We start from the raw sequence: 288,358 nt of genomic DNA, 5'->3' as shown, positions 1-288,358 counted from the left end.
AAGAATCATAAATATTTAATAGACATTTTCCCACAATGGGGTGGCCATTCACACCCGTTAACCCTCAAGGGCACACTAAAAGCAGGGCTGATCGGAACGCAATAAATTTTATTGGAGCAACCCTTGAGAGCTTACTAAGCAAAATTGTTTGCTTGTCTCAATTACTGTTAACGTTTCCAATCACATTATTTTGTACCGCGTGGAATAATGTTCAGCTTCAATAGTGCGGCGCTGGAATATTTCAACTAAAATAATTTTATTTAAAATTGTTGTAAACTTCATGTGCTATTTTACGAGTCGTTTTTTTATTTTTTAAATTGCCACAGTTTATTTATTTATTTATATTATTATCTAATATGACCATGAAAATGCTGACCACTTGGGTCTGTCATGAGAAGAATGCCAAAATTGTCCAATTTGATACTACCATAAGCTGCCGGCTCTCTAAAGTCATGCTCCGGCTATCGCGGCCCCGACTGCGCTTGGTTGCAGGGATCAGTCATGATTTTATTAAACAAAAAAATTAAAGATATATTAATTCCTCAACTTCTGTTATCACTTATATATCCTTCACACTGTAATAAGAATTTCTTTATAAGTTTTTGTTTTATGAAATTCTTAAGTTTATTGCAAGCAAATTTAGATGCATTACATACGAGTGTATTGTAATACCTTACACAGTTGCCTGTATTTATTATTTGTTAGTATTTGTATTTATGACAAAAACGATTTTTTTATAATTAATTTTAACGATCTTTACCACAGTTAATCGCCGTTATCGCTTTAAAAGTTCCGTATAAATACTTTGAATCTGTGCTATTGAAACAAATGTCGCGCTTTGAGTAAACCACCTGGAAACTTCGCGTCTCAAATTGATAACCATATTAATAGCAATTATTATGTAGATACACCATGGTACTTTTTCTTATTTTACTAGTAATAAAAATTATAAATTCAGTGTGACGTACTTCAAAGGCGTTTAATTTTTCCTTTACTTTCCATTTCATTTGATGTGTGTAGATAATATGCAGAAGTTTGGTAGTAATGACATACCACCTGGATAATCATCAGTAAGTACGATGCATATAAATAATTTAGTATTCCCTCATAAATTTAATTATACATGATATTCAATCAACTGAAACAGAAGATATTTTTGACAAGTTAATCTTTATAGGCACAAGAAGTTTCCCAAAATTCTTGTATGCTTATTTTATACAAGAAATTATAGTGTCGTAACGAGTTTTTACATTAGCGAAAATGTGTCAAACAATTGCTTTCTTAATTTTAAGGTTCCGCCTATCAGCTGTTAATTGCCGCCCACGTGTCTAATGAACAATTTAGGTCAGCAAGGTCCTGTCACGTCGGAACTGTCACGTTACTGTCAGTCTGTTGCGATTGCTACCGGTTTAGGATATTGATGTCGAATATTCGCCCACGCTTCATTTGACGTAGACAAGTTATTTGTTTCTTACAGCTTTCTTTTTTATCAACGTACAAAAATTATTCAAGTTAAATTAAACTGCAATTCTTTTAATTAACTTCTACGTTTTTTTACATTTTATCTTGAGATAATAATGTATGATACATCAAATAAAATGTTAAATGTCATTTATAAAGAGCAACTGTTGTATTTCTGGCCGGCTCATCTCAGCGAATCGGCATTTTGTGCCGTTGGTAGTTGGTTGGTACTCACAGACTGAATATACAAATCATAATGTTAAAATTAATTTACGATTAAAAAGTGCGAGTAACAATTAAAATATCCTCTTGAATAAAAACGATTTGATTTCTAAATTCAATATATCGATGTTACTCATTTTATGGTTATTTATATTTCAGAATTTATTGAGTTTTGGTTTTTTTTGGCTTAAAAGCAAGTTACGCAACAGTAATTAAATTTAACAAACATGTCAAAAGCAGCACGTGTGTACCACCATTAGGCAATACTATTCACGCCTCCAGCAACTATCAATCCCCGAATCTTAATGTCCAAATAGGACAGACAACATTTGTAATCAAAATATATACTAGACTTTGTTGTTATTGAAATAAAGTTGAATATCATTCGGTGATATATTTCTTTTCAATTTTCCTCCAATCGAATTTGGCTGTAACATCAATCCAGTTCCCACATTTTCCGAGAGCACTTACACAATATCAATCAGGTTTTATTGGTGTTATCGAGGTGGGGGTGTGTCGCGGGAGGGACGGCTATTTGTATCAATAACCTGTGAATTGGGCCGCGCTACGGAGGGTCTCTGCCACCACAGTTAGTTCTTGGTTTGTGACCCGCAGTCGTGTGAGGGTAATTTAATTAGATTGGTCACTACAACAGTGTGAAAGTCAAGTTACAACTTGTCTACAATTACTTCGTCTTCATCATGAATTTTGAAAATAAAATAATTTGCAAATAGGTTTTACGAGTATAAAAATTTGAATTATAATAAGCTTGAGTAATAATGTAGAAAATAAATAATTTGTAAAAGTTACGTATCGTATATTATTTAAACATCTTAGTTCATAAGACTTAAGAATATATACTATACCGGTGATTGGTTATAGTCGTAAAAACTGTAATGGGGAAAATATAGACTATAATTTGCTATCAATCAATAATAATAACAATATTATACAATATAATAACACATACAGTAATAACAATAATATAATATTAATAATTGTATGGTGTACCCTATCAATGGTTGCAGAAATGAAACATATAAGAAAAAGCATTTTCATAATTCGGATCTACATTCAAATTAATTATTGTTTACTATCCGTCCCTATAGACTTTGTACTGCCAGAAAATACCGACCTGTCTTTTAACCAATGACCCTGTATAATGTATAAAAATAAATGTGTTATTTTTAGTAAAATAATTATCTAATCAAAAACCATAATAAACATCGATTTTGTGGAGAGAAATGGAACTTCAAAATTTGAATTCTGAAACTGGGTACATAACAACGACACATTATTTGATATGAGCGCCGGTCGACAAAAGGAAATTGGGTACACCTTATTTTCTCGGCTGGTTTGCAAAACACGTTCATGCTTCCCACCTATTTCCACATCTCAACGCTTACAGATAGTATCAGCTATTCTGGCGAATGTTGAGAACTTCGCGGTCTAAAACGGTTTACGTTACATTGCCTTGTGCGTTAGAATACACGCGGAAACGAAGTATTTAAAGTGAGCAAGGGAATACATAAGGTATGTAGTTTTCAGATGTACAGGTGTTGTTTGTAGATGTAGTGGTGAGTGATCAGGTGGGCGCCGTCTTCACTCCGACGCGCCGATAACACGCTAATGCCCTCAACTTTGCACCGCAAGGGTCGTCCGTTGGGCGGGCATGGGGTGAGTGAGGTAGACGGTGGAGGCCATTCGTAGACGAAAAATGGGAAAAGTCAGATCATTCGCCTTATTGAACGCAAATAACTTTATCGACTTGCAATATGCGCTGGCGATGCTTGAATTTATAGCTCAAATAACGACCGTGTTTATTGGGCTACCAGTTTGAGCTAAAAATAAACAGCGAGGAAGAAAGACGTTTCTAAAACAGAACTCAGGATCACGCTGGATGTAAGTTAAAACCGTTGAATTGTTGTTTTTCAAATGGCATGTATGGGTTATAATTAATTTAACACACCATTTAAATTTTTTTGTCTATAAAAAGAATCACATATGATATTTTTAAAAAATCTTATTATTCTACGTATGTTCTCCTTTTTTAATAATTATTGTAAATTTATATTGTTAGTTATCGAAATTTTGTTTTGAAATCTTGTATGTGACCGACTTCAATGCACTTTTTAAAATTCTGAGCCTTTTGTGTGGTATTTAAAGTTGTGTATTATATCTAAAAAATGACTGATATTGTCAAAAAAGATTTCTGTTCAATGTTGAAAGCTTATCAATTATTAGCAAAATTTAAAATGCAACAAAAAACAATGCCTAATATGTTATTTGTTCTATAACATTTAAAATTAAACAGTGATTGAACTTAGTGTGAACAGTCATTGCAATAGTTAGCTATGGTACATGATTATTTTAATACAATAGAATCAAGTTTTGTATAAATTTGCATGTGCAAGATAATTGCTATTACGTCCGTTAGAAGAAAAATGTAATTATGGTTGTTAAGAAAACGTTGTCAAATAACGTAACAGCAATACTGAAATTGTGCAATAAATAAAAACAGTATCCCATTACAGCTGTATCCTTATAATGTGGGGCAAATGCCTTAGCGACGTCGGGCGTATTCCGCGCATTGTTTAACAATAACGTGCGAGTAAACGTTAATATTTCATACGGCACGTTTGGAGCGTTCCGCGTAAACGGTTGTGTGCCGATTTGTTCCGGCAGCGACCGCCAAGGTGAGCCCGCTCGTGTATGTGCGTGTATTTGGCGTAATAAACGTGAATTTATTACCCAGTTACGTTTGCAGTTTTCGTGAAATGTGGAGATGTGTGCGTAACGACGACATTACAGCGCACTCCCCCGCGGCCGCCACCAAATGGAGTGCTCGTCGCGTACGCGATAACGTTTTACTTTTTTTATCATTTGCGAACTACGAACTGCCTTGCTTCACCTGAAACGACTCCAACTTTATTTAATTGAATTTGTATTTTGTTTTTTTTTTCATATCAGCCACCCACGTCGTAACTGTCAGGTTAATAAAGAAATGTTCAGAGTTTTGACGGTAATTCCTAAGGCAGTAGTAAAGTGTAGCACACATCACGCTGCTACAAAAATTATGTCATTTACTAGCTATCCCTGGCTCGCTTTGTCCCGGTTTAATTTCATAATCATATCTATGGACGTGGAATTTCGTAAAGTCCTTTTTTTACATATTTTTACTCCACAAAAAGAATATTCCAAATTTCCATTTACACAGCTTTGTTGGTTCCAAAAATATTGTAATGAATAGATAAATCGTTTTCAACTCTTGAAGACAAAAATATATTTTAATTGTATTGATGCACATCATAAAGCTGCAAAGTATTATAATGCTTCGTTAATACTACAAACAAATTATAAAGCTCTATGTAAAAGTAAATTAAGAGACGAAAAGAGAATTAATCGATGACGGTGCAATAAGCGTGGTTATTAAAATCACATGACAGAGCATTTACAAAATGTTTAGTGTCAATGATATGTAGACAGTGTAAATATAGACAGTATTGGATTGTAATTACTTTTAATGAAAGTGAAACACAAAATGTTTTCTATGTATGCGTGTTCAATTACTTTTAGGTCAGGTTCTTAAAAGACGCAATGTACATAGATACGGTGTCAACACAACTACTGTGTGTCGACGGCTTGACGTTACAGCAAAGGAGTGCGAATGTTCACGGAGAGAAAAACCGCGACGTAAACATTCGAGACACGTCCGCCTCGCCCGGGGTCCGCAGTTAAAAGGGGATTATGAGCGGAGTGGCCAATAACACGGCATTACGTGCGATACGCCCGACTCCCCGCAAGGAGCCCTGTCAATAATCCGCGCCAGACGAGCTTTTGTTTTACCAAACTAACTACATCTGCTAGATACGTTACAGTTGCTAGGGTATTCAATATAAATATCTTTGAAAATTCCGCGACATGTAAACATTTTTTTAACTATTACACATGCTTTAATTACATAAGCTGTATGCCATGAAACTGTGTGACTGGACACGGTTTTATTTTATATTATTAGATGAGGGAATAAATATTTTCTTTTAATAAAAATCATATGGACTAAATGAAAAAATAATTTAAAAATAAAATAAAAATATACATCTAGATTATCACGATATTTTAATAATACTATTTGTATTCTAGAATTACACATTGGGGACTAGTACTAATTAAATTAATTTTATGCAAAATTACTGAGAAGAAAATTTTACGACCGTAATATTTTTTTTTCATGAACATACAATTTAATTACGTAAAGAATAGAGATTGAAACATTTAACTGTATGCAATTGAAAAGCTTATCGGGTCGCGTTCGTAAAAACATCACAAATCATTCCGTGAAGTAATTAATACGCAACGAAAAAGCAAGTCACACGACAAATTCAATCAGGGCGGCCGCCCGGACAATCTCCGCGATTGGAAACAGTTTTACAAGCAATAAATTTTTGCAGGCCGCGTCAGTGAATACAACATTTATTAGGTACAATCCAGATTAGATTAGCGTTGCATCCCCCGCCCCGGTCGCCCCTGGGACGTGAAATTTGTCCCGGTAATGCGGCCACGCGCCGCACTAATTCGATGTTGTCCCGGACCCCTCTATGTGACTCGAATGACGCCTCGCCACTGTTTCATTTTAATTGAATAGTTGCCGCGGGGCGACGCGCTTTCCTACAAATATCTCTACTTGCTTTGCATAAATGAGTCTCGTGTTCTACCAAATTGTTCAAATTTGCCGATCTGTTACGCTTTGTTTGTTGACCCTAAACCGACAATGTTTATTGAAGTTTTACTTTTAATTCGGTATACAGGTTTTATTAGTTATAGGTGTAAAAGTTCTGAAGGTGTAATATATAGCTCATTTGCTGTCAACTAATGTATGGGTCGACGTATCCAAAAATCGGTGGTTTCAGAAATAATAACTAATATAGTGATATCCAAAACGTTTTCAAAATACGGATTGCTATATATTAAATTTAATAATTGTTTACTATCTATCCCTACAGACTATGTACTGCTAGAAGTTATTGGCCTCGCATTTCAATGTAAAAAATATATCAATTTGACATATTTTACTTCTACTATAGAGATTTCAGAGTACTGTTAATTTTCACAATTTATGTAGCGTTCCTATCATCATATATAATAAACGTGTAAAGTCTTAAAGTATTTTATAGATAAGCGTGCTACATTGACCAATGCAAGCTTTTACTCCTATAAACAATCACTCTGTATTGGTTTTAATGACAAATGTATCGAACGTATTCTTAATGCTAATAGATTAAAATGTCAGTAATGGATCTTAATAAGATTTCATTAAGCTTCCTTAGTTTGCGTGCCATGTTTCCACTTACCTTCAAAGATTGCTTAGTTATAATTTAAACGTATATAGTTCATATTGATTACACTACGTATTGCCTTAGTAACTAGTTTTTTATTTTGGTGCTTACTTTCATCATACATAATCTACCTTAAAAAAACCTGTATTTTGATACAGGTAGCGCCATCTAGCGTCGCTCTAGAAGACGATAAGAAAACCGGTTTTCTTGACCTCGACGTCTCGTAATAAAAATAGCTCGTGGATGCACGAGCGTGCTTTGTCATATCCTACTGATAGATTGACGGCTGTGACAGGCCAAACTAGTTAACTACCCTATTGATTTTCACTCGCCTTATATTGTCAAGATACGGTGATTTATAGGAAACATTAAAACGTTGACTTTAAAATATATCATATTTTATGTGAATTCCCGTTAGAAAATCGTTTTTATTAAGTACGCTAAAAGATAATTGCTATTCTGTAAACTAAAGAGATAAGAAATCAACTTGTCTAAACGAGGAAACAAAAGAAAATATTAAGTTTTGTAAAATTTATTTGGTATTGATTGGTATTTATTATAAAAGCAGAGTAAAAGTAAAAACTAAGAGTTTTCAAATATTTTTTTTCTGTTACGGTAATAATGCTGTTAATATTCTTTTAATCCATTTTAGTGATAATGTTGATATTCATTAGTTTTTTTTCTAATCGATAATTGTTTATTTAAATACGGAGTATATGTATTTAACAAATATTTCCTAATCAAACAGTCATTTATGTCTCATTCAAGTATCTTGAAATACAGGTTATGATAAAAAAGTCAAAAAATGTTATAATTCCTGTTTCGTAACAGATATCATAATAATAGCCAAAATTGCTATTATAGTAAATAAGTTACTAGTTTATGGGTAATCTAATATTTGTACATAGGTGAATCTTTGTGATAATATATTATATTTAAATACACACTTACGTAAATAAGTCAAGCAAGTAGACTGAATATTTAATTATACAACTGAATTACCGAAATTACAAAAAAGTCGTAGAAACTTAACACATAATCCTTATGCTTGCGATTAAAAAAATAATTATGGTGCAATAGCATTTTATTTACTATTGATTCGTTTAAAAATAGCATATTTAACGAATGGAATACATTTAATGTTTCGTAATAAATATATATTACGTGAAATAAATTAATGAATATAACAAAAATATGACTGACGTGAAAAAAGTTTTTTTTTAATGGTTTATGCTTAAGCATTGTATAGCCCTTGTAGTATTTTTCTCAAACTGTTAAACGTGATAAGACATCAGTTCTATTGAATTATGTCTCAACATTGCATCACCGTACAAACATTACCAACATCAGCATCACAATATCAGCTGATGAAACCCACTACAAGGTAAAACTATTATAGGTTTGTCTCAAAGCCGCCGTCGCCGCGAATACCGGTATTGCGCTGCCCGTATCTGTCCATGCTTAATGCTATTCTTTTGTCTTGGATAGTGACCACAAAATCAGCTGTCGCCATTCGCAAGCGTCATCTTTGATCATCAAAAATGAATATTGATGTCCATTCCTTACTTAACACAGACAATTTTAGTCAGTAGTAGATTACATTTAATTTAATATCTGAAAAATTCGATTATTGTGAAAAAATAGTTCGTGAGTTATGCTCTAACCACTGGCTGCTTAATGCTAATAGTCGTTCATCCTGTCCTGGAGCTTCATTTATCGATAAAGGGAAAAGAATAAAACTAGACTTTAAATATTTTAACAAACATTTAATTTTTTTTATACTTTATCAATATATTATTTATAATAATTATAATTTAACTACAAATTAATCACGTAGGTACATCAATGTTTCCGCATTAAGATCATACTAATCTTGATGGAGAGAAGAACTAAACACAGACGGTGAATATATTCTCTACAATTTAATAATACTTATATCTTCACACAGAACTCTCTAAAACATTACGCTTTTATTTCTTTATTGCACATACCTCTTCAAAAGTAATATTTTCCAACGAACAGAACTCGGTGAATATAAACGATGCCAATCAAATTATTCGTGTAACGCTCTCGGACATACTCGTCCCTAGGCTAAACAGTGCCACGCGAAATTCAAAGCGGCGAGACAATACCATTAGGAACATAACATGATACAAGTTAAAGTAACAATTATTACAATATTACTCTATTTTTTTAAATAATTTATACAATATAATACAAATTAAAATAATACAGCTATGTCCAAGCCGCAGTAGTCCAGGAACAATGGAACAATTAAATAGTTCGTAATCACTCAATCATCCGAGCGGGAAAGCACCAGTCCGTTGCCACCGCGCGACCGAATCACACTAACGGTTGTATCACTTTGTAGCGCTAGAGTTATCTATAAATAATACCAGTAATTTATAACGTATTTAATAGAGATCTTTACATTCAAACGGTGGGTAGTCACTAAGTCGGGCTGTGAGGCGGGTGCGGGGTATGAGGGGTGTGTGGGGGATGAGGGTGAGGACTTGCATCCCGCAGGGAGTCCGGGGAAGACCCGGGTGATGAGCGACGCGGCGGGTATGGCGAGAAACGGTGTTGCGCCAACGCTGCCGGCACCCCTCCAGGATACACTGGTCGCGGGAGTTGCAGCCCTGACCCTGAAGCCAAATGCTGTTGAGCCAGCAATTGCGGAGCCAAGCACGCCCACTGGCCCCACAGTGCTGCCGCCGGCACCCCGTACAGCGGATACGCCGCTCGCAAAAACAGCTGCGAGCGAGCCGCCAGAATCGCCTTTTCTTCCAATGTCAAGTTGTTGTTATGCTGGTCCAAGTCAAAAGGCCGCAACGGCGACCGCAGGTAGTGCTGTTCCGCCAACATGGACTCCATCGTTTCCCTGAAACGAACAACCGTATACGTCAAGTTGCAAGTTCAACGAATACATGAGAAGCGAAATGAAATATCTACCTAGGATTAGCCGCGACGTAACGCGCATCATCGTACGCCGATGTTCGGTCGTGCTCGCCCGTGATATAGAATCTCAACAAAGAAACAAATTAAAAATAAAACATCATACTCAAAACAATATAGATGCACGTTCATTGTTGCGAACAGTGAGTTTAATTATAAATAATGTCACGCAAGATGGGCGTTAAAGGAGAATTGTAAAGTTATTAATGAAACGGACATCGTAGTGACGTCGATTTGTAGAGTATTTGTCTTGTTTCGACTGCCTATGAAGTAGCGCACTTAACGAAGTACGCGGCGACATCATGTGTTTAGTGTTTGTTTGTCAGTGAACGGACAACAAAGAAAAGTTTCAAAGTTATTGTTATAATTAAATACATTTCCAATGAATCTGTTTACAACATTCTTTGCATTTTTAGGGCTTATAAAAACTGTCTTTTATCAATATCTTGTAATAAAATCAATTTAAAATAAAATAAATAAGACATGTAATAATTGCGAAAAAAGCATAAACGTATTTCATTCGTAAATATCTACCTCTCAAATTCAGTGAGACGTGAAGAGTCCCGAAATCCCTTGGCAAACGGATTACTGTCGATTTTCAGTTTTGTGATCTGAAACAAAAGATTAAAGTAATGTTTTATTATTGAGGAAAAATCACGGTTTATTCTAACCTCTATTTACTGTAGAATCTAGAGTAAATAAGACATTAAAAGTAGTTTATATAACCAATGGTGTATTACAAATATTATCATTCCAAAAACAAATTTGTACTTTGTATCTGCACGAAAATTATTACAGGATTTTAATTATAACACGGAATTTATATAAATGGATTTAAAAGTTCGGACACTTTTACACCTATTTCCATCTATCTGAATAAAATGATCGTTCTGAAGTATGTTACATTTATTTATTATATATTATTCTTATTGTAATGCGATATGTTTATAATTTCTGGCATTACAAAGTCTGCATGGATAGGCAGTAATCAATAATTGATTTTGGTATGCAGTAATCCGAATCTTGAAACATTCTTTTCTTACTATACTATCATTAGATTATTTTTTGCTGAAACAATTGATTTTTAGATATGGAGTACCATATATTAATTGATAACAGATACATTCGTTATTTTAAAGTTTTTACACTCAAAACCAATCACCGGTATACACATAATTTGCGTGTATCTTAAAGATTCGGCGTAATTGATTTAACGAGTCCCGCAGTTATAAGGTGATATGCAAATATTTGTACGTAAATGAGTTAAATTAAGTCAATGTACCCATAAAGTGTTTCACTCGTGATTTAAGCGTTGGTCGAGGTGTTAAAAAATGTGTTTGGCGAGCGGAGGCAAACGCGGATGAGAAATCGCCCCCTCGCTGGGCCGGCGCCCCCGCTGTGCCCGCGCACAATTTGCGACCGATATTTATGACAAATCCTCGCGAAACCAGTCGTCATTATAACTGCGGTCGCCTAGCATCGTAGTATTAAATTGTTGGAACAAAATCCATAGGATCTTACGAATGTTATTTCGGAAAACAAATCAGCCTGTGGCATGCAATAGAGAAGCGAATGGCATTTGTGCGCGTGTCAATCTCTCAGCAGCCGGGCCAGTCGGCGGTAGTAATTATCTGCCGATTGAGCCAAGCTCCGCTCATCTGCTCCGGCCGTCGCTGCCTACGCGGGAGTTAATTGCGCGGTGTTTCGACAAGTTCGCACTAGTCACGTATTTTCGGACGATGAACCCGCCGTACAAACTCGGAAACAGCAATTTATGTAATCTAAATTCTTCAAATTGTTTCGCGGCGAGAAAAACACGCCGAGCGCTCGGCCACAAACTATTTTCAAACTTTCCCATTCTGCGGAGGTTAACTAATAGATTTTTTGTTGTCGTTCAAAATGTTTATGCGTTCGTTTGATGTGCACGGTCACGGAGTCGCGTTAATTCATGAAACGTCTTGATAAATGTCGCGGTTAGTATTGTTAGGGATCAAAGAGAACAATAAACATTTTAAGAAAATATGACACTGCTTGCGGCTAATCTACGATTTAGGTTTCATTAATGCGACATTTTTAAACTATTTCAAATTAAAACTTGAAAGTAATTGCCTTTAAATTACATTGATCTGGTTTTGTCTAAACAACGGTTAAAATATAGAATGGGGCTAGTAGTTCTGTCACTAAACAACAAGAGCCAGTGCTAGCAGGTGTCGGGGGTCATGAGGGAAACTAATCAGCTTGCACGCCCACTAGGCGAATGACATTGACTACAATAGGCTACTCCTATCTCGCCTGTTTGACGTAATGAGTGCACTCAAATGCTAGCGGTGGCTGACACGGACAATGGACATGTATGCTTTACATATTTTCGCTCTATGTATATCTTGTACCATACAATAGATCTTATAAATGTTATTTATTTACTTCATCTAAAGTCAGTGTGACAAAACCAAAGGATCAAATGTCGCCATGGGTTGGAGGACCTCATTATTTATCCATTTCATCCTCATGTACGTTTAGCGTTTAGCGTTTTTTGCTTTGAACTAACTGAAGATGTCCAGTAAGAAGGCTCAGAGGAGCCGTATGTATCATATAAACGCAGTTAATCGTTGCTGAATAAAATAACATTCGGATAAATATTTTTTTTATTATATTTATATAAAAAAGTCACCTAATTTATTTTATAAACTACAAGGGTCAACGCAAAACAATCCATGAAAATTTCATTAGCCAGCAAATATGTTAAAAAATGTAATTAAGTGATTGAGTTGTAATTTTAACATTTTAATTACGCGATTACCTCAAAATCGTTTTTTTTAGGTATTTACCTATGTGTGATTCTTACTGATAAGAAATAAAAGTTATTTTATGTTCAAAGAGTGGTAACAAATTATGTATTGTTTTACTATTACCAATAAAAGACTACGGCACTAGGATAATGAATAGAATGTTTCCCGGCGAGCTACGTTTATTAGATTTAATACAAACATAAGGGTGAGCCCTGTCAAAACAACCTAATTTAAGTATCAACAAACGTTCGCCTCGGGCGGCGCTCCATTGCACTGACAACATTAAAGGCGCCGTAATGACATTATTCTTGAGCGCGTAACAAAAAAAGTTTTACAAAAAAAACGTCAAGCAGAGAGGAACTAATGTCACATGGTGATGCGAGCGCACACTTCAGCAAGATATGCAATAATTACTAGAGATAAATGGCTTCGGGAAGTACAAACAAAATATAGACACGGATTCGGAATTGTGGAAGGCATCTTTAATATTTCTGTCTCTTTTAAGTCGCTCTTTCATTCATAAATATCGTAATATTAGCTGTTCCCAACCCAGAATAGATCAACAATATACCTAAGTTGCCGTTTAAGTATACTGGTGATTAGTCATAGGGGTAAAAGCTTTAACTATAGATCATTTTCTAACAATTAATACAGGGTACACTCTATTCAAAAGCAATAATTTCAGAATTAATACATAAGGTAATGACATATTAAGAAAAAGCATTAAAATTCAAGTTACTGCATTTTAATATTTATAATTGTTTACTATCTGTAGGGAGAGACGTACTGCCAGAAGTTATTGGTCTGTAGCATTTCAATAGAAAAAATACATTATTGCAAATCATTTCAAAGAGATAACTTTATAAAGGATAATTCAAAACGCGTGTAAAAGCTTTGCTTGCATGCTTTTTGATGACAAATGAGCCGTACATTCAACCTTTTAAAGTTTTTACACTTATAACTAAATCACCCTGTATATAGATTGTCGATGTCGCTATATTCATTTATGCAGTCGTATAGCTGATTAAAAAAAAATTCAGCGACCAACACTTTCCTTGCCCTAGAGAGAAATGACCAATAGTAATATTAATATACAAGAAGTATAAAGATGTTTGACGCAATGAGCTTGTTTTATTTAACTCTATAAGAAGCACAAAATAAATATTGAAGTAACAGGCGAACGTATGGAAGCGCCCAGCGAACGGAACACGACAAGAACATTCTGTAGAATAAATAAATGTCATGGTGCGGTGGGACGAACTCGCTCCTTCGCCTATGTATATCATTATTGATTGATGTATAACAGCGATGAACGACTAACGACCTGAGGCAATATAAACTCGTGCGGAAAATAAAGACGCTTATACCAAAGGAAAATTTATTTTGACAAGGTTAGGTTAAAAAATCTGGTTGCAAGAAACTAGACTTTTATGGCCAATATTATTGGCGAATAATTATTTAACAGCCATCACATTGTACCTTCTTCTTCATCAAGCAAATTGATTAAATTTAAGCTATCTTTGATGGTTCCTATGGATATTATGAAAGCTACTCGGCGTAGATTGTAAAGATCATCCGCGATCGATGTGGTTATCTTCATAATTAACGTGCATATGAACATAATGGCCGAATTTCTTTAGTAAACTAAAAATTTTCCATCGCGATTATAGTAAAACATTACATTTTACTCTTTCATTACAATTTAATTTGTAGACAACCTGTTATTTGAATCTCTGTTTATGAGGGAAAGCAAATCCATTATCGAACCCACAGTTAGTATAAGATCAACTTTACACTCGTGTCCATAATTGCAACTAAAAACTCTGAAGATAAGCGAGTAAGCAATTTGCCACATTTTATTAATATGTCTTAGTATCAAATAAGCGTAAAGATCCACAGATAACATTCATAATAAATTGCATATGTCAAAGATTAAGAAAAAATTTACCACAGACTAAATAAATATTGTGTGATAATTGATTATACAAAACGATAAATCGAATGAAATGATTTTATTGGAAGTCAACTATATACGACATGGCCATCGTCAGAGCGATTTGAACCAACCGATAATATGGGAGTTTTTCGGCGACTCGTCAAGAAGATATTTCGAAGATGTTGCACACCACGCTAGCAAAGTTGTAGTCGCAGCGGCAAATTACAGACCATAGGTTAACCCTCCAAAAACAAAGCGTCGACTACGCCTGTTTTTATCACCAGTGAACGCACCCACCCCGAAAGAGATCAAGTGTCGTCTCCCAAGTGTAAGGAGACCACCAACACGAATCCCCGCACGGACTAAATACACCCATAGAAGAGGGCCGCCAAAATTAAGAAACTGAGAAAGAAGAAAACTTCAACAACCAGTGCTATAGAAACAGCCAAAACGATCGCACCTGCTACGGAACAAGGACTGCTCTCCTAACACCACTTGGAGGGACAAAAAAACCATGGATCCGAGTCAGAAAGATATGCCACATAGCATCTTAGTAGCGCACGAAGGCGGTCAGAACTAAAAAGACATTGAAAATTTTGCTCGCAGAACTCCAATCAAAACTGTAACAGATTCACAAGGCAACAGCGCCGGCATTTAATAAAATCTAGAGTAGCCATCGAGAAAGAAATAAAGAAATACCTCAGCTATTGTAAATTGATATTTATTGAAGGGACAACCATTTCAGATTCGATTAAATTGTTGTCACGAGAGGCAACGCCTCAAACAACCTTTGGGACTTATTTGATTTTAATACTACAGGAATAATGTGTTTTATTGAGTCTAAAATGTAGAAATAATTGTAAGATTTTAGGAACTCAAACATAGTTTTTCTGTCTGCTTTGGTGCGCAGACGCAATAAATTCACCCAGGCCGCACACGACGGCTCTGCGTGACGTCACACCTCGCGTGATCGATGGCGTAAGAGAAAGAGATCGCGTTTAACAGTAAAGCTTCTGTCAATTTGTGGGAGCGAGACGAACAACAAATAAATAATTTCTCGTTAAATTATTTTAAATCCTCTTACAAGCAAGTGCGTTGACTTCTTGTATTTCTGAGTTATGGTTCGCTTCATATTACCGCACTGTATTATTGGTAAATATTTGCAAGGACTAAATGTCTTGGGTTTATTGTGTTTATTAAAGAGGCTTATAAGCAGCATCGATCGTAGCTTAACAAGATTCAAGAAGTAAAGTTTCTTGTAAGCTGTCCAAGAAATATAATTTTTTTTAATTTTATAAGAAGAAAGTCTTTAGTTCTATGAAACATAAAAATTTATCTAAAAATAACGATTTATTTGAACACAATGCTTACGCAGGGCCTCAGAAATAGAAGCAAATCTTTCAAAATGTAATTCTTCAACATTGTTCATTACAAATTCAGTAAAATTAAATCGGTTTAACATTTGATTATTTGTTTAGGAATGCCATTTGTTACAACTTTTTAATCAATTTAGGTAAAAAATTCAAACAATATTCGCCATAAAATTTAAAATGTTCTTAAAGCACAGATATTGGCATAGATTAAAAAGTTCACTTTCATATATACGAATCGATTATCGAAGAATGAGGCGTGTTAAGGGGAGGCGCGGGCGGAAGAGAAACCTCGTGACACTTGACCGCAGCCATTTTGGCCTGTGAAATATGTTTATTTGTCATGGATGCCCTTTGTTATTGAAATTGTGTTTGCCTTTGCTCCTTCATTATATTGTTCGATTATGTTGAAGCTAGAACTCGTTTGTGGACGTTCAATGCACGAATAGATACGGACCGGAGATTTTAGAATATTGATTGCTGATACTGAGAAATGAGAAATAAATTTCAATTAGGCGACTATTTATAGTGGACGTCAATGTCATTGAGCATTGTACAAGCTGCTATATATGCAAATGTGTTACAAAACTTTTTATTGATTAATTATAAGTTTTGTTTTAATAAAACATCGTTTACAATATAGTGTTTACTTTTCTTTTTACCGTTGTAAAAGGAAGTCATGTTTTGGTACAGTAAATCTTTAAAGAAATATTTCAGGCTTTAATGTTGCCATATTATGAATCACAACGTTTTTCTTTAAATAGAACCTCAAAGGAATAATCAATCACGATAAATTCACAAGTCATCGCCTTTTAAAAAACGCATTGTGTGCATCGAGGATGCGTAAACTCTAACAAACATTGTCACCTCGCAGCGATTCGAATTTCAGACAAAGGAGCGTTCACAAAACGCACAACACGACAATAGTGTTGTGGGTGTAAAATTATTAAATATTGAAGCAGGTCGGAGCCCGGACGGGACTGTTTTCCAGGGAAAACGTCCCGCGGCGTCTCTCCGTCTCACACGGCGCACGCACAAAAACTTAATTCACGACATATTTTTTTATCCAGATTTTATCTCTTATATCAACGTTCAACATACTAAAAAAAAATAATGATGTTTCATTCCAAATTGATATAACAAACATCACGAACAATAAAACATTGTGACACTTTTTTACAGAGCCTAAGAATTCAAATTTTGTACGATTAATCGGTCGTAACAGATCCATATCTGTGTAGAAATAGCTTACGTTGGCCTCGAGCGGTTGTATATGTGCCTTTTTTGTAGAGAATTTAAATTGTGCGGGCATGAGACGTATCGATCTTGGCTGGAGCGCAGGTGCAAACATGCTAAGTGTATTCTTATTGTTGTAAGGGTTTGCGTTATCAGTGACACTATCTTCGGCGTTCGACAAATGTTTTAGCTGTCAAAGACGTGACGTCAGCCAAATCGGGCCGAGAGCCGCGCTCGCGCCGCCTGCTCTCTTGTTGCGATCGAACATTTGATATGACGCGCTTTACTTTCCGAGGCAGTGGCTGCAGACATTTCCAACTTTTAACAATCGAAAAACAACTCGAAACTTGTAACCCTTTAATAATTAAAAAAAAATTATTACATTATATAAAATGGTCGATTATTCAAAAGAGAGATTGTTAATGACAATCGGTAGTAAATCTTTGAAAACATCGGATTCAATCCGTATCAATTATTGTCCCCCAAGGGTGCCATTAGTGACCTTGTCCATATTTTACGCCCGAAATAGCTGTTAGATTCGACAACAGTACCGCATACCTAAGCTCGTGATCACATTGCGCGCGCAAAACACAAAATTTACAAAACACTTCGATGATTTATTAATTAATTTCAAACAAAAAGTAGCGCTACTCATGTTTGTAGAACTCGAAACAGCTAATTAACGAACGAATGAAGATTTATGTGGTGCGTTGTCGATATAAAGTAACGCTTCCTTTATGAACCTCAAAACGTCCTAATTACTGGTCGGGACGAAACAAAACGAGAAGCGCCGAGACGCCCAAACGCTCTTGTGACAGAGAATTAATTGCTCGTGGCGACACATGCGGCAGCGGGAACGGCGACGCTGGCGGTCTCGCGGAGCGTATAGCGGCGTGAATAGCGTATAGCGCCGCGATTACTTACTAACTACGCGAATTGTGACGCTATTAGCAACCAGTAGGTATTTATGTTTTTTTCGATTATTTATTATCATTTTTTCCAGAGCTATAAATTTTTACGAGTTATTTAAATTTATTTAAGTTAGCATAAGTTTGTTTAATTATTTTGTAATTTATTTTATTCTTGAAACTTGAAAACGTTGATACATTTGATCCATTTTTCTTGTATACCTAATTAGTAAATGTACAAGCAAGATTATTATGGGTTATTCGTTTTATATAAACTAAGTAATAAAAAATATGATTTTCAAAATTATAAGGTACGTATTTCAAATTGAATCAAGTTTATATTTTTTTAAGTTTAAGGTCAATTAAGTAGGGTGCCGGTAAAGGTTTTCGCATCATCATCATGCCGTTATTATCACGGATAGACGACCAAAGATCGCCACGGTGACGGGTGTTGCGCTGCCCGCATCCAGCGACCTTGACTATGTCGTCGGTTCACCTAATGTTGAGTTTATCCAAGTCGCGTCTACGCTCGTGATCGCCACTCGCAAGGATATTTTATAATCCCGCAATGCTATAGGCATTAGAAGTGAGTTTCGAGCCGCTTGATCATTGGCAAGCAGAGAACGTCCACGACTCAAAGCAGGAGCGTATATTTAGCGCGGCTGAAAACTTTAATCGTCACCATTGTGCACGCGTCACGCACGCCGTCCGTCCATCGTCGCGCGGCCGTGCGTGTGGCCGCCTGATACACAAAAAATGATGTGCCACCTCCCTTTGTTCGTACTGGACATACCTTTCAGCGAGATGCAATTAGTGCGATAGGAATAGAAAACTTCGATAGCCAGCCGACAACGCGCTGCAATTTCAAACGTTCAGCTCTCTGATCTATTTTAGATATCAAATGATCGAAGCAAGAGTTGAGAGATGCCAAATAAATTGCCGGACGAGACATACATAAATAAATACAAACAACTCGTCAAATATGTTAGCATCTTAAAACTTGGTAACAGTTCTATTAACTCATTTAATTTTTAATATTTCATGACCAGTTAACACTGAATAACTCACCAGTTGATTCTGATATGCTGTGACCGCAGTGAAAACGCACTCCGGGAATATGAACGTCTTGAATTCTTCTTGCTCCAGATCTACGATCGGCGCGTTGATTGCACCCTCTCGCCGCAACACCAGGTGGATTCGTGGTTGATACTTGTGCATTGAGTTTAACACCAACTACGGAGAAAACGTTCACCGTGAGCAAAAAATATACATCATAATATATTCTAGTTATTTACAAGTTTATTGTTCTATACAGACATATATTCGTTGACAATTAAGTGTAAGGTGTATAATATATTTATTCATTTATTATCTACGTAGGATCGTTTATAGTAACCACTTGTGTTAACCATGGGAATATTGCCAGGAGAACCCAATTTGATAGTAACTGGAATCAGAATGTGCTCCACTGTAATGGTATCTATCAAGCTAACTCAACTTCTTCAACACTGGTATCGTGTCATATCGTAACCCAAACGCACCCTGAGCAGGGAAGAACCCGACACTAAGACTATTTTAGTAGTTCATTCCCAAGATCACTTGAAAATCCTTGACATTATAATAAGTACATCTTTTTGTTTACTTAAACTTTAATTTATTATATGACAATTAAAAGATTACTTAGGAATGTATTGTACCGTAAACAGTTTGCCAATAAAACTGTTGCTAATTTTATGAAGCTTAGAGAAAGATATAACAAGCTTATCTATATTTGTAATCCTTAGCTATTACGCATTTTTCTTATATTTATTAATATTCTTATGCACATACCACATTGTATAATTTCATTACGCTTATATTATAAAATATCTTTCTCAGAATGTGGCAATCATTAAGTTTCATCATGTAACACTCTATGGGAACAGATAGGAGCTATCAAACAATATTACGTTATTATAATTAAATGGAATTAAGATTCAAAATAATATCTGTCGAATTTTCATTTACAATGTGGAGAATCTTTTCTTCTATCGTTTCGCGACACATTATGTTTCGTAATCTGATTTTTATGAAGAGAGATGTGTATAGTTGTAGCGTGTTTTTGAGTAGAAGCCCCAAAATTACAGATACGGCATCATGGAATTAAGATAGCAAAAAGTTATCTAACAAAATAGTACCTATATACTATAATTAATTTAAAAAAAAAACTTGAATAAATGCACGTCTAATTTTTATATAAAATGTAAAATAACTTTTTCATCAGTCTAATATATAAAAATTTACTATACGAATATGCCGTTTATTTACATTAGGACAGATCTGCCTCGAAGTGTGATGGTTGTGTGTAGAGATGCGTGTCCCTGCATATGATGTTTGGGTGTTACCTGTCCGTTTTTGTCCATCTCGTTGTTGGTGAGCTTGACCTTCTCGAAGGAGACGACCTGCTTACGCAGCTGGTCGCCGGCAAAGGGCGAGTCTGGGTGCGGGTAGAGGCGCGCGGGGGCGGGCGGGTCTGCTTTGCCGGCCACCAGCCACGAGGAGCGGTGGTAGGCGTAGCGGTAGCGCTTGCCGTCCACCGGCACCACGTCCAGTAGCACCGCGTAGCGCGCCTCCGCGCGGCATCCCGCGAACGACACGCGCACCGTCGGGAACATGCGCCTAAACCACAATTCATTAATTGTTTAACAATTATTTATCCGAAAGTGAATAGAAGCGCAGAAAGATATAATAACGGGTATTTTATTTTAAATACCGTAGACAAAAGGATAATATTGGGCTAAGACAGATTTTATAAAGCGTTGTGTTTGTCTATCCCGATCGAAGCATTGGACAATAAAAACAACGATACTGAAACTGTCTAATCCCAGGAAAATATAAAATGCAGCGACCGGAGCTGAGGGTTTACAGAGAGCCCATGAGCTTCGTTACTTTAACAATGGTTTTAGGCTAAGCGTCCTCTCTTTTCGGGTTTCCCCCTGAAAACCGCAAAATTTGCAAATACCGCTTCGGCAATTGAAAAAAATCTTTATCTTATTCTTCTGCCCGTATATGCCCGATGGCACAAGAAAGGTACGAGTAGCGCAAACGATACATCCTGGAGGGGTTATCAATTTTAAATGCACAGCCTTAAGAAACTACACCCTGTTCCGTAACTAGTTACCATACTGCCAGAGCAAGATAAGCAAATCATACTTTGCCCTGGATTTCTCTACAAGGAATCAGTAGAGGTAAAATGATGTTTGTAACCAGTGATGATTTATAATGTTGAAGTTTGATCATTTTGAACCACTCATACAACTCTAGTCACTCGACGCGCTATTGTCTATGCTTGGGATTTCTTTATGAAATCTAACCCGCATGCGGCCTTAAAAGTTGAAGTGGCAGTGAACAGACACCATAAAGCGCGCGGATCATCTGTTCTTGTTGGACCATCTGGTCGCCAGTGCCTTAAGGTTCTAGAGGGGAAACCGCCTACCAGATGGACCGACTACTTTGTTAATATCACAAGAAAACACTGGATATATAACCTGTCCTATTTAAAATCCGTAGGGGATGCCTTTGTCCAGCGATGGACCAGGGCTGAAATAATGATGATAATTGTTATGTTAGGACAGAAAGTAAAACCATCTCTTTCACTAATTTCTTTAAAAGAGTTATTTAAGCACTTGGATTTTAAGTGGTAATAATTATATATGCTATATTAAAAGGAATGCCAAGCTTTATTATCGCTAATAAATCCTTCCAACTAGTAGGTTTAGTTTTTTGCCTATTTTTGTTGATAAGTAAAAAAAACGAGAACAGAGTACTTTAATATACCTAGTTTGTGTAACTTACATAGTTTTATTTATTCAGTGGCAGTTTTGACTTTAATTATTATTTTGTAAATTACAATTGTTGTCAACACTTACAAAAGCAGTTTTTTTAATAACCGTATCGTAAGTAACAATGATCTAAATTAGATTTAAAATATTTAATTCAAGTTACACAAATTAGAACAGCTATGAACATGACTGTCTGTCAGCAATGATAGACGTAAAGTAATGCTTGCATTCTTTTACGATCACAAACAAAACTAGACGTGGTTGTTGTTCAAAATGCATTATCAAATTCTAAAGAACGCGCAATGAAGGCTTTTCGGGATAATCAAAAATGTGACATGTTTGCTCGCAATTTTTTCACCGTCTCACGTTACTCCTGTTTTACTTTGTTACTTTTAATACGCGCCGTGCCGACTTCCTACTTCCATTGTTATATTAAAGCGTAAATTTTCACATTAACGCAATTATTCGACAATTACTTGGTTGAGCCGAGATTATTGCTGCCCGAGACCGGCTCCAATCGTCTTTCACTCATTAGAGCAGAGGTTATCGCGAATTATCGCTACCAATTAGCACAACAATATGCCTGCGTGTAATTTGATATAAGAAAAAAAAATGTTCTGAAATATTGTATTTTCTCAGACAACGACGTGTATATATTTATAACGTCCCGTTTTTAAAGAGAGCCGGTTGCTTATATTTACCTTCCCCTCCGCAAGACAGTGTCAGCAATAATAAATATTTAGAATAAAAACGTAATAAAACATACCCATGTTGAACGTTGACAAAGTTGGGAATCGTATGACGTCTTTTTGTTACCGTAAGCAAATACGTATACCTTATCGTGGCAGCTTTCATGCGACTGTGACACTAAGGTATCGCTCCCCTTTCCCCTCCTTAACGGAGACATTCTTTAACGTCTCCCAGTGGAGAAAGATGAATGGGTAGACATTTTTGTAAGGGCATACGTTTGTGTTTACCGTTAGTGAAATTGCTTGTGGTTGGTAGATGTAATGGCTCTTATTACACTCCTTGGCGTAACTGCGGTTTCCTGCTACCATCTTTACGTTAACAAGGGGAAAGGTTATGTGATAGTAAAAAATAAAAAGCGATATCTTAAGTAACAAGAAACAGAAGATAGGCAATTCAGAAAAGGTTACAAAAAATATCAAGATAGAGAGCTCGTTGTGGATGGAAAGGAGTGACACAAAAAGTGGTGTCGGTAGCGGGCGAGTGAAACACAATCTCCCAATCGACACAAAATGGTAGTCATTGAAACCGCGGCAGCGGAAATATCGACTCTACCCGTTTTGCTCCGACTTCAACCTCTCACTTTTTATACGTAAAAACCAACAATAATTTGCTATCTGAACTTCGCATCCTTAAGGTCAACGGGGCATCTGACCTACTATATGAATATCATTCAATCAATTCTTCGACCACCCATGTCGTTGCGTATATACGTTAGTAATTTACTATGCGTATTTTATAATTTACAATATGATTTTGATTGGCGCATATCATAAAAGAAATTTAATGCTTCTCGATTCGATACTAGTAGGCATTGAAGTAACAAAAGAGTCTTCTACGCCGATGGATTGCAACGGAGGACAGAAATAAGAATAGCATTATTAAGATTTACGCATGTTTAGCGGCAGTCGCGAGCGTCGATTTGTAAGACAGTTGTTGTGGCATTCCCTCTTCTGCCGCGCGGGCAATCGCACGCATGCGTTAATGGCGACACTCGGCGCACAGCGCGATATATTACTGCAATGATAAACGACCACCGACGTCGTCCATCATTCCACCACCCGAAAGTTAGCGGAAAAGCGAACGCGAGCAAAAGGATGGAACACACGTTCGCCGGTTTTAATGAGCGTGTACCGAAGACAGAAATAAGGGGGCGATCGTTTACAGCGCTCTCATTACTGTTATGACATTGTTAAAGTCGATGTGCCCGGCTCCGGTTTAGATGTAAGTCGTAAATCTATTCACAAATGCCTTTTATTACCTCAAATAGACATGTTAAATTAATTCTCTGTTTGACGTTATTTTTATACATTCTTAATATCTTAATGTAGTTGTATTTAAGTGACTTTTATTAACTTACAGTTGCCAAGATAGACTGCGTACTTTCAAAAGTTATTGACAAAAATAAATAAATTAAACGTATTTCAAATATATATTATATTTTGTAATCTCATTATTATGATTACTTCCCAATATAACCTTTTTTGTTTAACGTCTATGTTTATATCTGATAAGAAAAAAAAATTCAATTTTTTTCTTTTTATAAGAATCTTGACGTGACTTAATGAAAGTTTAAAAAATAGCTGAATTATTTAAGCCGTTATTACACTATGTCTTTAGATATGTAATACATTAGGCTATAAACTTATATTATCAATGATAAGGCTCAGGATCAATTTTAATTATTTTTAATATGACGCTAGTAATCTAATTTTACAGTTAGTCTCGAAAGGCCAGTACACACGCAATGCGCCGCAGCACATTGCACGTCTTAATTAGAGGCACAGGACAGAGGTGCTAACTCGTCAATCATTGTTCCCGGGCGTACGCTTCGTTGCATCTGCTATACACACTGTCGCAATCTCTGTCAACCGTGCTTCCTAATCAAACTCTTTCAGGGTATTTCACATTTATAGAATATTTAAGCATTTAACTTTAAACGAACAAAGAAATATAACTAATGGAACGGCGTGAGTGAAGATCATATTTTTAAATTTAAAATTAAATACGTTACATTATAGCGTTCAAGTGTTTTTTTCGTGATCGAAATGTATCAAACTTGGTTAGTCAACTCATTTGCAGGGTTGATATTACAATGTATACATCAAACAATGTTAAGATTCATTTAAAAAAATCAACTGTTGGACTTCTATTCGGCTCTGGTAAAGTAATCGACTATTTAAAAGTGCCTGTAATTGCCTACATGGATAAAAATATTTTGCGTTTTAATTAAAATTTGATTTGGAATATGGAATAAGCAAAAATGTAAATTTTTATAAATTCAGATTACAGATTTCAGATACAAATCCTTAACATTAGGGTACATCTCTTATTGACGTCAAGATGATTTTACCTATTCGCATGATAAATGCCATGCCGTTCAGACTTGAGATGAATAGCCGGAAGAAACTCAGCAGAATTTTTTTTAAAGAATTTAGAACTACTTATTTAATTAACATAGAAATAACCCGGAGGCAAACACATTACCCAGGTGTACTTTCTTTTATGAAGTCATCTACATTAACAGTATAGCAATTCTTAGCATGTAAACGTTCTTTGACATTTTTTTTAAATCTAACAACTATTGTGAAATAACCATAGGAAAATTTACTATACTAAGTTGACGAAGCTAGGAAGGTAATCAAAATAAGTTTTTGTTGTTAGTAGAGTGTAGAATATTGATTTTTAAGTAAATAAAAGTCGAAGCAACTACAAAGTTTCAGATTGTCTGTTGTCCGTTACCAACGGAAGCGGCGTAATGTGAAAGCAAAGGCTGTTCCGGCACGGGCGCAACGTACGCCATTAGAGCAGTGTTATCACGTCGTGATTAGGGTCCGCGCGCGACCAATCCGCGCTCGCTGCCGTCCAATTATACAGGAAAGCGCTTTATTAATAGCAATTACGCTCGCCGCCATATTGCCAACGCGATTTAATTAACTCCAATCGTTGATTAGAGGCAGATGGCGCGAGATTGCAGATTCCGACGACGTTCATTAGCTCGCACCGGGATGCGCCAACGTTGTTCACTCTTACATCACTCTGATTGTTTCATTACGTAATAACTGTCTAAATGACAGTAAATATAATAAAACAGTAAATATTTTATACTTTCATCTTTGTTAGCAGAGACATAAACTCTGAAGGTTTCTTGTGCTATCCTCTGTCAAAAATTATATCACTTCTTTCACAGTTTTTTAATTTACTTATTTAATACTCTTTAACATGGACGATTCTTGAACACTTAACCTAAGAAAAAAAAGAAGTAATAAAAACATAAAAAAGTATAAATGGAACTGGAGGCAATTTATATCAGACAACCAAAGTATGAAAACAGAAGTAGCAAGTTGCAAGTAGTCCTTGGAGACAATGAACTATATACATTTGATGTATAATACATACGTTCATTTATATTAACAAATAATAAATGCTTACGAATATAAAATTATTATTATGACTTAACTAAAAAAACATAAAGTAAATTCCAATAAAGTTCGCACTTTTTTAGAGAAAGACGAAGAAAGAACACTTAATTGCTTAATAAATAGTTTATTGCCAGAAAATTATCCTCAACTATTTAAAGAAATGTAAAATGATTGCGCCTTGCACGTTTCACATTTAGGTAATTGTATTTTTAAAAGCAAATATAATTAGAGATTTTATAAATTTACGTGAATTTTTAATTAATTTAAAAACAATATTATCGCCTATCGCAACGCCTGACTCGCAAATTTTGTAAGTAATCTCGACATATGCTAAACCATCCGATAGTTCAGAAAAGGCACATCAAGGAAAAACGCCACGGGGACACGGACTCAAGTTGTGAACAGGCGAAGTTGATGCTGCTGAGGCTGAAACATCTTTCGTAAAGCTAACTGAAGAGCAAAAGACCGTGTCACACGGTGACAACATATAGAAAAGACGTAGTCATTGGAAAAGCTAAAGATATATTCACTAAAGGGCTGATACATTGGTACTACTTACGGGCAAAGTATTTCAAAATAATCATCAAGTAGCATATCTCATCTTCAAAAATTTCCTTTCAATTGAGATTTTTGTTTTAAAATTTTCTTATTTTTTTAACCTAATTCTTATTAATACTTGTTTCAATCATCTGTAAAAATTTCTTAAATCTTACCTGGTCTATATGTAGTAAATTATACCTAATCCTCATGTATTATTTTATACTGTACATCAGCACAAAATGTTATTTCGATCAGTTTCGCCTCTACGAAGTTAGGCTTTGTGTAGTTATTTATTGAGGAGTAAGTTTTAGTCATTCTGATTCTATAATATTTTAAAAAATATTACTCCTAACATAATTGTTATTGTACAGCGTGAGTATACAAAATGTGAGAGACTGAAGGAAAAAAAACTTGATGTGTTAAAAAAAAATCTCGCGCCAACATTAGCACGCCGCATTATAATGGCGGCTTAGTAGCATGGCGGCTGTAATCTCGCATCTAAAAGTCGATATGTCCGCCGCTAGACGCCGCGGAGATATTAATCAATCGGTTTCACAAAATCGTGCTGGTGTCGAAAATTTGACGCTCCTCGTGCAGGACCTCCCAAGAAGAGCTACGCGCCCTGTGCACTGTCGTCTTGCCACGCCCTCCCACCTCATTAGCCGACTCTAATTCACATCAATCTTTTACAGATTCCTTCACGCGTGTAGAGACTCAATATTTGGTGATCATATCTAGAGCGAACTTTTTTTCCTAATTTTTTCACCGGCTCTAATTAGGTACAAGTAAATTTTGAAAAAGAAATAAATGTCGGAACGATATTCTTATTCATAGGTGTAATAACAGAAATACTTGAGCTGTCATCTAATCCAAACAGCTAATTGTATTAAACTCACCTATATTCAATAAACATTATATTAAAGTTGCAGAATTTCCTTTAAGTTTCTTAGGGTTCTCTCTATTTGTCTTATTACAATTCAGCTAAAAATCAATACATATATTCATCTTCTTATTAGTCCGAAGTAAATATTTAACATCTGGTGTATTATCTTATTTCTTGTACCTTAGTACTTTTCCAAGTTACTTATTGACAATAAAACACGCCAATAAAAATATAAATAATATAAACAAAAAAAAAATAAGCACTAGCCCCCATCTACTCATTTCTTGCGTTATTCATAAACGAAAAAATAACGCCGGCCTGTTTCAATAACTTATTATTTTTATTTTACAAATTACCTAGATGCAGTTTTGTAGAACAAAACAAATTTTTATTTAATTTATTTTCATTAAGGCCATTTAAAAGTTTATTGTGGTTGATATGTATTGTAGCAAAAAAGTATGTTTTTTTAGATAATTAATCTTTGATTATAACTTGATTTAGTCGGACGCATGGTAGGTAATTTATCATGGCGACAAGGGAGTTATCACGCTTCATCTGTCATGGCGTCTTTAAACGTTGTAACGTTAAGAAATTATTTCAAAACTTATATTTGTCAATATCCAGTTAAATTTAACTTCGGGTAAAATAAATTAGTGAAAGTTTTTTTGGAAAAATTCGCTAATTATTCAGACATCACATGTTATTGTAGAAATACTGACTGACGTACAAATTTATGCAGCTATATAGACATTAATAAAAATATAGTAAGTGGTTTATATTTCCAAACGCCTGTCGGATGCGGGGAGGCGACAAGTCGTGACTTCGTCTCGCGTCGGCCGCCTCAAATAACGTCTCAGTGTTGTGCCCGTGAATCGGAACATCCATCATGAGATGAGAACCATGACGGGCTGTGGAAAAACGAGCCCTAAGTGTCAACCGGTTGAACGAAACTGCGTCAGTTCGTTACGCGCTGCCTTGCAAATATTTGGAAATGAATCATTACAATGAGTCGAAACATTTTTTTATTTATAACTAGATGCATCGGAATTTGTACTGTCAAAAATTACCGGCCTATTGGATAGAAAAAATATATAAAAAACAAATTTATCGATTACTTTTGACTTTTTAAATTATGTTACTATGTCGTATGCTGCAAAGCTTAGTAATAACATGATTATACTTTCATTATAATGCTTTATAATATTTTTTTTTCATTACGTACCAACACGTTCTTTGTGTTTTTTTACATTATATGGCAGCTAGGAATCTTTGTGGTTTACTACCTTGCTTTTTGTACTGGAAAATGGAAATGCTGCCTTCACTATTTATTTAGCATCTTTTCCACATTTTCTCTTGAACTTAACCAGTTAATAACTTGGATCCTCGTCCAACATATAAATATCGATAGGTTTTACACGTGTTTAAAAAGCAAAAATTTTTACGAGTAATCACTTTTGATGGGCATTTAAGTTGTTTCCAACAGCAAGTCTTCAAACACAATATTTTATAATGACATGTTCAATTTAATATAACATGGTTAGGTGAATATTGTTTAGTATTATAACGAAGGTTAAAAAAGGTGAAGTCATTCCGGATTATGAACAGTTGCACCCAACATGGATGTAAAATTAGCGAAGTTAAAATGAATTTATAATCATAACAATGTATTAAGCCATGCATTCGGTTCGTGTAAAAGCCGTGTTCACACGGAAAGAAAATTATGAGGTCCGAAAACACACGGTGCAAATAAAACATTTCTTTTTAATACGGCAGTCATTGACATGCAGCAGATGTTGCGTGTAAGTATCAATTAATGTTAATATTATTAGTAATATTTAACAAATATTATTTAAGCGTACAATAATAATTGCAGTGCAACTTTTGTAATTATACCACAAAGTAAAAGTCTCCTTATAAAAAGCAACAGAAGCGCATCAATTTTTAACCACGTGAATTCATTCTATTTAACGAATATAAATGGGGCATTAATGATTAATTAATAACATGATAGAATGAGTTAAAGATAAACGTTAATTTACTTCACAGTAGCTTTTATTAAAAACTTAAGTGCTTTATTTTCTAAAACATGTTAGACATGTTTTAGTCGCGTTTTGTATGTAATTTTCAACGCATTTAGAAAGACCGCTGACATCGTGAAGATGTAAAAATTTTACATATAAATAAAACGGTAATTAGGGAGTTGGTTCCGAATCTATTTGCCGGTAGGTAATTCGTCGAGTGGAGCTGAAAACGATGCGCTCGCAACGAACGCGCGTCGCGAGAAATTCCATCCGTTCGTTTTGTTCCTATTGTTCCCCGCGTTTACTGCGCTAATGGTGTCACATTGCAAACGGACTATGTCAGAACATGTTCGCATTTCTTTTATTGTTGATATATTTCCGTCGCCATAAAATGCCGCTGTAAAACTCGCAAAACGATTAATAAATAAACTGAGCGAAGCCGAGGAACACCTCGGATAATGGCTTGCTAATCCAGCAAAGCCTTTAGTCTCTAATTTAAGACGCAGAACGCCGCCGTTTATAAACGGCGGTAGCGACACCTGTGTTTTCGTTTTGGAAACGTGCACGGAGTTTCGCAAGTCGACACCGAAATTGGGAAGTTTAGCAACAATATTGTGAAAACTGTCGCCTCCAGTTTCTCGCAGCTCTAACATCCGTTTTCGTAATTAAGGCAGAAATACGAGGTATGTTTGATCCTAAATTAATATTAGTATCTAGTAAAGTATTTTTGAATTATAAAATTTTGCTACCTATGTTGAGATGTTCAAGTTTGTTATTAGATTTTTGTACAACTATAAAATTCATGGTTCTATTTAATATTATTAAAAAAAATTAAAAAACGAAATAATTTCAATTTGCATACAATGGACGCTACCTTATATAAAATCATAACAAAAAATTAAACAAACGATAGCTTTACATATATATCTTCTCATATTTTTATTATATAGGCATACAGTTTTTATTGAAAACACAAATAATATTAGTAACATTATATATGAAAATAACGAAAATTGTTGACATTGAGTTAAAAAATATGAACGTAAATAATAATTATTAAACAACATTGAAATGCCCCAAGTTAATTCTTTGTAATCAAAATCTTATTTAAAAAGTTAAATAATATTCAAAGTTAATTCTATTATTTTTCCGTGATAAAAGCAAAAACAGAACAACGACACAAATTACACAAAACTAAAAATGTTGTTACAAACTTCGATGCAATTTTCTTTTGTACGTACTATTTTAAAGTATATAAATGATAACAAATAATGAAATTGTGTACAAATCGACATTAATTTAACTTTTGCTGTATAAATTTATTTGTAAAAAACCGACATGATATACAAGTACGTTTTATCAAAATTTACACGTTTTTTTCTACAATTTCTAATATGTATAGTATTAGGAGCGCTCAGCTTTAGTGTTATTGTGTTACGAAAATAAATTAATACGTAAAGTTAATTAAAAGCTTAAATTCGGCGCGATTTTTGTACAACGTGGTGGAGAGTCGATTCGCAACACAAAGGTTTCGTGCTCGGGTATATTTAGCTACGTATGTCAACGTCTGGCCGGGGACGTGCCCTATGTCTGCGGCTCCTAACGTCGTCAGCTCCGGGCAGGGGGGCCGCCCAGGGAGGGGGGCGCACGTACGGACTGTTAAAACGGGATACGTCAGCGCGGCGGGCGGGCTCTACTCTCCGAGAGTTCCTAATCGCTACGATGGAACTTGATTATGTCACGACCTCTGCCAGCTGATAAAAGCGATACGCCAAATTATATTAACGGTTCTACTTACATTTCCTGGCTTATTTTGCACAGATTGTAAAGTGACCTTTACAATATAACATTCTCACAAAACAAATTATATTTTTAAGTTTGGTTAAAGGTGTGAATATACAGAATATATTTGTGTTCACATCAAGTCGATGAAAATAATTTAATGAATCTCAGGAAATTGGTCTTACTGTACATTAGTTTTATGAATTTAAAAAATATGTTTATGGTTTTTTTCAATTAATTACTGCGTTTATATCAGAGATGGAGATAATGAAAATGTAAAAAACGGATTATGTATTTAATAAAATAATAATTATAAAAATGTACAGTTATTCCCGCTGGTAACATTAATGTCTAAACTTTCAAATTTCGAAAAGTATCTTTAAAAACGTTAGATGATCATGAGTAAACTAAAGTCATAATTTTTCTCATATTCGTTAATGGATGGCGCCTGGGATGTCCATTGAAATTTTTCTACAGAGGCATCCGTCGTTACAAGCTGTTGGGACAAAACATCAAAGAAACTACGAAGTTGGCTATTTTCATGGCTATTCTTTTTAATTTTTTAAATGAAAATCTATAATGTCATTTTTAGTGTTACTTTACCTTGCCAAATTAGGTTTTATAATAAATGTTTGTCATATTAATCATAGTGATGTGTTGATCAAATGAAATGAGAAGGTTGTAATGAATGCCTTTGTTTGCAATAAAAGTAATTACATTTATTTACGTGCAATAAAAAGTATTGTTGATAAGATTATTAATAGAATTTGAGAATGGATTTCATACACAATATCATAGGTGCAAATGTTATTACAAATTGAAAAATAAGCTAACGTTGAGTCATTCGAAAATGAACTTATATACAGTGGTGAAATTTACTGTCAATACTTATTACATTACTTGAATAAACATTTTTTTCTTGTTGTTTTCTATATAACATACATATTTTAAATGTTGAACACACCTTAAATAAGCAGTTGCATAAGAATTTTTATGTAATAGTTAGAACTCTAATTTGTACCATTTTATTAAATCTGCTTCTGGTGTGCTTTTCTAATTAAATCAATAAATATGTAAATAAACGGCAACAACAACGTTAGGCTTTTTAATGCGTCCATTACTTGCACTGAATGCATACATATTTCCCCCGTTCTAAAAATAATACGCATTAATGTCATTACAAGCGAACCGCGGCGACCGTCGATTATTTACGTGGTTAGCAAGTAAATAAAAATTACAATGCACCGTGTCCATGTAGTTGTATGCGAGCTCTAATTGCACGCATATAGGGAGACTACCGGATGTCAACATAAGGCAGAGTGAAGTGGCGGGGGCAGCGATTGGTACATAAACATTTTCCGCGTACTTACTTCCATAAATTAGTTCCCGAGAAGGCGCGGTATAAATACACGCGAAATGTACGGCCCCACGCTCATTAACGACAAATAGTTTTATTTATTTGCATCCTGTTATACACAACACGAGGATCGATCGCAATTGCTCGCATTCGATAAAGATTTTACCTTACTTTACTCGACCCGTAGCCGGTTTAACGGTAGCATGAAAAATGACAACCAACAACCACTCGCAACTCGAAGATCCTTTTCTGTTATATCCTTATTAATCTTTTGTAGAGAAAAGCTACTTCCTAATATTTCTGGCTCAAATTCCTAATTTCCAATAATTTAAGCATAAATATCTTTTAATAGCTAGTGGACTTTTGAACTCCTGGTACTTGACATTTTAAGTCAATTCACTTCATGTTCCGTTTGCATCATTACTTTACTTGTATATTATTATATTACTTGCATAAATTAAGAGGAATAGACCAGTAAAGCTTAATTTTATAAAAACTAGTAAAAAACTATGATTTTTATATGTCGATAGACAGTTTCAAACGATTTTTAATCGCAAAATAGCAAACAAAAAATGACGTATTTTATTTCGTGCTCACTTTGTTATGATTCGTAATTATTGAATTAATTTATTATTATTGAAATATTTTATGGAAAGTAAACGTAAAAGAAATTTATTTACTGGGTTTTGTTGGATGTATATTTTAAATTATTATATGGTAATTCTGGCTTAGCCGTGCTATTACACTTACAGTGATTTTATAGTAAAAAAAACATCTCGTCTTTATTTTTAGCGCTAACCTTATGCTGGTCCCTCAGATTATTTACTGAATACATAATATGCTCGTGAATCACGCAGTTGCTCAAAAAGTTGTTTTTCAAAACTCTTATTATCGCATTGTAGTAGTCAGATTCAGTTTTGTCTTTCTTCACAACGTTTTGTCAGACTGTCACTTCATGATATCAATGATTACCTAAGAATTGACTGTTATTATTTACCATTACCGTTTTTGAAATGTCCGTAACTTTGATACCTACAAAACACGCGACGGTAACAACCAATTGGTTTGCAATGTCTAAAAGAAGGTTTTGCGCGCATGATAAATATCCAACGTATGTAAATTATTAAAAGGTAACAACGACAAAAAACGAACAATAAACGCTACCGTTTAGTTAGCATAACTGTCGCCAATAATAAGCACCTACCCGTAAAATAACAGCCGGCGCGGCGACAACTTCAAATTACACCTCGGCGCGGGCTCTGAACGTTTGTGGAAGCCTCTTTCAAGAGTCACCTATCATTACACGTGGGCGCCGACTCACCCGGACAACAAAGGGTGGCAGAAAGAAGACAAGAATTAAAAGTTTTCACCAAACAAACCAACCGCTGTCATATTAAACCGTCAAAGTAAAGATTACAAATGAAATATTCACGATGAAAGCGGGGTTCAGGCAGTGGTTATGTAAATAAGTGGCTACGAAAATGTACATAATTAGTTTACAGGTTTCCTCCGCAGTGGGGCGCCACAGCCCTCGACTCCGTAGACCCTCAACCCCTCAGCCCCGCGGCCCCGTAGCCCCGCATATCGGCGTCGGGCGGGGAGATTAACCTGCGATACACTCGCTAAGGGTGCATTTACATGAATCATATACGTTGCTATCGCTCACTACATGTGTTCTCTTCACATAGGCTTTATGAAACCGTATTTGCAGTGCATTTAAAAGCCTTTAATTAAAACTGCTATCCCATTAATCTTTCTTTTGAGTAATCTAGTACTATCACTCATCGTGTAAACTGACGGTGTATCTTTGAAGAAAGTCCTTTGGTGAAAAGCCATTGTTCATTTCAAAGTTTCCACATAATAGAGAGTATGATATATGTATTGATAACCACTGCCAATTGTATTTTGTTAATAAAAAAATATTAATGTCATAGCTGTTATACAGATAAGAAAAATTCTTTCAGAGACAGGTAATCTCTCAATAAGAGACAAAGAAAAGTGAATTCACAAGATGACGGTGCCAGCTTACGGCGGGCAGGGAACTAAGGCTTCCTCCTTAATTCTTTTGTCGTTTTCAGCTTCGTCAAATACCGCGTTTCACGTTTGCATACATTTTCGCTGCTCGTCGCTCCACCCTCCTTGCGGCTGCCCTCCGACGTCTTTTACGAATAAAATTAGTGTCGGCAGCGTGACACCAACTGAATTTAAGCTTAATAAGATATTTATAAAGAAATTTCCGATTCAGCGGCAAAGTTCAAAATTTGACTCTGACTACGTAAAGAGTTTCGGTGGCGTTTTCAATTTAAACTTGGAACAAGTTAAATAATGTGCTAGCTTCGGCCAACTCGTTTCATTTAAGGTTTTAGTGAAATTAGCTTTTGAATTTGAACGGCATTAAAACGTCCGCGAACTTTCCCGGCGATGAAATTTTAAAATACTTTAATCCGCTATCTGTTAAACTCGTAAACTCAAACGTAGACTGACAGTGAATCATATTTTATTTCAGTTACGGTATTCTCAGCAACTTTAAATATAAGTGCCACGACATTTACCACATAGATTTTACTTTTTTATGACTAATAAAACTAGTACCTAGAGGAAATAAAATTTATATACACAGTTTTGTGAAACTCTTACCTGTTAATATGCCTAAAGAAGCGAATAGTTCAAAAAAGATTATTAAGTAAGAAAACCTGGATCAGATATCATATTTTCAATATTAAATTAATGCAAAATGAAAATAAGAAAGAGGAAATTTAGATTTTCTTAGAGAGACATATTAAGGACGCTACCAAAGTTCACGAATCTACTTGTTGCAAATTTTATAAACAGTATAATTAAAAAGTGTTAGATGTATTGAAGAAATCAAATCAAATCACAGCACGGTACAATCAAGAGTATTATTTTCAAAGGCAAATAAAAAATTCTTTATTCAACTCACGATGAATTACATGTCTTATTGAAGTCAAGTTAACTATACCACTAGTTCGAATAATAAATGTCTGACCTCAAAAGAAACGGCGTAAGAGACTTTTAAGTCAACTTTTTTCAACTATCTGCTTATGGTTATACTGCTATAGATTGTGCATGAACCAAGAAGCAAGAAAGTTGGTTATATAATCATAGATCCTATTTAGGATGGATTAAACTAAGTCTACTAAACTTAGGCAGAAATGATTTGACTTAAAATATATTCATTCATTCATCTCAGCCGATAGACACCCACTGCGAAACAAAGGTCTTAAAAAGATATATTAAAATTGTGCACTAAATTGTAAATAAGAAAGAGGCATTCGTACTTTCTAAATGGCTAAGTGTAACCGATCAATGTGAACGCTGCTTTCTAATTTACATTGCTATGACATAACTAAATTTAATGATAACTACGAATCACTATAACTGTTTGTGAACTGTCGTTTCTCTTTCTGATCGTTTTTTTTTGTCGGATGATGGGATCCGTTTTCCCACACTTAATTCTCCACTCCACTTTATCCTGAGCGTCTTCGATTGAGAGACTACAGATTTTTGTAAGCTGTGATAATGTTGTAACTTGGTAACGGCTTCTTTTTGTTTCTTTTACGATTATAATTAAGCAGTTGTAGAGGCGGGAGAGTGTCAACAAAGCTCTACGTGTGCACTTCGCACGTGGGAACCACCTAGACAGGAGCTTCGCTCATAAATCGCAAAGCGACCACCTCGCACCTCCCCGCGTCACCCTGCAACACTCTGCGCAACCTCGCGCCCGATAAAACTTCAAATTGTTTCCTCGGCCGGTAAGCGCCGCCTTTAGTTCGCTCTTAAACATCGTTTCACCTTGCACTTGCGAATAACACCTGTACCGAATTCATTACTTTCTAAGATTCTGAAACTTGGAGATTTTTCCGCGTTCCTGTGTGCGTGCATGCGACACGCTGGCATTGGCAAATGCGAGTCAATTAGAAGATTAAGCGTTGACAATTACGGTGCCGGGTCGCGGGCGTATATCAACAATTATCGTGCGAGCACAACAAATGGCGGGTCCGTACGTGTAAGCGCGGTGCGTCCGGCAAAATCGCAGCGCGGGAAAAATTGCGGATTATTTGCAATGTCAATATATTTGAAATAGGTCGTCTAAATCAGATTGACTTTTGCACATTTCGGTCTCTATTTACAAATCATGTTTATTTTTGTGGGTTATTTCATATTACCTTTTACGTTTGGTTTTTCCATAACTTCTTTACTATATTCCTGTTATTCGCGTCCTCAAAACTGAGATCTTGGCTAATTATGTCATTTTCCGTTACCATTATTCTCTATTCCACATGGTGAAAGTTTTAAGGAACGATGCACGATGGTGTTATGCACTTTTAAAACTGCGTTATTCCAGCGCATAGGTGACCGTCCTCTATCCCTTTGACCTTCAATGGCTTAATAAAACGATTTTGATTGTTAAACAACACGATGGAAAGACATTTCGAATAATCAAATTAATGGCGTAGAAATGGTGGGGTATTATTATATCAACGGCAAACGAACAGATGGGAGGTGATCTCGACAAATCCGTTTGTTGTTAAATGGCAAGTTATTTATCGCTATTGCTCGTCAGAGTGCAGCAGAACAATAGCGAACAAATAGCCGTGAGCTCGGTACCGGGGTCGCGTACGTAACTATTTGCAATACCCGCCGCACTCGTCTACGATCGTGTCGACAATTTAATTAAACTTCCCAAAACAAATAATCAATAACCTAACCATGGCCAGACGTAAAATTTTATTATTTATGAAACAAACTACTAAAAATTACTTAAGAAGAGAGTACAAGAAAGTTTTTTATGTAGTTAATTATCTATTATATTTTTTTGAAAATACTGGAAGCAACAACAAATCTTATATATCTAAGACACGATTTCGTAGCCTTAGAATAAGCAATGTATGCGCTTTTACTATAGGATTCCAGATCATTTTCAGAAAGCTTCTATTGCTATATAAAAATGTCAAAGAACTTTTGTGTGCTTTGGTGGTTCTAGAAGGCGTAAGCTTCTCCCGAATTATCTCGAGCCAGCGACTTGTGTGCTTTGGTTACTACACTATTAAAGACTTCACAGAAAGCACACCCCAGGAATTACGTGTGCACTTCCAGTTTTTTTCAATATTAATTATATAATGTAATATATGATTTACAAAGTATGTAGTCTCGGCGAGTTTTTTTCCCTGTTACTCTTAGGTTTGAGACATTAGTCACCCTATCAAGTACTAGACTTATCTGGGCGGCAATAAGAGATCTAATTCATTCTATGTTGAATGAAGTATTTATGAATTTGAATTTAATATTAAAAACGATTAAAAATAAGGATTAACAGAATCATATTTTACTTCTTAACCGATATCACTGATCCGGATTCCTGTCTTAAGTTAGCGTATTTAATTCTGTACAATTAACCGTCCTTAAGTGAAATCAAAAGATTGTGTTTATGAGAGAGAAGCTAAGTAAATGTAATTCATACGGTATTAAAACAATATTTTTTTTTATGAAGGACGAAATGTGAACGATAGACTACCATAAAAATAGGACATAATTTGTAGTTAAAATAATGCTTTTATTTCGAAATAAATTACAATCAGAAATAGAAGTAATTTACAAAGCTTAATAATAAATAAAATGTAAACAACTGGTCATAACTTGAGTTTATATAGTTTACAACGTATTTTCTCAAATGAATCATAAAAATGTTCTCTCAATCTCGTAGAAATTCAAGCCAATTCGTGTTGTTTACATTTGTAAAATCTATTAAATAGTCTATGAAATAAAGTTATAGATCCGAAATTGTTTAATATTCACAGAATACATTGAGACATCAAAGTATCAACAAGACTTACGACCTAATAATTTTGAGAGAAGAAGAGATATTCGGCTGCCACGGTAAACGTGTAATACAGTTTTGTTACAATCTACAAAGACTGAATATTTAAAGGGAATACAAAAAAGTTATTTATCACATTAGCAGATGAACCGAGTATATTGAAGAGAATATCCGCTCGCTTCATGCCAATTCATGATTATAAACTGTTGGCAACATTGCAATAAACATCTTCACTGTGTTCCACTAATATAGACACATTTAAAATGATGCATGTATCTTTGATAAAATATACTTCATCATTATTAAATTAGCTCATGTAATTTAGATTGTTTATTGATAGGCCACGTGATAATTACAATATATATATATATATATATATATATATATATATATATATATATATATATATATATATATATATATATATATATATATATATATATATAAAATTAGAAACGATTAGTCTATGTTAGTTCGTCGATAGTCGAATTGGAAAGTTGGAACGACAATGGGACCACATAGCGCAAAGAACTTTTAGCGGCAGGGGTTTTAGGTTCAGGAGTGGAGATGACCACCACCTTCATAGACAAGGTGTTGAGATCATCGGAGCATGTTGAAGACATGCCGCTTCTGTACGCTCCTGATGAAAATCTATGGGGCGGCTTATGTCCACCAATGATGCCGCAGTTGAAGAAATACAAATTAGAAAAAACTCAAAAAATACTTAAAACCCTCAAACACTTCTGTTTAATCTGATATAAAATTGTCTAACAGAATCTGACTTAATTAGTTTCGGATGAGCAATGCCGTTAAAGCCGTTTTAGGAGCGCGCGGCAAACGTCAAAATATTTGCCCGGAGGGTTAAAAAATATAACAGGGTATTATAGATGAAAGAGTCGCGTACAGAGATACGTTTAACTAGTCGGCTAAGCGCATTAGGTCCGCGCACGATTAGCATGCTACTAGCAACCTACGGACAGAGCTATTTGCATTACTCTATTACGCTTGTTATGATAATCTCCGAGGGGTGAGTGCAGCTAATGTGCTTGGATTTAATATCAACTACTTTTATCTTTGTTTTGATAAAATTTCGTTTCATACACGTCCCTATTATGAAACAATATCAACTGACTTGTGTATCCTAAAGGTAAGGCTTTAGTCCACAGCTACAATCATCGTTATAATCTTTATCCCGTAGGATGTCGAATGGACACAGGCCTCCGCCATAGATTTTCAATAAGACTAATTGAAGCAGCCTACATCGATGGTCTTTCACCCAGCAGGTAGATGTTCTTGGTCCGGTCAGCGCAGTAACTCTCTCTCTACTCTGGACTCTTATAGTCCCAGCGGCCATAAGTTCGACGCGCAACTTGGCCTGCCCACCACAAACTACTTATAAAGTATAAGATTAGTTAAAATTGTTATAATGTAACAGCGATCACCACAAACATTGGCTAAAAGGTAAAGGGTCTGTGCACCTGTTCGACACACCGTCCCCGCGACTGTTCGCTAAATCTCTGTGGGGCAATTCAATTACATTGAAAGATCCCTCATAAGCGAATCGTTTTTCCGAGTCATTAATTTTTTTGAACGACACGAGGCCTGGCGTGTTACGGCGGGGTGGGTCCGAGTGCGGCTATCTCGTGAGATAATGCTGATTTATGCGGGCGACGGTTGCGATTTGTCGCGCAGCTCGGCGGACGCTGGGGCCGTGTGTCGCGGCCCCCGCCCCGCGACTGCCGCTCATTCGCGACGGTTAGTTGGCAAGATTTATGCTAATCGACGAGGCGACTCGGATAAGCTCGCGTGACGATGTGTGGCAAATTGTCTCCTATTGCGACTTTTCAAATTCTCTTTTGTTGAGTCTGTCATTTTATCGATTATGATACTGTAACGAAAGTAACAGTAATTTTGCGTGCAGTCGCATATACTGCTGGGAAAAAAATCATGAATTTATCGCAATATACTATTTTATAAATCCATATTGACATAACCCAGGGATTGGCAAGTTAGAGTGACAGTTGGCAAGTCATAAAGTCATTGGGGCCTCAAGGATCGACAAGCGCAGCGTACCGACCCATAAGATGGACAGACGTTCCTATTAAGATCATTGAAAAACGCTGGATACAGGACGCTCCAGGTCCTATTAGAAATCTATGAAGGAGGATTATATCCAACAGGGTTCTACTTGTGTAACGATCATGATTATGATGAATAGATCATTTAGATACTACTACTAATAAGTCTAAAAGAATACGCGATAGTTTTGGGCCACATACTTTTAAAGTAAACAAGAGTGGAGTACATTTTCAGATGTCGGTTTTTATGATGCATGGTGGAAAAAACTGAATGCTTGCGCGTCGTTAACTCGAGAACATTATAAGTAATAAATAAGTGAGGTATTAATACGGCTTTATAGTCCGTGAAAGAGCCTTCATTGTTTTGCTCTTTGCAGTCGCGCTTTGTTCGAGCGTTTTCTTCAAAGGTCGTACTTAGCGTTTAATACTACAGTACCCTAGAGATTTTTTTTCTACGTTCATAGCCAAACCTCATCTTTATTTTAAATTATAATGGTTGACATGTTCATTTGAATAAATTATTATGACCTTTTGAACTATTTAATTTCTAATAAAGATGTCGATTTATAATAAATTTATTGATGCTATAAACTTTATTTAAAAGATATTTATATTAAGAACGTAAAAATTGGGAAATTATTGATCAGCTTTAACACCTTTTAAGTTAAGTAAATACATTTTTATTGTAGAACTACTATGTTCGTTTTTAATATACGCACAAACATTGTCTATAATTTTTTATATCGAATCATAAAAATCGTTTATATGAAACTAATGACGTGATAATAATAATCGCAATCAAAAGAATGTATTGGCAAATTTGTCACGATCAGTGAGCTGTCGTCGTAATTTGCGTCGGCAGCGATAACGCGCGGCGACGCTTCGCTGCGCTTGCGCCGCTTGTACTAAGATAGCAAGTGCAGGAAAAACTTTTCACCATCATCATATCAGCCAATAGGAGCTCCACTGCAAGGCATAGGCTTCGGCAAAGATCGCCACGGTGACTGGTCTTGCGCTGCCCGGAACACTTCCCTCGACTATAAAAATGTTGTCGGTCCACGTGGTAGGAGGCCTACCAAAGCTACATCTACCGGCGTGTGTAGAGAAGAACTCAAGAACCTAATGGCCCCAATGACCACCAGCTGCACGGATTTCCTCGTAAAAAACATTTCACTTTGTACAAAAGTGTAGAAGGGAACTGAATTTAGTATAATGTTCAATCGACACAGTTTTCGAATCGTGGTAATTGAATGGATATTTGTAGAAGCGATTGAACATTGAACACAGCCCGCTGTCGGCGGCGTTCGGCGCGGCGGTAGATTGCCCATTGTTCGGCCGCGAGGCGTGTCGGTTGCGCCTCGCGCCACCGCTTGCTGTGCCACCTACCTTATCGTCAACGCGCCTTCGATACCACCTTGATCTCGTTAAACTACAATCGCTTACCTACCACCGCCACACTTTAATTTCACACAGCGCTTGCACCCGCGAAACGTAATAGCCGATTTGACTCGGCAACTTCTTAAAAACAACATTTGTTACATGCATAAGAAAATTAATTACCTTCCAGTTTTCGTGATGATCATCTCTGTGCCAAGTTCGTTGAATTTATCCCACAGCTCTTTTGTTTCGAGGTGACATTGTATGTGTCTCATTTCTTCACTAGACCAGCGTTCTGTCAGCTGTGGATTGCGGGGAGAGGGTGAGAGAGCGCGGGACCCGCCTGGGACTCCACTAGCAGAGCCGGCTTCAGAAGTCGAAGAAACGTCCACAGGGGAATCTCTCTCATAGTCTGCTAAGGGAGGAGATGGCGACCCCGATGCCGACGCAGTCGCGTCCACAAACTTTTCTGAAAGGGCAATATATAAATGTACATTGCTATATATTTTGTACATAATTATGTTAATTCCTTTAAACCAGCTATGAGCCGTTAAATGTTAATGAAAGAAAATATCGTTAGCCTACACCAATCTTATTACAATTTCTTTACCTTGAATTTACTAGGAATAATTATTGAAAATAATCAATAATATTTGTGTGAAAATTATTTTAAAATCTATATAAATGGTGATTACTTATAGCGTCAGCTTTATAGGAGTGACACATTCACTATTTATTAATTTCCTGTCAATTAATGTATATTAAACGTAAGCCAAAAATTGATGGTATCAGAAATTATAAATATCGTAATTATAAATAATATAGCAGGAAAAATTACCCTAATTCAGATCACTACATATAATAATTAATTTTTTATTATCTAACCTTGCAGACTGTACTGCTAAAAGTTATTTGCTTCGCATTCCAACAGGAAACATTAAAAGTGTAACATTTTACAGTAATATCACGCTTTATACAGTATAATTGGAAATAGGTATAAAAGATGCTTTTTGCTTATAGACGAGCAATCCCTTTTAAACTTTTTTACTTATGAGCAATAATCTTGTATAATGCATTTGACATGTAAAATGATAATGATAAAATATAATTTACTTACACCGGTCTAATTACAATTGGTATAACTAGAATTTAATAGTAATAATAACTGTAAAATATCTTTACTATGTTTGTGAAAATTGTTTTAAAAACTATTGATAACTGGTTTGAAATTATCAAGAACTCAAAATTAAGAAACTCATCGAGGTTAAAATATTTAATATCAGGTAATTGTCAGCTAATTCATTTCATTCACAGATATAAAATATATTAGGCCTGATAAGGTATTTCTCGCACCCACTATCCACGAATTTAAAATTAGTTTTTTTCATATGATTATAGAATCGTAATATTGATTTAAAATCAGTTCATGCGGAAAGAATAAATATATGGTTATTAGAAAAGTGTTTGTACATTTTGTATCCAATTAATAACTACTTTTATATATGTATTTCAAATAAGATAAAGTTTAAATATATGATTTCGCACACAAATAAAAAAAGTGATAATTTATATTGTTACACGTATATTATTTAATTAGAAGCTGTTAACTATTTGAAAATTAATAATAAGTTAAAATGTGTTTATACATTTATTTATTGTTTTATTAAATATTTAATTCTTAACTGCGGCAGAATTTATATTAAAAAAGTAAAATAAATCCCAGAATTTTTTTTCAATAGTTTTAGTAAACAACAGCAATTTTCACAGCCCTTGTTTTATAATTCCGATGTCATATAAAATTACATACTCAAGTCGATAAGATCTGCATAGGAAACAAAACAAAAAAGAATAAATTAACACGCATTTCAAATTAATGTAAATCGCTTTTAAGTCGTGTTACATACGAATGTCTAATTCACATCGCCTGCATATTATAGCGATTTTTTTTTTCAGATTATTATTTTATTTGCATAAAAATTACAAAGTTCATTAAATATTTTTATTATAAAATATGTGGTCTGTTACTTTTTATATTTCTGTGTTAACTATAGACCTGTGTTACAAAATTCAGGGTCCTTACCCGTAAATAAAAAATTGAAATGAGTTGAATTTACAGCCCCTCATAAAATAATTTTTCATTTTAGAGGAAAAACTTTTTGAAATTTTGGTTTAGATCTAAAACTGACGGGTGATCTTAATATTTAAAAATATAAGTTACAAGCTATATTAAGTGTGTAATAATACATATGTTATAAATAAATACTTACATTATAGTCTCAATCAACTTAATTCGAATTCGAAATTTGGAGTACGTTGGATAAATCCGTCTTAATTACAGTTACTAAAAATGTTTTACTTTTAAATAAAATATTGATTTATATCGAGCAGCGGTAGCTCGGCGGTAAGGGTCCGAGATTGCGATCTTAGGTCTTGGGTTCGATTCACGAAATACAATGTTATATTATTGACGCTTTGTATATTAATTTTATAGGATTGCAGTTGCGTTCTCTGCATACTATGATACCCCACCGTGATCACCAATTCGGTATATCCCCCATAGATATCTTTAGAGAAGGCCTAAGGCCGCCTTGCAGGCGTCTACGGGCTTAAACAACTATTTATATTAAACAATACATATATACATAAAATTACTTCCTTTATGCTTTAGAGTCAAAAAAGAAAAATTATTAATCCTAAATTTTGTAACGTAACGCAGATACTGTTTTTTTATCTTAAATATTATCCTATCCTATATACATTGTATAGATAATAAAAATATTTAATTAAAAAATGTCCTCAAGTTCAATATTTATAGCTCCCAATACACGATATTCAATTGGAATACATATTGCATCTTCATAGGAATTAGACCGACAGTTTGTCTATAAAAATTGTTAAGGACGATTTTGATGATTTCTCTGAGTTATTTAATTAGTTGTAATGGGGACAAACTCACAGAATAAGTTGCTAGTGTTGCTACAATTTCAGTTAAACATACTAAGATGTGGTAAAATATTTTTAGTTATTTACTGAAAATTATTTAAAATACATATCTATATAGTTATCAATTCTCTTCTCTACGTCTTCATATGCTTTCCTCATAGATTTCCAATAGAACTAGTTGAAACATATATTTATGTAGATATATCTGCCGTACAATACAATTCCGGAAAAAATCTATTAAGATGACACGTTTGCCATTCTTTTTCTTGTTCTATTATCTATCTATTTATTGATATGAAAATCGGTATAAAGAATTCGTAGTCAATATAAATCGATTGTGATCTATGGTTTTATTTTTATCTAAAATACCAGCATTTAAAAAGTAAATGAAAAAAACAGCTATTAATTTTTGTTTTGTAATCAAGTTTCTTTTAAACTTTCTAAATAGAGTTCTTGATACAATTAAAATAAAAACGAGATCGGTACCAAAAATCGTTCGACTTACTCTGATTACTGGTGCTAATATACTTAATAACAGACTTAACTATAAAATAAGAAACTAACATAAATATTTAACCGTAGCAATAGCTTTATATCATAGATAGATATTTACTGATATTTATATTGTAATATAAGGCACAAGGTACAGCATAAGCAAGTGTTTTTCCTTATCTTAAGTTTTTATAATTATTCAGAACAGCCAGATAAACTCGTTATCATTACTTAAATTACACTTAATAACATAGGAGAATTAAACACATATAATAAATTTTGGGCAGTCACAGTATTTTAATTACAATCAATCTAAAGTATTACAATTAATTTAGAATTTTTAATATAGTGATGATTTTTTATGTAAAAACGTATTCATTTAGAATATTTATTATTAACATTGCAAAACTTATTTAATACCAGTTTTATATATATACACGTATATTTTTTATAAACTTATGTCTTACGCTGTTGGTAATCGTTTCATATCTTTTTTGACTACACTGCATGGAGCACTGAATGTCATATTTCTATACATGATTTCTTTTTTGTATATCAATGAAGAATAAAGTTTACAACCTATACTACCGCGTTGTTATTAAAGAGCACTGGGCTGTATTATTTTATAACAATCAAAAAATTTAGCTTACTATTTATTGCTTGTTTTTAAACTTTTATGTTATTATAAATAGCATCAACCTGCAAAGTTAAACATAAGGTACGATAATTATTATTAGATGTATTTATTTTTTATCACGGATAGACACGTCAACAGCAATATGTTATACGACTTTAAATTACTTTTATGTAACAAAGTACAATGGTTAATGTTCTTGCTATCAAAACGTAAATAAATTAGAGAACACAAATAATAAATAATACGAGTAAAACAAAATACAAACAATCCATTGTATTAGTTATAGTGAATATTTTATTTTGTCGGTACATTGAAATGGTTGTATATTAAAAACCTTTATGAGTATAAATAAAAATGTATACAAAAGGATATGTAGGTAAGGATAGGTATTTATATTGAGAAATAAAATTATTGTATAAATTAGAGAAACTAAATGTTACCTAGAGGTGTAAGCGTGTCCTCTCTGGGGTCTCTATGCCTTCGCCTCTCCCGCCTTTCCTGTCTGTCCCTGGCCATGATGGCAGCGATCGAGAAGTCAGTGGCACAGGGCCGTACAGAGCAGTCGTCCTCCATCGCGGGCCCCGGCCGCTCCCGGCCCTCACCTTGCAGCAGCATCAAGTTAATCGCCTCCGAACCCAGACTGCCCGACCACAAGCCGTCACCGTCCGAACATCCCATCGATGGCACAGTTGCACATAGTCTCTGCAACGTGTGCAAGTTCCACTCGGAAGTTTTAAAATCGGCAAGCGTTATCACAGGAGCAAATGAAATAAATAAAACACAATCGCTTAGGTCGTTTTTTTGACTCGGATTTAGTGTCGGCGCGTTTGTGCTGCGGTCACGATCGCAAGTTTCGTAGGAGTTGATAAACTTTTTACGCGCGTTGCGATGTCGGTACGGACCAGTGCGACGTCGCGCTATGTCGACTCGACTGAGGCGGCGGCAGGCGGCTGTAGGCGACGGCCGGCCGCAGGGAGGGGCCTGCATCCGCCCTATGCCACCACACCGACCACGCACACACGACCGCTTTTTTTATTACTTCTTTCTCGCTCTCCATCTCTCTCGCACCTCGTCCATCCCTCTCTACCGGCGAGTTTTTCTCTTCGCGATAACTATTGAAATTCGCTAAATGGCTCGCCGCGGCACTAGGCACCCGTTAAGCGCCGACTCGATCCTGTCGAAATATTTGTTCGGGAACTCGTTTCGATAACGACCTGCACTGTTCAAGGAGCACAAATTTTTTCAGCCGACGCGGATTTTCTTATAAAGGTGCACTAACGCATTCGTAATTGCATTACCCTTATATAACATTTCAGTATATATTATTATAAACTCTACTGTCTAATTAGTTACATACATTTATTTATTAAAATAAGTTTTTTTTTTAAATCCATGGAACATCTTACTTCTAGCACATAATGGTAAGCTTATTACACTCATATTTTAAAACAACTATTTCAAGGGTTTTATTCATTCAATTATAGATGGCATAATGTAGACTTTAAAATTAGGAAACTGGGTACATCTGTCCATTACGTATATTAAACCCACAACTTTTCTCTTAATGTCGAATCGTATATGATAATCATGGAAACTTTACCATTGTTTATTACTTTTAAGTACTTCTTAATAATTTAAAACATTCAGACATAACACGTTAGAATATAAATTAATAATAACACACAAAATTGTTTTTTTCACAATTAAATTCATAGGAGAAACTCACCGTTTATCAAATCAACAATGCTTGGCTAATTGCAGTTCTATTATAAACATCGTAATAACATACTGTGTCTACAATACCGGCCGCCAATACGGCTTCAATTACGGCTGGGTTCAAATTTGCGTAAAATTGGACTTACAGACTTACAGTTTCGTATTTATAATAATTTATTAAGTGCGAGGATCTCAAACTAACCATGTCGTATCGCAGTAAACCTTATCGACGGTAAGCCGGTAATGGTCGCACAAATGGCTGCCTATTCGCGAATTGAGACGAAGCGTATTAATTATTTGCCTATTTATTACACACGAAGAAATCAAATAACACGGTTTTTCTCTGCCTTTTAATCATAACTCTCTGTTTTGCATTGTCAACAAACTTCAGACATCAACAAATATTTACATTTATTTAATCAATAAAATTCTTACTACAAAGATTCATTACCTTATCATATTAACATTTTTCAATTCAAGCAATTGCTGAACTAATGATACTCTACTATCTTGTGTCTAATGTACTCAAAATTTTGAAATTTTGAATTTCGAATTATTTATTCGATCAAAACAGGAATGAAGAGATTGCTAGATGCTAGTAATCGATGTATTCCAGGCGATTGGCAAGTTGAGTAGCAGTGGGCTCATCATATAGGACCACAGAACAGGTGGTTTTTGGGGCCTTGGGTTTCATGAGTGAAATCCCACGAAAAGGCAAGCCCAGCGTAAGACTCCACCCAAGGGGTAGACAGGCGAGTTTGTTAATTTGAAGACACTGGATGCAGGCCACTCCAACCAAGGCAAGGCCTATATCCAGCTGTGGACTTCCTTCAGTTGAAACGATGATGATAATGACATCCTAGATAGAGCTCTACTTAGAAAAACATTCAATTGAATAGAAAAAAGAGTCGTTACTTACCAAAATATTAAAAGAAAACTTACCGACGTTTAAAAATATTTCTAACGCGTCTGTAAATGCGCTCAACCGTAGGGAAGTGCGAGCGCAATGCCCTATATTTTATTACGAACACAGAGGTCCATGAAGCACTAAACAAGAATTATTAAGGAGGAGTTAAAAGTAACAGGTATTATATATATGCAACGACTGGAAAATTACTAGAACTTCTTAGCTACTTCATTAGCAACGGTCAGCTGCTCTAAATGACTGAAACGCCATGACTTAAAAAACTTGGAGACAAATGGTGAAGGATGTGGTATATCATGCTGAGGAACGCCCTAAACGAGACAAAGTAAAAGTAACAAATTTGTACATAGTCTGAGACTGATTGCACGTAACTAAAAGTGTGTAAATACCATGTACACCTTTTATTGAAATACATTTGACGTAAGAGATTTATTGCCTTATTTTTATGCCATTCCTCTATTTTAGCTTTTTAGCCGGAAATTATTAGTATTTAAAAATGAATCGATACTTTAACAAATTCAGACCTTAAAGAGTCTTGTGCGGTAGATATTGAAAAATCTAAAATAGGTATAAAAATCTGATTTTAACGTTAACTTACTAATAAACTTTACGAAACATTTGCCAATACACGGATGACATGATAATATAAAAATAATAAACATATTACACACAACAACCAGTATTGAAAATGAAATATAGAACGTATGTAATAGAATAATACATACGATAAAAGATATAATAGAAAATGTACTATAATAAATTTGTGTTTAAAAACTGTGACTTAGATCATAGATCTTGGAGTCCGTCTTGTATAGACGTAGTTTGTAGAATTAATATACATTAACTTCTACTTAAAAACAGTGTGAAGATAAATCGAGGACATGTCGCTTCCGCTAATTGGAACTTCTTAATATAATTTTTTATACATATTTTAGTGGAAGATGAGTAATTTTACTTGTCAAATAAATAAATTTAAAAAGAGAACATAAATAAAAAAGCGGCTTCGAAATAAAATTCAAACTGATATCACAAGTTCTTGACGGGCGATCTAAGTTAAAAAGAAAACATAATGTAGTCAAAAAGCTCCCGGGAAATGCCGTAATCGATTGACAAATTAAAGGACCTATCACGAGCGAGCTTTTATCTTGTCCTGGACTCGTCCGTTTAACTTTTTATTCGTATCAGCGGCGAAGTTGTGATTAAAATTTAAAAAGTAAGCAAGTCGTGTGAACGCACTGTGCTGACGGAGGGGGGAGCGACGCCCCTAGTAGGCGGGTCGGGGGCATCGCCTGCAAGTTTAGACTCTATAGACAGATGCATAAAGCACACAATCGCTATGAAGAATAGGGTGCATCATATGCAAGCGAATGTGGGAGTGAGGGACAGGTCGTCGCTAAGTAGCGTAATAAGCATCTGAGTATGAGACGTGGTTGAAGTTTTTCATCGTATATCTTGATACTGTCAAAGCTTTTTGTTGCATATCTACTATCGACCAATTTGCAGCATACATTATACTTATAAATTTAAAAGCACATAAATACCTTTACTTTAATATAATTGTAGATTGTTTTCTATGTGTAATAAAATTAAATGTAACATATAATATTAATAATAATTATATGTATGTAAAAAGCACATAATAAACATAATTAATATTTCACTGATTTTTTTACCTCTGCGTTGGCTTATGTCGTGCTTAATTATATAACTAGAGGTATAAAATGCATCTTATATCTAAAGGCTGTGAATGTGCGTTGCTATATGGGTTTTGTATTTCAAAATGTTGAAAAGAGTCGGTAACGTCTTAAAATTTGAATTATCTCTAATAATCTCCATCTAAAAATACACACAAACCCACCCATTCTTAAACACAAACGGTCTTCTATTAAGTAACCAATTAACTGATCTCCGCTGCATTTAATGCAGCTTATCCGAGATACATCCACATATAAGAATCCTAGTACGTAAAACGTAAGTTGTGGAAACGTATGTAATTTAATACTATCTCCTTTTTTTATTAAAAATAAAGTAAAACATTAAGTTCTACATTCTTATTATCTATGGCATGTAAACGTAATATATAGTTTTTTTTTTAATAAAAATACTTATCGATTAATTATCTACCCCGACTAACTTCATTCGGTCAAAAGTGATAGGTCCATCGCAGTCCAATAAAATAAATAAATAATAAGTGTATCAGAGTCATTCTCTTTATTTATTGATTTAAGGTATGAATATTGCGATTACTTATAAAACAAAAAAAAGTTTTCTTCTCTTTGGGACACTACAAGATTTTAATGAAAATGTGGTACTAATTTCAAATGGCTATTGAATAATAGGTGTTGTTTTTTCTATCCCTTGTAATTTCTAATTTTTCTACATGATAATCTTATTCATGCCGTGATTTTAGTAAATAATGAATAAGCTGATATCAATTAAACTGACTTATTTCCCCTATTTTTTTACGTTACTTTCAATATCACCAATGAAGTATCTGACTTCTGTAATAAAAACCAAGAGACTAAGTACAAAATAGGGGAATAGTCAGATTAATTGAAATCAGCCCAGTCATTATTTAGTAAAATCACAACATGAAAAAGGTTCTTATGGAGAGAAAAAATATATATTAAAAGTAAATGTATTGGAGCATGCTGCTTACATTATATTTTTAATAATTTGGAGGGATGAAATTCTTTATATATTTTTTCATTGAACTACATTTTTGGTAGTATTCTTTATGTTAGTGCCGTGAAACAAATCTTAGATATTAAGCAGTCGGTTCCACTTCTAAGCTTCTTCATATTCAATGGAGCTCCACAGCGGAAGGATAATGCAATAAGGAAACATAACTTGTGCAAAACGCCAGCATAACATTCACATAACTTAAACCTACAAAGTCAATTGTAGCGCACCCTCAAGTATCGTTTTCGGTGAAGCCATGAAATTTTACTACCGCATGATATTGAAATCTCTAGACTCACTACGTAACATACTAGTGCGACAGGAAATGTCAGATATATTGACACTGAACTGCATTTTGGTATAAATGCGTTCTTCAAAACTGTTTGACCAAAGCCGCAAGGAATTTATTTCAGCAATATACAGACCCGTTTTAACTTATTAATATTTACAAAAACTTATTACTTTTTTGTAACCGTTTTAAAAAGAATGTATAATTAAAATAATCCAAAAGATAGAAGGTTTATACTGTTGACTTAGCTGAAGATCGTGACTCTTTTTGGAAAGTCACACAATATGCCGGTCTTTGTCGGTGTGTGTTGCTTCGACTACTGCAGTACCGAGCGTGGTTCAAACAAGTTGAAAATTAACCCAGTCAAGATATTAAAGTACCGACAAAAGGAACCCTTAATCAGCTACGTACTTACCTATAGCGCTGATTTTCAGTGAAGACTCAGGTTTTTTTTTTGGTTTGGAATTTGTGTTTTTTTGTATTTTCATAAGTAACCAGTTACTGCTATCAAATCTCAATACATGGTGGAAGTAGGGAAAATAATATACGAAATGAAAATAAATATATATAAAAATTATTGTTACATTGATTAAATTTTCGCCAAGGTTGCAAAATTTTGATGAAAGTATAGCTCGTAACAACAAATCGTACAACATAGTACGTAGTAGACCGAACTGTTGGTCCTGAGAGAGGCCTTGGGTTTTGCTACCAAAAACAAAGTATTAGATTAAGCGCGATCTTCGCCCTTCCCCTTCAAACCCTTGTAAGTGCTTACAAGGCAACAATAACCCCTCAAATAAAGATAACTGTTCATAATTGTTTATCTATGCATTATATTCTGAGCTCTAACGGATAAGTGTGAGCCCCTGTACACACGGCAGCGGAGAGACGTCGTTCCGGGCGCAACACTCGTCGGCCTCTTCCCGTCACCTGAATAAATTAGGACGGCCCAATCTTAATTAATGGTCCATACACCCACTATTACTTTTATCGTGATTTACGGACCGGACACGCACTCACTTACCGAGCCACCAGCCTGTCGCGCACATTCAATAAACGAGAACATTTCATTCAATTACATTTGAATCGAAGTCAATTTACAAAATTAAATATTTATTCAATAATTTGTAGCATATTAACTATTTACTTACAATAAAGTCCAGTCGAATCTCTTTTGATGGCTTTTTATGTAATATTTCTTAAACTAGTTAAAATAGTGACAATATTATCGTAAATATTTTACAGTAATTAACATTAAATGATGTATGAGAAATTAGTATAAAGATGGTTTACATTTGTAAAAATGATATTAATAACATTGAATAACGTTGATGTTTAGTTTTTGATTTTGTCTACAGTCAGAAGATTTCTATTATGATACAAAATAAAACATATATAGAGCATCTTTAAACTTAAAGCTAGTGGTTCCATTCGCGCCCTGATGTAAGAAGATAAGAAGAGCCCAAGTGAACACAAACAGGGAATATTATAATACTAAGAGAATTTCTCAACGATCAACGCTTATAAAATACGCGTGTGATCATTAAAAGGCTGTTATAACGTTAGCAAATACAGCCGAGACATTCCCTCACCCGCTCATGGGATCTCGAAAAGACTTACTTAACGAACGTAACGAAAATAAATAACCAGTAACACACGCCTCGAAACATTTCTTTAGAACATATATTTGTTTACTGACTCCGTCCCTGGCGGAGGGTGACAATACGGTCTTCGTTAGATAGACGGTCTCTCACTCTCCGGGGACCCGCTAAATCGCATCGGTTTCCCTGCCTTTTCGTATGTTCGGCCTTTTTCTTTTTAAAAGCGTAAATTTCGAACAAAGCTCCGACGTCACCTGACTAACATGTTTAGGTATTAGACAGAGGTTACGATTTATTTTACCTCCATTACAATTACGACATAATTTATGGATTTCACTTGACTACATTAAGTGTAAACAAAAGGTTTGCTCATTGGATTTAAAGATTAATTTTCTTTTAAATCCCTTCGTAAATACATTACTCGTAAAATTTTGATGATATTTGTTTTCAATATAACACTAGACGACAATTTCACATTCAAATATGTCTAATATATGCCAATTAATAATACTAATATTATATAATGCCAACAGCCGGTCAGTTCTCTCACCAAATTATATTTTTAAATACATTGCTGGCATTCGACAAACATGTTATTAAAATACGACAAAGAATTATAAACCCTTTAGTTACGAATACATTTTAGGTTTAATTATTTGTGAGTATAATTTAGCTTTTGTTTACATTACACGACACAGCGTAATACAGAACTAAAACTTGTAATAGCTGTGTTTGTGTAATTAAAATTAGTGAGAAAAATGTCAAAATAATTATTATGAGTAACGCTTATGAATTGAAAATATATGAGCCTGAAAATTTGAACAAACATTTCTGTTTTTTGCCTTTTATTTACGAAAAATAAACGATTACTATATTCATCTAACAATAAAGAATAACTGCACAACATACCAAATCTGACAACTTTGATTTGTTTTAATTTTACTGACAAAATTTTTTTCTTCTTTATTGCTAAACCTTTGTTCAAAAAGCACGTTGTCGAATCTATTCTCGATAAATACTCAGAATTATTTATCTACTCATAGTCTTAGTTAAATGTCACAGATCCATGTCATACTCCCATTTAATATACTTAATAGTATTTACATTGTCAATTGGGTTTAATTGATTTTATATCTTCAAATATCGTTACTGACCCTGATATTCTACACTTGTAACGTTTCTGTAGTCATAAATTACTTTTTGTTCTTTTGTCGGCACACTAAATAAATGTATATCTAGTTAAAAAAAAAAAAAAACTTTTATTAATATTTGAAGAGTAGGCTATAAAACGTAAGCGAAGTTGATTCCTTATAAAATAAATCGAATAAATAAAATTCTCTGTCACCTTGAGAGGAATTATCTCATTCATTCATTTACAATTTTTTCGTTTTGAATTATAAATAGTGGTTAATTGCGTACCTCAATAGAAGAATATCGAAAAACCCAATATCATAAAAACTAATTTCAAATTTAGCTATTCATTTTAAAATAAAGTTAATCGATATGAGAAGTTCCCAAAACATTCACGACCAGGATTTTTATTATCACAGTCGTCCTTAATCAAGTTTTTGTTTCAATTTGGTTTTAGTTAGAGCAAATCAAACCCAACTTTTGTCTCTTGTAAATGAAAATATTACATTTTATTTTAATTTTTATTTAAATTATTTATGTGTGATGATTTTTTAAATTCATTTCATAATAATCTAAGGCATTATTAACTAAATATTACAGTTGATACGGCGCCTTAAACCAGAACAAAGTAATGTGTACGGTTAATATATGCGGAACCTTTATCGAAGTTAATAATGTTTTATTCTAAATTCTATAAAGGAGACAAAAAATAAGAATGTAATAGCATAACCCTCACTATCCACACACTCATAATGTGCAAACGTTGGGCTCTCCACGTTTGGCTGACAGTGTTGCAAGCGGCTGCCAGAGCGCTGCCACACTGTCAGCGTGGTAAAAAAATCACTTAAAATTGGTAGATTTAGTTAAAATAATAAAATCGTTAAACAGAGAGAACTCTTTAAAATTTTCAGTACGTAAATGTATACACAAAATTACATATACAAGTCAAAAAGTCATATGAATGCTTTTGTTTTAGAAAATGCAATAATTTCTCTTATTATAAAGTTTATAATAATTTTAGCCATCTCTTTTGAAATGTGCAAGAATTTCTTTACTTGCTTCAGATGTAAAACACACATCGCGTTTCTCGTCTTTTTTCAACAAAATTTAAAAACATGGCTCACAATATTTTATAAATAAAACCTACTAAAACTTAAATTACCTACTACTCATATTTTCTGTAATGATTAATGGTTAATACCTTTAAATGGTTTTTCTTTGTGACGGATTTTCACTCTTTCCATATTACCGTTAACAGATTATGTGAGTTTGATGGAGTATGGCGCCGATGGCGTTAAGCCTAAACGTCATTGAAGAAACCAAAACTTCGATGACTCCTTCATGAACCTTGGCTCGAGCAGCTATATACTACTTTATCGTCGGATTAGATTTGTGTTAGATCAAACTTTGTTATACTTTCGAACAAACAATGAAAACTCTAATATAAATAAAATATAAAGTAAAAAAGTTGGAGTTGTAGCAAATTATTAAACATTGAACATAGCCGGAAACCGCATAATGTTAAAAACTTTGTGTTTATGTTAAAATCTTTACTAATTGAACTTATTTTATTTTAACCGTAAATATGTATGTCAAATTTTATCCTGACGAACTAAATATACATACAGTCTTGCTCTATTCTCGTCTTTAGAAAGAAAAGTGACGTTGATGATATAAATAAATATAAATAGTTTAAGGTTGCAAACCGCTACCGGAAACCGCATCGCTTTCAACGGGGACTGGCGCCGTTCAACGGAGCAAAGCTCGGCGCGAGCTTGCTTTATCTGCGCTGGCTCGGCGCGAAACAATATATTTATTGGACAGTAGCACGCGGCGCGGGGGATCCCGGCGGATGATCTATTCGCCGCACACTTGTACGCCTCCACAGACAAATATCAAAAGACAAAGTACAAGTATATTACAAGAAGTCGACAATTGAATTGGAACGCGGTACATGGATTATCTTTGACAGTTAAGATATACGTCACAATTTTTTTTTCAAGTTAATTTTCAACGATAACAGTTTAAGATCAGTTCACGTTGACAACTCATTTATTCGCTATTAATTTAAATTATTAGTCTATAATTATTAGTGTTATAAATTAGAAATATAAATATTGAATAACACATACTTAAACTTCTTGGAGAATTTCACTTTAAGACGTAATAACCTGTTATTAAATTTCCTTAGAGAAAAGTTAGGGAAAAAGCTATTATGACGGTGCACAGTCGGTATATGACAATCTGGTATAGATATATAAAAATACAAATATATTTAAGACACTATAAAATAAAAGCTAGCTTCGTGCGGTTAGTACTAGAAATAAAGATAAGCTAGGCTTCATAAAATTAGTATCGGTATTACAATACACTAAATTCCCTTTTAATAAATTTAACAAATTCATTAAACAAAAACTTGTCAAAAATCATGTTTTAATATGATTGAATTTTTAGTGATGATAAAGATTGGGAATAACTTTCTCTCATAGTTTATAAAGGAAATTGTAAAAGTGAGTGTTATGGAACTCTTTTGGCATTATGACGTACACAAGTATTCAGTATAAATGATCCTATGTGGATAACATAAGTAATATGAATAAACGAACAAGTGATAATCCAAAGTTGTTGTTTCAAACAATAGTATTATAGTGTTATGGTGGAAAAAATTTAAACGTAGAATGTTATCTATATTACTTTCTCAAAAGGTTAATCTGGAGCACGGAAGGGCACACGTCGTCCCTCATCGGAAGAGGTCAGTTTGCACAGGGTGCCCGGTGACAACGGCGCGGGGAGCAAGCATCGCGACGTGCTTAACAAAACACCCTTTTGTTTCAAGATTAAGCGAAACTAAACATCCAGAGCACCCTTCCTACTGACCTGGCATTTATTTGCAGCAACATAAAATTTTTGGGAACATTTTTTTTACCAATATACGATAGCAATAACATCTGCATTGAATTAAAATTTATGTTGATAGGTTGTTCACATTTTGCTTATTTTTTAATTAATTATGACATAAAGTATACACACACAGAATTTTTAAGTGCTTACATTTACTTAGGTTATAAACTAAGCGTACTATTTTCGTAAGAACGGTTTGTCGACTGTGGTAAATGTGTGATACTGACACTGACAATAATGATATTATAATCCTGTTAAATCTATACCATATGACTACTATATTTGGCTTGAATTTTCAGTCCATATGTTGGTCCTCAAACAAACCATTACATAAAGAAATCGTTTGATAAAAATATTTTTGCCACATTATGCAAGAATGTCCGTATTGAAATAATAACATATTCTTTTAAATCAATCCACGTGAACCAAGAAAAACAGGCGGTTTCATTTCACGTACAAACAAAGTCGGAAGATGTTTCAATCACGACTCTATTTGTTCCAGAGGCGGTCTCCAGAGAGCCGAACAAGATGGATCGCGGTGTCAACACGAATTTGCATCCCTTGTTTGTCTCCAGAGCTCCAGTGGAAAAAAAAACAGAGCAATCCGATTGGCTGGTGCAGCCAACGGCTCGCATCAGTTATTCGCCTCTGCGGCAAGCTAACACGATTATCTGTCGTTCCCGCCGAGATGCTCCTTTTTTCCATTCCCTTGTTTTCTAACTTCGTGTCTGCTCCATGTTTTTTCTGAATGGGAAATAGGATATGTCAGACGAAAAATTGACAAAAATATGAGCAAGCCTGATGGAAAATAGTGGCTTTTGCGATAGCATCTTTCCGATCCCGGGTTTACTGTCCGGAAATTTTATTTATAAGATCGTTTTCTTTTCTATCATGATTGTTGGTGTTGTCTGTTTTATTTCCCTGATTTCACGTATAAATGTCTTTAGCTTACGATTTAAACGTAAAATCAAGAAAATAAAAATTGAATTTATGTAACAGTTTAAATCTTTACTTATACAATTATACTTTAATCTTAGAATTAATTTCTTAAAAACTAAAATCAAAATAGTACGTACGCCTTAGCTCTTCTAATTTGCCACATATTCGATAAGCTATTTACATATTATTACAAAACCTTACTAATAGATTTTTCTTTTTTTTACATTGATCAATTGAGAACTCACAAGTCGCCTAAATGACAAAAATAATAAATGTTGTAAAATGTTAAAATTGTAGTAAGGAGTCGCAATATCTTATCGCAAAGCGGCAAATGCAAAAACTAGACAGAGTTTTAAATTTTAGAAACGCATAAGACTCCATTTTAATACAGCGGACACTTACCATAGGCGGTAGCGACAACTAAAGCGTGCACTGTCGTGATTTCACAACGTGACGTGTCAAGCTAACACGGTTTGTTACCGAGACATGGGTAGCGCAGGCATAATAATCTTTTCACTTATTCTTATTCACTCCTTGCTAACAAAAACTATCAAATATAATGCATTAATAAAATTAATGCACACATCATAATATACAGGATAATTGTATGAAGATTTCGAAACATCCTTTATAAAGTGATCATTAATAAATATTATAATACATTAATTTTTTTTCTATTGGATCACATCAGACCAATAGCTTCTGGTAGTATAAAGTCAGCAGGGACAGATAATAAACAACATTAATTTTTACTTTTAGTAATCCATAATTTTAAAAACTCCTTTTCTTATTGACATTTTATACCTATTTTCATTAGGTTACTTATTTCAAAAACCCACACCCTTTCCACAATCGATGGAATCGATATATATAAATTGACAGCTAGCGAGCTATACCAATCATCCTGTACAACTGATTCATATGTGAATTTAATGACATAATCAAAGTCCATTGCGACTATTATTATTATATTTATTATTGGGGATATTAATCCGAAAGGCTGATCAATTTTATTTAAAATAAATCTCTTGTTAATCGATGATTAACTTGGTGTCGGTTGCTAGAGTGTCTGAACAAAACAATGATCACGTGATCAATTGATGCTTCAAAAGTACTTGTTTACAATTGATAGAAGGCAATATTTATCACGCTCTTAATTTTTGAAGTAATAATGTATAGAACTAATTTGTATTTAATTCCCGTCTGTATTTTTACGTCTACATATCACTAATGATTTTTCAACAAAAAAAAATTGGTAACGCAAAGTTTATCAACACATAAGTAGCACTCCCTACTAACTTCCAAGCGTTACTTCATTAGCACGAGCGGTAGCCAAAACGACAAAAAAATCCTCCGAAAAACTTATACAAGATGACAGATACGATTCGAAATATTACGGTGACGTGAAGTCTTGGAAGAGTCCCTTTATTTGATTTATTACTTATTTTAAAATCTTGCAAATTGTCATTTTGTTTTTCATATGTCAGGTTATTTTATTGTTTACAGTCAAATTCCTTCACTATATACTATAAAGTTATAAATATTTTAATAACATCGTAGCAAATGCTTTAAATGTCAAACTTTTTACGTGAATGTTCTGTGCCTGATATGACCTGTAGGAAGCAGCCTGTATCCAGTGTCTACCAAAGACCATAACAACGATGCCAATGGCAAGCGTAGCAAAGTGGACACCGTGCTAGACTTGCCAGTCCGTGACATTCACTTCAGAACCTTTGGACACCAGAGACTTTCTGTTCTGCACGCTAATCCAGTGGATGTCAATTAGTTTTCGTTTGTCTACGGATCTCTTCATTCTTCTCCCGAGCACAGTTCACAAAGTACTGAAGAGAGCTCCACAGCTCATTGAGTGGCTATGAATTGGCCAATGACGTTCGAAGTGAAAAACTTCCATTCATTGCCGTGTGTCCGAACTCCGAAAACTTTTATGATAACTTTGTGTAAAATTACTGTACTCATAAATATACACAAATAGAGGGACGCAAGACTGTTAGGGGCGTAGTATAAGATTGGTGGTAACAAAGCTTACTTATAGTTATCAGGTCTGCTTGTCTCGGACAGATTACAGCGAAAATCCTAATTTTATTTCATAAATTCGGTTGTAGATCGTCTATTACTTCACGTAGAATTTCCCGACAGATCTTCAAAAGGACCAGTTGGAAGCGGTCTGCATCTAGCGTCTACCTTAACAGGGTCGTCTGTCCACCTTGCTGAACGTCTCGATGGTCTCATGGACTAGCAAGCGCGTCATAGACCACTCTAGAACTTTGAGGCTCCAGCGGTCATCTGTTCTGCTACCTATGTAGCCTGCCCACTAACTCAACGATTTCTACTTCATATTAATTTTAATGAATTAAATTTACAACTTCTATTTAAAACTTATGGTTATTCAGTAACTTTAGCAGGTACAACGATGATATCATATGAACTATACACGGAAAGGAAATTAAGGCGAACGTTTTTATAATTTCTTTATTTTCTCACCACATAAACACGACAACGTACAATAAACTCTCAAGTAATAATTTCCTACCATTGAATTGGACTCGCACTCACTGTCCTAACCAATGATTACGTCTTGATTGTAGCCAACAAAAAACTCAGCCCGGAACTTCGATTATAGTAGCCGAAAAATAATTATTAACGCCTACTGTCAGTAATTAGCACCCATCTGTTGGGTTCAATTTGTACTTACATATTTAAGTAGTGCTGGTGAAATTAAAAATTGTACAAAAAGAGTCTGTTGATTTTTTTCTATTTAAATTTAGTTCTCGGTAGCTTATTAATAAAGTTGCATTTACTCTAATTGATTCAAGATAGGAACATCGTGTAAGCAGACGGAGCTCACGCCTCTGCCGGACCACCCGCACGCGGCTAGTACTTGAGGTGTGTGCAATATACAGAGGCGCACTAGGCCCTAGAACTTCTTAAAATTGCAACTTCTTCTTCTAATTAAAACTGTATTATAAATTTCTAATACTTTTTAGTGTGATCGTTCTGACAAATTATGCGCTCACGCTGCCAGTATAGACATCGGCTCTGTACATATCATAAAGTTTTGAAAAAAAAAAATACATTTTCGTAGTCTATATCCATAATAGCCACTCTTGGTAAAGATGTTGACAATGGCAGGGTGGTGTTATGATACGAAGAGGATGCTGCTGTTTATCCTCTGAAAACTTTTTTGTGAACAGAGGTAATTAATACACAAAGTATGAATTACATCTGATTGTATCCTACAATCGCAAGTCTCAGTACTCTACCACTGGGCTACCATTGCTCACTGTTCTACGTTTTAGTGTATTTTAATCCTTAAACTCTACGTCTAAATTGCTACTGTACTTATAACATATTGCAAAAATTCAAGATATTCTGTAAACCAAATAAATAACTGTTTACATCAATCTTTTAATTTATGTTAAGCGAGATAACTTTTTGTTTCTACGTCTGTTACGCCATTTATTACAAGAATAAATTTAAATAAACAAGATCAATTACTTAAAAGCTGTATATAAAACCAAAAAGCGGGCATTTCAGTAGGTAACGGTGGTTTGGTTACTAACTTAGCAACTAGCATGGAATACTGTGGCCAAACTCCAAGATTATTTTCAGCGTTATGGTCAATATTTAAACAAAATTTTTAAAAATATGTAAAATTAAGATAAAAATTTGCCTTTCAAGGTTTGTGTATCATTTTGGAAACATATTCCGACATACTATTTTTACATGAAAACGGGAAGGCCAAAATTCATCATTATAATTTATTCAACATTATAATTATAATTCATCATTATGTATTGAACATTTTCTTGGTTGTAAGAAATAATTAATAGTCCATTCATTAACACTCGTTTGTCTTTAGTTAGAGATGCCAGAGAGACGTCAAAATGGTACGGCCGTCATAAAACGTTGTATTGGGCGTTGATAACGATCTCAAAAGGCCAACATACGTCGACAGGGTCGGCCCAAACCACCGCTCACCTATTTCGGTGTGGTCCTACGTCGCGCTGTCGACGCCGGAGAGGCACGCGCGCTATGCGCATGAAGCGCACTCCATACTTCGTTAATAAATGACCAAAGAACGGCATTAGGCGGATCGAATATATCATTTATGTCAATTGTGACGAAGACATATCTAGCTCAGCCAGCCGCCGCCTGCACTCCACACGACGCGCATTCCACGTCGTCTTTGTTAATAAATTCACGAGAGTCGCTGCACGGAATCAACTCATTCTGATCACTGTTAGGATATGACCGGCCGGATTAGTTAAATGTTTTGCAGCAAGAATATTAACATTAATAATTAATATTCGTGTATAATACTGCTGTGGAATTATTTTTCTTGTCGTCGTTACAATCTGCAAAGCAACACTAAACTTACTTCATTGTGTAATAGCAACCAATTAAGCTATTGCATCCTTGAATCAGAACGCCAAACACGTATTGACTCTACAGTCTAAAGTACCAACTCTAGTGCCCTCGCATCTCTTCAGTCCTTGCGGTGACCGTCAATCATCATCTCAAATGAGACATCCACAGCTAAACATAAGCCTTTCTCACAGGTTTCAAAAAAAAAACAATAGAAAGCGACCTGCGTCCAACGATCTAAACCATGGCCCATGAACGGAGTCTCCGATAGAAAATTTACGTCACGGCACCAAGCAAGGCTTTTAAAAGTGACTTCTAATTTAGTTACAAAATGATTTTTAGGCTGACGCTATATTGCCTCTTGTAACCTGTAAATTTTACTACGCAAAACTGTGTTCTTTCAAACAGGAAAATTATGATTTGTTCCAAACAGCGCCGGTGTCGTTCAATCTATGTGTTGTGAGTCTTTGCAAGACTTAAATTTGAATCTCACACAGAATTCTTGATTCCGGATCCGAAAGTCCTATCTATTATTCAATTGTCCTTAGGTCCGTGCGATGCTGTTAACCTAAACACTTTGCAGAAATCCACAAATCTTTTTATCAAATTAATATTTTCGTTTGTTGTTATTTATTTATTACAATCATTTTCTAAACGAATTCGGATGAGTATGTTCGCAGATGAATGAAATTGTAACAGCTGTATTTCAGCTGTTGAACTGACAAGTTGAAGTGGCAGTAAACAGACCACATTAAGAGCAGAACAGATAGCTGCTGGGGCCTTAAGGTTTTGGAGTGAAGGCTGCAGACTAGCATAGGCAGCGTAGACTTTTCACTCACAACGTGAACAGATGATCTCATAGGGCCTTTTCATGGAAATTTAAGAGAGCCCTTTGTCCAACAGTAACGGTCTTTTGACTTAAAACTCATCCTGAGTTTGAAGAATCATTTGAAATTTTTGACCAATAAAAATGTGGGCAAATACTGATAAAATTGTGTACTCCCTAAATATTTAGAGCATTCCCAGCATGATACTCCAGGTGTTTACGCATGACTCTTCAAGTTAATAGTTTTCGAATATACACTGTTTCTATTATAGTGGTAAGGTTAAAGCAATACAATATCAATTGCCAATTTAACAAAGAAGGTACTTTTGTGAAGAGCGATCTCATTGTTATGTTGTGACAACTGTCTGTGACTCAATATAGCCAAGATTGATTTGTGCATTTTAAATCGTGGTTACGTTTGGAAAATTTACACAAAAGTGGTTTGAGTTTGCAGCGTAATGGTGACATATTACGGTGCATACTGTTCCCATAATTAAGTTAATATTATAATTAGTCTTTCATAAATAACGTAAGTTCTATTATCTCTACTATTATATACTAAACTATAGGTAACATTAGTAATAATTAACAAGCTTGATTTATAAAAGTATGCAACGTGTAAACATAATAACTTCTGTAGGAAGGCTATTATAATAAAAAAAGTGTTGCTTCATGAACGAACTTTAACGATTATCATCATCATCATCAAGATCATCATCATTTCAGCCGTAAGACCTCCAGTGCTGAACGTAAGCCTCCTCTGTAGACTTACAATAGGACAAACTTAACAAAACGTCAAAATTATTTCAGATTTCTCCACAATATACCTTTATATAAACATAAGTTTTAACAAGAATTTTACGTCTTTAATTCGTTTTTATTTAAAAGTATATATAATAAAAGCTTTGTTTACTTTTCGTGACTTATAACTTTTGGTAGTATGAAGTCTTTCAAAACAGATAATAACAATAACAGATAAAAGATTAATTTTTATTCTATTTGATATTACTCTTTTTACAGTTGATGCAATAAAAATAGGCTACCAAGAGTGGTGCAGATAGAACAAATAGGCATAGGTGTGAATATGATAGAAAAATAATACAAAACACAAATAATACATATCTTTATCCTATAATAATACAACTTAAAACGTAGTGTGTATATCGCTTATTTACTCAACAAATTATTAAAAAACAACCTAATAAAGTCATTCGTTTTATAAATAATAAATAACGAAATCATAGTATAGTAATAAAAGCGATTTGTAAATTCACATTAATATATATTAAAATTAATTGTTGTTTTCTATCTAACCTCGCGAAATTTGTTCTGTCAGAAGTTACAGTTTTCAAGTTTCAAAAAAGATTTCAATCGAAAAAATACATTATTTCAATTGTGATCATTTTATACAGGTTGATTAAAATAATGTATCAAACCATTTTGGTTTAATGCTGATAAATAACTTATACTTTCACACGTTTAACTTTTACACCTATAAACTAACACCCGTATATGCAAAATTATATTTAATGAATGTAAAAAAATGAAAAATGAATATAAACTCAATCCGCATAACACAAAGATGATAAAAACTCTACATATGAGTCAAAGAATGACGCGAGACTATTCGCCACGTGGCCGGCTCGTCTGCGGAGGTCCATGTTTGGACACGTTACTCGCTATTAACGTCCCGCACCCCTGCGGTTTCGCAAAACTGCCCGTTTTTTACACGGCTCGTATCTCGGTTTGTCAACTGGCACATTAGCCAAGGTGTTCCCACCGTGGTGGTCTGTTTTTTTGCCTACGATCCGTTAATTGATGACAATTGTGATCGTCAGCCGTTTGGGCGAAGAGAGATGTTTCCGAAACACGTGGAGCGCGGCGGAAAATATTGAGCTCGAAACATTTACTGAGATAGTTTAATGGTCTTTTAAAATTTCAAAGCTTAAGTTTGTATTTCACTGTTGATACTGTGCATAGACATATTTAAACATTATTAATTTAACCGATAATACGAAAACAAAAGATGAATAAAAGTTTATTTTTATTATTATTGAACGACAGTAAAATGTATAAATAAATCATATAAACATTCGTCGACAGTCGTGTTCTCGGTACAATATTTAAAAGTTACATGATTGCCCAAGTTAAAATCTGATTCGTTCAATAAATAACAACTCGCGGCCGGGAGCGAATCAGACCTCGGTGAATCCGCCATTATTTTTTATTCAGCTCTAATATGCATCTCCTATTATATTACCCATATTTTTCGCATGCATAAATTGAAGATTTGTAATAAGATGTTTATTAACCATTACTTTAATTTTTTTTACCCATCTGCGATTGAATTCCTTTGGATTTATTTATAACTTATAACCGTACAATCAGAGAAAATAAAAAATAAACTTACGACATTCTTGTACTTAATGTATATGTATATTTTAAGGTCAGTCAAAGAGCAAAAGAGGGAACTACGCTCGAAGTTTCGCTAAGAGATTAAATCAGAAATGAGAAGATCCGCAGAAGAACCAAGGTTGGCGACATAGCTCAGAGAATTGCTAGTTCACAAGTGGCGACCATGAGCCAGTGTATACGACCTGAATGAGCCCCGCACTTGGAAGACAGACGGCGTAGTTAAGGTTGTAGAAAGTGGCGTAACGCGGGCAGCGCAGGACGGGTCATTGTGGCGATCTTTGGGGAAGCCCATGTCTTGCAGCGTCTATCGGAAAAATAGAAGAAATATATGAATATATGTACATTCCTTAAAAGAGTTTTAAATTAAGTTGTAAAGTAAAGAATGTTTAACATGAATCGATCATCGTAAGTAATCGAAGCTAATTGCGTTGCGTCCGGTGGCGGCGATGACGGCACAAGCTTTTTGCGAGCTTTTTGTGATCCAAAGCGCCCGCGCACATTATGGTGCACAAATGGCGGGTTTTTGTAATCACGCTAAATATATTACGCGCGAGAATCTGAAATCTTGCCGCGTTCCCGGCTTAATTGCTTGCGATTATCATATTACACTAGGAATATGTGATCTCATTGTATAAAGTTTCGTTCATGCCTATTCGGTTTTATTGTTGGTATCTAGTTTGTTTATCTAACATGTGTAGTACTTACATGATTTTAATAACATTATATCAAGACGAGTAAATTATTTTAGACATCTGTTGGGTGCGTAAAAGTAAAAGATATTCCTATAATTTTTTTTTCATTACCTATTAAATATTAAAGAATATATTGATGCATTCAAACTTTACTAATAAAAGCACCTTATGAGAAACTTAAATGACGTATAATTATATCAATAAATTCTTAATAAGATATCTAAGACTGCTATTTCTTTAACCAGGTCTGCCTTAGTTATTTTCGTTTTACAAAATAATGTCATGCACAAACTAGTTGAACTTAACCGTAATTATAATAATCCATAATTGGTGTATAAAACATATATTAAAATAGGTACAATGAAGAAAATAAGGTTAAAACGGTGAATACCGAATCGCACATGATTAGATTTTCTAAATGATTAATAAGACAAGAGATAAATTCATATATGACACGAGATAGGTTGCAGGACGAGGCTTTTTAAAAAGGAGTAATTGGTACGTTCAATTTGTATATCAAACTAAACAAAGCTAGACTGATCTTTATTTCACATCGAATCTTACAGCTAAGCTCATAAAGGCAAAGGGCTAATATAATCTACAAGCGATATGGTATCGCAGTACCAAGAAACTACGTCCAAAGTTATCTTTATTGCTTAATAACAATAGAGGTCATTGTGTGATAAGCTAGTTACCCCTTTACAACTGACGCAATAATTTTGTCTAAAATATCTAAAATGTTATGTTTAAAAGAAAACGTTTATAAGAAAATCTGGATTTCTGGCATACAAGATCCTCCCTCCACTTTTCTTAGTTACTCAGCTGCTTGAGGTGTTATACGGTATAGAGACAATTTCCCGGGGATGTAGAAATGCGTTATCAGTTGCAGAGTTAAATTGATGTCTGGAACGTGTCTTTCCCGTTTCTTTTTATAACAAATTCTAAACTTTAATTACGAATAAAAGTCTGCATTTTATTACACTTCATCCCGTTTAGGTCATACGATTAAGGTGTAAAAAACTTTAAATTGATAAACAAGGCTTTTAGACCTCTTACCTATCAGCCTGCACAAAGTGATTATTCTAATATATGTTAAATTACCTGTTTTATCTATTGTAAGGCGACAGGCCAATTACTGCTGTCACTACAAATTCTGGTAGGTCAGATAGTAAACAATAATTATTTTAAATACTTAGTATTCTAAATTATGAAAACTCTTTCTGGCTATATTATCATTACGTTATTTATTATTTATAAAACCATTGATTGTTAAATGTGGTGTACCAACATTAATTAATAGCAAATTAGCTATTTATACATTCACCCCTTTAAAGTTTTTCACATATACATTTCACATATAATTAATATCCTTGTAATATCATTCTTACAAAGACAATTATTAATAAAACAAAAGTTTACTTAGTGTAATTGAAAGTAGATCTAAAAGCTTTTAAACTTTTTGCTGACAAATGAGCTATTTATTCACCCCCTTTAAAACTTTTTCCAACTGTAACCAATCAGCCTGTATCGATATCTGTATACAAGGTGATTTCTATAAGTACACCAATAAGGTACGTAGATATACATCATAATTACAGCTGCAAAATTAGGGCGATGCAGTACCGCAGCGCATTCCGGCTAATGGCCGTTCACGCTTATTGATCGGAACTGGCAGGCCGGTAATAAAACGCGTCGGTGATCGTAAACTGGCACTCGCAGGCTACCGGCGCCCGCGCATCAAAGGCGCGCCGACAAAGACGCCGCGCGACCTGTCAACGCTGTCGCCCCCGGCTACAATTATGAACGATGAGAGCTATCGACAATTGAATATTAATGGACCATTTGCATAAAAATCTCATCGGTGCCGCTCGGGGCGCGCAAATTAAATCGCATCGCTCCAATCTCAAGGTACGTGCACTCGCGTGAGATCCCTGAATAACCAAAGTTTGAATGATCAAACTACGATAAGAAATATGTTTCTTATAAATGATATATCTATACATTGTTACTAAATCAATGAATGTGCGCGTAAGGACAAGCGATCGAAAGGACGCATACGATATTTGTTGACTCTCCGTCCTACCGCTCAAATATCACTCAAGTTGTTTGTAAGTACTGTAAAGTTTTTTAATCGAGATCTCCAAAACGAATACTTTTTTATTTTTGCTAAAAGTGTACGCGTTCAGTAATGCAAAAGCAAGTTCGATACGTATCCTATTGTTCTACAATCTCCGATCTTTTGTTTCTATTTCGTGACTATGTATAATAATACATTTTCATTATTTTTCTGTTTTCTATTAGTATAGTAAATTATAAACAGGCATTTTAGATACGGTCGCTTATTTCAATATTTATTACATGTTAACATAATCGAAGGCTTTTATTGGATTTCGGTTTTACTACAACTTTATTATAATTACTTTCGTCTTCCTTCCGAGTCTATATATAGAAAAAATGTAACAAAGAAAATTATAGTCAATTTTGAAACTTTGTGTTACGTGAAGTACTTAAAAGCTTTAAATGGTGAATGTGCACATTTGTATTTTATTTGTCACTTAATGTATAGTAAATAATAAAAAAGAAATAACAAAAAGGTGAAAATGATAAAATAGTAATAGAAAGAGTTTTCAAAAGTTCAGATACTGCAAATTAAAACTAATTATTGTTTACTATCAGTTTCTGCATATTCTAACTGCTAAAAGCTATTGATCTGCCGCGTTTCAAAAGAACTAATACATTAAAGTAACTGCTCACTTTATAGTGTGTTTGGAAATAGGTGAAAGGTTTAAAACTTAAGGATAAAAATGTGCTCTTCATTCACTCTTTTAAAGCCGTAAAGGCGTAAAGCCTGTAACCAATCATCTTGTATAAGGTGTACTAAGAAATAACTTGAAAAAGTAACCACTAAACAGCGTAAATTTGAACGACAGTATGTATGTTCGCCGTTTCTGTCTGTGTCGCCAAAGCGATCCTAATCCGGCTGGAACGAACCCAAAAACTGTGGGCGTCTTAAGACAAGAGTCGCCGTTTTAATTGGCCGTATTAGAGCTGAGCCCCTTATTAATAGGTTGATTACTTGCGGGCCCGCTGCGGCCGGCCGACGCGGCGCGTGCACGTCTTGTGAGGCGACATTAAGAGCAGCCGCGCTGCGAAACAGTTGCCAGTGCGACTAATCCACCAATAAAGAACTTCAAAGAACCAGCCACGCTGTGTTACCCGCTTATCGACTTTTACAAATGCCCATCGAGCGCGCCGATTGTTATTCATACCGTTTATTTCACTTTAAGAAGTACTTTAGCGCGTTCGAAGTTGATAGGCGCTGGCAATATCAATAACGTCCGAAAATAAACGCGCTATCGGAGCTGTGGGCATAAATCTGCGAGGTGTCGGCTGATACGGCCGCCCATCTCCGCCTGATGGTTTGCATCATTTGCAAAGCGGCGCACAAAGTATTTGAAGTACTCGCCTTCCACCGAAATAGAATGAGGTAATGAAAATTACGATTTTGTTTATGTGACTACGATCAGAACATATACTTCTCATATTTTCTGATCATAAGATTATATTGCAATAAACACTAACGTCAAAAAAGTCCGTAAGTTTATTACAAGAGGTTCCCAGGGTACCTCCGGGATGGTCTAGCGTATCTATGTTTATAACATTACTGAGCTAAAGAGGACTATTTCACTATACGACATACTATTCCTCATCGTCATTATTATTTCAGCCGTAGAATGTCCACTGCAGAACATCGGCCTCAACCGTATATTTCCAATAAGACCGGTAGGTAGCAGCCTGCATGCGACGTCTACCTATGACTTTAACAAGATCGTCCGCCTTGGGGGTGAACATCTTAAGTTGCGCTTGTCGATCCGTGATCTCCATTACAGAACCTTAAGGCCACAGCAGCCATATGTACTTACTATAATATTTAGGTTGACTGGTAAAGGGCATTAATTACACCATTGGACAAAGTTTAAAAAGAGTTTATAAATAAGAAAATAAACATGAGCACCCTCATCGGTTCAACAAGTTTTTGTTTAAATTTTTTAATGTTAATTATACGCACGTATTGTCGTACAGATTTACATGCTACGACTTCCATAGCTTCCTCTGCTTTGGCCGTTACGTCACATATAATATTACCAAAATGCTAACAAGTAATCGTCATTCGTTAGTAAAAAAAAGTTAATAAAGATAGGTATATCATTCACTTTTTTCCTTACTGTACTTAGACCGAATAAGTAATTAATTAATTGCAGCATGAAATACTACGTGAGACAATTGAGGGGTGGGATGGATGAGAACGGTTTCATTGTTGCTTGTTCTCGAGGCGACTCGAGGATGAAGCACGTGCGCGTTTGACTCGCACCGTAAGTGCTACCCGCAATTAAGATTGCGCCGAAGACACTCGCTGAAGTGTTTTCTAATTGCGTCCACCATCAATCACGGCCGAAGCCAGAACACCGCCAATCAAGTAATTGCATCGCGTGCACCAGCTTTTCGGCCCTCGATAATAATAGGCATTTTATTGCCCGTAATGGAGTCTCTAGGGCCACCCGGTTAATGCTCCGCGTTCGGCAACCGTGCCCGCTTTTAAAACGGATTAATGAGTTCAAGAAGACAGGAAGCGAAGCTCTCGTGTCCACGCGATACTTGCCGGTTTTGTAATCAGTTAATATTCTATTTATACACCACCCGATTCTCCTTTTCGATTGGCCTGCCGTCAATCAAACTAATTGATTTTAAATCATTTTTTAGAGTCACGTTAACCTCTTGTGGTTTGGAATTATGTTTCGATTATTTGAATCTTTGGACATATACCACAATATACATTCTAAGATTTTTATCACATAAAATAATAAACTTTGACGATGTTTAAAAATAAAGAAAGATATGGTTAAATTAATGATTTTTCTTACTTAAATATTATGAATATTACAAGAGCTGTATATGTTGTGTAATTGTTTCGAGTTACAAACCAGCTGTCATTCCATTCACAAACTTCACCTCATAATTATCATCGTCATCATAATTTCAGCTCTCTCCTATATATTTCCAATACGACCGGTTGCAAAAACGTCAGTCAATAAATCAAAAGATATGACAGACAGTACAATCAGTACATCTTTTACAAATAAATAATTTTTATTAAAAATTGCGATTTAAATTTTGTTTACTGCGCTCTATTATTTTTTTTGCTTAAACACCTTTAGTTATTAGTCACAACGTCTTGTACCATATCCGTTTGCCTCCTTTTAAAAATCTCACAAAGGAATAGGTTTCAGTTCGTTCCGCATGACCCTATAAAATAAACAATGGTAATCGGACAGGTGGGTTGACACGGGCAGGCTTGAGTCCTGATCCCGACGTCAGGGGTTCGTGATGAGGATGTGTTACATATACATAGAGGGATTTATACACGTAGTACGGATGCTTGTAAATTTAATATATAAAGGGTCAGTCTTTATTTAAGATCGATACTGCGTATTAATATTAAAAAATATCAAGATCATTTTCTATATGTTATTCTATACGTTAATAATTTTACATATTTGACGTAATATCGTAAGACTACGTCCTAATAATCCTTTAATCGTTTTTATGGTACATAAAAAAAAGATAATCCTTAAAGAATGTCCACCTACAAGGTGGACAAACCAACTTGTTAGGGTCAAAGTGGATATTAGCACTAATACGAGTAAATAAATAAACAAATTAACATTTTTTTTACATATTCGAATAAAATTTCTATCACGAGAAATTATTCTGAGTTAACACTAAGGATGGAAACGAAGAGGTATTTTTTATTATTTAAATAAGCGTTAAAATAAATAAATACAATTCTTTAAACACTTTGTATATATTAGTAAAATTCCTATATATTACATAGTTGAACATAAGCTAAGCAGAAATGCGAAATTGAGTTAATCATCGGTTTTTAAATAAGAACACTTTTAATTATTTCGCTTATTAGGACACTTAAAAATAAATATCAGTATCATAGTGGCTTACATAAATTTTGTCTTCATTGTACGGATAATTCTTTTCTTTACATCACTCTCTATCGTGTAAACTTTTTGTAAATTTATTTTATTGTACATTATACCTTTAGAGATTAAATATACTGTACCAAATATACGTTTAGCTAACAATACGAGTTAGTTATGGGAATATTATTATTTTCGAAAAGGCTATGCTGGGGATTTCTACAAGAGATCAAGAATAAGTGGAACCGTAGATTGCAAAAACTTTTTTGCATATTGGTAAGTTGAAGTGACTGATAGGCCCCAGGGGCGTAAAGGTTCTAATATGAAGACAAAAGGTACCTACGGCAAAGGAAAGGCTGTCAAGGTAGGCTGTTAGGAGGGATGCAGGATGCTTCTAAACAGTTCGATGTCATATATCCAGTTATGGATGTCTTACTTCTGTAATAATCATGATAATGAAGTTTTGGTCAGATATTACAGTTTGTATAAATTTATTAATTGTTGCACATATTAACGACATCATACTAAATATGTACAAGAATGGATACCCTTCACGATTTTTGGCATCATCTGGTTTTTTCTTCCTACCCATCTATTGCCGGTAGACTTTATAACAGACTATACGTAATTTTTAAAAAACATAATATAAGTTTTTTTGTGCTATTAGTCATCAAAGTTACGTCGCTGTTGAGTAGATGGAGTGGACACCTCCGTCACGTTATGGGTTAACAAAATAAACTATCGAGTCATATATAAGAATATAGAGTTTTGGCTCCGAACTCCCCAAAGCTATCAATGATCGGAATTGTTAGACTCAAGATCACCTATCAGCGTGCGATGTGTTCGTAAATCATGATCGGCCGATGATCGGTCGCGATGCGACGTCAGATTAGGACGCTTCCAATCTTTTTGTTTGTAATTTGTAATCGCCGCCGAGATTCCTCAATGACTTGCGTAATGAATAGACTAGCCATCATTCTGCCAAAATTCAATATTATGTAAAAATATACTCCTTTGACTATAGACTGCTTGGCCTGGATATTTTTTATGACCAGACCACGTCATTACGAAAACAAACACCTCACTATTCACTTTCACACTATTCCTATTGTAAATGTATTGTATTTTTTGTCTTTATCATTGTCTTATTGCTTTAGTGTTTTGGTTTTTGTTTTGCCAATGGTTTTAAAAAGTTAATGTTTTGTTGTATCTAATTTAAATGAACATTCTGTGTACATTATTGTGTAAGTATTAGTTTTAAAGGTTGCTGTAATATTTTTGTGTTTACGTTGTTGACAAAATTTAATAAAGAAGTTACTTTAAAAAGGCAAATATTTAAAACATTTGCATGGTTTAAAGCATAATCATTGAAGATTAACTGCGTGGGGTTTCTTTCATGTTTATTTCATTAAATACACTGACTTTGTAAAAGTCGATAAGTGTTTATTAAGTTAAGAATATTTCTCTATCATTTTGGATACTGATTTGAAATTTTGGAACCTTTTATCTTTAAAATAAAAAGGTAATTTGTTGACGCATGGTCACCCTACACCGCGGTGGGCGGCAGCAGCAATCCAAACGTCTGCGCTGGCGTTCTCCCCGTTAACTCACTTGATTATTTATCAATTATCGTTTTCGTATTGTTTCTTTAACCGTGAATATCGTAGAATGCCATAAGACTTAACGAACGCTTGAAAAATATTAGACCGACGAAAGCGTCAAAAAAATAAAACTATAAATCGGACCTCATTTTATATGCAAAGTTATTGATGTTAACTGAAAATATAGTCACATGGTATATCGACAGATAATTTTTAAACCAAAAAATGTCATGAAACTTCACTCGGCGAATTATATAAAAGTTCACAGACGTAGATCTGTTGATTTAACGGCTTATGCAGTAACATGTAGGGAACGGCGTAGATTTTGACGTAAAATCTGTACTCACGTCTTCACACTTTCTTTGCATGTCGAAAGTAACTTGTATTATTTACTTTTTTCAATATTTTTTATGGAACTTCACTTTCACTGCTAGCCAAGTGGAATTTACAGAAATTGGCAGTTTGCGATGGCATGGCGCAGTGTGCTCGTAACCATAATTTTTTTTTGTATTGCGAAGCCCGAAGGCTCATGGAGGAGACTCGGTTCGGGCCGCTACATAGTAATATTTCAAAAGATTGGTAGTATTTACGATAGAAATGTTTTAATCGCGAATGTTACAAGAAAAATTATGTTCAATATCTGTATTGTACAATTTTATTTATACACACGAAGCGTCACTAACAAACATCCCGGGGGTTAAGTGAGAGATTGCCGGGGTAGCGCCAAAGCCGCAATTACTGACGGCTTTGCGTTCCGATGCCGCTGAGAGCGCCTGTTTCTAATCGCCAGGGTCATTCCAGTACACCTCTAATCCTTAGTACTCTCACACGTGACTCGATTTCAAATAATGTTTTTCAAAGTAATTACAACTATGTTACTATCCCGTATTTTGCTGCTTTCGTACGAAATATGCGATTTGAGAACACATAGCATAAAATATCATTTCGGTTAGTATCAACACAAAAATAGGTCTATTATATTGATATTGTATATTGACATACGAAGACAGGAGATCCGTGGAGTAGGATGTCGTCATATTTATGTACTATTAGCAAGTGAAAATGATGATGGGCAGACCACATAGAGCGCAGAACGGATGGCCATTGGTGCCTTAGGGTTCTGAAACAGAAACCATAGAACGACGACAGTGTAAAGTACCCTCACAGAAGGTAAACAAATTACTTTGTTAAAGTAGCAGGTATACTTTGTATGACAACCACTTCCAAACGATCCTATTGGAAATTGGAAAAACTATACGGCAACAACTAACGGCAGCTATATCGAAGATTTTATATATAAATGATTGCAACAACCAAAGCAACCTAAATACTTGGGAGGCTCTCAATCCGGCTACATTGAACCTGGGTCGAGGTCCTCGAGCTTATTTACTAAAGAAGAGGTGACACTGAAAACATGAGGTGTTAAGTATACCACAAATATAACTAAATAGCTACTTATAAATGATTTATAGTTTTTTCAAAATAGTTTTATTGACAATTTATGTATCGTTGCATCCTGTAAGACCATAGCGAGAAGCATCATGCCTGCTTCTCTTTGAGGACCTTTTAAAAATCATTTTGCACGCGTTTTTGACTCGTATTCGAAATTTAAATATTATTTTTATAATATGTGACAGTCGCATAGTGCAATGTCAAGATTATAAAAATGATGTCAAAAAAAAAACCTCTTCACTTGCCATAGTCCAATACTCAGATGTTTATATGGCCGAGTGTGCAAATAAAATTTTCACATGACAAACTCGTTTTGAGTTAAACTTAGTTTTAAAGCTGCCACTAATTTATAAATAGATTATAGAACTATGTAACAGGAGATTAGCAGAGAAAATAGAAAATTAGTAAAGAGTACTATTTTTTGTTATTTTACCAACCAGTTCTTAAAACTCTATGTGTCACCAAGGAGAATCCAAGCGCACGCAGCACTTTGCTACCGCAAACTCGGTGAAGCTATGAATGCCAACGAGCAAACAGCATTTGTCATTAACAAAAAAGTCTGAGTCACAGATTCAAGTCGGCGTCAATCAAAGGCGCTGTACAAAAGACGTAAGTATCAATAAGCGGATAAACTTAGGTAATCCGTCACCGCGGCGCAACTTCCTCGACGTCCGTACAAAAGGAATTGAAACCCCAGTCGCCCGACAATGCAACCGTTCTTTTAAATAATACACCACTGAACGGTAATGTAGTTCATTTTAATTTGATTTAAAACCGAATTAAAATAAGAAATGTTAATAATATGATTATGTATTATGACATAGAAAAATGTAGGTATATTCAATATTTAACATTCTTCAAGTTATACAAAAAAAAACAAATATCTAACTAACAAATGTTTGAAATGTCTATTAATTCATTTTGTACAATAATAGTATATATTACAATGGTAAAAGAGCACTTCCTTCGCGTTTAAAATATTGTGTAGCATCTTTTTATTATTCGTATTTATGTAGTATCTTTCCCACGTAAATATATATATATATATATATATATATATATATATATATATATAGACGTATATATAGCTAAGTATATGTGTATATATGGTTATATAAGTATTCTTGTATATATTCAAAGATAGTCTGGTAAAGATCGCTTCGAGCGATAACACCGCCTCTTGTACCATATGGATTGTTTCTTTTTTCCTTTATTTATTGTCTATGGTGTACAAAAAAGTGTTCATAAATAAATAAATAAATAAAAATCATACTTTGAGGTTCTGAAATGGAGACCACAGTCCCTCAAGTGTAATGTAGAACGTCCTCCCTCAAGGTGGACAGCCCATTTTGTGAAGGTCGTCATAACGATCAAGAAATATCTAGGCACAGGCGGCTTTAAATCAGTGCTATTGGAAATCTGTCCTAATACCCGGAGAAAACGTCCTAAGGCTAAAGTGATGATAATGATGATGATTTCAATATCGGAGATATTTCCGTCAACAACGATTTAGCTAAATGTATCAAATCACGGCACTGTGCTAATTCCGTCGCTTTCGAGGTTTAAAATGCTGGTTTTTATTAAAACATATACGCAAAATATTACCCATGAGTTTTGATAACAAATATAATTCAACTAAAATATTAATCCTGTCAAATATGTAACATCATTTTAAGTTTAATATGTTTTTGGAGTGGTTTGGGATAAGATCGATCGAATCGTGTAGAGAATAATTCTTCGTAAAGTTTCCTAGACGTTGACTTTGGCGGACAGGTGATACTGCACGGATCTGTCAAGAACATAAGTGATCGCATTTTGAACGGCATCGCGATACACCGACCGCAGCCGCGGCCTACTCGACCGTTAATGTTCACTTGTTTGTTGAGCTGGCTTTAAGCTGCCATCGAAACGATGATAATGTCAATTCGATCTGTCTTATTATTTTGCAAGTATTTATATAATCGATAGTAAAATTAAGCTTATATTTATAAATTAATTCGTTCTGATTAAATACAAATTTTATTTCTTTTTTAAATGGTGAATAAACTATTACTAACCTGTTTATTATTACATTTTTATTACCTACTTTATGTATTGCATTGAATATTTAAACTGTAATAACGAAAACCTTCGATGTTTTATCTCATTAATGAAAAGAAACATTTTTCTTAAATAAAGATGCGTTTACATGGGGCAAATAGTGCTTTGAGCATTTTTTAAACCATTTTTTACCAAGAGTTTTTAGAACAAGAAAGAAAGCCTACCATAGAGAAAATACTAAAATCAAACAATAATAAGGACATTAAAAATGATCATTTAAGACAACTATACTCGACCTAGTTCCATAGAAAAATTAAGCGTAAGTACAAACGTACAAAGACAATTATAAAACTATTAATTAATATAAATTAAAAAATTACTCAATAAAGGTATTTAAAGTAATTAAAAGTATTTAGAAAAAATTGTATCAAACATGTTATCAAACTCGTAGAACCAAAAATAAATTTCATAAACAATGCCAGAAAAAATGTATGAGACAACTTCAATTGAATCAAATTATGACAAAGTTTTGTGTTATATTGACTAAAATATTACATACCTAAAAAGAATATAAAGAAAGATATTTTATGTTTAGACTCTTTATAAATAAAATGTATATACATAAATTGTAAATTTGGCAACTTTTAAAAAGCATTGTTAACTTAACACATTAAAGTTTCTTAACTGCATTTAAGGCATACAATCACAACAACAATTTGTCTTACAGATGTGTAGTTGAAATCATGTGATATTAGATTTTTTCAGTGAATAAATTATTCAATTTGATATTTATTCACGATTTGTATAGGTGGAAGGTACGCCAAATTTATTTTCTCGGTTTAACGCTATTGATAAATTCAGTTTATTGTGTGCGGGCTTGTAAACAGACCGACACACAAACACGCCGTTTAACGCGTGGTCCGGTGTCAGTTACGCATGATCTTCCATTGAAAGTAACTGTCACTCAACTGTCAAAACATCTTGTCTAATTCTGCAAATTTTGCGCCCAATTCTCTTTTACATTGTTAATTTTTAACGTGGTCGCATCAATGTCTAAATGGCATAAAATATTATTTATACCTGTTTTTTTACACACGCAAATTTTATTTGGAAAATGTTACACAGAAGAAACTTTCAGTTTTTTTTATGTATCTATATTATTATAATAAACTCTAAAATAATGTAGCAATATTTACTCAAATTTTTTCTAAGCTTACAAACGATAAGTAAATTGATTTTTGCTGTTTTATAATAAAGTTTTAGATAAAAAAGAAGATCTAAAATATTGTCTTGTCTCAGCGGGCTGGTTGCGGTTGCTTAATCTGCTACTGGAAGAAAATATCGACAAGTTATAAGGCATTATATAAATAGGAAGTAGAAAAATAAAATACCGGTGAATATCAATTTCAATTGACATCTGGACACAGGTCGAAGTAATTATGAGGAAATATCATAGCCTTAAAAAAAGGCTGCGGTTCGTTCGGATGGCGGAGTACATTGTTGGCGGTTGCGTGCACACACGCACACGCGCACACTCACATTGGTCGGATCGGTGGCGGCGGTGAGCAAATTATAGACAAATGTCGATGAGGTATTATTTTTTCAACGCGCGCGGGTGAGAAACGCGTGATTGTGGGCCGGCGCGAGATTACAGGCCCCGGCGACGTGCCACCGGCCGCGCTCTCACTTACAACAGACATTTATACAATAATAAAATGTAATTGCCTAATTACTACCACCCGCAAAGTGAAAACTTGGCATTTTTAAAATTATTATATAAGTGCCAGTTTTCTACGGTTCCGCTAAAACACTCGATAATCTGTTAAAAGTTTTTACGCGATGTCTTGCGAACTTGCACGATTTGTCCGAAGATATTACGCCGGTCATTACTTAATTTATGCAGGTCCGAACGAAAATCAGAGGTTGCTGTTTTTAAATTATAGTATCAAAGTAAAAGCTTATTGGGAATAACTTTAAACTCTTACGAAAATGCCTTGCTGTACTAATTTACACTTTAGGTAAATTCAATTAGAAAACTTCAATTAATTTTACCTGATATTTAATATCTATATTTTAAACACATTAAATACAAATAGAATATTACTAATAATTATTATAAATTACATTAGGAAATTTTTAAAATTACATTATTAACGATAATATTGAATAAAGCTTGACAAAATCAAAATACGACCCGAAAACGCCGGCCTAAATAATAAGACATTGTAAAAAATGTGAAACCCTTACCACGTCTACAAAATTCCGTAATCCGAAAGCGAAACAGCGCTAACAAATTAATATGATGTTAATATGTGTGTTTCGAGTGCTCCACGCAGCGCACGGCGAGCTTGATTACAAGGCAGTCGGTAATGGACCCGTAGCGTCCCACCCTATACTCAACTTAATGCTCTCGCAATTTCACTCGAAATAATGATCGCAATAAAAAAAAGATGTTTTCGGCGCATCCTTAAATGAGAGTTGGCGACGACTTACTGATTTGCGAAGCGTATTGATCTCCCGCAGAAACAGCCAATCTCGTTTATGATTTGCTTCTAATAACTTTGAAATTATATATCGACGTAAATCGATTTCGTTAATCAATCGATACCCATACGGTGAATGATGTACGCAATACGCGTATAAACGAATATAAAGAAAAAGAAAAAATATTTACAATCTTTTCGCGTTAAGAATGCATTGAATCATCGTCGTCTACTGATAAAACTGTTACCCATTGCGTTCCACTGGTTAATGTGAATTCGACTTTTTAGCGGACATGGTCTTTCTTTATTTCCATTTTTTTTTAATTTACATACTCATTGCGCATTATCAGAATGTTCAGATTGATCAGAGGGTGATTGCAAATAAGTGTACAAAGTTTAAAACTTTTTGTCGTCAAACGTGCTATAAACTCACCCCTTTAAAGCGTTTATAGATGATAAACAATCATCCTGTACCTTTAGATAACTGGCACTATTAGGTGAGACAATAATTGTAAATATTAACAAAAGACGCTTCTGTACTCCTATAACCAATGCCTCGTAAATAAAGCGAAGACTGAATTTTAGTACATAAAATAAGAATTTCCAATCGCGTACACTTTCAAGCTATCAATACAAATACAATAAAAAGAAAGAACGCTGCCGCAGCGAAACCAAAACAGACGGATTTAAGTAAAGGCGGGCTGGGGAGGCGCGGGGAGGGGGTGGGCAGATAGCGGCCCGGTCCGCGCGCCCATCTGATACCGGCTACTACGACGACAATTCGCAACCTCCCGCTTCGCTGACACAAAACGAACACAACCCTCGCACTCCAGGCTTGCTTTTAATCCAATTTGTTTAAAAAGAAATAGCACTTTTACTTGAACAACAGTACTAATATTTTTTCCGACTCTGTAAATGCGATAAAAAGTAATTTAAAAGGTATTCAACTTAATTAAGTCGTTCATAAAAAATGCTCTGTGACTCGTTTTTTTAAATAAAGCATGTTTAAAGATTTTTTTTTTTACTTTGAACTCATCTTTAAAAGTTTTTCATCCAGTAAAGAAAACGCTTCTTTATAATTTTACGTTATAATATAAAATAAATATTACCGTAATTATTTAATTTTTTTATTTATCAAGGACAAAATGTTGATTTTATGTCATGAGACATACTACATCTTGTTCTAAAATGTAATGATTAGTAATTTGATGAGTTACACTCTTTAAAAATAATACCTCTTGTACTACAATAGTCGTAGTCAATAGACAAGTCGCTGAACTAGACATATTTATATAGAAATAAAGTTAAGGTTTGTGTTTCTGTTATAATGAATATGGTGATGTTTAAAAATAAATCATCTACAAAATGTCATTCCGTTATTGTTTTTGCGGCTAAATGGCCAATTCTTCCATTTCACGGACCAGGCAAGAGATAAGCACACCGACGCAAAATTCCACAACAGAAAATATAGAATTATTCGCTATGTTATATCTGTAACTTGGATCGGAACCTACGAAAATTAAATAACCAACTGCGATGATACCCACAGTGCATTAGGCAACTTTCTGTAAACGACAACATCAAACAATAATTTAGGGAAAAGCAATTATCATTATCCAGACAGAGGGTCGGAGGCGATCGCATTAACATCATAAAACGAGGGCGGGCGGGGAAGCGACAGTTACATATTACGCAATAAAGAGCTGTTCTCGCGAAAGGAAGTGTGAAAATGAACAACATCAAGGGGTTATCTTGAATTACTCACTAAAAACTTATTGCAGGAGCGTCGCAGGCGTGCGGGGTGCATGCGGGGGGCAGAGGGAGGGGGTGGATTTGCCGCGAACAGATAAGGGCGCGCTATTGGGATCGCGTCGTTCTCATCCAATTACACGGTCGAGCGGCGAGGAGCGGCGCGTAGATAAAAAGCGAAGCTGCCGCGCTGTCTCCGTCGGGATTGTCGCTGCTCTAACGTTTTCACCTACGACCCCGCTCCCTGCTTTCCGCTAATGCTGTTTGCCCCTTACAACTTTCCCAATACATATTGGAAATGATTGCGATACACCACGTTGTTTGTAAAAACAACTTTTTTGGTCTTTTATGCTACAGTTTAAAATGAACATCATTTAACATGTCTACTGTTGGACATACGTCTCCCCCATTGGTGTATAATTGGTTAGTGAATCAAATATTCGTTTGGTTAAATTATAAATTTAAAAAGTATATACTGAATTCAAAAAAAAGTAACAATACAATGACAACAAGATAAAGTAAAAAAAAAATCCAACAGGTAAGTATTCTTACTTTCCAAATTTGAGGTATTTTAATATCAACAATACCAATTTGTGTTGATAAAAACCGTTCATGTTGTCATAAACTTCACTTAACGGAAGCGGCACGCAACCAGGGTCTTCTGAAAAACTTAACAATGTCCCTTGCGAGTAGACGTTGCGCTTCAGCTTGCCTATCAGCTGGGCTACATCGATTATTTTTGTTCGTCTATACATCTCCTCATTACAGATTCGATCTTATATAGAAATGCAGGGCACTTTTGATCAATTAATAATTCCATAAAAAATCGCAATAACAAAGGGTCGCGAAATATAATGTGAACTATGCATAATTATTACCATGCACATAAAAATGGCAATAAATGATATGGCTTGGACAAATAACTTACTTTTTTTTTAATTTTTAACCTTAAACCTTTTTTTAACATTATGGTTAAATTACATTAATAATATGCTGATAACCCTGTCCGAGATAACACAAATACAGTTTTCACAGATGAAAACGAAAAGCAATTTAAGTGGAGGCGTCAAGGGAATCGGCGACCGCGGCCTCCGGGACGCCAGCTTCCCATTCAATTAGAACGATCGTCACGGGAGTACTCTGACATTTGCTTCCTTACGACAAAAAGTTGCGTATATACCTTCAGGATAAAAGTGATATAATCCAAATAAACACCGTTCCCTTTTATACGATTTTCAAACGGACAAACCATAATTCTCTTCTTAGGCTTAATAGTAGTGTAACCTAATAAATAACAGCGACATTTGTTTTCTGTAGTAAGCCCCACCCTCTGTCACAGCGGAACCCAATCCGACAGCCGGCCGCCGCCGTATGTAAATAGTTTACCGAAAGTCGCCGCTCGTCCATCACGCGTTGTCACATAAATTATGCCGCGGCGAATCCGCGGTCGAATCATTGTTTGACTTTTATCTTATTACGTATATCTCCCGATTTTGTTCGCGTCATATTTCTTCCAAGCTATCGGCTTTTATCTATCGTTTTGTGGCGAGTAACGCTATCGATCACGCGGAGAAGCGTCCGACAAATGCGCCCTCGTATGTTTTGAGTGGATTAGGCAAACTGTCGCTACGCCGGCAAGGTGACTAATGCGCCTTCGGGCTTATTTAGAGCACGCATCGAGTTATTGTTCGCTTATCAGATGACGGGTGCACAGCGCCCCGTGCACGACGCAAACTCCGGCATCGCGAGCCATCCCGCGGTGACTGATAGCTACTCTTCGGTAACCTCTTAGGAAGGCTCCCCGCTGATCACGCAATAAATTAACTCGTGTATTTGACATTTAAAAAATTGTTCTAAATTTTAAAATATGAATATACATTAGTTGCGGTCAATAACTCTGCGACAGATTGCAACTCTCGTACTGTCGACTATTACTGACATTATTCTGTTAACGAAAAAATGAATAAGGTATTGGATAGAGCCGTAAAATATTGTCAGCGTAACAGTAGTAGGAACACGAGGCTCGTTATCTGAGATCTGTCCGCCGCCAAGCCCGAAACCTCGGTGGCATTTCCAAATCCGAGTTAAATTAATGAAAACATCCATCCATAAAGAGCCGAACGCCTCTGCGTTCTTATGAATGAAATTCCAACCGGCACGGTTTCGAATCCTTTTTTATGATGATCATAAATTAAACGACCAATTTCCAGCGAGTGTCACAGCTCGGATAAAGGAATCATTTTTATAATGCCCTCAGCGCTTAACAAGGGTACAAATAATGCCCACGCATATTCACGCGCCCATAAGCCGGACTCCGAGCGGCCACTCACTGCTAAACTGTTAATATAAATAATGAACTGCGTTATGGGCAGCCGTGGTGGGTAGTCGCCCGTTGACTAACAAGCTTTTTGTTGGCGGACTCATAATTCGGCCGGGCCTTTGTGCGCGTGAGTCGCACTCCGTCGCTCCGCGTGCGGATTATGGGCTGCGAGTTGCCCGCTGCCGGCCGACGCTCGTTCTTGATAAATCTCGACGCGCTAAAGATAACATATCACATACCGAGGTAATCCTTCTTTTAAAAAAATCAACCTGACATTCGTCGTTTTAAATTCCCTTGCATTTCATGTATACAGATAGCTTAGTTTTTTTGGGTATATACTGCAGAAGCATTTACGTTGTGTTTATGGTACTTAATTCACCTTAAAAGTTGAGGTCGTTGGAAGATGCCAGATGCAAACCGCTTCTAAACGTTCTATCGTCGTCCAACAAAAATACTAAAGCTTATTATTATTTCTTTAATTAGACCAGTGCTAAATTCCACCGTCCCAACTTTCACTATAAAATATGATAAATACAACTTTATTAAGAGTTGTTAATTGGCGATATATTTCTAAGGGTAATCCTCAAACTGACTATAATTTAAGAAGAAAGTTTTCAATGTATGCACCTGAGATAAAAGTTGCTGCAACCATATTAATTCATATCATTTTCCAGTTAGGGTCTTTTACAGTGGTTACTTATGAAAGTCCCAAGAACCCATTTTCAGAGAAAGTAAAATGAAATTGAGCTGTCCTAAAATGGCAACTTTCCCGATTTGCGAAAAGCCCACAAAAACTCGGAAGTTTGTTTTTGTGATTATTTTCACTCTTTGTCATAGTACAATTCATTCCCTAGCTTTATTATCTTTTGAAATATCCTTCACTCTATAATGGGGCGAAGTTTTTAATTTTTTTCTTAAATATAATACATGATCTTTAAGAGGCATTATTCAGGACTGTCGTGTAAAACTGCTCCATACTATTGAATAGTAAGGTTCTTTAACCCCGTAATTATTCTAGCCACAAAATAAGCCTTTAATTCATAGTATCATTTAAAGAAAATTATAAAATTGTTGTGTGCACCAATATTGACAGATTTCATTACAATATTTTATTTTACCGTCAAGGTCTATTACGTACACGGAACTGGATGTATTTGCTATCATGTATAATAGATTTTAAAATGAATCTCATGTAACAGTATTCTGTTGAACAAAGAATGCCTGTTATGTAAACATTTATGAATCTAACTAAGAAAGGGACTAATGAATAGCTACTTCCGATATGTACATAGCGGAAGTAGCTATTCTAGTAGTGGAAGTTACTCCAAGAATGATATTTCATCTTCATATCGGCTTGTCATCAATGCTTACGTCAAAAAATTTTGCTTTGCAAAATGACTGAGATTGAAGTGAACAGACTATTCCCAAGTTAATTTGTTTCGGTAACTAAATTTCTAACTGTAACCGAAGAGATTCGACAGTTACTAGGGAGACAATTTAATATTAAAAAAAGCATTTTAAGGAACATTATTTAAAGTTGTTTTCAAGATTACATTACAAACGTATTTAAATTTTTATGTTATTTCATAGCCCTCTTATCTCTTATTAAATTTGGTTTATTTTTCGCTTACAATTTGAAAAATATATCAAATCAACATGCAAGATATAAATAGGATGATTAGTTTTAGGTGTTTATAGATTGATAACAGCGAATGTATAGCTCATTTGCTGTTAATTAATGTATCGAACACCCTATCCGTAAGAAAAAGCTTTTTCAAAATTGGGATGACTTCAAATTAAAATAAACTATAGTTTACTGTCGTCCGGTATGTTGTAACACACATCTTTAATATAAATAATTCAATATCAAACAAATTAAGGCAAATAACATAGTTAATTTCGCTTGATTGAATAAAAACTTGAAAATATGAAAACCCGAAACTTTTAATCCTTGTTAATAATTTACGACACGTGTAACGCAATACAGAAGGCCTGAGAAAAGTCTAGATTTAACGCGGGCTACCGGCCCACGCCGCAACACGGAGAGGCAAGCTGCCCGCCCTGCAATTTATTGTGCCACCTCCGTCAGCTGCCTGACTTATGCACACTGCCTCGCTTTGCCCATTTATGTATTTACATTTCAATGTTAACCCTTTATCATTCCTACTGTAAACTTTATTCAAATGCATTCGCTATTTGTTAAAGATGGTATTTATATTTGTATAGTTAAAAATTGAACGAAGTTTCATTTAATGATGAGCATTATAAGGAACAACGTACCAATCATTTAGGTCTAGCTATGATGCAACGATGAGGCAAATATAACACAAATGTGCTTTATGTAATATCATTATTTATGACTAATAAAAACTAAAATCTGTTTAACAAATCTCCACCATTAAAAAGACAATTAATTCATCACGTTTCTATCTATTCATCATAATAAAAAGTACACAGCTGCTAATAGGGTGCTTCACCGTGGATACAATATTATTATTCAGTTTCAAATGTCAAAACGCGCAAATCCATTTGTGCAATTCTTTAAAGTAATCGAATTAATGTATTATATTGTACTGTATTACTCTTCATACCGTCGATATCTATCGATTTACAGTAGTATCAGTAAGAAGTGATTTTCGTCCAAGATGCTCCGACAACTTTCACAATAATACAGTAATCTGATATCTGTATCAGATTACCAGAGATTCTCTATGCAATAACCTTCGAACCCGCAGACTACTTCAATCATGTCTACAAAAAGCGTTTCAATATAGCTGTTGTTACAACGGAAACATAATGCGTAAAGATCACAAAACCTGTATCGCCGAAAAGTGGAGATGTTCACAACCACATTGCTAGAACAGATAAGAAGACCTACTCCAGCAATAAACAAAATTTGTTATAGTAAATAAATCTAATTCCAAATAGTGTACTAGTAAGCTTTCACATATGATACAGCTGAAATAACTATGACTAAAATGATAGAGCACGGCAACGATTTCCATTTACAGTCTATATTTTAGCTCGGGAGACATTATGAGCGACAGTGGATCGTAAGGCCTACCCTGTAGGACACTATAAAACGTCCGGGAAAATGATTAAGTGCTAAGTTACGAGTGGAGGTGCGCGCAGCGTGGCGTCAGCGTCCATTCACTGCTCCCCGTATAATATTACCTTACCGCCGAAAATATCAAATCGACAGTCCGAGATGTTATCTCAACGAAAATGTTATAAAATTGAATATTTTCGTGTACGTTAAGTACGATATCACGCCGGCGCTCCTTCCGCCGCCGAGCCTGCGATCTGCCACACAATTCTACAGCCGTCTATTTTTATGACACGTTTTATTATGAATAGAGATGTTATTTAATATCGCTGTTAACGTCCCAACAAAAATTCGAATTCGTTTAAGAGTATTTTTTTTTTGCCGAGTACGTTTACCTTGTCGTAGGGGTTTATGTGCCACAATAAATATTGAACAATAAGAAGAGCGCGGTTTGTGCGGCCCAGCACTATTTTATGCCGTCCGACCTGCGGTTACGCTCGCGAGGACACTCATAAATTTTAAATCAACTCGTTAAAATTCGTTACCTCAACACTGGGGTTATTATAAAATTATTTAAACTAGTAAACATAAAACTTTTAAAATTTATAAAGAATAACGCTACAATAATACTTTTGTATATGTTACGGATTTCTCTAACAGATCGCGACAGGAATGAGAAGAAACGTGGATGTACGAAAGTAGCCGACGAAGTTCAGCGAATCGGAAGTTGAAGTGGTGGTGGCGAGAGGAGGCCACACAGCGTGCACAAGAGATGTCTGCTTTGCCTTTAAGACTCTGGGGCGTAAACCATGGATCGATATGTGCAGCATAATACCATCACAAGGTGGAAAGATTAATTTTCTCGAAAGAGGCTGAACACAGGCCCGCTTCCAACTGGTCTTTATGGAAAACTTTTAAAGAAGCCTAATAATAGACGTCCTACTAAAATGATGAAGATGATGAAAACTAAAACTACACGGAAAGTACTAAACACAATCAAGAGTAATTAGAAAAATTTTCATTACCAGTAATGTGGGTTTACGCCTTTATACGTCATTATATAGATCTTGCCATAACCTAAATGTTTGTTTAGGTTACAATAATCAGCGACATCTGCAAAATCTATTTAAAACTTTCTCGAAATAAAAACATTGTTCACTAAAAAGTTGAAATCAATATAGGTGCAATATTTATATCTTAGAACACTGCTATTGATCATATTTCTATTATCTTCAAAGACTCTCTAACTCATACGTGATATTAAAAAAGGTAAATGTGGTGCTAGAGTAACATGCTATGAATACCGTGGACCGCATTCCGGCACTACACCTCAAACCTAAAGTAGCGCAGGGTAATACGTACATTATTCAAGCATTCATTATTCCATATGTTTTGTTTATATGTCTGGAGAGTGAGAATATTAATGAGCAAAAAAGCAACAACTAAAAGGAGGAGACGTATAGACCAGACTGTGATGAAAGGGTTATTAAAAAAAGACCCGACAGAAACCATTTTAAACGCAGTTAAGTAATTTTCAGAAATTATTAAAAAAAAATCTTTTCTGAAAACTTCAGCAGCATCACTAAGCTTTTAACATCGCAAAATCTATTCCAATGGGAATGTTCTTAGATGTTAAGTTTGAAAAAATAATACCAAAACGAATATTAATATTAGATTTTTATCGTAAACACTTTGTACAAAATACATAATCATTTTTGTATTCTATAACAAAACAAATCTAAAAAATAATTAGCAAAATCCTTTAAACTTAACAACAAATTCAAACAACATTTAGCTTCGCATAAATAAAATTAAAGTCCCTCTATTTTATTCGGTCACTATTCACAACGCGGTGTAAAATTTCATCGTATCGGTCATAGCTTAGTATCCAAAACCAATATCAACCAATATTACTAATGTATTTGTGCTAATAGTAAACATGCTACAAAAACCTAATCATAAGCCTGAACTTAATTATTTTTGTCATTTAATAACTCTTTCCTCATTAAATAATAATCAATTTACCATATTCTATTTTGCCAATTTTCAACTTCTTATTTTCAACAGATTCAAAATTAATTAAGTGAAATCTATGTTCATGTCGGTATCCTAAAACACAATAACATTTTCCTGAAACATTTTATTATTGACATTTGTTGTAACAAACTTCGTTTAAAAAATATAAATGTTATATACGTATATACATGTATTGAAATATATCAATGAATATATTATATACCTATATTATATTACCCTGACCTATTCGCTTAACTAGCGATTTGGGATTCCTCGGGATTTCTTTACGAGATCGAATCAGGATTGAGGTTATTCTTAACCTAAGCGAAGCCAGAAGAGCTTTAAAAGATAAAAGATAAAATTCGTTTATTCAACATTGAAACTTTTAACAGAGCTCGACTTATCGACTTATCTAATAATTTTTGACTCTGCTTCGCAAGGAATTATAATTGTGGAGAAGAAGCAAGAAGAAAGTCCAAAACAACGTATCTATTAATTAAATAGGTGCCCACGGACCGGCAAGTGCAGCAAAGGGTACACATCCTTAAGTCCAACCATAAGATAGACGGAGGTCCTTGTTAAGATCATTCATCAGAAGGCCATTAGCAGTCGATCCTATTGATAATATATGGGTGAGGATCATATCAAGCAGTTGATGTTCTACGGGTGAACTGATGGTGATGATGACGCCTAATTTTGTTAACCACGCCAATTATTACCTTTACCTTTTTAATGTATTTACTGCTGTGACTGTATACTCTTTTCAGGATGAAAAGGCTGTAATCAACCACTAAATTCTGCTGTTGGCTTGGACAAATGACGACAGCATTTCACAGATTTTTATATCCCAAAATTTTGTGATATTCTCGCAATGTGTTCCTTCTTGTTTGTAAATATTTTTTTCTTTCCAGAATCTTTCATATGATTTTTGATACGATAAATAATATCGGACGTTTACTTCTGAATGTACTTTTAAAGCTCGTGAGTCAATATATTGTTTCTGGAAACGAATTAGATTATAAAAAAACAGCGGCTAAATCCCGCAAACCTATACTTGGATTACCTTTACAAGTATTCATTTTTAATTGCTGCTACTATTTGATTGTAAAATTCCTATAAAATCTTTAATAACAAAGTCAGAGCTTTATTTTCTACAAAATTAATCATTTGTTTATACCGCTGAGAAATCATTAGAAAACACCGGGAAGCCAAGCATGGTGATATGGTAAAAAAAAACAATCACATTTTTGACAATAATACGAGTATCAATTCTCTCATTTTAAATTCACAAAAAACAAGAAAAACTAAAAGAAGAGTGCAGAAACAGTGCAAGCAAAGCCACGTTACAAGACATAATATAAATGTAAAATAATGATATGCTGGTTTTAGAACATGGTAATTCTTTGTCCCAAAATCTCCATCCATATAAAATGTATTTCTTAATAGCAAAGTAGCGTCTCTGTCTATTAAATTCTGATCGGTTATTTATATGTTTTGTAGCATCCACAAAGACACATGCAAGCCTTTTAATCTGCATTTAAAAATAATACTAATTTAATATTCATTATGCAAACGATATTAATTCTTGAATATGTACAAATTTCGTAAAAGTTAACAAAGTCTGCGTGTAATAGGCTCTAAAAGTCGTCCGACAGGTTACTCCCGCACGGCATGAGCGTGTGAAAAAGGAATCACAAATTGATAAAACAGTTAATTGCAGACATTTATAAGCCAGCGTCTAGCAGTGCAACGTTCGTCCATAAAGCTAAATTGTAGGCACTTTGCAATCATTATCGCTACAGGAGATGAGGTAGTTAGCATGCCTAATTGATTCGGGCGCCTACGGACGTACGGTACCGAAATTGTAAAACGCAGTGTCGAGTATTTTAACAGTTTAAAAGCGCGAATCGGACGAGCGATTTTATTTGTTAAAACGGGTATATGAGTCCGCTATACGCACGTCGCGCCGGATATCAATTAATAGTCATCGATGCGCGCTGCGCTGTAAAAGTGTAAAGTGCAGCCGGGCGGCGGGCGTTATGTAAACCGCCGGGAGCGCGTCGCCCTTTTGTCATACACGCGGACAAACATGCGCGACACTGGACACCGACAACACAACCTCTTCTGTATTTTACGTTAATTATTTTAACTAAAATAATATTAAAAATGATGTAGAACAATGAAACATTTTAAAATATTAATCAGTAATTAAAATGTTTTGAGCGCTACTCAATATTGTTTCTACCTAATTTGGCACGTTTATGTGATAGTGGACAGGTCACAAAGCAAGAGGCCATCCTTCTCTGGGGCCGTAAGGTTCTGCAGTAGTAGAGACCGCGAACCACCAAGCGCAGAGTTAGAGGTCCACCCACAAGGCTGCCGGCTGTCCACAGCCAATCTTATTAAAGTGGTCAGAATACGCTGCAGGTCGTTTCCAACCGGTGCAATAGGAAATCTATGGGGGAAGCCTATGTCCTGCAGTGGATTTTCTAAAACCGTGATGATGACGATAACATATTTATTGTTATAAAGTAATGTTACTTATTAATTTAGACATATTAGGTAACCTACAAATATAATGAAATTTCCTTTAAAAAGCAAACAGAGGTAAAAATTTTATTTAAAGGAAATACCGTTCACGGAATGCTAGCCGTAAATACAGTTGCGAATATTTCAGGCAACTTTTGCTGTATTCCAAGAAGTATCGAATAAACCTTTAGGTGAAAAAAAATAAAAGTCACACGGCAGCATTTGGCACTGGCCGGCGTGAAAAACTGCTAGTATGGACACAGCGTAAAGAACACCGCGGGCGTCAGGCACCCACGGCCCATCGCGCCGTACAACGCATGGCACTTGAAAATTATTGCCGCTCGGATTTTTCGAAAGCATTAATGCAAATTTATCGAGCCGCGCAGCGCTAATTGCGAGCGACGCGCTCTCGCTGATTGTTTTCTCGTCCGATTTATGGCAACACCTATTGCAGATTTAAAGCTTTAATTGTATACGATTCACGTGTTTTATTGGATAGTCGGGTAGCAGTATTTATTCGGGCGGCCACATTTGGTGCGGTTTCGTTTATTGATTTTCCAACGCCGGTGTGTGTGATGTCTCACATTTTTGTATTTTTTACTTTTACAGTGAAGTTTGTTTAAATAATAATGTAAGACAATACTAATGTATACATAATTAAAGTTCCAACTTAGGAATACGATACAGCGCCAACTGTTCTTCTTTTGTCTACTTTATGTAATTTATTTGTTTGTATCTTAATGTATACTATACAGAGTGATTGATTATAGATTTATTTAAATGTGGTGAATGAATAACTTATTTCAATAAATGTATAATGTACTAAACAAAAAATAACGATTACGGAAATAATAAATAATTTATCGGTAATGTAATAAGAAAGGCTTTACCAAAATTTGAATTACTACTTATTCAAATTAATTATTCTTTACTATCTGTCCTTGGAAATAGGTATAAAATCCACAAAGATTTTTGCTGATAAATACGCTTTCCGTTCACCCTTTTAAAGTGCATATTAATCACTCAGTAGAGTTAAATAAATAAATAATAATTTTATAATATACACGATGACTAGTAGTATTAACAAACTTTATTTTATTTTGGAAAGTGATAAGATGAGCACAAAATTCCATAAAATTCTGTTTATGTTAATAAAAGCGGGTCAACATAGAAGTCTGAAATTTAAAATCCTTCTTAACAACCAACACCGTTCATAGTGGCACTTGATAATGTTTACGCAATGCCTTTAGTCGACGCGTATAACCTTCGAAATGGTTACCACTCGACTGTCTCCAGCAATGTCTTGCAAATGAAGATGTCACCATATTAGCAACTCATCATATCACATTGAAAGAAAATGTGTAAGAATTACGAATTAAGTAATGATAAATAACGTAATCATTTCGTTCGTATTATTTAATTCATGGAATACTTGAAGGACACATTAAACTTTAAATAAAGAAATAACAATAAATTAGTTTATCCACGTGCACCTCGTCCATAGCACCTCGCTATGGCGTACTTTATTAAGTAAGCAGCTCGACAATCAGACAAAAATGTCGTTTAAAAGTACAGATTGCCTTTTAGCGAAGCAAGGGAGGTGTTTATAAATTAAGTGACGTCACATTGAAGAGGTTTAGTAAAGTTGATGGCGAATGCCGCGGGCGTCCGTCGCGTTTTTAGCCAAAGTTCCCGCGCCGCCGGCACCGGAAGTTCGGCCATTATTATTTTACGCGGGCAACAAGCGGCGCGATAATATCCCACTCCGCTTGGCCCCGCTCGCGAATGCCTTTAATGGTCGAACGTGTCTTCTTACTTCTCGCTTAATAGGTGTAATAACTTAGGCAAAAAAGTAAGATCTGAAATTAAAGTCGAGCTCATTTCGTATCCGTGATTGCCCGGATTTAAGTTCAAATTTAGTATCTCAGATTATCTTATTCGCTCCAAATCGTTTCTTGCGACCATAATTAGATACTTACGTGCATAAAACTTTGCTAAGTAAAACAAATAGTCTTTAGTCGTAAATAAAAACTGAACAGGAAAATACATTTCATCTACAATATCATATTTTTATCATTCATTCTTCTAAGTTTTATCCCAAAAAATTTAAAAACGTCCTTGCTTTTTTAACATATTTACCAGCGTATGTTAACACCACATACGATATCTATACATTCGCCGCATCATTCGTCACCCTGCGACTTTAGATCACGCACATACATTTTATTAGACTTATAGTGTCCATCAAATGTTAGTAAATTAGTTAATTTTTCTTAAAAACTATATTTATAGGTTAGTTTTTTAACAATCTAAAAAGAAATAGGTTTAATTTAACCTAATGATTTTGTTAAACAGTGTAAATAAATACTATTCGAATAAAGATGGAGTAAGCTTAGTACCTCTTATAGGTATATTGTTAAATGGTGATACAATCAGTATTTAGTATTGTATCCACTTGCTTTCAAAACAGATATTCTCTGAAAGAAATAGATGATAAATATAGGATGATTATAGCGTGAGCAGTGGTAGCCTAGCCGTAGGGGAATGTGATTTGCTATCGTAGGTCGCACGATTTTTAGGATACAATCATAAAAAATTCACACTATGTGCTGATAATACCGAGGTGCCACTGCTCAATATAAACAATTTTCCAGGGGTTCAGCAACAGCGTCTTCTGCGTACCTTAATACCATATTGCGATCGCCAACCCGCCTGCCAAGCGTGGCGATTGTGGTATATCCCCCATAATAAATACATTTGAAAGAGGCCTATGCCTTGCAGGGGGCATCTATAGGCTAAAACAATGATATGCAATTGGAAGAAGATACTAAAAGCCTTTATTATCACTCTTAAAATCTATTGGAATGAGATAGGACAATAACATCTAGCAGCACAAAGTCTGCAAGGACAGGTACAATAATCAATATGAATTTCAAATACGTTTTTTCTTACTTGCACTCTTGCAAACTACATTGGTAATGGAAATTAATACATTACATTTAACAAAAATAATTCAAAGGCCTGTTTTCTTTTTAATAAAAACACTATCATTTCTTGATACTTGTAACTTTCCTCATTTGGTTACTAAGAAGGTAACTATGGGCCATGAACAATAAAAACCACGTCAATGAATAAACTAAATTTGGTTTTCCTTTACCTCCCCTCAAACGTAATAATTGACAAAATAAATTTTATGAGTACTAATTTACAGTTCAAATTCCAAAAAACTCAATTCTTTATTATTAATTATTGCCTATTGGTTAAGGAATATAGTTTACAATGATGTCTATTGTCAATTAAGTAAAAAGGTAATGATTTCCTTGCTATTATGTAACCCAAAATGTAGTGTAGGCATTTGTGATATAGACAATTGATATGGCACCCAGGGCAGAAAAGTAAGACTTACTATGGAATAGATAGCTTAGTAATCGCGATGAACAAAGATAATGATATCCAAAACCAAGCGTGACTGTATCACGTTCCCAACCTCCATTTGCTAAACCGAATGCAGAGTACCACGAAACTGGTACGGCGCAAATTTTTCAAATAATTTTTTTTTGCAAACCCGGCAAGTTCTTCCTGTCACAAAATGAACAGGAAGTTCGAGTTTTGACAACGTAGTTTTAAAATAAAAAATAAAGTTTATACATTAAAAGTAAACATTATACATTATAATTTTATCATTAATTGTACAGGGAAGATATTGAACAAGACTATTATAAAAAATGAAAATGATATACGACGCATGCCCATCACGTACAAATGTAGATTTTTAATTGAAACTTAGAATCCCATTTTAAGCATTGAGGATTTATTTCGTTAATTATGATAAATTTTTCGTTATAAGGCTGCAACCGCATTTTTCTCTGTATCCACTACCAAGGGATATCTGATGTACAAGAAAGAATCCAGTGGTGTTGATAAGCAGGATCGGGCCGCCGAGTAAAAACTAAATTTCTTTGAATTAGGCGATCGAAAAATTTTGCTTTATATGTTTACTTTTCAGTGTGTAAAACATGGCAACACCCCCTTGAATTAACGTGCCAGTGGTGTATATATTTATTTAAAAATGAAGTTTCCTTGGATTTCTTAAGATTTCGTCGACAACAATGTCGTCTGCTCACCTTGGGTTTGTTCCACTTTGTCTTACGCTGTCCTTGGCGATCCGCGCTCCGATCCCAGAACCTTATGACCCAGGAGCCTAATATTAAGGCAAGGTTGTAACCGATCTCTTTTATTTAATTATCTGCAAAAAGTTTTAGATTTATTAAAAGAAAGAAAGATTAAAAGAGAGAAAGAAGATTTTTATTGTTGACTTTGCTTAAGCTGGAGACATTGCTGGAGTTTCTTCTGCCACTTCTTTCCCCAGCGTTAACGCTTTGCGAAGTTGTAGTAATGTCATTAGCCAGGCAATATCAATAGGCCAAGTCAAGATTCGACTCTCTCAGTCGCCTTTATGTCGGAATGTTAAACGAGTATAATCGAGAAGTGACAGCCCGAGCCAAGGTCTTTTCGTTGTGGCCCATGAGCTCAATCACACCGTTTTGTCAATCAATATTTAATAATATTAATTAGAATTATTCAATAGTCTGTTCGCGCGTTGATATCTTTGGCTCCCGTGACTATATAGTTTATTTTCACCTGAATTCAGTACACATAAAGTCATCAATCAGTTTACTCGTGAAAATGACACCAGTCTTTCTTCCCGTCAACAAACGGAGCGTTTAAACAGCAATCTAAAAGTAATCACGTGGCCTAAACGACGCGTTCTCGTGGCGGGCGCGGCGATGGTAATAGAATAAAATAGTTGACAGTCCATTGTCCGTTAAATTATTCACGAACAGCACCCGCCGCTCTAGATCTTCAACGAGATCGTGCGATACGCGGCATTACACGCGTTTCCATTTTTCGTGCCGGGTGAAATCGTTCTGATGACAATCGCGACAACATTGTATCGAGCTTTATTTGTCAATCGCACTTAGTGATATCGATGTCATTGTGTATATTTATGGTATGTACGTTTGTACCGAAATTGTGACCACGTTAACACCCTTAAAAATATTTTACAGTTTCTTTTAGGATGGCCTTTGTCTTGCAGTGGGCACTTACAGGCTGAAATGATGATAAAGACAAATCTAATCTAAAGTTATCACTTCAACAAATCACTAACACGAAATACTATTTAATATTTAGAATTAAAGTAAATTTGCATAATTGGGATCGGACCTAAGTTAATCTCTCTTTTACTTAAGAGTTAAAGTATAAACAGAGCGGTCGATAAGATCCAATAATTAATAGCGCATACGGCGTACTAACATCTGCAATTCGTCCTTTTAGTTAAGCCCAGCCGCAGCAATTACCCGCCGCGTTCGATATTCAAAAACAGTTATTACACGAGTGCCTATAGACTTTTGTGTCTACAAAGTTAAGAAGCAATTTGGTAAGAGCCCCTGGGCATCGCGGGAGCTATTAAAAATTAATCGTGCACTTTCATTGATATGTGGATAATTCGAGAGCGCGCATCCGCCGCGGTCCGTCATTACGAGGCCGACAATTCAATTCGACACATCTTCGGGGTTTCACCTCGCCCAATAATTACTAGCCACTATCATTAAGCGAGCACAACAGAACGTAATAACCTTGCAATTAGACGGTGGCTGTCATTAGATTGTAATAGAGTTTCGTACAACGATTTGTGAGTGGAATCGTCAAGCGTGTCACATTACACCGCGTCCATTAGGGCGTTTACACAACGGAATTGAAACCGGCAGTCCACAGATTATCGTGATAGACAAACAGGCCGCTTTGTCTCGATAATAACGACTTCTACGGGGTGTTCCGACGCGCGCTGCCTTTGTTTACCAGCCAAGCCTATGACAAATCATTATTCGACGCCAATACAAATTGTTTACGCCCTTTGATAACATAACTCCACTGTTTTAATGTTTGTCAAAACATTAGCATTGTTTTTTATACAACAGTACAAACAATGTAATCATGATCAACATCATTATCATCGTTACATCAGGGGTGTGAAGACATCCTTCTTCTTCTTTTCTGTTGATTGGCGCATATAATTACTCATGCCACGCCTATCAGCTCCAGAAGAACCATCCAGCTCCAACGACCGTCCGTTGCACATGATAGTTGCTCCATATATCCTCTTTTGAAAAAAATAGCATAAATATAAATTAATCCGTTCGGATATGCAAAAAGAAACAGTCTGTATAAGCAAATAGTACACATGGCCACATGTTGTTTATCCACGCGTATCCGGACGATTTCGGCAGGTAGCACGATAATATCCACACATCGGGTATTAGGATCCAAGCGATAAGATCTTATCTCGACAACATTAAATAACATGTTTCCTGCAATCATCGTAGTAATTTTAATAATATAATTACCATTTTCTTCTGTCGGCTTTTCATAGTCTGTAATGATGTACAGCAGCGCAAACAGCTTGCGGTAAAACAATAAACCCTGCTTAAATTACTTTGCGTTTGGTAAACTAATATTTATAAAACGAAAGTTTAGTGCACAACTAATGAATATTTTTATAAGCGGTAGCAACAGATGAATCGTGATAGTTGATAAGAGGACGTATTAATCACGACGTATTTAATTAAGTTCTAAATGTTTATAGAGGATGATCGGTAATTGGTGTAAGAGTTTCAGAACGGTGAATGTAAAGCTCATTTGTTGACAACTAATGTACCTTAAATCATATCCAAAAATAACATAATAATAATAAAATAAGAAAAAGCGTATTCAAACTTCAGATGACTACATATTAAAATTATTTATTGTTTACTATCTATTCCTGCAGACTTGGTACTGATTCAGTTCATTCATTCATTTATTCAGTCAGTTGCATTTTAATATAAAAAATATATGAATGTATATATTATAGAGTGATCTCTTTATACAAGCACAAAGCTTTTGCAGCTATAAAAATTAGCCTATGTAAATAAAAGAGAACTTCAATATTTACGATTAATCTTTGTCTTATAAAACCGAAACTGGCTTCTTCCGAATTAAGTATGAATTGTAAAAGGCATATAATATATTATTATGCATTGTTTGTTTCTTTACACATTTATTGTAATTTCTATTAATCAGAGAGAGAAAAAATCAGTACATTTTATTAAAAAAATTGACAACTTTGTTACAAGAAATGAGAATTTTTTCATCATTTTGTAACTAATATGTATGTTGTCGTTTTCCATAAAAGAACTAATCTAAGATAAATTTATGTTCTATTATAAAGCGGCGTTTTACGTAAATTTGATATTAAAGGAAAAAATGTATGTGTTATTTTCTTTACACATTTGTCTAGAAACGCGTTACTAACGACTGTTGTGCTCATTACAAACCTGAAAATTATTAATTAACGATATGGTAACCGGTTCTGTTTTTTTAAACGCTCCTGCATATGGTGTTGTAATGATTAAGCTCCGTGATAAATTTAACCGTTCATTTTTAACATAAAAAAATTAATTCTACCAAATTGCTACTTAAAACGATTTTTTTTGTTTTAAAGCTTAACAGGGGATCACCGCTAATTTTCAAACTGTTACGAACCATTAAATTAAACCAATTTTTGGAGTTTTATTTTATTTTAATATTTCAGAGGTTCGAATGGTTTTTAGCAACTTTACGGGCAGGACAAAGGTGACGTCCATATGTCATGCTTATATCCGGGGTGTATTTATGGTAGGGTTATTCCGAATTCAGGGTTTATTCATATGTGGGCTCATTATTTCAAACGGAAGACATGACAGTAGGTGTCATACGTTTAGCAGTCTGAAATAGGTCTCACCGAGAGATTTCCAAAACGAATAGTTCAAAAAGACCTGCTTCCAGTGACTTCAGATGATCTTAACGAGATCATGTGTCCTAAAATGTAAGGATATTCCAGAGTATCTTCGAAATTGTTAATTATTGTTTTTGGTCCGATCTGCGCAAATTGAGGCTTCTTAAGGCCTTACAGTGTTATACTTGTTTTTTTTATTAATTATATTAATTATGAGTATTCAAGTCAATGGATTAAAAATAAATAACGATGTAATCCACGTAACTGTTATTTCAATGAATAAAATCCGCATAAACCAGAAGTTATAAGTATTGCAAATTTATTACAAAAGTTCATAATAATATTTCTGGAATAACTGGGCAAATAAGTTTTAGGTAAAGAATTGTTAATGATATAACAATAGATACTAGGGAATGTACTAATTTTATATTATACCAGTTTTGTTTCTTCCGCTCAAAGTTACTTCTGTATCACAATATCATGAATTCTCCTTTTTGTTCCCAAATAGAATAACATGAGAACTATTTTCGATATACATTATTATTATTATTAGCTTTTAGTTATTCCCTGTTATTCTAAACATATAAATATGAATATAGACAAATAAAATGTCAGCACTACCACTACTATAATATTTTACTACAAAGTAAATTAAACAAAATTAAGATTTCGCTCAATTTTTATAATAATTCTGTAATTCCCTGTATACTTATGTCTTATTAATATTGTGTTCGTGTTCTCCTAATTACGAGTTATCCTTCGCTTCAATCTATATCATAATAAACTTTATAATATCGTCACATTAAGGAGGTAAAACCGGTAATATACGACCGCCGTCGCTCACTAATGACGGTATCAACTTATTGTTTTAAATCGTAGCCGCCCTCTAATTCTGTGCATCGTTTGTAATTAAGGTCTAACGTGCCGAAAAAAAAAGTAACATCAAATTCACCCCTTCGCGTTTCATCTGCGGTTGATTGACGCACAAAATAACGGATTTTAAAAATTCGAAGCCTCTCACGAATGTCCTTGCGATATCAACATAGAAACTTCACAGAAGTGTCCAAGTTAAAATTCGCTTAAAAGAAAAAAAAAACTTCATAACGACTGTCCAATTAGTTTAAGGATCCGCGCAGAAGCGCGCGACGACCCTAAATTTTTCCTCAATTAAATGCAAAACTCGGTCCAACGTAACGCCGGCGGTTGTATAAAAATTTAAAGTCCATACAATTCGCGCAACACAAATTTTTATTACGAACGCCCTATGAGTAAGTAAACAAAAGGAACAAATTAGCCGGCGCCCGGCGCAAGACGTCGCCCGCATCCCGCTCGGGACACAAGGGTGTAAAAAGTAAAACAATAAGGATTCCGTGCGGCTACGGGGGATATTTATTGTTAATGAAAATGGCGGGATTTGAACTAACGTCTTGTAACTAAATACCCTCTCACGGTTAAGGCGAGCACTAATTTGGTTTTTATAGCGCGTCCTTAATTTGATTTGGCGGCATCGCGGGCGCCACTATCGCCAGTAGGAGCAATTAATTTGGTCGGATTATATTTTTTCCCGCGCCCGCGCCCGCTCCGCTCGCACTGACGGGGAAAAAATAAAATAAAACTTAAGCCCCGTTTAATTTGAAGGGTGGTTCTGGGCTATTAAAGTAACACGCTTATGTATTGCAAATTATATTGAAATTTGTCTTCCATTACTGAGCGCCTTCCTCACACAAATGTTGCCCGCATTACGGCGGGAGATTTTTATTCCGCGCCCACCCTCGTCTCCCGGTTTTTACGTCGGAACTTTTGTGGTGCCTTTTTTCTCGCTAATTAAAACTCTTCCGCGCTGTTTCCTCTCAGGAACGGGATCCAATCAATTAATTTTTAGGCAGCGTGAGCCATTTCGAAATTTAGTGGTCTAATAAAAGCATTTTCCCCGAAAAGAATCTGCCAGGGTAATTGATTAAACCGAGTTTCAACGAGAACAACAAAAAATCTCAGTAAATTTATTTTTCGAACTAGGCGCAAGCTTTACTAATAGTGATGTAGTGACCAGATAATGGCGTCTTTGAAAACAATGGAAAATTGGGTTGGGCGTTCCGTATCACATAGCGCGCGGAAGTGATCGCGTTTCCACGGCGGCGACGGCTTTGGGCGGGCAGCTGATAGAGTCACGCGCGCCATTGTTTTCACCACTAAAACAGTTACCTTCTCTTTTTTTTAATAAAATCTTGCACTGCTGATAATCATTTTCGAATTACATCAAACGAAACAGTAGTAACTCATTACTACTGTTTCTATTGTACATTTTTTTTGGAGTCGATTACGAAAACAAAACCGTTCTTTGACTTCCTATGTCACGTCGAATTTTTAATATAACCAATTGTGATAATTGATGATTGCGAAATTGGACAAATATTTTATTTATATAAACAAAAATAAGCATAACATATTCTTAAATTAAAATTTAAAAATTCTTTATTTAACATACGATCGACATTTCATATTTTATTGATGTCAGGTTAACTCTACCGTCTGCACGAATGAAAACCGCTGCAAATCTGAGAAGAAAACCGAAAAAAAACTCGGCAAAACTGAATAATTAAAAATGTATTTAACTAAAGATTAAAAATCATTAACTAAATTAACCTTGCCATCATCGATCAATATCAAAATTAAGATAAACCAAAGCATGAAATAATAAAATTGCAAACGTACTTAAGAATATACTATACAAAATTTTATATATTACATACGTTACGTGTAGTGTAGTATTATATACATGTAGTAATATAATTTAATATTTAAAAAGATACATAATCTAAGATAGATCACAAATCGATAATGTGTAGAGTTATATAACAAAGCTGAGAGTATTTTGCCGTCTTAAGTTTTAAGAAAAGATGGTGGTGAAGGCTTTAACCGGACAGGACACGTGTCCGACGTTGGCTGGAAGCACGCGCCGGATTAAATGGAAATCAATAGCAATGGCGCACGTGACCTACGGCCCTTAAATTCTCCCTACCAGATGTGCTCACCACTTACTTCTCCGTTCACAAACATAAACGCATTTAAAGGAATTTTTAATTTATTAAGAAATCCAGGAGCACATAATTAAAATACTAAAAACTAATTTAATTTCAACACAGGCCAATTACAGGTTTCCCTAATTTACGAAAACTTAATTAATAATCGCTATACATACCGTATACTACGGACATTTTTGTTTAAAACAACTAATTTCTCTTTTATACGTCCAGGAGTCTACAGGCAAAATTATTATCGATTTGAATTAAATAAAACGAAAGGTTTTAAAGTGAAAATTCAAAAATATAGTAGTCCTTGTCAAACAAAAAGAATAAACCGGAATTGAAAGCGAACCCTTTATCAATTGGTGTTAATACCTTAATAATAAACAGAGACTATTTTTAAAAATTAGTTATCTATTTCAGCCATTGCAAATATATAATAACAATGTGATTCATCACCATAGGATGTCCACAGCTGGACATAGGCTTCCATAGATATCCAATAGGATCGGTTAGAAGCGCCCTGTATCAAGCGCCTCCCGACTTAATAAGTTGAATAATAATAATGTGACTAACCAAAGATAATGTTAACTATGATGTTAAATGTGTGTAATTGTTAAATGTGACATTAATTTTTTGTACAGCTTACGATGATATATTTTAATTTACTCTTTCAGTGACAGTAAATAAAAATGTTGTTTTAACACTTTTTTTCTTTTCACGAATCTCTCTCGTCTCTTAAGGAAAATGTATAAAAAAATTACCAATAACGTTAGAAATTACACTTCATTCGAATAGGAATAAAACTGAAGCGGTCGGATATTGTTTCTTGTACAAATTACGGATAAATAAAATCGTATTCCGTACAGTTTCATTGGTTTAAATTACCGTTGTCTGAACATTAAGTCGGAATCTTTGTACGGGAGTCCGGTCAAAACAATTCCGGCTGAAATCACTACTCTCCATCACAATGACGGAATCAATCGAAATCGCCCACGATTACTTTTTATCATAGATTATACAAAGAAAAACTAGTTACTAATCAAATTCTCTAATAACAATCTGTATTACCGTTTGAATTATCGGCTATAATTTTTAAAAACGAGGGCCCTCACTAAATACACTTACCGCCATTTTACTGCTATATTAGAGTAAAGTACATTTTTTAAAATAAAACACGAGACTGTAAAACATACCTTAAAAATAAATGTTCAGCAACTTTTTTCATGTCTTAACGATCTAATATTGCCGATTTGGAGAAATAAATAATGTAACGGCCTAAATGGTAGATTCAGGGGGAATCCACAAGTTCAGGTATTATCAAAAACGAGAGATTAAACGTGTTTAGGACTCTGTTACTGCAAAACCCATGACGCTGTAAATGAATACGGGAAAACAGCATTTGTAAATAACAAACATTAAGAAAAACTGATCCATTTCTAAAAGCATATAAACAGCCAAATTTTTTAATCATTTATTTCGTATCTCTGTTTCATTGTATAATGTTGTTTAATGTTAATAATAAAACTAAGAATATTTTTGTATTTAAAATTATTAGGCATAAATAATAAGTTGCTTCTGCAGTGTTTGCTCTTTGCCGCAGTAGCAGTCCGAATGTTGGGGGAACACGTCCGCGGACAATGCGCCCCCACGGACGAAGCAGCACTTCCTTCGATTGTCGGTCTTCGATGATTGATCAATCAGTGCGTTAGAAAGGCGGCCTTAATTGTAGCAATTTACTACGTTTATTTGATCTGGTTGCGGAAACGTTACAACCAGTTGTATTTTTAATAAACTCGTTTCCACTGAATTTTCTTTTTACTAAATATACACAAAGTCATTAAATTATAATTAGCATAGCATTACAAACTCATAAATGTAATTTTAAATGTGGTTATATACCATTTCATCATCATCATCATCACTTCAGCCCATAAACGCCCACCGCAACACATCGACCTGCCCGAAAGTTCGCCGGTGACCGGTCTTGGTCTGCCCGTATCGGTCGACTTCTTCCTGCTTTCTGACTTCTGACTTCTTTCAGCCTTGTCTATGTTTTCGATCCACCTTGTGAATACATTACCTAATGTACAATTTACTACAGTTACATTCCCATAGGATGTAGCCTACATTCAGTGGTGTGATATGATCACAAGTATATTACATTGCTAAACCTGAATTCGGCTAAAATATTTTATTAAAATTTAATTTACAAGCAGTTGTAATATATGCTAAGCTTCATCACATAGTGATGCTACCAGGGGATATCAGTTGAGCTATGGTTGGTTAGCTAAGGTATTTTCGAATCGGAAACCTTAACATTTTTCAAGTGATAGCCCAAGCCAAATTCTCACACAGATGCCCGTGCGCTGATGGAACGTCCGCCTACCCAGAGAATTTGACAGTCTCACTATTTAGAAGAAATTTTCAATGTAACAGCTTAGCTATTATGTACAGGGTTACAAATACAAAAGCTATTTAAAAGGGGGGGGGGGTGAATCTACAGCTCATTAGCTGTCAAATAATATATAGTATACCCTTTCTAAAAATCAATGGTTTCAGAAATATTAAATAACGTAATGAAAATATGGTTGTAAAAAGCCTTTACAAAATTTAGATTACTTAATATTAATATGAAATATTCTTTACTATCTATTTCGGCAGACCTTGTATAACCAGTAGTTATTATCTTATGGAATTTCAATAGAAAACTTTTTAGATTTATACTATACAGGCCGATCGGTTATGGGTGTATAAGCTTTATACTTTTTTACTTACAAATAAGCTATACGTTCACCACTTCAAAGCTTTAACGCATATAACCAATCACCAGATAGAAGTCTATGTTTAAGGCTTGCACTCTCTACCACCTTAAAACGCGATTAGCCTTTAAATTCTATCAAGTAGGCAGCATTTGTCGATGACTAAAAGACATTGACACGACAAATAAAGATCTTCCATTCTCGTCTACCTATCTTATATTTATATGTGTACATAAACCTTTTCATAAGTTCTTACCGAATATAATTTAATCCAGGTGTTAATACGAATTTAAAACCATAACGTTAAGGAGACCCTTAACGTGTAAACACCATATCGCTAACCGTACTTACATCCAGAAATTTAAAATAAAACAAAGAGAACGAAGTAGTAACCATACTACGGGCTAGTTTCGAAGATCATTCACTAAACAGCATTTATATTGGACCGCTTACATTGTATCTAAAGCAATATCCGCAAAAGGACAAAATATCGCTGCAAATAAACATTTAACTTTATTGACTCGAAAGATATTACCGATTCGTGGTCTCCTTTTTCTTTAGTTTCAAGGCAGCCATCTTGGCGACATGTGGTGGGAGATTTAGGCGGGAAACGTGCCCTGCCATATTAGATTATGTCGAAATGAATTGAGCGCTACTATTGGATATGTTATTGACGTAGATTTGCGATCGTAGGAACGAACTGATATTTCGTATTGTTATTAAAGGCGCACCGCTCCCGACGGACGTGCGCCGCTTCCAAAGAGCCGGCCCACCCGATACGCCGCCCTTATGGACCTATCGTTTAGGCTTTTTATATTTTTCTTATGTAAATGCGACTTCATATCCGATGAGCTTTATTTATGTGGGAATCGTTTTAGCGAGATAAGTCGTTCTCTTGCTGCGGTACTCACCTATTGCAAAGCACATCGCATTCGGCTTGCGATTTATTTTAAACAAAAGAACAATCTTTCAAATTGCCTTGTTTTATTTTAAAAACATAAAATTGAAAATAATGATAATATAATTTCATAATATCGGGCTCTCGTACTTAACTAATCTTTTTAAAGTTCTAGTCAGGCGTCAGAGTTCGAAGAAGCATAAATATCTGAAGTGTCGCTTGAGATCAAAGGTTGCATGCGCTTCTTGCGGAGTGCTGTTAAAACGTCTTCAAGGGTTTCAGCGTGGTAAACAGTAGCTAAGTCCGCGGTGCAAGGGATGAGTATAAAGCGATAAATGAAAATTTACGCCTCAATATAGGTTCGTCTGTATGCTATGCACAAATTATACGATAAGGTTAGAAATATAATTAGTATCAAAAAACTTGTAGAAATAGGCATAGGTCTAATGTCTCAGCAAATAAGTAACAAACTATAATTTGTATGTTTATTTCTTATAAGCTGTAGGAAAATGTATAAAACTGATTATTTGTACAAGTTAGGGGGCAAGATTTAGGCTACAATATTAGATTTACCACAGGACCGGCTTAAAGCTGCCAGCATTCAGCAATCCGAGGACCTTAACAAGGTCGTCAATCCACAGCTATTGACAGTCCGTAGTCTCCACTTCAGAATCTTAAGGCACGAACAGCGTTCTTTATAGCCCAGTATGTGGCTTGCCCATTGCTGCTGGAATTAGCCTTTCCGCTGAACTACGTAGATTACTTCGGTTCATCTACGGATCTCCTCATTCTTAGCTCGATGTCGTAGAAAAATCCCGACCAAGGCTTACCAATGAGGTCCGAAGTGAGTGACCACGTTTCAAGTCATCTCGTTTGTGATGATAGTCTCTTTATGATGTAAAAAAAACTTTGAAAAAACGTAGTTGCTCGTGACTTTGACTGCGCAGTATGAGAAGCGCACGCGCATGGCGGTATTCTTTGATGTCACAAGGGTAGTTATGAAAATTAATAAAAGAGCGTGTAATTGCTTCCGATATGACGGCACCGGCGGGAGCGTGAGCTTTTTTGTGAGGAACATTTAACGAGCCTCAGTAACGGCAAGTCAAGTAGGACTTATTAGAAATAATATTTTAGTACAAACATTAAAAGCTTGTTTAGTTCCCACGGCGTTTATCAGAATTAGCGTTGTTCGGTCACAAATAATAATGTTATTAATATCAAATGTATGTAAAACAAAAACTATATTGAAATTTTGCTGATATATATAAAATACAAGAAAAGAAAACAACATATACATTAAAATAAATAATCACTCAAATCTCAATCTAAAAATTATTATTGCATAATTTAATGGTAAAAGATCATGTATGTGACAATGATTGACAATTCAGAATTACCTGTAAATACCTGTTTAAATCAACATATTTTAAATTTAAATTTAATAACATAAAGCTCTTGTTGAGTTTATCATACGAACAAGAGACACGTGACTACGTACCAATCCAGTTCCGCGCTACAAAAGCTTACGGCTACAAGTTTCAGTAGCTCTCACAAGCAGTATCTAAATAGTTTCAATTAAGAACTTAAAGTAGAGCAGCACCTGTCGGTGTTCGATAGCGTTATCTCGGGCACCGCGCAACGCACGCCGTCGGCGGCGACATTAAAGTTGCGCCCACACTTAGCGAACGGTAACTTAGCTAACTGTCGAGCTCTCGACCGGCGCCATTCATAGACTCCCGATAACTGTCAAACTAATTTTAGAAAGCACTTACTCTACAAAAATAAACCAATACCTAACTCATTCGGAATCGCGGCAGTTGCACAAAACTCTTTAATATGCCACCACGCCAATCAAATCCCAATGAATCATCACGAATTCCCTCAAAACATCTCGACCCGACACGAATATAATATTAAAAGGTGCCTATCAATAAAACCGAACTTAACGTGTCCCGAAATAAAACACTTTGTTATTAAGTTGACAAGCAACCGTAAAAATGTTCCTTTAAAATGTAAAATAAACAGATCAATCATGTTAAAGCGATCCCACCGGGCTCGAATGATCCCCGAAAAGAAGCCTACGTAAGCGTCTATTATAAAGCGCAGATGTTGCCACAAGACCGAACCGAGCTCCGTTCCCTTCACACGGGCGCCGCGCGAACTGGACAGAACAGGATGGAAAATAAAAGTGATACGTATTTTTTTATTCTTTTTCAAAACAAAAATTGTTCTACATTCAGGAGAGTGATTGACACGCGGTCGCCGGCGGGGAAGCCCCCCGACGTGCGGCCACAAACCTTCCACAAGATGGCCCTAACAGTATTATCGTTTTATAATTTATTACGCTAATTACGAAAAGGCCGTATTAAAAATGAAACAAAAGGTCGTTTTAGCGTGGAAAAACTCCGTGAACTCGTATCGTGACACTCTTTCAGGCAAATAAATCTAGGAAGGCACATCAATCAAGTTGTCGGGCGGACGGGAAGTCCCGCATCAAATTATTATGTAGATCCGTGATTAAAGCTGTTTAAAAAGTAACACGAATACACCATGCAGGTTTGATATTAACAAAACGGTTTACGGAAAATTTGACTGGAGGGGTTCTTCGTCCTGTCCCCTTTTTTTAAACAGATGTCAAATCAGTTCATAACATTTATTTTCTAAACTCTTATTGCATATTCTGCAGCGGACAATGAAAAATTTAATTCTATTTTTATTCGGGTGACTATGGGTCCGTTTATAGCTTTTAATTTGTGTAGCTCATTCGTTAACGCAAAGTTTAAACTTTTACACCTGTTTCAAATCATCTTGTATACTGTGATCTATCTGAAATATGTTATGTTAATTTATTTTTTCTATTGTAATGTGACAAGACAATAATTTTTACTAATTTTACAGGAAGAGCTATTAAGTACGTTGAACGTGTAGTTATCCTAACTTATAAACGCTTTTCTTCTTGTAATCACATAATTTATTATTTCTGAAAGAAGATTTTGAATAATTACCATACCTCAATTGTCAGCAAATAAACGATATATTGGTGAAAGTTTTACATTTAAAATATTACACTCATAGCTAATCACCATGTACATAAAAATATATTTTATATTTAAGTATCGACATAATTAGACATCTCTACGCATCAATATCATACAACATTACGTTATGTATTCATGCGAGACCATAATAAACCAATAACACGATTCCTGAGCCCGTTGTAATTGAAACCCGGCATCCGGACGACGTGAGAAGACTGGACATCAGCTAATCTCCGGACCTCGGCTACCCGCATACATACAATTGGAGATTTCACGAGATAACACCGTGACCACTAATTAAAGACAACAATCTCATTGAAAACAAACACCCACATAATAGTATCGAAACTACATTGCAATTTGAATTATAATACGCAGCAAAATTATAATAAATATATTTAGACTATCGACTAAAATCAACATTTTTTAACATTAATGATAATTTTAATTTCTATAACGTAATTTGATTCACTATACACTGCCACTCTTGTGGAGTAAGTGTTGAAGTAACATTCTGGAATAGTTTGCAGCGTTAAAAAAGTTAGGTTTTGAAAAAAGGATAAAAAGAGAAAGAATTTATATATATATATATATATCTCTTTTAGTGGTAATTATCAACCACGCACATTTATTGCTAATTTTATACAGCTTACACTAAATTTCGTTTATTTTACAAAGCCCGTAACTGCGGCGCATTATCTGTTATTGCTAATCGAATAAGGGATTATCGTGGCTAACTTGGGCTCGTTCTCCAAACTCAGCCCATTTGGATACATCGAGCGTGTGAATATACAATCAACTTAACAAATATACTGAAGCAACATCCGTCGACTATCCAACCCTCACCAAGTTAAATGTGTGTTACGAAACAAACTTGTTTCCACAGACTAAAGTTAACGAGTGAACAGTTTTCACAATTTAAACAGTATACTAGACCGTCAAAAACAATCTTTTCAGTCTGTATAGATCTTCAAGTTAAAGGTTCAACGCAATATACCTACAGATCTGAGGATAAGTGAAATGGGGATTTGACGCGTATTTCGACGCGTTTCCCCACGCTCCGCTTCAAACGGTAATCCGTCGGCGCACTTACAATTGAAACATCGCCGTCTCTAAAACATTGGCTTAGCGCTTCTCGAGCCAAGCCTGATACCCGTCTTCTAACTTGTAATTTAAGACTTAGGCGCCGAAATAACGCAAATTCGCGACTCAAATGTAAATTTGCGTCTGTAGAATTATGCAAATAAATTTCCGAATCTAGTTTATACGCGTACGCTCGTCGAAGATCTTGATCACTGTTTGAAGGATTATCGTCGTCTTCCCAATGTGTGCCTAACAACGTGGTCACTGCCTTAATCCTTATTTATGGTAAGACGTCTCACGATGCCTCCAGTGGACTGACTATTTGTCAGGCAGAGCGACTTGAGCCAGTATCAATCTCAAGTCCGAGCTTAGCGCGCCACGCCGCCATTTTCGACCGACGATCCCTAACGTATCGTATCGTATATCGTGCTCTTTATCATTCCAATTATAATCGTTACATTCACGACCCATATAACTCCAATAGAAATTAAACCACACAATACCACAAACTGACCGCACGAGGACAAAACAACAACCCCTCAAGTACGACGCGAAAGGTGTTCATCATTCACTGTTTGGGCTAGCCCCGTTGTTTCGTAACGAGAGCGCTCTAAATTACGAACAACAATCGGCCATCTTTCATTATTACGACTCTATTTTGGCAAGTCACAACAAGGCGGGTGTGATCGTTACGGGCGGTCAGCGGTGACCATTATGCCTCTATTACGCCTCTGGTCATTTTTTCATCGGTCAGCCCGCCCCTGTCCCCCATGCGGGGTGTCGCGACATAATATCGTAAATTATAACCCAATTCCGTAGCCGTTCAAACGTGACAGATGAAAAGGCTAACATAAGAGCAAGAGTGTGTCGTTAAAATTTCAAATAAAATACAATTCACTGCGATAGAATATCGGATGAGAATGTACAAACATTTATTAACAAGCTAGCTATCGAGTTAATGTGTGATGTAAAAATCACAGCTTTTATTTATTCTTGCAACTGTATGTTTAATTTCGTTAGGTCCGCAAAAAAATAATATTAAGATTACTGTTTTGAAACTTATTATTTCTGCAGCGTGAGCGATACGTCTGCTCCTTAAATATGAACGATAACGTGTAATAGTGAAATTAAACTTGACTAGATCTTATGATGGAATGATAAGAAACATGTAAATAATAAAACACACTTGTGCTTTAATTATATAGGATTATCAATGCCCACAAACTAGTTTCCAGAGGATGGACAGCAATGTCCTCTGCGTATATCACACTGCGATCACCAACCCGCCTATCAAGCGTGGCGATTATGGTACATCCTCCCTATAAATATGTAACAAAAGTAAGTAGTAAGTTGTATAATCTATTTAATGTCATGGAAATAAAAAAGAAAAAAAAATATTTTGGTTACTGTTGAAAACTTGTGAAAATCCAAGTAAGGCATCAGGTATGTTAGCAGTATTGGCGGCCTAAATCGTACCGGATTTAACTACAATCTTCAAACGAAAACGCATCGAGTAATTCTTTTATTAATAACCTACATGTATGAATAAGAATTAGATTTACGATATTATGGATAAATATATTACTAGCTTTCCTCCGTCTACTTCGAAAACTTAATAAACGCTATAATCTATAATCCATTCTTAGATGATCTCTACCCGGCAAGAGGAATATTCCTAACCAATATGAAACCTCTAAGCATTAGGTCTCAGAGACCTGATGAGTCATGATGAGTCAGTACGTACTTAGGTGGAAAGCTATGCATGTCCATTTGGAAAAAAAGATAATGATTGAAGTTGGTTATGTAAAGTATTTACTATAAAAATTTGACATTGAAGATAGAGAGATAAATAAACACCTAATAGACTACATTCAATATTTTGATAAACATATCTTAATTTATTCACTATTTCAGACTATGTTAATATAATATAATATAATATATTTATACATATATAGGTCGATAAATATGCTTAAATCAAAACATACTTATTTCGAAGAGGTCACTTCTAAAACTTCTGTTGACAAATATTTAAACTAACAAAATAAAATCCTTGACAAATATTTATCTAGTTCGCTTAAAACGCGATTATTAAATTTAAGAACAAGCATGGCGCTGAATGCCAGACCCCCGCTGTTTGTGGCCCATTCCGTGCGTCCACTAAACCGCTTTAATATCCAGCTTTTGTTACGCGATGTCCAAGGTTTTGATATTTTATAACGCCTCGGGACTATTAATTTAAATATCCTTTTATATCTTAATATGTTAAAAATACTTAGATATTAATGTACGTAACTGAAGTAAATATTTTTGGTAATTTTTTATAAAATGCACAATGTGTAAAACATGACAACGGCGATTTTTATTTAATGAAAAATTATAAACCGGACAAATTTTGCCTATTTAACAAAAAGGTAAATATAAACATTTAAAGTTTAATAGCTCATACTTTAAATGAAAAGTCTTGTTTAGCTAATTAATTTTCACGTAATTTGGCTTTATAACACAAACTGTCTGGAAATACGTTCTACGAAAATCTTTAGTAATAAAAGCGCAAGAAACACGCAGAAAAAAAAAATTAAAAATTTATACATAATTAATTGTATTACCGTCGGTGTATTTGTATATATATTTTAAAAAGATAGGTTACTTTTCATTAAACAGTTATAAAAAGGGTAAAACTTAATAAACTAGACAATTGTTCATGATACTTTAAACCTTTAAGATAGAAAAAGGGACAAATCAGTGTGATCGCTCTATAATACCATTAGATACTGTTGAACAATAAAAGTGACCATGGATAGTAGACAAGCGTTACACGACCATGCGGGGCAGATGACTACCAGCCGCGTTAATGTAACTGTTTGCTCTTTGGGCATAAATTTAATTACGCATTTTGATAACATTAGACTATTTCACATTACCAAAATGTCCAAAAATTGCCTCTTTGCCACTTAAAATTCAAAGTCTGTAAGATTTACGTAATATTAAAAAATTAATACATGACAAGAAGCTTTTTTAGTCTGTGGTAAATGAATGGTTAATGGCCACAATTCCACACGACAATGTTAATAAATACTATGCAACTGTACATTATGTTTTACATAATCAGCTATTTCAGTGCACAGTGATGATTACATGTTACATTTTACTTTGATATTTTTAGCTACAGTCATTTATAAGTAAATTTATACTATAGCTTTATAATTCTCCCTCCGTTGGAACCAAAACGATTTGGTATGTATACATTACACGGATCCAATACAGAATCCAAATGTCAATAGCAGATTCCGGAAGTTTGAAGTTGCAGGTACCCAGCCTAAGATCTCTTTCAAGGTAACGATGCTCGAGGGCTCCCCGCTAGCCCCGGCTCGAGCCGCTAGATATAACTATTTTACCTGATTTGACGGCCTTCACGTCTGCACCATGAAGTGACCCCCACGAGGAAATCTCGGCTTGAGCTGTGACTCGTTCATAATACTCTCTTAGCATTCCGGGACAAGGGCATCTGAGAGCACCGACCTTCAACTTGGTATGTTGCTATTGCCTAGCTTATAACACTACTGCCACTTCGGAAAAGGTTAATGGAAGAATCTTCAGCCATGGTTCTGTCTAATATGGTCGGCTCGGTGTCCCCTGTGATATACAATCCGGTCAGACGATACCAGTTAGTTGTCGAAATGTTGTAAAAATCGATAGTGTGTAGGTTTTAAATTTTCTGTCTTATTTAAAAATTATCTCTATTTTAATTACCAGCATAATTGTGAAATATGTAATATATTCAAAATAAACCTTCCGCCCTCTTTCAATGTAGCTTATATCGATGCTAGCAACACTGTCGTGGCAGTAGTGTAATATCCACACTTGGAGCTGAATGTGTATACCGTAGCTTTAATAGATTTACATGAAGCAAAAGCGAGTTCGTTCCCGATTCCCGGGCAGCGATATGCAAATTACTCCGCAAATTGCAGTGTAACACAATCTTCAGGTTTCTCGCGGCAATTTTTCTCGGCGGCAGTTACAATAATACATGGCCATTACAGCTACGAACTGTTAAAGCCGTGGTGGGATTTATTTCAAGATAATCAAAAATAACAGTAGAGGTTACTATAAGATACAATACATTTATTTGTATATATAAACAATGTTTTAAAACATAAGCATAATGCATATACAGAGTGTTTTGTTGCAAAAGTAAAAGCTTTTAATATAAAGCTGATAATGACTAAATGTTTAGTTCATTTGCTGCCAATTAATGTATGGAAAATAATCAAAATAATCCAAAACAAATGGTTGTCGAAATTATGAATTACCATTATATATACTATATATTAAAATTAACTATCATTTACCACCTGTCCCTGCAGTCAGACTGCTAGATTAACTAATTTTTATACAAATTAATAATTAATAGGTGTGAATGTGCAAGCTTTAAAGCTTTTTGTTCAAAAATAAGCGATATACTAACCTTTTCCTAATCGCATATAATACTGAAGCATTTAAAACGATATGTGTTTTGCTATATCGAAGGTTTGATTGCTAATTTAATAAATTTCATTTTTTAAATCGGCATTAATCACCCTGAAATTTAAAAAAAAACATCTACGATAAAAAATAGTAACCAAGTGTAACAGAAGATGATTGCGTTACACGTCACACTTAAAAGACATAATTTCATTTCATAGAGCAACAAAATAAGTAATAAATCTATTACGTTTTTTATTTCACGACAAATCGAATTCATTTTAAATCAATCGCTCAACTTCTACGAAGGAGCACATTTGATAAATCACAAAGCAACACTAATTTTACGAGCTATGACAAATTCAAATTACAATCATAACCTTTGTCCAGCGCATTCGGCCCAATAAAATAACTCATGTCCAATTTATGTTAATACAATAAATAGTCACATAAATAATTCTGAGTGAAGGCGCAGTAGACGATTTGAATTTATGTTGATAATAGTACTTACTGTCTTAGAACGTAACGTCGGATGTAAGGCCTCTTTAGACACATTGCTTAATACACGTTGCTTTATTTATCAGAACCCGTATCTAGGCGGTCCAGCCAAACATCTACATTAGCTACTGGTGAGAACACACAACGCGATAATCTAATTATAAGCTACATCATCATTAATTAAAACATTATTAGATTGGCGTTAAACACAACATAAGTCAGCCCATGCCTTAACAACTACATCGAAACTAGAAAACTGCGTCAACTTTATTGATCACAGTTTTTTACGTTTTAGTGTATTAATAGCAAGGAAAACCTAAACTAAAACCATTATAAAAATTGTTTAATGATGCAATAATTAAGTGAATGTTCCTAAACACCCAGTGCCTGCAATTCCACCATAAAAAAAAACTCTTAAGAAATCTCTATGTTAATTTCCTTAAGTTATTTATGAAAAGCATAAAGGAAAACCAAAGATCCATTGTACAGTTGGCGGCGTGTTAAATTAAACAAGAATAAACATGTCGCTATAATACCCAGCAATTTACATAACTCAAGGCGTTTTCGGTTTGAGCGAAAGTGTTCCCTGTACAAACCCCGACCGCAACAATAATGCAAATAATTGTATCAAAGTAGGGTTATTTAAAAGGCAAGAGCGACAAACCGACAGATGCTCGCGGCCATCTTGTGGCTGACGAAAGTATCGCATGACGCTTTCGTGACTTTGCGGTTGCAGTGTCTCCGCTTAAAATCAAATTTCGGTGAGAATGAGTTCCCGAAATTACAGTGTAGCCTCTGAAAAACACCTGAGACGCAACGCAAAGGTGCCAACGCAATTATTTGGGCGGCGGCAACAGGATGTCTGGTGTGCGCGGGATAACACGGTTGTAATTAAACTTACGCACTTATTATTTACTAAACCGTAAGAAATATTACTTACGTATATTACTATCCACGTAAGATAATACACAGTGACAACATGTGTACGTCATAAGAATCCCAGAAGAGCCCAATCTAATTGAATCTAGTAATCATTTAATGATAAGAGATATACCAATGAATTTTTAATATTACACAAGCTGACAGAAGCGGTTTAAAATACAGATTTGGTTTCCCTATAATGGGATCAACTTAGGATACAAAAGGTCCACGTGCGCCCTAAACTGAAAAGAGTTCACAACAATCTTAAAGAGGATTTTTGTTTGTTTTCTATATTCTTAATGCAGTAGAAGAGTCCTAAAGCCTTAAAAATTCTTTATCCTTATCACTTAAAAAGTGTTTCACATTTATAATATCTTTTTTACATGTTTAATGAACTTTTTAAATTAATAAATGAAAATTTAGAGACATTACACAGAAATGTAATGTATTACCGTACACAGTCGCTCAGTCCTCAAAATATTTTAATTATCAATCATATATATATAAGTATAATATATACATATATATATATATATATATATATATATATATATATATATATATAATACATATAATATATATATATATACTGATTTATTTATATAAATACTGATTTTACGAAGCCTAGGGTAACGTATAACAAGTTTATTTTTATTTCTAGTGCTAACGCTATGGACGTCGCACTTATGTTTTAACGCAGGTATCCTCATTAGTATATTGTAATTATATATAGTGTGAACTTATTAATAAAAACAAAACTGGATTAAAAAGCACTTAACTATACAAATGGAACTTACTAAAAAGTGACATAAAAAGTAATGTTTAATAACAGAAAATGTTTATTACACGAAACAGATGATGCCTTATTTTCAGTCTCACAGTAATCACAAGCCTAATCTTTTTAAATATATCCATTTTACGTTCGGACGTTCTAAAGACGAAACAAGAGTTTATTAATCAACCGAAGAGACAACTCTCTGGCATTTTTCCCGAAGAACACCGCACCCATTAGATCCCGAAGAGAGCGTGATGAGAAATTAATCCGGGGTGGGCAGGTGCCTGCCGCAGGTGTACCGCACGGCCAATTTCACTGCGACCGTCCTCGTGCGCTCTCCCACTAATCTACGCCTATACGTTTTTTCACCCCAAAAGTAAAACTATGTAAAACGTAAGTAATACAAATAATACATACGAATTTTGTAAATCTATTCTACTACATTTGTCATTAAAACATGATTGTCTTTAATACCAATAATTCCCAGCAATTATAATTCTAAAACTGTCTAGATATAGTTGGCACGTTGCAGCAAAAAGAAACCATACAGCTTCTACAGCGCGATGCAAGCAAGTGCGCGAGACCGCATTTTGTTCATTGAGACAATTTAAAATTGTCGTGCTGTTTATTTAAAGCGGTTTCAGCTGTGAAACTCCGTAGAAAAGCGGCAGATTTGAAGTGGAAGGCGGGCGCTGCGGCTCGCCTTAATCCGGACATATCTCAGTACATTGCTCAGCGCGACACAGCGGGACTTAGCGGAAAGCCGCGCCGCGCAGATGCTTATCTCAATAACAGTTTTATTTATTTTTGCGAGCGCCTGATCCGCTCCCAGCGGCTCCCGAGATGAAAATAGAGGAAGACGCGCTCAGCGAACGCGAACGCCACGGAAACGACCTTTCTACGATTCCATGGCTGGCTGTCTGGAAATGTCTTCATAAGAAAAAAAATCTCAAGTGGAACGAGGAAAAATTAAATCAAACCCACAATAATGTTCACTTAAAACTTAAACGCAATGAAAATATACCGAGAGCATTAGCCTTGCAGTTAAGAACAATGGCTAACTAACGTAGATCACGAGTTCAATTAATCAAAGAATGTATTTAAATTTATAATAATTTTGTATTTCAGAATAACGCAGCCTATATATACTTTAATCGTGAATTTTAAAAGCAATGTCTTTAATTTGTTTTTTTCATTGACTATAATTAATAGTTCAGTGTTGTTTTGAGCTAAACTTCAATGAAACATTTTATAAAGTCGTTTATTTAAATTCATTTCCGCTAATTAATCTAATCCGCTCGATTAATAAGTGTCATACATAATGTTTCAAATAGCCATACAATCTTTGTGCTACATAAGAAAGACATTCACGTAATCATGGGAAATACGAGATTGTTATTATTGACGTCAAAAACAATATTTCGCTGAAATAGTGGACCAAGTAAGACTGGCGCGCACCACAGCGACATCTAATTAGGTCATTTGCCGTAATTGCAAGCTCCAGATTGGTTTTTTCGCGTCAACAACGTCCCACGAGGAGCCCGAGACATTTGGTCTAATGAACACGTCTAGCGCTGGAGGTTGGAATAAAAACTACGCGTTGCCCCCGCAATGCTCTTAATTACCTTTTGTGCCTTTTTACGCTGTCGAGACTAAACGTAATTAACCAGAAAAATCCATATAACAATTCAGCCATTTTATGAAGAAGATGATTAGATTCATTTGAGTCTTGTAACCGACCTGATATAATAATAATATATTTGAGAGTCAGATGTTTGACTTTTGTTAACCCTTATAATTTTTTTTAAACAAAATAAACTTTAGACAAATTATACACCAATGATGGTATTTTTTTAGTTATATGTGGTAGTCAATGTCTTATACGAGTATAATCTATGTTGTGTGATTTTTTTTCATAATGCCACTGGTCAGAAGAAATTGGAAAAAATTTCTATTTGTCACGATCATATCCAAAAAAGAGTTGACCTACAAATAGCATTTAATGGAATCAGGCGTTACCTCGCGGAAATCCATCCTAAGTAAGAAAAGGACTAATATTTAGCCACTTCCGCACATGCAGTAGTAGTCGTGCAATGAAATGCACCGCCCGCCAGCCCGCTGATAAATGCGTATGCGGCAAACAATGCGAATAACACAACCGCCACCGCTAAATTACTCAACACGTGTTTCACCCCTCCACGGGGCATCTTCAGGAGTTATGTTACACCGATTAGTGCCAAACACAGAGTCTACAAATAGCAAGAACCTTACAAACTTCCTTCCTTCACCTTCTCCTACTCGTTCTATTTCTCTTTTTCCCAGAGACGAGACTTATATTTCAAGTTGAGAATATTACTTAACTTATGAAATGCTGATCATCAACCAGCAACTGTTAGCTTTGTTAGTCTCATTTATTGGAGCGAAAAACTGCCCACATTCTGTCCAAACTTAAAAATTATTATAGAGTTATCTCATGCTTTATTTGTTAGTTAGCATTACCTTACATCATCAACACTGTGATCGTCACTTATTTGTATCAGATATAATTTAATAAGTGCCTAAATTTTTGAATTTTATCATTAGGAAAGTCATAAAGAAAAGACAACCCCATGTTAGAATACTCACTAATATTTTACAACAGCCGATGTGTTTCTTCCAGGAAGACGGTTGCCTCTCCTGCAAGGGCTCGATTTGATGGTTCCTTTTCTATGCATTAATTTTTGCCCGATAAATAAGATTGTGCTATTATTACTGTATTTCAGTCCAGAAGGCGCAATAGTTGGTTTTTGACTACTAAGATGGTGGTTATATATCAAGAGTATATTAATGGTAATTTGGTATTTTGACATATGGTAATGGTATTTTGACTATGGTAATTTGACAATATCTTATTTAATACCCCTCATAAACATGAAACTACTATTATTTACTACTATGAAACGCACGTACTCGGGTAATTTACCAAAGAAACACTTTTTAAGTAAGCAATTTTTATAGCAATAAAAAATGATAATTTCGCTGCTCTTTCACTCAATTACATTTTTACCACGTTGTAATAGAAAGTAGAAGAAAATTTTAAAATTAACTCAAATTCTCAAATATTAATGAAAATATTGAATATTTCTGAAAATGATGGTGGAATGAACAGGTATTTAGGTCCAGAGGTGGGGTACCTCAATACCAACGTTTGAACCATCGTTCGTGCTACACCCTGTATAACGTTACCTACAATAAGCTGATCTTAAAAACTATCTGGTATAGTCACCTTTTGGTAAAAATTTTTATCTACGTTCCCCTATTAAAACTATACAGTGCAGATAATAGACAAGAAAAAGTGTGCTAAAGGAGAAAGGCTTTAAAAAAAGAAAAAAAAAGAAGATTCAAAGTAAAAATCATTTATTTCATAACATCTTAATTTCGCTGGAATTGAGTTCGATCATAGGTGGATGATTCCGCTTTTTCTCTAGCCGCCGCAACTCGTCTTGAAGAAGCACTAAGTTCTCGTAATGGTCCTTAGAGGCGTCGAGCAGTTGGACGCACGCCCTCATTGTAGCCGCTTGCCGGTTATTCTCCGCCTCCATCGTGGTGATGGTAGCCTGTTTCACTGTAAGCACTTCTTCAGCCACATCGTCTAATCTAATGGACACAATAAACAGAACAAATTTATCAAGCGTACGGATCACGAGACGTTTATATTATATTATGCGTGCTTAAAATATGAAATGAATTATTTTATACATAAACTATTTAATTATACTTCACTAAAGATTACTTCAAAACGAGATGACGTAAATAAAAAAAGAAACTGACTTCAGCGTATTAACTTTAGCTTATTTCTGTTACGGAATAATTTTACATACTACTGCTACTTAAGTTATACCTGGACATCTTGGAATATTACAAAACGTTCCTGCTCTATCCTGTGATGAACTCTACTACCTCTGTAAAGGACGACTTGTTCACACACTAAGCTCTCTCGAACAGAAAACCTTTATGTACTGCTGATTATGAAACAGTAAGTTATAAATCCTGAGTTCTGTATGAGTTCAAGTGCATTTGCTTTAAGAGAAACGAACAAATAATTTCTGTCCATATCACTACGACCAAGAAATTCTACAAATTCAATGTATATAACACGTAACACCGAGTGTTGCCTACAAGCCAGTAGATGTGGTCCACTTCTCGTTGAACAGACGACATAGTCAAGTCGCTCGAAGTTTCTGGATGTGGGTAGCGTAAGGTCGGCCATCGTGGCGATCTTCGGAGAATGCCTAAGTCTTGTAGTTGGCGTCTATCGAAGGACATGATGATGATGATGGTTATATAAATTGTAATTATAAGTTGATCTAAATTTTCAGGTAAACCTTACATTCGTTTACGGAATTCCAAAAATAAACAGAAGAACAAGAGCGCTATGCCCACGGCCGCGGTGTTGAACTGGGACCAGTTCAAGTGTTGGCTGAGGATGTGGAAGCGGTGGACCCGGACCTTAGGCACCACGTCCCATATCGAGAAGCCTGGTATGAGAACGGCCAAAGGCAAACCGAACACCACAGCGGCACTGAGTATCACCGTAGCGTCGGCTTCGCGGCTGTTATTCTGCATGGCTCAAATTATCATATTACATTTTGCGAATTTTGATTACCAATTATTCTAATATCAATCTTCATAAATGACACTTGACAGATTAGACAGTAATACAAATAAACTGCAAAAGAAAAAACTATTTTTTATTTGAATAAACGTAGATATTCTTAATCAAACATATTAAAAATTAAACAAGAGTTAATTTTAATTAAATATTTATTATATGGTATCTTATATTTTAAATTGTTTTTATTATGCAATTATTCTAACATGTTTGATGAAACGTTTTGTATGGATGTACTGTTGGTTATTATTACAGAGTAACCCAAATATTTTTAACTAGATAAAGGCTATTGTTGTATTATTTCGATAATATCGGTTTCCTGTATAGGCAAGTTCAAGCCTGTATTTATTTTTAACTTTAAAAGCTAAGAAAGAGTAAATATTGCCTTCTTAAAAGCCGATCTTTAGAAAATCCCGAGCAAAAGTCGCGACCCGCCGCAGTAGATGGGTTCGAGGCCAGTGTCCGAGGCACGTGACGCAAGCGCCACCACTCACGCGGCATATCAATTTCGAGTAGGTACACACAATAAAATTGGACGGTCTCCGGAGAGGGCTTAAACGATTCGCCGTTTTGTCTCGGGCCCAGCTGCGTAATGACCGAAGCGGGAAAAAATTGTCAGCAAGAAAACGCGAGGGTAGTTCGGGTTTATGTGCGCGCAGCAGATGGCGGGTTCGGCGGCGACGCGCTCCTAACGGCCTCTGCTTACCTCGCAAAAGCCGCGCCAATTTTATTTATCGAAAATATAAACCGATTTGCAGAAGCCTCTCGTAAACCTCACTCAGCCGATTTATGACCGACACAAGGCGCGTTCCAACAATGTGGCTCCTAAAAACTTGTCGTCGTACTCACTTTTGTTGCGTTATTGCATTTTAAGGGCGTTGCTTTAAGCTTCAAGATAATGTAAATACATTTTTTATATATATCATATCATAACAGATGGAACAACAACAATTTTAAACAAACTGAATGCGACTGCCACTAATGCTAAAATGTGTACCGAACAATATTTGTTCTTCTTCGACAAATGCTGTTTGTCAGGGTGCTATGACACCGAGGACGCATGGCCTAGACTTTTTTATAGTAACTAAGCTCGCACCCAAAATTTATGTTTCCTTCCGATACATTATCTGATTGTCCTAAATGTATGCCATAAAATGTCATATAGTCATATATGTTCTCAGAAGCTAAAACAATACTCTTATACGCGATTAGCGCGCGGAAATGAGTTACCGCTCGAGTACGTTGGCGAGGAAGACGATTAATAAGTGTAAATGAAGAAGATGTATTCACATATGTACAAAGAGTATTTACAATTTACACGACCCTACGCAACAGTAGCGACCACATCACCGATGGCGTCCGAATTCAAATCGGCGATCAAATTTGAATTCGAACGGCCAAAAATGATTTTGTATAAAAATATTGTGGCCGCAGAGACAAGCAATACGGAACATGAATGCTGCATACTTCTAAAATTCTTCCTCGGTTTTTAGTACATGAAAATGTACAATTATATAAATTTACTTCATTTTAGCATTCGTCACATCTGCTCTTTTTGCAATATCGATTCAAATTACATTTTATTAATGGTTGGCACAACATATCTTTGCTAGTTGTCGGCGACAGGCGACTTATGCTATATACTTACCAAAATTAATTATTTCATTCATTATAAATTATTTCAAGACAAAAGGAATTATTTCATTTAAAGTTCAAAGTCAACTCTAATAGCATAAATAGTAACCTCGTTTATTTCCTGTGGTGTATGATATAAAAAATGTTAAATATAAGCATATAATGTCATTAATAACGGAGCCGGTTGATATCTGTAGACTAAATGAAAAAAATATTGGTAGTTTAATGAAATATGATATGATATTACACACAAAATTATAGATAGATAAGCTCAATGGATAAATTTTCGTGAAACAATGTTAAAAGACAATGTTTCAGGTGTCAACTCAATCAGCTAATTCGTAGGTGTTGCGTGTCAACGAACAGTTCCTATTATTTCTCTAGTCTTATTAAAATACAATGAGTATAAATAGCGAGAAGCATCATAAAATAATAACTTACTGATATTACGATGTCTAGACTTATTTAAATATTGTTTATAAATTATATTTTAACTTTTAGCCTCCACGTTTCGGATTCGCGAGCCCTGGGTCGAACGAAACTAAAGTAAAAAACCTGCAAAGGCTAACCGCATTAACATAAATCGAAAGGGATCCGTTTTTACATTGGAATGTACATTGTATGTATGTGTAGTAGTCTAGAAGGAAGAGATACTCTCAATCGTCCAATTAGAAAGTACAACGAAACTGTACATACGAAATCAAAAGAAACTATGTAATTTAAGTAGAATTTAGAAATGTTAGAGATTATAATAAAGCTGTATGTAATGCAAAATTTTAAAGCGCGACCGCAAATCTACAAACTAAACCGTCTTCTCAATAACTGTAACAATAATTATTTTAACCTGAAGAAATACGAACATGTATCTAGTCGTCGATTTGAGCTCAAGTGTTTGCCCAGAAGTGAACATAGAAACTATTTAAATATTATTTATTTTCCCTTTCTCTTATTCCATACTTTTAATTCCTTCACTCAAACCATGAGAAAAATCTACAGCCGTCAAATAATCTGTTACTACCTTGTCCTTCTCACATACTTGTTTTCGGTATTATTCTTTTCCTGACCAAAGCTTTCTACTTTGGGCGCCCTTTTGAAATTAGAGAGTCAGCAAACCGTTATATTTTTATAAAGTTTATGTATATGTATATGTTTAATTTAAGTATGTATTATATCCTTTTATCATGCATTTATAGTACTTTATTATGTTTTGTATTATTATGTAGTATTAGTATTTTATTATGTTTTGTATTATTTTTTCGTCACATATACACACCTGCCTGCGTGATATATCTGTGCCACATGAGGTTGATAGAGCATGCCAATAAGGTATTAAATCCGCCGTAGCATAGCATCAAGTCTTAAAACATTAAATACATCAAGGACACGCCACTTTTTAAAAATATATACAACTTTCAGATAATATTATGATATATCTGAGCTATTACTTATAAGAAATTTATGCAACACATAAAAAAATGTGGTAAACTGAATAAGTAGCAACGACTCCAATACAGGTAAAACATGACAATTTCCAAGCAGTATACAAACAGTAGATTACGTCAAGCGAAGCAAATCCGTTGCCGCGTTAAGTAGCAACGAAATTAATTAACAAACCTTTATTAACCATATGCGAGTGAAATTAAAGAGCAATCAAACCGCCGCGATACGAAGGAAACGCGATTGTTTCGAGCCCATTACTAGCGTAATTGGAGCCGAATTCATTACATTTATGATGGGCAAATTGTTTCGGTGAATCCCTTATCAATTTACTTAATAGATTGGTTTTATGATATCATCGACTTTATGTCCTTTACGTGATTGCGACCAATTTTTGTTGTCGGAGTGCATGTTATTTAACAAAAGATTGAAATAAACTTAAAACGTAAGGCAATAAAATGTTTGATCTCGCCGTTAATATAAAAATAAAAATCGGACATGTGTTTATTGTTTTTTACGTGCAGAACGTAGAAACTAACGAGCTGTTGCACGGGGATTAGAGAAATTTAAATCCGCTATGGCTAGTTAAATTACTACTATTAACTATTATCTATTTTCTCGAATTAGCAAATACAAATAAGGCGATACCCTACACTAACCGTTCGTATTACGAATTACGAATTCGGTCACTTCGCCATTTAAGTATCCTAAAAAAAGATCTATTTTACCAGTCTTTATTTAAATCCAATTATACAGGGTGGCCCATAAGTCCTTTGAAAAGTAAAATTTGAATAAAACGAACAGGGTGCGCGTGAGCGGTGCAGAGGAAGTGGGGGGAGTAACTTCGGTTTCTGGGAATTTAATCGCGATGGAGCGTTTTACCGGAGCAGACCGTGCGTTTTGTGTGCGCGAGTTTAATAAAAACGACAATTCGGCAACCGTTGCGCGGCGTAAATTTCGAGAACACAAAGGTTTACACAACTTTGACGACACTCCAACTCTTCAAACGATTAAGAACTGGGTTGCTAAGTTCGAGGAGACCGGTTCGACGTTAGATAAACCGCGGTTGGGTCGCCCAAGGACGTCACGTACGGAACAAAACATAGACACAGTGACACAGTCTATTCGCGAAAATCCGACACAGTCAACTCGTAAGCGTGCCAGAGCATTAAACGTATCCAGGACATCGTTACAACGGATTTTGAAGAAAGATTTACATATGCACCCTTACAAAATTCAGTTGGTTCAAGAATTAAAGGAAACTGACGTTATTCAAAGACAAAATTATGCGAATGAAATATTGAATCGGTTTACTTCCTTCAATAACATAATGTTCTCTGACGAGGCTCATTTCCATCTTAACGGGCATGTTAGTAAACTAAATTGCCGCTATTGGAGCCCCATCAATCCAAAACTTAAGCATCAGAAGCCCTTACATAGTCCGAAAGTGACTGTTTGGGCCGCTATGTCAGCCCATGGTATCCTAGGGCCTTACTTCTTTGAGGATGGCAGAGGGCGCGCAGTTACTGTTACGTCGGAGCGATATGTGGCTATGATCGAAGAGTTTTTCATACCAGAATTGCAAAACTTTTCAGGCTTTAATGCCAGAACGCGGTTTCAACAGGATGGGGCCACTTCTCACACCTCTAACACTGCTATGCCCGTTATCCGTCAACTTTTTCCTGGCAAAGTGATCTCTAAGAGAGGAGACATTTCCTGGCCTCCACGTAGTCCAGATCTGACCCCGATGGATTTTTTTTGTGGGGCTACCTTAAGGCTAAAGTATACGACACAAACCCGCGGTCAATTGAGGCCCTAAAAGAAAACATCCGCAGAGAAATGACAAGCATTTCAGCAGTGACGTGCCGCGCAGTCATCGCCAATTTTAGACGTCGTTTGCAAGAGTGCCGTGATCGCAACGGATTACATTTAGAAGATGCTATTTTCAAAAAATAATTCCCGTTTTTTAAGCTTTTTTTGTAAATAAAATTAAATTCATAATGTAATTAGTTTTATTTTAATAATTTTTTTTCATATCAAAGGACTTATGGGCCACCCTGTATATAAAAAAGCAAATTCTAAAAAAGCGTTAAAATAAGTAAACTATTACATTTTCTTCTTTAGTTTTACAAAATCTAGTCATTTTAGTAATACATACCTAAATTTGTAATATAAATATTCCCTTTTATACAAAATGAAGTTTTAATAATAATTTAAAAAAGTATATTTATTTATTCACGGCGTTTTAACCAAAAGATTATAAACTGTCGCCCTACATTAATTTTGGCAAATCAAGGCACTAGAGCATTCAACCGCCATCTATTGGTGACTAAATCTCACCAATACAGTGCTAAATATAAATGATATTTCTTACATATCTCATTACGATCCACAGAGATCAGGAAAAATTATTTGCATTGAACATTTGATAGAGGTAGTGCTTTTCCTTCCAATCACACTACACTTGTTTCCGGTACTGGTCTATTTTACATAACAAATAATGCTGCGCTTCATCATATTTTACAAAATTTCACTTAATTAGGATCTTTATACGGGTGTTGGGTTTTAAGTTCTATTAAATGGGTAAATGTAAAGGTCATTTACTGTCAATTGATATTTGGTACACACTATATAAAAATCAATAGTTACAGAAATAACAAAGAATGTATAATAATTAAATAGCAAAAACAAATATCGAAATTAATTAGTTTACTATCTGTTCCCGCAGAGTTATTAATGCCAAAAGTTAATGGCCTGTCCCATTAGAAAAGACAAATAAATTAATGGGCCATATTTCGAGATCACCTTTATACATAGTGATAAAAAATTGGTGTAAAAACTTTTTGCTTAAAGCACTTATAATCAACCTACATTAATGTTTATTTCAAATCAAGAAAACTTCCATTTTTGGTTATACATTCGTAAAAAAATAGGTTTATTGGTAATTAATAAGTTTTAATTTTGTATCGGTATGTATAGTCTGTTAACTTTTCTATATATAAGTATTGTAAGAGTAAATAAAATATTTTTTGTGTTAACAAACAACAGTTTACATCAGGTGCTTTTTAATTCATAATGTTTAAATTACATTTAAAAACAAATAAAACACTTATTTTGGTATTATATTTAATTTCTAAACATCTATAAATGTATAAAATATCAGTCACCGCGATATATTATTTATAATATCACCAATTATTAATTGATTACATAGCAATGACTTTATACGAGACTCGTAATAAATAAATAATAAAGGCAAATTGATTTTCTATAAGGCGATTTTATTGATAACAGGAATTTAGCTCTCTTTAATCTTGCCATTTTAAAAGGTTTTAATGTACTAATAAAAAAACAAATCACTAAGCCACACCATTATGTAATTGTTTTTATCGTGGCAAGTAAAGGAATCATTTCATCACTAAGTTTGTGTAATGTTTATTATGTAATATATATCGGCAATAATGTGTCATAATTTTTTATCAGGTAATTTTATTTTAAAAGAAAGTATATTGGTAATATACATATATATGATACTTTCTGTAAGTCTTGTTATTTTTTACATTTAAATTATAATTTATTTCCTCATTTTATTATTAAATATATAACCAATAAAGGTTATACAATACTTTGTGTTTTTATAAAATTACATAGTCATTACTATTCTTGCCTCAAATAACTGTAATCGGCTTCAATTACACTTTGGTGTTATTAAGTAAATAAAAAACAACAATTAAATACATTAAAACTCTCTGAAACAGAAAGTTTTAAGCTCACTCAACAAAAATATGATCAAAAATTTGACAACTGCATATAATGTCTATATTAGTTATAACATTTCGGTTGATTGAACTGTTGAATAACATTTCTTTATGATTTAAAATAGATATACTATGGTTATAATGTATGCGTCTATACAATGTTCTTATAATAAAAAATATTAATTTATATACTACCATACCAGATCATAAATGTTATTTGCAACCACATTATTACTCTTAAACATGATTCCTTAATGCATTACTATAAATAATTGCGTCTTAAATAAAAAAGAATAACAAATTAGTAAAGTAAATAATAATGATTTTTAGTTATGTGTATGCACTAACTAATGTATATTATAAAGTTTATACAAGTTCATATTCATTTGTAATTACCAAATAATATATAATAACAAAGACTAGATATTTTTATTATCAATTTAAATAAAAGTTGTACAATGTAATAAAATAAACATAGATTCGAAAGTTAAACAATACAGAGCATTTTCAGTAATCACCACTTAATTACATTAATATTACATTCATATAAATGTTTTAGGCACGTAATTTTTTATTTAAGCTGCGAAATTATATCGTCTAGCTGCTTTAAATAGCAAGCAAATAGTGACAATTATTTATAAAATGATACACTTTACTTATCATCATCTGTAGCATGTCTGTAGCTATAACATTACTAACTAGAAATAAAAATTTTGCTAAATATCATGCGAGATTACTTGTGACTGTTCATGTCTAAAAAGAAACTTATAACTAAAATAAATTGGATAATAATAATTGACATCACAATAAGATTGTTATTGGAATTCTTGTTAGATCAATAAAAATATAAGTATTTGATTAATATCACAATGTTTAAATACTATAGGAGTTACTATAACTCTCAAATGATTAATTTAAATTGTAGGATTCAGATCATCCACTGCGTCCATGAGACTTGGCACGGAGTCTACTTTCATGCCCCTTTTGCGAAGACCATTTAGTTCTTCTATTAGTTTTGACTTATCTCTGCCCAATGTCTCCCTGAAAACCAAACTAATTAATAATATTTATAACAATACTAAACATTCATTGTCTTGACTTGTCAAAAAATATACAGGCATGGTATTATTGAAGCTACTACTTGTGGGGACTATATACTATGGCATTTAGGTAGTCTATTATTATAGGAACAGATTTTGTTGTCGCTAGGGATATTAAGAAAGGCAGCTTCTTATTTGGCTGCACTTTCCCCGCAAACCATGTACATTATTTTAATGGCCTTGTAGCAAAGTATAGTTTGAGTTTTTTGTAAAATTGTTATCTTATTACATGCTTTTATCTACATTGTCATCATGTTGATATTAACTTAAATTCAACAATGAGTGACTACTAATAATAATATTCTGTCTAGAATTGAACATATGAAATCCTAAACACTAAGCCACAGTATTTATAATTTACAAATAATATTCAAAAATTGTTCAAGTAACATTAAATAGTATTAGAAAATGAAGAAAAATTAATATTGTTATATGCCTAAAAATTTAAACTATTCAACTGGCTTGAAAGTAATGCAGTTAATAATGAAAGTTAAAACAGTTTCAGAACAAAGTGTAATAACAATAGATAGGTGATTAAAATTTTATTGGTTATGTTGCCTGTACCCAGTAATCGAAAGAATGTAACAAAAATTGATCATCACATGGTACCAAATCTTTACCCAAAGACTACTCAAAATTGGTTGGCTCTGGTGGACCTGCTCTATTCTTACAATTTTCTCAAAACTAGACAAAAAAATGTGAAGAATAGATCTAAATATATAAATTTGATTTTCAGCTGAATTCTCAACATAATGAAATATGAAATATGGAAAGTAACAGTTGCCAAGGTTCTTGAAATATTATTTGCCTACATTCATATGTGATGTCAAGCCAACATTTTAATTCTTCTCTATCAAAAACAGATAAATTTTTGAGGACCTGATTAACAAATGTAAACACCTATTTTTTGTCATGTCAATATAGATACTCATCAAGACTCCCTGGGGTCCAGAGCTACTTTGGGAACAAATGCTTTAAATAGTAATAACTGCTTTACAACACATGTAACTAGAGTATGTGTACTTGGTTAGAAGTGATAAATACTAGCAATTACAATATTACTTACCAAATAGATATGCAAGTATGTAAGAGTGGTATATAAATTATCAACAAGTCGGAATCACTAACAGCTTCATAACGTCTCAAAGCAAGCTGTGCCCAGCGTTCCACTGGGCCTGCCAGTGCTCCTCCGCTAGATCCTGCGCAAGCAACAATACGGCACAGCACACTCAGGACCACACGGGATCTGTCTGTGTACACCTGAAAGTAATAGCCATAGTTAAAACCTCCTGTATACATAAATTAAGTTTATTTTACACATATTTATTTATTTACACACACACCAGAAGCAGATGCATTGAAATGGTACAATTATAATAATACTTTTGCACCTGCTTAAGGCATGTACAAAAATCACTGTATATTGAGTAAATAAAATAAAATTAAAATCTATATTCAGTAGTTAGTTTTAATAGTTTGATGTCATAGTAACAGAAATGCACAATAATATATTATATAAAATGCCCCTGAAGGTTGCTTAATGTTGTTGTTAAATAACGTTTAGTTAGATAATAGAGACATTACTACCTTACTTATACCAGTGATATACCCGTAACAATCATTTAGTGCCAACATGCAAATTGTTATTTAAGAAAATTATCACATATTTACAAGTGTATTTCAAGGATGTATAAACCTTACTTAACAATAGTTGTAAAAGGTTTCAAATCTTCTAGATACAAAAAAAATTTATGCCCTTGATTAATAATAAAAGTAGAAAGAAAGTAGGGTTAAATTTTTACTTTAAATCTTATAAAATCATCAACATTATATCATATTAGCTAATAGACACCCACTGCACGGTATAGGCCTCCCCTAACATTACCACAATGAGCAGTCACAAATTTAAGTACATTGTCCATCCACCAAGTGAGTGCCTTCCCCATGCTGAATCTGAGTAAAAGTTTTTAACAAAATATAAGAAATTCCTTTATCTTAAAAACTATAATTTAATCAACTGACTTATTACCCAAATGAAGTTCATCCTAAAAAAATGTTGTTTAAGTTATCATTAAAATTTCTAGAGAAATTTTGTGTTTGTAAATTTTTAGTAAGGGAAAATTTTTTAATATATGCTAATAATTAAATAATTCATATAATATCAACTATCGCTTTAACTGGAATGTTTTTTAAACAGGCATAATATAAACAATTCTTTGGTTAATTGCTTAACATTCTTTGTCTTAAACTAGATGACATATAAAAAAAAACACACAAAATTGGACAACAAAGAAAAATAATATTTACCTTGTTCAATAATTTGAAACTACTTTCCAACACCGATAGAGCCTGATCAAACTTGCCTTCATCTAATAGTCTTTTGGCTTCCTTTAACTCAATGTCCTGGAAAAAGGATATAGTTGCAGGGGCATCCCTCAGGCGTGACTCACTTGCTATCAGATTTAATAATGATTCAAATGCAGAACATCTTGTTGATATTAAATTTGGTTCAAAGTTTCCCATAACCATCTGAAATAAAAATTAGAACGTTTTCTTATACATTCATACATATATTTTCAGTAGTAATATTACTAATAAGTCGTGATAAATCATTGTAACGAGCTGATTGCCGAATTTAATAAAACATAAAATAAATGTAAAACAGTCCTAAATAGGTAGTCTTCTCTTCCCATAATGTGTAAGATTTAAACAAAATTAAATAAACCTTTTAAAATGACGCAAATGAACAAAGGAAGAATTAGTAAACAATGATGACACTTACCTTACGTGGAAAGGCGATATTGTTTAATAAAATGGGATATTCCTTTTTTAATCCGTTGTAAAGATCCAAAAAGTGAGTGTACCTACGCTCTACATTAGCTGGATCGGGATCAAGCATTCCAACATCCTGTCTTACTTGCATCATATAAGCAACAAATTTTTTCTCGTTATCTCCTCCTTCCACAGTTCTAGACGAAACTATTTCAAATTTCAACATGTTTTAATACAAGGTTTACAAAATTTCAATATAGCACATAAAATTTTAAAATTTGTTTACAAAACAAATATTGATAAGCGAAGTACTCAATTCAAGACGTTAGTCCAAATAACATTATGTTTGACTTGTATGAGTAATGACCACAGATTACACGCTTTATATATGTACTCTACAATGACATTATGACTGTAATGTCTATGGTATAAATTTACTTTTGTCTAGAGTATATCTGTTTTAACGATTTTTATCCATAAAAGTTATTGTAAATAGTAACGTAATTTTATTAAAGCAAGGAATCGTTATGTTATTACAGCCATATGATGCTTACTGCTGCATTTATGGTCTCTTAATGACGATTTATCATATATACATTTTTTAATTTAATACGGTATTTATATATTTCGTGACCTGAAAATAATAATTATTTATGCTACGTGTAATAACATTTAAATAGTTCACTTCATTTCTTTAATTTACGCATTTCCAATGTAAATTGAGATGTTGTCTAAATCAGTGTTTCCCAACGTGGAGCTCACACCCCAAAGGTGGGGCAATTTGATTGTTATTGAGCGCAGTTCTAAAGTGGACTCGTCACAAGTTTAACTCTGGCGGCGTAAGAATTTTAGAAAGGCTAAGGAGGCATGGCACAATAATAGTTGGAAAATACTGGTCTACAAATAATAAACATTTTTAGGCTAAATAAACTTTAATTCATTTGTAGTCATAATAACAAGGAATTTTTTTTTCGACTAGCAAGGTTTTTATTATAATTTAATTTTTATTTTATTTAATTAAATTAATAATTTTTATTTTATTTACGAGGGAAAATAAAACTTTTGAAGAAAACAATGAAGTTACAGAGATTTCTTAATAATATTTTTAAGAATTCTGCATGCATTTTTATATCACCATGAACGAAATACAGCAAGGGAAAAGTGATATGGCTTTTTAAAAACCTACAAATTATGTATTCTTAAGTATCCATAATGGGCACGAAACTTTCGAAACATGCGTTTTCATATTACTATCATTTATAAAGACTACAAAATTATTAAAAAGAGTACATAATAATAATTTGAAATATGAAATATTGGAATTGTGGAAAAAAGCGATTTTGAATAAAATTTATTTATGTCTTTACTGCAAAAACAATTTATTTTCTAGTCGTTAGATCATATCAACGATCTATATCACCAAACACTATATCTATGGTTGCAATGAGGATAGCTATATCAGCAAGCATTAATCTTTTACCCATTTCAATCAACCCAGCTAAATGGTTGTATGAACATGGTCGCAAGTGGACACGATAAGGTTTAGATGTACCATCTGAAACCATGTATAAACCTAATTCTCCTTTAGGACATTCGACAGTTGTATAGGTAGAACCTGGCGGAACTATATAACCTTCGGTACATAATTTAAAGTGATGTATTAACGCTTCCATCGAAGTTTTCATTTCCTGCCTCAGAGGAAGAGATATTTTAGAATCATCGGTTCGTACTTCACCTTCTGGCATAGTATCGATAACTTGATTAATTATCTTCAAGGACTCGCGTAATTCGTATAATCGGAGTAGGTGCCTATCGTAACTGTCTCCAAAGGTGCCGACAGGGACGTCAAAATCGTACATATCGTAACCATCATAAGGATGGGCAATGCGTAGATCCCATTTTACTCCAGTACAACGTAACATTGGCCCACTGAAACCTAATTGAAGTGCATCATGGGCATGCACTGCCCCAATCCCGGCAGTTCTCGCGTAATACAGTCTATTGCCAGTAACGAGGTCCTCGGTTTCATCACAGCGCTCTCCAATTTTACTGCATAACTCATAAACATCATCCAAAAAGCCTATGGGTAAATCCATAACCACACCTCCCGGCTTCATATATGCATTATGGACACGCGCTCCACAAAGCCGTTCAAACAATTCATAGATCTTCTCTCGTTCTTCACACATCCAGAAAAATGGAGTGATACCACCGGCGTCTAAAATTGTGCCTGAAATATTTAAAAAATGGTTTGCTACCCTTGATAGTTCAGCACATAGCACGCGGATTGCTTTGGCGCGGGGAGGGGCCTCAATGTTAAGCAATTTCTCTACCGCTAAACAAAATCCTTGCTCATTAGCCATAGTCGATACGTAATCTAAACGATCCATGAATGGTAAGCTTTGGTTATAATGCTTATTCTCCATCAGCTTTTCAGTCGCTCTGTGAAGAAAACCAATATGAGGATCCACTCGAACAACGGTTTCTCCGTCCAGCTCCAAAATAAGCCTCAAAACACCATGTGCAGCAGGATGTTGTGGGCCGAAATTGATCCACATATTCTGAAGTTTTCTTTCTACTGGTCTAACGGTCGCGTTGTAAAATACTTTGTAATATTTATCGAACTCCTCAGTTTTAAATATTGTCGGTCCTGTTATATCTTTGAGATAATCTACATCAGGAAACCAGCGATGGGCACATGATGGTGCATAAAATTTTATTTGTCTTACATGTTGTAAATTAAAAGGAAATAATTTTAAGAAGCGCATATTTTCGACTTTTCAATAGAACAACCGTTTTAAACTAATGCTTGATTGACAGTTCTTTTGACTTTCAATTTTATTTATTTTTCTATAATGCATTTCGAACACAGTATATTAAAACAAAAATAACACAACAATTTTTTAATGGCATTTAGGGAATTTTTAATCTTCTCGTTCAAAGTTAACAATATCATTAATCACTAAATACAAAAATTGGTGACTATTTCGATTTTTTTGTGGTTATAATTTGTCTGCATATTTTAGATAACCAGTAGAATTGAACAATAAATGTAAATATAAATGTTTATTAACAACAATTGTGCAAAAAACCTACAAATTAAATTAATATTAAGTAAATTTAGCTAGATAATTTCGCATATTGAAAAAAAAATGTTTAGTGTACTATTACGGTTGCCTTCTGAAATTTTTTTTACGCCTAAACTAAAATTATTTGAAGGAGTACATTTGTACACTTATTAACCTAAGGAATTGAAGTATTTAATAATATTGTAATTAAAAATTAACTTTGAAAATGTGTATACTCTACGCAAGCACATAATGACATGGATTAAAAAATAGTAAATAAATTTATGAAACTTAATTCATGTCATAATAATCAAATTTAGCATAAGCCTTATGAGAATATATTATTTCAATCCAAAAAGTAAATTATAGTGTATTTGGATTTTATAACGGCCGTGTGCAACTATGAAAAGGAATTAAACTCATTTGTACAAAATTATAAATTATTTGTTAACATATTCTTAAAAATTTTGTAACGAATCAGATACGAAATATCGTAAAATTGTCACGAACATAACAAAAAACATGTTCGTGTCTAAAGTCAAAACAGTAAAACAGTTTTAATCGAATGTTATCCACAGATCTTATAAAATCAATTGATAATGTTTTAAGATTAAATATTATTATGATTATTGGAGACCGGTAACCGGCAAGTGCAGCGTAGGACATCCACATACAAGGTGAACAGACTCTTGTTAAGGTCGTCGAAAGACACTGGATGCTTCCAAACTGTCTTATTGGAAATTTAAAGAAAGAACTATTTTCAGTGATGGACGTACCATATGATGATGATAAAACTTTGAAACAGAGCAAATCCATCATCAACATTATTATTATTTCATCTGTAAAAGTTTCACTGCTGGAAATTAAAACTACTTTGTTTTATATGTTATTTATTCTACTGGCTTGATTAAATACATTATTTTGGACAAGAGTGGCGGTACATTTTGTATTTAAAGCTTATGAAGATAAAGTCAAATTGTTAAATACAGATTACATAAGTTTTTTGCTTCACATTGTCGTATTGCCATAGATAAAAATATATAATAACATAATTTAACATATTAAGCTTGTGTAAAACATTATTTTTGAATTTAATAGTTTATTGAGTGTTGTAAAATAATTAATATTTTATTATTATAGAATAGTTAATAAATTAAGTAAATAGAGAGCTTATCATACCTATTGGACTCATTGGATGAACGTCTAAAACCTGACAGCATTACGAGTTGAACAAATAAAAAGTAAAACTAGGACGAATACAGTATAACACGTTTAAACAATATTATAATTGAAAACAAAAGCACATCTAGAATTTATTGCATTTGGGTATTAAAAGAAGTATATAATTAAACTGTCCATATAGTTATACAGGCAACAAACTCAAAACCTGGTACACTCGGCAGCTTTCGTAGAAAATATGTTATAATAATGTTTAGTAAACACAATTGTTTTAAACTACTTATTATATGAACCTACCGAGTTCTTGGAGCACTATGCAAAAGAGACAATGCTCTACGAAACCGAACGTAGTCAATCATTGACGTTAATCTTACTCCTCGCCCCGAAGTGCCAAATCAAATGCCGGAAGATATATATTCCTCAATAAGAATGAAATGTTTTCATTCAATCATATTCGGTGATGTACGATTCTGTCAACTTTTACGAATTTTGCACATTCATCGAACTCAAGTTTGTATCTTGTATCGTGTTTGGTATCTTCGAGTTAAAGAAAGTTATGTGTCTCTCTTTTCGCCGCTTCCTCATGATTGAGGATCGTAACCAAGCACATCAGTTTAGTCAGCAAATGACCGTTCTTTAGCCTCCCTGTAATGTGACCGAAGTAATAAAATATACTACGCAAGTAGATTGTGAATAGCCGGGTCTTTTTTCTGAGCTCTTTAAAGAATAATCAAATAGTGCGGTGCGGTGTCCACGGGATCCTTAACATTTGGCACCAACACTATATCTGGAATGCGTCTATCCTTTTCCTTTTACGAGACTTAAGCGTCCAGGTTTCGCACGCGTACAGAAATAGGAGAAGACGAGGGTACGAATGAGTTTCAATTTGGTGCTTCTATGGTTCTCCTTGTTTCTACATACTTTCTCCAATCAACTCACTGTTAGTTTATCCATTTGCGCTCTAAGTATTACTTCGTCACAATCTCTAGAACTTGCTTAGCAGTAGTTATTCTAGGTCGAAATTGTTGCTGTTAGCCCTGGGGCTTTTACAGCTTCGTCGGAGCTAAGTTCACAGAGACGAAGGGTCCGTGAACTTAAAAATGAACAAAGCTGGACGGGCGTGTACCAGTTGCATGATGTTGTTTGTACGTAGCAAAGCGCTCTACCCGAGTAGAACTGTGTAGTGTTGATGTTGTCTGTATGCAGACTGGGAAGGCAGCGTGGATTATTACAGACGAGCCAAGGAGTGATCCGGATCCAACCTCGGTTCGCCCACACTGTTCGTGGTTAAGCAACGGGCGGCTGCTTTCTAAAAACAAGTGTTGTGCTGGGATGAGTAGTAGCGTTTGGTTCTGTTGTGTATAACCCTGTGTTCTGCGCGGAGTTGCTGGTGCTGTGTGATTAGCGCTTGCACTATTGTGATTGTCTGCAGAGGGTGTGGTGTGGTGCGTGCGTGTTCTATGAATAAGTGACCATTGATGTGACTGCGTAAACTAAATATGTCGTGCACCAGAATAGAAACCGAATGACTTTTAGCGTGTAGCTTTATATCAGTATTGAGTAACTCGGCGAACTTCGTTCCAAACTTCCGTGATTGAGCAGATTTTGTAATTTCAAATTTAACTAAATTATTGCGTTTAGTTTTTACATGGACATACGATGATGTTTCTCATTAATTTATTTTTTTAACAATTTAATTAGAAACATCATCGTATCCGTTGTTATCCTATTTCGGACGAACACAAAGCTGAAAATACAAAAATCATAAAAATATTGAAGCCGTTCATGTTTTATAAATAATGTAACTAACACGAGTTAGGTTTATGTGTATATAGATATAATTTTAAGCTAAGTCAAGTATTGTCTTAAAGTAATATCTGTAAGGAAGATCTCTGCTTTTAAATATTTAGTTCATATTCTATAAACTATCTGAAATTTCTTATGTAATAATAAGCATCACATATGATATACCAGTATATTCATTTGTTCCATAAATTGGAATATATCAACGCACGTACACATTGTAACGGAATTACATATAAATAATCAATAAATACAAGTCTCGATATTGGTCCTTCACATACAAGAATACATAATTTAATTAGTCATTTTCTCTATAGAGTCAACATAAATACACGAACAAAGTCTCTGCATGAACCTAAGTACGCAGCCAGAGAAATTATGGTAGCTCTCCGGTTTACTTTTCCATTTAACACATAAATAGTACACCGGGATTCCGGACAACATTATTGCTATACCTATGCCTGTATCTTTTGGGTTAGTAATGGCGGGAATGATAACCAAACAGGCAATAGCTATTAGAAAAAGATACGGAATTATTATATTAACGGTTATTGGTCTAGGTAAGTCGGGTTTCGCTCGACGAAGCCAGAGCATGCCGACAACTGACGCACCGACAGATAACCAAAGAGTTTGGGAGAAGTAATTTATTAAGTCGAAGACATTGCTGGTCGTCAACATGAGGAGTGAGATCAGGCACTGAAAATTTAAAAAAATAAAGTTATTAATGTCAAGTAAGATTATTGTGTTTCCTTTGACTACTATTTTACAGTTATCTCATATGTTTAGAACTAGGTTGCTTAGCTATAAAAAACTTTCTGTAAATTTACATTAAAACTGAAATGTTAATAGGTTTAAAATCATTTCTGATTCCCCACTGAGGACCTTTACTATTTCGTGGGTCCAGCTGGTTAAAGGCCTACGCCGCGTCTATCGGCTCGTTGTCGCCACTAGAGAACCTATCATCCTCAAAACCATAGAATGCATAGTATAATTTATATTTTATAAAAGATGCCTGTTGGTTATTTTTTTTTTAATTTTCATAATATATATATAGTCTTATTTAGCTATTGTTAGAAAAGATCAAACGCAGATACCAAATTAAAGAATGACTCCAATTATTTGGATAAAAATATCTTCATTAAAGCGAGTATTCGTATTTGAAAATGATTTATTATAACAAATTTCATATTGTATTGCTAATTTTTGGTTCCTTTGAATAGTAAGTTTACGGCTCCCTGATCTCGCAGATGTAGTAGTAGTTGTGTTTTATTTAGTTAATACATAAAGGGCGGGCAGCACATGACTGTTCACCGTGGCGACTATTCTAGGAGACGTTTGCCTTGCAGTCGGCGTCTATCGGCGGGCATAATGACATGAAACGTGAGTTTTATCTCAAGGCGATGCTGCAGTGCATTTATTTTGTACTTCAATCAAATTAAAATTTAAATCAAAACACTAATAAGAAATTAATTAATGATTAACAAAATGATATACTCACGGTAAAGAAAAGCGACGGTATAGGCGTCTGCCTTTCAATGTGAAACAGGGAAAAGAAAGCCGGCATGTGTCCTTCTTGTGCGCCGGTCGCAAACAGTCGTGCCGACGTGAATAACACACCATTAACTCCGCCGAACGTAGACAGAGCCACGAACACTGGGATCATCCAACTCCAGCCACCGAACAAACGATCGCCGAACACCTGAATCGTTAATTTGCCTAAATTATTTTTGACAGTACCCAACGCCGGAGAAGTTGAGGGGCGCTGATACAAAAATAAAACATTTTTAGATATTTTGTTTTTAAATACCATTTCCAATAATATTATTTGTCAAACGTATGCAGCGGAAATAGTATAACTTACTTATTTAAGTTCAGAGTGTGGAGAGGTCGTAATAATGGTGTCGCTACATGGCTACCTTGAATAGGGTTCATTTAAGAAATCATAAATATTCATCGTGATAAATATTATTTACTTTCTTTTACTGCAGCGATTAGATTTAATATTTATGCAAAGAAATATCTTACATTTGAAAATGTTCGCTATTATAAAAAAATGAAAACTTTGCAGCTAATTAGTACTTTAACATTTTTGTTCCATCTTTCTAGTTTTCAAATTTTTGTGTAAACACACAGTACTTGTAACGCTTGTACACGTTTTGTCGAATCAGTTTTAATAGAAAAATTAACAAATATTTATAATAGTAACAAAACTTACAACAAAGCTAAAAAACCATTGAAATTTTTCTATTCCATACGGTAATCAATAAAAATTTTAACGATCGTAAAAGAATACCAGTACATACAGCAGCCACGGCTGGGTTTGACATCATTTCCATTTTAGACACGACTGCGAAGTAGGCCAAGTTGGCCATCACGTAGATGATTGTAACCATGGGCATTGCTATCCAAATGGCACGCGGTAAATTCCTGAAAAATCGACGAACAAAATTATAAAAAAAAATGTTTGAGTATATTTTTATCTAATATAACTTAGACATAATTTTATAGTTTATAATTTTTTCACTTATTAAATATTATTTCTAAAACATAAACCGCGTCTTACAGCTGAACTAATGGTAATATAAACAGTGTTAAAATTCAGAATACTTCGTATAGATAGTATGATTGGTTATAGTGCAAAAGCTTTGAAGAGGTGAAGGTATAGCTCATTCGTTAGCAAAAAGATTTCGCAAAAAGCTGTTTCACCTATTTCCAATCACTCCTGTATAATCACTCCGAAATATGTTAAATTATTTTATTTATTTCTTTTAGAATGCGAAAGTTCAATAACTTCTAACAGTACAAAGTCTGCAAGGACTGATAGTAAACAATAAATAATTTTATTATCTAGTAATTCGAATATTGGAAACGCATTTTCTAACTAGATTATCATAACGTTATTTATTATTTTAAAACCTATGGTACACTCTATGTACCATACATTAATTAACAGCAAATAAGCTATACATTCACCCTTTAAAAGTTTATACGCCTATAGCCAATCACCCTCTATATACGTCTAATATCTAAGATCCTTTTCATTAAATACATACGATGTAGAAGAATCTAACTCGGTATCACGGTCTTGAATAATTCATGCAATAGCCTTAATGGAATGGCAAGATAAAAAGACCCGCATTTATTTTCTCAAGCGGCCATTCGCTATGTATAAACTGAATTCTATTTACTTATCGTCATTTATTTGTTGATTGTTAAAATATCAGTAAGCTATAGTGATAATACGTCCACCGTTAAGATTAAACTTTTAAAAGTAAAGTAGGGAAATAAAAGAGCTTTTCTTCGAGAAATGTTTGAATAGATCTCGAGGGAACCTCTTCTAAATGATTAAAGACGAAAAGAAATAAAAGCTTTTTATTGAGATTTCTCAAAGCAAATAGGGAATTACAGTAACAGTATATCCAAAATGGTTATCAGTTCATTTCTCTTGAATAAGTTAGCAATCAATGATTGCAGTTTAAATTCTTTATTTATTTTAAAAAAAATCCTTTAAGTAAATTATACTCGTACAAACAAAAAACAAACCGCTTTCATGCGGCCCTATTGAAGATCTATGAGGGAGGCTTTTATTAGGCAGTGGACGCCTAAAACGATTATGATGTGAACTGCTACGTAACAAATCCAAGTTTTCAAAAACGGATTGAAAAGAAACGGCAACATTTACATATAGTTTCCTGTACTTCCTATACATCTGAGGTGGCCAAGCTCCTCGATAGTCCAAGTCATTTTTCGAAATATGATGTTTTTCTCGAATCAAAATCGAATATCGAGAATAATAGAGTATTTTATCCAGAAATTAAATTTATTGAAAATATGTAAAGAAAAGAACAAAAATGTGTAATGAATTTAGTTATAAAAATTTACACAGATAAATTTTTAATTTTGTTGAAGGGTGGCGACCACAATATTCAGTAAGTATTTCAGATGCTAGTTAGTCAACTATGGTCGGTGTTTGGATGTTCTAATAATAATTATTCCCATCAACTATGGCATACACAATATAAATTTAAAAATTGAAATAACTCTACAATCAATGGGATAAAAAATAATCGTTCAAACAGCATATGGCTCTCGAGCCGCAGGTTGGCCACCCACCACCATATTATTACGCTGATAAAGATGACAGAGAAACTGCAATTGTAGAAATAAATTTTACGAAAGTTTATGCCATACAACGTGTCTGACATCGCGAACGAATTACATGAAAATGGTTATATAAAATATTAATTATTATATTTTATATACACGTAAAATCATTTTTATATTTATTGTAAAATCTTAGTATTGTTACAGAAGTATCGAAAAAACAAAAATCGTCGTTACTCCTCATATATGACCATGGCAAGGCATAGGCCTCGGTGGGGGATATAACATAATCGCCACGCTTGGCAAGCGGGTTGGCGATTGCATTGTGGTGTTATGGTACACAGAGGACGCAGCTGCATTATCCATCCTCTGGAAACTTGTTTTGGAAAGTGCGAAATATATAAGGTCCCGGGAATCAAATTCTTGACCTACGATCGCAACTATTGACCTATCACTGCTCATCATACTAATATATATAGAGACATATGTAATATATAAATGCCTATTGCTTCTTAAATAAAAATTCGTCGTTAAAATTTGATATCATAAACTGCCGCGACGTTGACCTATTCACAAGATAAGGAAGATTTACTTTATTTGACGGATCACGTTCTGAGCACACGTTTAAGCATTTTTCATTGTTAGATTTGAGCAATTTTGGATTTTGTTATAACGCGCTCGTTTATCGCTCCTTACTAATAAATGTGGAGACCATTTACATACGTTATTTTTAACAATGATAGAATGATATCAAACCTATTTCGGCCCTCCAGACTTTGTCATTAATGTCATTAAAATATCTTATAGTAAATTTTAAAGTTCATTGAACTAAAATTTGCAAAGAAATCCTGTTATAATCTGAATGATTTTTAGCGATAATAGAAGTTGGGAATGAATTGCTCTACTATTGTATTAAATGTAAAGTAAAAGTGACAACTAAACAAACCGGTTTTCATTTGTTATGGGCATTTCTCAAGTCAGGGCGCTTTTGGACAAGGGTTCCAAACATTTAAATAGAAGGGTGCATTACAGACACGTTAAATCGTCTATCAAATTGAGATCTGAGATTCTTCTCATGATGTATACAAGACATCATTGTGAATGATGTTGTGGAGATAATAAAATGAATAAATTAATTAGCACGCCTCAAAAATTCGATAAACAATCAACATAGAAAACAATAAAACCTTCTAAAGAAGGGCCAATTGGCACACTATTAAGATTAGATCTCTAACTTTCAACGTTCTATATACGTATCGTAATATTTGAACTTTTTGTTGCAGGCGGCTACCGTCATGGTTACCGTACTTTCCATTTAACGGTGTGCTACTTTTAAAAATTAGGCTCGGTGAGAGTGAACCTACATATATATACAATTTCTGGTATGTATAGGAATGTAAGCAAATTTTGATCATCAACAAATGACATTGTCTTTCCAAATACCATCTAATAATTTATATTTGGTATTTATAGGTATATAAGGAAATTTTGATCGTCAACAAATGACATTATCTTTGCAAATACGATCTAATAATTTATGTTGATTGTTGAAAATTTTGATCACTAATAAATTATTCGTATATTCGATTAAGATCTAATAATTTGTTTGTTGTTTATAGGTATTTCAGGAAATTTTGATCATCAACAAAATATATTGTCTTTCCAATATAGATTTAATAATTTAGGTTGATCATTTTTAAGCCGAAACTATAATCTTATTGGGACAAAACGTTTTTACGGTTTAACATATATATTACTATTACTGGTGATGTAATTTCATAAAAAAATGACGAATTACTATATATCCATTCTTCTCCATAGTGGATACATTCAATTCAGGAATAAGTGCTAAGAATAAGGGTTCGGGAGCTTTTAGCAGAAGAATCAACGTAACTTTAATTGAATATTATACAGTATTAATGTATGCAACCATTTATTACATCCTCTTATTTAAGTGTGTGTGTGTGGGATAATATATATAACCAGTCGGTAGAGGATGCCTATAAGACATCGAGTACGTCGTAGTCCAATTGTAAAACATTAAATTACACCTTAACATGAAATTATAAATATCAAAAATATCTATTTAAATTTGAATGTACTTTTATTACAAGTAGAAACAATAATTAAACCACATCCCGACTTTTAATTACTAACAAAAATATACTTTGTTTAATATACAGACATATAAGAGTCAGTCTATAGTTGTTATTGAATTAAAACGGAGCGCGCGGAATAATCAAATTTACAAGTGTTCTAAGAAATATAATTCAAACATGAAACAGAATACTAATTTTGAAGTTGATGAAACTCAAGTCAAAAATCAAGTTAGGGAAATTTAATTCTTCTTAGTAAGGTTGCGGGAAGTCGTTGCATGCGGTCAGCACAAGACTTTTGGGGGAGGCCTATGTAGGCGTATGTATATGGTAGGCGTCCATCGGTTGAAATGATGATGACAAAATTCTTTTGTGTCGTTATATGAAAAAGTAAAAATCACATTACCTTTTTTTGCGATGTAAGAAAACGGTAATACCATGGCTCTTTTATAAAAGAACTGCACATAAAATATATTATAAATAAGTCAAAACCCACATAAAACATGATATTTAAATGACCAACCACTGAGCAACGCCAAATTCACTACAATGTATATCACTTTCATCTCCACGTGTTAACGTACACACGTGAATAGATTTTTCACGGAACATTTTAAAATGATTTATACAAAGAGTACATAGTTTAAAATGAAGATTTTATTCAAACGTCACACTCTATCATGCTATAATTATTTCAACGTGTTGCGCATTTACTACCTTTCGCTTTCTCTAACGAAAAAAAAACATGATAGCTTAATATAGCTGAAATAACGCTATGAAATGTATCTAATCTAAATATATCGGAAATATATTTCAATAAAAATGTATTTTATTACATGAAAATGATGTACAAATATGCAACCCGTTGAAAATCATAGGATAAATGCTATAAAACTTTTAAAAAAATTAGAAGTTAAAATAAATCTTAACATTTGTCATATATTATTTTTTTATTTTAATATGGCCATAACATATTTTGATTGTGCTACCGAAAAGGCTGTACCGCGCCTTATGTATGCGTACGGCGGAACAGAGGTATATTGACCGCTCAGTTCCATCAGTTAGTCATCAACATTAGGGTGGCGGCGCCCACGCATTTATTCTTCAGCGATTTCACTTTAACTAACGGGTTATCAGTCACAACTCGCTAATTATAGATACCGATCCCGAATACCGCCATAAAAACTATATTTTTACTCAATTGACATGAAATGTGTTAGTTAGACGATAGTTATGATGGAAGAGGCTTTTGCAGTACTCTACATACGATATCCTTACAATGCTACTAACGAATAACAAACATATTTTTAATTTACACGATAACCGGCTTTCGGTACTTTGCTTCAACTTAATAAATATTTTATTGCAGCCTGCGTGATGACATATAGATAAAAATATGTTTATGAACCAAAAAAAGGTTAATAAAATATAGGCCCCTTTTATCAGGAACGTACATTATACTTGTACGTGCCGATATAAAACAAAGCTCATTACGAACGAGCACCATCTCTGCAAAGAACAGATAACGAGTATAGTTTCTCTGTAACGGTTATATTCGTAGCGAAAGTGCAACTCGTATTAAAATATTGATATTGCTATAATTTTAAATACAGTATATTAAAATAAGATTTTTTTTTATTTTGCCTTCAACTCTGTCTCAACATTATCGTGTCTGCCGACAGACGCCTGCTGCAACCCATAGGCCTCTTTCGAATTATCTACACTCCCCAATGTGTCGTACGTATCTCGAGGAATTCTTGTCTGAAGTGGCAATGGGCATGGGTATACATCACTCATACTATCTACGGCCGTTGAGGCCAAAAGATTTTTGAGCGGCGACCACAAGCCGGTAGACATGGCGTGGTTAGACTCCCCCAGTTGGACCGACGATCCTTTTAAGATCTTGGCTGTCATGAGATGTCGCGGGATGTGGCTGAATGCGGTCAGCGTAAATCTAAACGCTGTGTCTATGGTGCCGTAAATGAAATCAGGTTTTGAACCATGAACCATGACATTTTATGTGATAAATTATCGTATACGTCTATCAATCATAATAATCCAATGTAATTTTATTCGAGACAAGATAAAGTGCGAAACTATTCAGAGATACGTGCACTTGACCGAGTTTGTGCGCAGGAAGATCAAACAACCTTGAGTCGATTTCTTTTTATTGTACAAAGCGGAAATTATAACTTGATCACAATTTAAGAGGAAAATATATCAACAAACGCGGAGGGGAATACCACCGTTTATGAAGAGGAAACTCGCAATAAAAATAAGTAGTTTAACGTTGACAGTTTATTTTATATGCAATGTTATTTTATTGATACGGGTATGAAGCGCTAATAAAATTGTAATGGATTGATTTTTATTTTATTAAAGCACTGGAAACAGTAATACAAGCAAAAAAATTAAAAACTGAGGGCAACAAGGATCCGAATCAATTGTTCTGTCCAGGTGTTAATAACTCATAATAAATATTATATTTCTAATTACAATGCGTTTAATTAGATTTTCAAAAACTTACTTGTAAGGATCCTGTAACTCTTCGGTAACAAAATTAAGGTAGTTCCAGCCACCAAATGCAAAAAGTCCAGAGTAGAAGGCCAGGGCAATACTTCCAGCGTCATATTTGCCTTCGAAAGGCTTTTGGAAATTTTCGGTATGACCTAAAATTATTTTTTTTATTTAATTCAGAAAAGTTTTTCCTTTTTAATATTGACATTACACAACCTAAAATTAATTAGACAAAATACTGCATCGGAATGACACGTATCTTTCTTACTTTACAAAAGAAAACAGATATTTATTTATTATAGTAAAAAGGCTCTGCCGAGCAGACCGCGAAAATAATGTTAAACGTTATTAATTGTCTATATAACTTAAATCTTGAAGATCTAAAAAAAGAACCGATATCAAAATTTAGGTTGTGAAAACATAAGTAAAAGAAGGGAGAAGAAGGTTTTTAAATTTTTCACATTAAAATACAAAGTTATGTGTAAATAAAAATAATATTCAATAACAGTATTGGATATCGTTATAAACTCACATTTAACAGACAAGTCTGATAAACATTATTCGCTAATTCGTTTGATTAATTTCGTAATCAGCCAGTTTCCAAATAAGGTCTTTGGTTGATTTCCTTTTTTTGTTTATTTGTGGCTCTTGCTTACTAAAAATGTTTTGACCATAAAATTCAACTGTAGATCATAACACACTAAATAAATATTTAGTTATTCAATAATAGTTTTATTTATTTTCCATTTCATTATGGCCACTAAATCTAGCAATAGACAACTAAAAAATATCTGTTGGTCGTTTTTACATATAAACAAGTGTTTACAATCAAAAAAAATTGTAATTTTGTATTTTAAGTTATACAATGTGTCCAGTCATCTGTAACATTGCCTTTACACCTACTTCAGAATGAAAATGTTATCGCAAAGCATACCTTTTTTTTCTGTCAAAATAAAATAGCTGCCATTTTGTTTGTTATATCAAATATGGGGTGATTGTACTAATTTTTCTATCATGCAGCGCATGCAAATTTAATTTCACAAAAAAATAAAACCATTGTTCATAAAAAGACAAAAGTATTAATGATCTTTAGATAAAGAAATGCTAAATTTCATTTTTTTATTTCTTGATGATAGTGCACGGCGTTCGTGGAAATAAAATCTTGAAATAACTCTAACAATATTATAAAAAGGCTAAAGGAGCGGATACATTGTATATTTGTTGGTAAAATACACTGCATAGAGGGGTAGAGAACTAAAATAAAGCATTAAGTTCGAATAGTAATACTTTTAGTATTATTATATACATAGTCTATTATATAGTACTATTTAGTCATACAGAACAAAAGGAGTAAATCAATCAATAAACTCACCTATACAAATGTAATATAATCCGGCGATTATAATAATTACTAATGCCAGCAGCTTGGAAGAGGTGAAAACGTCTTGAATGCGCATCGTCCAACGAACACTTATGCAATTGATTGCAGTGAGAATGCCTGTAAGTAAAAAGTTAACGACTTGTAAACCGTCTAAGCTTTACCAGGTATATATGACCTGATTATTTCATAACGAAATGCATATTCGAATCAAATATTAATGGAGGAAATATTGAATCATCGTCGTAAAATAGTTCGCGTGGAAATTTGGTCCAAGGGGACATAGTACGTAATTTGCTTTGGAACATATGTAGGCCATTATTTCTGAATCATTTAATAATAATACATAACAAAGTTTAAATTATTACGCGGCTTTGAACAACGCACTTTTGACCAACAACTATTTTAACATTAAGTGGTAAACTAACACGGCCACAAAATGCTTATCAGCTGAGAAAGGCCGGCTAGAAACCAAAGTTTAATACTTGTTATTTACACTTTATTTTAAACCAATAATATAACCAACAATTATAACCAACAGAAATAAAATGCGTCTATAAGAAAATGTCACAAAAATATTTGGTAAAAATATGTGTGTATTACCTACAGGCAATAACTTAAAATTAAACAATTCATGCAGAGGCGGTACAGCAGGCAGTGTTATCGCTCGAGGCGATCTCTACCAGACAATCACCTTTATAACAGATTATCCATACGGTTTTAATTAATATAAAATTTTGCTTAAAACTTTTACATAAAGATAATAATTTTTTCGTAATTTTACTCCATGTCAAAAAAATTAAACAATATTTAAATACGATACGATAACAATTTGTTTTCATTTATGAAAACGAAAATGAAACATAGCAAAAACCTTTGCCTTAATTTACTTAAGTTATAATATAATTGTATACTGCGTTCTACATTATTTTCACAAAAAATCTGAGCTTCATTTAATCACTGTAAATAAGAACATACCATGCAACTTAGCTAATATCCTCCTATGATTAAAGTTATGAAACCATGAACTTTCTTATGGCATATTCATAACTAGTAATATAGTTTATATAAATCCGTATATTATATGAACATACAATATTTTTTATTATTTTATAATTATAATCAATAAATATATTCATTTGCCATTTTTTAAACTTAGTTTTTTTTATAAATATGTAGAGAGAGATATTTATCTGGAGACGTTATAGATAGTAACCATGTAAAAAGTGTGAAACCAGCTTATCATATCGATTTTTAGAGAGAGCATATACTTACATGTTAGGAGACAATAGTGATAAAGTCTATAATGGTGATTTATGAATAATTTATTACTTGTAATTCGTGTTCTAGTAAAACTATCCTAATTTGATAAGTTATTCACGCTGGGATAAACATTTTTTGTAACACAAATGTTTCACATTATCACATCGTTATAAGGTATCAAATACATGAAGTTCATTTAACAAGATAGCGGGAAAATGAGCCAGTTTGAACGCTAAATAAAAATCTAATAGGTATTCACGAAGCATAACTAGTTTCAATATGTTACTGTATCGTAACCGTTAAAATCCTGGTATATTTAACGAATTTAAATGATCCTATAGAGTCAGCTTAAAACGGTAAGTATTTTGTATAAAATTAATAGTTAGTCATTTTGCATGTTTTTTATAATTTTAAACCCATTTCGAATATCTTACCAGAAAAAAATCAACAAGTATGTAACGGATGATATTTTAATATTAAAATGGCAAATAGATAAGCTGTCAAAATAATTATTTATTTTTTTAAATACATTATATACATTGTACTCGTAATGTATTTTGCTGCAAAAAATAAAATTGAGCATGTATTATTAATTCATTAATAACAGAAATATAATTATTTCAATAGAAAGATATTACTTAATGTATTGTCGTAGTTAAATATATTTAATTTATCCCTTATATGGATATAACAAAACGTATATTTATCAAACAACCGTAGTCAACAGACGATAGTGTTTATTGAGAACATCGTCCCTTTGACAAATAATTAGGTTAACAGAAAGCTTCCGCCAGTGTAATGATCGAACGCCGATCAATCAAGTAACTGGTGTTCCAATTCTTAGTGTTTCAAATAGACTTCATCTGATACATATTGACCGTTACTGGTTGGTGATTAAAAGCAAAATAAATTATTTTTAAAATGCAGTTTAATAATGGTATTAAGCTGCATTTTTTACTTAAAATTTAAATTATTAATAAAAATATAAACAATATATACGCTACGCTTATCTTTTATTATATAGCACTCTTTTTGATAGTAAAATCTTTAAAGGGTACTGTGATATAAGCATCATCAATATAACGGCCGTTAGACGCCCACTGCAAGGTATAGGCTTTCCTCAAAGATCACCACGATGATCATTTTTGCGCTGCCCGCATAGTGGCTTCCCGATATCATAGCTATGTCGACGTTCGACCTAGTGGGGGGCCTGCCCAAACCACGTCTATCAGCTCGTGGTCAACGATTTTTCGGCTCGAGCTACTTTGTGACTTTGATTCTTTTTCTGATCATCTAATTTTAATCTCGCAGCTAAGCTAAAGTTATCACCTAGATCAGTTTAAAGTTTCCTCAATTATAGTTACTATAATTAATTTACTAAGTAAATATTTACAGGGCTTAAAACAAAATATATCGTTACTATTACAGTGATTCAACAGATAAGTAAACTACACAAATGATTCGATACAGAATTCAGCAGTAAACAATATGTAAAAGGAAATGAGCCATCGTAAACATGACTCGTGTAAGATATTCAATTACTCGATTCACACATTAGGCAAATAACTTCATATTTGATACGAAAATATTTGTCATATGAATAGGCATAGACAGATTCGCAAAGTGCTGTGTTATAATAAATAATAAAGCAATGTCGTCGTTATTCCTAATATTAAAATAACTAATTTAATAGTAAGAGTAGTGGGTTTGCTCAGCGAAAGCGGAGGATACATCATGGTTTCCTACGACTCCAACAAAAATGTTGGTGACGGTGGATTTCATTATGAACAGCCGCACGTTTGTAGGTGACTCGTGGTGACGTGTGATATAATTCAGAGAGTTGCTCATTGTGAATGATGGTAAACTTCAGCTTTATCCTTTCATCGAGAAATAAAACCAACATAGAAACTTCGGTATGGTGCAAAAATTTCCCCTCCGAACGTGTTGCTGCCTTGGCCTGACGATTTTTCCCACGTAACAACAAAGAGAAAAAAGAGTGCGAATTCGTTATTGCAGTTTTAACTAAACATTAAAAGTTTCTCACGATCGAAACAAATAGCCAAATCATTGGTCTTGCAGAGAAAGTGTATTCCATGCAGGATTTATATACAAAAATAAAAAAAAAATACGAGAGTAAAATAACATAGGATTAAATCCTGACAAAATAATTACTATATCGTATTTATATATAACAATATAAAATGTTAGTAAGCTTTCTAGCGTTAGTTGTAATCAACAAGTAAATTTACTGCACGCTGCACACGACCCTAACTACTAGAAACTTTTTTTTCATATCAAGGGTCACACATCGCTTATTAGGGTGAGCTTTAGTAACGACACAGCTGTTGTTAAGTATATTATGATAATTGTGTGTTCTGTTTGTGCGCAAATTGTTGTCTAAAATATAACAAGGAAATAATTTAAATTACATTAACGAAAAATTCTCAGAAAACTTACGATAATTTATGTTCACTTTCGTTTGTGTAATAAAACGTTGTAAAATATAATTTTTATACAATATTTATAAATTCAGTTTTATAATAATACCAAACTGCGATCCCTAACTCGCCTGCCAAGCGTGGCGATTATGGTACATCCCACTATAGATATCTTTGGAGTAAGCCTATGCCAGTAGGTTATGGGCTGAAACGACTTTGATATTTAGTTTGTCTAGTCTGATTACTTAGGCAGGCTAAGTAAAGAGTGCTCGATGCTAACGGTGTGTTTCGATGGAGGCTTTCAATCGAAACTCAATACTTTAACATTGCTGTTTGACGGAGAAAATAAATGGCATCAAAACAGTTTAACGCTAAAGAAACTTCACCTTCATTTATTAACTTTATATTGTACTCTGATTTAACACATTATACTAACTGTCCCAACTCAAAAAGTCTTTTCAATCGACCGTGGGAATGAATGAACTTCCGAGAATCCGTTCTTCTCGCCGAAGGGAATATTCCTACCAATTTACATGTCTCTAGATAACGCGATGAGACAGTACAAAGGTGAAAATATCTTATAGACATATAGATTTGTTAAGAAATTTACTATGATATTAATAGAGTGTGCAGTGCACGTACTGCATCTTACGATAATTAAATTTCCTTACTAAACTGGTTTTTAATCATCTTGTGAAAGGCAAAACGCAGTATACGATAAGGTGTACATTTTGCATAATTTATAAACATTTTCACATGGGAAACTGCAAAGAGTCGTTGAGAAGATTTTCCAATAGCAAAACATCGAAGATATTTTGTCATTAGTTACATAGTTTAAGAAGTAAGGCTTGAGCTTGAGCTGAATGCATTATTTTTAAAAACAAATTATTATGAATGTAACTATAGCCTAATATTAAGGTAAACACTGAAATTCTGAACAATGAACTCCCACTGTCCGGCTCGTATAACGAATACGTTCAAAACAATATTGTTACAAATTGGTAACAACAGCGCAATGGTTTTCATCTGAGTGTAAACAAGTTAATAAAAACGCCAGTATAGGGCGGTATTAACATCAGCAACAAGTGTTTGACTTCCATCAATCTTGACACCAACATCTCTTTCATTGTGAGATTATTTTACATAACAATCTTTTATGATTTATCTTTCTATAAACTTATCTATCTTCTTTATATACAAGATATTTCCACCAAAGTGCTGATTCATCTTTGAAACCATAAGTCTGACCTTTCATAAATTTAGATTTCATGAAAGTTCTTAAGCAAGTGGGGTTGAACTAGCTTTCATAAGTCTACGAAGAAGGCAGGCATGTTATATATAGAATTAATTTCTCATCGGTACAAAAATTTCAACATTCTTTCAATTAATAAAATTTTGAAGTCTGTAGTGGCACTAGAGTACCCTATAAAATTAGATTAATTTGTTATCTAAATTGTTAGTAGACAAGTCGGATCAGATGCTACGTGATACGTTTCAGAAATAAGAGTGTACAATCCAAGGGTTATAATAAACAAAATTCTTTCGAGAACTACATACACATTCGTTGAAATATGTACGTGTTTCACTTAGGACTTCCTTCAAATCTAAACATTAACGCTCACGCACTACAGCTCGGCTGCAGAAATACCATAGCAATGATTCATTGATTTCTATGAAAAACTTACGTTTTTTTTTCAATACTCTAAATGTCATTATTTATGATAATGTAAAAAGACAAACTGTAGTGAAATACTTCGATTAATTTCGTAATTTATGTAACCGTTTCCGGTACTTTGTTAGCTAGACCAAATATCACTAGTCGTTAACCAAACTACAGTTACGATGAGCCACTTCTCTTTCGTATATAATGACATTATTGTTGGGTTGTTTATACCTAACCAAAGCGAACAATACTGATCGCATGCACCTCTAAAACGCCAGTATTCCTTTATCTTAAAAAAAAACAAAGCTTGCATCTTTATATAATACTACAAAAAATTACTTTAATTAAAACTAAGAAATTTGGCGAATTACATAATTGTCGATTTTTTAATGTGATTTTTTAAAATGGTAAGGCTAAGTAACAAGAAGGGTAAAGAATAAAAAATAAATACTCTGTATTTAAATTTATAAAATATATGAACGTACCATTTCGATAATCATAATATAATTATTGGCAATAGTGTGTTTAATCTCGTATGCGTTTAGCAGTGTTAAAATATTTACTAAATTTTAATAATTTGTGGATTTAATGATATGTATAAATGTTTAGATTTTTAAAACGAAGTTTGCAAAAAAATATATCTAAAACGTATAATCAAAGCTAATGGCTCTTAAAAAGATAATCATAAAACTATGATCGATAATCTATCTCAGTACTTTAACAAACACGAGAGATTATATATTTAATGATCAAAGAAACTATATGAGTCATGTTACTATGCATATCTAATGACATGAACAGCGATCTTAACGACGTGGGACAGACGTCTCTTACAAATGACGATCCCCATAACGTCAGTACGTCGCCAGGATTATTGCTCTGGATAAGATATTACTTTTTTAATTATTTTATGTTCTATTAAACAGGTCATAAACGTATATAAGATAGACAAACACACGCTGTGACAAATGAGGCAATAACTACATATAATTCAGTAATTATTATCATCATCACATCATCACATAGATGCTCACTGCAAAGATATAAGTCCCAAAGATCGCCACTATGACCAGTCTTTAGCTGCTCGCATCCAGTCTATGTCATCAGTCCTCCTTGTCGTGAGCCTTGCCTTGTAAACCACGCCGCGACTATCGGCTCATGTATTCAATGGTTATATTATGCCATAATTTAGTTAAATTCACCAAAATCGGTCTTCTGAAACTAGCACGTCTCTATATAAAATGCCCTTCATAAAATGGTTATACATGTCTTGTGGTTATTGCATGCGAATAAGTATCAAAACGATTCAAGGTTTCTTGGCTTACAAATAAAAGATGACAAATTCGGTTTTGTTGGACTGGATGACAAATTCGTTATAATTTTAACTACGAGTATTCAATCCATAATGAATAATCGTTATATTGAGATTATGTAAAGACATTGCATTATAATAACATTTAACTATATGTATGTTCGTTTAGTTGACAATTAAATAACGGCTAAAATAGATAAATAGACAAATAGACAAAACAGTTAACATTTTTTAATATCTATTTCCAACTAAATGTTACTGTGTTATGTATCTAATTCAAAATCTGAACAAAAAGACAGTTTTTATACCTCAAACATAAGTATATTTAAAAGAAAATATGTAATTTCTCAGAAAATTTTGGTTAAATAATTCTAAGTAATTTACCAAATTTTCACGGCGATTGCTTGTACAGTTTTTGAATCTATCGAGTACAGACAGACAGACTTAGGGTCTCTTATATCCAGTTACGATGTTTTAATTTTTTTACTTTAATTAAAATAAAAATTGAGATCAAACGCCCATATAAAATTAAATAAAAACAAGTCTTAAGTATTACGATCAAATATAAAATTTCATTCAAAACTTTTAAAAAAACCATTCCGTCGTTTCAGATTAAATACATGTTAATTACGAGCATTGTGATTCTGAAGTTACACATAAATTTAATACAAGCATAAAAAAGACAGTTAAACATAGTTTATTTAGTTCACTGAACGGTAATTAACCAACACGGTTAGCATTCATGACATTTAAAAATTAACAATAAACCACTGATTTTGTTCACAGATTTTATCCATTGCTTATATCTGTTTTAGTTATAATTATTTTATTTTAAACATAATTGTTTATTACTTATTCATATTTATTACTTATCTTAAACTACTTATATTAATAATGTTTTATAAGAATAATAGAACTCAATTTATCTTGCCAGATTATTTCGAAGCCTTGTATGAAAAAATGACAAAGAATAGACGAATTTTACTTTCAACGTTAAGATATCAATTTGCATAAACGTTTTACGGCTCTCATAAAAGATAACCAAGTGCAAGTATAGCATAATTACGGTAAAAGAAATAAACGGCCTCATATAGATTATATTAAGTTTATGAATAAAGATAAAAATAAGTAATAAATTGTTATTATGGTAACATATAAAAACATTTACAGGGTTATAGGTTAGAGGGGTAAAAACTTTCAGCCCATTGGTGAACGTGTAGGTCATTTGTCAGTAAAAAGCTTTAAAGTTTTCAGACCCATTTTCAATCAACCTGTATCTTTATAGAGTGACCACTTTGAAATATGTTACACTAATATATTTATTTCTATTGGAATACGTCAGTCCAATAACTTCTAGCACTGCAGTCTGTGGCGTATAGGTGACTAACTTTAATTTTACGATTTTTTTCTTAGTACGAACGCCCTATACCTTACTATAAGTTCATTTTTTTATTATTTCGGTAATCATTGATTTTTCGACACGGTGTACCATACATTAATTGACAGCAAATGAGTTATACGTTCAAGATTTAAAGCTTTTACACATAACCAAACAACGTGTATAGTAAACATAACATGTAATTAATTACTAAAATAACAAGATACGAAATATTTAAAATAGTCTTAATTTTTTTGGAGCGTTGATAACGATGTGTTAAACGTAACCTAACGCCATCCACTTTAAACATTCCAACGAACTTTATCTTAATTAGTCGTGTCTTGTATCCTATTGTCCTACTAACGAAATATATACTAATGATTATTAATGTTATAAGAATGAAATATTATACTTACATAAGCAAACGGCAGCAAGGAGTTTCACGGCATCTTGAGGTGGATCGCATTCAGGGAAAAAAGGTTTTACAACATAATGTCCAAATGTCAGTGCAACAATAGCTTGTGTTGTAGGTCTGATAATGAGTAATGCAATCCAAATTCTTAAGAAAGCCGGTAGAGGTCCAAACGCTGTGTAAATGTAGGCGTAGTCACCGCCGGATCTCGTAATGGACGTTCCAAGTTCCGCATAGCAAAGTGCGCCCAATGTTGACAATAAACCACATACGAGCCATATTAGAAGTGATGCTGCCACCGACCTGAAACAACAATATTCTGTTAATATACATCGACAATACCCACTAGGTGGACCGACGACATAGCTAAAGTCGTGGGAAGTCACGAGAAGTCACTGAATGCAGGCAGCGAAGTAGACCTATGCTTTGCAGTGGGCGTCCATAGACTGAAAAGAAGACGAAGAAGATATATTTTATCGAAAATATTTGCCTGCAGTTTTGGAGGCAAAAACATACCAGAATTTACAGATATTTGCTGACCAAACCTCCCTCTGTTGTATTTATACGTGTTTAGCGCTCGATTACCTGCCATAAGACTTTAGGTCTAAGTAAATGGTCACTTAAAAATGTTTTTATTTTTTGAAGTGATTCATTACCCTTACTAGTCGGTGTGGATTATATGAATACATTATTTTCCTGTTACGTGAGGAATTACCAAAATTTTATTTTATTTTTTTGGTTAATGTCAGAACAGTTTCTAGGAAAATATAATAATTATGTAAATGTGCCCTTATTAAATAAATAAAAAGTTATGCACCATTTTTATTATCTCGTAGTATTTGACACTAGCATTGTAAAAATTATCAAGTCTTATTAATAAATAGACATAATGCGTAAATTTTAAAAGATGAAGATTGATATTGTATTTAAATGTTTCATAAATTATTATTTCTTTGTTTTTATGAATCAATATGTAAGTCCTTTTGGCACTTTTTTACCAAATCAATCACTTTTTCCTAATCGATATTTTGAAGCAGATTTCTAAAATTTAACAAATAAATGGACAGTTATATTCAGATTCAAAATACCTTTATTCAAGTAGGCAAGTAGGCTTTTGAGTAGTCGAATATTTTAACATTATTAGTATTATAGTAAGCTACAACCAGCTCAGATCGCTGGCCTGCTGAGAAGAGCCGACAAGAAACACAACATTTGCTCTTTTAAATGAAATTTATCAAGTCTCGGTGTCTGCATTATAATATGAACCATATAAATGAGTCAACAAAGTTCCACACATTTCGATTGACTAAAAACTCTTGAATGCTTTAACATTAGACTTAATAATCAAATTTTATCTGGAATCTAAGATACCTTGAGGAACTTCATTATATATACACTCAGACTCACTGAGGATTTGTTAATTTTTTGAAGACCGCATTTGGGCGTTACGAGTTTGTTTTTTTTTCTTGTATTTATCATTTTAATATTTAAGGTTTTAAATTATGGCGCATAAATAATATTAAAAATGTATTGCAAAGCAACCGTTTGAACTTTAATTTCTTCATTGGATTAAAAAAATTTATAAAGTTTTTTTCCTTAATAAAACTAGCAAAATGTTCTGTTATACTATTGGCAATAGAAATATCTAAATAATCACATTAGTGTACATACTTTCTTCTTTCTTATAGGTTAAAAGTAAAAACATTTATTTAAACTATTATTTTATTTTAAGCTCAATTGATATTAGTAAGTTAGTGACATTTTTTACGTAACAGTAATAGGTCAATATTTTATAATTTTTATACATAATTTGATTTTTAATTTGATTTATATATAATTTTATTTTTTTATACTTAATTTTCAGTAGACTTACACTTCCTGACAATGGTATAAAAGGCGAGTCATACCGATTTAGATTGGGACTAACCCAGACCCTGCAGTGGTTAGCGGTTTTGTTTTTTCCGCAACACTGCAGATGTTATTTGTTTGCTTGGGCGAACACGCTTAACGCACTGTAGTGCTGTCATAGACCCATTAAAATTCTGAAACCATTATTATATTAGCCACCGAGAGCATTGACCCGCTGGGTAATCGGTCTAAAGGTTGCACGTGTAAAAGACTTGCCTGAAGGCTTTAAATAATATTATCTTGACAGCCTCAATACATCGGGCAAACTTGCGAAAGATCCTGTTACATAGGAATGGCATTGCTCTGCTCTTCTACTTAATGTAAACATGATTTTTAAGATCATCGGTAACGGTAAAACGGTACTGACTCGATATCCGAGAGCTGCCATCGCCGTCCTCATCATCCGCATCACCTACGACCATCGAGTAGATCTCACTTCAACAAATAACCGTCCCTAATCATTCACACAGCCACTTAATTAAACAGTTACACTGGTTTAATATACTCCTTCACTCAACTACTGTGAAAGGGTTATAATGGCTTAGAAGATTTTAGCATAGCTTGCGGAAACCTTATCCGAGTTCTAAGAGCTATATGGCTAATGTCACGGACTTCATCCGCATCCATCTCTACCACCCTTAGCTTTAAACAACGCAAACATGTTTTATCGTTATTAGGTTAAAATATAAAAAGTTTAAGGGATAAATCTTATAACGTGTCTGAAATATTTTAAAAGATGGAGGGAAACAAAGCAAAAAATAGTATTTTACTTCCCTCTATCATTCTTATAACCTTTCTTTTCTACGCGACTTCTATTATTTAATAGAAATTTGCGAAGTATAACCCAGAATATAAAAGGTTCTAATCCATCTATTAGATCACATAATCCTAATAAGTTCTTAAAGTAAACCAACGCAAGTATAATTACCATTATCACATTTAAGATTCTTATTGAGTGATGTAAATTTTTTTCGCCATTATCATCATTTTAGCCGAGAACGTCTACTTTTAGAGAATTAGCTTCCTCCGTAGATTTCCAATAGGACGTGTAGGTGGTGTCCACGCCAGAACAATTCCATATTTGAACTTAAACATATTTGAGATACATACGTAACTTAAATCATAATTTGTACTAGAATTTAAAAATCGTGCTAAACATTAGAGCATTTTTATTATTTATAAAAGAAATACCAGTTGTTGGTACGCGTTAAGTGTAATAATGATGCGATAAGAGACAATTTTATGTGTAGTTTCATTTAATGCCATTTAAACCTTGACCCTATTACTAACTCGTGCGCAAGGTACGATCACCGTTCAACTTTAAAGGAGGACGGTAACTAATCGAATCGATTGTACCGGTCTAAACATTTTGTAAGGATTTAATGAATGCAATTAGTTGGTTAATTATAAAAAAATATATTTCATGGAAATAATACTTAATTGTAAACTCACAAGCTAGACCAAGAATGTAAAAATATTCGACCTGGGACAAGAGGCAGAAAAAACGCCAGTAAACCTTCTATCGTTTATATTAAAAGAGCATCAATTTACCAGCAGTTTATTTCAGAGAAACTTTAATGGAGATATAAAGATTGATTCAGGTGTATTTACTTTTACACTTTTAACACGTTGTGTAAGTGCGGACTTAATGGTTTATAGGCATTCTCTATCAGTTAACTTAAAGCGGTGCAGAGATAATAAGTAGACAGGTGCGTAAATGTGTAGAAAAATAATCAAAGCGCAATAGTACAACTAAATACTCGTAGTGTTTTATTATAGGTGGTAACAGATACATAATAAATACTATACTATCTACTAATAAATACTTATAAGATGATATTAATGTATACCTATACACAAATACTATATAATATAAATAAATATAAAATAATTACAACCTTCTATTTAAAATAAATAACGACGATGTTTACAAAGCAGAACCCTTGTTTTCTTGGCAAATATAATTGTTATCAAGAAGTGCATGTTTGCAGAAGTTTTTTTTTAATTTTATTAAACAACATCGATCGGTAAAATCTTAACAATATTTTCTATTATTTATGTAATATATTTAGTTCTTCACTATTGAGAGCAAATCAATTGTTGTAGACCTTCGCTTATGAAACACGAATTATGAAACCCTATTTTTTTAACGCCATCGTTCACCCCGTCAAGTATCCCATAGACTCCGGAGGGCCTACGTAGACCACTTTGAAATAAAGTATTAGATAGAAGATAGAATAACTCAATATAAGCTATCTGAAAATAAATGTAAGCTTTAAAGCTTTTTGCTGACAAATGACCTATACATTGACCGTTTTTATTGACCTTTTAACCGTTTACGCCTATAAACTGCCATAATCAAATAACTTACAGATTTTGCATTTAATTGAGAAGTGCTTAAAAATTACACGGATCCATTTAAAATAGAATCTTACACGACCTATTTCCACATGATAATCTGATGCGTGACGCGTGGAAAAGCCTTCCTATTTAACTACAAACAAATGTCAAATACAATTCCCTCAAAATTTGTAAGAAATAAATATTTTACTTAATTCAAATGAAGTCTTATAGGAATATATTTTCCCTATAGTGTTATGTTAAACTTTTCAATGATATGGTTACATCGACATGTTTAATTCTTGATTTATCAACATTTATATTTATAACTACGAATAAAGAAGATCTGACATAGAGAAAAATTAAAATATCATGGGACGATGTAAAACTTTTTAAAAGATAAATTCTCATCAATATTTCATTTTTAATTACAAAATTTAAATACATAATATTAAATACTATTTTAAATACAAAAACATTTACAAAACTAGATTTTATTTTAAGAAACTTAATAAGATTTTATTTAAAGAAAGCCTGGTTATATTAATACTTCACTAGAATAATAATTAATTATTTACCTATAACAACAATTAATGATTTAATTTAATTAATGATACAGTTGATTTTCTTATTCGATATTACAATACTTTGAAAACAAGTACATTCATAAAAAATCATAGTTTGTTTTATTTAAATTTTAAAATATAAATATATTAATATGAACAAAAAAGTATAAATCAAAGTATAAATTATTTTTACTTTAAGAAACGTTATAATTAGTTTTAGCGTTAGAAAATTTATATTGTTTAGATATACTATAGTAAATTTATTAGAGTAATAACAAACAATATATATAATGTTTTATTAAGTATAATCAGTTTCTTATTATAAGGCGGGAAAAAAATTTGTACTTACTCCGTATAAATAAAAACTCCAGTTGGGGATATAAAAATTCCTGAGCCTATTATAGTACCGATTATTATGCCGACACCGTTAAAGAGGGTTATTTTTCGTTTCAAAACTACTTTCCCATCCTCGTTCACGGTTTCTTCGACCATAATGTAAAAAAATCAATCAGGTTCACCGGTGTACACAATGCACGTGGTTTTATAGGAAATATCAGCAACGTTACTATGCACCGCGACTTTTGTCCGTACTTTTTTACACAAATAACTCACTTCCAGTTAACATATTCAGGTTTTCTGTGACAGACCAGACTACTGACAAAGTAGACGGTAACTAAAATACAAGTCGCAACAAACCACACGCTAATAACGCTCAAACGCCGCAGCGCATGTGTGGACAGTTGATTGTGTGAGTTGTGTAGCGTTTACCCGACTTCATTCGGCAAGCTGTTGCGTACGATCGAGAAAGAGATGGAAAATATAAACTTTAAAGCGAATGAAGAAAATGCTGATATCGGTGGCAGTGTGTGCTGTGTCTTCCTGTTTTGACCTTGACGAAAATCGCCCCGGGAAAATTTAAAAGTCCTGCCTTTATTTCTGTTTTCAATTAATGCCAGCTTTTGTACAAAAATATGGCAGTTTTGTAAAAAAAGTATTGAAGTTTAAAGTTTAAATATCTGGCACAAATTCTTGTATATTCGACTGTATTAGAAAACCGATAACCTAAAATGATGTAACAGTATGAATTAGTTGCATCAGACCTATGTTTTTACTAGGCCACGAGTAGCAACCCTTAGCTTTAATGCTAAAATTTACGACTTATATTGTCATACAAAAATAAATATTTTTTGTTATATTCTCGCGCTTAATTCTTTGGTTAAGATTCTATGGCACGCCAAAGCAATAGTAAAGAGAGTATTTATAAAACAAACTTGATAGCTATATGAGTATCTTTTAAGCTTTTTTAATTAACAATGTATTATAAATACAAGTGCTTAAGTTTTTTTACAAAATTTCAATTTCGATGTCATAATTGTCAAATTCGCATTTCTAGTACAAGATTTACAAAATGTCATGAATCAGATATCTCTAAAAGATCCGTGAATCAATTGCAACAATTATGGTCGTTTCAGACAATTTTTGCAATTGTTGAGATTTTTTGCAATTAAAAGAAATTCGTCCAAAACACAAAATTGTTTTCTTAAGAATCGTTATTAATATGTGGAATGTAAATTTCACTTTCTGTAATAAATGGAGAAAGTTTAGTTACATTTTGAATATTTTGACAATTGGATTTTTATGGTTAATTTTTTTTTCATCTCGTTTATTAATATAAATTTTGCTTGCTTATATTTTGATCGACATTCGTTCAATTTATTCATGAGACATTTCGAAATATCAAATTTAAACCAAAATTTCAAAACTGTGATGATCGGACTGTATTTTGTAATTTAATTCTTACAACATTGGTAATACGTCAAATAATTTTAGAATTACAAAACGTGCAATAACTTTAATAGAAATATTCACTTTTTTGTGGGTTATTGTTAATAACAAAGTAACGACATGATTGCTTACTTGTATTTTAATTTAATTGTGTTCGCTATCCAACCTCTTTGCAACCAACTGAGTTTCGTTCTTCTGTTGTATTTTAACGTGTGCCGTGAGAACTTAAAAGAATTCTGCTTAGAATCAAAAGACTCTCTACTCGATTAAAAACTGAGACTGTTTAAAATACACGTAACAATGAAACAGAAAAATTACAATACTCTGTAATATTTTTTTGGCGTTTAAGACCAAAATTCAGAAAACGTGTGTAACAAAATGTTAACATAACAATTAAACAAATTGCATCTCGGTATCATTTATACTTGTTGAGGGAAAAAAACTACTCTCTATTGTCGTTAGAACGATGTTTGAAGACTTCGCGGGAGACATCCTGAAATAACATGAATTTGCACCAAAACGATGCGCCCGCGCAGCGGCGCTGCTGTCGCCGTCCCCCGTTTATCCGACGCCATTTTCACACAACCCGCGAGCTTTCCCACAATCAGGTACGTTTTTTCAAGTACCGACTCATAATGATAACTATTTAATAAAAACCATAAAATGCAAGACCCGCAGCAAACAAATCATAATTTAATTATTTTTTTCACAAAATAGTCCGACACGAATAACACAGAACATTGACCTCGATAGCACACGTAACAGTTAACATGTTTTTTGTTTTTAATGATGATTACTGAATACAATAGCTTCAAACAAAGACGTTCGATTGAAGTAAATTTTGTGCTTTTAAATAAAAAACACTGATGTAATCAAATATCATGTGCTAAAATCCTCGTGGAGCAATAACATCCAAGATTATCTTTACAATGGACCATCATGTTTCGGTACATTCGCGGAGAAATAGGATATCGTCGTAAAAATTAATTAAACGATCGTCTTATATTTGCCTCGATCAAACGTATGCTTTAAAGAGATTCTATTTATGTCGTCTTGTCTTTATTTTTTAATAGATCACTAAGCATCCCCCACAGCGACAGTATTGCGGGCTACGAGTCGTGTCGCAAGCAACGGTGCCCTCGCACGTGCTCTGTCGCAGCTGGTGTCTTTTTTCAACAACTGTTTTATCACTTATTCCTGTTCAATAGTGATTCGAAATACAAATAACCTATCCAACCCGATGACACTTATCCAAAAAGATCAGGAAGTTAAAGAGGCTAACATGGATGGATTACCATCTCGAGAGGACAGTGGCAAGTCCTTGAGACCAGTGCGAAACAGGCGATATACCCGGTTAGTTGTTGATGATTCATGCTTTTGATGTTCTAATAAACATATTATTTTCTTTGTGCGTCAGCCGCAAATTAAATGTCTTACTGACTTTTTATTTCACCGTCTCCCAGTGTAAAACAATAACTGTTATGACAAATCAAAACAAATATTGCTCAGTTTTTAACAGAATATATGATATATTAGAGTTTATGCATTTGATTTACAATGTTTACAGGAGAAGTTTAGTAGCCGGTCAAAGGCCACAGAAGAGGCTGTTCACGCCAGAAATAAAACGGTATCTGAAAGATTGGCTTGTACGTCGGAGAGACAATCCTTATCCCAACCGTGAAGAAAAGAAATATCTTTCACGTGAAACAGGACTCACATATATACAGGTAAGATCATGCGTATTTATTGTACAGTAAAAAATAAATTTTACACAATATGTTTTCAAGTGCTAACATGTTGTACCTACATGCAACCTAATTGGATTTATGCCAAGAATTGCTGTTTGTACATAAATAGGCACTATTTTTGTCACTGCTTGGTTAGATATCACTAAAGTAATCTTAGTTTACAAATGATCAGTTAAGACGTACACAATTTTGATAATTATAGCGTTAATTTATGGTTAATAAATTAAATTATAAAACTCGGAAATATTCACAAGTATGAACTATGTTTAACAAGTAAAATGTATGTATGTTAAAGATATACATTTTTACAGATTTGCAACTGGTTTGCCAATTGGCGTAGAAAGTTGAAAAATGTTAACGCCGATCGAAATCAGCAAACATGGGGTCATCTAATCCGTACCTATAACGATCGTGCCCAAGGAAACGTAGAACAATTTAGTATTTGTTCAGATGACAGCATATGGAGCGAACCCGAACTACCTAGTCCTGATCGCGATTCTTTGCACAACGACAACCGACTTGAACGCAGCTCAGAATCAAACTCAGATTATCAACATCTAGATACTGATTCTTCACTGTCATTAGAGAAATGCGAAAGTTTTAACAACAACTCTAATGAAATCGATCATAGATGCGCAAAAACTGAGAGCTCTAAGATCATTACAAGTCCCCTACTACTAAGTAAGTGGTTAGAAAGCGCAGCGCGGTTTCAACCGAGTGAGACAAATTATTCCTGGTGGGCCGAAGGAAGACGGCGAAAACCAGACATCAAATCACAATTTTCAATTAATACTTTACGCCACGACCGGGACGAGGTGGAAGCGGCCGTAGCATTGACTGCTTTGGCGTCTGCTACTAGTCATGTCACGGCACCCTAGTTTTGACACGCTACAACCAACTTTATGAATACTACCAAAGATATAATTAATAAAATCTTATTCGGAATCCTACGCAGAACTTACGACAAGTATTTTATTCTCTGGTGTAGTGATGTGACGAATTTTTTTGATACGTTATTGCATTTTATATTTTGCTCAAGTTTGTAACAAACCATTATTATAAGATAGCTGTAATAAAATGTTTTGATCTCTTTTAGACTGGTCATATGTTTATAACACTTACCAAAGATTGTGTTGTATACAGATTAAAATTATGATAAACTAATTTTTTTTTGTGCCTTAAAATAACCATAACCAAATATTAACTACTTGAAAACTTTAAAGTTTATGTTGGACGAGTAACAATTGGTTACCGACAACTAATCTTTTGTCAAAAGCTAATTCTGCCTCGCCTGTAATAAAGCAATTTTTTTTTGCTTAAATAGAAAGGATTTCAAGTTCATCATTTTAGCCGAATGCTGGACATATTCCACCTAGATTTCCAGTTACACCGGTTGGACGCAGTCTGCATCCAAGGTTTTCGAATAGCGTTGACAAGGTTTGTCCACCATGTTAATCATTTGTAAACGTTATAGGCAGATATTAATTTGACGGATGTTGTACAAACTGTTCCGAAACACAGTTGCCCAAGTTTCATTTAAAATAATTTCATTGAATGTCTTCGAAAACATTACCAACTCTAATAACTTCAAATATTATGGTACTATTTGAGTAGCATACAAAGTACAGTTTAACTCTTAACCAGTAAATAAAGCAAAAATATAAAACATTTTGAGATATAACATATTGGTTGATTTGTTACTGTAATTTCTCAGGCGTTGTTGCTATTTCAGAAAACAATGCTCGGTGATGGAAAAAGGCGCTATGTTGGTAACTGCGCAAATCGTCTAATTCTTTCATCATACTTACTATTGTCAGTTACAATTTTTACTAGATCACTACTGAACATATTACAATTAGTCGATAAAGCCTTACCCACTCTCTAAGAGGCATTTGGCTTAATTAGAGCTTTTTAGAATATAATGTATTTTCATAGCCGGACATTCATAGCTATAAGCATGTAATAAGCTTGTATTAAAATTTAGAGCACAAAAATGTAAAAGCAGAAAAAAAATCAATTTGCAATATGAATTATTGAAATGCGCAAGTAAAAAATATTTTAAAGCGAAAAATTATTTAAAGAGAAAAACATAGTCTAAATTTTAATTCTATTAAATGAAAAATATAATTTATGGCCATATTTAAATGTTATGTTGTGTTATGTGCATGTTACTTTTGAGTCATAAAAAATCTGCATTATTTTTAGATACTACGATTATGTAGCGGGCACATAAATTAAAGTCAATTACATAAAAAATTTGATTTGAAAAATGGACGCCCTTAACAATATATTTATTATTTTATATATTTTCGTAATTCAGGTAAATAGTATGACTACAAGAATAGATTGTTTTATTTAAGCTTCACAGAAGCTAATAATTTTTGATTTTATTCATTATTTATGCTTTTTTAAAATAGGTTATATTTTAATTATATTTAAACTTTTTTATATATTGTATGGCAATTTACTTGTTTAATTACTACTAATATAATTTTATATCTTGATTAAAATTACTATTCATTTTATAAAATTAATAAAACGAACTTTATAAAATATTACTACTCTATTGGTATTTACTCATTTGGTAAAACCAAAATTAAGCATGTAGTTTTGCACAACGTATATTCAATATATATGAAGCATAGCATGCATGTAGCTGACATGTGTAAACAAATACTTCGGGGGAGGCCTATGCCCTGCAGTGGGCGCCTACCAACTGAAAAGAAAAGTTAAGCCTCTTAGCAGATACAATTACGAAAACTAATTACTATAAAATAATTAGACACAATCATTGAAAGAAAAAGATTAAAATGTCTCATTTACTGATACAGAGGTTCACAAAAACTAGAAATTAATTAAGAGTAAATGAAGAAAAGAGGATTACATTTCTAATATTTTTTTAATTCCTGTATTCAAAATTAAAATTTAATTATGTATACAGATTTGAAATAATGATTGTTTAAGGCCACACACTTTTCTCTAATTAAGACCTGCTTAAACAAAACTTCAAAAACATCTCTGTTTAAGAAATTAAATAAATAATGTAATAATATATGCCAGTAAAAAGGGGTGTTTTAAAATTATTATTAGCTGTATTTTGTTAATATTTCTGATTTTATTTTTTTGAACACAAGTTTCTTAACTTATATTTCATAACTTATTATGAGAAATAAGTAAAAACATATTTTATTTTCATGATAAAATTTATAATATACACATCTTAAAAATATGTCAACTGCTCTTTACCACATTTATCTGTTACAAATAGTAGTGGTTTTCTAGAAATGAGCTAGAATGAAATATATGTTTAAATTTTTGGGACAAGGATATATAAGGCACATTTTCCTTTCTTAAAATGAAATAAAGGTGACACATGAATTTGTATTTTAAGCTATGATATCAATACATTACAATTAGAAAGACAATTTCAGATTATGCACTGTTTGATTTTTCATAATAAATTGTACATGATAGGTAATAATAAAGTTATTATCAACTTAACCATTTTGTAAAGATATTCAAGAATTAAATAATGACACAGATATGGTTGTACAATTATATTTAAAAACAATATAATTAATAAGTATCTACATCATTACTATCACTATTATTGATTGAATGTTTACTTTTTAACCCCTTCATTTTGAATTTCTAGATGTTTTTCAAGATGTGATACCAATGTTTGTTGGCTTTGATTGATTTGTCCAACCAGACAAGATGCAGCACTATGAAGGACACCACAGAGTTGACTTCTTGCTACCTCTAGACTTGGCAGTTTGCTATATTCCACAAGTTCATTCTTTGACATTAAACGATCTTGGATAATTCCCGCTGTAAAGCAGAAATAATATTAAAAATATATTGTATTTTAAATTAAAAACTTTTGCAAATTTCTTACCCATAACAACAAGTTGAGGAGCTTTTTTCAAAATTTTAAACATTTTGTCAGCATTTTCTGGTTGACCAAATATAATGTTTTGGTGAGAACTGAAAAGGCAATTAACAGCTTCATATCTAGTTCCGGTAGTAGCCATACTCACTATTTTTTTTCCGTATGTTCTCAAATGCATATTATTTTTCTTAAGAGTAGCAAAAATTGGTGTCTTATCTTCCATACTTATAGAATTCATGTGTAAGAAAACAATCATTTTTGATGTATTAAACCAATCGAGACATTCTTTTGCGAGTATTCTTTCAAATGGGTTCTTAATTTCAGTTTTCTGATCACTTTTGATTTTATCACAAAGTACCACATCAGGTAACTTGTATTTGGGCGGGCCATAAACAGGCTTCGATAAATCTATTAGAAGTTGTCTCTGAAAATGTGGTTTTCGTGGTTTTTGGATATTTATTTTACCACGAAATCGCTTAGCAATTAAAAAAGTAGCAGGAGATTGCAATAAAACTGAAAAAAAGGAAGAACCACATATTTATTAAAAAAATTTACATGTATTTAACAAAAGTTAACAATTATTACCATTTTTAATTGAAGCCATATCTTAATATTATTTTCATTTATGTTATTAAAATGTAGCAATATTTAATTAATAGAATTTAACCTATACAAAACATTAACTTATTAGAAAATTGTCAATCGCTATCGTTATTACTCTTTTTACTGGTGGAAGAGGCAACGCAATCATGCAGCCAACAAATTTTCTTTTTTTTTAAATCATAAATGATCAAGGCTAAACCGTCGATTACGTTTTGCACTGCACAAAACTTTTTTAATTCATATATTCTTTCAAAACATCGGCTAATTAAAATAATTCTTATTTATCCTAATCTTATTAAATTACTTTAATGTATTTTAGTTAAAAAACAAAATATGTTATTATAATGGAGTATATACTATATTCTGTATCACGTTTGTTATGATATTTCTGTAAAATTAATGTCGTCGGTACATGTGATTCTTAGATACAATACTTAGAGATTTTTTTATGATATAATTTTTGCAAATAACGGATTTATTCTTTGTAAGGGTACAAAAAGTACAAAAATTTTATCTATATAAATTACGGTATCATTCACTAAATTGCGTCGTCCAGGTTAGAACTAATTTATCCTTCATATTTGAAATATTGTTACCATTTTCTACGAAAAGATGCGACTTAATCAGGAAGATACTCCACCCTCTTCGATCAACGGAGATGAGGTTGCAGAAGTTGACGATGAAGAAATTATGTATAATTTTGAAGAGATGGATGAGATGCAGGATGACTTTGAGGAAATGGTGGAAGTGGTTGACGAAGAAGAACAAGATGAAACAATGGAGCGCCCCAAAGATCTTGCAATTGTAGTTTTTGATGAACACTCTGGTTCAGTGTTTTGTTGTGATCTTCATCCTAATGGTAAACTTGCAGTAACAGGCGGAGAGGACGATAAAGCATTTGTTTGGTCCACAGAAACAGGCCAAATTATTATGGAATGTAAAGGTCACAAAGATTCTGTGATATACGTTGGGTTTAGCTTTGATGGAGCTTACTTGGCCACGGTGGACATGAGTGGTGTAATAAAGGTGTGGAAATGTAATCTTGATCAAACAAAACATGAGTGGCCTATTGCATTTGAATATGAAGCTAATGATTTAAGCTGGGGTTTGTGGCATTTTGGGACAAGAGTACTTTTCTGTGGAGCTGACAATGGTGACATTTTTATTTTCAAAATACCTAATGGAGATACAAAAATACTGCCTGGTCATAGTGTAAGAACAGATTGTGGTAAGGTAAGACACTTATTGTTTTATTAGTTTAACCAATTACAATATATTTATAACATATTCATAATTCATCGCAATGTTGATTATGCACTAAACCAGTGCCCTAGACTGTAAATCAAAACATATAACCAAAATATTACAGTAGTTTTTAAAATAAAATAGGCGCATGTATCATATATTTAAAAGAAATTTTACTTTAAAGTTTAACCCTGATTATGTTCCTTACAGCTTTTCCGGGATGGTGTGCGTTTAGTAGTAGGGTATGAAGATGGTATTGTAAAAATTTGGGATCTCAAGACAAATTCTGTTCTTCATCAAATACAAAATGTCCATAATATGAGAGTGACTAATATTGACACACACCCTGATAATAATTTAATAGCATCAACATCTCCAGATGGTAATTTTTTAAATCTATAACTAATAAACATAAGATACAATTAAGTCACTATGGATGAATTAGAGTCGGGTGGAGGTAGCCCAGAAAAGGCTTCTGAAACTTGCAATTGTAGTTCACAGCTTTGATTTGTGGAAAAGAATTTTATGTAATTCACCCGTGGTGCTTTAATTACTTAGAATTGCCACTGCTCACAAAACAAGTTTCCAGAAATTGAGCAGTAATATCTTCTGTGTACCATAATACCACAGTGTAATTGTCGATCCGTCTACCAAATGTAGCAATTATAGTATATTCTTCCATAGATATCTTTGGGCAGGCCTAAGGTTTGCAGTGAGTGTCTATAGGCGGAAATAAAAACAATGAGATGAATAAGAATGTTATTTATTGCCTTTTTGATTTTCGTCAAACCATTCGGTAGCAAATGAAAGACCCCCATATATGAGTAATTCTTTCAAAAACTTTGGGTAAGTTTATTTTAAAATGAGGCAAATAACAGTGGGTACAGCAATTGTAAAAAATTTACTTGGATAAATTTACTATGTCAAACATTTAATAAAATATATCTGATAAAAAACCAATGAATAACATTTTTATAGTAATTATTGACCTTTCAGTTAATTAAGTTGGAATTACAACTATTTACAATTTTACCTTTGTTGTTGCAGGTAAAGCTATATTGGCAACTTCAGTTAATGGTAAAGTTGTGGCTCAATTAGATACCGAAGAAGATTTAGAAGCAGCAACCTTTTCAAATCCTGAGTTGGGATATATTGCTACAGGTAAACATTCTTTACATTTGTATGAATAATATATTGTTATCGGAAATTGAATATTTGTATGTATATACCTCCTACTACTATACCTCTGTATTGAAAAAACCCAGAATTTCCATATTTATTAATCTAACTGGAAAATACATATTTGTGTGTAAAAAATTTCAAGATTCTGGAGACTATAAATTTTCAGTTCAATTTTATAGAATTAAGTGTACACAAAATACAAAATTACTGATAATTGGGAATTGACTACTAAGGAATGGGTTTTTAATTAAGTGTTTTTAAATGTACAAATGTTAATGGTTGTTTTATGTAACTTCAGTATAACTTTTTTTTACTTTGAAAAGCACTCCGAACCTGGAGTTATTAGTCAATAGAGCTTATGTTAAAATTTTCACAATGAATAATTTTAACGATGTCTTTAATTTTATTTTGTAGGAACATTAAGAGGCACTGTCACAATTTGGGATGTAGGTAAACAAATGATCCGACACCATTGTTCAAGATCCGAACATGATTCTATGGCGGGAGTGACAAAGATAGTTTGGCTGAATGACAAACTTGTTGCGGGTTGTCTTGATGGTTCAATCAGGGTATATGACGGAAAGTCCGGAGTTAGAAATCTAGTGTTAACTGGACACCAATCTGAAATAATGGAATTTTGTTACAATGAGAAGGAAAACATAATATTAACATCTTCAGATGACGGTACTGCAAGAATATTTAAATATAATTTAAATATTGACAAAATGGAACAAGTTTAATTTTGTTGTTATAATAAATATAAGGACCTAAGCAACAATTAGTTTCGTACTTTTTTTGTTATTAAATGTTTAAATTAAAGTAATAGTTTTATTTCCTTCATAACAAATTTAAAAAAAAAAAACTAGGCTAACAAATAAACCAAAACAATCTCAAAAATCTTAAATACATCAAAAACATTTATAATGTATAAAAACAATTTTAAAAAATTGTGGTTGTTGCAGAAAAATGATTTAAGCAATGTTAATGTGGGAAATATGAATGTCAAAGATGCTTTTTTTTAAATAGTGAATCAAGATTGGAATATCGATAGTTACGACGTATCTAAGGAATTGAAAGTTGACCACAAAACAGATTTGACCGATTTGCAAAATACGTACGGTTCATAAAAAATCTCGATATCTGAGAATCATATGACATCTCTAAAAAACCTTATGAACCATGTACTGTGCCGTTTATTAAGAAGAATATATATTTATAATAAAAATGGGTAGTGGCAACAAAAGGCAAAAAAAATATGATATATATGTATTTAATTATTTAACTAAGGGTAGTGGGCAGAAGGCCTGGTCTAATTTTACACCGCAGCTCGGTACTCCCCTGATGGTGGTGGTGGTCAGCCGCACGATCTTCCAGGACTGGTCAAGCGGCAGCAAGTCGAGAGCAGGGAGCGCCGGTAGGTAGCAGGATGTGATGGTTCCGGTGAAGGTTGATATGAATTTCATCGGTGTAGAACTTGCTGCATAAAACTTGCAGCATAAAAGTCGCAGTCTTAAACTCGCAGTATAAACTTTGCAGTGTAAAGATAGCACCTGTGAATAAATGTCACAGTTATGATATACATATATAAGTATATGTACAATTTGCTCCGCTGACAGTAAGTCCGGAGATGGCTTGCGATGAAGTAAGGGCAGAAACCGAAAGCAGTTGATGTGATTGTTTACTGTCAGAACGGAGTTACAAAATGTAAAGCATGTAAAACAAAAATAGAAGAGATAAATAAATAAACGAATTGAAAAGTAATAATGAATACATAATGATGGAACTATGGACACAGACAAAATGTTGAGCTCTAACTTATAGATAAATGATGTCTTCATAATATTTGTTCAACACTTACCCCTTGGGGTGCGAGACGATGTAAAGGTTGTGGCGTGAACTAAATGATGCCCGGAGAATGAATAGGATCAAGGCGTGAATTTATAACGTAAATTCTAATTGGCCCCGGCGCGTATGAAGACACATAGCTGGTGAACGCAACCGACACAAAGAGTGTGCGTCGGTGCGTGAGACGACACCTAGCTAGTGAACGCGACCGAGGCCTGGATCCTTCTCCCGAGCACTCGTGTAAACTCTGTGTGCTGGTGCGCGGGCGCATTGGAATTTTTGTTATAAAAACAAAGATCCGTTAAACCAATAGCATGCTCCCACGACCCCACGCCACTTGAGACGTATCGTTACCCGCTAAGGGTTGAACAATTTTTTGCTGTATTGCGATTTATGAGACGTTTTTCGTGATAATATTTTTTTTGGTTGAAATTTTAACTAAGATTTATGTGACGTTAACTTGCAACGTTACAGTACTTATCTGTGTTTTATTAGTAAAAATGATTTTTTTCCATTTTGAGCAAAGGATCGTAATCAAAGATCGGACATGCTTCACTAGCTGGTGCAAAAGCCGGGTTAATTTAATAAGGCGATATGTTGGTATTGTTAATCATGAGCTTACACCGCTAGGCATACAAACAATTCGGATTTCTAAAGACAAAACTCAAAAGATTAACGCAAGGAGTTGGGAAAAAATGACCGAAACTAATCAATAGAAGCCTTATGGCCTGGTGCTTCATCGTGATAACGCTAGACCAAAAAACATCTTAAGCCACTCATCAAAAGTTGATATTTAATTGGGAGGTGACACAATATCCGCCATGTAGTCCTGACTCTGTGCCTTCTGATTTTTACTTATTTTACCTTCAAAATTTTTCAGTCAGTCTTAGGTTAGCATCGAGAGAGGATTGAATAAACTACTCGTCGCGATTTTTTTTTATCAGAAGTTCAAAAATTTATACAACATATCACTACCTTTATAACATGGGAAAAAGTAATGGGACAAAATGCATCTATAGTTAATTTAATATAATTAAACTTTGGTAACGTATGTGGGATTTTCCTAGTAACTATATAAATTATTCCATTATTCATTACTGCTATTGTTAAATGATGTACATTTTATCACTGGGTAATTTTAGTTATTTTGCATAGTTTATGATATCATTGAACCAATATTTTCTGATAAATGTCTCGCTTCAGTCTTAACAAATACTGTCATTGACCTCCACAGAACGGCCGTTACTGCCAATAAATTACTCATATCCTGTGTCAGGAAATGTCATTACATGATTCCGAGTTAAGTTTAAAATCAAAGTTCTTGGCTTTCTGTATCGCACCCAGCTTACATGCACCTAATTAATTTTAACGAAAAAGTGTGTCAAATACACACGTTTGTAGAGAACGGGATAGATATCTATGAACCGGTTATTCAAACTTGGCAGTGAATTCACATGGAGGGAACAACCTTTATTATGAACTTTATGGTGAGGAAATTAAGTTTAAAATTGCTACGCTTACAGTTTCATACACGCCGTTTTAGATACGCAGTGATGTCATGGCGGTAGACAGTCGTGGTAAACTTGGTATAGTGAATAGTAAAGGACTCACAGTGTTGAACGTGTCCGCATCGTCTCGTGGCTTTACGAAGTTTATGTCGTATTTCGCTCTTTCGTCCAACACGTTGCATTAACTTATTTAATTTTACATTTAAAGTTTATCGCGGTTTTTATTACGGGATTATTACTGTAAATTACGTCCGAATGTTGTTTTAATTCATGAATATTTTAACCTGACTGTTGCGAGTATATTTATGTGAGATTATTTATAGTGCTTTTTTGTAATTACTTGCGTGTTATCGGCAAATGTGTGGTGGCAATCCGTTTTTAGTTATTATTATCAGTCTATGGTTATTTTATGGTGTTCCGCCTCACACGTGGTTTTTCGCGCGGTACACTGAAAGTTATGATGCAATGTCCGCATAGCGGAGGATCAGAATTTCGACAGGCAAATTTTTGTATGACTATGACTGTTGTCTGGGGATAAAAATAAAATTTGATATCTAATCATTTAGCTTTTCCTTTAATTTGTTCAAGAGAATAATCAGAAATGGCTAAAGTTTCGGCTACTGAAGATTTGCAACCGAGGACAATTGATGTTGGAGATGATAATCATGATAAACAGTCGAGCGATGGGGTTCGTTTGAAAAAAGAGTTAAGCCTTTTTAACGGAGTTGCGATAATAGTAGGCGTAATTGTAGGATCTGGTATTTTTGTATCGCCTAGCCTGGCGTTGAAGTATGCTGGTTCGAAAGGCATGGCGCTTATAGTCTGGGTATTATCAGGGTTCCTATCCATGATTGGTGCTTTGTGTTACGCGGAACTTGGTAAGTGCATTCGTTAGAATAAATGTCATAATTTTATTTATCCTCTGCTATTAACCATATATTGAACCGTCCTGGGTTCATTGTTCAAAACAAAATTATAATTTTTCTAACTATATTTTTTTTTACAAAATATATTATTTATTTATATAGAGGCGATTTATTAGATCGATCTTCATGATTATAATTTACTCTGCGAATAATTTCTTTGATAAACGTATTCTATTTGTTTACATTCATTACAAAATATCTACTTAAATTTATCATGTCATTAATAAAACAATTATTTTAACTAATTACCTTTATCTCCATAATTTATGTTTATAAATTGTTAGATCTGTTTATACTTGTTATTAGCATGCTTTAATTTTTTGTAAAAGAATTGTTTGTTAATTATCTTATTAACACTAATATTTGTTTTGCATTTTAGTTAACCAAAGTACGGTTTTTCATAGGTTCGTAATATGTTTTTGATGAGATTGTTATATTATTTATTTGTAATTAAATTGTTTATGAAATTTTATAATGAAATTAGCTGCGGCAATTGCTTTTGTTTTTCTGCCATCGTTTCGAAATTAATTTTAGCGTAGAACATTTCCATAAGCAGCTTTTCGATTTTTTGTACCTCTTAAAGAAATGAAAATGTATTATTCAAAATCTAAGAATATATAACAAGAAATACATTAATACAGACTTTTCTAATTACAATACAGCTCAGAAAATATAAACTAAACAGCTATGACAAGTTATAACAACTTTTTTAATAAATAAAGGCCGAATGAATCCTTATACACAGTTCTGTATAAAAAATAGAGAATAATTTACATCCCCATTTCTTTCCTTGAATATATTGTAAAATATTCATAACCCGACTTTAAACAAGGGACTAATACCTTATATTGCAACTAACCACGTAACTTAAGCACTGTATGTACTTTCAATTTAAAAAGAGGGTCCGGATAACCGCAGCCTAGAAATGTTAAATCATTAGATCATTATAAACAGTAAATGTTAATATATTTAAAATCAGTTAACAGTTTAAGTTACAATATATTACAAAATAATATCTAACAAAAGTCGTTAATTTAATTTTAAAATATCGAAATTGCATGTGTACATTAAGAAAGATACGTTATTGAACAAACACAGATGATTGGTTATAGGTGGAAAAGGTTTAAGGCTTAAAACTTTTACACCAAAACCAACCATCTTGTGTATGTCGTTGTTATAAATTTGCAACTCAATAAATATATAACTCAAAAAATACGAATAAAAGACAGATTTGATTAAAAAAAACTGAGTTACACAGTTTTTCATTGCGCTATATATAATACCACACGGAAGAAGCCAAGAGACTCTTAAACGTAAATATCTAAAAAATCGCTTCCATAAAAATATCTTGGCAGCGACATGACCATACCCAGTGATTTATGTAGGTAATGGCAATGTTCATAAATTCATTACCGTCTTATAGATAGGTGCCTAGGTATGATTGAAAAAATTTAAATGATTGAATGTATAGTTCATTTGCTGTCAATTAATATATAGTACATCCTATCAAAAATCAATGGTTTCAGAAAATATAAATATCGTAATGATAAATTAGTATGAAAAAGCGTTTTAAAATTTCGGATTACTATAAATTAAAATTAATTATTGTGTACTATCTGTTCCTGCAGATTTTGAACTACCAGAAGTTATTGGTTTGTTAGTTATTTTTCGAAGTGGTCTTTTCATCTACCTATAGTACGCTTTTTTTGCTTTCTAATGTGTTATACATACATTCTTTAATGCTTTGACGTCTATAACCTATTGGGTAATTACCTCGATTCTCTATTATAGCCTTTCAAAACTTTACTTTTAATACTGATTGTTTAATTTGTAATCGTTATTAGTTTTATGATGACACGATAACATGAAATTTACATAAAAAGTATGTCAAGTACATCAACTTGTTCAAGTCGTTTCAATATAACAATCGCAGTCTGGTTCATTTAATACATGCCGTTCCCGCAGTGACCTAATAACTCGGCGGTATCCCAAATACTCTCCGGTGAAATAGTAGCAGGTAGCGGCTCGAGCCTCGGCACATAGCCTGTGTCCTCTTTTCAGGTACAGTCTAAAAAAGGGCATAGGCTAGGTGCCCTCTGCATTCTGTCGGCTCGAACTGAGTCGCAAAATGTGAGAAAGCCACATGAGTAACAAAGAAGTCCGGTCCCTGGAAATATCCCCTGGATTAATGTTACTAAAAGATTTCTAACGAAAAATGTTAATAAAATGTCCTTCTTAACTTAATTATAAATTTGCGAGTTAATAATAAACCAAGGTATTCAAGATTTGACGACCAATTGGAAACTAAATAGATCTAAAATATTTACAATTGTAATATAGAACGATATATTCATATAATGCTATCTAAAACTTCTTGTTGTTAAAAACCACATTTAAAATATTAATATATCGTGGTCACACGATAACGTTTGAATATAAAATTTAGATTTTAATAATAATAATATTTGATTTTAATAATACGATGATTTTAATAATAAATATAAAAATACATACCTTTCGGTTGTATTAAGTTATAACTGACAGGCGACATTTTATAAAGCAGCATGGGGCTCACAATTAACTAAAGAAATAGTTTAGTTTACTTATACAAATAAATATTGTTTTATCGTATGACAATAGTACACAAAGATTATTAACACAAATATTTAATTAGGAATTTACGAATTTTTGGTTTTGAGAACTTACAAACGAACATACAAAACGCAATTAAAGATTTTTTTAACAACCATATTTGTGACTTCTGTCAATGAATTAATCGTGCAAACCCAAGTTGGAGGAGAGTAATACTTCGAAGAACATCGTGAACGTAATTACACTGTGAAGCAGGAAATTGACAACCAGAAATGAATATTAAAAAAAATTATATGTTTATTACGTAGTAAAATATATCTGTAGTAACTACAATCTTTTTAAATTATTACCCATACAAAAATTTAATGCATCTTAAGAATAATAGTGTCATAAATATATATAATCAAGTTAATTGATTATAATTTTAAATGTATAACATTCGCATATATTGACTAATTGTTTATTGAAAAAAAAATCTTGAATGTCCACACCACAATAAAAACCAACACATCTCTAGTACAAAAACGAGTATTGACACTGTGGACTCTGTCATAGAATGAAATACGTTACATTAATTTATATTTTCTCTTGGAATGCGGCAGGTCAATAACTCTTGGTAGTATTAAATCTGTAGGCAAGAATTGTAAACAGTAATTAATTTAAATAAGTACTAATCCGTAACTTTGTAAACACTTTTTATACCAATTTTATCATTACTTTTTTGATATTGCCATATATTAATTGACAGCAAAAGAGCCATAAATTCACCCCTTCCTAGTATTTACACTTAAAACCAATCACCCTTTATATAATTGATATTGCTTTTAAAAAATTGTTACAGTTAGTATTATTTACAACGATGAAGAATAATACAAAAATAATAACTAATAACGATAATATTAGGTGTGAACGTTAATCTATCGAGTAGTAAGATCAACCGACTGGTTATACTATAGATAAACCGTCAATATTGGATTGTGTCTATCTATTTGTCACTTATCGGCTAAGCCATGTAAAGTAAAACTACCATTCATTCACTACGATAAGAAGCAAGAGCTTTTATTAAAATTTATTGATCATTGACTACATTTATGGACATTTTGCAAATAAATTTTATGTGCTTATAATGTACAAAATTTAATTATTTATTTTTAACTGATTTTAATATTAAATAAAGTAATATTATTTGTAAATATGATTTATTATAATATGTAAATAACCATCACAATTCTGATAAAAAGGCTATATTATTATAACAGGCAGAAAATTAAACTTTTATTCTTGATTTTTAATTTATGTTAAAATCAATATTAACTTACGTATGGTTAGCGCAATGCAGTTGTACAGTCGTTAATGTATGACGCAACATTTGAACTTGTATTTGTCAGAATTTCAAAAAACCATTTAAATATTCATTATGGAGCTAAAAAATCGACGGATACAAATATTATTTCAAAAAGTACTTTTATCTAAATTTAAAATTAGTCTTGTCTTTAAGCGGTTGCATGAGTACTACTGACGAAAGATTTTATTACACTTAAGTAGGTTAACTAATACATGTAGTTATAAGAATTAGTAGTTATAAAATAAGCAACCTATGTTTAGATCGGAAGGTTCTCAGACATTTTTTCGCAAAGACCACTAACGCTGAAATTAGAGGAATATTGTAAAAATGTTTCTACCACATTCCTCTAACTAGACGGAAAATGTGAAAATTGGATGCTACTATTGAAATTTTCGTTGCGGCTAAGTTCAAAGCACGAATTAATAGTTCGCAAGCACACGCAACATCTCGTATTTTGTCTCTCTGCACGTCTGAGTTGCGGACTACGGCAGCTTTACAAGTCTCGACACATTGTACTGAACATGAAATAAGCAAGTTTTTACAAATAATAGTCACCGAAATTCTCAAAATGCCTACATTGATAAGTGCAATCGGACTAACATTTTAGACGTTCATAATCGAAAGCAGATAAATTTTCGTGGACACCCGCTTATGAATTGTGAACCCGCATATTTTTGTCAACGGAGACCCCAGTCTAATCTCTCGTGTCTACATGAATCACTTTGTGAACAAGGGATTGAAACAAACAACTGACATGTAGACATCAAACCCTATGCAACATATCTGAAAATTTATTTTTATTCTGCTAAAAATTACATTTTACTTAACATCTTTCATGAAAATCGTTTAACACAAACAAAAATTAAAATATTTCGGTGATTTGTTCAAAAGCTGAATGTATCATGCATTATGTGACGCCCCAGAAAATAGAAATTACTTCCGGCCTTATTTACCCTAAGGCCTTAAGACATTTCTCGTGTGAGTTTGCATACAACTACAACTATATACCAGTGACAGACAAATAATACCATGAATACTTAAAACGCAAACATATACTGAATGATTATACCTTAACTATTATATGTTTACGTAACTCGAGTCGATGTTTAATCTTGATTTAATATGATTTTATTTTTATTTTCAGGCACAATGATCCCAAAATCAGGGGGTGACTACGCGTACATAGGAGAAGCTTACGGACCATTGCCTGCATTTTTATATCTTTGGGTCGCTCTTTTCATTCTGGTCCCTACTGGAAATGCAATCACGGCGCTGACTTTCGCACAGAACATTCTCCAGCCACTGTGGCCTGCTTGTGAGCCTCCTACAGTTGCCGTCAGCCTTATAGCAGCCGTTGTTACATGTGAGTTTCATATAATGATTTAACACGTAAAAAATGCAAACTTCGTAAAATTCCTGATATGTTCAAACGTAATATCACTTTTGAAAATAATATTAAAGAATACTTGTTGCGCTTTGACGAATATTTTTTTTATTAAACAATGGCAAGTATATAATTTGTTTTTAAAGCTTATAACTTATTCAGGCACATATTTTCAAACATAACTGAAGGTTTTAAAATTGCGCTTCTAAGTTTAATCTATTGGAACAGCTGCCATTTAGTGTCAAAGGCTTTAATTTAGCAAATGTTTTCGGACTGTTACAGAAAGACCGCTTTTGAGATATCCACATAAAAAAACCACAAGGCTTCAAATCTGAAAGCGGGGGCAGCCCAATATCACATATCTACGATATGACTTTTCTTATTAACATTTCTCGCTCGACTTCCATGCTGGCATACAAACATCTGACGTTTGACAAGCCCCGTCCAAATAAAACCAAGTCTTATTTTAAAGCATAGGTTGGAATAACTTATAAAAAAATAAAAGTGAACTTTATTATGGCCCACCCCATACTATCCAAGATAAGAATAATAATTTGATATAAAAAATAATACATATTATTATAATTATGCCTGACGACTTCATGTTGTTTTAAAAATACCTCGTAAATATTGAAACAGCTTCTAACTTATCTCGGAGTTTATTTGTTTACGTCAAAATGGCTAACTTTTATTTAGAGAACATTTAAATTATTACGTTACTAAATTTAAATTTCTTATCTATCATAACATTATTACGAAAGCAGTAAATAGAAATTGACGTTGTTTTTATAGTTAAAATGCCTTAATATATTAAAAGTTTATATATTTAAACTATTTCCACTTAATAATTCTTCTTCTTCTTCTTCTTCCTGTGGCGCTAAAACCTTTTATGAATCCTGACCTCCTTCTCGATCCTCTTCCACGTTCTTTAGTTCGAGTTAATGATTAGCAACAAAATATTAAGTAGCATAAACATATTGATTGTTAAGTTGTAGTATATTATACCAGATAACCTAAAAAGTTAGAGGTTTGGGTTAAAATGCTGATTGAGAGATTTAGAGTTGGGAACGTTGTGCCGACACATATGTTTATGTATGTTTGTCAAGACTGTCTACGTTTCAGATAAGCGATTTAGCGATAGAAAAGAAGCCATCTAAGACATTTATGCTCTTTTTAATTACAGCAATAAAGAATACGTTTTTTTAATTATGGCAACTACGACAAAAATGTATAAATGTCAGGTTAAATGTCATTTTGCATATTTGATTATAAACTATCATTAAAAATGTCATGTACCGGACATTTATTATTGTTGCCATGTATTTCGTGGTCTTTTCAGCCCATAGACGCCCATTGCAAGGCACAGGCTACCTCCAAAAATTTCTATTGGGAGGATATACCATAAGTTCACCATTACAATAAGTTCTCACATCGGGCGAAATGTTTTCAACAATTTTGCTCAGCGTCCCTTAGAAACCATTGCGTCATAGCTTGGCTCCACTTTCCGTTTATGAATCGCATCATGTTTTTACCTTTCAACATTTCTTAAGGTCTATTCTTGACGCTATGTTTAGTACAGAGGACGACTTTCTGTGTGTCCCTTTATGTATTAACATGACGTGTTTATTATGCATGTATGTCAGTTAACACGAATAAAGTATTAATAATTCTTACAAATGTAGGGTTTTTGATCTTTCGACTTTTTGTAAAGGCTTTGATTTCGCCTTTCATGTAAAAGGAATTGCTAAATTTTTCCTACTTCGTAATACAACACGTTATTATAAACACATGGCAAAATTTTTCACGTCAACGCTAATAAACACTAATGTATTCTAAAATGTTCTCCTTTTCTAAGTCTTACTTTCATAATGATACTATAATTCTGGTTGACCTAATAAAATCGAACGGCATCAAGTCTCAGCTGTATCCAAAAGTCGCCACTAATTTCGTCATACTCACCGCAGTATGTTAACCTTCAAAAGTAGACAGGTGTTACATTATTTACAAAAAAAGATAGCGTCTCTGATACAACAATTTCGGTGTTTTAATAATATATTTCGATACGCCGAAATTATAAAGAAATGTAGCATCTCATCATATGACTTTGATTTACTTTTAACATAATGATAGTTAAAATTTAATTATTAATGAACAAGCTTATTTGAGCTTAATGTTTCTTGTTTCATACTGTGACTCATAGTAATATATATACGCTATACTGATGATATGTAGAGTTAAATAATTTCAAGTTTAAAGTAATCCTGTCTTATTTTCTTTTATTTTACTGCCATTTCTAAAGAATCCAGCCTGTTCCAAGTTATCCAACTCCAAAGACTTTGTATCGATGGCGAAATTGCATTTTTTATATTTCCTTTAATTATAATTTTAAGGTACTGGAAAGACGGCATTGTATTGCATCACCCCATGCAGAGGACCGGTTCCTTTCTCAGGAAGCGAGTTTCGGTTATTTATTTTGCTCAGCACGACTCATTCCAAGAAGTATTTTGGTAACGAGAAAGGTTCACGATTTATGTTTTATGACTCTGTACACATAAAACGTAAATCAAGAACCTGTGTATTAAGTATTCGTCAAGAGTTCGTCTTGTACAAAATTTTTATTATCTTTTATTAAATTCAAACAGTCTCTGATAGTCGAGCAATTATTATTATTCCTTGAACGTGGGGCATGCACTGGTTATGTCAAAATCAATACGTATGAGTGAAAGGCATTGCAAAATTTCCCACGGCGACTTTTATTAACCTTTCATTTAATAATTGATAACTTCGAAACGTTTCTTTATAAACTTATAATCAACTGAAATAATTAAATGCTAATTTTTGTAACTCCATTTTTTATTACTAGCTGCCGCGACAGACTTGCTGTCAAACAGTTTTTGGCGTGTCCAAGAAATAAAACATTTTTCACAATGATCACTTTATTAATTTAATTTGTTAATAATTACAAGGTTTTGCTGCAAAACTAGTAATATGATTATATTTTCTTTCCAATATTATAAGGTTCACGAAATTTTTGGGGTATTACATCCTTAAGCCTTGTTGACGTTTAAGTTTTGTCTGCACGAGACAGGAGTTTTATTTTCTTTGCGGTTTGAACATGCAATTTTACTTTTTTCTCTTACCATGAAAACCTTCCTTATATTGTAACGAATAAAAAAATAACCTAAAAATTCGTGAAGATCTCAAAATTTATGTTTAGCAAAAAATTTGAAGTTTCTCTATTATTTACATAGAACATATTATTATAGGATTTTTAATTCATAGTTAAATTGAAATACAATTTGTTCGTTTACTTATAAATAGGTGTTTTATTAGCGAGGCAATGTCATGGGTCGATTGTGTCTTTATGTTAGCTCGACAGAGGTACGTTGCGCTGATTGTGCCTGACAGGATAATGAGTGTTTCCTCCCGCATCGTGCTGACACTCTTATGTGGAATTATCTTGCCGATTTTACAATGTAAGGGCATTTATTAGCACGTAGTATTGAATGTAAGAAAAATATCTACCAGCAACGTTTTAAAAAATTACGTTATCATAAAGTAGTCTATTTTAAAAAAAGGTTTTTTTACCGAAAAATCGACGAATTTTATGACGAATGTCACTTTTTCCTACTTAGTTCTTATGAACAAAAACTTTTGTATTTTTATATAAACCAAAACTATTTGATTTTAGTTACATTATAAGTTATAATCAAATTGTAATCATTAAGTATTTTATATCTTTCAAAAATGGTAAATATTTATTTTCTTTATTTGTTATTTCTTCACGTAGCACTTCGTTAAGATGGACCGGATATGTGCCTATTAGTTAAAGTTCTAAAATTGAATCTTTACAATCACCAACCTTGATAACGCTTGATATGGAGAGTCGTTTAGTGTATTGTAGTGTGCTGGGGCTTAGGTCTTTGTGTACTATTTATGCTTTTATGAATATACAAAGAGTTTTTGTCGGCCTTGAGCAAATGTTTAGGGTGTACCGAACAGATGTCCGAAAAAGGGGTCCGGTACGTAGATTTTTAAATTTGGAACTCTTTTTGTTTTATTAAAAATAAGCCGTATAATTTTTTTTACACTTTGTACACTTTCCTCGAGAAACATTGGAGTTAGTGTTGCTATTTTAAAACTATAGGGTGTTTTTATGTTACTAGTAAGTATTTTTATATAACCTGATATCGCGATCACTTATAAAAAATTCGAGCTACACAAGGTTTGACAAAAATAAACCATGTGCTACACTTCGCTTGGGATATAAGATGGTACCTCTCACTACACATTAAATTCATCAGCAACAGCGTTTACAAATTGGAACACAATAATATTTACGTAACATTGGCGGCAGACATGTTTGCTGCGGCATTATCCCCCTCTTCATTTAAATGGATTGAAAACCAACAATAAAATTTTAAGTTTGGCTTTCAGTGCAACATTTCGTATGATATTACTAATTGTGAATATTTAAAAATTCTAACTTTAAGGCTTTTCATTAATTTGCACTCTATACTGCATAAGTGTTCTCACTTCGGGCCTTATTGCCTCACAATCATTTATGACCCATGGATAATGTTCGAGATTTCCCTATAAGATCAAAAAAGCAACGAGGCACGTAAATGTCACAATGGACCGGCCTGGGTACAAAACAAGTGGCCGCTAGGGCCCTAGGGTTCTGAAGTAGACACCACGGATCGGCAAGCGTTGCGTAGATCATCGGGAGACGTTGGATGCTAGCCACTTCAAACCGGTCCTATGTTCAACAGTGAACGTTCTTTGGCTCATATGATGATGACTGCATCTGTGATGAGAAGCGTTCGGTAATATTCTTACGATCGATTCCTATCACTCTTTGATGTGTCATTTTTCCTGACGTAAAAGGAGTAAATTCTCCTCTTTGTCACGAATTAAACGATTAGTACTTTGAAAGGAAAAGGATAGTTAAATTTTAGTCACAAGCAGGGCATGTGATTCTTCTGTCGCGAATACGCGTGGGCAGTAATTCCTGTGAGGACTTACCAGTACATTCGCTGCTTGTTCGTTTGTCACATACAAATAGTAGAATTTATCCGCTGAACTCTTTCGGGACTTACTCTATTCAAATCATGGTTTACAAAATAAGAGTATTTATTTGTTATTTTACGAAAACTTACAGCTAGATTAAACAATAATATGATACCGTACCAATAAGGCTATTCAAAACTTTTCCCGAATAAAAGAAAGCAATATATATTTATGCTGTCAGTTCTGTTTTCTACATATTTTTAAAAAAATTCCATCTACGCCGACTTGCCAATCATCAGAGAAAAAATATAGATAAAAATAATAAAAACGTAGTGGTTGGTGACTGCAAAGAGTATTTAATTTATCTACAAAAAACTTCCAATTGATTTCTTTTTCCACGCAAATATTAACAATTTTAATGAAACTAAGAACAAGTACAGGTGGACAAACAACCTTGGCTATAAACTCCCCAATAAGCATGAAAAGAAATTCTTAAAAGTTATGTATATACAATTACCTAATAGGGATTAAAAAAACGACGCTCCTATGGCGTACTTAACGGTTTTCTAGTTATAACTAAATTTATTAATATCTATGTTTGGCAAATACTACCACATAGAATGAAACTTTTTAATTTTTTTATACATAAGAGAATTTTAAATACGAACAAACACTTTATAAATTAAAATAAAATAACACAAAATTTTTTTCGTACATGTAGCACTATAGTATTTCAATTCTAAAAACATGTTTCTAAGCTTTATTAAAGAATATCATTCTTAAAAAAAACATTTACAACAACAATATACGTGTATGCAATACAAACATAGCCAAATAATTAAAAAAAGACAAAGTTGTAAACGGTCTTTTTATATTATCAGAAACGAAGATTCACTTTAAACTTTTGATGTTCTTTTTCATTCCTGGACCGTTCTTAGAATGAAATATTTCCATATTACTTTACCTTTTTATTTGAACATGACGGATAATCAATCAGATGCGATTATTTTATTTGAAAATTTATTTATTTGTCGACATTACTAAACAGATAAAAGAAAAAAAGGTATCACGACAACACATTAAAAATCTTATATACTTGTTTAAACTCTTTTAAAATTCTTTATCGGGGTATAAATACTTACTGCATTCGACCAAGAATCATCAAACTTGTCAGTGCACGTAGATGAAAAAAAAAATGAAGCATTTTATATAATATACAGTATGATTGGTTACAGGTTTAGAATCGTTAAAGTGGTAAATGTATAGCTCATATGTCAACACAAAGTTTTAAAGCTTTTACACCTATTTGATAATCACTTTGTTTAAAATGATCACCATGAAATATATCACATTAATCATTTTTTTGATTAGAATGTCAGCCTTATTACTTGTAATAGTCTGCAGGGAGAGATGGTAAAAAATAATTATTTTTAATATGCGGTAATCCGAATTTTGAAAACGTATTTTATTATTTCTGAAACTATTGATTTTGGATATTAGTTAAATTCACCGATATACTTTCACCGATTAATCATCCTGATTATAAAGCTTTATTTATTTAATGTTTTATTATCATTTTAGGTTTCCTCACCGTGATCAACTGTTACAACGTGAAATGGGTGACGAGGGTACAGGACACGTTCACTGCTGCAAAAATTTTAGCCTTACTTGTCACATTCTTCGCCAGTCTCTGGTATTTATTCTCGGGACACACGGAAAACCTGGAGAATATGATGGAAGGCACAATCACGAAACCGGGCGAAATTGCTATTGCGTTCTACTCGGGCCTGTTTTCATATTCGGGTTGGAACTACCTTAACTTCGTCACCGAAGAACTGAAAGAACCATACAGGTACACACCACAATACCGTAAAATATTTAGATGATCATTTCAGTCGGAGGACCGACTTTCCCTATTGAATTTCTAATAAACTCGTTTAAAATTTACCATCAACCTCCATCTTTCTACGATCTTAACAAGGTGCATAGTTCGTCTACAGATCTCTTCATTCTTAATACAATCTCAAACAAAAATCCGAACATAGCCATGGCTCATTGAGCGACTGCAAGCTTGCTAATAAGACCCTAAACAGAAAGTGTGTAAGCATTATGAAATTACTACCTCTACTAACTTGGTTATTGAAAATAAATCAGGGTCCAATACATGCATATAACAATATGAATAGACTAAAGTTACTGCTAAACGTTAAAATGTTATTTTCCTGTTGATTGACATTACCACTATACTGGAATAATATGAATTATTGAAATGTAATTTTCATTGTTTTAATTTAAATTTTATTTAAAGTTAAAGCGTTTCAATTAAAAATTATATTAATATAGAAATAAAAAAGTACATTACATATGGTACGTACCTGAAATATAACAAAAAATTGGGTTAAAGATGTAAGTCGTCAATAACTCGGGGCTTATTGGCAAACTCACGGTCGTTGAACAAACTATAGAGAGGGCTATGCCAGGGATTTTTCCACAAGATTGAATTAGGAATGAGTAGAAATTTACACGAACGAAAGTAACCTACGAGTATATAGCCCAGCGAAATAGCAAGTTGAGGTGGCAGTAGGTAGGCCAAATAGTACGCAGAACATATGGCCGTTTACGCCCTAATATTTTATAGTTAAGACCACGGCTACGATTAGCTTAGGACGTCCAACCACAAGGTGGACAGATGATTTTGTTAAGATCGTTAAAATACACTGGTGTACGCGGCTTCCAACAGATCCTTTCAGAAATCTTTGAGGAGGCCTAAATGTCTAGCAGAGGACGTCTGAGAATTGAAATGATGATAGCGACGAAAGCTAAAAGGAAAAATAAAAAAAAGGAAAAATTAATTTCCAAAAGTATTGCCTACTTTCATAAAACCTTAATAGTTAGTAAGACAAAATAATATTTCGTGTTATAATTATAGGTCTTTGTTGATTTCAGGAACCTACCTCGTGCGATTTGCATATCGATGCCGGTGGTGACTTTAGTTTATGCGCTTACCAACGTGGCATACTTCGCTGTTCTCACCAATGCTGAGATTCGTGCTTCGGAAGCAGTGGCTGTGACGTTTAGTGAAAAGATCCTAGGAGCAGTTTCATGGATCATGCCCCTATTCGTAGCTCTGTGTACTTTTGGATCATTGAACGGAGCAATCTATGCATCTTCGCGGTTGTTCTTTGTCGGAGCCCGAAATGGCCATCTACCAATGGCGATATCGTTAATTGATGTGAAAAGACTGACACCCGTTCCCTCATTGATATTTATGGTAAGATTTATGTATTAGAAATATTACTTTATTGCGTTCTAAATATGTATTCAGAGTTTTTCAATTTTAATGGCAAAGTAGCATTTAAATCAATTTGCGGAAATTTTAAGTAGTATAACCGTAAGTAATTAGAAAGATTAGGTTTATTAATTGTTAAACTATGAAGGTGAATAAGTCGCATTCTATGTCAAAAATCAGCGTGGTTCCTGTAGAATTGTATACATTGAATTGTAAAAAACGTGGGGATCTGACATTAATTCTTTGAAACTTTGTTTAAAAATACTCCTCAAATCGAAGGAAACTTAAATCATAGTTTTTTTCCTCTTTGTACCTTTTCTGTTTTTTGGGGTATTGTGTTTCCCAAGTAGAGAATAAAACTTCTTTTTTCGTGATATATGAAGGAACGAAGAACCAGGTATGGTAAATGAATAGTTGTAAGTACCTTGCGCAAGATTGCAATCAATCTACATTTAGATTGGTTATTAATTTATATCGTTTTGGTATATGGAAAAATATTCTATCCTTCTAATTTAAAATTCAATTTTTTTAGACTAAATTAAAATTCCCTTTGCGAGTAGGTAAACATATTTATATTACAAGGGTACATCATACTTTTTTAACCCTTCTATAATATTAAAAAATAGTTGTTTAAATAAAACGATAGTATAATTAAACTATAGGCCAATTAGAAGACTTCACTAATAGCTTTAGGTTCCCAATATTTAAAAGAAGCTGTAACCAAAATACTTCTGCACAATTTTAATAACCAATAAAGACAAAAAAAATTCCTGATGCCAATTTATAGAATTTTTCCAAAACTTTTAAGGCTCAAATACTTCCTCGCCTAAGGAACGGTGGTCAAAAAAGATCCATGTGATGCCACTTAAGGTTACTGATGTCTCATGCCTCCATATGAGTTTTTATTTCATTATAAAATAAATGGATGTTTTTTTTAAATCTATGGTGATATAAAATGGCCCAGAAACATAGCATTTAGGGCCTAGGAAATTATTCGTATTCATTTCAAGTAAACGATTTTTAAAACCTAATGTTTTTTTTTTGTTTTCAGTGTCTGGTTACGCTTGTCCTGCTATTATTCAACAACGTGGAGTCTTTGATAGTTTACGTAACTGCAGTTGAGGCACTCTTCACTCTGTGTTCGGTGACCGGTCTCCTATGGATGCGCTACACACGACCCCAGTTGCCTCGACCCATACGAATAAATTTAATCCTGCCAATAGTCTTTCTTGTTGTCTGCACATTTCTTGTAGTATTTTCGTGCTTCACTCACCCAGTTGAAGTTGGTATTGGTATTGCATTTATAGCTCTGGGCGTGCCACTATTCTGCATCTTCATAATGTGGAAAAGTAAGCCTTTTTGGATGCAAAATGCATGTAACTCATTTAATCTAGCATGTTCAAAGATGTTCCTATGCCTACCAGAAGATTCTAAAGAATTATGATCTTTAAAGCGTATGTGTTGTACGTAAACTTTGAGTGATCTGATGTTGTTTTTGTTTGAAGTATTTATACACGCACCTTTTGCGTGATTCTAAATTAAATTTTTACTAATTAATATTAAGTTGGCAATATTGATATCGATTCCTGCTTAGGTTAAGTTTATTTTTGACTTGAAATGCGAAATCTAATAAAAATCGTATTTGAACATTCCGAATAGATGTTTTATTTATTGTCGCATGTATATCCTTTTAAAATTTTTCTGTTTACGAAAACGACATGTAGTTACATTTTATTCATACACCTGTAGTCAACACATCTATTGTAGTAACTTTCAATAACCCTTATTAAACCTATTTTCAATTAAATTTTCTTTTTCTATGATCACTATACTAAATAATATTAAAAACATTGGCAGTTATTTTACGCAAGTATTCTGTAAATAACACATTTAAATATTTCGTTCGTAATATTTATTAAAGCGCCATCTATCGTTTTATGGCGTAAATACGACGGCGAAAAGATTATGATCTTTATTTTTGAATGATATTATCTAAGTTAAATTACGTTACGTACATTCTACTGAAAAATGAAGTAATCTTATTTTTGTTAAAAGCAATAGAGCGTATCGTCAGACTAGTTTTGTTATATCTCCGTATATTCTCCTTGGTTGATACAATCAGCACGTATTTAATCATTGTAACACGGGCGTGATGCTTTTTATTGCAGCTATGATGAATTGTCAATAGCATGAACCGATCGCCGTAACGGAAGCTGTTGAACGTGTCGAATTTTTCTTCTTTTATGTTCACAGTAAAATTAAATAGAGGAAGTTTAAGAAAACTTTGCCTTAAAGGAACTTAATATATTTACACGCCGACTCGATTTAACATTACAATGAAATTCAAAAACATTGATTTTTCCAAACATGTTATATATTATCTAAACTTGTATTCGTTTACACTATTTGAAAATTGAAAACGCATCTTAAAATTTTTGGACGAAGTTGCGTATTGAAGAATATTCTGATATAATATTATTAAAATTCTTCATCCTAGTAGCCTAATACCTTTACTAAAGGTACTGTATGCTAGTCTGTCATACTGCTAGTCTGTCACCTGAAGATCTCTGTTAAGACGCCGAACCTTTAAGAAAGGGTAATTTTTAACATAATGTAACAAAAAAAAAACAATCGTGATAAGGTCAAAAGAACGCCCCGCATCGAATAAATAGCGCACCCATCTCCCGTATATTTCCATTAAGACCGGTAGGAAGCGGCCCACATCTAGGACCTTCTGACGAACTCAACAAGGTCGTCTATCCTCTATGCGCGTGAACGACCTTCGCTGCGCTTGCAGGTCCGTGTTCACCACTTCAGACCCTTTAAACTTAAGTAGAAACTTCAAAATCGTGTTAGGCGATGGATAGATCGTATTGCTTTAGCGAATCTGATGACGATGATAAATCAATATGATCTCAAACCATCGTAATAGCACAACGAAAGTTTCGGCAGTAGAGTGAACAACGCATGCCTTAGGGTCGTGCTAATCAAAAAAGAACAGCGCGTACGCATAATCAAGGAACCTGGAAAGTAGGTGGAAGCGGACACCAAAAGACCAGCTATCATCCTTTACAGTGAGCATTTATCGCTTGACATGATAGTGCGATTGATTTCAGTACCATTAAATGAATACAATTTAAAATTACTGTTTTAATTATTTTACTGTGCGCCAAATCAACACAGAAATTCGATAAATCGCACTTAGATGATTTAGTACGTGATGATAACAACTAGTTTTTAAAAGAATTGATCACTGGTGATATGAAATAGATTATCGTCGACAAGAACGTGCGAAAAAATAACGAATACGAGCTGATATTATGTATATGGTAGGAATGTAAGAGTATTTATATGAACTAATTTATTAACTATATATACCATTAGGGTAAAACCATCGCTTGAATCTGTCGAAACGGTGATGTCTCTCAAGAAAAAAAATGGAGAAAGAAGGCCGGAATTGATTAAAACAGAGGTGTGGTTTTTATCATTATAAATCCACGGCACACAAACCTGTAACCACTCAGCAAACATTGATAGAGCTTAGTAGAGAACTGATATTAACAGCTATTTATCCATGACACTGCACCTCTAGATTTACCTGTTACTATTAAAAAGAGAGTCACTATTTATCAACAAAAGACTGTCAGAACTCCTTGTTACTTGTATTTTCTGATTACAAGTGTTCAAATTTGTATAGATTTGAATTTACATCACAACATATATTATAATCAAATTAATATAAACCGTGATTAATGATAACTCGAATTCGTTTATGAAAGAAATACAAAAAATATTTTTTTCGTATGTGATATTTTCGTATATGAAAGAAATACGAAAAAAATACAGGACAGACGAAAACAAATCAGAATAAAAAATAAGGACTTTAAATTCGGAATTTTTTTATTAGAATTTAAGCATTTGGTAAATGTATCATGTTTACAGTAGTGTAATGTAAACATGTTACATTTGATATAAGTTATCACTTTGGACGGATATTCCCATATTTGTAGTTGTAATCAGTAAATAAAATACCGATTGATGCAGCAACTGATCGAGTAAACTGATTATAAAGTAAATAAATTTGCTGTATAACTGCTAAACTACTTCACCTATTGATGACAACGTATTTATATTATTTATGTAAACATGCATCCATTTGATATACCTTGCCTTAATAACGCTCATCTGCAAGAGGAGTGGTGTGACTTTAATAATGATAAAGACTCGTTTACACGTTAAAGTTTATTTTAAAAACAAACGTAACTAATCCGATAACACAGTTTTATGTTTCTATGACATTTAATTATAACCTTGATTTGAAGATTTGATTAAAATTATACTGTTAATTTATTATCAAATAAGAGTTCCATGCGTGCGTTCACAAATATTTATAAAATGTTTCGTATATATATATATATATATATATATATATACACACACGAAATATATATATATATAACATATATTCATTATAGTTCATAGAAAATTTATTAAATAATAAAAATTTATAATAAGTAATTTTTTTATTCAATGTGACAGATTTAAGGGCGATGATTCTTATAAAAAAAACAATTACTTTTACATTTCGATTATTTTTGGTTTACAGTATATATAGTGAAATAATTACACTAATTAAACATCTAAGCTATTACGTGTTTGAGACAAATTAAAGTTTGACCTTCATTTACACCATCTGATAATTGATAAATTGTAATTATTGCTACATTTTAATACATACTAGTTACTTTTAATTGTTGTTATTAAATGAACAAAGTAATGTATCGATAGAGGAGGCCATCTTTATTCTAAAAGCTCAAAACAACTTTCTTAAAACTTATGAAACCGTAGAGAAAACCGAATTAAATAATTATTTATTCTTGTTTTATGCATTATTTTTCTGTTATTTAAAATCATTTAAATTGTTACGGAACACTATGAAACGCAATAAGATACGAAATTGTTCTTTTATGAAACATTGACATTGTGTATTATCATTATCTAAGTCATGGCTGGCCATGGCCAGATATCTCTATTATTTTATAAAAATCTAATTACAGATAACACTTTTCATAATAACAAATAACAGATAAAATCATTTTCATCAATATACGTAACACAACGTTGTAGTCACAACTTTCTTGTAATTTTGATTTCAATAAACGATTTATCTAATTTGCAGAAAGCATATAAAAAGTGAAACAACGAAAACATTAATTAATTCTCGACGAATAACTTGAAATACAGGTTGATTGGTTATACGAGTAAATGAAAAAGCTTTAAAGAAATCAATGTATTGGTCAGCAAAAAACTTATTAACTTTTACGTCTATTTCCAACCAACCTGTATAAAATGATCACTTTAAAACATGTGAATTTAATTTATTTTTTCTATTGGAATATGACAGATAAATAACTTCTGGTAGTACAAAGTCTGCAGGTACACATAAACATTTAATTTTTATACGAAGTAATTCGAATTTTGTAAACGCTTTTTCTTGCTACATTCACACTACTTCATTTATTATATCGCAAACCATTGATTTCTGGATACATTATTTAACAGCAAATAATTTAAACTTCTCCTTTGAAAAGCCTTTGCCCTTATTAACTGAACCAATCATCCTGTTTGACTGAAATGATCAAGATGATCAAGAGCGGGCTTGCTTTGCTTTTCAAAATTTTACATAATAATATAGAGATCGTCGAACTTATCAGCTAGTTCTACAATCTAAGCTGTTATGCAACTTTTTATTACGTGGTAAAAAAGCAAAGCCATTTCGCTGGCAATGTTTCATTCGAAAGTATTTGCTAGAGATAAAGCTGTAAAACGAATAAAAATTATTGTTCGAAGTTTTTACATCTACTTTCAATGAAAATGCTTCACGTTTATATTTATCTGATTGGTTAATTAACGTTTAAATAAATCAAATTATTGTTAATTTACGTAACGAGCTGTGGTAGTCCAGCGGTAGAGGACTGAGACTCCCAATCATAGGTCGTTGGTTGGATTCCCGGTATACATTCTTATATAATTCACACTTTGTGCATTAAATATTTAGGATTGCTACTGCTCACAAACAAGTTTTCAGACGATGGGCAGCAGCATCCTCTGCTTACCACACTGCGATCGCCAAACCGCCTGCCAGACCTATTCCTTGTGAGCTTCTATGGGCTGATACTACAACGACGTAACAACAGAAACTCAATAAAATTTCGTATTGTTTGAATTAAAAAACATTAATTATTAAATAAAAGGAATATCCTTGAATTAAAATAACTTTTATTATGTTTGTAATAATGTACAACGTTTTATTTACTTCACATTTTTGCTTCGATTCGCCTGTTTGGTAAGAACAGCATGAATAAAGAATGTCAAAAATTTATTAATAAATATCACAAAGCCGCTAAGATACATTAGATAATATCAATATAACATATTCTCAGTGGAAAACTTCCTTTGCGAGACGCCGTCTAGAAAGCTGCCATACTGTAGCAGCGGCTGTTTCCCGCCATAATAGTGCTTAAACATAAGCAAGCATAAGTTTTTTTTTTAAAATACCTCAAATTTCTCAAGAACGTTAATTATGGATTGAAAATATGGAATATAACAGAACGAATGACCCATTATATGTGCTTTATGTCCGTGTACAAATCTCGTCACCTTTTATTAAAAAAAAAAACTAATGGGCTCCATATGTTATTAAATTGACGATTGTTAGTATAACTAGATCTAGACCGCTTTTAACCGGTCCTATTTCAAATCTATAGGAGAGGTCCATATTCAATACAGGAAATCCTATGGTTGCCATTCCTTAATATGAAGTAATTAAAAATCACGATGAGTCCTGACATGGTTTTGATATGACAAGAACGCAAGCGCGCTGTCGTGCAGGATTTTGTATTACGAAATAGCCCAAACCAATTTAACCACAACGTTTTAGCATCTATAATGCTTATAAAATGATTATTGATAAAGTTATTCACCATTATAACATAAGAGGATACATTTTTTAGATTTATTAGCTTAACAAATATATATTAGTATAATATTATAGAATTCTGCAAGTTGTGGTTTATAATATAGTTGACCGTTGAAACCTTCACCATTTAATAAAAATTACTCGTGTGAAGTCCCCGTAAAGTGTTTACATTCATTTATTAAATATTTGCTATAACCCTTTATTTAAGGACGTATCCACTGATTCAAACGCAATACCTCTAATCTTATCGCTCTTGCTTTACTAGTTTTTTCTTAAATTTTCCTTTTAAGTCTGGCTTAAAATTTTATTCATTTAAAATATTTGTAATGTTTTCAATTAATTCGCACTTTTTTCTAAGACTTAACATAACGTTATGAATACATACCGATGTTATTTTATTATACTATCAAACTCAAATTCAAAATGTCTTAATTCAAGTAGGCATTTACGAGTGCTTTTGGATCGTCGATTACTATAACATTATAGGAAGTAACCTATCATCGGCTTGGAACGCAGACCTGATGAAAGAGCCTGAGACAAAGTTAACAATTGCTCTTTTAAATGAAATTTAACAATTTTTTTTTATAATATCAATCATAATATTAAGCATCAATCGACCAGCACACTTTTGATTCATTTAAAAAGAACATAAAAAAGATATTATTGTGTGAAAATATTTTCGTAAAGATGCAAAGAATAATTTAAACAAGTGTTGCTAGAGTTGTAACGTATCCAATTAGTTAAAGACAGTATTATAATAAAAATATCAATGTAATAAATTGTGAAGGAATTCAAATATATATTGTTTAACTTCGCATGAACTGCTAATGTAAATAATGTATTCGTGTTGAATTGAGTGTTAATACGGAAGTACTTTTTATTTTTAAATGAATACGTATTACTTCTAGGTATTTTAACCGTAACTGACGAGACTATTTAGATTTTTTTTAAATAAGATGACAATTATATAGTTATTTTCTTTAAATGGTTTATCTTCATTTTTTTAGTAAGAATACATAAATACTTTAATCATTGTTATACTCACGTCATCTGACACCCACTGCAAGATATAGGCTGCACCTAAATATCATTTTGATGTCTTGCGTTGCCCATGCGACTTTCTAGTGGACCCAATTGAAAATCCTTTTACTGTAATACTTTATTTTTTAGCAAAATAAAAAAGACTGTTTAGGTAGTAATTTATTGTAAATCGGGGGTCAGTAATTTCTGCTCACATTGTCGTTTCAGTCCATGGAAGTCCACAGCTAGGCACAGGATTTCCTCAAAGATTTATGGGGAATAAATATAGCATGATCGCCACACCTGGCAGGCGGACTGTCTATTGTAATGTGTTATTTATGTTATTATTGTTAGGTACTAATTCTGCAATTTGTAAGTTAAATTTTGCTATTGATACACTTTGTAAAAAGATCACTATCAACTATGGATATTTAATTATTATTTAGTAGCAAATGATTGGCAGATAAACCTTCTGTACTAATTTGCCTATACAATAACGTCACAAAGTGGTCTCGGGTAATGCCTGTGAGAATTATAAATGCATCACATACGTGTAGAGACTAACAAGTAGCTTCTGATGAAGCTCAAACGAAAAATATATTTTATAATAGCACGAAGCATTATATGTTGTGCTTTGCGTTTATACGGCTTCATTTATATATATTATTATATATATATTAATCTTAAATATTTGTGATACTATTTTCATAATTTAAATACATGACAATGACCTTTTACTTTGTCATAACATAAATTAATTGGAGGAAATTCCTTTTATCTTACAAAAGAATAATGAACAAGAAGTGACGGCGACATCTGTACCGTTGACTCATCGTCTTCATTATTGTATGGTAATTATCTCGAATCAATAACGTAATTATAAAATTATCTCATTATCTTATAATGATCGTGAAATAGAAAATATCTCAAAGGTCATTAGTTTAAAATAAAGTAATCATAAAGGCCGTGTCAATAAAAATAAGTATATTTTTTAACAAGGAAACCTTTAAAAGAACGTTACGCCTTCCGATTTGTCCTTGAAATAAAGTGGATACTTTCGCATAATAGATTTAATTTTCCAGTCGCCAGACACCACATTAAAACACCTTTTTATCAATAACGGTGTTCAAACCGGCCTCGAATACATTAGTCGGTGACGGGTGAAAGTCTCAGACGAACACCACACTTCGATTAGTGAAGACGTTGATGCGGGCGTTGATAATTAGCGATTTAATTGTGATATTAGTGTGAGCGAAGAAGAAAATAAACAAACACGGTACGCGTAAACAACGTAGCGTCATATCTCAGCAGGCGAGACTCGGCCGATAGTGTGGAGCGCGGCGCGAGACCGTCGCCTGCGCCGACTGCGATCAGTCGCAACTATGTTAACGTTGGGTGCCCTCGTGGTGCTGTCGGCCGCGACCCTTGCCGCTCCGGACTCGCAAGCCGTCGTGCCGATCCCCTACGTGAACAACACATTGCCCGCTGAACAATATTTCATTGAAAAAATTTTCGACAAATATGGATACAAAGGTGTCATCACATTTGAAGTAAGTTCGCACTTCTATTTATTAAAATTACATATTAAATTTATTTCGTCAGTTTACTATGCAAAATAATATAATCCAAACTAAAAAAAAATACTTTTATTTATAAAATCATGACAAAATATTTGAAGTGTTATTGATTCAAAGATTCGTTAAGTAACTTCAGCTTTCACATTTGTATTTTGCGCTTTGCCAGACGCAACTCTGTTCATGCTTAGCGGAAAATTTCTAAAACCATTTTCTATAATACCTTTCCCTGTTTTGTGAACGGAAGTTCATCGAACCTAACCGTCTCTTCACGAAGTATATTTTAATCGATCACTTATCGGAATCGAAAAATACATTCTTATCTTTATTTAGTTAAAGCTACCGATATAGTATTTGGGGCTAACTTGTAAAACTAATAAAACGGAATGTTAATTTGATTACATTTCAAAACATTGAGCGTGTGCTATTGTCCGTTTCATTCAATCTCCGATTTGTTTTTAAAAATGCATTCATGACAACGCGCTAGGACACCGTATAGAAAGCTGCATTATGGTAGGCGGGCCAAATATTTAAACAATACAAAACAATTCGACAACCTCCGGATATATTTACTAATTAGATCGTACTCGTAGCGTCCTGTCGAGTTCACTATGTTATTAATTTTTTAACTTAAACAATGCCCTTATAAAACTATGTACATTTTGCATTACTGTAACGCTATAAGTTAATTACATATCAGATATTAGATATAAAATCAGTGACGTCGATGTGAATTCATAACTTCGTTTTTTAGCATTAGTGCAGATGGATGATGCCGTCTGCGTGTAGATTGCGGAAAAGGAAGTCGCAAATTTGAATCCTAATAGCGGACACTGCATATTTGTAAGAACCCTCACGCTAACAAAGCGTACTAGATTTGATGATAAACATTTTTAAAGTTTACACATATGTATTAATTAGCCCTTACTGTCGGAGCTAAAAATTATGCAAGCAAAATATAACATTACAGTGTTATATACATATATAAAAAATAAATATTAATCCCCTTTTCATTTGGTCTTGCCTATTATATATATAACGTTTCATTCATGTTTTCTTTATAAGTTTCCTAATATTTTATAGTTTTTATGGAAACCAATTACAATTTCTTGCGCTTGCATTTGCAAATCAGGCAAATAAATCACAAGAGCAGTCGTTGAGTGTTTGTGGCATCAATCATGATGTTAAAAATGAGATTATTGGGCAAAAATTAACTAAAAATATACTGATTGTTGAAACTGCGCATTTGACAGTTCGCACATAACTTCTCGCGATTGACATTTCGCTTTGAACTTCGCGCGTTTGACAGTTCTCACGCTGCAAATTAATATAGTCGTTAAACGGCTACATCAGTCAGTAATTACCGATCACCAAATTAACTGATAAATTTCACGTTTATTCAATAAATCAAGTAATCGCTCTAAAATAGAATAATTAAACATTTCTATTGGAATGAGATAGCTGAATATAAAAATAGAGAGTATTATGTAATAATCTTTTATTCGAGTGAGGAAGTCTATTAACTTTGTCCATAGTAAGGCAAAGTGACGCAGTTTTCAATCAATTCGAAACAATTGATGATAACCTTTGTTTATTTTAATGATATAATCAGCATTGTCATATTTGAAAAATTTATTCTTCTCACACAGTTTTGAAACAATTAAAAAAGCATTTACTTTTAAAAAACCTCTTTGTATATTTATTTAGTGATGCCATTTCAGTTCAATCAAAACAGCGGTTCTGGAGAAAGTAATAACCTGCTTTATTAATTTTATTATTAGAAATAGGCGATAATGGCTCTTAAAATGGAATTCTGTTCATCGTTTATCACATGTTATTTGTTACTAAAATATGTTTTTCAGATATGACTATTTTTTGATGGACCTTTCCCAGGTAATAAATATATTTCTCTCTTAGAAAACAAATATTCCTTTTAATTCCGACTGTACGTTAGTGAGAATTTAGCCATATAAAGTGCAAATAAATTAAAAGAAATCATAAATATTATTCTTCAATAGATCCACTTTCTAGAATTTTCTTTTATTCAAATAAAAATAATAGAATTCGATTACTACTTTGTTGAGGTAAGATAAAAGTTAAGCTAAGGATACAAAAATTAACAAATTTTGACATTTAGACAAATATTGGCAGAGTGCATCTTCTTGTTTATAAGATATTTCAATTATAACCATTTATGTTGGGTTTCAATTCAAAAAAATATATTTTAGGCAAGAACCACATAGTGTTTGTACAAGTTACAGGTGTGAGCTAGCGATGTCTTTTTTTAAAACGTTCGGCCTGAAAATCGCTAAAATAGCACCTAGATAATGGGCATTGTTCTCTGCGATTTGTAGCGAGGTATTACTATTCCAAATATCTTGTATCGTCGATTAAGATGATGTTGGTAATTGTTTAAACGCATTGAATATTTGAAATGACATTATAAGCTGAATGTTCTCAATCCTTATAGTAAAAATTTCGCTATATAATATTTTAATGGACAATGTATCAGTTGCTATTATGTATATAAAACAAACGATACGCTGCAATATACTGACGGGCCTTTGGCTGATAGATTTAAGATTTTGATGACATTGAGATATTTTTGAAATTGGGATACATTTTTCCTAACATTATTACAAATTATGATTATCAATATTAACTAAATGAGAGGTCATTATTGTAGTAAAAACGAACCTGACCTTTTTTATTTTACTCGGAGGCAATGCTTACGTATGCCTGCTCTTGCGGTGACAAAGACCTGCTATGTATTACTTGCACCTACTAAAATTCCACCGAAAACTCTGTTATTTCATCATTGCTATATGGCAGGGCCCCGGAACTGTTTTCAAACATCCGCAGGCCCACCGTCTCAGGGGAGAAAAGATTCCCTCGTCTCGAGTAAAAGCGCTCCGAAACAAAGCGCGCCTTATACCTCTGCTTCCCATTCCATCACAGGCAACGGGTCCTTTACGGGGTTTAAGAGAGCAAGTATTTACAAATTTGATCTGTTCTTGGGCTCTTCCACCAATGATTACTTCGCCGTGGCGGATGATAACCCACCTACTCGCCTCTGAAGTTATCCGCCGCCTCGGACAACCTTCACCAGCTTTACCATGGGTGAGAAGGCTGTGGCTACAGTGAAGTCACTATAAGGCGTACACTAGTTCGGCGAGGCATTAGAAAAGACATTCAATATAAAGTCCGGCCGTGTGAACAAACAAGCAATTAAAAAAATCTTATTTAACGAGGCAAACCCATGTACCATAACAGTCGCGGTGTATATACATATGTGTCTGTATTTAGATTTGAAATGCTATTCTTGTAAAATGTCAAAATATAATTTTATGATGCAGATAAATTTCACAAAACAATGTAAACTCAAGTATTATGACATATTAATCTGCGATAATAAATATTTATCGCCTTAGAATATTCGAGAGCATTTGGATCATAGTTGGACATGAAGAAATTTTATTTTGTTCAGATATTAAAGGCATTAAAGCCACAAGCATAAAGAACGTTAAATATATCAAAACAAGTCAAAGTCAACAGAGCACTTAGCTGCTCTCATCACCATCATTAATTCAGCTGTAGGATGTCCACAGCTGGCCTTCTCCATAGATTAATGGATAGAGGACTGTAGAGAAAAATTTGGAAAAATATTAAGGAGTACCGAGTAAAAATAAACCATTTTCATTAACAACTATTAAAATGAATATTATTAAAGCGAAAAGCCGAACCAAGTTTTTCTGGCATGTTCGAAATTACCAAGAATGGATTTTATTAAACTATACCCATAAAAGGCTAACATTTAAAAAAATAAATATTCTTGTCTCTCTTTACAACCAAGACCTTTAAAAACATATATAGTTATATGTTAACTTTCAAAAGATAATACCGTTTTCATGATTTTGACGTGTAGAAAGTTGAAACCACAGTTAAAATTATACAAGGATGGATAATTAAATCTGCCTATGTATCGTTAAATGTTGTAAAAAACGTCGTACTCTAGCAAATTTGCACCACCCACACGACTAAATGTTCTTAAAAATACACATCTGACATATTTTAGTAGCTGCGTTGCCAGACGCAAATAGCAATAAAAAGAAAAAGCTCTGTTTTCATTAAATTAGTGGTGAGACTGAAAATATATTGGTATTAAGTGTCTAGAAATTTGATAGCGTTAATATATATCATTATATGTAATTATTTCCTCTAATATATTTGCTTAAATTTATTGCCATACATCTATATATAAGTGATTTACACCTATATACTGATTCATTACAATATATGTGTGCCTTAGAGATTTAATATTTCATGGAAATATTTTTGTCTCCAAGTAGAGGTTATCTCTCTTTTTTTTAATCTTTTCAAGTACAGATTGGCGAAGATCAAATTTTACCTAATTCCAATGCCAGAAAGGTTGAGCGAGCGTTCAATAAATTCGCAAAACGAGAATGCGACAGCTTTTAATTATATAACTCAGAAATATATCCATCAAAACCAGTATTTACAGGAAAATTTTAATAATACATTGAAGATTTAATTAGTTATTAATACGATTAGTTAATGAACAAGAGTGTCTTCCTGTGTACACAAAGGTGTAGTTTGTGTTCACACAAATAGGTACCCTTTGATACAAAAGTGATTTCCATAATGAACTTACCCTTCAGCTTTAAGAAAATATATATCGAAAATACGATCACCGATCGTCGTCATCACGGATCAATTTCCTTAAAAGAAAACTATTAGAGCTTACATCAAACTAATGCAGGGCAGTTTCTTCTATGTAAACAAAAAACAACAATACAACAAAGTAATGATTCTGTTTAGTAAACATTGTCACGATTACGTCTCTCAATTAAATGGCGATTGTTGACAAAAGAGAAATATGTGATGGGGCGTGAATGACTTATCAAGAAATGTTGTCATTGATGATGTTAACATAGAAAATATAAATAATTCAACAGAATTTTAATAAATACTTTTACAGCGACAACATAATTACGAAATTAAGAAATAGACCAATATGTTAATAGCGAAGTTTGAACAAGCAGAAGAGATAATTCCCACATGTTTACAAATTTTTGAGAAACGAATAAATCAAATACGACATGATATTATAAATTTATTATTTGTTTTTTTATCTTTACAAGTCATAATAATTGTCATTTAACTAATTGTACAAGAAATTCAAAATTTTTAAGCTTTATATAACTTATCTAAGAATGTTTGAATTTACCTAACAAGTACTTGTCACGGTTGATTAATAGAACAATTGGTTTATGTTAGGTTTTGGTTACTCTTGAGTATTAACAAAGGCGCAGCGGACTAATATACAAGTTCCGTATGCCAGACTCTCTCTCACTTCTTCTCCTATTGCAAACGCTTTCTGCAGTAGTTATAACGTTAGATAGGTAATATATTACGTTTTTTCGGGCGCTCTTGAGTCGGAATACTATACTTATACTGACAGCCCAACTCCCCTCTCGTGGGCATGGCCCAAGCGACATAAGAAATCGGCAGCCGCCCAATCTGGAATCGAAAATAATTTTGAGCGGGCTGTGCCGAGGTTTTTTAGCCTAAGTGCAATATATGCTTTCTGTCTATAAATGCCAGTAAAGTAATAGTAGCCGGCTGTTTAAAAGAACATGGGTGTTTAGTTACTATCCGATTGGATATAGTCTAAAATACCCGAAATTTTGGTTTATTTCAGTGATCACAAGTCTATTCATTTCAAGGTGATTCATTGTTGTGCGTGCACAAGGTTAATGCACGAAAACCTTTCATTTAAACAAGTTGATCATGGAGTAAATTCAATCAATTACAATTTTAGTAATTTATCAAAGTATTTTTTTTTGTAACAGTAAAAAAAATTGTTTATTGTTGTTTGCATCATATATAAAAAGAAAACTCAACTTTTTGAATTCACTTTCCATAATTAAGAATAATATTTTTTGAAGGGCGCATTATGATGAAAGGCGATTAAGTAAAATTGTTATCCAATTTATCAGCAAAAGTTGTTATTAAATTTTATATTTAAATACATTAAAAGATAAGCAACAATGGTGCGTACAATAATATATTTATGAAACGTATATGAAAGTGAATGTCAAAGAATATATATAAATATATGTATATGTATATATATATGTATATATATGTATATATATATAAATTTTGCAAAAGAAATATAATTCCAATATAAATATATATCCGAACTTTTTTCAAATGTATTAACAACGGTATTTTGTCGTCATTACCTTAATATGCCAAAAAAAAAACACAAAAAGAACAAAGATATAGCTCTACCTTAGGGATTACGGCACAAAGATGGTTGAACCGTTTAACCGATTTTAAATTTCTCTCTCTAAATAATTATCTTTCGTCGTCAAATTGACTCGTAAATAAAGATATTATAAAGATAACTAAATGTAACTCATAATTAATGTATAATTAATTGAGTTTGCAAAAAATATTTTGCCATAATATGCTATATGTAATGTAATATATTAATGTATCATTAATATATTTTTCTAGATTTGAGAACCACCTCTGTGCAAATAGTAATCAGTGTTCTAATTTTAAAATCTGAATAGATACTTAACTAAAGAGACTATCAATGTTAAATCACAATTGTTGCTGCGCAGGAGCTCCCATGGACGTAAATTTAAAAAAAAAATACATAAATGTCATTGCATTGTAATGGGCAGTGCTTGTTATTTGCCATCAGATAAACTTTTTATCTCATCTCATAATTTACGACGTAAAAACAGAAAAAAAGTTATACATAAAACGAATGCATTTATTCATATCAATATGATCTTTGGATCGTTCATAGTGATCAATACCTGCGAAGAATACCTCAGAAAACCCTATGATAGAAAATAAAATCAAACTGCGCACTTCCATTATGGCTTACTTCTACGTAAAATACGTGGCTATGAGTGTATCAAATACTCCTCTAATCTGAGAAAAGCACATGATAAGAGTTTGTTAAAAAAATCGTCTGATCGGTCAGTTTTTTTTCCATATCACTTCGACAAATTTCGTTTTAATTTTTTACACGATAACTCATAAGTAAAACACGGAGTTTATTGTAAAAAATAAGTATGAAAAGCATGCCTTTATATACAGTATTAACTTTATGTAAATTGCGATTTTGGTTGTATTTATTTATTACTATACTTTTACACGTAAGCATAAAATTTTATTCAATTATGTATACTATGAATTGTAAGATTTTCCCAAAACTCTTTTTTACGAGCGTACAGCAACAGAAATAATTAATTATTAATATTACTAAGTTTTCATTTAAGTTTGAGATCTATAGGGCTTCTCATATATTAATTAATATATCGGTACAAATATCAGCACATAAATGCTATAAGCAAAATTAGTTAATAAAATTAAATAAAGATATGGTGTTCGACTTAAATTTTTCGTGTTACATCCCAATCATAGTTTTGGGCAGCCTATCTTGTATCAACTTGTAATCAGTTGATGCTACTGAATGTATCTCTACGTATCATTTTACAGAGGAAAATGTTATTAAATCATGCATCGTTGGCTTCTGAACTCTTTACGTACTGGATCGAAAATGATCAAAACATATAAAATCTTTTTCTTGAGAATGTTTAGTATGATGTACATTTTTCATACGTTTCTTTTGTTCACTTTGTTATGTTAATATTCAAAGTTTAATTACGCAATCAATAATTATTTATATATCGTCGTTTTAGCCCATAGTCGCAGGTGGCAGGTGCATTGACGATCGCAATGTGGTAGGCAGAGAATGCTGCTGCCCAACCTCTGGAAACTTGTTTGTGAGCGGTGGCAATCCTATGTAATTAATGCACAAAATATGAATTTAAAAAAAATAGTATCCCAGGAATCGAATCTGCGACTTGCGACCAACTGCTGGACTACTATTGCTGATTTTTATGTATATACTATGGAAAATGTAGCGAGACTGACAACAACAGGTGCACATGGTTTAATAATGGTTTAATGTGCACTCGACCGTATATGTAAACCTTTCATTTTGTCACAAGGTTTATGGTACTCGTACGATTTGTTAAGTCTTTACAGTATTTAAATTATTTACCTACTTAAAATTGAATATAATGCGTGACTTTTTACAAATTTTGTATTTTTCGGCCCTAAAACAAATTATCAATGGTAAAAACTAAAACCTTGCCTTTGACATTTGCGAAGGTAGTCCCCTTAAAAAAGAACGCATGAAAATATTCAAGAAAACCTTTTAAATTGTAATTTGAAGCGAAGACTGATTAAAATGTAAAACATTTGTAATTTGGGATGCATATCGATGGTATAATCTTTGCAATATGAATTTCGAATTTATCGGCTCTACAAAATGTTATCTCTTCAGGAAGCCTAAGCAAAGATAATAATGTTGTAACATTTTTATGCAACGTTTGAATTAGTAAACAGTTATTAATTAATCGTAATTTTATCAGCATTTATTATAACAAAGTGTATTCTTTTTCCCACCAGAAGTATTATAAAGTAGTCCAGTTTAGTGGGGAGGCTTATGTCGAATACCGGACGTCCTATGGCTTAAATGAACCTGCATAAATTGCACTCAAAGCAATTTTCCAAATATCAATATATCCAAATTATATAAATTAGTAGATATTAGAAATATATAAATTAGATTTTTTCTAAATTAAATGTTCTTAAATGGAATATTTAATCTGTACTAATGTCGCGTGACAGGTAAATCTCGTGATTCTATCATTTAATATGGCTAAACATGTTAGTAGATTTATAATGATAAGATATTGTTTTAAAATATACTTGTCGTGTGGAAGAAATATTAACATACTACTTGACTTATAGTGAGATCAAGCATCATGTCTAATGTTTTATTAAATAAATTATGAAATTTAAAAATTTAGACAGGACCATGACATTTAATGTTTGTATAATCTGTTATAATTAATTTAGATCAATCAAAAGGGACATACAACTTGTGATCTTACTTTCAAAATTTTTAAATACATAATCCTACGCATTTCCAACTATTCAGATTAATATCCTATTTAGATTTATATTAATCAGTTATTGAGGGCAGTTCATTACACAGTGATATTTGATTTTCGCTGTAAATTCTATTTCAATGAAATTTGAGTTATATCTAACCCTCAGATTTATTTAATTCAATCTTATTAGCTTAGATACAATTTTTTCCTTAACTTTGAATCGATCTTTCTAAAATTCTAGGAATCTTTCAAAGCTTTAACCCAGACATTTAGGAGATATTCTTTTCACCGCATAAAGTTTCGAAATTGATTTACAATACTTTCAACTAAGCTATCAAGGCATTTCAATAGCATTTTGTTAAAATAAGTATTAACTCTTGATCAATCCATTTTTTCAATTCTCAAGTCCTTTATGTTTTGCAATTCTATATTTGCTTGTGTTGTCCCTATTTATTGATACATTATTTTGCTTTCAGGGCTTTGAGCACTTGCTGGACAGTCTCGGACTGGGCGGGCGAGTGTTCACGTCTCCACACGACCTGGCAATTCACCGCGTTAATGGAACATTCCGACAATTGCATGATACCCAACACAGACACAAGAGATCACCTACAGTTGGTAAGACCCATTTAAATTGACTTATGAACTTAAAACTTATTACCTTTTACATTGTAAACACCGTCTAAACCCTTTCGAAAAAAAAGTAAAGGTACACGCCTTCAGCATGCTCTCGTCATGATCACTTCTTATCGCATTTCGTTTTGATAAAACAAAGATAAACAAAAAATAAACGAATCATTGTAATTTCGTAGTCATTTCAATATATTATATCCTGAAGATTTAGGGAACCAAATCTTGTTATTGTTAGTAAATTGTAAAGCATTCAAAAATTTTATAAAAAATAAAGGTTTTATATTTCTACACTGTGGCGAAAACTTAAATGTCACTAAGGCGAATGCTTCATTCAGTAACAGGGCACAAAAGCTGCAGACAAAAGCTCTGTACTGTCCTATATTGTACTGTAAAGCAAATATGTACTGCAGTTTAGCATTCAGTTTCAGTGCGTTGGGTGCGTAAGAAAGCCAAACATTATATCGATTGGTTGCTATTTTGTTTTGCTTTTAGAAAGTTTTGATATAACAATCAATTCGTGAAGTTAAAGCAGAGAGAAGAAGCGAAAGAAAGTCTGATAGCATTTCAACCTAGATAGAGAGAAAAATGCATAATACGTGAAAATATCGCAAATAATTAAGAGGCCACACTCACCGGGAAAAACGAATTTCTCTAGTTAAAAAATTGTTTAATTTGTTTCCGTGTTTAAACCGGGGGATCGTGAACGGCATAAATTCCCAGAAAATAAGTTTTTTTTTGTTTAACTAGATTGGTATATAAGCAGCAGCATTTACAATTTTTCTTGAAGTCTATAAAAAATTGGACTAAAATATACAGCCCAATATTATTCATTGTGCGTGTGGGGCACCTGTGGCCTTGCTTAAGAATCTATACTGTATGATCTATAATCTGTGAATTGTACACAGTAGAGATGGATCCTGTTTATGTTATTATCAGGCAAATTAAACGTCATTAATGTCAGATGGAGTCTAACTACGTATATCAAAAATATAAGCTTCTTTTGTGCGTAATAAGGGAATTTGATTTAAGATAATTAAAGTTCTATACTGTTTCTGCTAATTTTACAATCCTGTTATATTTAATAATATTAGTGTGATTGAACTAAGAAAATCATACGTATTAAAGCAGATGGTATGTCCTACCGACATAATACTTGCATTTAGGAAGCTCCTTACTTAATCCGTAAGCCGGCACTTTGAAGGATCCGATTTAGTTCCACGTCAGATGATGACAGTAAATAGTGATGAAGCGAATATAAAAAAGAATCCATTGAAGAAAAAAAATACTTACACTGTGATACTTAAGAACAAAAAAACTGCTCTGGCACCTATGTAAGCAACTTTCTATAAATCGTATAATAAGCGATTAAAGACTTGAGATCATGGCCCCATATAAAAGTAGCTTTTAAGAGAACCAATATATGGTTCAGTGAAGTGTGATAATCAAAAGCCAGTCATTGTTCAACAGGGTATCATCAAAAATTGAAACGTCATTGTCGTCCTTGTTAACGATCTTTACACTGAGTATGTACTGACCTCTATGGTATTTAGTTATGCTGAAACGAACAATACATAGGAAATAATGGCTTAGAGAAACACGCTTACATCAAATTCACACTGATTATACATTTTAGGCATACCAGGCAGTCATAATGCTTCTAAACTTTTTGTAGCATCTGTACTATTTTGAAAAATAAAATGTGTAAACAATTTCCTATTAAACATATTGCTACTTCCGCTATGCAGAAGTAGTCGTGCAACGAAGTGCACCGCCCGCCAGCCCGCTGATAAATGCGGGATAAAAAGGAGTCCCTGAGGATGCCCCGTGGAGGGGTGAAACACGTGTTGAATGAAATAATGGTGGTAGTTGTGTTTCGCATTGATTGCTGCACGCGCATTTATCAGCGGGCTGGCGGGCGGTGCACTTCATTGCACGACTACTGCTTTCTTACTTAGGATGGACTTCCGCAAGGTAACGCCTGAATCTATTAGATACATTTCTTATTGTCCATAATTACTAAAAGAAGAGAAGATTGTTAAAACTTGAGGCAATTATATGGGATGAAAAAGAATTTTAAATATTTTGAAATAAAGAAGTTGTTCACCGCTGCACTAAATTAACATAAACTTAATGTAATTAATCTTAGACGCTTTACATTTATTTTGGTCACTCGACTGTAATAGAGCATTAAATTGTCAAAACAGTATCAAGTCTGTCGAAGAGTTCAAACTTATATGTGTATTACAAGTTGGGTATATTGCAAGTTTACACTAAAACATTTTTTAGAAAAGACAGGCACTCTGTGTATTTTTAATAAATATTTCCCGAAAAATGTCTGTTTAGAACAACCTAATTTTTTATTAATGACATAAGATGTCTTCAATGTACTGGCCTGATATAAATATTAACGGCGAGTACTTCGGTTTACCAATGATATAGTCTTACCTGACCATGGAAGAATCGGGTACAATACTTGATACTCTCAGCAGAGCCTCCAGACAAATAGGCCTCAAAACAAATATATACAAGACGAAGTTGATGTGTAATGTCCATGTCATACCTACTCCAGTAGTCGTCAGAGGTGCTACACTTAAAGTTGAAGACAACTATAGATACTTGGCACAAACGTTCCAGCTTAGTAAGTCCAACCTCGAGAAACAGATTACTCGCCTAATACAAAATACCGCAATGTCTGGAGACGAAGGTCTTTAACCAATGTGTGTTACTATTGATGACATATAAATCCAAGACGTGGTCGCTTGCGAAAGGCCTCATAAGAAAGCACATGGTCACTCAAAGAGCAATGGAAAGAGGTATGCTCGCTACGAGATCGAATCAGAAATGAGGAGATCTGCAGAAGAACCAAAGTCAACGACGTAGCTCGAAGAATTGCTCGTCTAAAATGGCACATTGGGTCCGAAAGATTCTCGATTATGACCATGAGCCGGTAGACGCAGCGTGAGTAGGCGCCTCATTAGATGGACCGACGACATAGTTAAGTTCGCAGGAATTCTCTGCATGCGGGCAACACAAGACCGGCCATCGAGGCGACCTTTGGAGGAGACTTATGCCTTGCAGTGATCGTCTATCAGCTGAAAGTTAGAAGGAAAAAATTGCGCAGTTTACCAATTAGACAGTAATCAAGTTTGCGATAACTGGAGAAAAATCATATAGACAACACCGTTCATCACATTTAAAACCGAATTGGGGGAATCACATTTGATGATAGGCTGTAGTCTCTTCTGGCTGTTAGCTGAATAGCCACGAAATACCCAAAATAAAAATATAGTAAAATAATAAAAATAGTGATAGATTCTTGTGACGGTATTATAGCGTACAGGTAAAATTATGCCTCTCTGATAGACGTACTAAGGTGCAATACTCAAGATGTGTAGCCACAGACAAAGCTTTAATACTAAAGAATCCTTTTTAAGGCTCTTCCTCCAAAAGTAACAATAACATGTATTGGCTCAAGTAGTTACTCGCATAATTTTGAATTCCTGTGGACACTTAATGCGAAAACCTCCCAATAACATAGCAAAGGTTATCCTAAACAGAAAAAGTGATAGAAAAAGACTGCGAGGATATAAACTTAGCGATATATGTAAATAGACCAAGTTGTTTTTGATCAAGATATGTACCTTTATGCTACTCATAGACAAGAGCTAGTCATTGGTCAGAAGTAACGATCGGAGAAGAATTTCCGTGTTTTAATTATTTAAATCGTATACGCCTCTCTTAATAAAACAAAATCATTCACTGACACACAGATGTAACATCTTTATTGTATTAAAAATTATATTTGCTGCTCCTTATTCAGAATATTGTATACAGATGGAAGTACAAAATGACGATTGAAATACCAATTTTATTACCAAAACTCGAGTAATTATTTTGACAGCTGGTTTGCCCGTCAAGTAAAAACGTGTCATGTTATACTTACTATTTACAATGAACATTAACAACTCCTACTGACGAAATGTTTCGCAAATTACCTTCGTACACACTTTTTGTTATCATAAGCCGTAACAAAAATTCAATGCAGTGTTTTTGTCAAGAAATATTTTGTCAAATTATCGCTCTTCTATATTGTGGACAAAGATGTAAAATTAAAATTTAAAAAATTTTACTTTTATCTTTTTATAAATAGTATATGTGAAAAATGATACTAACGGACACGTAAACATCACCGTACCAAGCAAACCTTTTTTTATTTTATTTGGGGGAAATACTTTTGCGTACCCGCCCTTGCAGGAGTAACGACGCCTTACGTCAAACATGGACCGACTAGAACTTTCACGATGTTCCTTCATCATCTTTATATGGCGAGCTACGATGAAATGTTTTTAACAACTTAACAGACGCACCGGACCCTTCCGAAGTGGTCAAAACCGACAAACCCATAGGTCAAGATAACCAAGAGGGCGAGTACTCAAAAGTACAGGTCCTTCTCAGATTAAACCCACAGCCCTATCGCCGCCGCATATGATCCCTCTGAGTCGTGGAGAGGAGGGGAGCGGGGCATCATAATACCGACACCGTCTCGTCTTGCGACTTTGTCTTCTTTGCAGTAGCAAAGATAGAAGTCCGTACCTCTTGTAGGCAACCCACCTGCTTGGCTCGGTAGTGGACTTATTGAGCTAATTCAGGGCAACCTACTCAGGCCAGCTTTACACTTAGGGCCGATCATATACATTCCTTTAGCTTTACCTTAGGTGCTTCAATCCTCTCGTCCACGCGTTCATTATATTAGGAGTAAAAATAGGAACGAACCTTTATTTCTTTTTATTTTTAACTAACAGCGTAATAACATCATCAGAGACGAGGAAATTCTCTTGTGCTTTCGGAGATTAATTGTGTACACCAACTTAAAATTGTCTACTGTTTATTTTTTAACAGTCGAGAGTTTATAAAATGTCTGTTTTATTATAATAATTTTCAACAATTACGTAGTTTTACAACTCGGTCACACTGACATAAATATCAACAATTGATAGTGTTATACAATGAACAAAAACCCAGACGGAGCTTACGCCGTTTTAAACCCATTATCCTATTACGATCTTGTGGGTGAGACCGTCGCTCCATTACCCATACGTCGACCCTTGGTGGCCGCCAATATATGCGCATCAACTGAACAATTTTATTCGTACATACAAATCAAGTGCCCGTTGTTGAAACGTATTTTAGGAGAAAGTTAATGATTTGATTTTTACTATAGATAAACTGTAGTTTAGAAACTGTTGTGTAGAAGTGTGAACAAATAAAAGACAATGCCATTTAAACTACAAAATCAACATATTACACGATAGTAATAGTCTCATTGAAATCACTTATGTATTAGCATTTAACTTAGTAATGTTCACAATGGCATAATGAAGTGACAGTGGGCAGGTCACAGCGTGCAGAACTGAAGGCCGTTCTAGAGGCTGACATGGTGAACTGGCATTATTAAGATTGTAGAATTGTCGGTCCTATTTAAAAACTGCGGAAGAAGCTAACGTCACGTAATGTACGTCCTATAGCTGAAATGAAGATGTTGATGATAAACTTTACAATTTACCCTAAGCTAAAATGTGTCTGTAGTCAAATCTATTTTATCTCACGATTGTAAACGTACACCTGGTTAAAATTCACCATGTGTTGAGAAAGATGTTCAAAATATTTAACACGAATTATTTTTTTCCAGCGGACCCGATTTTAAAAAAATCATGTCTATCGCCAAAGGAAATCCTCGAGGTCTATGGTATGGAGAACGAGCCAGGAGTTATCACCATCAAACCAAAGACATTCTTAGAAATGTGCCCCGCCTTAGTGTACCAGTTAGACCAACGCTCATGCTACAAATCCGAAGTTCCCCCACCTAAACAAGAAAGATATTTGAGTAAGTAAATAATATCACAAATAATGGTTATTTAAATCATAAAATATTGGAAAGCCATGCGCATCGATTATTTAGTAACAAATGAACTCCAAAAAAATGCAGACCAATCATTGATTAAAATTAGAAATTTTATTGCCTGTTTATGTAATTCATGCAATATTTCAAACTGACTTCTCAAACACGTCGCAGTTCAATAAAAAAATAAAGAAAACACATTTCATACTATTATATTATTGGATTATTGTCTTCAAAATACTACTTATTAAGATAATTTTAAAGTAAGTTTTCCATTTCGTACACTTAATGACTTTATGGTTGACAATATTTTTACATTTATATATTTTTACATTACCTTTTCTCCTAACATGCTGTTTTGGTTATGTATCACGTCAAGCTTTTGACAGCTCGGGACAATAGCTCTTTGGTATAAATATAAAATATAAATAACCTATAGGTAGTCGCTCTCAAGTTTCGCGCCTATTAACTGATGTGGGGATTACGTTTATATATTTACACAGCCTCATTTTAGGTTAAAAGTTCGTTAAGTTTCTACATTTAATTCATTTTATATCATTTGTTAACGCTCAATTACTTACTGTTGCCAGCTCTCTTTTACAGCGGTACCAGTTACTTTACTAAACAGAGGGACACTAACATTACTGCATTTCCTTTTAAAGAGCACCGTATCTAGTGTAAATACATGTCTAATGAGATATACCGTCTTGTCGGAGACAATGAGGTGGTGTCGTGTCATGGAGACAAAGGCAGGATTTTTTCTATAAAGCTTGTATAATAAATTGTCGAGAGATCTGTTAAAAAAGAGATAATATGGATATATTAATAATTTAAATTATTATTATTTTATACATCACCAGTTACACACGGTGAACGTTGTCCTAACAATAATTTTTCGTATAAAATTGTGTACACCACGTTTTTAAACGAACTCTGTTTATAGGCTTTGTACTTGTCTTAATTTTGCATGTTTATATTGTGCGCATACCTAATTATTGAAATAATAACGCATACATATATTTCAACTACACGCCAATTTTCGCGGTAATCGGTTGAACATTGTAAAACTAATAATATGTTATAGCGCCATCTAGCGACAAGTGACAGCAATAAGGAAAACAATGTTTTCTGTAAAATACATGCACATTTAAATTTTCATGTTGATCCGTAAAACAAGTTTTAAATTAATCATTTTTTCATGTGCACAAACATCTTTTTGTGTCTATAATCACACTAATACCTCTTTCTGATATTAATGAAAGTGTTTTTTTTGTTCCAGCGTGGTTGTACGCGAGCTTAAGCATTCTGGTAATTAGCGCAACAGGACTATTCGGAGTTGCGATAGTACCTTTATTAAAATCGGTAATATTCAGTCATGTACTACACTTTCTCGTAGCAGTTGCAGTGGGCACGCTGTGTGGCGATGCATTGCTTCATTTACTGCCACACGCCCTAAAATCTCACGGATCCCCTTCTGAACCTCAAGAAGAAACAGAAGTCGTACTCAAATGCAGCGTAACCTTCCTAACAATCTTACTATTTTATACAGTTGAAGCTGTCATGCAGACAATTAATGGTGGACACTCGCATTCTCATGATCACTCACATGGAAAGGTGGAAGAAGTAAAAGTTGAACCAACCAAACAGACAGAACCAATCGAGCTTGGCGCAATGATGCCCGGATCACCTCCTCCACGAATAGAACGGCCCATGACCTCAACTGCACTTATGGTTATTGTTGGAGATGGTTTACACAATTTAACTGATGGCCTTGCTATAGGTGCTGCTTTTAGCGGAGACCCAGTAACTGGTTTCGCCACAGCTCTTGCTGTGTTTTGTCATGAATTACCCCATGAGCTTGGTGATTTTGCTGTTTTACTTCGTTCCGGTATGAGCATCAAACGTGCCTTGTATTATAATCTGCTCTCTTCCGTGTTAAGCTTTATGGGTATGGCTGGAGGCATATGGCTCGCGGAGGACCATGAATCAGCATCACAATGGATATATGCCGCCACTGCTGGAACATTTTTCTACATAGCTCTCGCCGACCTAGTTCCCGAAATTAATGAAAATAATCATGGGAAAAGTATTAATTTGTTACTTGCGGTGCTTGGCATACTTACTGGTGGCGTAATTATGCTTATGATAGCTTTACATGAGGACTCCATACAGTATTTATTCAGAAACGCTGAACAATGAACAAATTTTAAGTAAAGTACATTTCCCATTGTGATATTTCTGTTTAGGTACCTACTCATGGTTGTTTATTCATGTTCAAATGTAGTTAAGTTGTCAATACAATGTAAAATAAGTTCTGGTATTATCGCAAAGCGTCGATAAATGTACCAAGACAGATTGCGGTAGCATAAAGACGTACCCAATATTTTACCTAATACTTTGGTATATTTTATAAAATTTTCATCTTTATCGACTAAATGATGATATTATAAAACAAAATACAATACTTATAGCTTCAATCTGAACTACAAACAAACATTTTGATTTTATTATATTATACATATGAAACATTCCATTAAATAATTAATATCGCTCTAACAAAATTACCAATATATCTCTATATTCCGTGTTATTTATCTAATTTTAGGATTGTCAAAATAAATATAAGATAGTGGTAATAACCAATAATTTTTATATTCATAATTCCTGTAGACATATTTCTAAAGTCATTTTAAAAATTCATATGTGCATAATAAACTTTTACTAGTAACTGTCGTATGTTCCATGTCAATATATTAAGTAATTTGTTAAATATCTTTGACGAAGTTGTGGAATTGATAAACTTCATAAAATGTGTAATTACATTCAATTTTGTTACGATTATATTAATTAAGTATGCTTTGGTTACGATAAAAATTTCGGGACGAATTCTATGTTATTAAGTTGACTGTCTTGACAAATACTTCTCGAACTTTTTTCTTAAAAGTGAACAACAGATGCTGCGAAATAACGAACAAATATTGCAGAATATGTTGTAGTAATATTATAAGATTAAATCATTATAAATTACAAATCTCAAACTAAAAATTCTAATTATTTCGTAGTAAGCAATAGACACGATAAATTAAAAAAATCCAGTATTTGAAACCTAGTCTATTTTTATCTAGATTCATACTCGACAGTTTTTAGCCTTATTTTTTTATCTGTAATTCATAACTTGGAATATGCCGCGCCTTTTCTGAAACAGTAAATATTATTAATAGCCTATAAATGTTTGGTTATCAGTATAAGTAGTATACGTTAATCAGTATAAGTAGACAAGTGTAAATAATTTAATTTTAATTAACTAAATATAAGTAAAACAAAACGAATTAAAATGTCCGTTATTGAGAAATACTGATTTAGGCAAGTATTAAAAATATTTGTTAAAATATTTATTAAACTAGAAAAATGCAAGGATGGAGTTTTTGTCTTATTTCCTAAACTATTTCGGCGTTTGACTAATTGGCGTAAAACAGACAATTTGGATGAATCGTCGAATGATCAGTTCTTTTCAATCTTAGTGAAAAATAAAACTTGTTGAAATGCACCGGACAGCTTTTATGAAGGTAAACATCCAAATACCATCTTAATATTACAAGCATGGCTGCTTTATAGGATTCCAAAAAGTAATTTGTGATTGTCTATATTTGTGAAATAAGTATGTAAGAATTAGCAACTGCAGAAAATGAATTAGCACGTTTTTTTACAAATACAGATGTTAATCTTTGCTAAGTACGCGGTACTGACACTCTCAAATTTGTCGCAATTTTCCGGTTCCGGTATTGTTTTTAGTTAAGACAAGCATTATTTATGATTTTTTTTTAAATTAACTTGACTAAATAGTGCTTTATCAACTAATGATATAACTAATTCTCAGGTTCTTTCGTATAGTTGTCAGCATCCTCCTTATTAACGTTGGAACTATGTTGAATAATAAAAACAAATTTTAGACAGATCATCGCAATCATAATATCAGCAGATAACGCCAACTGCAAGGCATAAGCATCCCCCAAACATTGCCACGGCGACTGGTCTTGTGCTGCCCGCATCCAGCGACTTTTCGCGACAATGACTAAGATGTCAATGCATTTGAGAAGTTTTCGACCCCAAAGGTCGTCAGTCCCACGAACTATATATTCCGCTCAGACTTCAGATGAGCGATTTTTTAAGATACGTCAGACATTTTGGTTCTTCTGCTAAATATAGATAGCTTAATAAATAAGAAAGAATTTAGACGTAATATAAACGTCACACCGAGAAGTAATATACAAAAATTGTTTAAGCTGGTTTCAGATTTCCTTACATTTTTATGGTAATAATGTAAACCAATTTTAAAAATGTATAATTGTACAAGGTGCTTTTGTAAATACTGTCATCTTCACTGATAAACTCATATTACCTACACTTAACTAGCAATTAATTATTTTAACAAAATACAAACGAAAACATAATGCCTGCAGAAAAAATATAAAATCTTTTATTTTTCTGTCATCGTTTTTCCAAGCTTTGGAATAAATAATGCTAATTAAATTTCTGTTATTTAAACTACATATAAAAAAAGATTACGTTTTATGTGTTTTTGTGTGGCTTAATTTTTTTAACCAAATTAAAGCTAAACAACATTCTGCTTTAATAAGTTTTAATAGCAACCATGACTGCTAATAAATCATATCTTGAACTTTATTAAGGGGATTATTAATTTATTTATCTGGTATGAAACCCGTAAACATTATTCTATTATCTATTAATTGTCGATTCTTCTCCTAATGTCAATGACAAATGTCAATATGTAAAGATAAATTTTCAATTATCAATCTCTGTAATTTTCATCACTAATTCTCATCTAAATACCGTCACTCTACTGATATTAATCACTCTAGTGAAAAACAGAAAAATGTTGAAAGGAGTGGTAAGTCCAGATAAACAATTAATAAAACATTCTTTTTTTGCAACTTCATTTCTACAAACAATACCAAAGTTGTTGGCATTTATTCAATATTTGTTTATTTTTGTATACACAATAAAAGACCAATTACCTAACAATTCGAGTAAAAAGTAAAACTAAAACTGGAACACTGAAAACGTATCTGCAATTTTAATAACATTCCATTGACATAACTTTCCTATAAAGACTCATTTTTCACTAACAATACAATGTTATAAACATTCAAAAATAGAAAAGTCACAGTGACATTTGAAATATCATGTGATCAGTACTACAATATAATAATTTATTTTAATTAAAAATAACATGTCTACAAAATATTTTATTTTTGAGTAAAATGGTCCTTATTAGCAGAGGCGCATTTGCATGGTTCTTTACTAAAAATGGTGTACGTCAATTGACTAATTCTCACGATTTTTGTTTGGATTGTAACATAACTTTAGTAACATTGATAAACAGAATAATAATAAATTTTTGGATGTATGTATAAGCTTCCACCTTTTTAAATGGTTGAAAGTATTTTATTTATTTTACTCACATATTATACATAGACAAAACACATGTTTAACTTTTAGAAATTTTAGTTATAGTAGTGTGACTATGTGGGGATTTATATCTTGATGTTTGATCACATAGAATTGTCGCAATCTTTTTTCTACATTAGATGTTAAAATGGCTTTTACAATTTTAGCTTTCCTTTTTAAATAATCTCCAATGTCATATCTCAACTTCAAATAAAAGCTGCACAAGTACCTTTTTAACTTATTGATTGGCTAATTCAATCATTTAAGTTTATGTGTAATTTTGTACAATTGTATCAGTTTGAATTATTATTTGTATATTAATCAATCTTCAACCTTTGTCAAATTCTTTTCATTCTCTTGTTCAAGCTTAGTTAATTGCAATTAACTCAAGAAATAAAAGAAATCTTTGTACATTTGTAGTCAACACATCAACTTGTAGAAACTTTCTTTTGAATAATTAAAAAATATGTAATCTGTATTAAATTACAAAAGTATTCTGTAATTTTACACAGTATTTTTGTAATATATTTTTAACCCCTCGCGATTATAGTCATATTGTCACTTATTATTTCAGGTCATTTTTGGAACTGGGGTCTATGCAGGTGTTTACATAGCACAAAATTATCAGGTAAATATAGCCAAACACTATATTTGCCTAAACACAACAAAATAAAAAAATAACAGCTACAAAAGTTATATATTATTATATTAAGTGCATAATAATTGCAATGACCAATTTGATTCTTTATTAATACAAACAATGATTAAGATTTTAAATTATAAAGTTGTTATGAATATACCATGAATACTCCCTTTTATTTATCTTTTCAGTCAAGCCAAATATATACCTAGATCTTCATAAACAGAAGTAGCATTATTTTTTATAATTTTATCAATGCACTATTTTCTTTGCAATTTTAGTTGCTTAAAAATAAGATATCAGGTCGGGTAAGCATAAGAAAACAATCAACAAAAAAGAAATGGAAAATGAGAAAAAAAATGGTAAAACAGTAAAAGATAGAAAGTGAAATTGTAAACAAAACATTATTTGTAGATAATATCTACAAATTTTATTAATAAAAATGGTTTAAGCACTAAATAGTGATAAAAAAGATATGAAACCCAATACCTGTAATATTTAAGTGAGGTGAAGGATGAAAGAAGATGAAAAAGAGGAAAATAAAAGGTTGATGAGTATGTAAGATCATGTGAAATATGTTTGATGAAGAAATGAATGATCTTAAGAAAACTGAAAGAGGAGTAAAGAAATTAAAAGAAGGGTGTGAAATAATTAATAAAAAAATTGTAAGCTAAATGAGACAGGGGAATATGAGAGGCCCCCAATAACAGGGACTGTAAAAAATGAGCAAGGAGATATAGCCAGGCATTATGCTTAATGATTTTATTTCATAGACAAATCCTTAGATTGAATTGAGAATTAGGAGAATCAAGAGCTAACTAATGTTAACGCTACATCCCAGCTAGTTGGCAAAATGAATTGGCAGTGGACCGACCGCAATGCATAGAACAACTTACTGTGGGGGCCTTTTAAATTCTGGAATGCAGATCATAGACTGGCATGCACAGCAATAGAGCAATTCATTTCTCTTTACTCACTGAGACATATAAATTATTTCTTTTATATTCATTCATATTTGCTTAGTTTCTTGCTAACAATGAGGCCATGCCTTTTTATTTCTTGTGGCCTTTTAAGTGTCAAAATTATTTATTAGCTTTTATTTTAGTTCCTGGTTCAATGTACTGTAATTATTTTTGATGGTGTGGCCTCTTTTGTTAAACTTTTACTTAAATAATAATGTTATTCTGTAAATTTTTAAAGTTGTTATTATAGATTTTCTTCAAATATATTTTCTGAATGCAGGGTGCAGTATCATTAATTTGTAAGAAAACTATTAGGGAATGTGACAAAGCTTTTGGGAAAAAAAATGGTTTGTTTTTCTTTTTGTTTCTTATTTTATTGCAATGGTAGAATTAGTGTTGATTATAACATTTAACCAGGAACTATTAGTTTACAGTTTTTACATACTATTATTATAAAAGGCTACCTATTCTTAATTTACCATATATGTTATCATACAGGATACTTATGTTTTTTTACATTACTACCACATTTGATAGTGTACAATTACTCCTAAAATTAATTTTTAAGCATATGTACAACTAAATAGTACTCACAATCATAAAACTTACAAAATGTAAGTTTAGTTACCAATCATTTATAGAAAATTTAAAAATTTATGAACTTAAAATTAAATTTGAGGTAAATTCTTATGATTGAAATGTATTTTCTATCATTGTTTTTCTTTCACAGATTGATAAAGTTGAGGACCCCAAGGTTTTACTGGACAGAGCTCAAAACTTTTTCAAGACCAAACTAGGGTCATCGAATGATGGAAAAAAGGGAAGTGATTAAGTAAAAGTAATAAAAATGAAATAGATATTCAAGGAAATTTAAATTTTATTATTGTAAATACCACTTAACACTACCAAACAGGCTTAGTTTAACATGAAATAAATAAACAGTATATTAAGATATCCGGTTTTTATAACATAGAAATACCACCCCCTATATGTTCAACTCTTGTAAGAGGTTCCTCAAAAGCTAACCAGTCACTGGAATGTGTGGGAAGCAAACCCATACTCTGACATTTGTAAAGAGCAAGCAATATATTGACAATATTCCCAATAAAGTAAACAAACTTTTGGCCTGCTGCTTGTGTACCTTCTACCATTTTAAAAGTGCTTTGTGTCGCAAATAAAGCTTTTATTGGACGAACAATCAACATTCCTACCATCATTATAGGGAAAATTGAAATAGAATTTCCTGCCATGTACATAATAAATAGATTCATTGGGACTTGCTTTAGTGGACCTAATGCTACATCCCATAACTTCTTGATTAAAAGTAAATTAGAATCGGCGTCTTTTGAAGATTCTGTATAGTTAGCACTTGCAGACTGGCTATAACCAGGAGGTGAAGGCAAATCATTAGCTGAAGTACGAGTTCTGAAAGATTTACAAAATCGATATTAATGCGTATAATGAACCCGGTAAGTACTTACATAAGTAATCACTAACTTACTTCTGGGTAAAGTCTAACGCCCATTTATGCTTTTTGTTTGATTTAACTTGAGACATATTTAAAGGAATTAATTCGATAAAATATACTTGACCGTAGTATGACAGTGAATTCGGAATGACGTATACCATAAACAATTTTCTTTTTTTTGTAACACCACAGACAAAGGTCTTCGCGCTTGGTCATATTTAAAAACAAAGTTCTTTTTAATATGATGTATAATAATTATCACTAATATCTTAAGGCTGAACTTAATTCGTTTGTGAGCAAAATAATTACAATTTTTGTCGTTTTGATAAAGCATAGTAAGAAATATTAAATGTGTAAGACATTGTCACGGACCGATTAGGTAAAAATTAAATTTTTTAAATTTAATTTTATACCACGTGGTTTATGGTAAAATAATATGTATTTATGTAACAAAATATTGTTGTTAAATAAATACAAAGTATTTTGCACGTTTTAGCATAGTATTCGCTATCGAATAAGGTGCTCATAATTATAAAAATGCAATATGAAAATGTGATCTGCTAAAATATTATATGTAACTGCAAATTTTTCTTTAAGGTTGTTACACCAATAGCGTGCATGCTCGTGGCAAAGCGACTTATTGTCACAGATTCTATTTTTGTTCTCTATAATTTTTGCTTCCAACAATCTACTATGTTCATTGCTACATGAACAACAGTACCAAGGAGATCTTGTAGGCGTGCTGTAATTTTTCTGTTCCAGATTGAGTCTACATAATCTCACAAAGCATTAAAATCTTGGCGATTCCGTAAAGTTTCAGTCATTTGAATTACAAAACCAAGCATAAAGATGCACGACTTGCAAAACACAAAAAAGAATACCAGGCTTATAAATTCCAAGTCAAAATTCAATGAAAGCCAAAAGTCAAAATTTAATGGAATACTACTGACAGATATGCCAGCTTCGTATCACTTTAAAAGTCTGAACAAATATTTCTTCACTTCATGCTTATAACCAAATTTTAGTCAACTACACCTAAGAAACTTTGGTCTGCGTGTTGTACCACCGAGAAAATGGAATATCACTTTACTTACGTAGACAATGCGCGTGTTAAGCTCCTAATATTACAACCAAGCTTGTCGTACTTGGTACAAAAATATAGATGGAGAATTCATCTGGATAACGATTTTACCTCTTATATATAATATAAATATATAAATTGTCCCTTAGAAATCTTTAAACATATACCCTAAATTTATATCATGCTGCAATTGACGATAGTCCGCATTATTCTCGTGGGTCAAATACACAATAATACCTATATTTTATTAATATATAAAAACACAACAATTACACAGTTTGAAGCGTACGATTATGCCTGCGCGATTTATTTATACTTCCTGCACTTTAAGAGAAAAGTGTCATGAATTTAATATATTATATTTCTGCAACATTTTTTTTTATTCATAAAGGGTTTTTGCCCTTTGGCATTTAAACTACGCTCTGTCTGTATTATTTATTTTAAGCCAATGTAATATGACGTTTACGATTTCGTTGACGGTTAAATCTAAAGGATTGTTTAAATGCGGAAATAAATAAAAAACAACAAATTTCCTTTTTTAAAATATTTTATTTCAATTAGTTTTACTAATCTAATTATCACAAATAAATTCGGCATCATTTGTAAACGACATAATATTGTTGTCTATTTCTTTACAATTTTCTTCTATATTAATATGTTCTTTACAAAATATTACTAACCTCTGGCAGGCCTCGCGAAGTATGTCTTCCGGTACAGTTAACACGATCCTCATAAAATTAGGATATTCAAAACACTAAAAATAATTGGTTTGTTAAAAATGGATAATCATCGTACATATAAAATAATTATAATTAGTATATAAAATACGAAATACATGTATTTAACAAATCATTACATCCGAAATTGCAAAACATAAATTATTTTTTTTAATCTTAAATAACTGAGTTAAAAATAGAATTTCTTTATAAAGAATTTTTATATATTGACTAAACTAAGTTAAATTGTGTTATGGTTAAGTTTCTTTTTAATGTAATCTAATTTATATTTGATCTCTTTGTCATTAAATTATTTGTGTGGAAAAACCATTATTCCCTTAACATTTGTTTTGTTTATAATTGAAATATTTTTTTTCTACTCAAGATATTGTAAATAAGGGAAATAGTGAATATATTCCCCACTTGATATTAACATGAGAATTCAAAGAAATAATACAAATGGTTTGACAATGTATGCGGAAGTGACTAGTTCAGATTTTAAGTAAACGTTGAAGTAAATGATATGTGTGTCGTATTTTAGATGTAAATTCGACTTACTCGGCCAGGTAAACAGAATACGGATTGTTCTGATATCATACGCTCAACAAATTGTAATTCATTTTTAAAATCTGGAAACTGTGCTATTTTTATTTCTATCATCATATACATAGCTCCTTGTGGCATGATCGGACGCAGGCCAGGTGCTAGAATTAGCTCGTCGTAAGCTATTTTTGCTTGGTTCTGAAATATATTATTTACACAAAATAAATAAATTTTAAATGATAAGAGCTTGATAAATATTTTTACCTATAATTTATTAAGATTTCACAATTAATGTATTTAATGTAAGCAAAGACCAAAATAAATATTACTTTGAATAATTATTTAATGAGTAATTATTATAAAATCTGATAACTATGTAAAAATTGTAAAGAATACATAAATTAATATGAAATTACTTCAATCGTAGATGGATGGGACATGATGCCCCGATTTATTGTTATAAAATCCTTCACTCACTTCAATAAATAATACAACATCATCGAAGAAGCTCTGCGGCGTGTATTTCAATATCAACGGTAATGCCCTTTGTATTAGAGTAGACGGCCCAAGGATCCTTGTGGCTAAATTAGCCAAACCCTTGCGAACTTCCTTTCCCAATATGTTGTGTCGATCATGTATTATAACCCAACCCATTCGCCAGCCGGGAACTAAAAATCTCTTCGTAAGACCTCCACAGGTTAAAACGGGGACATCTTTAGATAACGATGAAATTGCTGTAAATTCATTGCCGGAGAATACAAAATGTTCGTATATTTCATCAGCTATTATAGGCACTCTATTTCTGGATGCTATATCTAATATGTCATTTAAGTGAAGTTTATTGTACACGGATCCACACGGATTCGATGGATTTATAACTACTATTGCTGCAGTATCGTCGTCGATCTGATTCTCTAGGTCGTCTAGATCAACCATCCATTGTTTGTCCGGCTGAAAAGAAATATAAGAAGTGAATGCTTTAAAGGTTTGAATGTATGGCTATTCGAGGATTGCAAGAATAAAAAATGACGTAATGCGAAAAAAAATTTGTTTACTATCTGTCCCTGCAGACTTTTTACTCCCAGAAGTTATTGGCCCATAAAAAATATTAATGTAATATTTTTTAGAGTGATCACTTTATACAGAGCGATCGGACATAGGTTGTAAAAGATTTAAAGTTTTTTGCTTATAAATGAGCTATTAATTCATTCACCCTTTTGGAGCTTTTACATCTATAACCAATCAAACTGCATAAAAATCATTTATTTTACCAACGCTTTTCTTTTTCAATAAGAGTAAGTGAGAGCCTCACTTCCATAATAGATTATATTTTGCGTAGTAATGAAAATATTAACGATAAATATGCAAATGTAGTATACACATAAACTAGAAACTTGTTCTGTTTCTAGAAACTTGTTCGCGTCGCAACGCACACCCTTATAACTTTGTTAGTGGCCATCTATAGAATTTATTCATCGACGTATTCACAAAATTCACACTTTATATTATATCAATTTGATAACAATTCGTTGTAATCAAAGTAAATAAATTGCAATCCGTTAAAAATAATTAGACGTTTAATTTATTCAATATTTGTCTTATTTATAGCTAACGTCTACTGAACAAGTTACAACCTATAAACAAAAACAACAAGCTTATTTTTCCACTAGTAAACAAACAAGAAACAAACATTTTACTTTTTGTTTACATGCCTATTATTTGTTGTTGATATTTGTACCTTATGTTTGTTGTATGTTTAAAATATGACATTAAATTGACGGGAATTAAACATATATTTTTTCTATCGCTTTATTTGTTTAGTTATATTCAAAAATTTGTATATATGGTGATTACAAAACAGCCACAAAAATTATAAAAATTATAAGATAAAATTATTGTGAATATTAGGGAATTAATTGCTGTTTATTAAAAACTTGAGTGTTTAGCACAATAATGTATAAATTGGTACCGCATTGAATTTATGCCAAAATAAATTGTAATAATGCGTATACGATAGAAAAATATACTTCACAATTTTTTTGTGAAATGATCAAAGTAAATGTCTGTAACTTAATACAACAACGTCATAAATCCTCTACTGCAACGTCTCTTACATTGAGCTGGAGAATCGAGGTTCCGCCAAAGTTACTTGCTTATTTATGACATTTAAGAAAGTAATACAGAAATACTATTTTTGGTAATATTTTTTGAAGTAAATAAATATCTTTTGAAACAATTGACACTTTTGTTGCATACTATCCATTAATAGAAATTAAAAACGTATTAGTAAAAGAAAGGACTAAGAATAAACTGCCCATTATTTTTCTTTGAAAAATATATAAACGGAGGTTATACAAGTTTTTTTGTGTGAAAAAAAGAAATTTTCTGGTCTTGTCTAAAGCACAAAGTAATAATTTGTTATCAAATAATCAATAGGAAGAGATATTTACTATATTATTCTGTAAAAAAATACATACCAGTAACTTGTAATATTTTATACTTATTCCCAATCCTTCAGCTAAAGTTTTGTAGATCATAAAACCTGGTCTAGGTACTAGAATATTCTGTCCAGAGTCAGCGAGAACTGAGATAACAAGTTCAATAGCGTGTGAACAACCACTACACAATATGACATCTTCCGCAGTGACATTCCCTTGATGGGCGCTGTATTCAGCAACTGCTTCTCTTGCTTCCTGATGTCCTTTTGCAGGACCATAACCCCGACTAGATGGAAGCTCAATACAATCTCTCACTGCTTGTAATACCTGTTCCGGCGGGTTTAGATTACCAAAAGTTGTAGGGTCACCTAAAAGAAAATTGTTTAAATTGTTTTTATGTATAAATTATTAACACGTCTAATTAGAAAGTCGTAAAAACATTTATTATTCATTATATTATTATCTTTTTATTTTTAATCGTATAGAAGATTTGTGCCATTTCTCGAATTGCTTGGCATGAGGGTAAAAAACTGTACTCGCCACAGTTTTTTTATTTCTAATGTCTCAGGAAGGTAAACCTCGGGAATGAAATCGGGGACTTCGGAAAATTAAAGAACATAATGAAGAAAAATGTTTGAAATAAAAAAAAAAAGTTTTTCCTTTAGCCGGCTGTTACGGCCAGTGGAGGAGATGGTAGGGAGTAATTACTGCGCCGGCATGGCAAAATGTGTTATATTATTTGTTTTTGGAAAAATTTGTAAAACCTGTGGGAGAAGGCCTGTTTCAGTGGACATTCTATGGCTAAAATAATGATGTTTACTATTGTGTAGCTATTATTTTTGTACGTGCTCCTAAGTAATTTGTACCAATGCGAAAATTTTAACGTTTTTGATATATTGCTTTTTTAAACAAATTTTGCTAATTTGAAAACACTTAAAAAATTATAGTTGCCATTAACTATGAAAATAAATTATTATGCAGATTATGCTTTAAAAGAAAAATAGTATAGCAGTATGGTATATTTGTTTGAATTTATACGAAATAAATTACTTTGACGTATTTAGAATAATATAGTATAAAGAATTCATGTAGTCATTTTGTGCAATTTATTAAGGGAGTTTATTAAACAAAAACTGTTTATTAAGGATATTGCAAAAGTGACTACAAAAAAGATCGAGCGAGCTTGTCTTTGCCTCATTCCAGATCAGGCCTCTCAGATCAGATAACAATCTGATTCTAGTTTCTATCAAATTAAGCTCTCCTGGCATTCCTCTCAAAACCTGTAAGTGTAACTACTTGTAAATGATCCAAAGTGCATAATCATCATTATCATTTCAGTCACAGAACGTCCATCGCTGGACATAAGCCTCCGTCATAGATTTCCAACAGGACCGGTTGAAAACGGCCTGCGTTCACCTTCTTCCAACTTCTAACGACCTTAATAGGATTGTAATATGAATAAATAGAGATACGAGGCCACTGTTACAACCTTTTATTGAGATATATTTACATTGTCAATAAAATTTACAATCAACTTACTCTAAATGCTCGCCTAATTTGGTAGCCCAGGGGTAAGGACTGAGACTTGCGTTCATGCATCGCCCCCCCCCATAAATGTCCTTGGGGAAGGCCTAAAGGCCTTGCTGTGGGCGTCTATAGATCTCGAGAGAGATGTTTAGCTAAATGATTAACTAATTTGCTAAGAAAATGAATTTCCGACGACAGTTATTGATTGCAAATAGATATAACAATCTACAATTAGGTACTAAAAATAAGTTCCAAAAGTGACGACCCTACCGGTATTTAGAGTAGAGGTAACCAGAAAATATTTACAAGCTAATAAATGTAATAGATTCTGCCCCAAGTCCTGGCGGGGGAAAATAACCAAGACCTTCTAAAGTATATATAGCTACTTTCTACGCTAGATCTATTCGCACCACTTAGAAATGCCTAGAACGAATTAGCTCTATCAGTCGTAAAATGGTAACTAATTAAAAAAAACTGCAAATATCGAGAAACAGAAGAATTTAGAGAAATCGTCTAATGACAAATAAATAATGTGCAAAACGCAGTTTTGGTATTAAATAGTGTAAAATTAGACAGGTAAGACATTGTAACATATATAGTGTATTATTTTAAACTTGTTAAACAGCTATAAAAGATTAACTTTTTTATATTTAAAATCTAGTACATTATATGTTTTATTTCGTTTGTGATACAAAACTATTTATATAGAGCAAGTTACAGACTTTTTTAAACTCCTTTGGGGGTCTTAGTTTAGACAGTTACATTTTAACTTCACCTGATTGTTAGTCTGCAAAGCTTTTAGGACCAAATCTTAGGGAGCTTTATTGAATTAATTTGTGCACGGCAATGTTTTAATTGTCTATCTGTTTATGTTCTACCCAAATCCTTAGTATCGCACACGTAGCATAGGACTGTGGGTAATTTACCACGACATCCTTCTGCCACACATATTGTCCATTTTTCCTTTATTTTTATTTTGCTTATACTGTTTGCTTTTTGTTTTTACTTAACCACTTTCTGTTTTTGCAACATACTCTTAAATACGCTTCAATTAAGCCTTATATAAATAAACAAGATATATATAAGTAATGTTTATGCTTATGAGCTAATTGTGTCAACTTTACTGTAGTAGCAGATCTGATTTAATAAAATTAAACAACTGAGCGGTAAGGGTCATCAAGTATGTAAATCTCTCTATGGACAATGTATACGCTTTTAAAATAGGACACTAGGTTACACTACTGTACTCTATAAATTATTAAATACGTGATTATAAATTGTTTTAAAATAAATATTGATAATAAGTAAAATTACTAAAGAAACTTGGTGATTGTTGCCAGCAACATTTTGGGAATATGGTAGAACTGTGAGTCCATCGGAAGCTATATTTTAAGTGGTCTACGAGAAAAAAACATGGGAACCTCTTTATTTATTTATTTCATTATTTATTATTAGGAAAAACCTCTCAATTAGGACTCAATTTTAACGCATGACGTTAACAACAACTGGCGGAACTGGCAGTGTAGGGCACGTGTAAGAATTCTATTTATTTATTTTTATTAATAATCGCAGCATCTGTCACATTAGAACTTTAGGTGTAATTAATAAATAATTGACAAATTATTTATAATATTATAGATATAATAACGTAAGCAAATCTTTAAAGATAAATACGTGGAGACGCAGTAATAAATATTATTATATCGCATAGACTAACGAAACTAATCTAAATAATTCTGCGAATTAGTAAATTATAATGGGAATGGGCAAGCTACATACAAAGACAATACAGACAAAAATTCAAAGACAGCTGCTTGGGCCTTCAGGTTTTGGAGTGGAGACTACAAACAGGCAAGCACAGCGTACAAATGGCTTTGTTAAGGTCGTCAGAAAACGCCGGATGCTAACCGTTTCCAACCGGTCTTATAGGAAATCTATGACGGAAGCCAATTTTCAACCATGGACGTCAAACGGCTGAAATAATGATGATGAATGTGTATACCATGTAGGAAATTATAAGTTTTATTCTTCGAATGATTCGTTTAAAATTTATATGAAATTTACATTAATTCTTTTAGTAACATTCGAGGGTATAAAACTGGAAATCTTTTCATTTGCCTAATGAAAAACATTTACACGAGTGTGTGTAAACATATTTTGAACATCGCGTATGAATGAATATGAATGTTTAAAGTTTTATCAAGTGAACGACATTACATTTTTAAAATAGTAAAGTTATTCATCGTTCGTTTCGGAACTTTAAATCAAATTTAATATACGTGTCGTTAAAAAAATGAACAAAATTGTGATTGAATCTTCGACAAAAATTAAATATTGTGAAATCTAAATCCTGTTGACCTTGACTTAATTGCCAGTTTGTATTTAAATAATAATCCTGTTTAATAAATGTAAAAAAAGGTCGTCGACTCAAATTATTGGAAAAGGTGTAAACCGAGTAACAAATAAACTATAGCGTAGATAAACTTCCCAAACTAATATCCCAAAAAATATTTTTTTTTACAATTTATTGTATACTCTGTGCCCGTTATGATTATTGTACTAAATATATTTGGGTTTTTTTCATTATCGAATTCATTCAAGAATTGAATATCGCAATAAAACCGATGGTCCTTACTCCAGAAACAGAATATATAAAGTAATTAATATATACAAGAAAATAAATAATAACAGCAAAACATCGAAATTATTTCTAAACTGTTATAAACTGTGAATAAATACTATTTCGCAGTTTTCATAAAAAAATCTATGATTTGAAAAAATCACTGAAACTTACCAACAGAAAGAGCAATGAACGGCTTGCACGGATTTGGTTCCACTTGGAGATTTTCCACGACATCCCTGATCAGGTTGTGGGTATTGCGTGCTAACGTCGAAGCGCGCACATCCCATTTTTGACATATTCGTCCACGTCGCGACATGGTGGTATTGCTTGCGGAATATTGAAAGCTGTGTCAACATCTAAACTTGAATTGTAAATAGAGCTCGCCTTTCGATACGCCTCAGTTTTGTACGGAATCTGGCGTTTGACGAGCCTGTGGCTCTCGAGCCGTGGAACTGGTTTGAAAATGTATATGAGATGACGACAGTATAACAACTTATGTCTTAAACATTCCACCCTTGCAAATAATGTTTCATGCGCAGTATTCTTTAAATACGATAATACCGCATAATTATTACGAGAGATGTGTAAAAAACTACAGTTGCATTATCTACTAAACCCCTTTTTTTAGTTTAAAGCAAAGTTTATATACTTTTTACATATATGTTTGCACCCCCACTGTCACTACGGAAGGATAGGATATTAGGTATAGTAATAGGTTTTCGACAAAGGCCCAGTCGATTAACCATGATACTAATAAAAATACAAACATAATATTATTGGTATTGTTTTGCTTATGTAATAATATTTTTTAACAAAAACATTTTACAAAGTTATATTGCTGGATACGGCCCGTATTTAATAAAATTACTGGGACAGTGAGATGTTTTACTCTATTTTGAAGGTTACGCAAAAGCAGGGCTGAGCAAGATTCTACTTTTTAAATCTTAGGCAAAACCACATAACAAAACAAAAGATGTAACAATTAACATCAGTTGAAAATCGTGCTATTAACAAAATTGTATTGACCTTATGCCTCGTGAAATATATATTTTTGGTGAATGTGGATATATATACATATACATATAAATATATATGTATATATATATGTATATATGTGTATGTATGTATATATTTATAAAAATATTTACGAGAAAATTTCAGTCCTTTTTATAGATTTAAAAAACCAACTTGATCGATTGATTAAAAACTAGCGTGTAACTTAAAAGTCTTAATTTAGTCATAATTTAACATTTTTCTTGACATTTACCAAATTTTTACCGTAATGCGTATTTAAAAATGTACAAGAGTTTGGCTAATTTGATCGTATGCCTAACACTAGCCAAACTCTTAAAAAACATTCATCAGGTGAGAAAGTAAAATTCGCTACTTTATCACAGTGAAACTTTTTAAAATTTACGACGTCTATGTCTTTAAAATTATTGTTATATTGTCTTTTCTTGTAAAAATTCATGTATATAATTTATTAACGCTTAAACTTTCAAATCCGATCACGTTATATGGTTGATCAGAAAACTACCTATATTTATTAAAAATAAAATTATTGTTTTTATTAAAGTTTTGAAATAAAATTAATAACACAATTTACACAATATTAAAAAAACTTTATTAATAACAATATAATTTTTATTATTTATTACAATATAAAAACTAATCACACTGTTTTATATAAGGATTAAGAGTAATAAATGTGTTCAAGTTAACACTGTACTTTCATAAGTTTCATTATATACGATCACATGTAAATCATCACTTCTATGTATGATTTGAGTATAGTGGCAAAGATATTGCTCTAAAACCGAACCAACAACCCTTAGTTTGTTTTGTAAAATGTTTATGAAGTTATCGTCGACCAAAAATTTCTTGGTCCTGTTATTCATTCTATACAAACCTTAATAAAGTGTGCAATATAGTCTAATAAAATATTGTTACTTACATTCCCATATTGATCCAGATAATGTTTTAGGAAAGAAATATCTAAGTAATACCCTAAAATTTGTCTATTGTTTTTACTATGTTGCAACAAGATGTAAAACTCTTAACCAGAAGACTTTAAATAAAATGACTTTAGTGTGTTAGTAGAAATTTAGGTTATCTTCAGCAGAAAGGTATGAATTAAAAAGTGAAGGTCGCCTGCCTAATTAAAAAGAACATTTTCAATTATTCCTTTTAATTATTATTCCCATTATAAATGTGTAATTAATATAAACTACATAAAACGCGATGTATTATAAACATGCTTCTATCGAATAGAGATGTATCCAAAAGTGGTCTCCACCCTCGACCTCCGACGACGAGCTTCATCGCATTTATAATAGAAAAATAGAAAAAACGCAAACCCAAGACGGTGTACATGGAAAGTGAATGAGATTTAATATAAACATGTCATGTGATCGATTTTGACTCTTCATTTTTATACTTACAAAATATTTCCTTATAATATAATGACGTATCTACATACATAAATTATAAACCAGTTAAGTAACATTTTTAAAACAATAATTTTTCACGAAACGCAACATAAAGAATGATATTATAACAGTGAATTAAAGTAATCTGCTAAATTAGGTAAGAGTTGGGTAGCATTAAGAGAGAACTGTTTTAAAAAATCCACAAAAAATATACTTAAATCTGATTAACATAAGAGATTTAAAATTAGAGTTAGATAAACGTATATGTAATTTAAAAGTTGTATTTAATCGTTTAGAATATTTTTTTCGATATAGTTAAAGTCGCGGAAAGTCGCTGGATGCGGGCAGCGTAGGATCGGTCATCGTGGCGATCTTTGGGGGAGGCCTCTGCCTTGCAGTGGGCGTCTATTGGCTGTATAAGGGAAGGAGAAAAAAAATATAATTAATTATGAATACATTATCCATCGCATCAAGAAAATAAAGTATAAATATACATATTTCTTTTAACTATAAATATGTATTATAAAGAAGTACGTAAAGAAATATTCCTTATTTAATTAATGACAATTTTTTGAGACAAATTTGCGTAACTAATGTCAGACTCTTTCTATTTTTAATCATACAACAGGAAAATCGGTTTACGAGACGAAAGCACAACTTACTCTGCTAAAGCACGTCATTATGAAATCATAATCAATAACCAACAATTTCACAAATCATTTGAAAAGCAGTAATTGGCATTTTTTTCTTTCTTACTCTATACTCTACTCTTTCTTTTCTTAACAATTATTTTGAAGAAACATTGAATTTTATTTTTGCTTAGATCATCATATTGTAAAAAAACTATTGTCAGATGTTTGATTAGTCTGCCGCGAAACATTTTAGTGTTAAACTCAATTGGATATAAAAAGCCTGGATTTAACATTCTTATGGTCTTGAAACAACCATGAATAATATAAAAATGCTCTAAAGAGCATTTACACGACTTAAAAATCACATGAAATTGGCAATGCATTAATGGTGATCGTTCTCCATAGGATTCCTGAAAGATCATCCTCAAGAATCTATATCTAAATGAATACGTTAGTAACAAAAACAGCACCCGTAATAGCTGTCTATTTTTTTAATTTTAAAGTACCTTGCAACTTTATTCATATATTGTCAAATACCAAACTGAACGGTTGTTATGTCATGTAAATCGTTCAGCGAGTGCTTTATTAATCGGTGAATTATTTAATTAAAACCAAATAATGTTTAAATATTATAAGTGTTTCATCAGAATCACACCTTTTTTAACAAGAAATTATAGTAGTAATGGATTCTCTAGTCAAAATGGCTTAAATTATTGTGCGGATATTGTTAGGTAAATTAACGTTCATGACTTTAATAATATTTGTTAATCAGTTGAAACATTTTTAATGAAATTTTATGCAATTTCCTGGTACTTCGTATTCTTTTACAGATAGACAGCACGATTATGAGAATTTTTTGGCGACGCTTCTTATGACAAAAGTGATACGATCTCCTGCTCTAGTAGTAAGAGCATTTAATGTTGAAGTTGCGAGGGTTCAGGACCAAACTAGTGATCCGCAAACGGCAGCTTTTAGAGTACAGTTCTGGCTAGATACACTTAATACTATTTATAAGAAAGACCAGAGCCTTAGTAATGTTCCAGCCAATCCTGTAGCTAAAGAATTATTTAAGGTAATATAAAAATTGATTATTTCCAATTAGAATTATGCATTCCGACTTTTGTTAGATCTTCATTTCTTTATCAATTAATTTTTAGTCACAGCACTAAAACAATGAGATCTAACTATTTTAATTCCAGGTTTGTAAAACTTACAATATACCCAAGCGCCACTTGGAAAAACTTGTACTATCTAGAAGCAATTTATTAAAATCTAGGTACTTTAGAACATTAGAAGACTTAGAAAAATATGTTGATGAGACTGTCTCTTCAATATTCCATTTGTTACTAAGTCTCGCCGGAATTAAAGATATACATGCTGACCATGCAGCCTCTCACTTAGGAAAATCACAAGGACTAGCTAATACATTAAGGTACAAAGAACAACAATTCATATTTAAGAATTAAGTATCTTTAAAATTTAAAAGATAAATAAGACTCAAGTACTGCATAAAAATTAACTACTGAACTATTGTTGTTATAGAGGAAACTATGACAATTTTAATTTTACCAACTTCAATGAGTTTTTTATAATGTCAAATATTATATTTTATACTTCAGAAATAGGAATTTCTTAGCTTTATGTGGTATTAGAATATTTACCCAAAAGTAACACTCTTTTAAGAAGGAAATGTTATGTACACTCAATATGTGTTTGTATATTCCACCAATACTTTTATTATAAATACTTTTATTAGATGCCAACCAGCCCTTATTTTGTTTAAAATATTTTTTTATAAAATGTGTCAACAGCAGTTTTTTATAATAATTCTAATAAAAATTCTAGATCAATTCATGTTTCTAATCACCACAAAATGGTTGCACTGCCTTTAGACATCTTGATGAAGTACAATGTAAGCCAGGAGGATGTATTAAGAGAGGTTGATAGTGAGAAAATGAGACAAGTTACCTTTGATGTAGCCAGTAGAGCAAATAGTCACTTAGAGAAGGTAATCATTTCTATATTTTTTTCATTGAAGAATGCTATTTGTCTGTTGGCATTTATAGCTTCATCTGGTTTAATGTAAAGCCCTGTAGATCCTTAGACAACTTCACCTTAGACTGCTATATTATTAATTAATAATAATATAGTAGAGTAGTGTAATTAGCATTCTATATCTCAAATCATCACACTGTTTACTTAAACAATAAATTGCTTTTGCATTTCATCTTTTGTTTACTGGTATTGCTGTCTTCACTAATTTAAACTATCTATCCTAGTAGTAGATAATTCATTTCTCTTCAAGAGACTTACATTATACAGTACTGTACATAACAGTAACACCTGCCAGGTATATCAAACTACAGTTAAATAATGTTTGCACATAAAGAATAGTTATAATAAAGGGGGAGCAGAAAAACATTCACTTGCCAAGTTCTACATGACTATGGAACTAGCTATTGTGTCTTTCGACAACACCAATCATATTAACCTTAAATCTTGATCACCAAATTACTGTCATGACTATTTTTAATTTAGATCAAAATGGTAGTTTTAATAGAAATTGTACCTAGAAAAGTACTGTCCAACTGAACAAGGCTTTATTTATCACAAGTTTAAACTATTTGAAGTTGTAACAAGGTTAACATTTTTAACAGTATTTGAAAATAAAATATTAATCAAACTATCTCTGTATTTTCAGGCACGCCGAATTAACGTACCAAAAGTAGCCAATCAAATATTTTTACCAGCAATTGCAGTGGAGTCATACCTAAGCAAATTACAAAAGAAACATTTCAATTTATTTGACAAATCCTTACAGCGGGGTAACACAACTTTAGCCTTTAAACTTTATTACCAGAGACTGTTAAATAAATATTAATTGATATCATATAATGTTGTTTCATTATGTAGAAAAACATGAATGTATCAATTTGAAGTAATTAACTTATAAAAAATAAGCTCTTGTAGGACGAATGCTATTTTTAATAATAGATGTTTGCATAATGATTAATTTATAATTATCATGCCAAAGAGAAACAAAGTACAAATAAAGCAAATCAGAGAATGTTAGGTAATGCTTTCTCTAACCACCAGTGTCATCATTTCATTTATAGTATGTACACTACTGAATGTAGCCCTCCCCTATAGATTTCCAAAAGAATGGGTTAGAAGTGGCTTACATCCATCATATTCCAAAGAACTGATGGTCATCCAGTCTCAACTCCAAAAACTTAAGCTCCAGCTACCACCTCTTGTGTGCTATGTGGCCTGTCTACAGCCACTTGAACTTGACACCAGTCCGCTGAGCTGTAAGTTAAATTAGTTCGTCTACGGATCTCATTTCTGAGGTTTGAACAAAAGGAGCAGTCACACGTCAATGGGCCAATCGTCAGACCGGCTCGGCCCGCGTACCGCACCACATTTCAAATGCCGGCCACCAGTCTAGTACTACCCCTACTAATATTCCTTTACTTATCTCGTTTTGTTAACATGGGAAACTCCAAAGTAAGAAATATCTAAAACTGTTTAGTAGTGGACTTCTTCACTGACCACCTACATTCTAAAGTCAGCTACATACTGGATTAATAATATTGACCATCATTAAGGTCTTTGATACGAATATATGACAATATGCTAGGCGTATACGGTCAAGTAAAAGTCATGCTCGACCTATAGGTAACTCATTTTGGCGCGTGGAGCGGTACAGGTAACAAAAAGGTAACGAAACAGTAATTACGTGACAAAAGGTACAGTCACGCTCATAGTCATTTACTAATCCATAAAATAATAATTAGCGAATTTATCAAGTGTTTGTTGGAGGATTTTAAAATAATTGGAATAACCACGGAAATTTTGTTTTTCTTCGTAATTTTATAAATAATATTCTCAATTTTTTCGTACAGCAGCAGTGAAAATTTATCGATAATATTTTGTAGCGCAGGGCTGTTAAAGCCAAAAGCTAACTTGGGCAAAATTGACTTTAGGGCATGCAAAAAAATTTTTTGTTATGATAAAAAAACTATTAGTAGACTAGTAAATTGTATTAAAAATATAAAAAAATAATTTTCTGTTACCGACATTTGCTGCTTTGCAAGTATATTTTAGACGAGTACAAATATTACCCATTTCTGTTAAAGATCCGTCACGCTATATTCTCTGATTGTTGTTTTTTTTTAATGGTCAGGGCTTTATATTTTTAATTTGCTATTTATTTTTTTGTTTTATCGTTATTGAATTTTTTCACAGCAAGATTTTAAATTTATCTCTTTATTTTTATTATTATCATCATAGTTTGTTTACATTTCTTGATTTACTATTATTTTCATTTCATCCTGTTTTTACATGCTTACATGACCTATCTTATTTTTCGGTACCGTTTCTTTTGATCACCTCATCAACTATGGCCCCCGTTTTTGGGAGCCTCTCGTACCCCTAACTTATGTGGGATTAGGGACTTTTTTAAGCAAATAAGTTTTTCATTTTTGTTTTTTATTTACACTCTTTCATCCTCCTCAATTTCTTCTATTCTTTTTTTTTGTCCGTCACAATATCTTTCATTTATCTTACCATTACTTTTTTCTTTCATTGCCCTACATTCATCATCTTCCTACTTTTAAGTGGTTGGGTACATAATTTTATTCTCTATTTTATTATTTCTATTTTTACATTTATTTTTGGCTTTTCCCTTTTTGTTTACAATATCATTTTATCTATGTATTTTTCATTAGAACTTGACTATTCTCTTGACTAGTTTGTTTACATTTTTACTTTATTGATCTATATCTTATTTCTGTTAATAGTTTCGCTCGCCACCCTTTCGAGCGAACGAGATGAATGATAGGCGAAGATTGTCGTCGCCCATAAGTAAAGCGATGCTCACCAGATTCACTCCTATTTTTACTTCTGTCTCAAGGGCACTGTGCATTTTTAACTGTGAGGGACAGTAGGCCACAAGGTCGGCCACGGTCTGGTCCACGCCCGGTTTACAGAAGCACGAGGGGTCCTCCTTGAGCTTGAACCTGTGAAGGTACTCAGAGAACCCCGGTGCCTCGTGAAGAGCTGGACCAAGACCGTGTCCACCACGACTTTGCGGAGCACGCGATAGGCCTGCGTGGCATTTGGGAAAAATATCCTCGTTACTGAAGCCGTCGCTTCTTCCACATACCTCAAATTCCATTCGTCAAGCGTTTCCAGTTTGAGCTGTCGCTTGACGAATGAGATGGGGCATCCTTCATATACAGGTTAACATTTATTCTTCAGGGCCGCATTCTTGGCCAACTGGTCCGCCCTCACATTTCCCTCCGCCCCTGCGTGCGCTTTCACCCAAGAGGTACTTACATCCCTCCATTTCTTTCGCGCTTTCTTAACATTTTCTTTCACTCTTAACGCTAGGGGATGGAGGGTGTCAGGTCTTGCGACAGTCTGGAGGGCGGATCGCGAGTCGCTAAGTATCGCGCATTTCTGCGCTGACCCGCTGGCCGCGTACCTCGTTCCTTCCACTAAAGCCAGCAGCTCTGCCTGGTACACGGTGTAGAAGCCGCCCAACTTGAGTTTCTTACTGAACTTCTGTACGGCGCCCTGCATAACACAGAACACCGCACTCACTTTATCCTCTATGCGGCTGCCGTCAATATAAATTACCTGATCGGCAGCCACGGTGGCATGTTGAGCAGCCTCCTCACGTACCTCCGGGTAGGAGAACTCCACACCGATTTGTTCAGACGGGTGTGGTACTTTCAAGAAGCTTGCCGGCAACTCCGGTTCCCGGTCCCCCACCACGTGCCGAGAGAAACAACGTTTTATTTCAAATAAACGGGCTGCTTCAAGGACTTGCAGGACCAGAAGAAGCAGCAAGGCCTTGCAGTATTTGAGAAACGCAGGCCTATCTTTATCGTCATTTATTAGTGAGGCGATACTGTCCTCACTCACAAATCTTTGTTCATAATCAGTCTAAATGACTTCAAGGGGAACTCGTGTAGCTACATTCTTTTAACAGTTTATATTCATAATCACCATGTCAGACGTTGGACGTTCACCGCTACTGCCTGCCTCCATAATAGATTTCCAATAGAAGCGGCCTGCATTCAGCGTTTTCCGGCGACCTTATTAAGATCGTGTCACCTTGTCCGTCTTATGTTGCCCTAGCTGGCCCGTGATATGCAAACAGAATCTTAAGACACTACCAGCCACCGGTATAACTTCAGTTTATATTCTGAGAAATGACAAAGAAAATAAAAAATAAACTAACATTTCCAATGTCTCCCTAAAACGTTATTAATGAATACAGATGAGATAGATTTTACTAATAGTTATAACGCTAGAACGTAATCGTTGTTATTATATAATAAAGGCGTGTTTATCTTGTGTATTTGATTTATTCCCGAAACTTAAAAAAACATTAATATATATGTATATATTAAATGTGTGTATACTTTGAACCCCTTACATTATAAAGCACTAAATGATAATAGCGAAGTTCTAAGAATTAGAATTTATTAGTAATATATAAAACATTAAATTCTTACCAGTTCCTTATAAGATCCTATTGATACACAAATCAAAACTTATTTTTGAATATGGTACTACCTTTTTTAAATTAAGAATCAGTAGTTTTAATGGGTGTGGGTAAGGCTTTGATGTGTAAACATAGAACGGATGTAAATATTATCTGAATGCGACATTTAAGTGCCTAGATTACACAGGATCTATTATAACCTATTAACTGGATTTGTACGACGTAGTGATAACCTAGTGGCTAAGGATTTAGACAAGAATTTATATGAAACATGAAATTAAGCAGGCCACATAGGTACTAGAACAAGAGCCTTAAGAATTTGTAATGAAGACCACGGATCGGCAAGTGCAGTGTAAGACGTCCACCTACGAGATGAACTGGCGAACTCCGTAAAATGGCCAGAAGAAAAAGATCACTTTTAACCGATCCTATTGTAAATGTAAGGAGAGAAGATAGAGATCTATGTCCAGCAGCAGGTAGAAATGATCATGAATGTACATAAACTATAAAATTTATGTGTCTATATTAGCTCTTATCGAAGACCAAGCGATTTATGAGGGGAGTCTTTCTCCAGATTTGCTAAAGCGATGAATTAAGGAAACCGGTATCTTCTGTACTAAGAATTCGAAAGAATGCGTTGTGATTATTCATCAATCCGCGCACAACCCAAAGAGTGATCATAGAAGACCATAAAACGTTATTGTCTAACGTTTTTGAAGTTCCTAATTCTTACAAATTAGAAATAACTGAATTTAATTATGGAATAAACCTTCGCAAATTTGACAAACATCCTATGCATTTAGTCCACTATTGTTTACAATCGCAGCTATAGCGGTACTACCCTTGAGGATTAAGAAAACGTACAATACGGAATATATGTATACTACTTATGTGCTATAAAAATTACAGAAAAATTTAGTTAACCATGACTAAAATGCATAAATGAGATGACTGAGGACAAAAGCACTTCCGAAACCGCTGTACCGTGCTTTGGGAAAGTCAATCTGGTGATATTGTAGTATGCAGCGGCTCCAGCCTAGGCTTCGTAGAGAGAGCCCTCCAGCTTCGTTACTTAAACAGGTTTTAGGCTAAGCGGCCTCTACGCCCTGCACTCTTGCACCCGCGGAATCTGCAAATGACACTTCGGCAGCAGTGTAATCCAGGTCTAAAGAAAACTTAAGTGCGGCGAGGTGGAGGTCGAAAAAAGAACAGGAGCCCCGCCAGCGCGAGTTTATCCTGGATTAAGGGAACAAAGTGGTGAATACGCCTCCCTTGATGCCGCGCGAATACCTTATGTCCGATGCAGCAGTTTCGGTAATACTATATTTGACTGTCATAAAATCGCATTTGATTTCTTACTCAAGAGAGTGAAAGCAAATAGTAATTGTATTCAAATTGCGACCAAACCATTTTATAACAAAAAAATGTAAGTTTTATATAATCAAACTAACAATCAATTATAATAAGGTGCGTCGCATACGCTCTTAATAATAATCATCTCACAGCCGCAGTACGTCTGATTCTGGACATAAGCTTCCCAATAGATTTCCAACAGGATCGTTTTTGAAATCCTATTTTTTTAACTTTTTAATATTAAATTTTGATTTCGTTATGACATGTCATGTTTTTCAAATATTTGAAAATACATAGATAATGTATTTCCCTAATTCTTTTTCTGTAAATGTTGGTTTGCTAACAAATTATATATAACAATAATATCGTAATAAAAAGATTTTATGGTATACCATACATCACAGTAATATCCATAAGTCCAATCAAACGTGTGATTGCATGTGCTCGCCTATGGCGTGAAAGATGCAAACTGACAAGGTCGTTACCCCACTAGTAACGACCTTGAATTAACAGTAAAAGTTTTGACCCATGTTTCACTGACAGATAAGTGTGAATATTTCGGCAACGGACCAAGATTACGCAAAAGTATAGGTGGTATTTGAAATTATAGAGAAACCTAGTATCGAGGCAGTATAAATCCGATCTCTAATAAATCACATCATCATTAATTATCATCATAAGCCGATAGACATACATTGGAAGGCATAGGGCTCTCGTAAAGATCGTCATGTTAATCGGTATTGCGCTGGCCGTATCCAGCGACTTCCGTCGACCTTTATATTTATTGTGATAAATGGAAAAAATCAGTTTGCATTTGGACTGTTATATATCTTTTATGTTAAACAGGCATTTCATGGAGCATCTACTTAAAAAACCTACGAGCTTGGCAGTTTTTAACTCTGGTGAAATATCAAACTTAATACCTAAGCCTGGGGTCCAATCCAAAAAAGTTGTTAATGCCAACATATAAACAGCATTCAATTACCAGTTGATTGTGAAGTATAGTGATTCAGGCGGGTGATGATGATGGAAATGAGTATAACATACTTCATAATATAAAATGAAACAACTTTTAAGAAACAATTGCACTGTTTACTCACAAGCTTTTTCATGCAAATAAATAATCACATACAAGATTCAAGCGAATATTTGGCAACTTGAAGAAGAAAAGAGTACTTCCTTCGGTACTTTCTGTAACTAACCTTATTGTACAGGCTACATATTTTTCTTACGAAATAAGATATATTTTTGACAATGCATTACATTACATGTTTGTGTATAAAATGACACTGACTTTATGAGGATTATGTAATTATTTTTATTAAAATATTTTTGACTCAGTAGTAAAAATATTTATAATACTATTAATAAGTAAGTGCAATCCACATAAAAACTTTGGTTGAATTACAAAAAAATCTTTGGCGAAACCAAATTTTAATGTGATGTGCAAAAATTGCAAATAAAAAGCTGCATAATACGTCCATTTTGGCCTTAACATAATCCTTATAATTAAAAAATAAATAGTATCATATAGGAACACATTTCGCTAACAATAATGAGCAAATTGAGAATCATAGTAAATGCTGAAATGTATTCCTTAAAATAAATTTCGGATGGAGCTTATGACCAAAAAAATTTCAAAGTAGTGAAAGCAAAATAATTTGATGGAAATTACTTTAAAAGCTTTCCCAAGTTTGCATATTTGAAAATCTGAAGACCATTTTTGCTATTATACAGCAGCTATTACAGAAAATAAATGAACAAACAGGATGTGGCAATATCTTATTTTGATAAAATATATTTGATTTTTTACTGAATGATCATTGTTGTATTAATGTTAAAATTTGAATTCTTTTGTATATTTTTATTGTATAAGTTTCAAACTACTGAGAAAGAAACATTGACAAAGATTGAGAGCATTATTTATAAAAATACTTATTATCTCTTACATTATCATTATAACATTAACAGATACTTTTAGCACCTCTGTGACTGTAATATCTCAGATTATGCTACTTAAATATGATCCAAATGAATTGCATGTAATTCTTATGTTAATGTAACATATATTTTTAAATCAGTTACCAAGTAGTAAATCCATTGAAAAACAATTTTAAATAATTTTTTTTTCTAAAAAATAAAAAGCAGTGTCTATTAATTTTTGGACAATATCAACTTAAAAGCTCCATCATTTTACCCATTAAAAAAATCTACAAATTTTACTTTTTAATTAATAGCTTAACATGTTACAGATCATTGGAACACAGCCAAATAATTTAATGTAAATTGGAATGTTTAAGTTAAGGTATAATCATAAGTAGATGCTTAAGCCTAAAGTAAAAAAGCTAAGTACAACATTACCATCACAATGAGCTTCTGCAAAATAAGACCTGTAAATTTCAATGTTTTCTTACTCCGAGGGAGTTAAATCTTTTTCTGGTTCACCCTCTGATAATATTTGCTGGAGAAGGTCATAGATAGGCTCAAATGCTTTACGACAAGCAGTATTAGTTGGTATGAGATAGTCATGCATGTCATGATGACTAATACTGCCATCACTTTGGATAAAACCTTTATCAATGGAGACCATTTCAACTTTATTCATATTCACAACTTTTTCTCGTAAAAGGTGATTGATTTTATCATTCTTTTCTCTTAAGCAATTTGGATATTGGCCACGTGGGAGCAGACTCTGGAACAGTCCATACATTTAAATAGAAAACTTTTTAAAAGTGTGTTTATGTTATTCCAAAATAATAATACTTACAGGTAAAACTATATAAGCATTTGGATGTTTCTCTCTAATAGTCTGTACTATTTCAAGAATACCTTCACAGATTTCATCAGCTGAATTTCCAACATTATTTGTTCCAACATGTAACACTACAACCTATTACAAATACAATATTTAGAAAATGAATTATATATTGTTGAATGTAACATGTCTGAGTATACTTACCTTTGGATCAACATGATCAAGTTCACCATTTTTGATGCGCCACAAAACATTTTGAGTTTGATCTCTGTGAATACTAAAATTAAGGCAGTGTAGAGGAGCAAACCATTGGTTCCATACTTCAGTGTGTTCTAATGCTTGCAGTATCGAATCGCCAATAAAGACTACATCAGCTTCTTTTCCCTTTGCATCACACAAGAATCTGTTATGCTAAAAATAAATGGTTAGATTTAAAAAATATATATTTGTAACTGAAATAGAACGTGACTAGATTTATGGTCCGTTGCACATATAACACGAATTAAATTAATATTATTCTTACAATGCCAATAAAACCACGTCGATAAAAAAGGTTGTCAATAAAATACAGGAAAAAACTTACAATGCTGTTCCATCGCCCATCACCTTCAGTGTCATGTTGTGGAGCAGCATCGGAACACGGATTCATGCTATTTATCACTTTCGTAATTCTGTAAAACCAAAATTTTCTGCACAAATATACAAACTATATTCATTAAATTGGTTTTGATTTAATTTCTAGAAATGTCAATAATATGTTCATTTACCGTGCACAGTGTAGTAAGTTAAAAATCTTTCACTTTTTATGTAATGTAGACTAAAACACTAAGTACATAAACAAAATGTATTATAAAAAATATATAGAAAACAGCATGTTTTACTTAAGTTTATTATCTGTTGAGTTGTCTCATTCAAAATTTTTTCAATGCAGATTATATTGCTAATGGAGCCATAAATCGACCAAGTACAATTTAAATGTTTTATTGCTTTCTCGAATGTTACTAATTTAACAACAATTAAATTAATAATACGTGAAAGTGTGTTTCTTGTCGGGAAATGAATTAATAAGATAATTATGTAGTTTAAGTTATACCAGTATGCATACAATTTATCTTATTTTAGTATTTGTGCGAAATCTTTCGTGAATTATAATTATAAAAAAATCACCTCTCTTTTCTACTGTTCGTACCAAGTATTTAGAATTAAATATAACAGAATTTATGATAATAACAAAATATGCTAATTGAATACCGGCTAAACGAACGAAATCAATTTTAAGTTATCTATGAGTTTTTACGTCAAATACACAAGGGCTTGTAGTTTTGAATCATTTTCAATTGCTTGCAATGGAGAACCAAATTGAAGATGACAATGAATTAGAATCACTTGAAAGTAAACATCGAAAAGAGAGGAAAGAGTTACAGGGGCAAATACAGGCCTTAAAAAAGGCTGCTAAAAACGACAAAACAAAGAAAAAAGAGCTAACTGCAGAAATTGCTAGGTTAGAAACAGAACTAGATAACAGACAAAAAAAAGAAATAGAATTTGTCGCTAAAGATCTTACTGAAACAAAAACAGAATATTTGTGTGATAATGACGATGAGACAAAAGTTAAATTATCGAAAGCACAAAAGCGAAGAGTGAAAAAAGAACAGCAAGAAAGGGAACGTGAAAAAGAAATAAAGTTGCAGGAGAGAGAAAATATCAATGGACCTAGAAATATAGAAAATAATGCAATCTGTAACAGATTAAAAGAACTTAAACTAAAGGTTTATTCAGTTCCTTCTGATGGCGACTGTTTATATAAAGCTGTTTCACATCAGTTACAACTTAAAAGAAAACGGCCAATTTCAGTAGAAGATTTAAGGAAATTTACCTCTAAGTTTATCAGAGAAAATAAACAAGATTTTATGCCATTTTTAAGTCACCCTGAGACTTGTAATATGCTTACAGACAGTGAGTTTGAAGAGTACTGTAACAAAATAGTTAATAGTAAAGTGTGGGGTGGACAAATAGAAGTGCAAGCTTTATCTAACTATTTGAAGTGTCCAATAACAATAATCCAAGCAACTGGGCCAGCATCAATAAAGCAAGGAGAAGAATTTGAGGGTCCATCCTTAGTGATTACTTATCATAGACACATGTACAGTTTAGGGGAACATTATAACTCAACTCAAGATATAGAAAATGAAATCGTACAAAATTAATTTATGTTTAAGTTAAGACTACCTCTGTAAATACCTTTTTATTATTATACTTCAGATATTAATCAGATTTTTTTTGTTTCTCTGTTTATTCATGAGTACAAAATTTAAGTACATTGATTACATATGTTGCTCTTATATTATGCATTACTTATTAAAATAATGCTGTAGTGATTGATCAAGTAAAAACTGCACATTTTTTTTAAAATATGAACACATGTAAAGTACTTAATTGGCCTCTAGTTATGAACAAAACCTAATGAATATACATGAAGTTTCTAAACAATTATTGTGACTTCTGGTTTAATTCTACCAGAATATGTATGCACATATAAATTTTGAGTTTATATTTAATTAAAGGTTAAAATGTTTAAATCTTTTTAAAGGTTTGCTTCCCAAATTCATAATAGACTAGAGCTTGACTGTGACTGATTGTGATTTTAGGCAATATTGGCCCTTTTTGGTGAAAGGCTAGCCTATATGCCTTTCTCAGAGCCCACCACATTATATAAGGCCAGAAAAAGTTTGATGCAAGCAAATGATGTTACTAAATTAGTCCTTTTTGCACTTGGATCGGAACAAAATGCTTTTTCTCATATGAAGAATGTCTCTGAAAGAGATGAGTGACCATTATTTGACTTTGTATTGTGTAAACTCCTTGGATTGCTAATCTTAATCACCAGAACTGCATGGCCTGTCTCTTCACTGAGTCTATAACTACTAGTTGTGGTTTAGAAGTCTGCCCAGTGGCGTACCTAGGGGGGGGGCGGTGGGTGCGGTCCGCACCGGGCGGCACTTACCTTGGGGCGGCATTTTTTATATTTACTTATAGTATAGTTGTAAAAAGCAACTTATTCATTTCAAATTTATTTTCTTTCTTGAATAATAAATGATTATTAAAAGTTAATTAAATATTTGATTTATATAAATTATGATTAACTTTATGATTTCGAATATTATTCCTCGTTGTATATAAATGCATTTTAGTGTAAATTTTGGATTCTAATTCAAGAACAAGATAATAATTTTATTTAATTGTATTATTAAAATTCGTTGAACTCGTAAAAGGATCTTTACGACTTTGTTCGGCAATTTTTCCTAACTAAAATTATTTGATGTCAGTTTATAAATGTCATTTCTTTTGAAAAGTTTATATGATTACTTTGAAGTGATGTATCAATATTTTTAAATCAAAAACCACTATTTGATTGACATATAATAGAAAGGGCGGCAAACTGGAAATCGCCCCGGGCGGCAAAAGTTCTAGGTACGCCACTGAGTCTGCCCAGATATAGAGTCAGTACTTTACATTTTATTAGAACTTTGCTGGCCACCATCATGCTTTTTAGAAATTTACCTTAAAACTTCCCAGAGGTTATGGAGTATATGGCAGCTGCAAAAGTGTCCAGTAAAAAGTATAGGGTTTTTTTAGAATATGGGAGGTAGGAATAATAGGTTTCTCTTGGTTTTTAATTAACAGATTAGGCATATCCATTATTTAGATTTTGAATATAGTTCAATTGCACAATTTTCACAATTTCTGATTAATAATTGCCACCAATATGATAATCAATTGTTTTACCATATCTGCTTTTAAAGACTAAACTTGGCTAGTTTAAATACTTGTTAACTGTCTCTCTTTAGCTGTCCTAAAATAGAAAGGCAAAAGAGTGGTGTCTGAGAAATACAGTTAAAGTCACTTTGTGTCTGCATAAGCTATAAAACAGCAGTACAGGAACCAGTAAAGGAAGAAACAGCTGATGATGACTATTATATTGTCTATTGTTTGATTGAGATTGACAAATTATGAACAAAGCTTTGCTTTGCATAAATTAATACAATTTGTGTATATTGGCACAGGACTAAGTTGTAACACTAACAGAAAATCAAAAATTCCTCAGATTTGTGCAATAATATTCTTTTAAGTTATAACAAACTATTTGTTATTGCGAGTTATAATGTTATAAATAGTAAGATGCTATCAATTTCACTACATAATGATTTGCTCCACACAAAAAGATATCTACATTAGCATACATATACATTTGTGATATGCATGACTGGGAGAGGGCTTAGTTTTATTTCACATTAGGATTTGCAGCATTGGCAAGTCTTTAATTATATGAAATGTTGACATAAAATTAGTAGCAGCAAATCACTAGAGGCTGACAGCATAGATTGTTCATTGTGCTTCGCAAAGTCCATCTATTGAAATGATGATGTGCTTGGTAATCACTAAAGATTTTTTAATTTGTACAGTGAAGATAACCAAAACTACACAACACAGGGTGGTTAATGAAAAGCCCTATTACATTAATCAACAAAAAGTGTGCAAAATTATTACACTAAAAAATGAACAAGGAAAGATTTCTATAATTGTTCAACTCAATAATTTATTTTTAGGCAAAATACAAGATTGTTTTCAGATTTATAAAGTACACAATATTTTTGTATTATTGGTTTCCATTCACAGCAGCTCCAGAACTCTCATTTTCATCATCATTGTTATGCTTGTTGGGATCATCTGGTTTCATTGCAGGGAACAGCAAAACTTCCTGCAATGTTATTTACAATATAGTTTATATTTATAATAACTGCATAAGTGATTAATGAAAATATTAATAAATAACTAGCATTGATAAACAAACCTTTATATTGTTTGAGTCTGTTAAGAACATAGTAAGCCGATCGATTCCAATTCCCCAGCCTGCAGTTGGTGGTAAGCCATATTCAAGAGCAGTGCAAAATGCTTCATCAGTTGGTGGTGCTTCATCATCACCAGCAGCGCGGTCTTTGGCTTGTTGTTCAAACCGCTCACGTTGAGTAGCTGGATCATTCAATTCAGTATATGCATTGCATATCTCTTTTTTCATCACAAACAGCTCAAATCTGGAATGTTATAATCTAACTATAATCTCAAACAACTGAATGGGAAATTAATTCCCGTATTTTTATTTTTTAGCTTAATCACTATAGTTTATATATGATAAAAATGCAGTTAATCATCAAATTGTTAGAGAAAAATTTTCCGCCAAAAAGTATGATGATTTGACTTACTAATCAGACATAATTTTGTAGATTTATCTGGACGAAAATAATTACCTGAATTTTTATTGCTAACAAAATATACTAGTATATTTGGAATCATATAACAAATGGGAAAAATCAAAAATAACTATAAACTAATGTCAATAGACAAGTCCCTAAAAAAATTAATGCACTTCTTTGAATTAAATATTATACATGTATATCAGTAAATAGTATACCTCTCAGTCAAACCAGGAACTTCCCTGTGATATTTAGATAATGGACTCATAATTTGTGGATGGTCTAATATAAATGTTGGGTTAATACACTTTTCTTCAAGAAATTCTCCAACAAGTTTGTCAAGTAGTCTTGCTGTTGTTCTAGGCATTGGACATTCGACCTGCATACAAAAATTTATTAACCAATAAGTGTACACCTATCCCCCGATTAACACGGTAGACACGTTCCTGAGAAAAACGTGTAAATCGAAAATTAAAAATTTAAAGTCAAAACCGTGTAAATCGAAAATCTTGCAGAAAATACATAATTTTGCTATTTAACAGTTATGATTTTTTTCAATATTTTAAAGTATACACAGAAATAACAATAAAATGCATTGACAAGTCAAAATATTTAATATATTACGGAAACACTTTTTTTTATTTATAATAATCTAAATTATGCACTGAATTCTAATTTACGAATACGGAAAATTAAATCTTTTTAAAACTTTGAAACTTTAATTTATATACAATTTTCCGTAGATAAAACTTTAATTTTTTTTAATGCGAAGAAATACAGACAGTGTGCGTGTGCAGTAAATCAGCACATAAGCTCGGGATTCCCCGTGAAATGTGTAAACAGCACACGTGTTCAATCACAGTACCATTTAATAGAGTGCGATAAAAACAAAAAAAACTTATTTATAGATAGGGATAGGTGTATATGTATACAAGTAAACACATCTTTAACTTTACATTATAACAAGCACTAAACATAAAAATCATAATTTTTTACTTCAAACACATCCAAATAAATAAATTTTAAAAGTGAACATTTACTAGGAACTTAAAAAACAAATAGACTGAGGTTTAAAAAATATATATCTTTTCTTTCATTTTCGAAATAATTACCCACCTCGTGTTTTATACATAAGTTACTAAGCAGCGCATTTGCTTCAGGCGTATCTAATTCATTAGCAGGTGGCAGTTTTACATTTAAAAGTTTCTCCAAGGTGGCAATCATGGGTACTCGTGCAAAGGGGGGTGTAAAATCTATTTCCACTTCTTCACCTTCTGGTCCATCAGGATGATATTTAACCTGGATATATGAAATAAAGTTTTATAAAATAGTTTAAAAAATAAGATGTAATATTGTTTACATTATTATAAATGTAGTCAAAATATAGTTACCTTATAAGTACCATGTATGTTTTTCACCATTCCAGAAATCATAGTCTCCGTGATACTAATGAGGTCATTGTAATCAGCGTAGGCCATGTAGAATTCACAAGTTGTGAATTCAGGGTTATGTGTTAGATCAATGCCCTCATTTCGGAACTGCCGACCTATTTCATACACACGGTCTAAACCACCAACAACCAACATTTTGTGATAAAGTTCTGGAGCTATTCTCATATAAAGATCCATATTCAGCTCATTGTGATGTGTAACAAATGGCTTAGCTGTTGCACCTCCTGGTATCATATTCATCATAGGGGTTTCAATTTCCAAAAATCCTAGGCCATCCAAAAAACGTCTAATATAAGAAATTATCTTCGCTCTTGTGTAGAAAGTTTGCCTTACCTGTAAAAATATGTTTTTTTAACAGACAACTGTTTTCCTTTTTTAAAAGATAAAGAGCATAAGAACCAATTATATGTTGTACAAAGGATTTTACATTTTTATAAGAAAATTTGTTTTTCCTCCATCAATTATGTAGCAAGTGAGGTAAAAGAAACCACTGTCGAGTTTCTTTTTGGCTCATTTCAGCAAATCAGCATTCCGACCCAGTAGTTACTTGCTTTAAAATATTTGATGATTCAATAGTGCAAATGCCTTATAGAATTAAATTATTTTGATGTTGAAACTTAATACTTGAGGCACCACATATAAGGTTTTAAGCTAAATGACCTCATTACAGATTCAAAGAAAAAATCTTTCTTGAATGTTTAAAATTTATGATAAATACAGTAATTTATTAAATAAATATGTTAATTAACCTTGTCATTTAAAATAAGATCTAAATATCTCTTCCTAAATCTAGTTTCTTTATCTTTCAGACCAAAATGTAAGTGTGGTAACATATGCAGGCATGGAGACAACAGTTTAACAGTTTTGGGTATAATAGAAAGCTCTCCTTTTTTTGTTTTTCCTGGGTGACCCACACAGCCAATGATATCACCTCTTCTCAGCTTTTCTGTGTCACTGACAAACTTTTCCTCTGATTCATACAATTTAGCATTGGCCATTACCTAGAACAATAACTTAGATCAGGTAATGAAATAGTTTACAAATAAATATTACATAGATAATTGCATTAAGTTGTAGTGGAAAATACACTAAAATATCAAATGTAGGTGGGTTTTTGATTTCTATTTATATCATACTTATTTTATGTTCTTAACATACTTGAATTTTTACACCTTCAGCCCTCAAATCATAAAAGATTAACTTTGCTCCAGATTCACGAATAGAATGAATTCTGCCTGCAACAGACAATGTGATATTCTCCAATACTTCTCCACTATCCAAGTTGTTATATTTCTCAATGAATTCTTCTAAGGATATCGTAACAGTAAATTTATGGGGATATGGATGCTCTTCTTTGGCACCGCTTTTAAGTGCAGCAATAGCCGTCGTTCGCAGTTTATAATATTCATTAGGACTTATTTCCTCTTCTGCTTTGGCTAATTTCTTTTCTGCAGTTTGAGCTGGCTGCTGTGCAGCTTTCTCAGCCTTTTCTTTTAACTTTTGCTCAGCTTTCATTCGCCGTTTCAACTCACTGCAACAACAGGTAAAAGTAAACACGTAAGTCTCATTATCTCTTTACATTTACGAAGTGAAATAACAAACCGTTTGCTTATTGCAGTTGATAAATTTGCAAATCGATTAATTGCATATGTGTTTCTTAGTGTCCGGTTACCAGCAAAAATCTTTAATATCTTCGAGGTGAACATTTTAGATGGCACTTAATACTCACTTCTTAGATAATTTTTCACTGGGAACTTCAGCCATGATTCCTTATAAATCTTAACTTAGACACAAATATTTCCAATATATAACCTAAATCTAAAAATTAGCTTGACATCAACGACACGTTCACTTTAGTATTATTTAAATGTCAGTGCCTATTTTTTTTTATTTTACGGCTTAGCTTCGAAGATTTTAAATCAGATTTTCACTGCACGTAAGTATTTTAAAGTTCAATCACAATATGACAAATAATTTTGGTATAATTCACTTAGTTAACTCACAAATATTTGAGTATTTAATACTAATAATAATATTCTAGGTATTAATTAAGAGTCACCATAGTGTATTTCTTCTTAATATTGCAGGCATCTACCGTTACTTGCCGTTTACAGTTTGCTTTATCCCGTCATATCTTCTTGTGATTTTATATTTGTGGTCTTTTTCTGCAAACAAACGGCATTGCGTTCAATTTGCATTGGAGTCAGCTTTACTGCAGCCAACTCCACTTTTCGAGAAATACAAGCAGACTTGATGTCTCTAGTGATCTCGAAGAAATACAGTGGTGATCTGAGATGGGTAGTCTTGTAGAGTGCTACCTCCGTACACCACTGTTGCCTCTGGAGCCGCTGTGACCTTTTATACTATGTAGCATTACAAAATTGCAGTAAGTAGTAAAAACCTTTTTATGTTCATATTTGTTAGTGGTAAGTGATAACAACCCTTGTTCAACCTGTAAGATTTGTATCCTCGCCTAAATAATATGCAATGAGACCATATCTTTCATCATAAATCAGCACAATTTTAATATTCATTAAAATTATAGTTAAAACTTTTTAGTAATTTTAATATTTCGTAATTAAATAATTGTAATAATAAACTTTAACAAATGTACTATATAATGGCATGCTGTTCTTGGGATCTTTAATAAATATCAACAGTTTTCAAGAATTTTTATGTTATTTAAGATATAATAAGGAAAAATACGTTATCCTGTAAGAAAATTTTAACAATATAATTAATTATAAAATTGTACCTCCAAAAGTTAAATTTTTGTCATAATTTTATTACTATAATGGCAAGTTAATATTGACATCACAGCTGTTCGTTTCGTCTGGCTGTGGTCTATCTTGCTAGAGTATCTAAATTTTTATTATCTTAAATTGAGTGAGGTTTAGTATAATTAGTGTATATTAAAGTAAATAAAATACAATATAAACTATCCTTTCTGCTCGGGAACAACTGTAAAGGTTATCAGGATCAGACGTCGTAGTGTAATTTTATTTTTATTTCCCTTGCATTCTCTTGAATATCAAGTACATAGTGATAGGATCTCTTCATTGTATGTTTATGTTATTGTTGCATATTTCAAATTTCAGGTCCAATCTTATGTATACAGAGTTTTCGAATAGTCGGTGAAAATTATTGTGACATTATGCCTCTTTTTGGTAAATCTCAAAAGAGTCCTGCGGAGCTCGTGAGATCATTAAAAGATGCGGTTACAGCTTTAGAGAGAGGAGATAAAAAAGCAGAAAAAGCACAGGAAGATGTTAGCAAAAATTTGGTAAGAGATTATGTTTTCATCTTTTTGTGTGTGATTTGATTAGTTGGAATGATAATACAATTACGTGATAAAATGATGTTTCACAGGTGTTAATTAAAAATATGCTGTATGGGACATCTGACGCGGAGCCACAGACTGATATTATAGTGGCTCAGCTAGCACAGGAGCTTTATAACACCAATCTTCTTCTACTATTAATACAAGTACATTTTAACCTATAATTGTATATTTGATATTTAATTAATGCACTGCAATGTATGTAATTTTAATATGGTATATTATTTTTTTTTAAGAATTTGAATCGAATTGACTTTGAAGGGAAGAAAGATGTAGCTCAAGTTTTCAACAATGTTTTGAGACGTCAAATAGGGACTCGTTCACCAACTGTGGAGTACATATGTACTAAGCCAGAAATCTTGTTCACCTTGATGTCTGGGTAAATAATTATTACACTATTGATAAATACACATTGTGACATATTTGTTTTTCTAACCAGTTATTACTGGATTTCACATTGTTTAATACACACATAATTTCTCAGAAAGAAAGCATAATTATCTTTTTAAAAGTAACAATGAACACATTTTTTTATATATTTATCAAATAATAAAAAATTCTTTTACTGCTGAAGAACATGTACTATGATACATTAAATACAAACCAATATATTTTTATATTTACACATTTTTTTAAGTAATCATCTATAATAAATTGGTTTGATCATTACTGGGGATATTTCTTTGAAATTGATTTATTTTAAATGTACTAATATGATAATAACTTAACTTCCAAAGAAAAAAAAAAATTTTTTGCAATAAAATAAAAAAAAAATGATATGAGTGTGAGAAATAAATTTATTGGATCTAATAAATCATGGATAAATATAATAGAGAAAAAAACAAAAATGTCTGCATTTGAAACGCTTTGAAGGGTGTTTTTTGTTTCTGAATTAATTAGTTATATTAATTATGTATTATTTATTGTTGGGCAAGGTATGAACATCAGGAGATTGCATCAAATTGTGGAACAATGTTGCGAGAATGTGCAAGATATGAAGCACTTGCAAAGATAATGTTGTATTCAGATGACTTTTACAATTTCTTCCGTTATGTAGAAGTTTCCACTTTTGATATTGCCTCTGATGCCTTTTCTACTTTTAAGGTAAGCTATTTTGATTAAAAAATATATGAAGAACCCAACATGTCTATTACTCTGCCTTGTTACATGATCTTAGGTGTGCTTACATTTTATTATTAAATATTCTTATGATATTAGTAATAAGTATTAATGCTTAATTCATACCCAAAAAAAAGCCAAGAATTTGGGACTTGACTTATCTAATTTTAATGATACATTGTTTATAATTAAAAGATCCACATAGACAAAAAATATTTATTTCTCACAATATCACACATTAGAAGCCATTTATTTTCAAGCAAGTCATTGAGGAAAAAGAATGGTGAATAGACAGTAGTGGCATAATCCCTTAATATCTTGTTTATAAATGCCAATAAACTCTCAAAAACATTTCTATTCAATCGCATCATAAAATATTTAATACATGAGAATACTAATTTACTCTATAGAAGGATAATTGTTTCCTGTCCAACCATAAAAGCAGTTTGTCATTTGTTTATGAATAATAGAGATTACATAAAACTCAGCTTTTTTTCATTGTTAAAGGACAATTAAAATTACTGCTCATAATAATTGTAAGAATACCACTAGTTTCTCTATTCATCCTCCAAAATTACAAATAGCTTTTATACAGAAAATGTTTACGTAATGTTTCTTACATTTGCAGGAATTGTTAACAAGACATAAGATGTTATGTGCTGAATTCTTAGAAGCCAACTATGATAAAGTGTTTAGTCATTATCAACGATTGTTAAATTCTGAAAATTATGTAACTCGACGGCAGAGTCTTAAGTTACTAGGGGAGTTGCTCCTGGACCGACACAACTTTTCTATAATGACACGCTATATCACTAATCCAGACAACCTGAAGCTTATGATGAACATGCTTAAAGAAAAATCACGTAATATACAGTTTGAGGCCTTTCACGTTTTTAAGGTACTGATGACTTTTATGATAATGACAGTAGGATCGTTTGTTTTTTTTTATCTTAAAGTCTTGTTTGGCATAAATTATGCTCAACTAACAGAGAAATACTCTATCATCAAATGACAAAATAAAAATGTATTGCTGCAGTATCTTCTGTAGAGTATACTAGGAACTAAATGACATATTGTACTTCTTAGGGTAATAGTGTATCTAGTATAACAAATATAATCTATACAACAAATTTTATTATTTGCTTTATAAGTTCTGAAAAAAAATTAATGCACTTTTTCAATTTCAGGTATTTGTAGCAAACCCCAACAAACCAAAACCCATTTTGGATATTCTGTTACGAAATCAAGACAAGTTAGTAGATTTCCTCACCAAATTTCATACGGACCGTTCTGAAGATGAACAGTTCAATGACGAAAAGGCTTACCTTATAAAGCAAATCAAAGAGCTTAAACCATTAGAACACTAACATTTATTGCATTTTCTTTTCGCCACTTCCCCGTCAAAAGAAGTTAGTATAGACGCTATTATATTTAAATGCTTCTAAGTCACCGGAGGGTGTTGTGCGCGCCTTGAGGATATGATGGCTCAGTAATAAACGTTGGAATTCTGATGGATTTTACACTTGGTCTGTGATGAGTCAAGGGAGAAAGTATATTTGTGCTACAAGCAAATTAACATTTTTAATAAAGATTTGTAGGGTTTAGTGTTACTTAATGGTTTCACTTATATCTTTTGTAAGTTGTTAAAACCATTTTTAGTTTTTATGACGTGTTTAGTGACAGCCCTGAAGTCACACTGCAAATAATATAATTATTATATCACAATATTTTGCAACTAATTTTATGATTTAAAAGTCTAAGAATCTGAAAGTTATATCAAATTGACTTTTGGCTATGTTCGTTTTATGCATATGCTATCTTCATATTAATTGTTAAAAATAACTATATTTTGTATATTATGATATTGTCAGTATTTGTTGTTTATTATATTATACTATTATTGGTATGTATGTCACACAAATATTGTTTTATAATTCAGTTATTCAGGTGTTGTTTATAAACATTAATAAAATTAAAAACAAATCTTATGTTAGTTATGTAATATTATCTAAATTTCTGTACCGTTCCAATTGTTCAAAGATATTTATTTTTCTGTATGATTTATGCAATTACATTCTGTCAAAAATGAATAAACTAAAATATTTATAACATTATATTTTATTTGCAATTCCTTGGCGGTTCAATCGAAATCACATTTCATTGTTGATATCAAACTTATGAATAAAAACTATAATACTAGGTCTATTTTTATTGAGTTCACACCATTAGATGTCAGATATTTTAAAAGTTAAGAGAATACTTTATTGACAATAAAACACTCGGCTTTTTAAATTGTATAAAAAAGTAATGCAGCTTTTAGGGCGTAAAAACATAACCGACAGTCAAAAATAGTACTGGCGATTCTAGTTATCCCATTTCTTACATAACGTCTGGTGATATCACTATTTTCAATACAGTGATATCTTCAAATTAGTTTCGTCAATGTGATCCGGTCACGACATGTATTGCGCATATAAGTCGTTTGGCTACACATGTCGTGATATATTATGACGTTGACAATTCTATAATTGTCAACATATGTATAGTTGAAAGTGATAAATGCGCGATAGAGTTGAAATTTAGAGAACTTAACCTTAGAGAATCAGAATTAATTCAAATTTAAAAAATCTAAGAAAAATAATTCATTGGATATTTTTACCGATAAGCAGTACAGCAATAACTATTATTCAATCATTACGTGCTCGTGAAGCCGAGAATTTTGTAAATAAATTCTTATTAATGTAAGAATCCCAGAAAAAGCAATAAAACGAGTAATAAGGATATTTTTAATTATATTTAAAATAAATTTGTTATTTGAGTTTTCTTTACAAAAAGGTTCGTGTATAAACGTGTCTTATTTTATTACAATTGTTGACTATAGTACGACCGAAACGATTGCACCGCGCGTCATGTATCTAAAGCAGCGGTATATCGTTTAATGTCTATGTCAAATTGAACGGTCTTTTTATTTTCTTCAGTAAAATTGCAGACCACTTTACTAACTCTGTCCGGCGAATATAGTATAGATAGAGATGCATCATTTCTATGACAAATTATCACGTTATTTTAACAAATAACTCAAGTCTTTCTGACCAATATTTGTTCATAAGTGGTTCAATTAATCGATATATTCTAAAAAATAGCGTTTGTTCGCGAAACGTATACATTAGAACGAGACAAAAATTTAAAATCAAGAATCGCAGAGAACAAATTTTGGCTATGTAATCAATATTTTTCATTTTAAGTGTGTTGTATATTGATTGATATAGAATAATTGTAAAAATGCTTTATTATTAATTTTGATAGGATTACAAAATATGACAACCATATTGTTAAGGCAGGAACATAGAATAGACGAATAAAGAAATAAAAAAAATGTTTATTATTATTTTTATTAGACACAAGCATAATGTTCACTGTACATTTCTTAATCAATATCTGTACAATGTTTTTCAAACAACTGTTATCACAATCTATCCGAAGAGGGATACATATTTACATAATAAAAAAAATCATTTAAGATAATACTACAAAGGAAATGTTTAGTTACAAATATTCAAAATGATTTAAGTTTAGATTAAATTTTGGTGAATAAATTATTATTACATAACCTATTATATGTTTACAAATACAAGTTTTTGGAATGAGATAGAATCCAACATTGATAAAACTACTACATGATAATGTAAGACATCTGCTGGGGTATTTAAATTTTAGAATACAGTTCTAATAATTATGTAATACAATAGTATATCTTAATTATTCTGTGAAGTGCAGTGTTATCACAAGTATATTAATCATTCCACATTTATTGATATTAAGTGTCATTTTCGAATAAACATAAGTACTTCTCTAAACTCAAATGATAAGGAAAAAGAATAAGATTTAAAATATCCTAATTATTTAACCAATGTATCAAATTGTAATTTATTAAATAAATATTTTTACATAATGATAAATTATTTTGTAATATTTATAATTTTTCCATATAAAGAATAATAAAGTGGAAATTGTTTATTTTTTTTTGATACAAATAAATAATATACTTAACTGTTATAATAATTTTATATTTGCGTAATATGTGTTTAAAAATCCTTTGGGTAGATTGTATCACATTTTATTGGATTCATTAAAACTTTTCCAGATCAATGATCAATCAAGTGATTAAAATTTTAAAAAGAAATTCATTTTTAACTACTTACGGTTAATTAAAACTTAAAGAATAGGTAAAAAATATTTAACCATTACTTTTCGAGTTCATTGTGAAGTGTTTATTTAAAGTCATTGTACAACAATTTGCTCGCTCAATACACCTATACATACACAGAACAGTTGGTTCTTCAGATTATCATTAGCATTTAGGTATATCCCTCTTCAGAAGGTTGTAAGAAATTCTAGCTCCATCTATCATTTTTTATAAATATGAACAAGTTGTAATTAAATTCTTTTATAAATCTTAGAATAAGTATAGATAAGATGGAGTAGCATAATAAATAAAATGGATAAAGGAACAAGATATCACTATGTACTTTTTAGTATCCTTGAAATATAAACACATAAGGATATTTAATTTTATGTTACTAATATAAATAATATGGAAGAACTGAAAATATATAATTAAAAATAAACAAATACATATACCTATTACAGTAATATGTATGGGAATGAAACAAAGTAGTTAACATCATTTACCACATATTTAAGTTTTTTATTTTATTTTAGCCATTGAAGATTATTGAGATTCACAAGTAGCTGTGATTCATAAATGTGTATTTATAGCGCATAAAGACCAAGGAAAAATATAATAAATTTATAGAAAAGTCATTAATATAATTTTATATGTACATTTTTGTCCAATGTACAAGATGTTTATTTTGTACTGTGTGTAGAAAAATTGGCTAGTTTTAATTGGTCAAAATCATTTCATATTATTTACTTTATTCTTTTGGATTCTGATCAAGCTAATGTAGGGAAAAAGTTTGTTTTTATAGAACTGTGGGGGTATTCTAAAAGTGTGCATACAGTTGTGAATTACTAAATAAACATATAAAACCTGGGTTAATAATTTCACTACTGATATTTATATTTATAATAATTTATGTATGTGCAGAGTGTGTGAGGCAGAAGTACCAAGAAATTTTAAACATCCATTTCTAAAATCTTATTTGTATAACACTTTTCATTTACATATAAGAGATTTAATAATCAACTGACATAGAACAGTCAAGAGATTGAAATGATCCTAACATTAGTTTACTGAATGACATTGACTTAAACTATTCTAATGCACGAGAAAACCATACAATTTAATACATTATACTTAGTAATTGTCACACGGACATCATCTACTAAACTTCTCAAACAAGGACAACTATATTGACTTGATATTAAAATCGGGAATCCAAAATGGCAAGATTTTTAGTTACAAAATTTGTAAGCTTGTAGGTTTAAAATCAATTAATAATTTTATATGTAAGAGCATAGACATTTATAGAATTAGCTTCTAACATCCAAATTGTCATGTGTTATTTATTCATAATAAAAAAAATAGTAATTCGGTCATATAACATATAAGTTGATTACACGCTTGCTACTGTCTATGTATATATATGATAATGTAATTACATTAATTTGAACTTTTTCAAGATTCTTGACAGCATTCTCCTCTAAATTTTAGAGTTGTTAATAATGAAATTATATTTGATAAATTTTTTTATAATATGCAACTTAGCTCATGATAATCAATTGGCCAGTGTTGTTGGCATATACGAGTCCTTGCCCTGGCTGTGGTGCCCAACGAAGGCAGTTGAGGCTCGTGAATCCATGCTCCCAGTTCTGTTCCAATTCTTTTATTGGTGATAATCCAGTCCTACTTGTATTTTCTGGAAACACAAATAAACATTAAGTTGCATTAACTGCATTAAAAACTTAACATTGATAATATTTATCAAATTTCTCTTTTAAATTGTGAAATAAATATAATTACTTATGAGATACATTGTGAAAGTTTAAGTATTGGTTTATTATGTAAAGGGCTTATTTGTTTAAAATTTTTGGAGATGTAATAATGGTGAGACGATAACTGCTTGTGCTCAGGTAAACACCTCAAAGAAAGTAATTATCGTAATCCTCTGTACAGTTTTTAAGAAAAACATGTTATCAATATGATAAAGGTAGTCTCTGATCAGAATACCAAAAATTTTTGGTCAGAGTATGTCATTGATATATATCTTGTTTGTAATTACTGGATGCTTTTAAATATTAATTAATAAGTAATATATAGTTTTTTTTCTTCTTCTTTCCAGCTGAAAGACGCCTACCGCATTGGCCTTACATAAAGATTGCCACGATGACGGGTCTGGCGTTGCCCGCATCCAGCCACCTCCAGCGTATTAACTGTCTACTACCCCCCAAGCGAGGGGTCTACCTACACTGCGTCTGGTCGCCACTCAAGAACCTTTTAGCACCAACGGCTATTAGTTACACGAGCAATTCTTCGGGCTACGTTGGTGACCTTGAACCTTCTTAAAAGCCCACCGAAAACTACTATGTCTCACTACAAGTTATAACCAGTAATACACACTGGTCAAAGACCTTCATATTTAGGCACTGCGGTATTTTGGAATAATTAGTTGATGTTTCTTATTTAGTTAATATAAATAAGAAACAATAACTTTAAGTTTTGTGATACCATATTGTAACTACTTCTAGTGACGAACAAATGAGTAAAATAACGGTAATATTATAACTTACCCAATGGCTCAAGGCGATAGAGTAGAGCAAAGACGTTATTCCTTGCATGAGGTGTGGTTGTAAACCGGCGGGACCCCAATCCTACAGCCAAGTGGCGTGCAGTGGGTGACAGTGCTACTGAAACGGCGCTCTGTTCTAACACCGCGGTGTGCAAGCAGTGGCCTAGACGCGACCATTCCAATGAGTATACACCTGCAATTTAAATTATTAATATTCAATTAAACATAGAAAATTTCAAGGTATAAGTCCCAGGGTCATGCAAGGCACCTTATACAATTCTATTTTTAAATATTAGATAAACATTCATTCAAAGATTGTTTAATAGTTAAAAATGTGGAAAAAACCAATACTCTTATTTTTAAGACTCTTATAAAATAAACCCTTCAGAGTAAGACAGTAACATAAAAAAATAATGGAAAAAGTTTGATTAACATTTTTACATAGTAGTTTTATAACTGTTGATTCATGTTTGAAATCTTCTGTTAGTAACAATAATATGATTGTCTAGATAAATTTTGATATAATTATTCTCTAATGTTAATAATACAACAATTTTTAACAAAATATCTTGTTACTTCTATAGGCAAATCAAAATAATACATTTTTTTTAAAATGACAACTCACCCAACCAGTGATTTGTGTTTCTAAATCTAGGCACTGGCAACAATGCCACAAGAAGTCGTCCATCTTTCGAGATATCAATGCTCGCGTCATTATGGATCCTGCACCTTTGTACAACAACATTTTTGGTACCTGACAAAAAAAAATACGTAAACAAATGTGGATCAATGAAAGAAATTTTTAAAAAAAAACTTTATGACATTTCTTATAATAGTTTGTCAAAATAAATGGTTTGGCGCCAAAACTTAAAATTTTAATTATACATATGGCATAAAAGTTGGTGGTTACATATGCTAAAGCAAGTTCCGACACCATTACCTGTCTGATGAAAGACGAAGGATATCGACGAACATGTCTGCGACATTATGGTAAAATTATGATTGGGTAAGAAATACAGATTAACACAAGACTTTTCCTGAATAAAAAAGCAACTTGTAAAAAAGTCCTGCACTAACAATAATAAAAGAATTTAAGTCACTGAATTAATATTTAATTGAATTAAATTGATACGTATTGCAATATTACTGCAAAAGTGTTGTAAATAAATGTATGAGAAAGGAATATAATGTGCAGAATGAAAGAAAAACACAGACAGAGAAAGTCAAGAATAAATGTAGAGCATGCTGATATAAATAAAAAAAATGAGTTTTGGAAAAAGAGAAGAGAAAAAAAGAACTGGAAAGAGGCTCTTAAAACAGAGTCATAAAAAAAGTTACAAAAAATAGGCAATACGGAGGGATTAATCTTATATTGGTATAAAAAGTATTTATATTTATAAAGGAACTATACATTTATTGAATGTAGCTGAAGTCTCCATTTTCTATATTTATATACTTTAAAAGATGAACGTACTATCAGCAATGTCAGGAGTCACTCCAGCAGTGAAGTCCCAAGCTTGCACGCGATGCGAAGGCGCTGGCATTGCTTCTGATATAATACCAGCGTCAAGTAATCCAGCCATGCCACTCATTCGGCGAGCTCCCAAATATCTTCCTCCACCAATTTCACCTGCGCCATTACCACCACCGCCGCCACCACCACCACCGCCATTTCCGCCATTGGAATCTTCTTCTACTACCATCGCATTCTGTAAAAATAAATGCGTCTTTCATAAATATACCATGTTCTCGAGAATTTAAGTTTCTTGTCATAAATTTGCTTTTTAAATTTTCTAGAAATCTATATAAATATATATGAAATAGTTAAGGATGGTTATACTGATCACTGTTTAGTAGTAAGAACCGAAGTAATGACGAAATTAGGAGGTAGATTTAGAAAATAAAATTAATATTTATTCCAATTGAAGCTGTTAAAAGTAAATGCTACATTATAACAAATAAAGATGGTTTGCTGATTATCAACATATATGATTAATTATCGTTATTATTTTAATTGATGAAGTAGCAGAATAGTGTCTTTTAGTGTGTATTTAATTTATTTTATTCTCACCTGTGCTAATATAATAGGTTGTAGATATTCATGGATTCTTGGAAGTCTTTGTGACTGACTAGATGAAGGATCAAAACTTATTGGTAGGTCATTAATTTGCACTAACGGCATAGGCGCATTGTTTGATACGGTATGAAACTGATTTGGTTCGTCGCTTGGCCTGTCATTCGAATCTGCTCGAAAAGTAAGAATAGGCGGTAAGTACGGGGGACGGTTGCCGTCCGACGTGTTTGGTTGAGCAGGCTGATTGCTCGTTGGATTGTCTGGATTATTTGATTGCAGAGCAAACATCTCACGCACCGACGACGGTGTAAAGACTCTTATTGTCTCTAGACGCCTATATCTTGCTGCGTTACGCATTCTTACAGCTTGTAAATGGGCCAGTCTAATTAAATTTACTCTATGTTCTAAATCGTTTGGTAACTCGTTTCTTGGCGAATCTTGATTTGCCGTTTCTGCACCTGGAGCTAGACTCGAAGGGCCTGGGACTGGTTCCACGTTTGATGAATCATTTCGGGGTGAAGAAACTTTTGTTGTTAGAGGTTTGCGCGGCAAGCATCGTAAAGCAGGGATTCTGTGACTTGACACTGGTGGAAACAGTTTTTTCTTATTAAGCGGGTGAGCTAAAGGATTCGTTTTATGTAATGCTTTTTGTCTTTTACGTTCCAGATATATTTTGCGACGATTATTTGCCGTAATCGAATTATTTCTGTTCGCTGCCGCAATTTGCACTGCGAGACGATTACTCCACCTCTGAGAGGAAGCGCTGAGCGAAATTGAAGTTTCTTGGACGGAACTGAATTGTGGAGCACTTCCTTGATCTAGCGCGCTCGTTTCTGATGAGTGAGAAGTAGCGTTGTCAGTCGGCGGAGTTGCCGACCGTTGTAATGGTATTTGCGCTAATACAAAAACATTCCGAAGCGGTTCTTCCTCAGATCCACTAGTTAAGGAATTGGAAGATTCGTCAGGATCATCAACATTGATGTGTCCGACATGTTCTATATGTTCAATTCGAACTACGTTAAGGGCTTCCATACGGCTTGTCTGCTGCGATGAAGCATTTTCGTTCCGATTATTGTTTCTGTTTGACATTAACATTAAACAAGTCAGCGCCAAAGCTTTTTTCAATGTTCTTAACATACTAATGATGACATGGCTTAGACCACGTTCTTCTAAACACATCATCATCATACTAAACATTACAGATAATACCTGCATAGCCCTCATGCGGATTTCGTGTCTTGTGGCACTAATTTCTAGAGCTCTTGCGAAGTCTCGGCGAGGTCTGTTGGCATATCTCTGTGTCAGGTGATTTATAGCAGGACTTCGAATTCTTCTTCTCAATTCATCTTCAAGCCACCATCGGTGACTTGGTTGAAGTCTCCGCCTCGGGTGTAGCGAAGATCGCGTGAAAAGGGGAGATCGCCGCGTTGAAGAACGAGTGGCAGGAGATTGTCTTGCAGCTCTTTCGGTTTCCCTAGGTGGAGTTTGTTCATTTTCATTTGATGTGCCGCTATTCGTCGTCTGACTCTGATTTTGATTTCTATTATCTGTTTCAGTGTTTTCAGTTCTAGATCTGCCAGTGCTCCTGTAGGACCCTCTCAAATTTTCTGACATCTGTGTCAGTAACATACACCTATCTAAAAGGGATCGCGTATATTGGCTCGGTACGTCCAGATGTCCAGTTTGTCTTTGTAACATTAACACGCGTCTCCGCAAGTTATCCCACATGTTGCGAAGTTGGCTCATTGAGATTCGGTGCCCGTGTAACCACAAGTTGGTTAATATTAACGTGTGTCGTTGCAAAGCGTTCACGGCAGCTTTAACTTTAGTATATATTTCGCGAGGAGGCACCACATTACCTCTTGTCCGGGAAGTATCCCGACTAGTAAATGATACATTATGTCGAAACGCAGACTGATTGCGATTGTCAGATGTCCCCGGCCTTTCTTTGGTCGATGTACTCGGTCCCTCGCCTGCTGCGTTTCTTTGCGTGCGCACATGAAATCTGCTGCTACTAGCTGACACATTAATTCCATTCGTCCCTGTTTCGTTCGCTGTATCCTCGTTCAATTCAAATGTCATCCTATCCGTAGGCTGCTGTGTCCTCTCATTAGGAGTTGTGGCTGGCACATTTTGGTCTCTCGCTTCGTTTTCTCTAAAATTAGAATTAGGGGTTCTGAAAATATTAAGTTCCAACGATTGATCACTATCGGAGTCAGAAGTTGATGCGATATCTCTGGGTGCTTGGGTAGCAAAGAGCCGGACGCGCGGTCTCGTTTCACTGTTCTCGTTGGATGGTGCGGGGCCGCTAGATCCGCGCCGAGGACTATTTCTTTCCATATTAGCTAACGTAGCTATAGACATGTTCGTAATGAGATTCAATAGCCTGGTACCCGAGTCTCTAAGAATATCACGAATCAAGTCAAGACTCTCATTTATAGTTCGCGCTTCGACTGGTGCAGACACGGGGCTCATTTGTGTCGACGAATTCGTCATCGTCGGTCTTTGTGAAGAACTAGGATTTGAATGGGATGGCGGAGGCCACCGAGTAATAGGAGTCAATTCTTCGAGAGTGATCGGCATGGTTTCTCTTCGTAAAGAACTAGTCAAGGGTTGTGAAGACAGGCTACGATGTGATCTACGTGGGACGTCATCTGGATTTAACGACAATTCAGGTCTGGTCGATGTAAATATGCTTGTGCGCGAAGAGTTTGTCGGATTGTCCGTAGGTTGTGAATTTGCACGTGTTGATCGCTCATGGTTGTTAGTAGAAGAGAACGGATTAGGCAACAACCTCGTTATCCGCTCGTTCTGATCTACCGTTTGAAACGAACGTCCGGCATAATCACTTAATGGTTGAAAAGCAGATGCTCTTGATCCGAAAGTCGACTGGTCTTCCTGAGACGAATTTTGATTCCTGGAAACATTAAATATACTATGAAGTGTATGAAAAAAAAATGTAAATGATTACAATACCAAAAACTATTGTCTACCTGGAGGAGCTATTTCCTAAAGACAAAACGTCAAGATTAAGCAAACGACTGCTATTTGCTCCGCTGTCTCCATTATCAGCACTATCTCGGGAACGAGAGGTGCCTGCTACCGGATTTTCCGCTGCCAGAAATAATGTGATGTTTACTGTCATATATTAAATAAATAAAAAATTCTTAAATAATATAACGTTATTGTTTCATGTATTATATATTTCATACAAATTAAAATTATAAATTTTTTCGTCAGCATATTAAGTACATCTGAACTTTTAAACAAATATTGTGGAGTCCTGAGAACTGTATTTTTTACATGTCGAAATATATGGAAATGACTCCATAAATTTTCCTTAAAGCATTCTTACGTCATTGGCATACTATAGTAGAATTTGTACATTTTGTGGTGTTAACTCTCCGGTATAGCCCTAAAGGTTATCGACTTGCCTAAAACATTTAGTTGCAATACACGATGGGTACAGTGCTCATATTTGAGGCTAGTTTTCATAGAAGAAAATTCTACATAGATAAAAACAAATCATCGTATTCCTTACTAATTCCAGAACGACTTGACTTTTTTCCCATTTCTTTTAAGACGCGTGGAAAGTTTTTGTTGAGAGGGAGAAATGGTAAAAGAAAAACTTATCTGTTTTAACAGACTAATAAACCTATCTGTAGCTATCAAAAGGTAAAAAAATGTAGTCTATGAAATAAAAAGAAACTTGCTGTACCCCCGCACTCATTTGGAGAAAAATGTATATGATTCTATAACAAATTACCATGGGACGCGGACAATTTATCACTTAGTACATTCAAGAAATTTATCAAGCACAGTCTCTGCCAAAACGCATATTATTCTATTTCATTAAATTCAATATAAAGACTTTTGGAAACAAATTGCTCCAATTTTAAGGAAAAAAAAACAAAATTACAAAACGTACTTAGTTCCTTCAGTTTTTCACAGTAGGTGGCGGATTACGAACGAAAACTTAAATTTAAACGGACAATTATAGACGATTTTAATGATCACACACTATAAAGCTATTTCGACTTTGTGTTGTAAACAAACAAAATATATATTATAGCGTAAAGCATTACAATGAAAATAAAATCAAATTATTACTAATCTTTCAAACAAAAAACGTGCTAAACAAAAAAATGTGCTTATATTTTTTTGACCGTACACAATCCCTAATAAACTTTTGACTAATTACTTACTATTGCTACCTTATATAAAGGAACTAGATTGAGCAAGTTTTCAGGGATGATATGGCTGTGCTGGCCAAGCACCTTGATAGTGCGAGCAATTTTTCAAAGTTTGTAAAAAATGTTTACCAGCCGCTGTTAATTAAATTTTTAAAATAATAGAAAAAAGGTACTAAAAATTATTTATACAAATTATATTTATTAAGAAAATAAAAAAAGCCCAAATCACTTAAAATAAAATACATTTATTTTACTTTGCTTGATAATTCTTTATAATTTAGTGAATAATTGGTTGGTTAATATTAATTGATGTTTGGTTTTCGCGACTGTATGTTTTGCATAAGTGCTTCCGTTTCGAATATTAAAATAAAACAGGTGGCACCGTCTCGCCCATGTTATAAAGCATCCATCAAATATTGTCGAATCCTACTCAAAATGAGTAATTGTCGAGTTTCTTCTCGGCTCCTCGCCGCAGATCAGCATTCCGAGCTTACGACTTATAATGTTAATGTTCAAAATATTATTTTCTGATTAGATCTGTCGAAAATATCATGATTTATACCAAACTGTTTGGTATAAGGAAATGTATGTATGTTTTTTCCGATTTTGTTTATATATGTTTTTAAACATGAAAATACCATGACTAGCGTCAAACTTCCAATTTGAGAGAGTAAATAACTTCAGACGTCAACTAAAGGAATAATCACAATTTGAACCACACCAGCCTAACGGGCGACTTAATTTTACGGTATTTGCGTACTTTTTTTTTACAAAAACTGGAATTATCATGTTTTAGTCCTGTCACTCACACAAAAAATATGAAATGTGATTTTTAAGGTCAATTTATTGCGCATCAATTAAAACCACAAGGGCATGAGTATTTTATCTACTTGTTACCATCATTTTGTTGTGCATTCGATGTAGGTCTGCGGGTGACTCCGGCTGGTGACGGGTCCGTCTCCATCGGATCCGTGCCGCGGTCGATCTAGAAGTCATTTAACCTGATAATATTAACATTAGTAACCGACTACGTCGATATCAAAACACATAACTTTTCTACCAACTTTTTGTCTACAGCATTTTACTTGAAATTATTTTTTTATTATTATAGAATATATTCGGATACCGGAAAGTAATGTCGCTTTCTTAAGTTAAATTCACACGACTACATTTTCAATAAGTTATTATTTTTAATCAACAATATATTCACCTTGTTATCAATAACCTTTTGCCATCTCGTATATAACCTCTTCTAAGTAATGAGCTACCAAATGACAATCAAATATCGACAAGCGCAAAATCGACATTACTTTCCGTCGCCACCCTCCCCCCAATATATCCTCATTAGCACAATTCAGATATCTCTTTTTCTTGCTTTTCTTTTTGCGTATTTACTTGTATTTGAGCTAAGTTACTCGTCTTTTCTTTAAGTATATCCTAACTTTTTTTTTAAGTTATTTTTTTTTAATAAAAAATCATGTGAAAAATTAAATTGCAAATAAAGTCCCTGTCTCACCATAAATAGGGATACAAGAAGCCCCCAATAGCGGGGGTCATTTAAAAAAAAATTAAAATAAAAAAACTTAAGACAAACTTTTTTACACTATATTAAAACAGACAATATTTCAATTTCTTTTTTAGTGCTTTTAATTTTTATGTAATGTCATTTAGTGGTTTTTCAATTTAAATAAACCATAATAGTACGCGATATGTTTATATCGCGAACTATTATGGTTTATGTATATGTTTATATAAAATTAGATAAGAGGTACACTTTAATACTTTTTTACACAAATTTGAAATACGCGGCCCATCATTATGAATAAACATACTTTTTTAAGATTTTTCTTCCAGCACGAATCTCTTATAATGTCTTTTTAATTCTAAACGGAGCGTGCATTGAAATTTAAACGTAATGTTAATTTTTGAATATAAAGTAACATATAAGCAACTTAAAACCGCAAGAAAGCCGCTAACAAAAGTCTTTATTACACCAAGAAAACAAACAGTTGCGTGCGATAGTATCTTTGGTCAATTCCGTTTACAAATGTAGATGTAATTTTGTAAACAAAAATACTCATGTTGTATGGAAGTCATTATTAATCCTTTGCTGTTTTTTGAGAGAGTAATTAATTGTTTACACTGCAGTTTACAGGATTTTTTTAAATTGTAATACATGTCCCCATATTCACCTTGTATCTCATCTATTTTTAAGCGCTTTTCTTGGAAACGTTTATACTGTATAAACAGAGTTAGATGTATTTAGAATTCGTCTAATGTTATGATAAAAATCAAATTACCGTGTTTGGTGGAGGCGGTGGTGTAGTAGTGAGTCTATGCCTGACCATATACAGTCTCTGGTAATTTCTCACTAAGCTATCGTATCGCTGGACCAAATTTTGATATGAATTAACAATCATTTCTTGAGCTGAGCCTGAGTTATCTTGTTGTGGTCTGTTTGGACCATTGGGGTCATCGGCGTCATCTCTTCTAAAAGGATTAACATTGTTTGTCGGGCTCGGTGTGTTTTGTTGAACTAACGAGGCATTTGGTGTGTTAGGAGATGCCCATAGAGATATTCCAGTTATTAATTTATATCCCAAAGCATCAAAGGCCACATATCTGGAAGTTAATTCAATTTATGTTATTGTGTTTGTCATATTATGAATACCGTTTCTTAAAAGCTGCAGGAAGATCGGGGAGGACGTAATAAAAAGAAATTAAACTGATACAGATCAGGTTAGCAACCAAATAAGCAGGTGGTAGAAAAAATAAAAATAAAACTAGAATTAAAAGAAATAGGAAGACATAATAAAAATAGAAAATAATGACTAAAATGAAAAATAAAATAAAAAATGCATTTTGAATAAAAATGTAAAATAGCACACAATAAATATAAATTAAGGTAAAGAAATGTGATATAACCAGAATCTTTGATGTTTAAGGAAAGAAGCGAAAGAAGCGAGGCAATAAATGAACGGAAATAAATATAAAAAGAATGATAGAGAATTGTAGAATGAAAGAAGACGAAGGATATCATACGAAGAATGATAGAAGAGTACAAAAATAAAAGGGAAAGAAAGTGAAAAATTCATTAAAAAATATTAAGCCCTGTCCTACAACAAGATAGGTTGTACGAGAGGTCCCCATAACAGGGGCCATTAAAAAAAATGTAAATACAGTTATTTTTTACTACATGCCTTGTATAAAAAACTTATGTCACATTAAAACAGGTCCTTTCAACATTCATGATAATAGAAATATACGTGATGATGAAAGATTAGATTTTTTACAGTACAGGATACTTCATTTATATCCCAATATGTTTCCTTGTAATAAGTGAATAGGCACAAGTAGCAACATGAATGATACATACCTTACTTTTTCGTTTACATTATTTGTAGTGACTTTGGTAAAAGGTGCAGATTGATTCCAATCCCAAAAGTACAATTCATTGTGAGTAGCTATCACTAACAATTGTTCACGTGGGTGAAACGCTATTGAGGCTATAACAGTCTCATTACGTACATTCCATACTTCACTACCACCCTTATATATGAAAAAAAAAACATGATTAATCATTACTTTATGGATAAAGTATAACATATGAATAGAAAAATTGGAAATAACAAACTACATCTCCTATTTTATTATTTATTTATTCACACTTTTTGTACATCCTAGATAATAATTAGAAAAAAGAAACAATTCATATAAAGGCACAAGATGCGGTCTTATCGCTCGAGGGGATCTCTACCAGACAACCTTTGGATGGAGATGAGAGACATGGAGGAGAGGGTTATGTTCTATCTATGTACGTTTAAGTTTTTACTGATGTGCTGTTGACATTAGTAAAAACTTTAACATAGACCTTTTCTAAATATTTGGACAATGTGTCTTAAAAATTCAATGAATAAAAATAACCCAAATATAATTTTTTTAATGACTTTCTGTTGTTTCAATTGCTTTTGCAAATACCGCAGGTTTGAGTGTACGCAGAAGAGCATAGCCCAAGTCCCCTTTTTAGCAAGAAAGCTCAAGGGCTCCTGGCCACTGTTTGGTCTATTTCGGCGGACGCCCCTTAAACTAAAAATCGCTGATGATCCATCCTAGACTTAATAAAAAATAAAGCATTTCTTGCACAATGCAATTCCAAACATAAATAATTTATTTATAAAATACTATTACTCTAGCTTTAAAGTGTACGTTAACAGTTTGTCATCCTCAAAAAGCCTTTTTCTGTTTTATTTGGTGTAAAAGCAGTCATAAACACTATCTTTTAAACTTTGATTAAATTAAGGGTTTTATTAGATGTAATATGTAACTCTTACACTAGAGATATCCCAGACTCTAACTTGACCTCCTAAACATCCGCTGCCTATTAATTGTGGATGTGAAGGGTGAAATGCAATACACCATGGTGTACGAGGATGCCCTTTGAGTATACGAACATGCTTTCCGCTAGCTAATTCAGATACGTAAATGTTATGGTTTCCATGTGTTGAAGCCACTTTAGTTCTGAAACAAATCATTAGTTAAGAAATTGAACATTGAAATACATGATTTAAATTTTTTAAATAAGTTATTCTCTTTAAATAAATAATTATAAAATCTCTTTAATTAAAAAAAAACGCAATGCTATAAGAATAACAAGTATGCCAATAATTTTTTTTAATTTTTATGTTATGTAACTTACCCATCAGGACTAAATACCATTAAAAAGGTAGATCTTGGATATCCTGGCAGATCACAACACTGCAAGGTAAAAATTATAATGTAAAAATATGTATGTATTTACATGAACATCTTTCACTTTTCATTTGACAATGCTTCTAAAATAAGCTGCATTGCAATTGAATTTATTTTTGTTAAATACATGTCCAAATTAAGCTTGAAATTTTTGCCCAAACTTTCGCTTGCATGTGAAGTAAGTTTACAAACTTTTTGTAGGTAGTTTTCTGGTAAATGAGGTAACTCAATTTTACAAATTTTAATGTATAAGATCTTAAGAATATAATTACCAGCTATGTGAAAAAAAGTGCAATCAATGCAATCAAATCATGGTTTAGTTAGTTTATGGAAAAAAATTATTAATAATATATATTACACTATATTACTATTATAATGTATTAAAGTATAATAATTCAATTTTGTTATATATGCATATTCAATACTGTCAATCTTCATGGCTTTTGCAGCTACATCAAACCAAGGACTCATGGATCCATTCTCAAAATAAATATTTAAATTATTCATGGCTTCTGTGTGCAATGTAGTTAGCTACGAAGGTTTAGGGATATTAGACTAATATGTAGCTGATGGGGAGTATCTATCTATTTTTAGAGTAAGATGCCTCTATTCTAATGTTAAAGGAAGGCTCAAGTCAGATCCCTCACTATCTGCACATGTAAAAGTAGCTTCAGAAGGTCAGAACCGCCCTGGAATGTGTGAATTTAGTGTATTGGGTAACTGGTATTAACTTATGATATTTTCTGATCTATTTTAAAAATATTGCACTTGAACAACCTTAGTTATACATATATAATTACAATATTAGTAATATATACACATATTAGTAATTTGTAGTTTGGTATAATGTATTATAAGAGATACTTGTAAATAAAATTTTGCATGGACATAAAAAGACTGAAATTGTTAAAACCAGAAACTAGATCTGATTATTTAATTCTTATTGCCTTATTTAAAAAAGAACTATTATTACTATAATAATTATAAGTACTAGGTTACTCTGTGAATAAACTCATTGTAAATTAAATGTCACAAAGTCAAAGTCAATGCAGCTTAAAACTAAGTTTAAATTAATTCATAATATACCACTTATTGTGAAGAAAAAACAAGAAACTCATTGAGATTACTACTTTTTTTAACTGTATTATCATGATAAGAACAATTCATTTACTAAACATCTTTACAGTGAACATTCTCCAAAATAGAGTAATACACCTAATGGGGCTATGGTTCAATTGAAATTTACATAACCATGCAATAAAATGCACAAAACTTACCCGAATCTTAAGCGGTTTCTGTACAAGAATATCTTCAGCGGCATTTTCCAAAACGGTTTTATTGCTTGGATAGTTCTGAGGCTCTATTCCTCTTTCTCTCCACTGCCAGCTTCGAGCTACATTGCCTATATTTGGCACTTCTTCTATGTGATCATTTTTGTACACAAGCCATTCACTATCAATTCCAGGATCCATCACTACTGGACAAAAACAAGCAGCAACATTTTTAAAGAAATATGATTTATTAATGTATATGACAATGAACATATAGCTCATAACACAAAAACAATTATCTTATTAGAATAAAATTAAATTTCCATGCATTTGAAGTGGTTTTTTAGAAGAAAATAATCAGTAAATTAATCACATGTACTGAAAGCAAAGTTACCTTGTTAGAATATGATTACTGTATATAGGATATATAGGAATGAAAGCATCTGAAAATAAGCAAAAGTTTGTCATCTGTTTTTACCATGTTTATTTGCACAATAAAATCACATGGATAAAAGGAAATGGAAAAAATGATAGCGATAGATGGTACGATACTAAGTTGCAGAAGTCGAAGTTTAGAACATGGTACAATCCTATATAACCATTAAAAATACATTAAAAGGGTACATAACACCCAATATAAATTTAGGTTTAAAATAACATATTAGCATCTGAGATATTACAATAAAGGCTCAAGTTACCTAAATAAATGTAAAACAAAGCATTTTGCTCTAGTTTGAAAAAAATAGTAACTATAATCTTTAAAAAAGGTTTGTTGTACAATCTAGACATTGCGTGAATAGTCTATTGGTATTTACCTTGATCATGTTGTAATTCATAGTCTTTCTTGGTTGATTGTCATTTAAAACGGAGGTTATTTAATATGACTTGTAAAATAATTGTTTATTCTTCGTAATAATGCAGCTACGACACAAAATCTATAAAAGAACTTAGTCTTACGGCATTCATACAGCTGCGAATTGTCAAAAATTAGGGCTGTGACTGCGACTGCGTATAAAATAAAACATCTGCGTTTTGTAAATGCTAAAACTTTATGTTCTGTAGGAAATATGTATTTATTTTAGCTTTTACCGGAATAAGATTCCGAAAAAGTATATATTTGTATTTTTCCTGTTAGACTATAAAAGCATTTAGTGCGAAAATTGCAGGCTAGTCTAGTCACATACATGTTAATATAAATATTAACAAAAAAACTATATGATTGTAAAAAGAGTTTTAGAAAAAGAGAAGGATTTACTTATATTTTTTCAAAATAAAATATGTAATTGATACAATTTGCAATTATATAACAAGATATTTGACTTTCGAAATATTCTGATTGTTTGATAATAAGTAAATATGAGGTAAATTAAAAATCCAGATCTACAGGCTTTTGTGTTGCCCTACTACATACCGGTTGATGAAGGCTTACACAAACAAGAATTTTTGCTAATAGGAATTTATGCAAGTATTGTTTTATTTTGTATACTATAAGACAAAATTGGCAAATATCCAGAGAACAGAGGTCTATTTGAACAGAGCAAACAATATGTACTGCAAAGAAACAATACTTTAAGAGTGTAGTAAAAATAGAACACATAAATATATATATATTTTTGAATTTTTGACATGCATATATATATACATATATTTATCTTAACTTGTTTATTAATTAGTTGGAGGTTTTGTCCGTAGATTTATTAATCCCATTATTAATGTCATATTATATCCTATGACAAACATTAGCATCATCACTAAATATATTGATTTGTATAACATCTTTGCTTCTTCAGTACACGCCTCCGAACACAATTATAAGCACCAATGTCAATATTTGTATATAATTGTTATTTATTAAAACATATTACTCAATAATTGCTATAATCAAGTCACTAGGCGTCTATAATAGCCTTTGTTGTGGTAGGTGCCAATTGTTCTTGAGTGTTCGTGTATTAGTTCAAGGATAAGAAATTTTTGTTTATTTACAAAGGTTTATCAAATTAGGAATAAGGAAAAAAAATCTATACATGTCTTTAATTTTTTTGACATCATTTGTAGGTTAAGGAATACAGCGCACCAATAACGAAGCGAACCATAATGTATATCGGGGAAATGTTAAATGTAGTCGATTAGTCATCAGGACAAATTCAATTCGGAATGCTGTAACCTTTGTCAATCTATAAGGAATACAAGCGGTTAGAAGATGAATAACGTTTAAATAATATTAAGAGCACGACATGTTTTATTTCGGTTTATTTCGTGTTACACTATTTTTACTAAATTGAAAATAATCATTTTTGAAATGGTAAATTTATTTTCTAAAAGATTTATCACTTTATTATTATCATTATTAACTTTCACTTTCACAAACGTGCGAGGTTTATTTAAGCTGCACTTTTTTTAAACCAATACTAATTTTTTATGTTCGAAATCGAACATTAAGCGATATTTAGTGAACATAATTTAGTATGTGAACTGGAAAACCTTGGTGTAGCAGTGGATATCCTTCAGCGGAATATTTTAAGAAAAGCAGCGAACAGACGCCCACTGCAAGCTATAGGCCTTTCTCAAGAATTGCCATGATGACCAGTCTCAGGCTGCCCGCATACAGCGACTCCTCGTGTCTTCTCGCAGTAACTCTCGTGGTCGCCACTCGACAACCATTCAGCCCCAACGGCCACCCGTTGCACGAGCGAATTGTTTCGCCCACTGCTACTACAGACGACCAATTCTTTTAGCTACGTCGGTGACCCTCGCTCTTCTGCGGATCTTCTAATTCAGGATAAAAAAACAATTGAAAATTATTTTTATGTATCTAAGACGTAATAAGACAATTTAAGAATATTGTTTTGGAACTTTAAAATTTAGCAGTGTTTTAAATTAGGTAGAATAAAGAAAGAAATAGAATAAAAAAATAATAATAAAGTTAATAAAATACTTAATTAATTTACATCAAATTTGAAAAGCGCACGCATCTAAAAATTAGCTAGTTACTTTGTTTTTACTACTAGTTTCTACTACTTTGTTTCTACTACTAGATTTTTTACATATGCACTCCATTCATAATCGTTTAGATTAAGCTTGAAATGCAATTTAGAAGAAAAATTATGGAAAGACTCATTAGGAAATATTTTTAAGTTAGTTAAATTGTAGAAAATATCATTTTAACTTTTAAGTCGATACATGGATTTGTGACAACCAATTTTCGCGTGAGGTCATTAGGATTTTTTCCGTTTAAGTCATTTGATAAGGGCAAAAGTTTACTTCAAGTTAATTGCGTTGAGGTGGGTGTATGTTAAGTGTACTTGGAGCGAACTCAGCTACTGTGTTGTGGAGCTACTGTGTAGATATTTCAACTAATGTTGACGCGCGCTGCTGTGCAACCAGTGGCGTACCTAGGGGGGGGCGGTGGGTGCGGTCCGCACCGGGCGGCACTTACCATGGGGCGGCATTTTTTATATTTACTTATAGTTGTAAAAAGCAACTTATTCATTTCATATTTATTTTCTTTCTTGAATAATAAATGATTATTATGATAATTAGAAGAAGAAAATAGTAAAACGAGATCAGATGCTTGAATATTACTCAATTCTATGTAATCTTTTTCTTTTCTATGTTACCTTCATTAATGGGAACCCGTCCTTTTGGAAATTAAGGACGCTCAAAAATACCTGTAAGTATGTAAGTAAAAGGGTTAAATGTCCACCAATGCCATATAAAACTAAATTCTTTGCAAACACATTTCATGGAACAAAGAGATACGCTAGTACAAAACGCTGTTATAGCAGCCAAAATAATTTGTGAAGAGTTGGAGATATCGACTGAGCGTCGAGTTAGAAGGAGAAAAAATATGAGTGGCGAAAATTCGACGTGGAGACGTGGGGCTATCCTTAGAAGAAGAAATACGAAGAGAAATGTTTTCATCTAAGGACAGAATTATAAAGGAAATAAAAGAACGCTACGATCAGTTGCATGGCTTTGTAAGAAAATATTTGTGTATAATACCGTGTAACCTACTAAATGAAGAATTTGAATGAAATAAATGACTTGATTGACATTGATAAAGAACAGTCCCATATTGAAAGAAGAAGGATCCAGGTTTTTATGGCTGTACCTACACTAAAAAAAGACAACCAAAAAAAAAACATTAGAAAAACGGGGAGAAGGGCCATCTTGATCTGTAAAAATTTATTCAGCAGTATAGGTTGGAAAATTCTGTTCCCAGCATTGTAATATTGTTAAGTTTTTTTTTAACAATTTCAATCAGTGTCGCTAGTTGCGAAAGAAGCTTCTCAAAATTGAAGTTGATAAAAAATTATCTTCGTTCTACAATGAGTCAATTAAGACTACAAAATCTTGCAATATTGTCAATAGAACAAGAAATCACAAATAATATAAATTTTGAGAGTTATACACACATTATACACAATTTTTCTAGTATGAAAGCTAGAAGAGTAGATATTATATAAATATATTTACGAGTGCATACAAATATGTCTAAAAAATTACTCTGTGTATTCATTAATATTGATTATATAACCTAATAATTTATTTATGTGTAATTAACACAATTTATTTATTTATTAATTTATAAAAACCACTATTTGATTGACTTATAATAGAAAGGGCGGCAAACTGCAGATCGCCCCGGGCGGCAAAAGTTCTAGGTACGCCACTGTGTGCAACATAAGCTTGTAGAAATAGTGACAGTATGTGAGTGACAAAATATAAGAATTTTTCACTTTTTATTTTCTGCCTCACAATGCCAATTCACATACAAGCACGCGCACACATATAGGCTAAGATTAGTTGACATATCGCTTTTGCAAGTTATAATTAATTAATAATGATATTGATTGCATATTTGTATACTTTTAATTTGTAATCATTTTTATTATAAAGCTCACAGCAGAAACAAAACAATCAATACGAATAACAATAATAACATTTTATTATAATATTAATTTTTTATATTTCTTTTCACGCCTTTAAGTTTAAAAGAACCATTATTTTTCAGACTTGTTTGTCTTTATAGGGCAAGTAATTTTACACTGGAAACACGTTACATTTAAGTAGTTAGTTTTTATTGTATATACACGCGAAATTAATTTTTAATTAAATAAAACATTTATGTATATAGAGATTCATAACACGGTAAAAAAAAGTATGTTATAGGATTTTAATTTCATAAAAAGTAACTTCTCTTTTGAAGAAATATTTTGTGTACAAAAAAAAAAAAAAACGTTAGGATGTTAAGAAATTTGTGCAAGACGAATTTCAAAATAAAATTTTCTGTTGTACTACGATAAAAAAGAAGACATGCGGATAATTTTGAAAATGTTGCAAGAATTACATTTTTCATTCATTCTTTTTTTATAAAATACTTTCAATACTTTGTGCTAAGGTAGAAATCTCATATATATATACATAGTATTTTACCTAGTTATTAACATTACCCACAAATAGCCAACTCTGTTTTCACATGATAGATACTCACGTGTAATATGAAAAAAAACTTCAATATTTTCCCATTTTCCTTGCAAAAGAAGTATTAATGAAACCCATATTATTGTATTTATAAAATAAAAACAATTCGTTTTCATTAAAAAAAATAATTAGCGTACAATAAAAATTCAGTTCACAAATAAAAAACATAAAAACTCAAATAGAATGTAACTTATGAAGTAAACAGGCGTGCACACTTTTATTACGGATTGGACCAAAACTGCTCCTAGAGCATCTGTTGAGACTGATTCTAATGAAGAATTCCGTTTGTTATTAACAGCCTCTATTGTTGTTTTTTTTTTGTTTTAAAGATCACACATCTATGGGCATAAACTGAATGACTGTGTGTTTACTTATATACCGGAGGGATTGCAGTATTCTCCCAATTGTATTTTATTGCTGTATAAATAAATATAAAACACCATTAAAATTATAATTAAATAAAAAAAACTATTTAGTCATTTCAGCTAAAAAAAAATTGGGTAAAAATATATATTCATTCTTATTGATGAATCGGTTTTTTTTTAAATCATGTAAAAAATAGCCCTGTAAAAAGTATTCACATTCTTATTGGAAATCTATAGAACATTCTTCGAGAACGATCGCAGTGAACTTATAAATGCTAGGTTACTTTTCACTGATTACATAGTAATATAATAGGATTTTCTAATAATATATAGCCCATTATGGGAAATTTGAACAATTAAATAATTACAAACTTAATAATTAGGTAACTTTTAAATTAAATGTCGGCGAACATAGAAGATAAATTTTTGTGATTATTTTAATCCAAATGAGATATATTACATATAATCAAAGATTCTAAATTTTCTTTTCTGAATTTAGACGCTTCACTTGAACTTTTCCAATCGTTTCAAATAGCACAAACTTAAGTCCATGTGAAATATTTATTACTTTCTAAAAATAAGCTGAGACGATTGTAGACGATCAATAATACGGACTGGAACTACTACATCTGTAAAGGAGAGTTTCGAAAAATGCTATTTATTAATATATACTATAAACGTGTTATAACAATGTTTAAAATTTTAATTTATAATCAATTTATACAGTAGTTTATTTATCATAGAATAAGCAAGAACTAAAGTTTTAAAAGCTTCTTTCGTGATAAATGATAATGTTTTTTTATAAATTTGAAAACGACATGTAAGGAATATAATAAGTAACTATGTTCTTTTGGAATGGAATGTGGTAACAGGAAAATGTTCTCTTTTACATATACGATTAAACTTCTTTGTCGTAGTTTTATTAACGAGAAACTAATTAACTTTGTCCACAACGATCCTTGTTACGGACGAATCTAATTTATTGGAACTGTCGTAGACGTAACGGTGGGATAATAACACCGAGCATGTGGCGGTAGTGACCTGGAACAATACGAGGTACAAAACAGGATGGAATGGATGCGGTTGCAGAAGGCCTTTGCGCAGAGGAAACCAAAAACCTATAAAAAAGAAATACACAAGAAATTATTGGTTGGAATAGATTTTAATTTTAGTTATAAGTAGTACTTATACTAAACATACTTTGTGAACGATCTGAATAAAGAGCTACGTTATTTTTTTTTTATTAGAAAAACCTGCACGTTTTTTGCTTAAATGAAAGTAATAATATCAGACTGAAGTTTGTGCAATGTAAGAAGATAGGCTTAAAAATTATTTTAATGATAAGGTCAAAGCAATAATGTTAAAGTTGAATATAGTGTAATGTTCCTAAATCTCAACAACCTATTGTTTCTTTTTCTTATAAATTAAAGTAAATTCGTAAGTGACAAAGTAATGACAATGTAAAACAAGTAAGTTATTAAGTTACTCTCTGAATTAAGATACAAATTTTTTGTCTTCACTTTTAAGTTTATATATGAAACTTTTGTTTGGTATTAATTATGAAATTAATTGGTACATTTAATATTGTATTTCAAGTTGGCGTTATTAAAAATTTTAATTAGTTGTTATCTGTGGTTTTAGTTTAATTTCAACAAACGAAATCGTTATATTAACTTTTCAATTTTTAAATTTAGATTGAAGACGAAGAATAAAGTTATAGAAGTAAATAGTATGAAAAAAATCTGATGTAATTAAAATTCAACATATATTAAATATTCAGAAGTAATTTGCTTAAACATCTAAAACTCTTATTATTCGTTCTTTAATCTTTTTAAATCTCGTAGAATAGATAATATGGTTGTCCCGCTACATCAGTTTTCATACATATGCAACCATTAATTTGCTTTTTCGTGTAATCTAATGTACTTCTGAAACGACTTTGAAGATATGAAAATGTGAAATGCGAGAGCGCGTGAAATGGCTTCTCTAACCCTTTTTCGAATAAATCCTTAAGCTTCACTCACAACTGCGGTCCCTCAGTGGGACCAATCTTACAGGATTATTCCTTTTAGATCTATTTGAGTTGTCCTTTTGTCATTTAACCCAAATATGTCTGTGGACATACCTGTATGTGTGTACAAAATAAATATATATTTCATATAATATAATGATGAAATAGTAATTCATCGAAGTGGCAAAGATGTCCATATCTACGAGTGATTATAAATTATATTGGAATTTGTGAATGGTCATTGAGGGATGTTGGACGACTAATAAACCTTTCAATCAACATTCCATTAAGAGACTTTTCTGAGACGTCTCTACGAGATCGAATTATGGAATAGGATATCCGTGGGTGAATGCAAGTAATATACGTAGTCTAAGAAAATGACCAGAAGGGCCTGAAAGTTTGGGAGTGGAGATTAAGGATATGTAATCGCAGCGTTTTACGTCCACCCAAAAGGTGGGTAGATGACATTGTTGAGGTTGTCGGAAAATGCAGAAAGCTATCAGTTTCTAGTCGTTCCTATTGGAAATCTTGAGAGCGGTTTACGTTCTAGGTCTAAATTAATGATGATGATGATGATGACGACGACGACGACGATGATGAACATGAACCTAGAAGCCAGTTTTTAGTAAATTGGAACCACAGTGTTGAGTTATTGAAACATTTTTATAAGTTGATTGTTATGTACAGTCTGAAAAAGGAGCGATTCTTTCAAAATGAACTAACTAACCTAATCTTTGCTGTATATTGTATTATTATATTGAATTTAATATTTTATCTCGTGTATATTGTATATTCGTAGTGTTATGTGATCGAGATTATTTTGTTGAACATAAACGTAACCATTTCTTAGTAAAAGCTTAAATTTCAATTTAAAAATCAATATTACCTGATAAAATTATCTGTCTCGCTCGAACCTGTTCATCAAACAAATAGCGTAAAACGTATGCTTTTATTGGATTCCTTGAAAGCCCACCTAGACGATAAAAAACAATATAAAACAGAGAAATACGTACAATAGCTACAGATTTAATTTCGCTTTGCCATGGTTCATCGTTTCCGTAGTCGCATTGCAAAAATATTTGATCTCTTTATCGATATCAATGGTTTTATTTGTTTTACAACTATCGCATCTATTTCATGGCATTTTATGACAACAAAAGAAAGTATTACGATATACAGCGTACTTTTACTTATAGATTAAAATGTTCATTTTTTATGGACGAATATGACAATCTGTAGTATGTGACAATGTGGGTTTAGGACATGACGTTAGATTATTGGATAGAATGCAAATACGTAAGTAAAACCTAAAATAAATTAGCGAATAATTTGGTACCCGGCAGTGGCCTGCACTCTAGATTATAGATTTGAAGCGAGTACACTGGATGGATCAATAAATATAATACATATCATATAACTATATGAACTGCCTGTATGTATTTATATAGTTTGAATTACATATATGAAACAGTTTATATAATCACATCGGGTACAAACATTTCAGGATAAAATTAAAAAAATCGATTAATGAATATTCGACTGATGCGTAATGTTTTTGTCCATTATTAGTAATGTATTCTCCATCGAAACTTTTGCTAATAATTCAAATTCTTAAAAAAATGTCAAAAGTAGCTCTCAACCATAAGCTATCTAATTTTAACGGCTTACTAACGTATATTTATTAATGGTTTAATAACGAATATTTATTAATGGTTTAATAAAAAATAACATGAATTTTTGCTGATTAATCATATAATTTAATTATCTTCAATTTATATCCTGATCTTTAATAAAATTAATTAGAAAATATATAGTTAAAATATTACAAACTACTGTTATACAATACATAAATTGAAAGTTTCTTTGATTAAAAACAGCTGAATTGATGAGCCTGAACTTTGCACTTTTTCCCACCGACCTGTGCGCTCTAGTCATTACGTCAAATTATACATTTTCTTACCGCCGCAGTAAAGCGGTCAAGTGTTAGTGACTAACGGACAATTAGCATTCTGCAATAGCGCTTCGACTTCATACAAGAACACTAATTACATCTTTGGAAGTGAAGAAATATTAACTTTTTTATTATTGACGGTTTTTAGATTACATTCGATTGCATTTGTAATAAAGTTGTCTAAAACTATAAAAACTTTAAACAATTATTTATTGTTTTATGGGGTTTAATGTAATATCATTAAACGTCATTCACATTTCCCATATATATATTTATAAGTGCCGTTTCTAATGTTAATAATGGTGTTATCCATTAAAAGCTCATTAGATTTAAGGTATGCCATACTTGGTTTTTTATTCGCCATGGAATATCTTTCTTTAAACGAGTTTATACCAGACAAGGTTTTATTTTAGATTAACGTTCCAACCATATAGGAACTAATCATCACAATAAGCTAATATATATAGGGTGGTTGAAATAGATGTAAAAGCTTTAAAGAAATGAATGTGTAGCTTACTGCTGTCAAGTAATGTGTGGTACACCCCATCCAACAATCATGATTTTAGAACTAATAAAGTAATGACAATGCCGTAAGAAAAAGCGTTTTTTAAATACGAATCACTATATTTTAAAATGGATTATTGTTTACTATCAGTCCCTAGAGACTTTGTACTGTCAGAAGCTATATGTTGTTCATCGTGACGATCTTTGGAGGCACCTTGCCTTGGACGTCTATCGATTGATATGACGATAATGATTGCTTATTAAAAAATGCAAAAATTCCTAAACATAATAAAAAGGTGAGTAATTACTCTTTGTGTCTCAATGTTAAAAATGACTTCGGAATAAGTTAGTAAAATTTTATCAAAACTTACAGCTCACAAAAAAGTGTTTATTTTGAATAATTAGTGTATATTTCAATAATTTACTTTTTTTATCTTTGATAATACATTCAAAAGTTTTCCACGGGTAAAACAGGTACAAATAATAGTACTTTTATAATTTAAAATCTGTTAGGCAGATTTACATAGTGAAGCTAGAATTCCGTTACTTGATTAACACTCCCCAAATCGAGTTACAAGTTTAAACCAGAGCGAATGAAACGAGGAAAAAAAATTCCGTTTTACACCATTCTTCTGCTCCATTTTTAGGTGCAAATGTGAAATGGAATATGAAAAACTAAAAGTGTGTCGTATATATCACGGATTGATTTACAAATACAACTAAAATTACATTTTAAAGCGTCAATGTTAAATGCTGTCTTTGTTTTTAAGTTGAAATTTTTTTATTTTAGATTACTTCTACTACTATTTTAGTGTAATGAAATTCGGGGTGATCCGCCGCACATATGTCCTGGTCCCGCTGTGGCAATGTTAGCGTCGTCAGCAGGCATCATCTTTAAATCATTTACGGTGTTTTAAAGAACGACTGTTATAGGACTATCGGAGATTGTACAGGCAAATTTGATACTTAGTTGACTTTTAAAAGTAAGCCGGTCAATTCGAAACTCATTTGAAAGAACTGGAGTTACAGCTTCAATACCTTTTGTGATTTATTTCATAACAAATGGCATTTTAAGAATTTGCAGTAGTGTTTTAAATAAAAACATGTATTTATATTTTATCTTAACTCTTGTTCATTTCAATAATATCAAATTTAACTTTTATGTATGTACTGCACATGAATTCGCGGTAAAGGGATGTATATTTTATACCGTTGTCAATTAAACTTGGTATTGATTCGTAAAACATAAAATAGGGTTGCCTCATTTGAAATGCTCGTCGCC

The 288,358-nt window shown here is 33.0% G+C and overlaps 16 protein-coding genes, 1 long non-coding RNA gene and 1 pseudogene across 26 annotated transcripts; 8 read left to right on the top strand and 10 right to left on the bottom strand.

Moving 5' to 3' along the window:
- Positions 1 to 8,845: 8,845 nt before the first annotated feature.
- LOC137922093 (T-box transcription factor TBX20-like) lies at positions 8,846 to 47,065 on the bottom strand. 2 transcript variants are annotated; one of them, XM_068764955.1, is made up of 7 exons: positions 46,593 to 47,065; positions 42,264 to 42,549; positions 20,598 to 20,871; positions 19,282 to 19,446; positions 10,509 to 10,585; positions 9,972 to 10,043; positions 8,846 to 9,900 (listed from the first exon to the last, which is right to left on the bottom strand). In XM_068764955.1, the coding sequence occupies exons 1-7, from the start codon at positions 46,828 to 46,830 to the stop codon at positions 9,471 to 9,473; spliced, it is 1,542 nt and encodes a 513-aa protein (XP_068621056.1). In that variant the 5' UTR covers positions 46,831 to 47,065; the 3' UTR covers positions 8,846 to 9,470. The 2 variants fall into 2 exon arrangements, with proteins under 2 accessions (XP_068621056.1, XP_068621057.1); XM_068764956.1 differs by lacking the exon at positions 9,972 to 10,043.
- Positions 47,066 to 128,009: 80,944 nt separating this feature from the next.
- On the bottom strand, positions 128,010 to 132,842 carry Snx21 (Sorting nexin 21). Its single transcript, XM_068765221.1, has 4 exons — positions 132,523 to 132,842; positions 132,048 to 132,269; positions 130,807 to 131,000; positions 128,010 to 129,681 (listed from the first exon to the last, which is right to left on the bottom strand). Exons 1-4 carry the CDS (start codon positions 132,736 to 132,738, stop codon positions 129,555 to 129,557), a joined length of 759 nt encoding a protein of 252 aa, XP_068621322.1. The 5' UTR covers positions 132,739 to 132,842; the 3' UTR covers positions 128,010 to 129,554.
- A 1,068-nt stretch (positions 132,843 to 133,910) lies between these two features.
- LOC137922061 (NADH dehydrogenase [ubiquinone] iron-sulfur protein 2, mitochondrial pseudogene) lies at positions 133,911 to 135,085 on the bottom strand (annotated as a pseudogene).
- A 1,923-nt stretch (positions 135,086 to 137,008) lies between these two features.
- Positions 137,009 to 162,654, bottom strand: JhI-21 (Juvenile hormone Inducible-21). The gene is made up of 7 exons (XM_068764911.1): positions 162,287 to 162,654; positions 157,128 to 157,426; positions 148,652 to 148,777; positions 147,290 to 147,431; positions 140,866 to 140,989; positions 140,061 to 140,261; positions 137,009 to 139,258 (listed from the first exon to the last, which is right to left on the bottom strand). Exons 1-7 carry the CDS (start codon positions 162,427 to 162,429, stop codon positions 138,857 to 138,859), a joined length of 1,437 nt encoding a protein of 478 aa, XP_068621012.1. The 5' UTR covers positions 162,430 to 162,654; the 3' UTR covers positions 137,009 to 138,856.
- A 1,633-nt stretch (positions 162,655 to 164,287) lies between these two features.
- On the top strand, positions 164,288 to 166,415 carry LOC137922422 (iroquois-class homeodomain protein irx-2). Its single transcript, XM_068765404.1, has 4 exons — positions 164,288 to 164,330; positions 164,796 to 165,075; positions 165,290 to 165,449; positions 165,782 to 166,415. The coding sequence occupies exons 2-4, from the start codon at positions 164,963 to 164,965 to the stop codon at positions 166,346 to 166,348; spliced, it is 840 nt and encodes a 279-aa protein (XP_068621505.1). The 5' UTR covers positions 164,288 to 164,330; positions 164,796 to 164,962; the 3' UTR covers positions 166,349 to 166,415.
- A 2,480-nt stretch (positions 166,416 to 168,895) lies between these two features.
- On the bottom strand, positions 168,896 to 170,072 carry mRpL10 (mitochondrial ribosomal protein L10). The gene is made up of 3 exons (XM_068765347.1): positions 169,948 to 170,072; positions 169,369 to 169,875; positions 168,896 to 169,301 (listed from the first exon to the last, which is right to left on the bottom strand). Exons 1-3 carry the CDS (start codon positions 169,964 to 169,966, stop codon positions 169,093 to 169,095), a joined length of 735 nt encoding a protein of 244 aa, XP_068621448.1. The 5' UTR covers positions 169,967 to 170,072; the 3' UTR covers positions 168,896 to 169,092.
- Positions 170,073 to 170,375: 303 nt separating this feature from the next.
- LOC137922281 (angio-associated migratory cell protein) lies at positions 170,376 to 173,211 on the top strand. Its single transcript, XM_068765252.1, has 4 exons — positions 170,376 to 171,198; positions 171,421 to 171,592; positions 172,258 to 172,371; positions 172,807 to 173,211. Exons 1-4 carry the CDS (start codon positions 170,578 to 170,580, stop codon positions 173,130 to 173,132), a joined length of 1,233 nt encoding a protein of 410 aa, XP_068621353.1. The 5' UTR covers positions 170,376 to 170,577; the 3' UTR covers positions 173,133 to 173,211.
- Positions 173,212 to 175,555: 2,344 nt separating this feature from the next.
- mnd (minidiscs) lies at positions 175,556 to 191,939 on the top strand. Of its 2 annotated transcripts, none has more exons than XM_068765020.1 (5): positions 175,556 to 175,724; positions 181,753 to 181,971; positions 188,584 to 188,854; positions 189,949 to 190,273; positions 191,343 to 191,939. In XM_068765020.1, exons 2-5 carry the CDS (start codon positions 181,758 to 181,760, stop codon positions 191,733 to 191,735), a joined length of 1,203 nt encoding a protein of 400 aa, XP_068621121.1. In that variant the 5' UTR covers positions 175,556 to 175,724; positions 181,753 to 181,757; the 3' UTR covers positions 191,736 to 191,939. The 2 variants fall into 2 exon arrangements, with proteins under 2 accessions (XP_068621121.1, XP_068621120.1); XM_068765019.1 differs by lacking the exon at positions 175,556 to 175,724 and adding an exon at positions 175,749 to 176,623.
- Positions 191,940 to 199,477: 7,538 nt separating this feature from the next.
- On the top strand, positions 199,478 to 218,794 carry Zip71B (Zinc/iron regulated transporter-related protein 71B). Its single transcript, XM_068765154.1, has 4 exons — positions 199,478 to 199,840; positions 209,352 to 209,493; positions 215,198 to 215,392; positions 216,687 to 218,794. The coding sequence occupies exons 1-4, from the start codon at positions 199,673 to 199,675 to the stop codon at positions 217,604 to 217,606; spliced, it is 1,425 nt and encodes a 474-aa protein (XP_068621255.1). The 5' UTR covers positions 199,478 to 199,672; the 3' UTR covers positions 217,607 to 218,794.
- Positions 218,795 to 220,166: 1,372 nt separating this feature from the next.
- Positions 220,167 to 223,445, top strand: LOC137922201 (uncharacterized). The gene is made up of 3 exons (XR_011107509.1): positions 220,167 to 220,316; positions 221,451 to 221,504; positions 223,209 to 223,445. It is a non-coding gene; the product is annotated as an uncharacterized lncRNA (long non-coding RNA).
- On the bottom strand, positions 223,196 to 224,088 carry EMC4 (ER membrane protein complex subunit 4). The gene is made up of 2 exons (XM_068765119.1): positions 223,980 to 224,088; positions 223,196 to 223,903 (listed from the first exon to the last, which is right to left on the bottom strand). Exons 1-2 carry the CDS (start codon positions 224,033 to 224,035, stop codon positions 223,441 to 223,443), a joined length of 519 nt encoding a protein of 172 aa, XP_068621220.1. The 5' UTR covers positions 224,036 to 224,088; the 3' UTR covers positions 223,196 to 223,440.
- A 1,510-nt stretch (positions 224,089 to 225,598) lies between these two features.
- Tat (Tyrosine aminotransferase) lies at positions 225,599 to 233,252 on the bottom strand. Its single transcript, XM_068765299.1, has 5 exons — positions 233,046 to 233,252; positions 228,764 to 229,092; positions 226,764 to 227,237; positions 226,302 to 226,484; positions 225,599 to 225,781 (listed from the first exon to the last, which is right to left on the bottom strand). Exons 1-5 carry the CDS (start codon positions 233,188 to 233,190, stop codon positions 225,599 to 225,601), a joined length of 1,314 nt encoding a protein of 437 aa, XP_068621400.1. The 5' UTR covers positions 233,191 to 233,252.
- A 3,225-nt stretch (positions 233,253 to 236,477) lies between these two features.
- On the top strand, positions 236,478 to 238,816 carry sicily (NADH dehydrogenase (ubiquinone) complex I, assembly factor 6 homolog sicily). The gene is made up of 5 exons (XM_068765356.1): positions 236,478 to 236,666; positions 236,770 to 237,007; positions 237,135 to 237,367; positions 237,781 to 237,943; positions 238,637 to 238,816. The coding sequence occupies exons 1-5, from the start codon at positions 236,554 to 236,556 to the stop codon at positions 238,814 to 238,816; spliced, it is 927 nt and encodes a 308-aa protein (XP_068621457.1). The 5' UTR covers positions 236,478 to 236,553.
- Positions 238,817 to 244,896: 6,080 nt separating this feature from the next.
- Positions 244,897 to 247,435, bottom strand: Paf-AHalpha (Platelet-activating factor acetylhydrolase alpha). Of its 2 annotated transcripts, none has more exons than XM_068765241.1 (5): positions 247,328 to 247,435; positions 247,144 to 247,249; positions 246,765 to 246,971; positions 246,573 to 246,695; positions 244,897 to 246,497 (listed from the first exon to the last, which is right to left on the bottom strand). In XM_068765241.1, exons 2-5 carry the CDS (start codon positions 247,207 to 247,209, stop codon positions 246,216 to 246,218), a joined length of 678 nt encoding a protein of 225 aa, XP_068621342.1. In that variant the 5' UTR covers positions 247,210 to 247,249; positions 247,328 to 247,435; the 3' UTR covers positions 244,897 to 246,215. The 2 variants fall into 2 exon arrangements, with proteins under 2 accessions (XP_068621342.1, XP_068621343.1); XM_068765242.1 differs by having other exon boundaries at positions 247,144 to 247,231.
- A 383-nt stretch (positions 247,436 to 247,818) lies between these two features.
- LOC137922318 (deubiquitinase OTUD6B) lies at positions 247,819 to 248,834 on the top strand. The gene has a single exon (XM_068765298.1). It carries the CDS (start codon positions 247,907 to 247,909, stop codon positions 248,765 to 248,767), a length of 861 nt encoding a protein of 286 aa, XP_068621399.1. The 5' UTR covers positions 247,819 to 247,906; the 3' UTR covers positions 248,768 to 248,834.
- A 2,296-nt stretch (positions 248,835 to 251,130) lies between these two features.
- LysRS (Lysyl-tRNA synthetase) lies at positions 251,131 to 255,119 on the bottom strand. 2 transcript variants are annotated; one of them, XM_068764921.1, is made up of 8 exons: positions 254,866 to 254,986; positions 254,422 to 254,794; positions 254,013 to 254,264; positions 253,204 to 253,596; positions 252,929 to 253,111; positions 252,031 to 252,191; positions 251,413 to 251,653; positions 251,131 to 251,319 (listed from the first exon to the last, which is right to left on the bottom strand). In XM_068764921.1, the coding sequence occupies exons 1-8, from the start codon at positions 254,967 to 254,969 to the stop codon at positions 251,218 to 251,220; spliced, it is 1,809 nt and encodes a 602-aa protein (XP_068621022.1). In that variant the 5' UTR covers positions 254,970 to 254,986; the 3' UTR covers positions 251,131 to 251,217. The 2 variants fall into 2 exon arrangements, with proteins under 2 accessions (XP_068621022.1, XP_068621023.1); XM_068764922.1 differs by lacking the exon at positions 254,866 to 254,986 and adding an exon at positions 254,993 to 255,119 and having other exon boundaries at positions 251,132 to 251,319.
- Positions 255,120 to 256,091: 972 nt separating this feature from the next.
- On the top strand, positions 256,092 to 259,619 carry Mo25 (calcium binding protein Mo25). 2 transcript variants are annotated; one of them, XM_068765152.1, is made up of 7 exons: positions 256,092 to 256,256; positions 256,362 to 256,546; positions 256,633 to 256,749; positions 256,840 to 256,982; positions 257,539 to 257,707; positions 258,351 to 258,620; positions 258,910 to 259,619. In XM_068765152.1, the coding sequence occupies exons 2-7, from the start codon at positions 256,418 to 256,420 to the stop codon at positions 259,087 to 259,089; spliced, it is 1,008 nt and encodes a 335-aa protein (XP_068621253.1). In that variant the 5' UTR covers positions 256,092 to 256,256; positions 256,362 to 256,417; the 3' UTR covers positions 259,090 to 259,619. The 2 variants fall into 2 exon arrangements, with proteins under 2 accessions (XP_068621253.1, XP_068621254.1); XM_068765153.1 differs by having other exon boundaries at positions 256,100 to 256,154.
- Positions 259,620 to 261,741: 2,122 nt separating this feature from the next.
- On the bottom strand, positions 261,742 to 277,718 carry LOC137922097 (mucin-4-like). 5 transcript variants are annotated; one of them, XM_068764959.1, is made up of 13 exons: positions 277,577 to 277,718; positions 276,768 to 276,967; positions 275,438 to 275,496; positions 275,073 to 275,259; positions 274,118 to 274,290; positions 273,042 to 273,363; positions 271,639 to 271,726; positions 269,542 to 269,662; positions 266,546 to 269,483; positions 265,949 to 266,183; positions 265,100 to 265,228; positions 264,476 to 264,667; positions 261,742 to 263,604 (listed from the first exon to the last, which is right to left on the bottom strand). In XM_068764959.1, the coding sequence occupies exons 2-13, from the start codon at positions 276,960 to 276,962 to the stop codon at positions 263,450 to 263,452; spliced, it is 4,794 nt and encodes a 1,597-aa protein (XP_068621060.1). In that variant the 5' UTR covers positions 276,963 to 276,967; positions 277,577 to 277,718; the 3' UTR covers positions 261,742 to 263,449. The 5 variants fall into 5 exon arrangements, with proteins under 5 accessions (XP_068621060.1, XP_068621062.1, XP_068621063.1 ...); XM_068764961.1 differs by having other exon boundaries at positions 276,768 to 276,964; XM_068764962.1 differs by lacking the exon at positions 277,577 to 277,718 and adding an exon at positions 277,156 to 277,186 and having other exon boundaries at positions 276,768 to 276,964.
- Between the last annotated feature and the right edge of the window lie 10,640 nt (positions 277,719 to 288,358).

This window comes from Battus philenor, unplaced genomic scaffold, assembly GCF_028537555.1.
Source record: "Battus philenor isolate CCGP_79_NKW_IND1 unplaced genomic scaffold, ilBatPhil1.0.hap1 SCAF_2, whole genome shotgun sequence".
NCBI classification, from domain to species: Eukaryota; Metazoa; Arthropoda; class Insecta; order Lepidoptera; family Papilionidae; genus Battus; species Battus philenor.
The sequence above is the reverse complement of the archived record's forward strand: the minus strand, read 5'-3'. Positions and strand labels throughout refer to the sequence as shown.

Coding starts and splice junctions, on each gene's coding strand:
- JhI-21 (XM_068764911.1), bottom strand. CDS start 162,429: ATGGTCGAAGAAACCGTGAACGAGGATGGGAAAGTAGTTTTGAAACGA. Junction 148,778..157,127: donor CCTTGCTGCCGTTTGCTTAT/GTAAGTATAATA, acceptor TTTTACTTACAG/GCATTCTCACTGCAATCAAT. Junction 140,990..147,289: donor GAGTTACAGGATCCTTACAA/GTAAGTTTTTGA, acceptor TCGATTTTTCAG/GAATTTACCGCGTGCCATTT.
- sicily (XM_068765356.1), top strand. CDS start 236,554: ATGTTTAAATATTATAAGTGTTTCATCAGAATCACACCTTTTTTAACA. Junction 236,667..236,769: donor TATTGTGCGGATATTGTTAG/GTAAATTAACGT, acceptor TTTTACAGATAG/ACAGCACGATTATGAGAATT. Junction 237,008..237,134: donor TAGCTAAAGAATTATTTAAG/GTAATATAAAAA, acceptor TTTTAATTCCAG/GTTTGTAAAACTTACAATAT.
- Zip71B (XM_068765154.1), top strand. CDS start 199,673: ATGTTAACGTTGGGTGCCCTCGTGGTGCTGTCGGCCGCGACCCTTGCC. Junction 199,841..209,351: donor AAGGTGTCATCACATTTGAA/GTAAGTTCGCAC, acceptor TTTTGCTTTCAG/GGCTTTGAGCACTTGCTGGA. Junction 215,393..216,686: donor TAAACAAGAAAGATATTTGA/GTAAGTAAATAA, acceptor TTTTTGTTCCAG/CGTGGTTGTACGCGAGCTTA.
- Tat (XM_068765299.1), bottom strand. CDS start 233,190: ATGTCGCGACGTGGACGAATATGTCAAAAATGGGATGTGCGCGCTTCG. Junction 226,485..226,763: donor ATGTTGTATTATTTATTGAA/GTGAGTGAAGGA, acceptor AATATATTTCAG/AACCAAGCAAAAATAGCTTA. Junction 225,782..226,301: donor TATTCTGTTTACCTGGCCGA/GTAAGTCGAATT, acceptor AATTATTTTTAG/TGTTTTGAATATCCTAATTT.
- Snx21 (XM_068765221.1), bottom strand. CDS start 132,738: ATGTTGAAATTTGAAATAGTTTCGTCTAGAACTGTGGAAGGAGGAGAT. Junction 132,270..132,522: donor ATATCGCCTTTCCACGTAAG/GTAAGTGTCATC, acceptor TTTTTATTTCAG/ATGGTTATGGGAAACTTTGA. Junction 129,682..130,806: donor CATACTTGCATATCTATTTG/GTAAGTAATATT, acceptor TTTGGTTTTCAG/GGAGACATTGGGCAGAGATA.
- LysRS (XM_068764921.1), bottom strand. CDS start 254,969: ATGTTCACCTCGAAGATATTAAAGATTTTTGCTGGTAACCGGACACTA. Junction 252,192..252,928: donor ACTTATGTATAAAACACGAG/GTGGGTAATTAT, acceptor TTTTGTATGCAG/GTCGAATGTCCAATGCCTAG. Junction 251,320..251,412: donor CAGACTCAAACAATATAAAG/GTTTGTTTATCA, acceptor ATAACATTGCAG/GAAGTTTTGCTGTTCCCTGC.
- LOC137922097 (XM_068764959.1), bottom strand. CDS start 276,962: ATGGATCCTGGAATTGATAGTGAATGGCTTGTGTACAAAAATGATCAC. Junction 275,260..275,437: donor ATGGTATTTAGTCCTGATGG/GTAAGTTACATA, acceptor GATTTGTTTCAG/AACTAAAGTGGCTTCAACAC. Junction 269,663..271,638: donor GAATGCACAACAAAATGATG/GTAACAAGTAGA, acceptor TATTTCTGGCAG/CGGAAAATCCGGTAGCAGGC.
- LOC137922281 (XM_068765252.1), top strand. CDS start 170,578: ATGCGACTTAATCAGGAAGATACTCCACCCTCTTCGATCAACGGAGAT. Junction 171,593..172,257: donor AGCATCAACATCTCCAGATG/GTAATTTTTTAA, acceptor TTGTTGTTGCAG/GTAAAGCTATATTGGCAACT. Junction 172,372..172,806: donor GTTGGGATATATTGCTACAG/GTAAACATTCTT, acceptor TTTATTTTGTAG/GAACATTAAGAGGCACTGTC.
- mnd (XM_068765019.1), top strand. CDS start 176,347: ATGGCTAAAGTTTCGGCTACTGAAGATTTGCAACCGAGGACAATTGAT. Junction 176,624..181,752: donor TTTGTGTTACGCGGAACTTG/GTAAGTGCATTC, acceptor TTTTATTTTCAG/GCACAATGATCCCAAAATCA. Junction 190,274..191,342: donor TTCCCTCATTGATATTTATG/GTAAGATTTATG, acceptor TTTTGTTTTCAG/TGTCTGGTTACGCTTGTCCT.
- Paf-AHalpha (XM_068765241.1), bottom strand. CDS start 247,209: ATGAATCCGTGTTCCGATGCTGCTCCACAACATGACACTGAAGGTGAT. Junction 246,696..246,764: donor TTGATCATGTTGATCCAAAG/GTAAGTATACTC, acceptor TATTTGTAATAG/GTTGTAGTGTTACATGTTGG. Junction 246,498..246,572: donor ATGCTTATATAGTTTTACCT/GTAAGTATTATT, acceptor GGACTGTTCCAG/AGTCTGCTCCCACGTGGCCA.
- LOC137922093 (XM_068764955.1), bottom strand. CDS start 46,830: ATGGGATGTTCGGACGGTGACGGCTTGTGGTCGGGCAGTCTGGGTTCG. Junction 10,044..10,508: donor CGTCTCACTGAATTTGAGAG/GTAGATATTTAC, acceptor TTCTTTGTTGAG/ATTCTATATCACGGGCGAGC. Junction 9,901..9,971: donor TACGTCGCGGCTAATCCTAG/GTAGATATTTCA, acceptor TGTTCGTTTCAG/GGAAACGATGGAGTCCATGT.
- Mo25 (XM_068765152.1), top strand. CDS start 256,418: ATGCCTCTTTTTGGTAAATCTCAAAAGAGTCCTGCGGAGCTCGTGAGA. Junction 256,750..256,839: donor TTCTTCTACTATTAATACAA/GTACATTTTAAC, acceptor TTTTTTTTTAAG/AATTTGAATCGAATTGACTT. Junction 258,621..258,909: donor AGGCCTTTCACGTTTTTAAG/GTACTGATGACT, acceptor TTTCAATTTCAG/GTATTTGTAGCAAACCCCAA.
- mRpL10 (XM_068765347.1), bottom strand. Junction 169,302..169,368: donor TCCTCAACTTGTTGTTATGG/GTAAGAAATTTG, acceptor TCTGCTTTACAG/CGGGAATTATCCAAGATCGT.
- LOC137922318 (XM_068765298.1), top strand. CDS start 247,907: ATGGAGAACCAAATTGAAGATGACAATGAATTAGAATCACTTGAAAGT.
- LOC137922422 (XM_068765404.1), top strand. CDS start 164,963: ATGACACTTATCCAAAAAGATCAGGAAGTTAAAGAGGCTAACATGGAT. Junction 165,076..165,289: donor CGAAACAGGCGATATACCCG/GTTAGTTGTTGA, acceptor CAATGTTTACAG/GAGAAGTTTAGTAGCCGGTC. Junction 165,450..165,781: donor CAGGACTCACATATATACAG/GTAAGATCATGC, acceptor ACATTTTTACAG/ATTTGCAACTGGTTTGCCAA.
- EMC4 (XM_068765119.1), bottom strand. CDS start 224,035: ATGTCTCAAGTTAAATCAAACAAAAAGCATAAATGGGCGTTAGACTTT. Junction 223,904..223,979: donor GCGTTAGACTTTACCCAGAA/GTAAGTTAGTGA, acceptor TAAATCTTTCAG/AACTCGTACTTCAGCTAATG.